The 288,358-nt window shown below is 38.0% G+C and overlaps 2 protein-coding genes across 6 annotated transcripts; one reads left to right on the top strand and one right to left on the bottom strand.

The window, feature by feature from the left end:
- Positions 1-4,440: 4,440 nt before the first annotated feature.
- On the bottom strand, positions 4,441-214,524 carry LOC106095848 (myb-like protein F). Of its 5 annotated transcripts, none has more exons than XM_013263252.2 (12): positions 214,168-214,524; positions 142,122-142,213; positions 141,965-142,052; positions 90,782-90,839; positions 69,140-69,239; positions 69,057-69,072; positions 66,183-66,262; positions 48,777-48,921; positions 43,327-43,673; positions 43,020-43,172; positions 38,393-38,620; positions 4,441-12,598 (listed from the first exon to the last, which is right to left on the bottom strand). In XM_013263252.2, exons 5-12 carry the CDS (start codon positions 69,233-69,235, stop codon positions 11,897-11,899), a joined length of 1,767 nt encoding a protein of 588 aa, XP_013118706.2. In that variant the 5' UTR covers positions 69,236-69,239; positions 90,782-90,839; positions 141,965-142,052; positions 142,122-142,213; positions 214,168-214,524; the 3' UTR covers positions 4,441-11,896. The 5 variants fall into 5 exon arrangements, with proteins under 5 accessions (XP_013118706.2, XP_059218717.1, XP_059218724.1 ...); XM_059362734.1 differs by having other exon boundaries at positions 213,799-214,524; XM_059362741.1 differs by having other exon boundaries at positions 141,965-142,069; positions 213,799-214,524.
- LOC106095849 (spermine oxidase) lies at positions 22,888-24,636 on the top strand. The gene has a single exon (XM_013263255.2). The coding sequence runs from the start codon at positions 22,978-22,980 to the stop codon at positions 24,421-24,423; it is 1,446 nt and encodes a 481-aa protein (XP_013118709.2). The 5' UTR covers positions 22,888-22,977; the 3' UTR covers positions 24,424-24,636.
- Positions 214,525-288,358: the final 73,834 nt, after the last annotated feature.

Consider the following 288,358-nt stretch of genomic DNA (forward strand, 5'->3'; position numbering starts at 1 on the left):
ATTGGTATCAATTCCGTGCTCTATTCTCCAATACCTTTTATTCGAGACCCACATTGAAACGGTCGGTAAATATGGCCGATTTAGGGATGTTTTAGGGAGTGGGTGGTCCCCCACACACTTAGCCCTGAAAATATATCAGCATCGTGCTCTATTCACATATATCTCAAGTACCTTTCATACGAACCCCATATTGCCATATCCCTTAAAATTGGATATCAAATTAGTTTTCTTATCTCAAATAACCTTTCATTCATACCCCTTATTGCAAAAGCCAGCAAATATGTCCGGTTTGCGGTATGGGCCCTAATAAATAAATTTGTCCTTTTTGGGGGATGTTTTTGGGAAGGATTGTGGGAGCTTGGTCCCACATTTGGATATCAGATTCGTACTCTGCTCGCAAATACCTTTCATTTCAGTCCCATATTGCCATGGTCGGTAAATATGTCTGATTTTGGGGTGGTCCCCCAAATACTTGGTCCGACAAATGGATATCAGATACGTTTTCTAATCAGAATTACCTTTCATTTGCGTCCCATATATATTTGGTAGGTTTTGGGAGTAAGGAGGCCCCCCTAGGAATCCCATCCGGAATTTGGACACCAAATTTTTCTTTTTAGTTTACTATGAGAGAGCACACCAGCACGCTTAAATCGCACCATCCATCTCCGAGATCTGGCGTTTCTGAAAATTAGGGTAAGGGGGAGGGCCCGCCCCCCTTCAAATATCAAAAAATTAGTACCCTATTTTCACCACGGGGTCATTATCTGTGAAAATTTCTAGAAAATCGGTTCAGCCGTTTTTGAGTCTATAAGGAACACACAAACACAAATTGATTTTTATATATAAGAAGGTCCTAAAGAATAAAGGGGGTCATTTCATTTGACAAAAGTGCACATCGATTACCGACTGTAATACCATATCAAATGAAGTTGGAATGTTATATTTTTGTGAGAGACGATTCTTCTTTCATTCTTGATATATAGAACATGTTATTCGGGTTTTCAAATAGTTTTTGTTAAGGCATATATTAATTTTACGTCATGCTAATGTGTATTCTATTTAATTTTAAAATAGATTGTCCACTTTGATAAGGATGCCAAGATCAATTTTATGTTGGAACATAATTCAAACTGAATATTTTACTAATTATAAGCAGATATCAGTTAGCAATTCAAACTCATTCAGAGTTTATTTGGATTTATTTCGATGTTATGAGATGCACCATTATATGAAAAGCTTCCATTTTCGAACAACTCCATTATGGCGTTGTGCTTTGATCTGCTTCGTTTTCGTTTTGCTGTAAATAAAATAAACAAGTAAAAAGGACGAACTTAACGGCCGGGCTGAACTTTGGATTCTCACCACCTCGGGTATATTTGTAAACCACCTTTCGTCATAATCCGGTGAAAATGTATAATTTATGCCCCCATAGCAGCTGTACCGAAAAATGGTCCATTTGGACCAAATTCGACATGGGCATTGAGTGGTCTAATAAGTGCAAGTCATTGCTCAATTTTGTAGAACAAAATATTGTTTTTTTTGGGAACCATATCCATATATAGACCGATCTGAACCATATCCGACACGGATGTGTCAAATTTCAACGAAATCGGATTATAAAAGCGCCTTTAATGGGCCCAAGACCTTAAATCGAGAAATCGGTCTACATAACAGCTATACTCAAATCTGGACCGATCTGTGCTATATTGGAGAAAGATGTCGATGGGCATAACACAACTCACTGTCCCAAATTTCGGCGACATGGGACAATAAATGCGCCTTTTATGGGCCTAAAACCTTAAGTCAAGAGACCGGTCTACGTGGCAGCTATATCCAAATCTGAACCGATCAGGACCAAATTGAAGAAGGATATCGAAGGGCCTAACACTACTCACTGTCACAAATTTCCGTGAAATCGGACAATAAATGCGCCTTTAATGGGCCCAAGATCTTAAATGGAGAGATCGGTCTATATGGCAGCTATATACAAGTGTAGACCGATCTGTGCCATATTGCAGAAAGATTTCGAGGGACCCAACATAACTCACTATCCCAATTTTCCGCGACATCGGACAATAAATGCACATTTTATGGGCACAAAACCTTAAATCGAGTAATTAGTCTATATGGCAGCTATATCCCAATCTGGACCGATCTGAGGCAAATTGAAGATGGACGTCGAAGGGCCTAACACAACTCACTGTCCCAAATTTCTGCAAAATCTGATATATGTCGCCTTTATAGGCCTAAAACCCTAATTCGGCGGATCGGTCTATATGGGGGCTATATCAAGATATAATCCGATATAGCCCACCATCGACCTTAACCTGCTTATGTAAAAAAAAGAATCTGTGTATAGTTTCAGCTCAATATCTCAATTTTTAAAGACTGTAGCGTGATTTCAACAGATAGACTGATTTCGATGTATTGCAAACGGAACCACCTTCGCAGGTGGGTATACAAATTACCTGTGGGAGTGGCTGTTTTCGCACGTTTAAATACCTACTTAAGGATGGATATTTTTCTATCGTGTAAATATTACCATACAATGTATGTGGCTTAGAAATTCTTGTTGTGTTGTTCTGTACCTGGCAGCCATTTGTATGTTGCTCTAATGATTTTTGTCTTACTTAAGGCGAGTTTAACATCCACACCCAACAGAGCTGCTCAACATCCGACTGCTCTTTGATCAGTCAAAAAAAAGGAAAAAATGTTTTGTGTGAAAATGTGCTTATAACAGTGGGGAGCACACAATTGCAATTATTCGCAAGCCCAAGGGCCTGCTTGGGATTCTTTTCTTGTATACGTACAAAGTATTGTGCAATAGTGTGAGTATTTTTGCCCACTACTACTCTAAAGCTCAAATACTTACCCTTTCTCTGTAGAAGGACATACACACAAGAGAATAATAATTGGTTCAGTACACGAATAATCGTTTGCGGCTATCGAAGCACTTTTGCAATTAAAGAGTTTTTGGTTTTAAAACAAAAGAAAGGTCTTTTTACCTTAGACGTAGCTGCTAAAAGGTTTACAATAAACAAAATAAGTTACGTTCAATAATGGTACGTTTATGGCTAACGTTTTATATTTAGAAGCGAAACGTTAAACGGTTACAATAAAAGAAAAACTTTGTGTGGAAAGTATTTTGTTTATCGTAAAAAAGTCCCAAACGTTTTATTCTTTTGCCTGCAGTCGAGTTTAAGATAAACATTTATATATATGTATGCAGTGGCACAGATATGTTTACATACATTTTCATAGAAACTGACAGCACGTAGTTATGATAAGATTTTACCTTAAAAATGTTCCATAATTTTAATACTGGGAACCATGGTTATTCCTTATAGTACGAAAAAATTTTGTCAGAAAAACTTTTTCGTTCAAAAAATTCTTTTTATACTACTGTACATGTATATATTTATATATGTCTACAAAATCGAGTGGATGTTTCAATGTATGTAATTGTTTCGCGTATTAAAAATGCAAAATTGTTTTTGGCTAATGCTCTTGCCTTTAACACGATGGGAAATAAATTACTGAACATTTAGAAAAGATAAGAAGACTACACAATCTTTATCTGAGTTACTTGTTTCCACTAGAGCCCATGACATAATTACCAGGTAGTATACCGTAAACAGCTGAGTACAATTTTTTCTCACAAAGTTCACTATCTGTCAACGAGTTAAGAACCATAACCCACACAAACAACGAAAAATGGCGCGAACTAGTAACATACACAAAATTAGAGTTGCACTAATCACTGATTTTGACATATAGTGCACTCAATATTTTGTTGTTGGGCAACTACCACTACCTTTGAATGAATATATCTTGCTAGAACCCAAATCTATTTGACTTGAGATAATCTCCAAAACCCGTTTCCACTACGATTTATGCGGTTTTTATTTGTCAACAGTGATGTTTTTGACAGCGTTTTTATTGTGTTCGGCATATATATTGCGGTCAGCAATTAAGTTTGTGAAACGATTTATTATATTAATACATTTTATGTTAAGAAAAATTACTGCCCCAAATTCCCAATAATAACCGGTATTTAATGCAAACGCAGTGTTACAATTGAATTTGGAAGGAGATTTGCAGCAAATTTTGCTCAAATAAGTAGATTTGCTCACATTGAAAATGTATCGGAAACCTCGTTGCAAAACACGAGATTTCCGTGGAAACATGGTCTAAAACTCTGAAATAGTTTAATTTAACGGACATGCATTTCGAAATGACTTTTCGATAGTTTATGAATGATTTTTTGGTGGAAATGCGATCAAAGCTTTGTAATTCCTCGTTTTGACATTAAAATTGTGGATTTTTCTTGGATTTCAAGTTCCTATTGAGTAGAAAGTATTGAAGAAAGCAAGTCCTTCTGCCCCCTTGCGTTTTTAACAATAACACAACACAACCCTATTGAAGACGACACTTTTTTTTTTTGTTTTTGTTTATTATAGATGTATTTACGGTTCACTTTATTTTGCAACTAGGTGAATTTGTGAATAAAGGACATTTTGAAGATTATCAGATATGTAATTTTCATCAAACTTGAGAACACTTATATTACAAGGATAACTGCTAAATACGTATTTATATATGTATGTATGTATGTACAACAAAGTAGGGGTATTGTGTGATTGAGTGCTTAAGTTGTAGACATTTCTTTAGAGGAAAGAAATCAAAATTCAAATAAATACTTAAAAACAACGCTAATATTAAATTCATGCATTTCGTCATCGAAATGACAAAGGGCGCAACAATTGATGGATCGGCAATGACATGACAAGAGAATGACGTTAAAATTTGTTTTCAATGTCTTTCAACGTTCAGGACAAGGTATTTGCAACTCAGTTTCAGGCATCAATGCACTGAAGACGTTTTATGCTAGGTTGCAATCCAAAAGAAATTCAATTCAAATCAAGATATGCAGCTTGCTCTATGTCAGTGCCGGACTGATTTTGAATTGTATCATACAATTTCTGGCCTTGTTCGTACGCCGTTTTGCATTTCAGTCGACGATATGTATGCATATGTAAGTTCTAATCATATGTATTTCTTCCATCTTAAATTAACCATCGTTTCTCATTTGGGACTACATTTATTTTTTACAACTCTTATTTACAAATAACTGCTCGTATGCCAGGGATATCTTGAAACGTTTGAAAATCAAATGGCTATAAACATCTGCTTATATTTCAGTTATGCAAAGCATTGGGTGATATGACCTAAGGTAGGGTATTTGTTTTGTTCCTCTTATTTTAAGGTGAGTTTTTGTATAGCGTAATTGTGAAATGTGTTTAATTAGCCGAATTTCAAGTCTTTTTTCTTACATTAACTGTGAAGCAATGTAGCCTTGTGTTCAATTGGCAGATTTTGTCAATCATATATGTGTGTCATTCCATGCGGTATTTGTTGTTGCCATTGGGTTAAAAGTTTCTTGTGGCTTCAACAGCCTTAAAAGTCGAAAAGCATAAAGGATATATATGGGAGTTTTATCTTAGGCTGATTCGATTAAAATTTTTTCCATGTAGTGCGGTGTCAAATAGGATGGAACCAAAATTGTGGCTACTATATCTCACACGTGCTAGGACGTCAAAAAAAGCATTTCGTGCCGAATGTGGTAAAGATCGGACCAAATTTGTGCCTTCTACAGCCTTAAAAGATGAAAGATATATATGGGAGCTATATATGAATCTGATCCGATTCTGATGAAATTTTGCACACATATTGGGACGTCACAAAAAACACTTCGTACCAAATTTGATAAAGATCGGACCAAAATTCTGCCTTCTACAGCCTTAATAGGTCAAAGCAGATAAAAGTTATATATGGGAGCTATATCTAAATCTAAACCGATTTAGATGAAATTTTGCGCACATATTGGAAGGCTAAAAAAAAACACTTTGTGCCAAATTTTGTCAGGATCGTAGCAAAATTGAGGCTTCTACAGCTTTATCTAAATCTGTAGGTAGTTAGGCCACCGTAGCGCAGAGGTTAGCAAGTCCGCCTATGACGCTGAATGCATGGGTTTGAATCCTGGCGAGACCATTAGAAAATAATTTTCGGCAGTGGTTTTCCCCTCCTAATGCTGGCAACATTTGTGAGATACTATGCCATGTAAAACTTCTATCCAAAGATGTTTCGCACTGCGGCACGCCGTTCGGACTCGGCTATAAAAAGGAGGCCCCTTGTCATTGAGTTTTAAACTTGAATCGAACTGCACTCATTGATGTGTGAGAAGGTTGCACCTGTTGCAAAACGGAATGTTCGTAGGCAAAATTTGCATATCTAAATCTGGACCGATTTTTGTCAAAGTCAATAGCGTTCGTCCTTGGACCAAAAAAGAAACAACAAATGCGACCTATGCCTTGATTACAAGAATACATGGACATACAGACAGACATAGCAAATCGAATCAGGAAGTGATTCTAAGCTGATCCGTATACTTATCGATGGGTCTAGCTCTTTTCCTTCTTAGCGTTGCAAACAAATGTATGAATCTATAATACCCTGTACCACAGTGGTGGTACGTTTGTTTTCGATTTTTCAGTGTTAAAAAACATGGTCGATTATGGTTTGTATGCAGCTTTATCAGGTTATGAACTGATTTAACCCATACTTAGCACAGTTGTTGGAAGTGATAACAAAACTCTTCATGCTTTAAACTTTAAATTATTTTTATTTCATACCCTCCACCATAGGATGGAGGTATACTTATTTCGTCATTCCGTTTGTAACACCTTGAAATATTCGTCTACGACCCTATAAAGTATATATATTCTAAATCGTCATCGATCTAGTCTTGTCTGTCCGTCTGTCGAAAGCACGCTTACTTTCGAGGGAGTAAAGCTAGGCGCTTAAAATTTTGCACAAATATTTCTTATTAGTGTAGGTTGGTTGTAAATAAATGGGCCATATCGGTCCATAACCTGATATTGTTGCCATATAAACCGATCTTGGATCTTGAATTCTTGAGCCTCTAGAGGGCGCAATTCTTATCCGATTTGACTGAAATTTTGCATTAAGTGTTTTGATATAATAACCTGATAAAGCTGCCATATTAACCGATTTTGGATCTTAATTCTTGAGTCACTAGAGGGCGCAATTCTTTTCCGATTTAGCTGAAATTTTTGCAGCTATGGTCTCCAACATCAAAACCAAGTACAATCCGATTTGGTCCATAACCTGCTTAAGCTCTAATAGCATAGCAATTCTTATTCATTATCCTTTGTTTGACTATAAAGAAATACCGAGCAAAGAAATTGACAAGTGCGATCCTGGCCGAACGTAGCACGCCATTCTCTTAGTTCAAAAACCATTACTGTAAACACCAAAGATTCCTGGATAAGAACATCATCAAAGAAGGACCTTTAGTGCCGCCGAATTGGCCTTACAATATTTAAGTTTGTTCTGCAGAAAACGGGACTCAGGATTCAGATTTAACACTATTGTTGCGTTAGCCTCGTCGTCAGAGTCCGCCAGGAGTTCATCCTCACAAGATTCGTGTGATCTTCTCATGATGGTTTCCTTACTCATCAAGGGGCAGTTGAGAAAGCTGTGGAACTACTCTTCCTCAAGACACTGGAGACATGCGTTGTGGACGATTTCTGCTAAGATACTTCTCTAGCTGCTGCTGTCGAAGTACCTTTTTCGTCCATCCCTGTAGGCGCAAACATTGAGCCCAATCCAAGAGGACCGTTTCGACGACTTCCCCCTCTTCCGATCGTGCCTGGGCAACTTCCAGTCTCCTGCAAACCTTCAGACTTTTGAGATGTGGTCAATAGTTGTTCAGACAAGTGCCCAGCAACAACTGCTGAGTCGTCTCTTAAATTTCCAAACCCCACCGTCTCTATACACCTTTACTATATTGAGTCCGTAGGATAGAACTCCTTCAGAATTGTTGAGGTCTGCGAGACAGCCGGAGTTTAGTACGAATACTGCATGTCTCCGATCGCCGTCAGCCTCATCTACCGATCTTCCAGTCGGTGGTTGAAAGATTGGGATAACAGTCCTTTAGTCTCCCATGATAGATTCAGGATCAGTGTTGCCGTTTTTGGTAGGTTCCTACCAAAATTGATAGGTTTTTATTCTTTTGGTAGGTTGCCCTCAATTTTTGGTAGGATTTTCTAACAAAGAAATACCATGATAATTACCGAAAAAATTGCCACGCACAACTCAAAATTATTTCACTTCTTGTCGATTCTGCACAGAAAAAAACTACTCTAAGAGAAAAACAACTACCGAATTTGTCTGTGAAACTTTAAATTCTCAACGAACTTAGGCATTGAATTGAGGACTACTAGTTGAAGTAGGTTTGTAGAGGCTTGACAGACAAAATAATTGTAGTTTTTCTCATGCCATTAATCAACAAAACTTTTTAAAAGTGGTTTTTACTTTTTTTAAAATCGAGCAAAGCAGTAAACGAACTAAGCAAGCAGCGCGACACAAAAAAAAAATAAAACACCATAGCTGTGCAACAAAGCACATGTGGTGGCGGTTAAAATGTTTTTTTTAATTACTTTTTTTTTGTACTTTGGGTCGTTGAGATTCAAAATAAATTGTTGCAGGAAAATTAACAAATTTCGTTGTCGTTTTTTCGACAAAAGTTGTTGTTTTTTTATTTTTTTTTTATCTATGTGTGTATTCATTAAGAGTGACAATTTCGTTGTCGTTTTTTCGACAAAAGTTGTTGGTTTTTTATTTTTTTTTATCTATGTGTGTATTCATTAAGAGTGCAGAATAAAAACATGGATTTTGATACATGGTGTCTCACTGCTTTAAATTTTAGAAAAAGGGCGTAAGTTCTGATATTGAAAGTAACTAGAGTAAGTGTTAAGGAATCTCTCCCAAATTTAGGGTTAGAAATGCGGCTTTTGTGCGTCCAAAATTCACCTGTTTAATGCCTTCAATCGGAAAGTAGGGCCATATGGCAGCTGCATTCAAAAATGGTAAGTTCAGGTACATAATCAAATATTGAAATATATATGCAACTTACGGCAACGGCGAAAATTGCTAGTAGAAGCGTATTTCTTGGAAAACCCCTAAAATAGGGAGATCGGTTTATACAAACTCAGCACAATTGTTCATTGAAATTGGGACAAAAGTATATACGACTTTTATGAACTCAAGATTTCTTATCGGGAGATCGGTAAAATGGTGCTATACCAAGCTATAGGTCATCTTTGAACTTTAGGCAATAGAGTGATTTCATCAAACGACGATCTAGTATTTATACTTTGTATATTTGAAATTCTTCTGTGGTGTGTATAGAAACATATACCGCATTTTTGGCTTGTAGAACGTTTGGTAGGTTTTGGTCGGGTTTTGCAGGATTATTCTTAAATTGTGCTAGGAAGTAATTTTCTTGAGTGGCAACACTGTTCAGAATCTGAGGGAATCTTAGTATCCATGCGTGCGCCATTGGTCGAGAAGGAATATCTTCCTTCTTGACTAAATCCAGTGCTGCACCTGGCCAGATCTTACCAATCTTTTTTAGGGCGCAACTCAAGACTCAAACCAGGTGTCTACGTCGAAAGCCCCTGTAGACCAGTCATCTGTTGGCTAGTGGAGCTTGGCGCAGCCGCTCCACGAGTCGAGGTCTCTGTAGCAGACATCATGCTACGGTCTGATCACCACCATCGCAGCTTTTGGGTCTTTGGAGCCCATTCTAAGCCTACTCTGTGGCACTAAATCTGCCGCTCCACTAGAAACAGACGCAGACCGCTTAGAGGATACCACTATTGTATTGTCCTTGGGTGACTTCAATTTTTTTTCGAAAATAACAAACTTTTGCTGACTTTTAAATGTTGTTTGCTATGCAATTCTTTGAATAGAAAGGCATTAGACAAAATCGTCTAGAGCCGCACAATATCCTGCAATGGAATCTCAAATCAAAAATAACTACCTGTTACGAGTTACAGAATATTCTTGCGGAGTAAAATAAAAAAATGTCCGCTCCCTTCAACGGTTCAGTCAAGATGAATCGGGTAATAAATGTGGGCCTTAGACCCTCAATCGGCGCATCAGGCTATACGGCAGCTTTATGGCAAGAGGCAAGATATGGACCATATTCGGGTCGGATATCGGCTCAGTTCACTGTTCCAAATTTCAGCAAATTCGGACAATTAATGCGGCTTTATGGGCTTAAGACCTTAAATTGGCAGATCGCTCTATATGACAGCTTTATTCATGATGATGGGAGGAAAAATAAACAGGATTTTTCAAAAGGAATTTTTGTCAATGCTCATGAGCAAAATACCGGATATTTTCCATAACATTCGAGCAATGAGTAAAACTTTACCCAAAACTTACTCACGGTTGAACACAGAAATGTCCTTATTAACATATATAGTAGGAGCATTTTTGATGGCAAATTAAAAGAAAAGAATTGAGGTTTTTATTTTTTGAAATAATCAGTCACTGGAAATACCTTTAAATTGACTAATTCTGTCTATCAGTCAGGAGGCTCTACGGAAACCAGTAGTGGAATTCTCCAAACTGTTTTTACGAAAATCGTTTAGTAAAGAAGCAAAAACAGAAAAGAAAACGAATTTGGTATTCGGTAGGAAATCGACATCACTTAAACCAGCTGTTTTCGTTAACGAATAGAAATTTTTCAACTGAATGACGGACAATAATTTGGTGTTTACTTTAACGACGAGAACAAAAATCATTATTTGCAGAGGCTTTAGAGTATTTTTCTCTGGGTTTTCTTAAAACATTTCGGATACGTATGCACAATCAATTTATAATGGTGGTAATGTGCTTTTCGTAATTTACAAAAAAAAAATGTCCGCAAAAGTTTAATACGAATAAATTGGTATTGACAACGCTCTTCCTCAATAATTGTGAACATTTTATTTAAATATTTGGTGTTTTTCATTAAAAATGAAAAGTTATTATTCGATCACTCTTAGTGCTTTTCGTTCTTTTTTGGTAGAGTTGCCAAGCAAAAAATGATAACGATTTCTGTCAACGAGGAATGACTGAATAGCATAATCGTTAGCGCAAACGATTTTTTGTCGAACAATTAATCTAAAACATGTTCGTTATAATGGTTGGTACTTGTTCGCTTTTCCCGAAATTTTTTCGTAATTACATTTTTCAAATAACTGGATTGCATTCAGTAAGACTTTCCCCCATAACACATCAAAGAATTTAAAAAAAGAATTATGTTATCATTGAGATTTTTGTAGTGTTTCAAAAGAGTAATCGCGTAAAACATGTGTTTTCAGCTGTGAAAAACGAACGTAGTTCCAGCCTTTAGTCACAGAATTTCAGTACGATTCGTAAATTTGATTTTCTTTTTGCAAGTTATCATGAAAAGAGGCTACACTTTAAGACCTTGATTCTGTTACTTTTATCAGTTTATTTCAAATTTCCCTTGGCGTTTGGAGTTTTACCATGGGCGTTTCTCTGATATCCCTGGCGCATATGCTTGTCGTGTGAAGATAGCATTGCGTTTGTGTTGGTGGCTCCATTCGAATTTTGTGTTGGTGCTAATTTCCATTTTCGAGATTTTGTGATATGTATCCAGGTGTAAGTGGGTGGATGTGTAAATGCGTTTTTGTGTGTGCGTGTGTTTGTGAATTTTGAGGCATTAATTGTGCGTTTGCGCAAACAATGTGGTGCCCACTTTGCCGCCAATTTGCGCATGTGACCAGGATTAATTTTATGACAGTTTCTTAACTACAATCTGTCCGTATCCTTAGATGCTTCAATGTTGTCGTTGCCTGTGTACATTGTGATGGTAGTGTTGATGGTGTTGGATTTGAGGTTGATGTGGTTCCTGGTGCGATTGTGTTGGGGAGGTTGGATTCTCATTCTGCTGCCAACTTTTTAGAGTGCGGTTTGGTTGCATGGCTTTTTTTAATGGTCCATCGGGGCGTTGATGCTATGTCCCCAAAAGTTGATCCATCAAAGACTGTTGCCTCTTTTGTTGCTGCTGTTGCCGCAACCATTGTTCGTAGAAATATTTCTCCTGCTCCCGTTGTCGTTCATTGCGGTATGTCTCCTCGTCACGACTCTTGGCAGTCTGAACCAGTGGGTCGTTATATTTTTTGCTGTCCATGCTGCCACTATCCATCTGTTTGTTGCTGTTATTGATATTTGTTTGTTTATTGGTTGTGAATGGCGGAGGTGGATATGGGATAATATCGGGTTGACTTTCATCCGAGTTTGCGGACATCGATGGTGGTGAGGATAATGATGAGGTTGGCCAGTTTTCCCTTTCCTCGTCCATAAAGCGAGCATCGCTGATAACATCGCTTGTGTCTTCATCCACATCAGCATTCAATTGCTCTGGCATTTTATCGGCAAAATGCGTCTGCCACTCCTTCTGCCTTGGCTGCTGTTCGACTTTATAATTGTTTCGCTTCATTTTGCTATAGTAGTTGTTGTAATCACCGTTGTTATAATTGTTGTCATTGTTGGTTTTAACATTGTTGTTGTTTATATAATTTACATTGTTGCTGTAGTTATCGTCATTAACATCGTTACCATCATCGATAACGCCTTCGACATCCTCATGACTGATGTTGATGGCGCTGCGGTGGTGGTCGCGTCGTTGAGGTTTCACAATCCTTTGGCAGCTTTCCTGCAATGGAAAATGAAAAGATGTTGCACTAAATGAGACTTTGCTTAAACGGCCGCTTCGCTTATACATATATGTGTGTAAGTACAACAAAGTTTATGAACATTTTAAATATTTATCAACAACCCAAAACATGTTTTTGCAATTTAAATGTCAACAATTCTAGAAGAACCTGAAGGAATGCATTACTTTGTATCCTACCAGCTGCAAATTGCCAATTCTAGGGGAATTTAGCAAACTTTTTGGATTAAAGCCTTTAAATGAGCTAAATTGTTACAAAGCATTCCCCTTTTGCTTTATGAGCAAGGAATTTGAAAAATGTCCATGTTGGCCTCTTTAATAGAAAATTGCTTGGATCGTTGGCAAATATATTCCATTCAAAGAGCTATTGTCTTTATGTAGTGAATGAGTTGATGTAAGTATAAGATTGGATTATCATTCGGTTAAGCATATGGAATGGTTATGCCTGTATGCATTCTCATATGTATTTTCAAATGTAGCAACTCAAAATTTTGTACGCATCGTGTGATACGTATGAAATATTGATATGAAAATCGGGTTTGCAATAAAAGCTGTGGTGCATAAAATGAAAATGAGATTGTATACGTGATTTACTCTCCATAAATTTTTAAAATTCTCCCGATGAATGAAAGTTTGCTTATCCGAAAGCAGAATTAAAGTTTTTTAAAAGTATACATAATATAAAAAATATTTAATTCGTCCTGTCATATTTAGCGTTTAACCAGATAAAAACATTGATTTTAAATTGAAAACACAAAAACGATGCGTGTAACCATGGAGCTGTTCATTCGTTGCTGCCTCAACAACGACTGAAACCAAGAGAGTGAGATTACATCGTCCCATAACCGCCAAAAAGATGTAAGTGCCAAAATCAAAACTTTACAGGGGAAGGTTTTTATTTAATACACCATAGCATATTTTAGATTGAAATATGGTTGTTTATATGTAACACTTCTTTGACTGATGCATATAGAGGTAAAAAAACATTTTGTGCAAAACGGTATTTTTGGCACTTACATCTTTTACGCTGTCACATAAAAGACCTTGTTTTATGCAATTTAGAGGTCACTGCAATTAATACCATTGTTTGAAAGTGAGCTGAAAGTCTCAATTGAAATCCGATGCAATTTGAAACAGAGAGTCATATTAGACACCTACACATTTATGCCAAGTTTCATCCATATCCGACCATATTTGGATATAGCTGCCATATAGACCAATTTCCCAATATATGGTCTTGGGCCCATAATGGGCGCATTTGTTATCTGATTTCGCTGAAATTTAGAACAGAGATTTTTGTTGGGGTACTGAACATAATTTCTAAATATGGTCCGGATCGGATATTTTTTTAAATAGCTGCCGTTTAGACCTATCTGCGAATAAAACTAGAAAGAATGGGCTCAAATTGTACTTAATATATCAACGAAATATGAATCTGTGTTTTGTTTTTGTAATCTCTAAACCCTTGACCGATATAGTCTAGATCGGAACGTAATATGACGGAGACGTATAAATATATGAAGATTAATCTAAATCTTGCTTTTCTATTTCTAGCCTGGCCGATCTTAACATGTTTTTACTTACTTATAATCGGAGATTTGGAGCGGACTGAAGTGGGCGAAACTGGGCCGCTCCGCTCCCTTCGTCCCAAATATTCAAATCCGCAATATTCTTCCAAAGTCGTTTAATTTAAATCCTATATTTTCCAATCGACCCATAATTCCGCCTTGGGGAGTTTCTTTGGGTGTCCCCAAATTCGGATATGATCTTCGTTCTTTACTTCCAAACGCCTTTTATTTGATGACCAATATGGGTTTATTGGTGACCACAGTACTTCCAAAGACTTTAAATTTAAGTTCAGTATTGCCCGGTCGGCCAATATATCCCTTTGGCGGTTTGCTCGAGGGTGGGGTGCCCCTCAGATACTTAGCCCTACTTTGAAACAACCAATTCGTACTCTACTTTCATATATAGTATAAAACGTTTCATTATGATAGCTAAAATTTTTTTTTGCAATCATTGCTTAGTTTGTTTGAGGTACTTGTGTCTAGCGAAAATAATGTAAGTGCCTTTCGCTGTCACCGAATTTATCTTCCAAAATTAAAATGGCACTTACATTAAAATCGTTTTTTTTTTGCGAATTCATAACGCTCGGATAATCGACATAAAATTTTACCAGAGGGTGGAAACAGGCGTCACCTATCGGTTCCTATTAAAAACTGAAAATCCAAAAATTTGGCACTTACATCTTTTTGGCGGTAAGGACGACATGTGAATTGAGCATCAGCGCTGACGTAACGGGAATTTTAATATTGTGCGACACTGGATTAAGGCGTGCTCTTATTTCGTCGAACATACCTCGAACAAAAAGTACAATACATATGGAAATACATGCCGAATAGGGCGTGCTCTACTCGTGTTTGATGTAAATGCATAAGGAAAGATATGTGGATACAGAAAGTGGGGCACAATGTTGCACACCATAGTAGGGCACAATGTTGCACACCATGATTGTGTAAAATTTCAGCCAATTCGAGTAAGAATTGCGCCCTATAGGGCCTCAAGATGTAAAATAGTGAGATCGGTTTATATGGGAGCTGTATCAGGCCATAGACCGATTCGGACCATAGTTGACACGTATGTTGAAGGTGATAGTGAAGCCGTTGTACAAAATTTCAGCCAAATCGGATAATAATTACGCCCTAGGGAGGCTCCAGAAGTCAAGATCCCAGATCTGTTTAAGTGGCAGCTGTATCAGGTTATGAATCGATTTGAACCATATTTATCACAGTTGTTAGAAGTTATAACAAAACACGTCATGCGGAATTTCAGCCAGATCGGATAAGAATTGCGCCCTCTAACGGCTCAAGCAGTCAAGATTCAAGATCGGTTTATATGGCAGCTATATCTGGTTATGTACCGATTTCAACCATGCTCAGTCCAGTTGTTTGAAACCATATTAAAACACCCAATGCAAAATTTCAGCCAAATCGGATAAGAATTGTGCCCTTTAGTGGCTCAAGAAGTCAAGATCCAAGGTCTGTTTATGTTGCAGCTATATCAAAACATTGACCGACCTACACTAATAAGAAGTATTTGTGCAAAATTTTAAGCGGCTAGCTTTACTCCTTCGAAAGTTAGTGTGCTTTCCACAGACAGACGGACGGACGGACATGGCTAGATCGACTTAAAATGACATGCCAATAAAGAATATATGTACTTTATGGGGTCTCAGAGGTATATTTCGAGGAGTTACAAACAGAATGACGAAATAAGTATACCCCCATCCCATGGTATGTAATATAATTTTAATAATAAATGAAGTCATCAATAACAATTTTGTGGATCGTTTCCTCTTTTTTGATACCGAAGATAAATTTGCAGAAATTTTGGAAGTTTTTCTTTAACGAATATATGAGGGATTCTGTCATCTTCATATTCATTGATGACACCCTCGTTCAAAATTTCGCTTAAAATGTCATGCATGTTTTTCGCTACAACTATATGAAAATGTCACCAGCGGTTTATATGGGCTGTCAACTATATGTCTTCAACGATTTAACAAGGTCATGCACCATCCTTTTAAGGCGCCTTGACGAAGCGGCATGCTGGGAAATTACATTATTTCCAACATAACCATAGAAACTTGCGCACACGTGTGTTTACGTGTACAGGTAAAATGAGAGAAAGCTTGTGCTCGTGTGTGAGAGAAGGAGAACACAAACAAAGAGAATAAGAATACGTGTGACTAGCCATCAACGCTACCGGAAGGGGCTGGACATCGCTGATGTAAACACATCTGTTTTCAGCTGGTCGCCTAAGACCACATTTTTAAATCCACATTGAGACGTCAACGAGTTTTTATTTATTAGAGCCTCAGAAAATTTTCGTAAAAGTGCTCACAAAGTTCGAGAACAGAGACCAGCGTGGATCTTCTCAAGTTATCATATCCAAAATGTCATTGAGAATCTGGCATACCGTGCTAAACTGGGTCTGCTAAAGCGATTATAGACGATATTGTAAGCAGCTTGTTTTAGTCACCTGTCATACCCAAAGCAACTATTGTTGAATTAAGCAAGGAATCTTTTTTGTTGCGGAGATTTGCAGTCGATCGAGTCCACACAGCACTAAAGCGAGAGATTGCCTGTCAGAAACTCCGACGTACATATATGAGGCCTCTAGGCTAAAGAAAATTCTGTTCTCGATACCTATTACAGTGGCGTATATTCAGAAGTCAGAGAATGTATGGACAATGTCTAGTGAGGAAACATTCCGAAAACAGGAAAATCTTACCACACGAAGGCGAAAAATTTTTGCCCTGTTGAAGGTGCTTTCAGGCGTTGAAGTTTCTACCGAAAGAAAGTCTATTAATAACTTTTTTACTAAAAGATGCATTACGGCAGGCTTGGGATCTGTGGATCTAAAAAGATGGGTCAGCAGAAGAACACCTCAAGGAGGTGTCTCCTCTACTTTGGAATTCAGCGATACAAGAGTTACAAGTTGCCTACAGCGGAATTTGTCTCCTTGGGAGGAGGGAATTTTCAATTTAAAGAAAGCGCAAAATGCCTGAGTGTTTTGCTGGACAGGAATTTGAATTTCAAATTAAACATTTTGGAAAGGGCAAGAAAGGCAACCCCTGCGCTATACACCTGCAAGAGAGCCATTGGCAAAAGTTGGGGGTTTAGATCGCGCGTCATGCATTGAGTATATACTGCAGTTGTCAGACCAATAACGCTATATGGTGTTGTGGTCTGGTGGACGGCGCTTCAAACGTCCACCTACTGTTCGATACTCAACTGTACCCAAAGGATGGCTTCTTGGTGCATCACAGCCGCACTGAGGACGACACCATCTGCTTCACTGAATGCTACATCTAATGCTTTTTGACATTGTGGCTAGACAAATTGGTGTGACTACTGCCAAGAGGTTAAGGGAGTTTTCTCTTCCGTCATGTGGCGGCTACGAACACTGTGTTATCCTTGAACAAAATCCGATGTTTTAGGCAGTGTGGATTACCTGAGCACAACCTGAGTCGCTTTTTAATAAAAAGTACTGTACCACTATTCCTGATAGAATCGATTGGAACTACGATATCCATGGTAATAGAAGTTACATAGAAAAGGTTACGCGACCACTGCAGCGTGTATCAAGCGAAGATCCTTGCATTTAAGAAAGTGATGGAATGGTTAAGATATAATGTCATAACAAAGATTGGCAAAAATATCTTCTCAGGCAGCCACTTAATCCCCGGAGAACGTATTTCCGAAAACAAAAACCGCCCTCGACTGCCGCAGATCTCTTAACGAGATGGCTGAACAGTTCAAAATTTACCTGTTCTGGATGCCGGGCCACAGAGATATCCCAGGGAATTGTAAAGCCGATAAGCTTGCGAGACTAGGAACTACCTAACACATTCCAGTGAAACTGGAATCTCTAGCGACATGTAAGGTAAGTTTGCAGGACCAGGCCCGAATGATAACGAATGATAGATGGTCACAAAGAGGGGAATGTGAGCATTCCAAAACTATGTGGCCTAAACTAGACTTGAAGATGTCTACCGCTTTGCTGTCACTGACTAGAACAGACGTCTTAGTCATAGTGTCCGTCATGACATCCCGGTGCGAATATCAGAAAAATTATCAGCGTTGGTTATCCCCTTACCATGGTGCTGGCAGTCGCTATGCTGCGCACACAGTTACATTTTAATATGGTCCAGATCGGACATATTAAGATTTAGCTGCCATATAGATCGATCAGCCGATTTAGAGCTTAACCGTGTAAACTGCGCATTTATTATCCGATTTGGGTGAAATTTGAAAAAGTAAGTTTGATTAAGACACCCGATGTCCGACCAGAATCTGGTCCAAATCGAACCATTTTAAGCTCATAAAAGCAGCATTTATTACCTAATTTCGCTGCAATTTGGACTAGAGAACTGGATAAGAAAAACACTCAATTGACACTTATGTTTTGTTTCGCATGTCGCCATAAAATTATTTACACATCGCAGTGATTAGCATGTCCGCCTATGATGCCGGAAGCCTGGGTTCAAATCCTAGTGAGAACATGAGAACAAATTTTTCAGCGGTGTTTTCCCGTCCTAATGCTGGCGACATTTGTGAGCTACTTTGCCATGTAAAACTTCTGCCCAAAGAGATGCCGCACTGCGGCACGCCTATATAGAGGAGGCTCCTTGGCTCATTGATCTTAAACTTGGATCGGACAGAACTCATTGATATGTGAGAAGTTTGCCCCTGTTCCTTAATGAAACGTTCATGGTCTTCAATAAGGCTGTCATATAGACTGACTTCTACAATAGATTAGGGGTCTTAAAAAGCCCGTAATAGCCGTATTTTATATTTAAATTCTATTAAATTCGGAGCTGTGAAATGATTTGGAACACTGGAAAATTAGAACTGCCATGTAGGCCGATCTCCCGATTTAAGGTCATGGGCCAGTAAAGGCGTGTTTATTACCTATGTAGGTCGATTTGCCGATTTAAGATCTTGGGTCATTTAAAAAGGCGTTTTTTTACCCAATATCCACGGAATCAACGAATTGCTCAGTTGCTTTAGACATATGTAGTAGAGAACTTTAGCAGACGCAATTGACTTGTTTCTTTAAGTGTACGCATGTCAAATAGGGTATTTGGTAATACATTTATGCCCGCTTCTATCGATAGATCTTAGCAGTTTTGAGTACTTCAAATGTCATTTGAAATAAAATGCTTAACACTCACAGTTAACAGTTGATTGAAATGTGAAAATTGCTTATCAGGATTGCAAATTATTTGTTTCCAAAATAATTTCAAAATGCGGTAACAATTATAGTCCAGAATAGAGATAAAGAATAATATCCTTACGTACGCTTTGATAGTTAGTTTTCTTACGCGCATTGCGCCCTTTTTATAATCTCTGACATCAAGTTTCGAGGGGTCTGCCACCACTTGAACTTTCCAACGGGCTTTTGGTCGTCCCGGTTTGCGTGTACCACCGTGGTTCATACTATGGCTATATTCTCCATTAACGCAAACTGGTCCATATATTTTACGAAGAATCTTTCTCTCAAATACTCCAAACACTGCCTCATCTGATTTCACAAGTATCCATGCCTCAGAACCATATAACAGCAGTGTCAGTGTCTTGTATGGTGGAATCTTCGTCTGGCGAGAGGTGGCCTTGTTTCTAAGCTGCTTACTAAATCCAAGTTGCATCTATTTGCCAGTATTATTCTTCGCTTTATCTTAAAACTTGTGTCATTCTTTTCGGTTATGGTGGTGCCGATGTAGATAAAGTTGCTGACTATCTCAAAGTTGTGGTTCCCAACTTTCTCCATTTTCTTTATCTGCTCGGTTGCACAAGCCGTTTTGGAAGTGAAACCATTCATTCCGTCTTATCTTCATTTACTGCCAGAGCCATTTTCACTAACTCTCTTTCGATTCTTTCAAAGCCTGAAGTTACTACTTCCGGTGACCGACCTATGATGTCGATGTCGTCGGCATAGGCGAGTAGCATGTGTTCTCTTGTGATTAGTGCGCCATTTCTATTCACATCTGTATCTCGTATAATCTTCTTCAGCAGGATATTAAAGAGATCACACGATAGGCTGTCTCCTTGTCTGAAACCTCGTTTGGCATTCAATGGTTCGGAGAGATTCTTTCCTATTCTTACTGAGGAACGCGTATCAGCAAGTGTCATCCTGCAGAAGTCTTATTAATTTTGCAGGGATACCAAACTCAGACTGACTTACAAAACTTTTGAACGTATAGGGCTATTGAAAGCGGCTTTGTCAACAAAGAGATGGTAGGTGTTGATTTGTCCTTCTCGGGTCTTTCGAGGATTTGGCACAGTGTAAATATGTGGTCTACGGATATTAGTCCCATTGATAGGGTCCAATTATCTCATTGACTTTTTTAAGTTTTAATCTTTCACACAGTACGATCGAGAGCATCTTTTATGCGATGGGGAGGAGGAGACTTATTCCTCTGTAGTTGGCACATTCCGTCTTGCTTCCTTTCTTGTGAACGGGACATTGCGCAGACAAGCTGATGCATACGACTTATCAGCGTGTCGCCCCCGGTCTTAAATAGGTCAGCGGGTAACCCGTCGGCTCCAGTTGCCTCGTTGTTCTTCAGTCGGGTCACTGCCACTTGGACCTCATTCTGACTATACATTTTACACCATCATCAGGGATTGGTTCTGCGGTAACCACTTTGCTGCCAACGTCGGACACTAGCAGTTGGGTAAAATGTTCTTTCCATATCCTCAGCATGCTATTTGTGTCAGTTACCAGATTTACTTCTTTGTCTCTGCAGGAGAATGTGCCTGCATCAAAGCCATCGTTTTGATGTTTATTTCTTTTTTCTGGACTTCATTCAGACTCCTGCACATCTCAATAAGCTCACACTCACGTCTTTCTATTTCCTTTTTCTTTCTGCGGAATAGACGTTTCTCCCCTCTCCTTTTCTCCCGATACCTCTCTTTCAGGTGGCGCGTTGCTACTGATTGCAGGGTTGCTCCATATGCCATATTCATGGCTTCAGTAGTATCTCGACGCTCTTGGTCGTACCATGGGTTTCTTGGGGGGAGTTTTCCAGTACCCAAGTACGGATTTCGTGGCATTTTTCATGGAGTGGCCAATGGATTGCCACCGCGCCGTTACATCATCGGGACAAGGAGTGCTTTCGTCAAGCTTTCCAAAAATAAAATTTTAGCGTTTTTTTTCCAAAACACTAAATTTCAATGATTTTTTTTTTAAACAAAATTTTAATGAAGTTTTTCTATAGAATATTTTAATTAAATCCTTTAAATGACACATTTTTATTTGAGTAAGGGAAGTAAGATTTGATTTGCTTTCTATTGCGTCGTCTTAAAGAGCCCTGTTCAAATTCACATGTGTGGTTTACAACTTACTCCAGTTGGAATAGTTGTAAAACACCATGATCCATTTCACATTTTCCGCTGAAATTTTTTCATGGTCGAATTTGAAATGGCGATGCGGGCAACCAGTCAAATGCTTCTACCAACAACACACTTTTGCTGACTTTTAAATATTTTTTCTATCCTATTCTTTGGAATAGAAAGCATTAAACAATGGTCTAAAGCCGGACAATATCCTGCAATGGAATCTCAATAAGAATTTAAGACAAAAAGAAGAAAGCGCAAACAAAAATTTTTGAAGACAGAATTTTGTTGATATTTTTCTTAAATTTTTCTAATGACAAAATTTCAATAAGATTTTTTCTAAAGACAAATTTAAATGACTAATGTTAAAGACAAAATTAAAAATAAATAACTCTCGAGGCCGCAACTTTTGTTTTGGTTTGATTTGGCTGAAATTTTGCACAATGACTTTTCCTATGACCTCCAATGTATGTATTATGCATGGTGCCAATCGCCCTAAAATCTGATACAGCACCCGTATAAACCGATCTCCCTAATATACTTCTAGAGCCTCTAGGGGTACAATTTTTATCCGATTTGGCTGAAATGTTTGCACCTTCAACAGATGTACCGAGTATATTTCTAATCGGCCTAACATCTGATATAACGCCCGTATAAACCGATCTCCCGAATATATTCTTTGAGCCTCTACAAGGCGAAATTCTTATCCAAGCATATACAAAATTCATAGGGATTTCTTCTTATGACCTCCCATTTAAAGTTTCTGCCTTGAAGGAGAAACCGTCCAATGCACATGACAAATGCGATCCATGGTGGAGGGCATATAGGATTCGGGCCAGCCGAACTTAACACGCTTTTGCTTGTTAATTGTTAAATATGCATGCAATTTTGGCAAATTACGTGAGGCAATATTGATTAGAGCTCTAGCCCGTCGATAAGACTACGTATCAAACAATGGCCCATGTTGAGATATAAAACTAGCTAAAAGTTGATTTTATGCCATAAAATAAATTCATAACTTAATAATACCCAAGGGCATCGTGTGAGGCATACCAACAAACAAATACTCCATCCCTGCCCACCGTACATCCATCAGTGCTTGTTGATGCATCTTGATACACGGTGTGTGGTGATAGGCCAAACTTCAAGCAATTTGATTAATGGTACCTACCAACCAACCACCCACCTGCCTGTCAATCCTACCCCCAATGGTGGAAGAGATGGCTGAGTGTGTTTTAAAGAGAAATGACGAATATACATTGCACGTTCTCTTTAAAAGAACAGAGCACACAGCCGTTGTGTTGAGTTGTTAATTGGTTTGGTCAAGAGTAGTCGCACGAACACACATTCAGTATTTGTCGAAGAGTCGACCGGGCGCGAACATAGGCGGAGAGTTGCTGTGGCGCTTTCAAATTTGAGTGATTTTGAAATATTTGCAAATCGAGTTCGATAGTTCTGATGGCAACGCGTACATCTATGGAGACAGCACGGATTGTAGTAATTGGTGCGGGACCCGCTGGCATTGCCGCTGCTACAAAACTATTAGCGGCTGGTTTTCGCAGTGTCGTATTACTTGAGGCTGAGAATCGTATTGGTGGCCGCATTTACACGATACCGTTTGCCGACAACGTAGTCGACTTGGGGGCCCAATGGTGCCATGGGGAGAAGAAAAATGTGATTTACGAGACATTGGAACGACAGAAATTAGATTTGGTGGAGAGCACCGGCGATGTGTACGACAGCTACAAATGCATTCGCTCGAACAAAGAGATAGTAGAGGACAGTGTTGCTGAACCCCTTAAGGCGATCGCATTTAACTCTATACCCGAGAGGCAGCAGGGGCTGTTGAACTATGAGGGTTCTCTGGGTGCATATCTGACTGAAAAGTATTGGGCGGAGGTGGCCGCCCTTCCCACCAAAGTTGACCCTGTTCTGGCAAGGGAGTTTCTCGAAAATTTCAAGAAATTTGAAAGTTCTGTGGAGGCTGCGGATCACTTGTTTGAGGTTTCTGGCAAGGGCCACTTGGAATACTGGCTATGCGAGGGGGAGCTGTTGCTGAACTGGAGGGATAAAGGCTTCAAGACGTTTTTGGATATACTCTTGAAGTCCGATAGTTCTAACCCCTGCGGTATGCTAAGCCATCGAGTGTTGTTGAATCACCGCGTCCAAAACATCGATTGGTCCAATCCCCAAAACATCAAAGTGAAATGCTTCAATGGGCGCGTTTTAACGGCAGATCATGTGATTTGCACTACATCCTTGGGCGTTCTAAAAGAGATACACAGCTCGATGTTCCAGCCAGCGTTACCAGCCTCCAAAGTGAGAGCAATTGAGGGCCTAAAGTTGGGTACAGTGGACAAATTTTTCATCGAGTTCAAGGATGAATTCTGGCCATCTGACTGGACCGGCGTTTGTTTCCTCTGGCTGGAGGAGGATTTGAAAGTCTTGAGAAACTCGGATTTATTTTGGTTGGAGAGTGTATTTGGTTTCTACCGTGTCTCCTATCAACCGCGAATCTTGCAAGGTTGGATAATTGGACCTCACGCACGACACATGGAGTCGTTGTCTGAAGAAGAAGTCCGTGATGGCATCTCTTGGCTGTTCCGAAAGTTCCTAAAATTCAGCGTGCCCGAACCACAGAATTTCCTACGCACCCAGTGGTTTTCAAATGTCAACTTTCGAGGCAGCTACACTTTCCGCTCTCTCCTCACCGATGAGTTGCGTACCGGAGCGTGGGATTTGGCGGCACCACTCAATACCAGCGAGGGACGTCCTTTGCTGCAATTCGCCGGCGAATCGACTCACAACCATTACTACTCAACGGTGCATGGCGCTGTTGAGTCCGGATGGAGGGAAGCTGAACGTTTAATGGAGTATTATAAAATGGTGCCTTCCCATTTGTAATCACCATTTCCAGGTTGACAAAAACGACAATTGTAAGCCTATGAGCCAAGACTTTAACCTGCTCTGTGCTGACATATTTTTTTATTACTATTGTATTTCACTTAATTGGATCTTGATACTCTTGCCTTTCATTGAAAACTGGCTCTAGGTGTTGCTTTTTATATTTCTGTATGTGATAAGTTTGTGCAATAAATAAATAGATACAAAATCAAAGTTCAATGCAGTCATTTTTATTTCACGAACTTGAAGCTATAATAATGGAACTTATCGAAATCTACTGTGTCATTCAAATAAAAAAAGCAACGATTGAATTTTGAGCTCAAACTAAAAACGTTACCTGCCTTATGTAGAGATTTCTAATTTTTTTCCTCGTTAAGGACAGAAAAAGCGCAATATTTATTCCATGCAAATGCAAATTTTGCCCATGAACATTCCACTAAGGAAGAAGGAATTTCTAACCTATCAATGAGCGCAGTCCGATTCAAGTTTAACCTCAATGATAAGGGGCCTCCTTTTTATATCCGAGTCCGAGTCGCACTGCGGTGCCGCAGTGCGACACCTCTTGGGAGAGAAGTTTTACATGGCATATTACCTCACAAATGTTGCCAGCCAGCCAGCCAGGAGGGGAAAGCCACCGCTGAAAATTTTTTCTGATTGTCTCGCCAGGATTCCAACCCAGGCGGACATGCTAACCTCTGCGCTACGGTGGCCTCCAATGTATGTATGTATTCGGTTGTATACGGTTTTTTTTATACCCTCCACCATAGGATAGGGGGAATACTAATTTCGTCATTCAGTTTGTAACACCTCGAAATGATCGTCTAAGACCCCATAAAGTATATATATTCTCGATCGTCATGACAATGTATGGTTCAATCGGTTCATTACCTGATATAGCTGCCATATAAACTGATCTGGGATCTTGCCTTCTTGAGCTTTTAGAGGGCGCAATTCTTGTCCTTATGAAATTTTACCGTAGTGTTTTGATATCACTTTCAACAACCGAGCTAAGAATGGTTTAAATCGTTTCATTGCCTGATATAGTTGTCATATAAACCGATCTGCGATCTTGACTTCTTGAGCCTCTAGAGGGCGCAGTTATTATCCTATTAGGCTGAAATTTTTTCATGGTTGATTTCATATGACTTCCAACAACTGTGCTAGGTATGGCGCAAATCGGTACATAACCTGACATAGCTGCCATATAAACCGACCTTGGGTCTTGACTTTTTGAGTCTCCAGAGTCGCAATTATTATCCGATCCGGCTGAAATTTTAAACAACGGCTTCTGCCGTAACCTTCAACATACCTGCATAATATGGTCTGAATCAGTCTATAGCCTGATACAGCTCCCATATAAACCGATCTCCCTATTTTACTTCTTAAGCCCCTAAAGGACGCAATTCTTATTTGAATTGGCTGAAATTTTACACAATGACTTCTACCATGGTCTCCAACATTCAATTCGATTATTGCCCGAATCCGACCATAACTTGATATAGCTCCAATAGCATAGCAATTATTTTCTTTTATCCTTTGTTGGCCTAAAAAGAGATACCGGGAAATGAACTCGACAAATACGATCCATGGTGGAGGGTATATAAGATTCGGTACGGCCGAACTTAGCACGCTTTTACTTGTCATTGAATACTGGGCATACCATTAAGAGTTACTGGCTAGCAGTGAGACAAACGTGAACAAGGCGTTGTTCGTCAGAAATCATTGACATGATGCTTCGAGGGCAAGACTGATTTAACTATCGATTCGGTGAGCTCTAACCTTTTTTGTGGGCTTAAAGTTCGCCAACATTGAATCAAATACACCTTTCAGCATGACTTGTTGTATAACTTTTCTTTTATATTTTTGGCTAATCACCGCAACGACGCATAGTCGAATGAGACGAAACAAAAAAGGAGGGAATAACAAAAGTGGGGCGATGACGACTTTATAACACCCTTCGCCCACATTTAAGTGTAAACGGGCTCCGTTTTGATGAATTTTGGCAGACATGTTCAGATGGGCCATAAAAGGATTCGTAGCAAGTTGGTGCAAAATTTCATTCACATATTGTAAACGGTCAGCACAATAATTGGTTGACACTATCTACTTGCTGATATATAATTGAAAATCATGCGATGCCCATGCCCATTATGCCCATTATATATAGGAGCCATATCTAACTGTGAAGCGATGTTTATGATATAGGGAAAGGTCGTTGAGTAATAAATCAATGCGTTTCAAATTTTATTAAGAGTGATTGCAATTCGTAGTTTCTACCGCCATATAAGTAGAAAGCGGAAAATATTACAATGAAAATATTAAATCTCCGATTGGCCGAAGAGACCACTTACATTTTTCTCAAACGTGATAGTTAATCGATGTGTCTTGTTCAAATGTATTTAAAGCTATTTTCAATCAAACTGTTTGATACCATACCTTCACCCGTACATCGTGTGTTCTTTCGGTTATCAATTTGTTGATATCAACATAATTTGACGTTATCTGAAACGCATGCTAATCACATATTCCACAAATTTTTCTTAGACATGTTTGGAGGGGCATGAACAAAATTTGTTTACTTTTTAGATCATGATACTGCTTGAAATGAACAGCTTATCGCATTTGTTTCGGAGAGGAAATGTTAGCGCCCTCACAACAAGTTGATCTAGGAGATCTCATAGAGAGCAAATAGGCTTAAGGCCAACAATTCGAGCCGAAAAGAGTTTTGAACAAATACTTAAGAGATAAAAAGACTATGGCTGATCCCAAAAACACTCACAAAGATATTGGTTACGATTTGTCCCATTATTTTGTTCAACTCACACTCTCTTGCAAAAATTTGAAAAATTGATTGGTGTCGCTTGTGACATAGGTAAGACATAGCTAAACATTCGAAAGTTCAATGGATTAGCTTACAATTTTACACAGATATTTGGTTGGAGATAGCAAATTCCATTGCAATGCATAAATTGTTCGCTATTCATAGTTCCCAGTCGAACTAAGACTGTTTTAACTTACCTGTGAGTTTGAGTGACAACCCAGCAAAAACTCACACTACCGGGTAAGTCAGTGGGTAACCCGAAAAACAAATTTAGTAACCAATTGCTTTCAGATATACTCTAAATATTAGTTAAACATGGGCTCGTCATTGGAGGAAAGTGCTTCAGAGTAAACATACTACATACTAATAATGGCATACTGAAGTGTGGAAACATACGGAAGTGTGGAAAGTAATAGCTTCGATTTCAAAATGACAGCGCCTAATACAAAAGCATAGGAAATTTTTTTAAGAGTTGCCATGCTTTGTCCAAAAATCCGCGAAAAAATCTGTCTATGTCTGTCTGCTAAACATTTAATAAGTTTTTAATCAAAAATATCTACAAAATTTCCAAATTAAGACGGTTTCAAGGACTTGTTCTGTTTACCACTTTTAAAAGTAAATTTGCACATTTCACTGTGACGTAAAGCCAGGAAAAAAACTATGCTGGAGATCTAATGGACCAATTCTGTTCTGTTGGAGTCCATGGAAAACGAAAATACCTTTGGTTTTTCTAGGTCACTTCATTAAGTGATTTTAACTTAAGTTATCTAAGCACAACGTTTCAATTGATATTTTCCCAAAATCCAAATTTCATTAACATATTCTCTAATAAACTATTCTCTATGGATGAAATTTCGGAGGTCACCATGGTGCAGAGGTTAGCATGTCCGCCTATAACCGTGAACGCTTGGGTTCAATACCGGCGTGAATATCAGAACATTTTCTGCTGTGGTTTTCCCTTTACTAATGCTAATGCTATGCGGTACGCCGTTCGGACTCGGCAATAAAAAGAAGGTCCCGTATCATTGAGCTTAAACATTGATCGTAATTTGGTATGGTTGAAATTTTATCTAATCTAACGGCCATGGGGGATTGGTTTATAGAGGAGTTATAAATGAATGTCAAAACGAAGAATTCCTTTTGCCTCATTGAGACATGTTGGTTTGCTTGTGGTCGTACGTCAAAACGTTCTGAGTACGATTATGCTTGTCAAACTTTCCAATGGTAACCTGGCATATTATTGGATCTGATCGGATCCAATTAGATATTATTATATATAATTGCATCTGATTGTATCTGGGTCAAATTGGAGATAAAATTGTATCTGGTTGTTTCAGTTTGTATAAAATTAGATCCAAATATATATATAACTGTTTTTCGGGTCCAATATTTTATGACACCAGGTATAAGAAGATCTAATGACATCAACTTTTTTTTACTCGGAACATTGGGAGACATAGAATAGTTAGGTTGACCTGATGTAAGTCTGTCCAGTGAGATGTAATATAACCATCCGCATAGGGTTACTTTGAGCACGTCGGATTGAGCATACTGATATACAGCGCCTCCCACGGAGGATTGGAGCGGCGATGATGGCTTGACGGAGGTGGTGATGATAATGCACGAACTTTGACTTTAATTATTTAGTTTGCAGTTTTCACAAAAGTTCTTTGCTGTGGTTTCTTTTGATGTTTTTCTTTTTATACCCTACACCATAGGATGGGGGTATACTAATTTCGTCATTCTGTGTGTAGCTCCTCGAAATATTCATCTAAGACCTCAATAAAGTATATATATTCTTGATCGTCATGACATTTTAAGTCGATCTAGCCATGTTCGTCCTCTGTCAGTTCGTCCGTCAGTCGAAAGCACGCTAACATTTGAAGCAGTAAAGCTAGCCCCTTGAAATTTTGCACAAATACTTTTTATAAGTGAAGGTCGGTTGGGATTGTAAGTGGGCCATATAGTTCATGTTTCGATATAGCTGCCAGCCACTGCAGGGAGACACTCCTATCCGATTTGGCTAAAATTTTGTACAACGGCTTTTCCCATAACCTTCAACATACGTGTCAAATATTTAATTTCTTGAGCCCATAAAGGGCTCAAGGCTGACATTTTAAACAACGACTTCTACTATTGTCTTCAACATTAAATTAAATTGTGATACGAGTCAGAATATATTGTAACTTGACTTAGCTCCAATATCATAGAAATTCTTTTCTTTTATCCTTTGTTTGCGTAAAAAGAGATTCACATTAGGTAGTTCTTTAAAATTTTGGGGCATTAAACGCCACGCGCAAAGTTTGTTCGAAAGCTCTTTAATTCCAGCACAATAAATTTTCTACAATCGGGACGTCTAGCCAGCTCCAACCTTTAAATCAAAAAAAAAAAAAAAAGTAAAAGCTTGCTTAGTTCGGCGGGCCGAATCTTGGATTCTGCAAAAATTGTATACAAAATAAATTTAGTTGAAGGGCATCATTTTATGGTTTTTTGGGCGGTACTTGGCACAGTTGTTGGAAGTCATAACAGAACACTAATACTATGTGCAAAATTTCAACAAAATCCTACGAAAATTGCGGCTTCCAGGGGCTTAATATGTCAAATTGGGAGATCGGTTTATATGGGAGCTATATCTGAATCTGAACCGATTTAACCCATTTGCATACCCATTGACCTACATCAACATTAATTATCTGCGCAAAATGTCAAGTGGCAAGCCTTACGCGTTAGACCGCTATCGTGATTTCGACAGACGGACGGACATGGGTATTTTGACTCGGAATGTCGAGACGTTCAGGAATATATATTCTTTATAGAGTCTTAGATGAATATTTTGAGGTGTTACAAACGGAATGACTAGATTTTTATACCCCCATTTTTATGGTGGTGGGTATAATACAGGAAGAAGCCAGGAAAACTTCTTTCCTCTTTTATACCCACTCTCATAGGATAGGGGGTATTTTCATTTAGTCATTCCGTTTGGAACGCAACGAAATATCCATTCTCATCCGACTCAAATATGATTCAGATCGGGCTATTTTATGATATAGCAGCTATATAGACCGATCTTCCAATTAAGGATTTTAATCCAATAAAAAGTGGATTTATAGCTTGATTTCGCTGAAACTGTTACTTGTATAAGAGTTCTTGGGACTTGAATCAAATATGATCCAGCCCCTAGTTGGATATAATTATGGATATGATATGGTTGTGGAGTTATAATAAAATAGGAGGATAAATCTGTGGTGGTGGGTGCTCAAAGTGCTGCACTGACGAACTTACAACGTTTTTACTTGTTTTCTTTCGAATAAGGACCCAAGCACCATGACCACCACCAAAAGTTCTTCGTCATATCAGCTGTTTCAACAGCGTTGCCAAATAATCTTTATTGTGTATGAGAATTGACAGAGAATATCATTCTGAATTCGACAAAAGTATCCCGATAAATGGAATACTACAGACCGCAAACGAATGGTTTTTGGCGGAAAGGGACGAACCTTATGCCAGGTTTGGAAGGGTGCCCAACACTAAAACACTTTTGAGGCTTCTTTGGTAAATTGCATTTTTTGTTGTAATCTCTGGAATAAATTTCTTGACCAGCGCAACCTTAATCCATATATGACGCGAGCTATTAATTCATGTCTCTACTCACTAATATTTGTTAAGCAAGATTATTTACAATATATTGAGTTCGCACCACTTTAGCTGCCTCAGACAAGGAGGCATCATGAACATCAACAACCATTAATACGGTGCAACTGGCACTGCATCGAATCAAATCAAGAGAAATGTTATAAACCCTGAAATACTTAAAACCACAATGTTCTCGTTTGGAATGGCAAAACAATCGCATCATGCTGTTTGCGGGGCGGGCAAGACGCTTTAAAGATGTCTTCAGAGCAATTTCATTAGAATCGCGCGACGGTACAAGACAAATGCACACACAAACAATACGACTTTTAATGTCCTTTTCCCACTTCATTCGCATGACACGCCATGCAGCTCCGCTTCATGGGGCCACGAATCCTTTTTATTTCTCAAAATGCTTTCAAGGAGCAGATAACAGCGCACAAAGCTACCACATAGTTATGACGATGATGATGGCGTTCGAGATGACGAAGTTGACAACAACGACGTCGGGGGAGGAGATATAATCAACAATGGCAAAAATGAAATTGGATTGCGAGTGTTTTGGCTACGAGGAAAAAATCCAAAGTGGATATAAATCAAAATAACAATAGAAATTTGTAAAGAAACGAAAGAACTGACGAAAATTGCTCCGCTCTCCTCGCCCCACAGTCATAGCAGCAGTTGCTAGATTATGCGTGGGTGGTGCGACATCAAGGGTGAGGAACAACTGCACAGAGTCGTGTTCCATTTAACTACGATTTTATTTGGTTTGAACGACAGGCAAACCCAGCAGTTTCATTCTCGGATTTATTAATGGACATATTGACGAAGACATCCACCCACTAAGGCGCAGTTATAAATACCTTTTGTCCATCGCTTTTATGGTTATTACCGTGTCCTCTTATTGTTGGCTAAATGTCTTCGATTTAGAACCAAAGGCTCAGATCGATTATACGAATTTCTCTTTCTGCCAACTTCTTTTTCGTTTTTCTTTGAGAAAACTCATTTTAGGACTCTTGTTGAATACAGGAGGTGGTACACGAATTGTTACTCAGTGCAGTTGGGCCAAGCAAATTTAAAGATTAACCTTACTAAACGATATTTTAATAATCATTGTTAGCATAATACAGCTGAAAATTTTATTTTTCCAATTATTTTTATATTTTTAACAAAATTTTATGTCCTTCGAAAGAATTGGTTGTAAGAATTTCAAAAACTTGGATCGGTTTTATAGGTTCGTAAAACGCGCAGTTTATCCTATGTTATGCATCAATAAATCCATAATTTGTACAACATATACTATGTACGCATAACCTTGGTGGTGAGTATAAAAACGGTTGGCCTCACCCTGTAGCCGATCGCTCACTTTGAAAACTTTAAATGGCCATAATTCCTTAAAGATGTTACCAAAATTCTAAACTAGAGCTCCTAGCGCACAAATAAGATTTTGTTGGTGATCACTTCCAAGAAATATCAACGAACTTCCTAAATTTCCTTCCGCCAATGCACAATGCATTTGCATACACAGTGAACACTCCCTGCTTCAAAGTTTTAACGGAAAAAGACAAAACAATTGAGTTTTCAGTACGAAAAGTTAAAATGATCACAACATCTATGTAAGCATACGGGAGCGGAGTCGAGAAAACGAGACGAAGTAGTAACAAGTAAGAGCATGCTAAGTTCGGCCGGGTCGAATCTTATATACCCTCCACCATTGATCGCATTTGTCGAGTTCTATGTGCGGTATCTCTTTTTAGACAAACATAGAATATTGAATAAGAACTGTTATGCTATTGGAGCTATATCAAGTTATAGTCCGATTCGGACCATAAATGAATGTTGAACATTGTAGAAGTCATTGTGTAATATTTCAGTTCATTCGGATAAGAATTGCGCCTTGTAGGGGCTCAAGAAGCAAAATCGGAAGATAGGTTTATATGGGAGCTGTATCAAGCTATTAATCGATTCAGACCACGTATGTTGAAGGTCATGAGAGAAGCCGTTGTACAAAATTTCAGCCAAATCAGATGAGAATTGCGCCCTCTAAAGGTTCAAGAAGTCAAGATCCCAGATCGGTTTATATGATGGCTATATCTGGTTATGTACCGATTTGCACCATACTCATCACAGTTTTTGGAAGTCATATCAAAACACCTCATGCAAAATTTTACCCAATTCGGATAAGAATTGCGCCCTCTAGCGGCTCATGAAGTCAAGATCCAAGATCGGTTTATATGGCAACTATACCAGGTTATAAACCTATTTGAACGTAGAGGTTGGAAGTGATACCAAAATACCATGTGCAAAAGTACAGCCAAATCGGATAAGAATTGCGCCTTTTAAAAGCTCAAGAAGTCGAGACCCAATATCGGTTTACATGGCAGCTACATCAGGTTATGAACCGTGCTTAGCACAGTTGTTGGAAATGATATAAAAAAAAGGGCTCAAGAAGTCAAGACCCACGATCGGTTAATACGGCTGCTATATCAAAACATGGACCCATTTACAATCCCAACCGACTTACAAAAATGGGCTTTACTCCTTCAAAAGTTAGCGTGCTTTCGACAGACAGACGGTTGATTTACTTGATTTACTTTGAGCTTCTCCAAGTAAATCACTATTTAGCAAGTAAAAAGGTGTTAAGTTTGGCGGGGCCGAATTTTGTATACCCACCATCTTGTGATGTATGTTAACCACCTTTCTTCATTATCCAGTGAAAAATTCATAATTTATGCTCCTATAGCAGCTATATCAAAATTTGGTCCGATTTGGATCAAAGTCGGCACGGACATTGAATAGTCTACTAAGTATACGTCATTGTTCAATTTTGTAGAACAATTTATTGGTCTTTTTGGTAGCTATGTCCAAATATAGAGCGATCTGAACCATGTCGAAAAGCCTACGATTAGTCACTGTGTCAAATTTCAGCGAAATCGGATCATAAATGCGGCTTTTATGGGGCCAATACTTTAAATCGAGAGATCGGTCTATATGGCAGCTATATCCAAATCTGAGCCGATTTGGGCCAAGTTGCAGAAAAATGTCGAAGAGCCTAACACAACTCACAGTCCCAAGTTTCAGCGAAATAGGATTATAAATGCGCCTTTAATAGGGTCAATACTTTAAATCGAGAGATCGGTCTATATGGCAGCTATATCCAAATCTGGACCGATCTGGGCCAAATTGCAGAAAGATGTCGAGGGTCCTAGCATAACTCATTGTCTTAATTTCGGCGATATCGGACAATAAATGCGCTTTTAATGGTTCCAAAACCTTAAATCGAGAGATCTGTCAATATGAAAGCTATATCCAAATCTGGACCGATCGGGGCCAAATTTATGATGAATATCGAAGGGCCTATCCCAACTCACTGTCCCAAACATCAGCAAAATGGGATAATAAATGTGGCCTTTATGGGCCTAAGACCTTAAATCAGCAGATCGGTCTATATGGCGGCTACATCAAGATATAGTGCGATCCCATTTTTAAACTAAACTTGTCTTAAAAAAAAAAGAATTTGTGCAATGTTTCAGCTCAATATCTCTATTTTAAAAGACTGTAGCGTGATTTCAATAGACAGACGGACGGACACGGCTAGACCGTCATAGATTTTTACCACGATCAAGAATTTATATACCTAATAGGGTCGGAAATGGATATTTCGATGCATTGTAAACGGAATGAAAAGATGAATATACCCCAATCCTTCAGTGGTGGGTATAAAAACATTATCCCGAATGGGGGATTTGGGCCTTGCCTTTCAAGAATTCGCGGGGGTTTTCAAATTTATTGAAAAAAAAAATTACCTATTTTGAAGTACATATTGCACCCGTATGGATATGTCTTGTTCAAACTTTACTTAAAACGCATCTAGAGTAGGCCTTTTTTATAATGGAAGAAGAAAAAGTAAAGGTATTTAAGCAAATTTTTTCAATAAGAACTAATTAGTGAAACAAATTTTTTGATAAAAAAATGCAAAAAATCTTTTTCGCATTATGACTGCCAAACTGCATGAATTTTAAATGAATTATCGTATATGACACATAATCCAGCAAAGTCATTGTAAATTTTGTCACTAATTATTCAATGCCTTTTATTCAAAGAATGGCATATAGCAAACAACAGACACTTGCTCAACTTTTAAAAGTTCTGTGCTATGCTATTCCTTGAATAGAAAGCACTGACTATGATCTCGAGCTGAAAGTTGTTCGAAAAATCACGAGAAGATTTTAAAGATCAAAACAAGTAAAAAGGAATCCACCACCATAGATTCTGCTAAAAATTCATACAAAATAAATTTTGTTGAAGGGCATACTTTTATTCTCCATACCAAACTTCTGTCAAACCAGCAAAAATTAAAGCTTCTAGGAACCGAACAAGGATGATCGAGAGACCGGTTTACATGGGAGCTATATCAGGTTATAGACTGATTTGGATTGAACTTGGCGCAGTTGTAGGAAGTCAAAGCAAAACACTGCATGCTCAATTTCAGCCAAATCGGACAAAAATGTCGGCTTGTAAGGGCTCAAGAAATCAAATCGGGAGAACGGTTTATATGGGAGCTAATCAGGTTTTAGACCGATTTTGAAAATACCTGGCACATTTGTTGATAGTCATAACAAAACACCACATGCTCAATTTCAGCCGAATCGGACAAAAATGTCGGCTTGTAAGGGCTCAAGAAATCAAATCGGGAGATCGGTTTATATGGGAGCTATATCAGGTAATACACTGATTTAGACCGTACTTGACACGATTGATGAAAGTTACAACAAAACAGTACGTGTAAAATTTGAGACAAATCGGAAAAAAATTGCGGCTTGCAAAGGCTCAGGAAGTGCAGTAATATATTGCATGCCACTGACATATCTGCAAGCCCAGGTTCGAATCGTACTGCTGGGCAATTTTTTTTGCTCAAATTGAAAATTAGGAGTAAAAAAATGTAGTCGCGACATTTTATGTCGATCTAGCCATGTCCGTCCGTCCGTCCGTCTGTCTGTCGAAAGCACGCTAACTTCCGAAGGAGTAAAGCTAGCCGCTTGAAATTCTGTACAAATACTTCTTATTAGTGTAGGTCGGTTGGTATTATAAATGGGCCATATCGGTCCATGTTTTGATATAGCTGCCATATTAACCGATCTTGGGTCTTGACTTCTTGAGCCTCTAGAGTGCGCAATTCTTACCCGATTGGAATGAAATTTCGGACGACGTGTTTTGGTATGATATCCAACAATTATGCCAAGTATGGTTTAAATCGGTCCATAACCTGATATAGCTGCCATATAAACCGATATTGGGTCTTGACTTCTTGAGCCTTTAGAGTGTGCAATTTTTATCCGATTGGAATGAAATTTTGCACGACGTGTTTTGTTGTGATATCCAATAACTGTGCCATTGGATATCACAATGGCACAGCTGTCATATAAACCGATCTTGGGTCTTGCCTTCTTGAGCCTCTAGAGTGCGCAATTCCTATCCGAATTGGCTGAAATTTTGCAAGCATTTTTTTACTGTTATTTTCATCAACTATGTCAAATAAGGTACAAGTCGGTTCATAACCTGATATAGCTGTCATATAAATCGATCTGGGATCTTGACGTCTTGAGTCTCTAGAGGTCGCAAATATTATCCGATTTGCGTGAAATTTTGTACGACGGATCCTCTCATAACCATCAACATACGTGTTTATTATGTTCTGAATCGGTCTATAGCCCGATACAGCTCCCATATAAATCGATCTCTCTATTTTACTTTTTGGGCCCACAATGGGCGCAATTCTTATTCGAATTGGCTGACATTTTACAAAGGTCTCCATCATATAATTTAATTCTGGTCCAAACCGGACCATAATTAAATATCGTTCTAATAGCAGAGCAAATATCATTTTTTTGCCTAAAAAGAGATGCCGGGAAAAGAACTCGACAAATGCTATCCATGGTGGAGGGTATATAAGATTCGGCCCGGCCGAACTTAGCACGCTTTTACTTGTTTAAATTCAATTTAATTGAGAAACTTTTTGCTGTCCAATAATGTTTATTGACTTATTTCATCATTCAGAAATTGATGTTAGTTCAAAATATATGACTTTAGCCACGAAAAAACTCAAATTGCGCCACTGTGCGACATTGCGAGTGTGGATAGTCCTCTTGTAGTAGAGGATGAAGAAGTCAGGTGCAGAATAAAAGTTTTCTATTGGTTGATCGCAAGAAGAAGGAGAAGGGTAATGGTAAGGATCTCTGGATCAAGATCGGTCCAGAATCTTTGTCACTCCTGTCCTGTCCTCGAAAAGAGAGATTAAATACGGTTTAAAAGTCGTAAGATTGGTACTGCCGACCGATGACTATAACCAATTTAGAAGCAGGGGCTGTCTACGCCTAGTGCAAATTAATCTGCACCAATCAGAGGCAGCCACCGAAGAGCTATTCAGAATTATGGGACGATATAGTATTAACATGGCCAAGGTTCAGCAACCATGGTTACGAGCTAACAAAGTTCGAGGACTCAGATCAGAACGACAGAAGATAAGATTATAAGCATTATCATAGCATGTAGAGATCTGAATCTAACCCTAATATCTCGTTACACCAATGAGAATTTAACGGTTTTTCTTTCTAGTGTGTCACAAAGGGCTAGACTGGCTTCCGAGTGAACTCACCTTCCGGGATCGGCTACCTAAACCTAAAATGTCAAAAATACTTTAAACACATGTATAAATTACCTTCTCTCAATGCTAAAGGTTTCCAGAATCCATCTGGAAACCTTTAACATTATTTTGTAAAGATTTCCCTCTTTACAAAATAGGGCTAAAATGAGCGAAACTTCTGAGTAAAATTCGAAAATACATTAAGATTTGGGGCCAACAAACACCAAACGGACTTGAGCACTGTCCGAATATGAATTTGATGTCAAAATGTGAAGTTACGTCCAAGGAGAATCGATCAAAAATAAAGTAATATGGATCCGTAAAGGCACCGGCTTCATACTATTTAAACAAATATCTATGTCTACAAACTGCCGTTCAAGCAAACTCTTGAGTTACATGAAAGTTTGACTACGAGATCGTTTGCCGATTGATGCCAAAAATTCATAGGTCGGTTCGCGTCCTTTTTAGGTAAGTATTAAATTAAACAGCTGTTCGATGCTGCAAATTTTGCTAGGAAAAAAAACCTCTAGTAGGAAATTGCAAGCTCTTAATTACCAAACTCTTAAAAATTAGCTTGCTCTCACACACTCTCCCGCTCTCTTTTGCTGGCCAATAAAGAACGCGAACAAATTTTTGAGTTTCGATAAAATTGCCTCAAAAATTCGATTGTCCGTGGAACCATTACCATCGGTGGCCAAGAAAATAAGTTGAGGCAAAGCAGTTTGTTTTTTCAGTATGCAAGTTCCTCTTCTTCGGACTTTCAAGGAAAGAGCAAAGACGAGTATCCGATGATTTCGTCAAGCATTTAGTTGGAATGAAAATTTCAGTAATTGAAGTATAAATATCAAATAAAAAGGAGTTCTTGGTTTACTTACATTTTCCGAGCATTCGCACTTCAATATCCATTCGATGGCAACAAATTTGTTTTGTATGTGAATTTGATGGGATTGGAAATATTCTTGATCGATGGCATCTAACGATTGAGTGTCCCATAGCGATGTTAGAGCAGAAGCGCTGTAGAACTCTTGGTGGTGCCGCTGCTGTTCTTGTTGTTGCACTATGCTTATCGGATCGGCTGCGTTTAATGGACAAAGAAGCTCCACCTTAGATTCGAAAAAAGTGAAATATACAAAGTAAAGTTTGTATGTAGTAAAGAAATCCTTCCTTAGATGATTTCAATCATTATTTTATATGATAGTATTTGCTAAATAGTATATGCTAAGTTACTAAGAAGTTACAATTATATGGCATTTGAATTTGAAAAAACTAGAGCAGTATAGTTTGGTTAAATATTTCCCATAAAAACCGAATTCCCGATTTGATTTCTTTATCACCTGCTCAAATTCTTGAATAACTGGAGGTTCATTTGGCTAAAACTTTGAAAAATGTTAAGGAAAATTTGAATACATTTTGATTCCTTTTGAGTTGTTTGAAGAAAAAAGGGAAAACAATCTTATCTTACATACCGATTACCATAGATCATCATAGTTCAAGTTTTTTGCCCATTATCTCTTTATAGACAAACAAAGTATAATGGATGAAATTTGTCATGCTATTGGAGCCATATCACTTTATGGAACGATTTGGATCATACTTAGTTTGGATGTTGAAGGCCATTGTAGAAGTCATAGTGCAAAATTTTAACCAAATTGTAAGTAATATGGGAAGATCGGTTTATATGGGATACAGACCATATCTGGTATAAAAGTTGAAGGTTGTAGGAGAAGTCTTTGTACAAAATTTCACCAAAAATCGAAGGATTGTGCCCTCTTTAGGCTCAAGAAGTATAATCAAGACATCATTTTATATGGGAGCCTGATAAAGCTCCCATAAAGAAGTCAAGATCCATGATAGGTTTGTATGGCAGCTATATCAAAACATGGGCCAATATGACCCATTTACAATCCCAACTGACCTACACAGTAGGAAGTATATGTCTTAAATTTGTATGTGCCTTGCTTTACTCCTTTGAAAGTTAGCGTGCTTTCGGCAGACAGATAGACGGACGGACATGGCTTTGTTGGGTCTCTGGAAAATATTTTGAGGTGTTACAAACGGAATGACGAAATTACTATATCCCCATTCTATGGTGGACGGTATAACAAGGCGTGTATCCGTGTGCATGTTCATTCGTTGCTGACTCAACAAAGACTCAAACAAAGAGAATAAGAATACGTGTGTGTGACTTGCCATCAACGCCATCGTAAAGGGCTGGACAACGCTGATTTAAACTATAGAATTGGGCTAACGAGTTGTCTCATAGAAATTACCGCCTCAAACTGTATCCAACTTGGAATATATTCATCACGAACTTTTAGGGGTCTTAACACTGTTGAAAATTTCACCGAGATTGGGTAAAAAATTTGACTTCTATTAGCTCGAAAAGTTTTAACAGGAGAACGGATTATATGACAGCTATATTCAAGCATAGCCCGGTTTGAACCGTATGTTGAGAAATAAACACGGGATCAGACCATTGTAGTGTTTCAGATTAATGATCAGTATACCCCTCATTCTATGGTGATGGGTATACTAATTCTGATACTTACTTGCACATATAACCGAAATTTAATTCTGTTTTACAAGCAACTGCTTATAATTGCAAAATGGAACGACTGAAATGGTTGCATCAACTATAAAGCGACGACCATAAAGTTTGCAAAGCTAAAATTTATAACCCGCATTACTTTTGACTGAAGAGACGGATATTGTAATATGATACAGAAAAAAATATTGTATATTTTGTAAATATAAAAAATTTTAATGGCACACTCGACTTCCAGGCACCTTAACTATGGGAAGTAGTGTGGATAACACCTCAACTATAACCACTTACAAGCAAAAGCGAACACACCACCATGGAATCTGCTAAAACTTTACCCAAAGGATTTGGACCGTACGTGACACGATTGTTGGAAATCGTAACAGAACACTACGTACAAAATTTCAGGCCCCTCGGATAAAAATTGAACCTTCCAGTAGCTTGGGATGTAAAATGAAGAGATCCGTTTATATATAGGAGCTTTATCAGGTTACACACCAATTTGAACCATACTTGTCACGATTGTTGGAAGTCATAACAGAACTCTATGTGGAAAACATCAGCTCAATCGGATAACAACTACCGCTTTTAGGGGCTCAGATGTCAAATCGGGAAATCGGTTTATATGGGAACTATATCAGGTTATAGATCGATTCGGACCATACTTGACACAATTTATGCAAGTCGTAACGGAACACTATGTACAAAATTTCACCTCAATCGGTTAATAATTGCAGCTTCTAGGAGCTCAAGAAGCCAAGCCGAAGGACCAGTTTATATGGGAGCTATATCGAAATCCGAACCGTTTGCAATTCCCAATAAAAAGTATCTGTGTAGAATTTCGTGCAGCTAGCTCTACGCGTTCGACCACTATAGTGATTTCCACAGACGAACGAACGCGAGGCCGGGCGGACATAGCTAAATCGACTGAGGAAGTCAAGACGATCATGAATGTATATGCTTTATGATATCGCAGATCAATATTTCGAGGTGTTACAAACGGAATAACTAGGTCAGTATACCCCCAACCGGTGGTGGTTGGTGTAAAAAATAAATGTATCTTTCTCCGTTCACAAATGGCATACTTATTTTAACAAATTTTTTCCCCTTCCCACTGTGCGAGGCCTTAATTCGGCGCAGGTTTGATAAATTTGTTTTAAAAACCCACAAGTGGCGCACTCTCTATAAACTTTCTATGTTATGTTAGGCTTTTTAACATCTCTTAAAACGGGCATAACGCCAAAAAAAATCTCGCCATTCCCCTGTGAGTTACCCTTATGAGACACTATAAAAGAGGTATATTCTAAACAGTCGTGACATTCTGAGTAGATCGAAACATGTCTGTCCCTCTTCCAAAACACGATTGCGTTCGAATGAATGAAGTAAATTTGTTATTGGTACTTCATATAGATAAAGGTTGTTTGTTTTTTTTTTATAGCTTTAGTACTTAAAGAGCAAGTAAAAAGGCGTTAAGTTCGGCCGGGCCGAATTGTGGATACGCACCACCTCGGATATATATGTAAGTCACTTTTCGTCAAAATCCAGTGAAAAATGCATACCTTATGCTCCATAGCAGCTATATTAAAATATATGCCGATTTGGACCAAATACTTATAAGTACAAGTCATTGTTCAATTGTGGACCGATCTGAGCAAATTAAAGAAGAATGTCGAAGGGGCTAACCTAACTCAAACTTCGGCGACATCGGACAATAAATGCGACTTTTATGGTTCCAAAGCCATAAATCGAGAGATCTGTCCATATGGCAGCTATATCCAAATTTGAACCAATCAGGGCCAAATTGAAGAAGAATGTCGAAGGGTCTAACAAAACTTACAAAACTCATACAAATTTTGGCAAAATCGGACCATAAATGCGCCATATATGGGCGCAAGGCCTTAAATCGAGAGATGTGCATATATGGCAGTTATATCCAAATCTTGACCGATCTGGGCCGAATTTAAGATGAATGGTGAAGGGCCTATCACAATTAACTGTCACAATCGTCAGCAAAATGGGATAATAAATGTGACTTTTATGGGTCTAAGATCTTAAATCGGCGGATCGGTCTATATGGGGGCTATATCAATATATAATCCGATATAGCCCATCTTCGAATTTAACCTTCTTTTGGACAAAAAAAAAAGAATCTGTGCAAAGTTTCAGCTCAATATCTCTATTTTTAAAGACTGTGATTTCAACAGACAGACAGACCGACGGACATGGCTAGATCGTCTTAGATTTTTACGCTGATCAAAAATATATGTACTTTATAGGGTCGGAAATGGGTATTTCGATGTGTTGCAAATGGAATGACAAAATGAATATACCCCCATCCTTCGGTGGTGGGTATAAAAAGGTTATAAGTCCAAATATATCCAATTTTTTTTTACCAAATGCAAGTGTAATTAAGAAACTCCATTTAAAATTCAGAATATTTCAACTGAAATTCTGAATAATTTTCTTAAACCATGAAATTATTGAAAGATGCTTTGTTAATGTGATCTATACATACGTTTATACGTTTAAGATAACAGAAATCATAACAAGTAATTATTGGAATAAGAAATCAGAAAGAAGACGTTCATTTGGTGTATCTTGCACGAATAGCTCTTCTTCTGGAACGTTGAAGAATATTGGATGGGACGACTGTGCCAACATCAGTAGTCTAAACAGCTTGGCCTGTGACTGCCTCTAAATATTGTAGTCGCTGCTGTCCAATTTTGGGAAGCTCTGGTATTTATTTTATATTCGGAATTTCAATTCAAAAATTCAAAATTTCAAGTGAAATTTCTGAATTTTCAAAAGTATTTGCCAGCTATTCCACATCTAACCCTAATCAATACAACATAGGTTGTTGTTGTTGTGTCAAACCTTTCAAATAGAACCACATGTAGCATGGACATTTTCTAGGGTGTATCAAATTGCAAGATGCTCGTGTCACTACCTAGTTGTCTTACCTGTATTGTTGTTGATACTGATGGCAAACAACACTTTGTCGGCTGATGGCATGGTCCACACACCTTGGGGCGGTAAAGTTTTCTTGATACGCATTGCCCCAGCCGTATACGTGCTGGCCCTAAACGTTCCAAGTGGCGGCAGTCGTGACCCTTCTGCAATTAAAGGTAAGGAAAGGACAATTATGTTGTGTGCCATTTACCATTGTCGCTTCATTGGCAAATTAGTTTGCTAATCTTTCACTATGGAATATGAACATCTCAGTATACGTAATCTGCCAACCTCTCTGTTTTAACATAGCTACTTTACCTTATTTCCATGTTTATGCTGCTCCTGACCCAGTTGAAAATTTCCGTCCTTCTTGTGATTGTGGTGATGGTGGTGGTGGTGGTACCTTTCTATATTTTCTATATCATCAGCTCCGTTCCTAAGGTAATTTTGACTTGTCACTGCGAAGTCATCTGTAGTCGGATTCCTGGCGTTGTTTTTGACCCAGGGCGATTTCAATTCACACTTCCGATTTTGGCACAGACGTTGGTTTATCAATTGATTGCATCCAGCAGTGGTCGCTGTAAATCGCGTAGAGATGCCAAGACCACACGGTTGGCTACATGGCGTCCACGGGCTGCTGGAGGAGTTGTGACATGTGGCATAGACTGCAATGGAGGGGAATAAAACGAAAGCCACCTCATTTGGGTATTTTCAAATTAACGATCCATTTTAATGACTGTATTGATAATAATTAATGACGTCAATGTCTGGCCATGACTTAACACATAACACAATTCAGTACATCGACTGCAAGTGCACTAACATTTATTTGCAGCCTCATTTGTTGTAACAGTAATGTTTGGAAAATGGCATTATCTGCATTGGTGTGGCTCGAATATGTTTGTATTGTATAAAAATGCGTTGAATATGTGAACGTTCTCAATCGTTTTTGTGAAAAATGATTGGTGTATTAAATTATTGTAGTAGGAAATTTGATAAAATATATCAAACTCAATCTGGTTTTGCAATTCTATATTCTGCGTCGACTGTCAAAATGGAGATTTTCATGATGAATGATGGCCTAATACGAACAAAAACCCCTTCCCCAAACCACCCCAAACAAAGGGTAACAATTTCTCGACCATGCCAATATGTGGCTCAAATGAAAGGTATTTGAGATTAGAAAACGAATTTGGTAACCAATTTTGGGGCCATCTATTTGGGGGACGCCTCATCGTGTAAACTCCCCTTAAACCAATGACAATATGGGGTTTAAATAAATGGTATTTGAGAGAAGAGCACGATGCTGATATTTTTTTCAGGGTCAAGTGTCTAGGCGACCACCTTACCCCCGAATATCGGGCCGAGATAAAGTATTTTAAGAATGGAATACACCTTACATCCAAACTTAAATTCGTAGACCAATAAAGATCACATGGGATTCAGATAAAAGAACTTATATTGTGAAACTGTTAGTCAAGCGATATACTATTTTCGTAGGAAATTTTGCTCCATATACAGTAGAAGAAGGCGCAGCGGAGCGGCGTAGAGTTAAATTCTAGCATACACAGTTTTGCGGAAATTTCAGCCATTAGATTGACAAGTTTCATGAAACGTCTTCTATTCTAAGAGTTTGATTCTTCTCGATAACAATGAAGAAGAAGAACCATCGGACCAAAAGCAATATCATATAAATTATTGCTTTCAAGAAAATTACGAGTTTTGGTATTTTCCGAGTAACATCCATTTATCGAAACCTGTCGGTACAAACATAGCATTTTAAAATCATCAAAAACTCTTTAAAAGTCAAGCAAAATAGAGCAAATAATTCGGCACTTAAAAGGCAGAAAATTAAAAAAAAAACTATTCAAATTCAACCAAACCCATCAAAATTTCTTATCATATTTAATAAAAAAAACTGTTGTTTCGCACCTTTTGAAAGTGTTTTATATTGGAATAGACCAAAAATATGTCAAAGCTCCATTTTTTACTTTTGCCCAAAAAAGGGTCAGGGAACCATAGTGCATTGGGTATGCAATCTTAGTCGTCGAAATTAAAATTTGTTCTAATTTATAAAACGACGAATTTCGACCAAAATCCGTACATATTGTGAGAGTAGCAGAGGAAATCGGTAAGCAACATTTTTAGAAGGTCGGTTGAAAATGAGCTTTCAAAGGGCCGAAAAGTAAAAATTGGGAGATAGATACGTATATATGGAACCTAAATGTAAATCTGAACCGATTTCTCTGAGATTTCCAATTTAACGAGGCCAAAAATTTGAAAACGATCGAATGAAAAATGCGACCTGATTAACGGTAGCTAAATGGAATTAGAATGAGATGATTTTGAGTCGATCCATATACTTATTAATGGGTCCATCTACCTTCATTTTGGGTGTTACAAACAAATGCACTAAGTTATAAAACCCTGTGCCGCAGTAGTGGTGTACGGTATCAAAATCCATTATCATTTTCAGTTTCAGCCTACAAAGAGAAATCCAGCAAAGAATTGCCACTTGACTGAACTTAGAAGATTTTTTTGCATGTTTTGGCTTTTAAATTTGGCTCATTTTTATGTTCTTGGTAGCGATTTAACAAAAGCTAACTTAAAAGTTATCTCATGTTACCTTCATTATCTGAAACTTTTGTTTCAATTCGCCAAAATAACAAGCTCGTAAACCAAAAATTTTTATCCAAAGTCTTAAATATTGTCGGAGCCAAGCGATTTGTTTTCGCTCCCGTTCCGGCAGAATTGGGCCTGCTCCGCTCCGAAGCCCCCGGTCTCATCAGACTGTTTTGCCACTCAAAGATTACATGCTTCCACCTACTCACTAATTAGTGAGCGGTGCATTGGTGGATGCATGCCTTTTGAATGAAACGATTCGTCTTATTGGTAAACTGTTTCTTATAGTGCAACTAGCTGAACCGGGCCAACTCCGCTGCGCCTCCTTTTACTTTATATGGAACAAAATTATCCTTTGAATATTTATTTTCGACAATTAAAGAGCTTTTAGTGAATTACCACGCTACGAAAATAGTAAATGCATATCGCTTGGCTAACAGTATAACAATATAAGTGTCTTTATCTGAATCCCATATGATTTTTATTGGATCACGAATACGCTCGGAGGGTTTAATGTCATTTGGAAAAAAAACTTTATTTACGCCCGATATTCCCATAATGTCAGAATTAGGAGTGTTTTCAGGGGTGAGGTGGTCCCTTAGAGACTTGACCCTGAAAAATATATCAGCATCGTGCTCTTGTCTTAAATACCATTTATTTAAACCCTATATTGTCATTGGTTTAAGTAGAGTTTATAGGATGAGGCGTCCCCCAAAGTCTTGGCCCCAAAATTGGTTATAAAATTAGTTTTCTAATATCAAATACCTTTCATTTGAGCCACATATTGGCATTTTCGGCAAATTTTTACCCTTTGTGGGGTTTTTGGGGAAAAAGCGGTGCCCCAAATACATGGTTCCACATTTGGATATTCGTATTGTACTCCCAGATACCTTTATTTGAACCCCATATTGTTATGGTCAGTAAATAATTGCTGTTTGTGGTCTATTTTGGGAAAGGGGTTCGTGCTCTACTCCCCAATACTCTTCATTTGAGCCCCACATTTACCTGGTCGGTAAATATGCCCGAATTAGGGGTGTTTTAGGGAGTGGGGTGGTCTCCCAAACACTAAGCCCTTAAAATATAACAGCATTGTGCTCTATTCCCATGTATATGTATATGATTTATTTGAAGCCCACATTGGCGTTGACCTCGCAATTAGATATCAAATTAGTGTTCTAATCTCAAATACCTTTTATTTAAACCCCTTATTGCAAAAGTCAGCAAATATGTCCGGTTTGGGGGTGTATTGGGGGATGGGGCGGCTATTTACTGACTTGGCCTTGAAAGTATATATCATATTCGTGTTCAGATTGGACTACATTTAGATATAGCTGTCATATAGACCGATCTCCCGATAAAGGGTCCGAAGGCCCTAAAAGCTTTATATTTTATCCGATTTCGCTGAAATTTGGAATAGTGCGTATTTTTAAGCCTCCCAACATCCTACTCAAATACGGTACAGATCGGACTATATTTAGATATAGTTGTCATATAGACCGATCTGCCGATACAGAGTGAGTTATTTTTAGCCTCCTGATACCCGACCTAAATATGGTTCAGATCGGACTATATTTTGATGTAGCTGCCATATAGGCAGATGAAGACAATTCTTAGTGATAATGCTGAACGCAGCTGACATCAGGTATTTGGACACGACAATTTTTGACGGAGGATTTGGCAGCTACCCAAAGATTTTCCTTTTTATAAAAGTTTTTTCTTTTATATATGTATATATATATATATATATATATATATATATATATATATATATATTTTTTTTTTTTTTTTTTTTTTTTTTTTTTTTTTTAAACAAATTAAACAAACAAAACTATATACACATGCTTAAACTATTTTTTAAGTATTATCCAGCTAGTTTTGAAATTTAGTGAAAAGTTAAAAAATACTAAACTTAAATGATTCAAAATGCCTATAGAATGTCCTTACTGTTATGGTTTTGACAATGCCCCATATTTACAATATATCTCCATATATTGCCTAATGACTTACTATCGATATTGTCACCATTGTCTATGCAAAAAGCATGGGCTTGGGTACAATTTGTCAAAGCCAATAGTTAGTCAGACATTTCTAAAGGGTTGTTATTTAGACATACATATATCTATTTGAATATGAACCGATTTCTATAAAATTCAACAGCATTGTCGTTAGTCATAGGGGAAATCATTGTGCCAAATTTCATGTGAATCGGTTAACAAATGTCCACGTTATTGCAATATAAGTCCAGACGGGCGAGTATATATATGAGAGCTAAATCCAAATCTGAACCGATTTCGTTGAAGAAGGCGTAGTGCAAAGATTTGAAATGATACGGTGATAAATGTGCTTGCAAAGGTCCTAGAAATGAAAGATGGGCGATAGACAGTTATGGGAGCTATATCTGTTTCTGAACCGATTTCTAACAAATTCATCAGTAATGTCGAGACCTTTGAGAGACTCACTTTTGTCAAATTTCGTGAGAATCGATTCACAAATGACGTTACTATTGTAGTATTGGTCCAAATCGGACAAACATATATGTGGGAGCTATATTCAAATCTGAACCGTTTTTTTTCAATTTCAATAGGCTTTGTCTCTTGGCCAAAAAAGATGCCCATGCCAAATTTGGAGACTATCGGATGAAAATTGCAAACAATTCTTTGTACAAAGACAAACATGGGCAAACAGACGGACATAGCTAAATCCAATCAGGAACTTATCAATGGGTCTAGCTCTCTTTTTTCTGGGTGATATAAACAAATGTTGGGTGTACAAATTCTAAGAGCCATACAAAAATCCAAAGAACTTTGTAAATGCGAACCATGGTGGAAGGCAGGGCTGCGGAGTCTGTGATTAGTCTTCGGTGAATAGTATATAAGAATAGATCCGTTGGAACTAAACGCAATTTTTCTAGTTTTGCTTATTTTATATCTCTATACAGCCGATAGTGAAATCATTGGTTGTGTTTATACCTGCTAGCTTGAATTCCGGGCACATTGCGATTTAAATTTGCCAAAAGTATGAAAATTGTTCCTTGAGTGTTCATTTGTTTGCCCTACAGCTCTCGAATGGGCTAGCCAGTGTTTTGTGTTTGGTAAGTCAAGTGCGCTATATTTGTATATGGACAAATTAGAACTGTAATCACTTACCATCGGCTGTGGGATTCTCACATAGCCACATTTTACAGCAATGACCGGGCACTTCCACCAAGCGTGGAGATCTGCATGATATTGTATCCTCCGGCGCCGGAAGCTGCTCTTTCGGACATAGGGATGAGCAGGCATGACGTCCATTCTAAAAATGCAAAATGAAATGGTGTGTTAAAATTGGGCAGCTTGCAGGCGGAAAGCTTTGCACCGAAGTAATAGCAAAATTCATTCCATCTTTCCCCAACCCCACCACCCGCCCCTGTGAATGCATAGGGTCGGCTATGAGTCAAATTAAATGGAAACAAACGTTCCGTATTATTTGATGCCAAAACTTGTTGTGGGCAAGGGAAGCTACAGCCGCTATAACCACAACTTGGGACAATGCAGAATTATTTCAAGTTTCATTTTCTATTTGTCTTTGTCCTCCTAAAGCTACTTCTCTTCCACTCTCTTTCCCTGTTCCATGCAAACGTACGATGCGCTCCAGTGAGTTTTACATTTTTTTGCAGTCCTTATTACGAATGTGTGGATATATCCTTTGTTTGGTAACCACTTCCTTATAAATCAACAACTGGTCACAAGTTTAGGTAAACATGAGTATGCAATGGCCAAACTCATTTCGCATGCTTTTCCAAAGCTATCCTACCACTTCCACTCTTTTGGAAATTCAGCATTTCTGTTTCACTGTTTTTTCTATCAGGAAAACTCATTTTGAAAATTGAAATGAAAAGTCTATGTACATATGCTGTGAAAATGCTAATGACCACAGACGCCTATGTCCATGCATCCAGAGACCCCTAGGCAATTGATGGCCTTGGATAAAGATTTATCGGAAATAAGGAGAAATGATTTTATGGTCGCACTGTTGGAAAAATGATCAGAAAAGTGTCTTGCGTAAGTTAATTAATCATAAGTACAGTATTAGGGTTGGTACTATGTTCGCTTATCGCGAAATTTTTCGATAATACCTTTATTAGAAAATAGCCTTTGAAGCAATACCACATGCTGAGTAGAGTAGGTCATTCCCCGCCATAAGTTATAAAACAGTTTTCTTAAAAGTTTTACGTTAACATTGAGACTTTATGAAGTGTTTCGATAAAGTGATCACGAAAACCATGTATTTTAGCCAACTGTGAAAACCGAACACTAAAACAGATCGTTTTATACAGTGTTAAACGTTGCGAAAATAAATAATCCGTTATTCAGTCACTACCACATAGTAATGACTGGTGCTAATTAGTATGTGGTAGTGACTGAATAACGGATTAATTATTTTCGCAACGTTTAACACTGTATAAAACGTTCTGTTTTAGTTGTATGATGCCGTTAACCTCACAGTCCGATGAAACTGTATGATTGTAGTTTTTTGTGACAACAAATGAATAAATTAAGTGATTTTGATTGTGTTGTTAATGATTTTAGTTAGCCTCTACGACGCCAACTATAGAAAAGGCTTAATTTTTCGATTTCCGATTTCTCGAAAAGGAGTTTGTACGTATGGTTGTCCTGATTTCGCTTTATTTTATTAATACACAGAAAAAATTAAAATCTCGGTTTACTTAAGAACTTTGTATTAACCGTACCAAACTAATAAACAAATATGTTGGAAAATTGTTTATTCTTTCAAAAATACATAAATATCTATATAGATTTCATTGGATAACCCTTGGTCTTTAAGTTTAAGCAATGTTGCGTGGACACTATGTAGATAAGAAAAATTTAAGTCAACTTTTTCAACAAGGATTGTCTTTTGTTTTATGGCTGAAGGAAGCATGTGGCTTCTAACATAGTTTACTGGTGGTTGGAATATTAGCAAAGGAACACAATTGTCTCTGGTACCGTCTCTGCAAAGTGTTTAATGAAGAAAATATTTTTATTTTGAAACATGAAAACGAATACCAACCTCTCAACATTTCTCATATATATCTTGAAGTCTTGATCCACATGAAGAGGTGTTGTAAGGTGGTTACGTTTCTGTCAATCATTATCAAGAGACCTTATTTATGCATTAAAAATAACAACACAACATTACATACATTATTAAGTATTCCTAAATACTTAATTTCATTGCTGCAATGTTCTCCATTTTCGGGCATGTTTCGCACGCATTCAACTCCTCCATTTATGTTTTTTTTTTGTTTTGCCCTCCTCATATTTATATTTTAAATATGATTTAAAATTATTGAACTTTTTACATTTTACACTCATTAGTTGTTATCCTAGCTCAATTTATTTATTTAACCATGTGTTTTCTTGGATAACGTCAGGGATGCACAAACTGAAACATGTTTGTGTGGAAGAGAAGCAAGAGTCAAAGAGTACACAAAATTGCAAATTTTGCCCATATGAACATTGCACTAAGGAATAGGGGCAGACTTCTCACATATCAATGAGTGCAGTCCTATTGAAGTTTAAGCTCAATGATAACGGGCCTCCTTTTTAAAGCCGAGTCCGAGCGGCGTGCCGCAGTGCGACACCTCTTTGGAGAGAAGTTTTACATGGCTAAGTACCTCACAAATGTTGCCAGCATTAGGAGGGGAAAACCACCCAACCCAGGCGTTCAGCGTCATATGCGGACATGCTAACTTTAATTTTGAAAAAAAAATCTCAGATATCTGGTCAAATCCCGACAATATAGGAGACAATATAGAATCAAAAGTAGAACGAATAAAAACGTTTTAAGTTCGGCCGTTCTGAACTTTGGATACCTACCACCATGGATATATATTTAGTATCCTATGATATTATAACTCCACGACTATATCCACATTTATATCTAAATAGGGGATGGTCTGGATCATATTTTATTCTGATCCCTAGAACTCCTATACAAGTAACAGTTTCAGCGAAATCAAGCAATACATCAAATTTAATACCCTTAATTGCAACATCAGTCTATGTGGCAGCTATATCTAAATATTGTCAGATCTGGATCATGTTTTGGTCGGATGACGGGGGCTTAATACAAGTCACTGTGTCCAGCGAAATCGGATGATAAATGTGTCTTTTACGGGATTTATACACTATGTCGGCAGATCAGTGTATACATGACAGCTATATCTAAATATCGTCTGATGGGAATCATATCTGGGTCGGATGTCGGAAGGCGTAAAATAATGCACTATTTCAAATTGCAGCGGAATCGGATAATAAATAAAGCTTTTATGGGCTTCAAACCCTTAACCGGCAGTTCGGTCAATATGACAGCTATATCCAAATATGGTCCGATTAGGCCCATTCAAGAACTCAACTGCGTGCAGCAGAAAGACGTACCAAATTTCAGCTCAATATCTCAATTTTTGAAGGCTGTAGCGTAGAGATGGATTTCTACCGGGTACATATTGGGTAAATACCCAATTAATACTTTTGGGTATTTATAATTTTGCAGGTATCTTTGGTATAGAAACATTTTCCAAAAAATTTTTGATGATTTCTTGTTCTTTGTATATAAACCTGAACTTGTGATCTCATAAAATCGGATTTAAGTTAGATGTACCGGGTAGATATTGGGTTAATACCCAATAAATACTTTTGGGTATTTATTTGGGTATTTATAATTTTGCAGATATCTTGGGTATAAAAACACTTTCCAAACAATTTTTGATGATTTCGTATTCTTTGTGTATAAACCTGATCTTCTGATCCCATAAAATCGGATTTTAGTTACATATGGCCGCTATATAGACCGATCTCCAGACTTAAAGTCTTGAGGCAATAAATTGGTAATTTTTCATCCGATTTCAATGAAATTTGGCACAATGAGTTCTGGTAAAGCCCTTCCCATGTCTGTGCAGTGCTGTTCAGATCGAACTATATTTGGATATAGCTGCCCTATAGAGCGACCGCCCGATCTCCCGATATAGGGTATTGAGGGCATAAATGATCCGTTTATTACCGGAATTCGATGAGTGTGTTCTGGTAGACCCTTACCCATTCCTGTCAAATGTGGTCCAGATCGGACCATATTTTGATATAGCTGCCATATAGACCGATCTTCCGATATAGTGTAATGAGCCTATTATTGAAGCATTTTTCATCCTATTTCGATGAAATTTAGCACAGAAAGTTCTGGTACCCCTCTAAACCTTGTTGTTGAATATCGTCCAGATCGAATCATTTTTGGATATAGCTGCCATATAGACCGATCTTCCGATATAGTGTAATGAGCCTATTATTGAAGCATTTTTCAACCTATTTCGATGAAATTTAGCACAGAAAGTTCTGGTACCCCTCTAAACCATGTTGTTGAATATCGTCCAGATCGAATCATATTTGGATATGGCTGCCATATAGACCGATCTCCTAATATAGAGTATTGAGCCCATAAAAAGAGCATTTTTAGTCCGCTATAATTGAAACTTATTTCAGAATTACCGTGTCGATTTTACAATTGCAATTGTTGGGCTTATAAAATATTTCCTGTGTGGTTATAGTTGTTATATGTTGATAAATGGGATATAGTTGTTAATGGTTGATTAAGGGATGAGTGCAGAGACTTTGAAACAATAATAACTCAAAGTTTTCCGTTCCATGTCGTACGAGTTCCTTGCGCCCTCACATATAAACGATTGAGAATTTTACAATTCTCCCATATGATATGAGTAATTAGATTTCCTTTGTTTTTGATATGTTTTTCATGCGGTTTTCCAACAAGAGGTGTTATTTGGAATCACCCAGTTTTTCGGGGCTATATCTAAATCTGAACCGACTATTAAACAGACCGTTTGAAAATTGTTGTTACTACTATGTATGGGTGCCACATCCACATCTGAATCGATTTTGATGAAATCTCGCACATATGTTAAGATCAGTAACAAAACAATCCGTGCCAAATTTTGTGTAGATCGGTTACAAATTGTGTTTATTACAGCCTTATAAGTTTAAATCGGCCGATACATATATATTGGAGCTATATCCAAATCTGAACCGATTTTGATGAAATCTAGCAGATCATATTAAGATCAGTAACAAAACAATCTGTGCCAAATTTAGTGCAGATCCGTTGAAAATTTTAGCTACTACTGCTATTTAAGTACAAATCGGGCAATACATATATATGGGAACTATATCTAAATCTGAACCAATTTTGATGAAATTTTCCAGATATGTTAAGATCGGTAACAAAACAATTGGTGCCAAATTTTTTGCTGATCGGTTGAAAATTTTCCTTACAGCGGCAATTTAAGTGCAAATGGGGCGATACGTATATATGAGAGCTATATCTAAATCTGAACCGAATTTTATCAAAATCAATAGCGTTCGTCCTTGGGCCAAAAAAGTGATATGTGCAAAATTTCGTCATGATTGGACAACAAATACGACCTGCACTTTGATTACCAAAATACATGGGCTCACAGACGGACACGGCTAAATCGAAACAGAAAGTGATTTTGCGTCGATCGATATACTTATCAATGTGTCTAGCTCTTCTCCTTCTTAGCGTTGCAAACAAATACACAAAACCATGATACCCTGTACCACAGTGGCGGTGTAGGGTATACAAATGGAACGATGCACTCTTCAAAAACGTTATCGAGAGGTGATTCATGACTTTTTTGCTCAGAGTTGGATGGTTTACTACGTTTACTTTCAACAAGACGATATCATTGTTTTTTTTTATCGGAAAAATTTCTGGGTTTCGTTACCTCTACAAGTGGGCACCGAAATCTTGTGTTTTAACTTCTTGCGACCTCTTCCTTTGGGGCCACATGAAAGATAAGGTGTATCCCAGCGTCGATTCAAGACCAATAAGTATGGTTGTGGTGGCCATTTGGCTAATGATCTTTTCCATTATTAATGGCATGCCTTCCTCTTTATTATGAAATAGACGTCCGATCATTTTTCTCAAAAATGGCAATTGTCTTTAAATACAAATATCTGGTACCGAAATCCTATTGAACATGAATATTCCTTTAAGGAACAGGGGATACTTTTCTCATATCATTGAGTGCAGTTCTATGAGCGTTACGCTCAATTAAAAGGGTCCTCTTTTGTATGCCGTATCCGAACGGCGTTCCGCATAACAACACCACTTGGTAGAGTTGTTTTGACATGGCAGGATACTTCATAAATTTAGCCAGCATTATTGAGGGGATAATCATCGCTGAAAGTGTTTGCGATGTTCCCGCCGGGACTTGAACCCAGACATTCGGCGTCACACGCTAACCTCTGTGCCGCGCTGGCCTCCAAAATAGGCAACACTGGGACCTAAACCCGAATTTTATCATAAAAAACCAGAAGATCAATATTGATATTCGACCTACATACCAAAAGAACAAAAACCCACCACATATGAAACGAATCATTGGTTTCGTCCTGTAATCAACCACGAATCAAGTCTTTACCGAAACCTTACTAGTAATTGTATATATTTTTCCCTGTGTAGTTCATTGTTGCTTGACTTCAAATACAAAATCTCTTCTCATGCAGTCCGTTGGAATTGGAATAGATTTTTGAATTGATTAAATAAATCGGGGAACGGTGAGGCAATCGGTTTGTCTGGCCTCTACATAAGCATCAGCTATGGAGCTGCTGCGCCTGATGAAAGGAATGCAAGAAATTCCTTAAAAAAAGGATCGTTTAATAAAAAAATCCATTAATCTTAATTGCAATGTTGGCAATACGTAAAGTGCTATAAAAAAGGATCCCAATAGAAAATTGAATGCAAGACTCTGCGATAGATTCGGCATTCGATGATGTAGATATGTGTAAAGAGATTCCTTTTATGTGTATGCTGCATCCCAACAAACCAAAGTATTCGAGGGCATGATAATTCGCAACCAAGAGACTATAAGAGACTTTTTTTGACGCACCCCAAGTATTGAAGGGAAAATGGAAACGAGCTGCCTATGACCACATTCCGCGAAATTAAGAACTATTGGATTTTGTAACAACACGATGAACTATGCAAATGATGCAGCGACCATTGGAACTTTTCCACCTTTGAAAGATAGCAAACATTTGTTCATCACGCACTACACGCAAAAAAAACAATAAACGAACTTTTCGAAAAGTAAACTCCTTTTATGAAAAACATTTGCACTGGGGTTACGATAAAATTGCAAAAACCCATGAAGAATACAAAGGATGGGTTAATGGGGCAAAATATGCTTTGAAGAAATTCTTGATGACTCAAGCCATAACCGAAGTGACTTTAACATCAAAATGTAGCAAATTCACGACTAACGTTGAATGGCGAAGGGAAATGTTGCAAAGTATGTAAAATTATTAATATATATACTTTATATAATAGAATTTCGCTCGAGTCACTTTTTTGGTCCAAGAACGAATGCTATTGATTTTGAACAAAATCGGAATATATTTAGATATAGCTCCCATATATAGCTCCAAAATGTTGCGTTAGGTGATTAATTTTACGTCCCAATATGTGTGCAAAATTCCATTAAAATCTTTTCAGGTAAAGATATATCTGCCGTGTATATCAAAAATCCGATATGGCCTTTTAAGGCAGTACAAGCCACAATATAGGTCCTACCTGTCTGTGGAAATCACGATAGCGTCTTAACGCATAAAGCAATTCGCTTGACATTTTTCACAAATACTTCTTGTCGATCCTATCGATATAGGTCGTAAGGATTGTAAATGGGCTTCATCCGTTAATTGTTACATATAGCACATATAAACCGATCTCCCGAGTTGAATTCTTATCAGATTCGGTTTCTTTTATGAACTCCAACATTCTTGTATTCAAGTATAGTCTGAATCAGTTCATAACCTGATACAGCTCTCATGTCAACCGTAGATCGGATTGTACTTCTTGAGCCCCTGGAGGACTCAATTCTTATCGGACTTGACTGAAGTTTTGCATAATGTTTCCTCTTATAATCTCCATCATCCAATCCAAGTATGGTCTGACTCCGTCTCTTTCCTATTTTTGCCTCCATATGAATCGATCATCCGATTTCGGACCTTAAACTTTTACCGGAGGCAGTTCCTAACCAAACTCATACATCGCTGTATAATCGAGACGACGATAGGAAACCTGGAAGGAATGGAAGAGGTTTACGAATGGATACCTGGGACGACACTTGAGGTCCAGTGCAAGGCACTGCTGCCGGCGACACGGTCTTAGTATTGCCATCTGGATGATCATGTTACATGGATGGATCATAGCTTGAGGACGGAGTGGGCCTGGGGGTCTACATTGCGTACCCAGGGACTGAGATCTGTTTAAGACAGCCTAATCATAATACGGTCCTGCAGGCAGAGAAGACCAGGCTATTACTGAAAGTAAGTGAAAAGGAGGTCAGTATAACTTCTGGTATCATAACGGGACTCATAGGACTACGAGCTCACTTTTGTAAAATCGGTGCGGCAAGTGATAGCATGTGTAGGGCATGCGGGGAAGATGAAGAAACGTTAGAGCATTTCCTATGTCATTGCCGGTCATTCGCGGCTAAAAGCTACCGGTACTTAGGTGAGGACACAATATCAGACATGAACCAACTTAGGGGCGTGGCATGGAAAACAATTAAAAATTTTTAAACCCTCCACCCTAGGATGGGGTATACTAATTGCATTCATCATTCTGTTTGTAACACCTCGAAATATGCGTCTGAGACCCCATAAGAAGTCGATCTAGCCATGTTCGTCCGTCTGTCTGTCTGTCGAAAGCACGCTAACTTTCGAAGGAGTAAGTATAGGCACCTGAAATATTGCACATATACTTTTTATTAGTGTAGGTCGGTTGGGATTGTAAATGGGCCAAATCAGTCCATTTTTTGATATAGCTGTCATATATACCGTTCTTGGGTCTTGAGCCTCTAGATGGCCCAAATCTCGTCCGATTTGACTGAATTTCAAATCCCGTCCGAATTGACTGAATTTTGCATATGGTGTTTTGGTATCACTTTCAACAACTGCGCTAAGTATGGTTTAAATCGGTTCATAATCTGGTATAGCTGTTATATTAACAGATCTTGGATCATGACTTCTTGAGCCAATAGAGCGCGCAATTCTTATCCGATTTGAATGAAATTTTGCACGAAGTATTTTGTTATGATATCCGACAACGGTGCCAAGTATGGTTCAAATCGGTCCATAACCTGATATAGCTGTCATATAAACCCATCTGGGGACTTGACTTCTTGAGCTTCTAGAGGGCGCAATTTCTATCCGATTTGGCTGAAATTTTGCATGACGTATTTTATTAAGACTTTCAACAACTGTGCCAAATTAGGTTCAAATCGGTTCATACCCTGAATCCTGTACGACGGATCCTCTCATGTCCATCAAAATATGTGTTTATTATGATCTGAATCGGTCTAAAGCATGATACAGCTCCCATATAAATCGATCTCTCTATTTTACATCTTAAGCCTCGAAAGGGCGCACTTTTTATTCGAATTGGCTGACATTTTACACAGGTCTCCAACATATAATTTAATTGTTGCCCGAACCGGACCATATCTTGATATCGCTCTATTGGCAGAGCAAATCTTTTCTTTTGTCCTTTTTTTTGCCTAAGAAGAGATGCCGGGAAAAGAACTCGACAAATGCGATCCATGGTGGAGGGTATATAAGATTCGGCCCGGCCGAACTTAGCAAGTTTGTACTTGTTTTTGCTTCACAAATTGACCCACCCTAGTTTATGTAGCTGTGTACAAACAATTCCTGTTTGATTTCCGAACTTCCATAACTATCGGTTTTTATGGGACTATATCAAGACTTACTTCGGACAATGTCCAACTTCGAGCTAAACTAGCCCAACAACAAAACATAAACTGTGTTAATGCGATGTCTTGTAAATGGTGAAAAGTGCGAAGAAATACTAAAAACACAAATGGTTGGTTTATTGTGTTGGACAATATTACCTTTTGAACAATTAGATTAGTTTATTATACATCGTCTTTTGAACGGCCTAGGATTGAAACTAATATCAAACAGCTCCTGCTTTGGTTTTTCGAAGATGGTTTGATTGAATATCGGCAAATTTTTCTGTAAATGTTTACTCTGGTATGAACACGTACAGCCCACCTTCAAATATCCATGTTTGCGCAAACTATTTAAACTTGCAGTTTAAATAGGTTGCAGTAACCTATGATCCTTTATATAGGTCATACAGTCATATATTGTTATTGTTCTTGTTTTTGTAAAAAGTAAATGTCCTTTAATGATGCAAGTACTTTGTGCTTTCTTTAAGTTCTTGCATTATGTACTGCACAAAAAATAAACTCAAAGGAAAGTTTATCAAACAGATCAAAGGAGTATTGTAAGACCTTTTGCGAAAAGCTTTCCAATTATTTGCTGGGTACAAAGATGCCAATTTAAGAAATACGTAGTCGCTCACAAACACGCACTCAGTCTTATTGGGTAAACAACCTTCTCAAATGCATCCACATTATCATCGTACGAGTATAGAAAGCAAATCTTCGTCGCATGCTCATCCGTGTGAATTCACCCGTATTCGACTGCAATCGGATAAATGCAAGCAACTGGCTCTGTGGACATTGGGGAGAGGATTCTTTTTCGATGAAACGAAGCCCTACATAGTAACTGTTGGAAATTTACTACGCATAAATAGCCTCACAACAAAAAGGCTGATGCGTTAGTTTTGATAATGTAAGTTAGGTTAAAAAGGGGGATTCTTCGGCATTTGACTTCTTGACCCCTAGAGGACGCTATTTTTATCCGACTGGGCTGACATTTAGCACAATAACCTCCGCAATTATCTTCAACATCCATGTCAAGTATGGCCCGAATCGGTTGTATGACGTAATATAGCGCCCATATAAATTGACGTCTTGAGTATTGGAGGGCAAAAATATTGGGCTCAAGAAGTAAATCCCGGGATCGGTTTATATGGGGGCTATATCAGTTTATAGATCGATTCGGAACATACTTGGCACATACATTGGTATTGAAACAGAAGTCTTTGTGCGGAATTTCAAATTGATTGAAAATTAATGCATTTAAAGGGTCAAGTAGTCAAAACCGGTGATCGGTTTATATGGGGGCTATATCCAAAGCATAGCCGATATAGCCCATTTGCAATCCCCAATGACCTATATCAAAAGGGGAAAACAACCAAAAAGAAAAATTTGCCCATCAACATTCCATTAATAATCGTGGGCAAACTTCTCACATATCAGCGATTTCTGTCCGATTCAAGTTTAAGCTCAGTGATAAGAATCCTCCAGAACGACATAGGCGACATGACAGTCTGTTCGTTCTAGGCGCAAACGACGGTGCAGCTCCTTCTGCCGTTCTTGATAACATCTAAAAAGAACAAAATTATGTAGTTATACTGCTTTTTAACATTCCTATCCGATTTGGCTGAAATTTTACATGAGGTGTTTTGTAATGACTTCTAACAACTGTGCCAAATATGGTACAAATCGGTCCATAACCTGATATAGCTGCCATATAAACCGATCTTGGATCTTGACTTCTTCAGCCTGATACAGCTCCCCTATAAACTGATCCACCTATTTTACTTTTTGAGCCCCTAAAAGGCCAAATTCTTATTCAATTTCGCCGAAATTTTACACATAGACTTCTACTGTGGTCTCCAAAAATTAATTGCATAGCAATTCTTTTTTTTTTATCCATTGTTTGTCTAAAAAGGGATACCGGGAAAGAACTCGACAAATGCGATCAATGGTGGAGGGTATACAAGATTCGGCCCGGCCGAACTTACCACGCTTTTACTTGTTTGAATTGTTTTGCCTTTACATCCAATGCTTCCATTGCGTTTCGTATCCTTGGATATGAAGTTATGCGGCTGTTCAGCGCTCGATCTTCTATGTTTGGTAGAACCAATTGTTCTGTCAGCATCAGTAGGAATGACCGTCGTCTTTCACTTCTTTTTATTGGCTTCATCTCGTTGCATGAAATAAATGCAGCTAATACAGCGCTTGTATGCATATGTGCCAAGCATTGTATCAACGCCTGCTTTGTGGGCATTGTAATCCCAAATAGTAAACGGCTTCTTCTTTTCAGTTCGCATGTCCACACCGCAAGTATAATGTTGCTTTGTGCTTCTTGGGCACATATGACCATAGTGCTATATCGTCTTCGTTGAAGCCGAACAATGTGCTGTTGACAGGACGCCTATGATTTTTTTGGAATTCCCGAGGCTCACATGTCTTAATCGAACGCATTGCTTCAGAAATATGTGGTTATCTTCCTAATCAAAGTACGTATCAAATCCAAAGTTGTAAAAAAATTGTCGGAGAGTTATTCTAATATCTCTCCGAAAGGCAATTTCCCAGAGCAAATCATACCTTTGACAGGATAAAATGATTTTGAATCGCACAACCTCCATATTTTTATACCGTACTTGGCAGGCTACGATGAAATGTATTGTGTGAAGCGAATGCGTCCTCTCTATGGAAATAACTGCCCATCACGGTCACTGCATCATGCGGAGTGTAGGCTGCTGCCAAATAAGACTGCAACATTTGCAAAATATCATCAATAGCCGCAGTTTTGCTGTTGCTTAGTTCCATTGTCGAATCTAAGTCATTGTTTTATGCATTTCATACGATCTAATGATAATGCAGCTTTATATATTGGACAGCGCGTTGCGCCTCGCAACTCTTCAAGAGGTTCACTATTCGACTTAGTGAGTCCAGCATACAAAATGATAGCCAAAAAAGCATCGAACTCTTTCAAAGTGATTAGTTTCCATTCCTTTGTTTGTTAAATTTGCCAAATTCCATGCAGCGTTCACTTCCCTGCCTTTCTGATTTGATTCGCGAATTATGATGTACGCCATGTCTTCGGTGATGAGCGAGCGGAATATGGTAAAGGGATCATATGTGGTTCCTAATGGTCCCGGAAAACAAGCCAAAATACAGTGCAGCGATTTATTGAAATTTCAGTACAAGTTTTCCAGCGGACTGTTTCACATGTTCCCCATTTTATCTCAATAGAAACTTAACTATTGGTCGGACCGACTATTAAACGATTCTAGATAAAAATTCCTTGGCATACATTTGGGGGTCCGGTATACTTCCCATGGATCATCAAGTAGTAATTTGAGTTTGAAAATGAGAAATGGACTCCAGGGATCTTCTCACCCGCCGCAGAAGGTCCCTGGGGCATGCAATTTTATGATATGACATATCTAAATGAGAAACAAAACACGATTTCCATATACGAAATATCGACAAATAATAAATAAGCTAGTATTTAAAAACAGCAAAATTGAATTGAATTGAACAGTCTACTATAAAAATAATAACATTTTATTTTTTTATTCTAAATTTTTTTAGAATTTAATTTTTTGATTGAAACTACTTGATTACTACTTTGTCCGGATTCGGAGTCGAGATAATTCTTTCGACTCCGACTATGACTTCGAGCAAAATTGCTCCACTCTGACTCCAACTCCGCAGCCCTGCTTATGACACGAAATAAAGCATAAAATTCCTTGTTCTAAAACTAAATGCAAGTAGTCAATTGACAGGCTTCAACAGATGAGACAGTTGAAAAATACGTACCACCCCAATGAGCAAAAGCGATATACATACAAAGTATCCCTACTGCAAACTGAAACCCGTTATGCGAACACTTGCAACGAGACGCATGGCATTATGTCATTTCTTCATCGGAGAAAACTGTTTTTTTGTTTACTTTCTGAATTTTTTGTTTCTTCTATTTTATTCGTGGCTTGGAAGGAGGAGGGGATGGGGAAAATGTAATTCAGAATATAGGTAAGAGAAAAGGCAGTATTTGTGAAATTCTCTAATAGGATTTTTACTATGTAAAAGGTCGAGGTAGGGGTTTGAAGTACATTCGCAAGCATACGAGTAGAAACATTTTGGCACATTTCATTCAACTATAAAATGGAGATTCCTAAAATCGTATTTTATTTGTCCGTTAGGGCGAAGATAATTTTTCTAATGATGTGATTCGAGATGAGCTTAATCGAAAATTTTATGCAATGGAACCATGAAAGCCACAGGAGGGAGATACACCACACCAACCACGATTTGACGCTTTTCGTCCCTTGTTAAGGGGAGGTCAGCTTATTGGTCAGTCCTCTTTTAAGAACATAGAAGTTCTCCTTCCCCCACTGAGAGAAATTATTCTGCTAGTATCACTGCAAACATTATCTGCTGATATTAAATTAAAAATGTTCAACTTCTGAAAGAGAGCGTTTTTGCGTACAGGTAGATTGTGTTAATGCGTCCGCCAACATGAAAAAGTTGGTCCCAAAAACCCATGTCCAAACTAAAATGTTTGTAGACGACATGGAAGTGAGAGCAGAGAAAGACATGTTGAGGCTTTCGATGAAAACGAATTTTCCACGGGATACAAGGGAGGGACAAGGGACTCCCGGAGACACCGAAATTTATGGTAAAGTAAGCCTTGAAAAGCTGCAAACCGTTTAAGTCACCCGGACCTGATGGAATATTTCCGGCGTTACTACAAAAGGAGGCCAACTATCTGGCGCCCCATCTGGCCCGGCGAGGTAAGTTATGCGACACCAAGGATCTACAGACCTTTAAGCCTTACGTCCTTTCTACTCAAAACAATGGAACGTATTGTGGATACCATGATACGAAGTAGGACATCCAGGTAACTTCTCAAACACTAACATCATGCCCATGGCTACACCTAGGGGTCTCAATGTTAACCCAGAAAGATTGAAAATTTGACGCACCACGCTTCCTCAATAGAAAGATTTCGATATCTGAAAAGGTAAAATACCTAGAAGTGATATTTGGCTGGAAACTGAATTGGAAGTGTCACATTGAGGAGAAGGCTTACGTAAGACGAGCCGTAGGCTCGAAATGAAGCCTGAATTCGAGGATAGTCCACTGGCTCTACAGGAGCATGATTAGATCAATACTTTCTTATGCCTTAGTAGTTTGATGAACTACGATGGTGAAAAAATGCAACGTAAGGATAAGACGACAGGTTCAGAGAACATGTTGTCTTGGCATAGATAGAGTGATGAGGGCCACGCCCAATAAGTCACTGGAGACCATTCTAGATAACCAACACATAGACATACAGATAGGCTATGAGACTTAAGGCGATGGCAGAATGGATAGAGGATAGTAGCAGGTCATAGCATCGCGGTGATACGAAACCTGGAAGAATGGAAGGAAGAGGTTTCCGACCGAATACCTGAGACGACACTTGAGTTGGATTAGGATGGATCAAAGCTACAGGATATAGTGGGCCTAGGGGTCTACATTGAGAACTCAGGGAATGTCAGCTTATTTACATTGGGTTTAGTTAACGCGAGGACGTCGAGTGTGAACATCTTTGTCGGTAGTGAACTGGCAATCAGGGCAATAAAAACAAGAACTGTAAGTTCACGAACAGTCTTGGAGTGTACGAAACAGTAATCTCCTCCCACTCTTTGAGAATGGCACGATCCGCCACGATTAGGTGCCAGACCGGGGTAAGGGGGAATAAAAGAGCAGGCAATTTGATAAATTTGATTAACCCGAGCCTGTCGGGTCGACGCAGTCCAATCAAAGGGTGTGGGCGACGAACGCATGTAACACTGTGGAACAGCGAAATGGCCGGTAGGACGAGAAGACGAGGCTTTTAGTGAAAGAAAAGGAGAAGGAAGTTAATATAGCTTTCGGTATCATAAGGGGACATATAGGACTACGAGCTCACTTATGCAAAATCGGTGTGGCAAGTGGAAGCACGTGTAGGGCAATGTGAGGAAGATGATGAGATGTTGGAGCATTTTCTATGTCATTGCTCATCATTCACGGCTAACAGACACCGGTACTTAGGTGGGGACACAATACCAGACATGAATCATCTTAGGTATATGTCCATAATGACATGGGGCCGATGAATATCCGCCCCCTTTTTCAACCCAGCCTTAACATGAGAAAAGTTTTTTTCTATCTGAAAACAGCAGAAAATATTTGATGCTTTAGCAAAAACTAATGCGCCAAAAATTTTTGATGTTTTTACTAACAAATTTCTCTGAGTGTTTTGCACTTGTCGTGTAGAGCTGACAAAATATCGCTGGCTCTATCGATATCTGAATATCGATCCATTGTCTAAATATCGATACTATCGGCAAAGTTAACATTTTACAAAATTGAACAAAAATAAACCTTCCGAGAGTGAATGTATCTTATTAGATACGTTGTGCCTATAGAGGGCGCAATTTCCGATGATTTCTCTCATGAAACCCAACTGACTTCATAATATGGTTTAAAAGTCTTCTAACCAAAGACTAAACGCGTCCCATAGTGGTTGGTGTGTGTTGCTACCTTTGGCTTTCCTTTTCCATTTCCATTTTCGATCATTCAGCTCGTCTCGAAAGAGAAACAAACAAAACTTGTAAAATTTAATGATCTCGCTAAACAATTGCCGATTTTGGAGTGAAGATCAGCGAGAAGCATTGCAAGAGTTACCAATGCATCCAGAAAATGTCTCACTTTGGTGCGGTTTATGGACTGGTGGCATCATTGGACCGTACTTCTTCAAAGATGGATCGAATCGTAACGCTACTGTGAATGGTGAGCTCTACCGTGAGATGATATCCTACTTTTTTTTTGCCCAAAGTGCAAGAGCCTGGACTTGCATTACATGTGGTTTCAACACACAGCACTCGTAGCAATGGATTTATTGAGAGCCAAGTTCGGTTTGTATTTCACGTTCGGGACCGCTCAATTGGGGCGATTTAACGCCTTTAGACTTTTTTTTGTGGGGCTATGTTAAAGCTCATGTCTATCTCATACCCGCTTCAATTGACGCATTGGAAGAAAACATTGAAGCATTTATTCGATAGATTACTGGCCGAAACGTTGAAAAGAGTATGCCAAAATTGGACTATGCGGATGGATCATTTGAGGCGCAGTCGCGGTCAACATTTGCATGAAATAATTTTCAAACATTAATTTATATGGACTGTACTATCGATTCAAATAAAGATTTCATGCTTTTTTCTGAATTTTATGTGTTTTTTTTTTGAAAAACATTCCTATAGCTCTTAAAAAATCACCCTTTGTATAAATGAAGTGTTGCGCTTTGTTTGTATGTTACTTATAGATTAAACAACGGCTGAACCGATTTTCATGAAATTTCCACAGATGGTAGAGTTTGGTCCATTAATGGAAATAGGGTACTCAATGGGACAATATGGGATTCATATGAAGGGAATTTAAGAGAAGAGCACGAACTTGATATAACAATTTGACCCAAGCGTAGGGGTGGCCGTCCCGAACCCAAAAAACCACCCAAAAAATAAATGATTACCGATTGAAGCAATATGGGTATCAAAAGAAAGCTAATTGGAAGTAGAGTACGAAGCTTAAAAAAATTTTGTGTCAATTCCCGAGTTAAATACGAATATAAATTATTTTCACCATGTCAAAAGAGGTGTAGCGAAGATCACCGAGCCAACTAGTCTATGATAAACGAAAACAATACCAGTTAAAGATTTGGTGTACTTACCTCACAGACGCACTGGGTCCTGCAGTCCAATTTAAATGTTTCTCCATGGGCGTACGTCGTATTGGCCACATTGCAGTTGGCTTCAATGTCGTAAAAATGTTAGTTGGCGAAGTAGCAAATTGGCATGTAATAAAAAAAAAACCCATAATAGAATAAATTAAAAAAATGTAGTATTTTATAATTTACAAAAACACACACACACACACGGAATAAAAAAAATCGAATTTAAAAGAGAAAAGCACTGAATAATAGCAAAAAATTGGAAAAATTTTAAATTCAAGTTTATTTGGCAGGACATGTTAATCTCGGCGCCACGTTGCTCTTCACGACCTAGTCGACTATAAAGATAGTTCTCTTCCTATCAAGCAATATACAATGGTAGCATTTCTGGACATTGAAGGTTCTTACAATAATGTAAAACCCACGCACAGTGGGAGAAAATAGAAAAAAAAAATTTTTAAAATATGCCGTGTGAGAACGGATGAAATTTTTCGTATTTTACAATTTGCGAAGCTATTTGTAGGTCGATTTTATTTTTTTTGCATGATTTGGATTCGTAAGAAACAAGCGCAACATTTGGTCTACATCTGTATTTTTCTTAGAATTCTTTCAATTGAATTTTCGTATAATGGGCTTCCGAAAGTGATTTAGGCGTAAATCCGTGTTAGACAGAAGAAGTTTCTTTCAGTTGTAGATACTAGTTACCTACGGTGACAACTGTCTCCTTGGAAGGACAGAATGTTTCATTTACTAAAAGCGCAAAATACCTGAGTGCTTTGCTGGAGAGGACATTGAATTTCAAATCAAATATTTTGGAAAGGCAACTCTTGCTCTATATATGCCAGTAGGAGAGCCATTGGCCAAATTTTGGGAGTTTAAACCGCTTGTTATGTATTGGATATATCATACCTATAATGCTATATAGTGAAGTGGTGGAATGGCTAAGATATTGGGTTGCCCAAAAAGTAATTGCGGATTTTTTAAAAGAAAGTAAATGCATTTTTAATAAAACTTAGAATGAACTTTAATCAAATATACTTTTTTTACACTTTTTTTCTAAAGCAAGCTAAAAGTAACAGCTGATAACTGACAGAAGAAAGAATGCAATTACAGAGTCACAAGCTGTGAACAAATTTGTCAACGCCGACTATATGACTATATGTCAGCTGATAACTGGCAGAAGAAAGAATGCAATTACAGGGTCACAAGCTGTGAAAAAATTTGTCAACGCCGACTATATGAAAAATCAGCAAATCCTTTTTGATAAACCCAATATAATGTCATAACTACGATTGCCATAAATGTCTTTTTAGACAGCCAGGCAGCCATTAAATCTCTGGGGAACATATTTCTGAATTGAAAAACCGCTCTCGACTGTCGCAGATCTTTCAACGAGATAGCTGAACAGTTTAAAATTCTCTTGTTCTGGGTGCCGGGCCACAGAGATATCCCAGGGAATTGTATAATAGGCGTGATTACTGGACTAGGAACCAAGAGCTTTGGTGCCACTATTAGAAATCGCAATATGGTATTACATATTATGTAGACTTACTCCGATTACCCCTAATGCTTCGACCTCTTCTTCCACTCTTTCCCTGCGATTATTTTTTCATTTTGACCTTGCTTTTTGAACAACAAACGGACTCGAATGACCGAAATAAAAGCGAAAAACTATTAGTGGCATTCATTCATTATTGAGGGCATTACATCGATATATAAAACTATAAGTTTGTGGCTTTTTTTCTGGTAAAACGCAGAATAAGATAATTGCTGCCGAATGCTATCGTGGCACTGGGTTCTTTCTAATTTGATTTTCGAGTTCGGTGTTGAGTGACTTTAATTCTTTATATAGACCTTTGTCGGAAATAAGAGTTCCTTGGTGGTTTATCATTTTTCATAAACTTCTAGACGTCACCTTCAGAATAAGTCTTTATATGATTTGTATAGAGAAGATAGCCACAGCCATTGGTTCTTCGTGTGGAGAACATGGCTTGCTCTATTTTCCATGAAGGGAGTTTGATTTTAATTTCTGTCATAGAAATGCTGCGAAATTACCAAAGTGTGTGTTGACAGACATGCTAACATTTGAGTTTACTTAAATTCATTGTTGTGGTCAGTTCCCATGGCCGCTCCTCCGTGGTTGGCAGTTGACCACATCTGTTACATGGTCCAATGCAAATAAAAGCCACAAAGGAAATGTGAAAATTCTATTTGTCAGTTTGATGAAAATGTTACAGCGTCACAAGATAATGGCATGGTTTGTCAACTGTATTGACTTTGTTAAAGAACTTCTTATGGGGACGACTACCCAGAGAGCATGACACATGATTTTTTACCTTTCTGTAGTATGCAACTGAATGATAGCTTCCACATACTGACATGGAAGATTCGATTGAAAGAGTGTTTGCCTTAAAATATCGTTCACATTTTCCCATAGATATGCAAAAGTTGTTACCAGTCTATTTTACTTTAAAATGTTTAATACGGCGTAGCGTTATTTCGCCCAACACGACAAATGCCACAAAATTTTCATTCTACCGATTTGAAACTTGGTACGTGGAGCCCCCATAAAAATCGATGCCTCTTTTTCACTACATAAGGCTTCAAAAGAAGTCAATCATTCTCTGGTTTGATATCTTCAAACTAATACAGATATAAACTGAGCTCATATATGTACATTTTTAGCATCCGTTCCGCCGTAGTGATGAGTGTTCTGCATTAGCAGGCAAATTTTACAGGAAATGCTGAGTTTAGGAATTAAACATGAAAGTTTTAACAGTCAGTTATTGTATATAGACCCTAATTGGTTAACTTTTAGTAAGCTTTCGTATCCGATTTTCACCACATATATTATCTTTACTTTTATGTATTTACCTGGACTTGCAGATATCTGAAAGAGATGGAATACGAAAAAATAGTTGAGACTTGTAGGTAGATAAAACGCTCAGGGAACTCACCTTCGTTACTCTAAAGTCGAGAGACAAATTTGCTCCAACACGTTCCAATTGTGTTAGTAGAAGTACTCCTACTACAGGCACTATAAATATATGCATTTTTCTGAAAAAAAAAAAAACAAAAAAAATAGTTATAAATTTATTTCAAGATTTCATTTACACCCGAAGAAGGAAAAAATCTAGATTCGCTGAGTATTGCGAGCAAAAATCCTTAACCTTAGTTTAGTTGGTGAGTAAATAATCGATTGTAATCAAGAGCTTACGCTTTTCTCTTATGTTTGAGGCCTGACTTCTCGGGTTAAAGGATCAAAAACTTAACTCCGAACATTCCATTAAGAGATATAGTTGTAGTTGTTGTTGCCAATAAAACCCTCAAGTTTAATTTAACTTTTTAGCAACACTGGCTCACGGACCTTTCCTGTTTTGTTTCACTGTCAAACGTCTTCAGTTTGGTCTATAGTTTAATCATGAATCGTCTTACAAACGAACAACGTTTGCAAATTATTGAATTTTATTATCGAAATGCATGCTCTTTTAGGAAAGTTCATCGCGCGCTTCTTCCATTGAGCGACGAAGCTTATTTTTGGCTCAATGGATGAGAATTGTCGATTTTGGATTGAAGATCAGCCAGAAACATTGCAAGAGCTCTCAATGCATCTAGAAAAAGTCACAGTTTGGTGCGGTTTATGGACTGGTGGCATCATTGGACCGTACTTCTTCAAACATAATGCGAATTGTAATGTAACTGTGAATGGTAAGCGCCACCGTAAGATGATATCCAACTTTTTTTTACCCAAAATGCAAGAGCTTGACTTGCATGACATGTGGTTTCAACAAGACGTGCCACATGTCACACAGCATGCGTATGTATTGAAAGGCGAGTTCAGTGAAAAGTCGGTACAAATTGTCTGGGTAGCGCGGAGCCGGAAATTCTTTTATGAAAAAACAAATCATGACTATCACATTGAACAGAATTTCTATGAAATAATATTTAATATAACGGACTTCTTTCTCGAAATGTTACGTAGGAACCCCGAGCATTGACGGTTTTATTTGGTGAGTATCAGACTTTGCAACACACTTTTGAATAAAAAAAATCAAGTTTATCTAATTTTACCATAAATTCAATCGTTCAAAAAAGTAATGCCAATTATTTTTTTTAAATAGTTTATACCATTGCATCCAATTACAAATGATGCATTGATTGTTTTACTCAAATTAAATTGGAGCTGTTTCTAATTATTCTTATTTTGTGAGCACAATAGGCCCTGGCTGTCCTAAACATGCTTGCCGCAATGAGGTTCGCATGGTAGCTGGTGTTATAGGCTCAACGCCACCTCCGACATATAGTTTGAGCGACAAATATTTAATTAAAGTTTCACCCCATAGCAGCAGTGGTTGAATGCCAAGATTGACAATGGTATCTGCTCTTCCCTAAAATCTTGGCGTGAATAACTGCGCAATTATTTCACTTGCCCCAGTTTTAATTGCAACACCCGCAAGGGCTTCGTTCTGCTTTCACGTTCTCCATTCAATTTTAATGACAACCATTTTCCAATGCACTCCCCAATTCAAAGGTAAAGTGGCGAGCGATAATCGTTGAAGGAGAGGGCGCGTGCACAGTGCAGGAGACAACGAGCGGTTAAACCATCATTACCGGATGTAATAGAAAATGTAAATAAGTGTATTTCCCATTTTGAAAATTCCATTTTCCATTTTGCACACAACAACTTACGCGCAGTGGATGACAACAGCAAGACAACGTCCCAACAAAGCAACGGAGATGTTTCATTAAAATGCAAATGCCACATCAGTCAGCAACAAAAACAAAGCACAAGCAACACCAACAACAGACGGAAGGATAAGCGCAACAACAACATTAACACATTGCACAACGAACGGCAAGCACAAAAACACCATAATTCCGAATCACATCGTAGGTGTATTTAACTGTTAATGTTTCTTTTGCGTATGTGAATGTGCATATATGTGAGACAGAGTCAGCGAGTGAGTGGGTGAGCTCGTAAGTAGGGTTGCCGCTGAGAAAAAAAATTGTTATCAAAAAATTTCAAAAAACCTACCTAAATTATTAATTTCTTAAAAATCGGTACATATGACTTTCTTAAAAGTCGGTATATGTGACTACCACAACGCGTTATGTGCTATTATCACTACCATGTGGTACTGGAAGTGAATTAAACTCGTTTTTGTAAAAACAGTTCGAATGACATAGATGGTCTGAGCAAATTTGTTGCTTCCTAATATGTATATCTGGATGTCGACATAGAAGAAAATTACCATAGAATCTTCAAGTGGAAAATCGACCAAAAATTCTGCACGTGTATAACGAAATCCCTTTTAAAGCACCTCTCAAATAGCGAAAAATTGCGTGCAGCGTTCAACCAAGGATATGCCATTTTAAAGCTACTAAAGATACAATTCATTCATAACTCCCCCAATTTATAATTCACAGAAGCGACTAAACCAAGCATAGTCTATGCTATTCTACATTACTTCCACAGATGTAGGAAAAGAAGAAAATTTGTCACTTTGGAAGTACATAAAATGCTTTTCTTCTAGAATAACTTCCGAAATTCAAAACCGATTTATTGTGTGAGAGGCTTTCATGGGAGTTTAATGTTCCCAATTGCGCAATGGTGCTATAGAGTATACATAAACAAATGCTGGCTGGGCCCGATCGTATATACCCTCAATTTGACCTACGCACGGTTTTTCTCGAGGCAGGCAAGTTAAGTCACAATGAAATACTTCTTGCAAATTTCAGCTAGTCGTTGTTAGAAAACAAAAAAATGACTACATGCTACAGCGTTATGTTTGACATGTTGTTGTTGTTGGGCTACAACAACAACCACATGTTAAAAGATATTGTGAGCAAAATGTTCAAGCATTTCGGATAATAATTGAGCCCCTCCCAAAGGCTCAATAATCAAATCGTGAGTACGGTTTATGTGGGAGCTATATGTAAGCATGGGCCGATTGCCCCATTGCAATCCCAACCGAAAAAAATGGAAATTTTCGAGATGCTATCTTTACTCCAATGTTCCTTATGTTTATAAGGAACATTTTCGAGAGATTATAAACGAAATGGCGAATTTTATGGAGGGGGTAAAACGAGATAATCACTCTATTCTGATGTGATTGGAAATCGGGTACCCATGCAAATGATAGATAAATCTCATATGGAATTTGATCTATTGACAAGAAAATGATTTTGCGTCAAATCACGTACGACAAACAAATTAATTAAGGGGTAATTCCCTGTAGGACATAGAAGAGTTTGCTATAAATCTAAAATATATTAGGAAATTTCATCAATTCTTGTTGGAAAACAAGTAAAAAGGCGTTAAGTTCGGCCGGGCCGAATTTTGGATATCATCAAAATTCGGTGAAAATTTCATACCATATGTCCCATATCAGTTATATCAAAATAGGTTCCGATTTGGACCAAATACTAATAAGTATACTAGCTAAATCTTAAAATAAACCGATCTGAACTATATACGACACGGATGTCGAAGAGTCTAATGTAAGACACTGTGTCAAACTTCAGTGAAATCGGATTATAAATGCGCCTTTTATGGGGCCAAGACTTTAAATAGAGATATTGCTCTACATTGCTGCTATATCCAAATCTGGACCGATTTGGGACAAGTTGCATAAAAATGTTGAAGAGCCTAATACAAAGCACTGTCCCAAATTTCGGCGAAATCGGACAATAAATGCGCCTTTTATGGGGCCAAGACTTTAAATCGAGATATCGGTCTATATGGCAGCTACATCCAAATCTGGACCGATCTGTGCGATATTGCAGAAGTATGTCAAGGCCCTTAACCTAACTTACTGTCCCAAATTTCGGCGACATCGGACAATAAATGAGCATTTTATGGGCCCAAAACCATAAATCAAGAAATCGCTCTATATGGCAGCTATATCCAAATCTGAACCGATCTGGACCAAATTGAAGAAAGATGTCGAAGGGGCTAACACAACTCATTGTCTCAAATTTTAGCAAAATCGGATAATAAATGTGGCTTTTATGGGCCTTAGACCCTAAATCGGAGGATCGGTCTATATGGCAGCTATATCCAAATCTGAACCGATCTGGGCCAAATTGACGAAGGATGTTGAAGGGCCTAACACAAATCACTGTCCCAAATTTCAGCAAAATCGGATAATAAATGTGGCTTTTATTGGCCTAAGACCCTAAATCGGCGGATCGGTCTATATGGGGGCTATATCAAGATATAGTCCGATATAGCCCATCTTCGAACTTAACCTTAAAAAGAATCTGTGCAAAATTTCAGCTCAATATCTCTATTTTTAAAGACTGTAGCGTGATTTCAACAGACAGACGGACAGACGGACGGACATGTCTAGATCGTCTTAGATTTTTACGCTGATCAAGAATATATATACTTTATAGGGTCAGAAATGGATATTTCGATGTGTTGCAAACGGAATGACAAAATGAATATACCCCCATCCTTCGGTGGTGGGTATAAAAAGGTCATTAACAGAGGGTACTAAGAGAAGTTTCAATAATAATTCAAAATTTTTATTAGGATTAAGTTAAAGATCTACCAAAATCGTTTTGGAGTAGTCGATCCAACCGAATCCTAAAATTGTTCGATTCATCCGATCAAGTTTGAAAAGAAAACCTATAACGGCAACATTGCTTGTAAGTGTTGACTGTTCGTGTTGCCACTGCTGTTGCTCATTAAAATTAATGATTTTGCCAAACACGGACGACAAGTTTCGTTACCGACAAAGCCGCTTGCCGTTTTTTATTTTGTTGATGTTGCTTATTCGGATGCTGTTGCTCACTTTGGCTCTACAACTGTTGTAGTTCATGTCGTCGTCGTCGGTAACAACAGAAAAACTTGTTCCTTTGGCTTTGAGTGATACCAGGCTTAATCGTAAAGAGCGATTGATTTGAGTTTTACACGGAAAAAAAAATACAACTTTTGGAACAACATTTTTACGGCAGACAAAATTCTTTTATTGAAACTGTGTAACGGTTAGCTTCAACGTATCAAACGTAGCAGCTTCGCTTACGATCGAAGGACCTTTATTTTGATGTAAAACCTAATGCTCTTTAATGACAAAAGTGTTTTGATAGCCGTAAACGATTATTCTTTTACCGGATAAATTATTATTCTCATGTATCTCTCCTAGTAGAGAGAAGGGTGAGTATTTGAGCCCAATGATGAACAAAAATACTCACGCAATTGCACATTGCTTCGTACGTACACAATAAAATAGCTCCAACCAAGCCCATGGGCTTGCAAATAACTGCAATTGTATGCACGTCACTGGTATAGACAGATACTCGCACGCAATATTTTTGCCTTTTGTTTTAGAGCAAAGAGCAGTAAGTAGCTCGGTCGAGTGGAGATGGTAAACTCGGAAAGTGACAAATTTTTAACAATCGCCTTAGGTACAAAACTGCTGGTGTGACTAAAGACAAAAACCATTAGAGCAACTGATATATGTCTGTCATGTACAAAACATTCTTGGTTTGTATATTATTTATGATATTTCTAGTACAACAGGATATAAGCCTTATAATTGGCTGCACTAGAATCACAATAAAATGCACGGTAATGCAATGATTTTCAAGTTACTAGTAATTGAAAAAAATTGTTACATAATCATGAAATTCGTATAAATTAAAAAATGAAATTTGTAAACGATCAAAGCCAAGCAAGTCTCAGAAGCATTGCTTTAGTTTTTTATTAGGGTGCGAGTTCTAAAGATGATTTGTAGTGAGTTGTGTTTCCTGGAGTCATTATAGTCACAAAATGCGAATATTATACGGAGTACATGCAGGCTCATTCCACAAACTTCTTAGCATACCATGTACTTTGCCAGAAACACGATGAATATGGTTCGTCCAGTCTGTAATGATCGGGTCCACCCGGTACTGGTCTAAGGATTGGAATAGTGTGTCGTTCCGCCCAATGTAAAAAGCTCCCTCGATGTCAATGCATACCGCCAGTGTGTAGGTCTTGGCATCGAAGGATTCTTCTATTTTATGCACAACCTCGTGCAGGGCAGTCTGCACAGATCTTCCCTTGACATAGGCATGCTGTATGTAGTTGAGCATTTCGCTGGACGTCCTACTCTTTATCATGGTGTCCACAATACGTTCCATCGTTTTGAGTAGAAAAGACTTAAGGCTTATAGGTCTGTACGCCTTTGGTGTCGCCAAACTTGCATTACCAGGCTTGGGTAAAAATGCAGAGCTTGCCTCCTGCCAGGCTTTCGGGGTCTTAATCACGCTGTGAAAATACAGGCAGGATGGGGCACCAGATAGTCGGCCTCCTACTGTAGTAACATCGGAAATATTCCATACAGTGTATACTGTTGATCGTCATTACATTTTAAGTCGATCTAGACAAGACACCACTGGCGGGCGTTTCAGGTGCCTGATAAGGGCCGCATCATCAGCGCCATCGTGTTCACTGAGCCTCCCATCTGCCGGCTTACAGTGCTTGGTTTGCTTGTCTCTGGTATGTAAGCTTACAATTCAAAAGGGATTTCCTATGGAATCCAGTACACCACAGCACCACAGCAAACTAACAATACCTTCATCAAGCGACCTTCAAGCTTCTTGTAACTGAGCTAGTGTTTGTCTATCATCAAACACTAGCTCACCACATTTTCACCACAATACAGATGGACATCGAAACCTGTTTTTATACCCACCACCATAGGATGGGGGTATACTAATCTAGTCATTCCGTTTGTTACACATCGAAATATTGATCTGCGACCCTATAAATTATATATATTCTGGATCCTCTCGATATTCTGAATCGATCTAGCCATGTCCGTACATCCGTCTGTTGAAATCACGATAGTGGTCAAACGCGTAAAGCTACCCGCTTTAAATTTTGCACAGATATTGATGTAGGTCGTTGGGATTTAGCAATGGGTCAAATCGGTTCAGATTTGGATATAGCTCCCATATAAACCGATCTCACGATTTGACTTCTTCAGCCCCTGGAAGCCGCAAGTTTTGTCCGATTTGGCTGAAATGTTGCATGTAGTGTGTTGTTATGACTTTCAACATTTGTGTTAAGTACGGTCCAAATCGGTCTATAACCTGGTATAGCTAGCAACTTAAATTTTAGTGGTTTGACAAAAGTTTGGTATGTAGAATAAAATTATGCCCTTCAACTAAATTTAGTTTGTATAAATTTTAGCAGAATCCACGCTTTTACTTGTTTCACCTTCAACCATTGGATGGGGGTACATTAACTTCGTCATTTTGTTTGTAACACATCGAAATATAGACCATAAATTATATGTATTCTTAATCAGCATGACTCTTTAAGTCGATTTAGCCAGTTGGGATTGCAAATGGGCCATATCGGTTAATATTTGTATATAGCTCCCATATAAACCGATCTCCCGATTAAACTTCTTGAGCCTCTGCAGGGCGTAATTTTGCTGAAACTTAGCACAGTAACTTTTCCTATCACTTCTAACATACGTGCTAAATATGGACTGAGTCGGTCCGAAACCTAATATAGCTCTCATGTAAACGGATCTTCCGATTATACTTCGTAAGCCTCCAGAGGGCGTATTTCTTATCCGATTTAGATGAAATTTTGCACAGTGACTTTTTCTACAACTTCTAAGATATATGTCAAATATGATCTGAATCTATCTATAACCTAATATTTAACACCTATATAAATCGATCTCCCGATTTTAGTTCTTGAGCCCCTATTGGGCTCAATTCTTATTTGATTTGGTTGAAATGTTGCACAGTTACATCTACTTTGGGTTCCAACATCCAAGCCAAGTACGACCCAAATCGGTTCATAACCTGTTATATCTCCAATACCATAAAAATTCTTATCCATTATCCTTTGTTTGGCTATAAAGAGGTACCGGGAAATGTTTTTTTAGGCCTTTACTCGTTTTTACGTTCATAATAACGAGAACAGGCTTCATGTATGCCAATCGAATGGATTGAATTCCAACAATTTTGCGGGTTATTTTGATGCGACTGGAACTCCACCCATATTTTCTAAAATAAAAGGACATTCGTTATTATGTCTCTAAACTCGAAAAGTTGTATGAGTTCTTTTTTCGTGCAAATGCTGTTAAATGGAACCTTGTTGTGAAAGGACTTGCGCTTTGTTGTGTAGCTGACCGTTCAATTAACGGACAACATCTAAACATTAAATGAAATAAATGTCAGTTTTCCTCAAGTAGGTCGGTCGAATGGCCAAATGGCTGTACGCAATGAAGACGTTTTACCTTCTTCATGGTCTGGCACCAAAAATGTTTTGATTCGCCCATAATTAGATAATCCGAAATGGATGTTCTGCAGGCATGTTCAACTGATGAAATTAAACTTTACTTTAGCCTAATTTAAATCCAAATGTGTTTTGTCATTCTTGCTCGTCCTCTTTCCGTCCGACTCCACGCAGCCTTAACAAATTGCAAAACCACCAAGGCAAGTAAACGAATTTCTCTCTCACCTTGGCCACAATTCAAGTTTTTTGCTTGACCCTTACCCATGTTGTCCACTGGACCGGTCTAAATCTTCCCATTCCAATTCCATAGTTCTCAACTCACACACACACACACACAAATAAAAACACCTGCTGCAGCAGCGAAATGGTTGGAAGCAAACGGCAGGAAACTCTAATAAAAGTGTACTTGGAGATGCAATAAAACTTTGTGCCGTCTGCTCAGTGTTCCGTCACTCACTTGGCCTGTCTAAAAGGAGCAACAACGGTACTACCAAGCCGGGAAGGGAAAACTTTTCTTAAACTCAAACAAATTCACTTCATGTAAAACAAGGTAAACACAACAAAGACGATATTTGCGACTTTTAAAAGAAAGTCCTAAATTTAAATTAAGTTTTTTTTGTCATTGTCTCCTAGAAGGCACTCAAAAGAGGAGACGGTGAATGGGGGGCCAGCGGCAGTGAGCAAATTATGCCTGCAATTCAGAGTAATAAATTCAATTTTGTGCCAAGGCAAAGTTTCCCAATGTCTGTTTATTCTATTCTGAAAAACAAACACCGAGAAACCGAAAAATATAATTTTTTGGTAATTACTTCTTGAAGTCAATGCGGAACAAAAACACGTAAGAATGTGATGAGTTCGGTCGGGCCGAATTTTGGGTACCCACCACCATGGATTCTGCTTAAAATTTCTACAAACCCATTTTGCAAAATTTTAAATTTTTAACGCATTTAGACCAAAGTTGGCACGATTTTTTAAGGCGTGACGAAACACTTCGTGCAAAATTTCAGATCAATCAGACAACAAGCGCGGCATCTAGGGGCTCAATATGCAAAATCGGGAGATTGACCTACATCTGGATATAAGCCGATACGGACCATCCGGGAGTAATTTTAAACGCGAATTTAAGTTTTTATACCCTCCACTATAGGATGGGGGTATACTAATTTCGTCATTCTTTTTGTAACACCTCGAAATATGCGTCTGAGACCCCATAAAATATATATATATTCTTGATCGTCATGTCATTTAAAGTTGATCTAGCCATGTCCGTCCGTCTGTCTGACGAAAGCACGCTAACTTTCGAAGGAGTAAAGCTAGCCGCTGGTTTAAAAGAAATGTCCATACTCACTTTAAGTATATGAACTAATTGCAATGTCTTGGAAAATAGGATATGTTCCCATAGCTTAGCAAATTTTTAACAAACCAGAAAATTCTTATAAAGCGTAGGACAATTTTTATACCAATTTTGTGTAAATATTTTACTACATTATACGACACCCTTCTTTTGCAGTGTCCGTCTGTTGAATCATGCTACAGTCTTTAAAAATAGAGATATTGAGCTGAAACTTTGCACGGATTCTTTTTTGTCCATGGGTAGGTCCAGATTTGGTTTTAGCTGTCATATAGACCGATCTCTCGATTTAAGATCTTGGGCCCATAAAAGGCGCACTTAATGTCCGGTTTCGCCGAAATTTGGACAGTGAGTTGAGTTAGGCCCTTTGAAATCCTCCTTCAATTTGGTCCAGATCAGTCTAGATTTGGATATAGCTTGCATATAGACCGATCTCTCGATTAAAGGTCTTGGGCCATAAAAGACGCATTTGTTAAGGCCTTGGACCCATAAAAGGTGCATTTATTGATCGATTTCGCCAAAATTTGTGACAGTTACTTATGTTAGGCCCTTGGATATCCTTCTTCAATTTGGTTTGATTCGGTCCAGATTTGGATATAGCTGCGATATGTACCGATATGCCGATTTAAGGTCTTAGGCCCATAAATGGCACATTTATTGTCCGATTTCACTGATATTTGGGACAGTGAGTTGTGTAGAGCCCTTCCACATTTTTTATACCCACCACCATAGGATGGGGGTATACTAATCTAGTCATTCCGTCTGTAACACCTTGAAATATTGTTCTGTGACCCCATAAAGTATATATATCCTCTCGATATTCTGATTCGATCTGGCCATGTCCGTCCGTCCGTCTGTCTATCGAAATGACGATAGCGGTCGAACGCGTAAAGCTACCCGCTTGAAATTATGCACAGATACTTTATATTGATGTACGTCATAGGGGATTGCTAATGGATCATATCGGTTTAGATTTGAATATAGCTTTCATATAAACCGAATTCCTGATTTGACTTCTTGAGCCCCTGGAAGCAGCAACTTTTGTCCGATTTTCATAATGACCTTTAACAATTGTGTTAAGTGCGGTTCAAATCGATCTATAACCTGGTAAAGCTCCCATACTACCCGATCTTCGGATTTGACTGCTTGAGAACACTGTGGCTTACATTTTGCACACAGTATTCTCTTTTGACTTCTAACAAGTGTCCGAAGTAAGTTCCAAATCGGTCTATAGCCTGATACAGCTCCCATATAAACCGATCTCCCAATTTGATTTCTTGAGCCACTGGAAGCCGCAATTTTCATCAGATTTGGCTGAATTTGTGTATATGTAATACCTTCTACTCCTTAATACCTTTTCTTTGCTACCCATACTGCCTAGGGGTAAAGGGGCCCAAAATCCTCAAGATCCCGTTGGTACTTCCCTGGTCCAATTTTTTATTTTTGTTTTTCCACATTCGTAATGTACTCGCTAAAACCTCTTATTTGAAGCCCATATTGCCTAGGTTAGAGAACCTAACCCCCATTCTTTAGTGGTGGGCATAATACATAGCATTTTTAAGTGTCCGGAGTTGACTCCGGAGTCGGAGTTCAGCAACTTGCCAGGAGTCGGAGTCGAGTCAAAATTGCTCAACTCCGCAGCCGTGTACATTTAAAATTTCGAATAATTTTAAATAAATTTCCCTTTACGGAAAAGATGCGACAAGCACTTGAATACGTTTTTATTTTTCAATATTTGTGAACGACAAAGAAGCTGAAAAGTCGTCTCTATGTTCGATATATCTGGACTGCCATAATTTTCCGATGCCATTTTTGAATATTTCATTAATAGACTGCAAGACTGTGCAAGATATGACCCCACGTCCGACCCGTGCGAACTCATTCAAATGGGGAATGTTATTGCCTTAAAGTGTATTCGATGGAACATTTGCCTTAAATACATATGCAAGCAAAATGTGCTGACTGCTGAAGGAACATCGTTTGTGCCATTCCTTTTGCGTGGGACAAAGTCTTCTTGCAAAGTACTTTGGAGTTTGTATCCTTTATTGAGGTTATAACGATTATAACTCTGAATAAAAAAATATGAACACATCGCTCGTGTCCCTCCCCCACTGTATCCTTCATTATTATGATAATGTACATAAGTGGATTTCATCTTCCATGTTGAGACCCAGAAATTGGAACAGCCCGAACAGTGAAAATAAATGAGAGCTAAAAAATGATGATTCTTTGCAGATACGTATCGGGGCCATTTCGACGTTGCCCATCCGATGTTATTACGTCGTTCCTCTGGCGAACGTACGTACGTACGTATTTGCTCTCAAGATGTTGGCAATGATACGAAATGTAATTGTATTTTGTACACATTAGACCGTTTCGTTTGCATTGGGCAGGAAGATATAATCTTGACTTTGAATCGTTTCATTTGGCAGGGAGCAAATAGCAACTGTTGCTCCAGCTACTGTCGCTTGGCATTTTGCCACTGCTGTCTGTCTGTCTGTCTGTGTGTGTGTGTGTGTGTGTGTGGAATGGTGTGGGAGGTGCCTCCTCGATGGGCGGCCCATGGCAGGCGGGCCCAGCTCACGTAAAGGATACAAATGTAAATATGATGATAATTTTGAATTACTCGTTCGTTGGTCGCTCCTCTTGCGCCTTCTCCAGCAGAGCGATGTACATTTGACTTGAGACGGCAGTGGGGGATGGGGGGAGGGGTGCTATGTGTCAATAAATGCCACATGTTTGTTCATTTCCTTCAATTTATTTTTCATTTGGTTGTCATAGTACCGAGGCTTCTCTATGGAGCTGCGGCTGGCGGGCGAGGAGCCGAGTTGAGTCGAGTCGTTTGGACGTGTGTCCCTTTTTGTGTGCCGTTCATGTGAATGATGAACATAAAAGTCTTTATTTGTTTTAAGTGTTCAAAAGAAAATAAATTGAAGTGGATTCTTCTCTTTGTTCTGATTTTTATGAGACATTTGGGAAAAGTGAGTTCATGTGGCAGGGAATTCACATGGCAGATAACCGAACAACCAACATTTCTATCCCCAATGATTACATTTTCGAATCCTACGAATCCATCCCCAGGACGACATATTTCGTATTTAAACTTAATTCATTTGCCTAAATTGATTTAATAAATGTATTAAAATCAAATGAACGAACACATCAGGTGATATAGGAATTGTCCCAAATTTAAAATACTGCGCCGAAAGTGATGATTTTGTTAGTTTGCGGTTTAATGGATTGGATTGCAATGGGATACATGGTTGACTTGAGGGCGTACAATTGAAAGCCGACTAAATACAATGAGATCTCTCACATCACATGAGGACGGCCATGAGTCCTTTACTTACTTACTTTCGATGGCCATTACAGAACATTGATTCGTCTAGCCGAACGAAGTATAGATTTCCAAGCGCCTCGATCTTCTGCGTTCCTTCTCCAATCTCTGACATCCAGTTTTGAATTGTCTTTCTCCATTTGGTTACGTCATCCCATCGATGTTTTGGTATGTCCGCTTTGCGTGTTCTATTATGGACGCCTTCAAAAAACTTCTTTGCTGGAGCGTCTTCATTCATTCTGACAATATGACCCAGCCAACGCAAATTTTGTGTTTTGATGCTTTTATCTATGCTACCGTCGTCATACAGCTTGTGGTTCATACGAGGCCTATATTCCATCCACTTTGTCTTTTCTCCATTTTACCACTTTCGTTGATTAGTTTTCGACAATTTCAAAGACTAATTGATTCTTTCTTCCATAGGCTAGTAGCATATGGAAAAAATGCAAATTTTTGCCCATGAACGTTTCACTAAGGAATAGGGGCAAACTTCTCACTTATCAATGAATGCAGTCCGATTCAAGTTTAAGCTCAATGATGAGGGGCCTCTTTTTATAGCCGAGTCCGATTTTAACTCAAGGATGTGTATCAGCAAGCGTCATTCTGCAAAGTCATATATTCAGATTTGGAGGGATACCAAACTGAGATATACCCAATGCATGACAACCCCCAATGCATAGGGCAAGAGTTGCCTTTCTTGCCCTTTCCAAAATGTTGGATTTGAAGTTCAATTTCCTGTCCAGCATCTATGTCATGTCAAGTGAATAAATCTTAGGTTGATGGCGTGGTGTAACACCACCAAAACACCAATTTGCTACCCCATAGAGCATAAGTCTTGACCATCTTCGATTTCTAGCGTTCTGACTAAGTGGAAATCAACTTGGATTTAGGGGCAGATACTTCTATTTATTTGATTGGCACAAGGGGCTATGTCGTTTCAGTATGGATATAGTGTTCATATAAGGCGACCTCCGATTTGAGTTCTCATTCCCTAAAATACTCATGTTTTGTTTAAAAGATTGAAATTTGGTTTATGAAGTATGCTTGTACCTTCGCACATCCACACCATTTAGGATCCATATAAGCCTATTAGTAAATATAACCCCATCTTAAAACATCAATTTTACCTCTAACATTCGTACCAAGTATCGTTCATGTGAATCCATAAACAGATATATTCTCGATATAAATCGATCCATTGATTTTCTTAATCTCGTAGAAGCCTTTTTTATACCCACCACCGAAGGATGGGGGTATATTCATTTTGCCATTCCGTTTGCAACACATCGAGATATCCATTTCTGACCCTATAAAGTATATATATTCTTGATCAGCGTAAAAATCTAAGACGATCTAGACATGTCCGTCCGTCTGTCTGTTGAAATCACGCTACAGTCTTTAAAAATAGAGATATTGAGCTGAAATTTTGCACAGATTCTTTTTTTGTCCATAAGCAGGTTAAGGTCGAAGGTGGGCTATATCGGACTATATCTTGATATAGCCCCCATATAGACCGATCCTCCGATTTAGGGTCTTAGGCCAATAAAAGCCACATTTATTATCCGATTTTGCTGAAATTTGGGACACTGAGTTGTGTTAGGCCCTTCAACTATATCTATATTTTGATATAGCCCCCATATAGACCGATCAGCCGATTTAGGGTCTTAGGCCAATAAAAGCCACATTTATTATCCGATTTTGCTGAAATTTGGGACAGTGAGTTGTGTTAGGCCCTTCAACATCCTTCGTCAATTTGGCCCAGATCGGTTCAGATTTGGATATAGCTGCCATATAGACCGATCCTCCGATTTAGGGTCTAAGGCCCATAAAAGCCACATTTATTAACCGATTTTGCTGAAATTTGGGACAATGAGTTGTGTTAGGCCCTTCGACTTCCTCCGTTAATTTGGCCCAGATCGGTTCAGATTTGGATATAGCTGCCATATAGACCAAATCCTCCGATTTGGGGTCTTAGGCCCACAAAAGCCACATTTATTATCCGATTTTGATGAAATTCGGGACAGTGAATTGTGTTAGGCCCATCGACATCCTCCGTCAATTTGGCTCAGATCGGTCCAGATTTGGATATAGCTGCCATATAGACCGATCCTCCGATTTATGGTGTTAGGCTCATAAAACCCACATTTATTATCCGATTTTGCTAAAATTTGGGACAATGAGTTGTGTTAGCCCCTTCGACATCTTTCTTCAATTTGGTCCAGATCGGTTCAGATTTGGATATAGCTGCCATATAGAGCGATTTCTTGATTTATGGTTTTGGGCCCATAAAATGCTCATTTATTGTCCGATGTCGCCGAAATTTAGGACAGTAAGTTAGGTTAAGGGCCTTGACATATCTTCGGCAATATCGCACAGATCGGTCCAGATTTGGATGTAGCTGCCATATAGACCGATATCTCGATTTAAAGTCTTGGCCCCATAAAAAGCGCATTTATTGTCCGATTTCGCCGAAATTTGGGACAGTGCTTTGTATTAGGCTCTTCAACATTTTGCCGAACTTAACGCCTTTTGGGTGGGAGATTTCATAGATTTCAAAAATTTTAATTTAAGAAATTTAAAAAAAAATCTTTTTTGGCAGTCATAAGTCGGCAGTCCTTGTGCCAAATATGGTGAGTATCGGTCATCAAATGACGATGTTATTACAAGTGGACGAACACTGCTATTTAAATTAATTTGTATCTCATACAAATATGGTTGTCTTAAAATTTACCTTATACGGTAAAAAGGTGATGAAATAAGAAACATTTTGAGGTAAGTTTGAAAAAAATCGTTAAAAATTAAAACAAATAAAAGCATGCTAAGTTCGTTCGCGCCGAATCTTATATACCTTCCACCATGCATAAAATTTGTCGAGTTCTTTTCCCGGTATCTCTATTGTGCTGTTTCAGGCTATAGACCGATTTAGACCATATTTGAGACGTATGTTGAAGATAATGAGAGAAACCGTTGTACAAATCCGATAATATTTGCGCTCTCTAGAGGCTCAAGAATTCAAGATCCCAGATCGGTTTATTTCACAGCTATATTAGGTTATGGACCGATTTGAACCATACTTGGTACAGTTGTTGGAAGTCATAACAAAACATGTCATGCCAAATTTCACCCAAATCGAACGGGAATTGCGTTCTCTAGAGGTTCAAGAAGTAAAATAGGGAGATCGGTTGCTGTATCAGGCTATAGACCGATTCCGACCGCATTTGACACGTACGTTGGAGATTATGGGGGAAGCCGTTGTTCAAAACTTCAGCCAAATTGGATAATAATTACGCCTTCTAGAGGCTCAAGAAGTCAAGTTCCCAGATCGGTTTATATGACAGCTATATCAGGTTATGAACCGATTTAAACCATACCTTGCACAGTTGTTGGAAGTCATAACAAAGCACGTCATGCTTACTTTCAACCAAATCGGATAGTTATTGCTCTCTCTAAAGGATCAAGAAGTCAAGACCCCAGATCGGTTTATATGACGGCTATATCAGGTTATGAACCGATTTCCACCATACTCAGCACAGTTGTTAGAACTCATACCGAAACATTTCATGCCAAATTTCAGCCAAATCGGATAAGAATTGCGCCCTCTAGAGGCAAGAAGTCAATATCTAAGATCGGTTTATATGGCAGCTATATCAAAACATAGACCGATAAAGCCCATTTACAATCCCAACCGACTCTAATAAGAAGTATAGTTTGGTCCATATAATTACATGTTTGGGAGATATTGCATGCAAATGTTGACCGTGGCTGCGCCACAAAATATCTATCCGCTTAGTCCAATTTTTGCATATTATTTCCAACCTTTCGGAGATGCCGGTCACGAATAAATGGTTTAATGTTGTCTTCCAATGTGTCAATTGAAGCGGGCGGGTCTGTATGGACATGAGCCATAACATAGCTCCCAATAAAAAATAGTTTAAAGGCGTCAAATCGCACGTGAAATAAAATGTTCACCGAACTTGCCTCTCAATAAGTCCATTGTTACGCGTGCTGTGTGGCATGTGGCACCGTCATGCAAGTCAAGCTCTTGCATATTGGGCAAAAAAAGTTGGATATTATCTCACGATAGCTCTCACCATTCGCGATTCGCATCATATATATCTTTGAAGAAGTACGGTCCAATGATGCCACCAGCCCATAAACCGCACCAAACGGTGACTTTTTCTGGATGCATTGGTAGCTCTTGCAATGCTTCTGGCTGCTCTTCACTCCAAAATCAACAATTCTGTTTTTTAAGTATCCATTGAGCCAAAAATGAGCTTTTTTACAGAGCACGCGTTTTGATAATAAAATTCAATAATTTGCAAGCGTTCTTTGTTTTTAAGGTGAATCAGGGTTAAATTATAAATCAAACTGAAGATGGTTGTCAGTGAAACAAAACACGAAACGTGAGTGAGCTATTTAAAGCAGTATAGCCAAAAAGATAATAGCTAAAAAGTCACCCTTGAAATTAAATTTTTGTAAAATTTTTTATTCATGAGGTTTTTCTTTATCGCATCGCCTTATGTTTAAGATTTTGTAAATCTTAAAAAAAACTCATCAAAATATGATACAGGAAAACTAATTTGTATAAAAGTCACCACCCTAATAAGTCGTCAACAAGGTTTCTTTGCCTTTGCCGGCAAGTCAATTTAGGGTGATGAATTTTTGATATTTTGTTCTCAAAAAGTATTCCTTGTCGTTCAGTCGGAAATGTAGATCTCGACAATAAAGGACTCAAAAAAATTGTCGTTTGGGTCTTAGCGTCGGGGGGACCGACCCTCTCCTGTCAATAAAAACAACACTAAACTGTCATGTAGGACGACCGAGAATATATTGTATTCAAATGAAAGGACGTGTCAGAGGGCAATCCCCTACCAAAAAAAGAGTTAAAAATAGTAAATGAAGGCCGATCCGGATAGAATAGGACAGCAATAAAAAGCCCTTGGTAGCAAAGTTCATTTTTTACCCTCAAATTGGGATAGACACAGGAGGACCTGCGGATCTTTAAAAAAGTGGTATCCAAAGTGGTAGCTTTGAAATATAATTTTGAAGGTAGATAACCAATACAAAAAAATTAATTTGTGTGCATCTGAACGGGACCCGTAGCCCTGAATATCTTGACCGCAACCTTCAATATGCTTGACATTGACATGACAATAATGGGCTCAAATAACACGTATTTGATAGTAGAAAACGAATTTAATATCCTAGCACCCCTAAACAGGACTTTTCTCCTGACCGTGTGCAAGTATAGGGCTCAGATGAAATAAAAGAGTGTAAGGAGGCACAGCGGAGCGGGCCCTGTCCAGCTAGTCTATTATATAAAACTCAAAGTGTGTTTTTTTTTGTTTCGAATAGACTCGAAAATGGCTAAACCGATTTTCCTGAAATTTTCATAGACTGTGTAGGATGGTCTGGAAGGAATTTTAGGCTATAAAATTTTTTAATATTTGAAGGGGGCGGACCTTCCCCCTAACTCCAAAAGCACCGCCCAAAAATAAAAGTAAACCGATCGGAACAGTATGTGACTCAAATGAAAGAGAGTAGTGTTCCAACTTGATGTTAAAAATCGGGGATCGTCCTGACCCCAAAACCCTCTCAAATTCGCATATTGGACGATAATGTCGATATAGGTCTTAAATGAAAGCTTTTAGGGAGTAGCTTACGAATATCGTCTGCAAAGAGAAATAGGCTATAGTATTTGTTGATATCGTAAGTGGGCAGACCATCCACCTTACCCCAAAAGCTCCATCCAAAAATAACAGTGGGCCGATTCGGACAATATGGGACTCAAAAGAAAGGTATTCGGGAGTAGAGTATTATTTTGAGTCCAGTACATTGAGTCCAGGTACCGCCATGGGGCCGCTCCTACGCTAATCACAATATAGAACTAAAATGAAAGATATTACGGAGTAAATTACGATTATGACTTGGAAGGAGCAATAGGCTATAGAATTTGTTGGTATCGTTAGGAGGCAGGCCCTCCCCTTCCCCTGAAAGCACCACGCAAAAATAAAGGTGGACCGATCGGGACAATATGGGACTCAAATGAAAGGTATTCGGGAGTAGAGTATTAATTTGATAATAAACATTGGGTCCAGATACCTAGGGGGCCGCCCCTACCCTAATCACAATATAGATCTAAAATGAAAGGTATTCGGGTGAAGATTACGAATATGGTCGGAAAGCAGCAATAGGCTATATAATTTGTTGATATCGGAAGGGGGAAGTCATGATAATATTAGACGCCAAAATCGTTCCTCAAATGGGAATAATTGCCAATCATGGCTATATGGGGTACATATAGAGGGTATAGTGTTTTGGAGTAGATAAAAAAATTGTTCTGGGCAGATACATATGGCATTAAAATATTTTTCGCGGGATGTCAATGAAGGAGCAGCGGAGCGGTAGTCTTTAATAAAAACTCATCAAAATATGTTAAAGGGATATTAGCTTGTAAAAAAGTCATTACTACCTAGTTTTATAAATGAGAAATTGGCACAATGGTGTTTATGAGATTTGAAAAGTGCACAATTACAAAAAGTATATTAAATCTTGAAAATAATCGTCCAAAAAATTCATTAGAAAATTCAAGGGAAATTTGAGTTAACATGATGTTTTATTCCAATCTTCCATCGAGTTTTAATGTTCATGGAAATATAAGAACAAAATTTCGAGTGATTCATGAAAATTTAAGAAATTACCATTCCCTTTTTCCCGGGATTGTAAAAAGCCGGAAAATGCATAACCATAGCGGGGGGTTATAAAAACACTCCTTACCACGACTGCCATATATAGGGTATTATTACTAAACGAATTTGTTTGTAGGACCGCAAAAAATGTCGGTGTTTGCCGACTTAAGTTGCTATTTGCTTGTTATATAAGCAAGTTATAACTGGCCTGGTGTTTTGTTTGGCCATAAAATTGTTGTATTGTTGTATAACATATGTATCTTGAATTGAGTAAAAATTACCACAACCTATTATAAATAACAAAAAACAACTTAAACTCCTATCTAATTTCATATCTGGTATGTGAATGTGAGTGTACTCAAAGGATATGAATATTTGCCCAATAAATGAAAAATCACTTTTCTGCCATTTTGTGGCCAGAGGTGCTTAGGGGAAATGTTGTTTTTATTGATTACTGGACATACCATTAGGAGTTACTGGCTGGCATTGAGACAAACGTGTTCAATGCGTTGTTGGTCAGACATCATTGACATGATGCGTCGAGGGCAAGACTGATTCAACTATCGATTCGGTGAGCACTAACATTTTTATGGGCTTAAAGTTCGCCTACATTGAATCTACAATAATACACTTTTCAGCATGATTTGTTTTTATAAGTTTTAAGGAATGTTCTTTTTATGCATAGAAAGCAAAAGAGAGTCATTGGGAATTATTACAGAATTCCACAATCCTAATTGTTTTTATATACAAGGAATAGTTGACCACCATAGGACCTGAAAACGTGTTCTGAACTGAATGAAAAACTTCTTTTTCTGAACAATCTGTGGGAGAACCATTTGAACAATGAGCTGTCAGTATTTTAACAGATTGGGTTACGCTTCTGTTGATCTCATTCATACATGTTTTGCACATTGACTAGCAAGGAATGTCTATGTGTTCATGAGATCAAAATTGTCTTCTGGGCTCTATGAATAATACAATAATACATTGACGTGGACCGAGAGTGAGTGCATTTAATTTAATTTTCGCTGTATTTATGCAATCCCAAATAAATCCGATTTCATAATTGAATAATCGAAAAAGTAACAAAAACAAATGCAAATGCGTACGAATGTACGCTTGTGCAAGTCATTTAAATGATCTCAAATGCAGTGTAAATTATGTGGATTTGTTTTTGGATTTAGTTAAATCGAAATCATTCAATATGCAATGTCAACGTTCTTTACGTCTTATAAAAGCAGCCGGAAATAGAGAACTTCTATTTCCTAAAAAAAATTTATTAAAAATTTCAAATTTGTTGAGAAAGATGAGAGGAGGGTTTGGCTCCTGCTGTTAATCGACCTTGAACTGAGCCCCGGTCCAACCTAATATTCATAAAGCTATTCCTAGTAAATAGTAAATTGTTTATATGTACTATATACAGGGCTCTTGCTAGACATGCAAGGCGTCATTGTGCTTGTGATCCATGTACTTATGTTAATGGAATAGAATCGCATACGTATTTGATTTTTGGTGCTATAGGACATTTGCGAATATGTATGTAGTGCCAAGTACAAACATTAACCCATAGTGGCCACTTATTGAATTAGGCATTGAGTGTATTGTGATTGATTGCAAAAGTTGACGCCTCTCCTAGGATTTGATGAAGGTGATGAAGATCATTATCGCATGTAAACTCCATGCGTGTTACACAGCCCTTAGTATCAACGGTTATGTCCAAGCCCAATAAGTCAGTCAAGATATTTATGCTTCCGAATTATGTGTGGCATCAGAGGACACTTGCCATTCTAGGTATATGTGAAAATCAAATAAAAAAGCGAATATAAAGACTGCTGAAGAAGATAACGATGAGAATGATAACGACCCTCGGTTAAATATTGTACACATTTTATAGATGTCTGACAAATTTATAAGGAAATAGTAAAGGGAGTGTTAAATAAAATGGTTTCAATAGTGTTGCCCAAACCTACTTACTTTTGGTTTGAACCCGCCAAGGTGAAATGTCCGTTGCATGGGAATTTTAAATCATAACCTGTAATAAGATGTAGAAAAGAAAAACAATAAATATATTTATACTTGACATTTTAATTTTTATCTAGCAGAAAGCATAGAAATGTATTTCTCTTCGTCATTGTTATTTAGTTAGGTTAGGCCCGGCAGAAACCCACCCCCGTTGAATGTGGTGTAATCCTCAACATTTTCTAAACTGCCATCAATACCATGCAAAGTTGTTTTAAAAGAAATGTAGACCTGCAACTGGAACATAAATAGACAACGTTTTCAGTAGTTTGCGCAATGTTCTTAGAATGGACACCATTGAAACCGGATTATCGGATCACAAATTTCTATCCTGTACTAATTGTTCTGGAGTGGTTATTGACGATTTATCCAGAGATGAGATAAGGAAAATATTTGACACAGGAACACAGAAAAAAAAAACAAGTAAAAGCGTGCTAAGTTTGACCGGGCCAAATCTTATAAACTCTCCACCATGGATCGCATTTGTCGAGTTCTTTTCCCGGCATCTCTTCTTAGGCAAAAAAGCATATAAGAAAAGATTTGCTCTGCTAGTAGAGCGATATCAAAATATGGTCCCGTTTGGACCACAATTATATTATATGTTGGAGACCTGTGTAAAATGTCAGCCACTTCGAATAAGAATTGCACCCTTTTGGGGGCTCAAGAAGTACAATAGAGAGATCGATTTATATGGGAACTGTATCGGGCTATAGACCGATTCAGACCATAATATCGCAACAAAATACGACGTGCAAAATTGCATTCCAATCGAATAACAATTGCGCACTCTAGAGGCTCAAGAAGTCAAGACCCAAGATCGGATTATATGACAGCTATATCAGGTTATGGACCAATTTGAACCATAATTGGCACAGTTGTTGGATATCATAACAAAACGCGTCGTGCAAAATTTCATCCCAATCGGGGATGAAATTTAAGACCCAAGATCGGTTTATATGGTAGCTTGATATAGACATGGACCGATATGGCCCATTTACAATACCAACCGACCTACACTAATAAGAAGAATTTGTGCAAAATTTCAAGCGGCAAGCTTTACTCCTTCGGAAGTTAGCGTGCTTTCGACAGACAGACGGACGGACGGACAGACGGACGAACATGGCTAGATCGACATAAAATGTCGCGACGATCAAGAATATATAAAATTTATGGGGTCTCAGACGAATATTTCGAGTTGTTACAAACAGAATGACGAAATTAGTATACCCCCCATCCTATGGTGGAGGGTATAAAAATTGTGGGAACCAAAGTAAATAATCTACGGTTAACTGGTGAACCTTCAACTGACACATCTACAGTTATAACTTCTTTATCTGATTTAATTTTCTACAATTATAACAACAAAATCCAAAAAAAAAATCATGACGTAGCATCGTGGATTAATCGAAATTTACAATCCTTAGTAATGATGAAGAATTAACTCTTAGTACAAAGAAGAAGAAAATCTACAAGGGAACGAGAAAATCGTCTTAATCGATTGAGTAAGATAGTTAAAACTGCTACACAGGAAGCTACGAATATGTATTAATAAAACAGTCTTTCAAAATAAAGGGAGACCCCAAGAAATGCTAGCAATTTCTAAATATAACCTTAGGGCGAACAACAAGCGGTGATGTTGTATAATATTATAAATTAAAACTAAGATACAGCCTAACACCTCAATGATCATTTTTACAATTCTGTAATGGCTTTGAGAGAAGAAATCAATTGTTACTCTAGAGAAAGTTGGAATGATTTAATATCACTTTAGCGTTGTCACGATGTATATGAATTCCAGAGCATAATCGAAATGGATATTAAAAATATGCTAAAGGCTATGGAATAAAAAAAAACAGGTTTTGATAGAATTCCGGTATCATTGATAGCAGAGTGCTCGAGGTAGCTTATTCCGGTAAGTGTGGTAATTTTTGATAGAGCAATAACTGCTAGTTTTTACCAAGAAATGCTACAAATACAAAAAAATCATACCAATCCAGAAAGAAAAATTTGCTAACACAGCCTCTAATTATCATCCAATGTCTGTATTATCTGCTCTCTATAAAAAGTTTGGAAAAAATTTAAACATTTACAGCTCAACTCTTACATGGAACGGGAAATGCTTCTGGGATGCGGCAGTGAGAAGGCCGTAGTCATCATTGTTATAAATTAAGTATGCAGACGTCTAGGCAATGCCTTCACTGGCGTTGGTACAATGTTTTATGATCTCAGCAGATCTTTGATGTAGTTGATCATAACGTTGTAGTTGAAGAGCGGTGGTTTTATGGACTAAGAGGTCGTGAACGAAAAACTAACTTACGAATAGAAGGCAGTATGTAGAAGTCAATGGTTGCAAAACTTCCATTTATTGTGTAGTACGGAGTACCTTAAGGAAGTGTACCCGGTCCATTGCTGTTCAATTTGTATATAAATGGCATATGCAAATGATTTTTTCATGTTTTATTTGTGATAACTCAGCTCTAAAATCGGCGAAAAAACCAAATTGATCAAATTTGAGCCTCGTCATTTTGGGAACTATGATTCTATAACTCTGTCAAATAGTGTGGTGGTGAATGAAGTGAAAGTGGTAAAATACGTGGGTACACACATACAGAATAATCTTCAATGGAAAGCCCAGACTGACAGCGAGAAGTCAAAAATATCGCCTGTTGTTGGTGTATTGTGTAAACTTCGAAATAAGCTAGACGAGAGAGCAAAGCTAATGATTTTTGAATCTTTAATACAAATTAACTTGAACTATTTATCGCTTATATGGTTGTAAAAAGAATGCAGATTTAAACTCCTTACAAATATTGCAAAACAAGCCCCTAAATAATGTATGAAGGCTACGAGGTATGCACCCGACATTGTCACTATATCGATATATTGCGAAAGCTGTCCTTCCAATAAAAATCATTTGTTGCTTATTACATGTATAAAGTCGTACACAGTATTACTATCACAATCCTAGGCAGAACCCAGTCCTGAGAATCGTTAGATGTCGCCTGGAGATGACCAAGCAAAGAATAGAATGCAATGGCAGATTAGAATTTAATGATTTACATAAATATGTAAAACAGTGTCCATCATTTTCAATATTTAAAAATAGATTTAAGACATTTTCAATAGGAAATATGCTTAATCTCATTATCTAATGTGTGCATATATTTATATATATATATTTTTATTCTTGATTTTCTTGTTTATTTTCAACAAAGAAATATGTTGTGAAATGGCCTACATAAAAGGCACTGAGTGAGGCACTTAGAAATTTGTGTTTTATTATATGTTCATAAAAATTAAATATAACAAAATAAATTTAAGAACTCTATCCATTTTCCGACGTAAGGTGTTGTCCAAATTTTGTACCCGATTTCGCTGAAATTTGAATGAGTCAGTTGATTTAGGCTCCTCGATATCCTGATTAAAGATGGTTCACATAGGAGACGACTGATTATGCGATTTTATATTTTGACATGAAATTTGGAACAAGAAGTTTAATGAAGTCCACCTACATCCGATTATGGTCTAAGTTGAGCCTTATTTGGATATATCTCTTGTGCCCATGTATTTCGGCCATCATTATTTCGTTCTTTTTTTATACCCACCACCAAGGGATGGGGGTATATTCACTTTGTCATTCCGTTTGCAAGACATCGAAATATCCATTTCCGACCCTATAAAGAATATATATTCTTGATAAGCGTAAAAATCTAAGACGATCTAGCCATGTCCGCCCGTCTGTCTGTTGAAATCACGCTACAGTCTTTAAAAATATAGAGATAAACTTTGCACATATTCTTGTTTTGTCCATAAACAGGTTAAATGCGAAGATGGGCTAAATCGGACTATATCTTGATATAGCCCCCATATAGACCGATCCGCCGATACAGGGTCTTAGGACCATAAAAGCCACATTTATTATCCGATTTTGCTGAAATTTGGGACAGTGAGTTAAATTAAGCACCTCAAAATCCTTCTAAAATTTGGCTCAAATCGGTCCAGATTTTGATATAGCTGCCATGTAAACCGATCCGCCGATTTAGGGTCTTAGGCCCATAAAAGCCATATTTATCATCCGATTTTGCTAAAATTTGGAACAGTGAGTTGTGTTATGTACTTTAATATTCCTCTTCAATTTGGCTCAGATCGGTTCAGATTTGGATGTAGCTGCCATATAGACCGATCTCTCGATTTAAGGCCTTTCGCCCATATAAAGCGCATTTGTTGTCCGATTTTGCCAAAATCTAAGACAGTTAGTTGGTTTAAGCCCCCCGACACCCTTAATTCATTTGGTCCAGATCGGTCCAGATTTGAATATAGTTGCCATATAGACCAATCTCTCGATTTAAGGTTTTTGGCCCATAAAAGGCGCATTTATTATACGATGTCGCCGAAATTTGGGATAGTGAGTTAAGTTAAGCCCCTCGACATATTTCTACAATTTGACCTAGATCGATCAAGATTTGCATATAGCTGACATATACACCGATAAGTGAAAAAAGAGAAAACAATGAATGGTGCAAAAAGTTGGAAAAAGTTTGATGCCTTCAAATTAGCTCAAAAAGAAAATGTTAATACGCACTCACTGAACCGTTCACAGAGAACACGTATAAGTATACTAAATATATCGGCCACATTAAAGTGGAGTTCAGTACACAGAAAAAAAGTCGATAAAAATTAGAAATTTAATTGAATCGCTTTCTTTTAAAAAATTAATTGATTCAATTTTTTTGATAAAATATGATTTTTTAATATGAATTAAAAATATTAATTGATTTAATCTAATTGTGCTAGAAATATTTTAATTTTCAATTAAAAAAAACTAATTGAATCAATCACTTTTTTTAATTGAATCGAAAAAAGTTTGTATTACAAATTGGTGTTAGAATCTTTACCCCTTCTTTAATAACATCTGGAATATAGCCTTCATTTGATTTTACTTAAGCACCATATTACATATCGTCCTCTATAACTTTAATGGAAGGAGATTTCGGTAAATTTACAGCAATACCATGGCAGCCGATTGAAAAAAAAAAATTCCAAGCACTTCAGTTTTTTAATTCATGGATAATTTCAAGATTTTCCTTGGAATGTGCAATTTCTTTAAAAGATAGTAGCTAAAAAATCACCCTTTTTGCTATTATCCTAGATATTAGATATTTGCAGAACGCTAAGCGAAAAGTATTTGCTACAAATTTGTCAATTTAGAATTTTGTATGTAGTTGGCTATCCATAGCAGGCATGGGTGAAATGACCCATTTTATTACTCATCACAACTCACATGACTGGATGGAGTTAAGCAATCCATGCCCTGTACAATAAAATGAGTGAATGACAGGATATATAAAGTTTTTGTTCATTCGTTCGTCTATTACTTTAACTGACAGCTGACGTTTATTTACAAGGATTGAACCATATTGCCTTACCGTCGCAGTAGTGGGTATAACGACTCATAATGGCGTTGGTAGGAGAGCATCTCTACATAATTAATCTACACTTATTTCACATTGTTTACAACATATCGGATATACTCGTACATACACATGAACTCCACCACATAAATATTTTAATTGGCGTTAATTACTTAAATAAGAATCTTGCCTAGCTGGTGGAAAGGTGAGATGTAGACTTCATTCTTTCCATTAAACTTAAAACGGCAAGCATCACTATACACTAGATTCGTAGTTATACCGGGGGAGAGAGAGGAAGAACAACGAGTAGGTTGAAGGAGGTTAAGAAAATGTCTCTACTACGGGAACAAAAGCATCTACTATTTACTTAAAAAAAACTCTTAGTGTCGAAAAAAGAATACGAAAACTTTTCCATCCGCGAATTAATTTTTCTTTTTTTAAGACTAGTTATGTGAATCTATTTAAGAGTATAAATATGCAATAAACAAATGTATCCAGTGCGCTGTTCTATTAATGAAATTATGAAAGGTATCGCCTTATGGGTACAAAATTACCCAATCTGAGGTTTTTTATACCTCCATATATCCCCAGTATACTAATTTCGTTATACTGTTTATAACACCTCGAAATATGCGTCTGAGACCCCATAAAGTATATACATTCTTGATCGTCATGTCATTTTAAGTCGATCTAGCCATGTCCGTCCGTCTGTCTGTCGAAAGCACCCTAACTTTCGAAGAAGTTAGTTCCACGTATTATATTTTGGTGAGTCTTTATTAATGATTAGATAAAATCTTACATATATGTAAGTTGATTTGTAAAAGAACCTCGCGCAGGTAATGATTTAAGAAATTTCAGAAAAATTTAATTTCAAAGTAGTTTGTGCGTAATTTTTTTTTTCTTAAATTCTAGTAGAATAAGTTTTATTTCAGTGTTCAATTGGCCTAAATTCATTCATTCGTGCAAACGGAAAACACTTTTGAGGAAAAAAAATCAAAAAGTCATCACCATAATGCTGGAGACTTTAAAGTAGTGGAATACCCATACCCCATACATTTGACATTTGCAGCTCACAATTACCAAGCTTTTAAAATTTTTTTGCACTTTGTGAGTAGTGGACCACAATTTAAATTGGTCGCATTCACTTAGCAATTTTTCTTCATAGTTGTCTATTTTTTGGAATCGAACATTTGAAGCGGGTTCAGTTAGATATGAAAAAGTGTATATTAATTTAAAAATATATATAAAGGGCTACAGATTCTCTGGCGGGGACTTAGCCACCTCCGGAATCCCTTAGCTACTGCAAAGGTTCCCATATTAACCGATCTTCCGATTAGTCTTCTACGGCCCCAAGAAGTTTTAATTTGTGGCAAATTTGATTTGTCGCCCCAGAGACCTATCTACGCTTATGGCCATAGTACAACATCTCTTTTGTTACTTCTTACAGACAACTTGCGGAGTGAAATTAATGCCAGTAAGAACTGTGCCTAGGTTTCCTTGGACTTAACGAAGGCCTTTAATTCTGTTTTTTATGCTATTGTGAATATTAAATTCAGAGAACAGCTTAATTTCACATGCTCCGCATGTAGGCTAGTAATGACGTATTTGCATTGCAGATTTAAGTTTGTAAGCATGAAGGCAGGGTTTCTGGTCGACCGTGTATTCTGTAGGTGTCAGTGTTGGAACCACTTTTTAAATGCTATATGTTACGATCTTTGCACAAGCCTATGTGATGTCCCTTGTAGATTATTTTTTATTTGCTGATGATGTTTTACTTGCCTTGAGTGGTGATCTTCAGCCCTCAATACCTTGGATATGAAAAAGTGTATATTAATACGTCCTTGAATCGTGGACTTCAAGGGATTCATTATTATTAAATCCCCGAAAATCTAGGGCGATAATGTTTGGTCAGACAGACACTGTCAATTAGCATAAGTGTCTGGGTGTCATTATTGACAATTATCTTAGTTTTGAGCCCCATGTGAATATGTTGGCCGGCACAGTGTATAGCTCAAGGCTCATGCGCCTTCGAGAGGCTCAAGAATTCAATCTAAAGATCGGTTAACATGACAGCTACAATATATCAGGTTATGAACAGATTTAGATTTAGTATTTGGCACAGTTGCTGAAAAGCAACAAAACAAAACACCTTTTGCAAAAATTCAGCCAAAGAAGTCAAAATGCGAGATCGGTTTGTATGGCATCCATGGCAGATTATGAACCGATTTAGGTCATTCTTGGTACAGTTATTGGAAGTTAGAACACCTCGTGCAAAATATCAGCCAAATCGGAAAGGAATTGCGACCTCTAGAGGCTCAAGAATTTAGGATCCAAGAGCGGTTTTGTATGGCACCTATATCAAAATATGGAGCGATATTGCCATTTAAAATGCCATCCGAACAAAACTGAAAGGAAGTGTTAGTGTAAAATTTCAAGAAGATTTACCTTTAAAAATAGAGTTCTTTCGACGGACGGGCATGGCTAAATCAACTCAGAATGTCAAGGGGATAAAGTACATAAGTACTTTGACAAACGGCATGACGAAATTAGTATACCCCCATGCTACGGTGGAGGGTGCAAACACAAATTGTTCAAATTGGACTCATAGCTTATATTCAAGCTGCCACTGGAAAGAATCTAACTGACTTGTTTCCTCATTGTGCACTTGGGACAAGAGACGCTATGGTTGTGAGACCGTCAAATGCCTCACCATTGACCACACAAGAAATGTTAATTGTTATTTATTCACTCGTAAACGCAAAGTTATGGATGAAATAGCAAGAATGAAGATATCCACCATAACTTAGGGAATTTAGGAGTGATGTAAGTACAACAGAGCATTAGTATGTGCGTTCCTTACGTTCCCCTGATTGTTACTGGTGGGAAAAAAGTAAAATTAATGCCATTACTCGTTAGAAAGACAACAGATGGGGAACATATTTTATTTCTGGTGATTTGTGCATAAAATGTAGCGCATATTTTTCAATTCAGTTAAGAAACTCTGGAATATTTGTGCGGGGGACAAAATAGAAGTGAAAATGAACGCCTTTTTGCAGTGGTGCGATGTATAGTCGTGTTTTTTCTTCTACCTTGGAGGAAAATGGGTGTTTGCCAAGTAGAACTACAAATAATTCCACTGCATTAGGTCGTACTAATTTGGTGATTTGTAAACAGTTCTGAGCTTGCATGTGTGCACTTTGTATAGTCGAATAAATAGAGGAGCTTGTTTGCATATCGAACAACTGAAAGAGTCAACGAACCTTCTCTCAACCCCTACGACGCACGGTGGTTCAGGATTCAATTTCACTGGCCGCACATCATATTTGTTATCATCACCGAATTCAAAAATTTTAATGCAAGTCAATAGGAAACATGCTAACTTAGAAATATTTACACTTGTGGGCGTAGTCGAACAGTTTATGGTCTTAATTTATGAGTTTTTGTGCAGAATTAAATTACGATTTCCAGCAAACTATATATGATACCCTGCCCAGATTCCATGCTACTTCTCCCAGCGGACTTCTACCCAGGTGGTGTATAGGACAAAGCTAATCAGATATGATGGGTACCGCAGAAATAAAATATGCGGGGCGAACCAAAAAGTAAGCACAAGTAGGGGTTGGCCCGCTTGCACGAATTCGAATACGAATACGATGGGTCTGTGCGATAGGGTCGGCAGCTTATGAGCCAAAAGAAGTGGCCAACGCTGGCGCTCGCAGATTTTCAGAAGATTCACCATCAAGGAGGCCACCGTAGCGCAGAGGTTAGCATATCCGCCTATGACGCTGAAAGCCCGGGTTCGAATCCTGGCGAGACCACCAAACAAAATTTTTCAGCTGTGGTTTTTCCCTCCTAATGCTGGCAACATTTGTGAGGTACTATGCCATGTAAAACTTCTCTTCAAAGAGGTGTCGCACAGCGGCACGCCGTTCGGACTCGGCTATAAAAAGGAGGCTCCTTATCATTGACTTTAAACTTAAATCGGATTGCGCTCATTGATATGTGAGAAGTTTGCCCCTGTTCCTTAGTGGTGGCTGGCAGCCCCAGCGCTAGATACCGATGCGATGGCCCAATTCGCCACCCATCTAAAAATCACGATTACAGAAACATCAACAAGAAATAATTTAAGTGACAACCCCTCGATGACGACCTATGGATTCAGCACACGGGCCATAATTAGAACATGGAACGTCAGAACTCTTTCAGAATCATTGCCAAGTCCGGAACGAGATGTCAAACTACAACCTAGAGATCCTCAGAATAAGTGAAGTACGATGGCTGATATCCGGCACCGTGGATCTTCCTGGTGGCTACCACTTCATTTTTCCAGGCAATGAAATCCACCAAATAAACGGGGTCGGTCTTTTATTGCCGCCAAAAGCAAAGCGAGATTGTCTATCATACAATGTTATGTCCGAACGCATCATGATGGCAACATACCAGAAAAGAAATGACAACGGTGGCAGTTTGATTGACTTCTGCGAAAGAAACCGGCACAAAGATCCCCCATAAAAACATATACAAATATACTTAGGAATAATTGATGGAAACACCCGTAACCAAACTCTTCCTGGGTTCGCTGATCGATATACAAACTAGACGAAGAGACGATATTGATAGTGACCACATGCTCTTAGTCGTCTCGACATAACAACATCATGAACGGAGACCTCTATCATAAACACTGCTAGACGATTCCAGAAACCATAGATAAGCAACGAAACTACACCGAAATAAAATTACGAAAATTTTTTCAATTAAACATTTAATTGACAATAAAATGTTTTAATAAAAAAATTAATTGAATAAATCATTTTTTAATAAAATCTTGACTTTTTCAATTACGATCATGATTGAAATTTTTGTAATTTTCAATTAAACTAATAATTGATTCAAACATTTTTTTAATTGAATCTGAATTTTTTTCAATTACGATTGTGATTGAAATTTTTGTCATTTTCAAGTATAGAATTAATTGATTCAACGATTTTTTAATGGAATCTTAACAAATTTTATTTAAATATGAATGTAATTTAAAACTATTGACTTTTTCTTTTTATCACTCGATTTGTTCGCCAATTCATTGCAAGCAGCTGATTTTATAAAGGGAAAACAGCTGATTCCATTCAATTGACGATAGAATCGAGTGAAAAAAAAGAAAACATATTTGTGGTCTAGGCAGTTAATTTTCTCAATCATTAGGTCTGTTCGCGGAGTTTTCCAGTTAAAATTTGCAGGAGAGTATGAATAGCCTTTGAATCTTCTTTTGTTATTTATTTGAATTAAACACCTAGTTTTCATAAAACAGATGTTAGATGCTACGAACTTCTTCTGGGGAAAAAAATTCCAGTAGAAATTTGCAAGCTCTCAATTACCAAATTCTACCGCTGGAAAATAAAGTAAGGGGACAACTTCCAGTAGCAGCTTGTGGAAATTTGCACACATTTTTGAGTATACGGACACACTTATTATATAGTTGAATTGCAAACTTTTTTAGACTCAACACCACTGTTGTGACTGTCTATTTTGGAAAAGTCTAGCCGCTCAAAATGTTGATAAATACTTTCTACATATACAGGGTGATTTTTTTGAGGTTAGGATTTTCATGCATTAGTATTTGACAGATCACGTGGGATTTCAGACATGGTGTCAAAGAGAAAGATGCTCAGTATGCTTTGACATTTCATCATGAATAGACTTACTAACGAGCAACGCTTGCAAATCATTGAATTTTATTACCAAAATCAGTGTTCGGTTCGAAATGTGTTCATTCACCGTAACGTTGCGTCCAACAGCATCTTTGAAAAAATACGGTCCAATGATTCCACCAGCGTACAAACCACACCAAACAGTTCATTTTTCGGGATGCATGGGCAGTTCTTGAACGGCTTCTGGTTGCTCTTCACTCCAAATGCGGAAATTTTGCTTATTTACGTAGCCATTCAACCAGAAATGAGCCTCATCGCTGAACAAAATTTGTCAAAATTTGAACACATTTCGAACCGAACACTGATTTTGGTAATAAAATTCAATGATTTGCAAGCGTTGCTCGTTAGTAAGTCTATTCATGATGAAATGTCAAAGCATACTGAGCATCTTTCTCTTTGACACCTAGCTAGGCCTAAACCCGCCTCGCAACTCTTTATTTTATAATTCGAAAATGAATATTTTCTATTGCATTTAAAGGAGTGATCATGGACCTAAACATAAACCTCAAATGCGTGCTCCAGAAGTTTTATATATATGAACCATGTTGCATCGAAATTGAAAAAATAAAAAAAATTGCATATTTTCAATTAAATTTGTAATTGATCCAATTAAAAAATTACTTGAATGTTTTGCAAATTTCAATCATTTTTTGGATTAATTAAAAAATTAATTGAAAATTTCAAAAATTTCAATCAATGAGGACGAATTAGAATTCACAACACCCGAATAGCAATTAGAGTGATGGCGCGGATTATTGAGCTCCGAAGAACCAGCGACCGAGGATGTAAGTTCCGACCCTCTTAGTCCCCCTGTGCGTCTAAACCCACCCAGGGATATACCTATAGCCCCAACAACCTGCAAGTCAGCCGGTCCTGAAAATGTACCTGTCGAAGTGTTGCAGTATGGGACATACCCCATAGCGATCACCCCAATAATTAGAGAGGACTGGTATACAAACGCTGTCCCCACGGAATGTAAGAATGGGATCATGGTCACAATCCTAAAAAGGGTGACTTCACCCAATGGAAAAACTAGAGGGGGATTACATTGCTAATTGCAATAAATGAAGTGATGGGAAGTCTTTTTCTGCACAGCTTCGTATTTATGCGGAGTGACTTGCAAATGCACCCGTGAGAGGAGAGCTTCAGTAAGGGCTCAGGTGGCACTGACTCTTACTTAAATACAGAGATTCAATTATACTCGAAAAGACAAGGCAAGTTCTTGGCACCTTAAAATATCCAATGGCCCACATCATCGTCTGTTCTCTGGTTAGGAGGCGAGTTACGGATCATGGAGCAAGCACATATCCCATGCAGTTGAGGCGCTGGGCCAGTAACCCTCCCAGCATAAGAAACGAAACGAAAGTATGTATTGGAGAAGTACAAGGCAGATATTACCGCCTTACAGGAAGTGCGATGGACCGGGAATGTTATCACAACGACACAAAACGGTGTCGAACTGTACTATGCTGCCAATTGTGCTTACTAGATTGTAGATCAGACGATCTTCCACGACTATTTTGCATATTCTACAGTTCAGAAATATTGGATAATTTAATGCTCATAATGGACCGTAGTGTCGAAATGCGTCGGATATCAGGCCCTTTGCCCTAAGCAAACATTACATATTGGAGCCAAATCTCTACTGCATTTAATACGATAATTTAAAATGAACAGGATTAAGGTTTTTGCAAAACCTTATTTGAGAAATAGGATAAAAAAGGACTGCGCTGTTGGGAAACATTTGTTCACTCATCTCTCATCCTTTCTTTATTTTCACAAAAACTTAATGCATATACCGGCTCTGCAAATTATAGCTGAAAAAGGGGAAACTTTTAGGTATTATAAGATGGCATGGTAAGTTGTCGCCATGGCTATGTGCTTCCCTCTCGATTAAATAAATTTAAAAAAATAGGTGTTTGCATAAGTACGGCTGACCTTATTTGATGGATTATTCTTGCAGTACTTAAGTTGTTTGCATAGTCCTCGAGCAACAAAGGGAAACCCGAATCTGAGAACGATGAAGAGTGAGATGCAGAAGCCAAACACGTTTTCCATAGGCGAGCCAATCCGGCAGACAAATTTGAACTTTAAAAGGTCAACTTTACTTGTTTGCAGTGTCCAATTTAATTGTAATCCATTTCTTAAAATTGTCTTTGTCCCGCTCTCCCCCTGGGACATCATTAGAGACATGACACAGACTCACGACTACACAGGATACAGTGTCTTTTGCGAGCCGCTCCTCCCAACATTGCTGGACTGTTTCGCTGAGTGGCTTCTTTATTTAAATACAAATAAATTTATTTGCGGACATTTACATAAATGACTTGAAATTCCTTCAAGTTATTGCGGACATTTACATAAATGACTTGAAATTCCTTCAAGTTGAGCGTATTTGCGGACATTTACATAAATGACTTGAAATTCCTTCAAGTTGAGCGTTCGCAGTGGACAGCCGTATGTTGGCACCCACTGACTTCCTTTCTCCCACGGCCGTCACTCCGTTGCTTTTTAACCTTTTATTTGTGATTTATTTTATAGCTACACAAACACAAACTCGTAGATTAGATGGCCTAAACAAACAGCCATTCGGCTCAAACATGGACCCACGTTCGTCTGTAGTGCATAAATCCCCGGAGAGTCGTCCCTTTAGCATATGCAAAGTTATCTACTGAAAGTGAAAGTTGAATAAGTGCGTTTGCCTGTTATATGATGAACACTTTGCCTCTATGTCTACAACAGCAACGTTCAACTCTGTTTTGCCAAAATTACAGACTACGTATACTATTACTCGACTTTTCACTTTTTTAAACTCTAATCATGGAAATGTATTCGAAAACCTCGTTTTGCAACATTGTTTCTTTCTCTTGCGAATGGACACTTGCAGACTATTTTCAAGTCCCTGGGGGATTAGTTCGTGTATACGCATACAATAGCGGTCGTGGGAGTGTGTGTTTCTCCATCGCTTTTTTCGACTGTCAATCCGTTCGCAATCGACTGACACGTACAGGGCGGGATTAGTTTGAAGATGGGATACGTATAGTGATCGATTGCCCGATTTAATTTCTGAATGTATATATTTTGCACCTGATTTCGTTAAAATTTGGGTAAGGTATTAATAGTAGGCCTCTTGAAACTATTGATAAGTACAATAAAATATGCGGCGCGGGATGACTAGGAGCAAGAACGAGTTGAAACTCTGAGCTCCGACTTGTGTGGTGTTAACCTTAACCATTACTCTTTGGTGAAATTTTAATTATCTCGCGATAGAGTCGCCGTTTCGTCCGCTGTGCGTTGCATACTCTCCATAAATGAGCCTAAGGCGTATTTTTAATACAATTTTGTTCGTGAGTTGTACACGGTCTCTCGACACTTCTGTCAAATTTGTCGCATACATATGTAGTTAGCCTGGCAAAAGCATGTTTATAACCCTATATTGTAGTTTTTTTTTTTTTTTTTTTTGATAAAAGCAGTGTCCTTGAAAGTGTTTCTTTAGGGGTTCAATCAAAAAATTCAGTTTCCATTATCACTCATTGTTCTTCTTCAGGGGTATGATGTGATTTAGTATAGTATCTTGGGATTCAATGGACTGTAGGACAGCTGTTCTGGCAAAATTCAAATACAAGCGACTTTCGTTTCTCCCAGTGTAAGTTGTGCAGAATTTATTCGGTTTCATGAACAGCCGAAGCGATTATCTCTGAGTACATGCCATATCTGTTCATACTCGCAGCTAAATCCGATTATTAATTTTGGCTGCCTTGAAATCTTAATAACCTGAAGGCAGACTAGACAAAACACTGGAGCAGAATCTCAAACAAAAAATGCCAACGTAATTTACTCTCTAGTACTGTGCTCAGGGTGGGGGACCATACATCCGAAGAATGCATAAAGAACAAAAACGAACCAATTATTCACGTCCTTTGTTGGCTTAACTTTTTGAGAATGCTCCAACAATTTTGTGACTGTTTCGTATTTGTTATGGAAATGCTTTAAGAAGTACTTTTTCATGGAAAACTCTTGCAAACCCTATAAGGCGCAGGATAAGTGGGGGTGGGAGGTATAATGAATAGCGGTGAGAGTTTGGCGTGCGCTCATCACACACACACACACACACACACAAAATTTCAATGACAGTTGTTTCAATTCAACTTGAATTAAGAAACAATGAATGAAATGAAATCTATCTCGAATAAAATGGCACAAAGGATCCACTTACCTACTCACCTTACCAATACCCATCCGGGTAACCATTTCTGTTTAAGTTTCTTATATCTGCGGCCCGGACCCACTGAACAAATGTTGGTATACTTTTGGAATTACTAAAAAAATAATGTTCGGTTTAATCATTCATATTTTTAAAAATATTTTTGAAAATGTCTACCTGGGTTGCCTATACCCACTCGAGTGACCCCCATTAGATATGAATGATCAAAATGCTGTTAAAGAAGTTTTATTTCATATTAAACTATTTACTAAAAAATATAGTGTTTATTATCTTTTGGGGCAGTTAAAGTGTTTGATGCCACATTTTCATAGTTTGGAAAGCAAATTCTGGCGAGAACATTTTTTTATCTGCTGTTATCCCCTTACTAATCCTAGCTACATTGTGAGGTATTCGGCCATGTGAAACATATCCACTACGTAGTGTCGCTCTGCGGCCGTGAGTGTAAACGCCCCCACAAAAAAATATAAGTCTCCTCCAGAGTTTGAAAAATTACACCTTTTAAGACAAAATGTTATCGCTATACAAAGGGTTTAAGTCTCTCCCTTAAAAGATTGACCGTTTTCAATACACTCAGAAAAATGCTAATCGTAACTGTGAGTTAATTCCAAGTTCATTAAACATTCTATTGAGTAACAGGGGCAAACTTGTCACATATTAATGAGAGCTGTCCGATTCAAGTTTAAGCTCAATGATTAGAGGCCTCCTGTTTATAGCCGAGTCCGAACGGCATGCCGCAGTGCGACACCTCATTGGGGAAAGTATCTCACGAATGTCGTCGGCATTAGAAGGGGATAGCCGCCGCTGAAAATTGTTTCTGATGTTCTCGCCAGGAGTCAAAACCAGGCGTTCAGCGTCATAGGCGGGCATGCTAACCTCTGCGTTACATGCACTAATTCCAATATATTACATGTAATTACAAAACCAGAAAGGAAAGGCATAAGTCGTGCGGAGCCGACTGTATAATACCCTACACCACCTACGTACTACTTTCAATACATGGAACCTATGTTGAAAGCTAGACAGACTTTAATTTTGCATCTCTATGGATATATTGTGAAGAACCATGTTTGATTTTCTTACGATAAGACATAAATTATGGCAACTATTTACACTCATAGAAAAAGTTTTGCTGTATAGCAAACACTGTCTGCTGAATATAAGTAGTTAATTTTGCTGCTATTACTACAGTAGTAGTGTAATTTCTGAGTAGCAGGTTTTCTGCTGAAAAGTCTGTTGTTTGCTGAAAATGACTGCTGCTTAATTATGAAGGGGATGTAGGAAGAAAAAATAGATCACATATGTAAATGTGTGTCTCAGTGGATGTTTATAATCACCACCGAATACATACTTTCCATAAACTTTTTTCTTTAAATTTAGATACAAAAGACCATGCTCTACTCATGTACACATTAGTAGAGCAAAAACAAAAACTGCGAGCTAGCTCAGCCACATTTCGAAATGTTTACTAATGGATGAATCAGGTAGCTTCTCTACAGTAATATTTCTCAAATTAAAATTATCTTTTCGATTATAATTTCAAAACAATTAAAAAAATGCCTAAAGTAATCAAAACAAGTAACAGGCAACTATAAAAAGTAGCATACAAATTTTGCTTCATCAGACTTATGTACTCAAAACAGCAGATTGTGTTACTTGAAATAGCAGCAAGAAATTTTTGCTAATACAGCAGCCCCATGTTTGCTGAAACAGCAGTAATGTGTGCTTTCCCATTTTCAGCAGACAAAAACTGCTGTTTTAGCAAACATATTTGCTGTTTTCAATAACAAATTTGATTGAGCGTACGGCCTTGTAACGGAAGAAAGATATATATATATATATATATATATATATATATATATATATATATATATATATATATATATATATATATATATATATATATATATATATATATATATATATATATATATATATATATATATATATATATCGAATCATGAAGTGACTCTACGCCGATCGGTATATATATATATATATATATATATATATATATATATATATATATATGTATATATATATATATATATATATATATATATATATCGAATCATGAAGTGACTCTACGCCGATCGGTATACTTACCAATGGGTCTAGCTCTCCTCCTTCTTAGCGTTGCAAACAAAGTCACAAAGTAATAATTACCTGTACCACTGTGGTGTTGTAAGTTATAAATAGTACTATTAACATATTGCATTAAAATGAGGCAACTTTAGTGGTCTACGCAAACCTTAACAATATAAAATACAACGAAAGGAATGTCGCATATTTTTATCATGGCCTAATCTTAGAAGAGAAGAGTTCTTTGAAGGTGTTTTATTTGCTGCGATCGTATCACATTAAAATACACATGTCCTAAAACACAAACACAAAACTGCTGTTTTAGCAAACATATTTGCTGTTTTCAATAACAAATTTGATTGAGCGTACGGCCTTGTAACGGAAGAAAGATATATATATATATATATATATATATATATATATATATATATATATATATATATATATATATATATATATATATATATATATATATATATATATATATATATATATATATATATATATATATATATATATATATATATATATATATATATATATATATATATATATATATATATATATATCGAATCATGAAGTGACTCTACGCCGATCGGTATACTTAGCAATGGGTCTAGCTCTCCTCCTTCTTAGCGTTGCAAACAAAGTCACAAAGTAATAATTACCTGTACCACAGTGGTGTTGTAAGTTATAAATAGTACTATTAACATATTGCATTAAAATGAGGCAACTTTAGTGGTCTACGCAAACCTTAACAATATAAAATACAACGAAAGGAATGTCGCATATTTTTATCATGGCTTAATCTTAGAAGAGAAGAGTTCTTTGAAGGTGTTTTATTTGCTGCGATCGTATCACATTAAAATACACATGTCCTAAAACACAAACACATGACAACACAAATAGTTGTTCAAGAATGGAAATTTTTGCCGCAATACTCATGGACATGGACTTTATTTTGTGGAGCAACCTCAGCGCTTTATTTGTTTGCTTATGCTGTTTGGCTGAGGCAGGTGGTGCCAAGACTGCTTTGAAGGGTGACATTAGAGCGAATCCGTTTATTAATATAACTTTGCCAAATGTTGAGCAACGAATTATAAACAATTTGCAAACCCTGGTCACGTATTACATTCATATGGCACACTGGGTGTCAAGAGAGGGTATGTGGTGTGTGTGTGTGTGCTCCGAAATCGGTCTGCTTCATTTTCGAACCGAATAGTTGGTAGAGCAAAAGAAAGAATTGGTGGAAGGAGCTACCCTTGGCCCTTGTGTGAGAAATGTTTTGGTTTTCCATAAATTTCAGTACATACCCCAAGGTGGCTTGACAGGTATGTTCGGAGAGCACACCAATCCAATCCAATAGGTATGTTTCTTGTTAGAAAGTCGTGTGGCTTTATTGGACTTAAAATATTCATCAGATGTCATTGTAGTCACCGGCTACCCTCAACCCACATTCCTTATTCCTCACTTTGTATTCATATTTGTCATACATCAGGTATGACAAGTGCGAGGCAGTGTTGACTGTCAGAGACGTCAGCTAAATGTCAGGATGCCATTTCAGCATCATGTCCAACTGCGGATGTGTGCAAATTGTGCAGAAAATGCAAAGGATTTAAAGATGTACAATGCTGCCTTGAAAGTTGGTCTGTTGGTGTTTGATGGTGTGCACACAAACAACCACAATATGGAAATGCCAATTCACTCGCTTTTTCGCATCTGACAACAACAATGAAGCACTTTCATGTACACCAACACTGCCACCGAACAAAAGATGATGATGAAGTTGAAAAGTTTGATTGGCATGGCATTTATTTTCAATGAATTCCTATTTCTTTTTGATTTGTTTGATATGCATCTTTAGGTTGCATTTCCATTGACTCTGATATGCAGTCCGTAGAGGGAAGTACAATCGACTCAACTTTTCTAATTAGTCCATCAATGGTTACTGTTGAAACAACAATGTTATACACTTAAGATGAATGTGATCTGTGATTTGTCTTTCATATGCCTAAAAGTTTTACGATTTTTGAATTTTTTAGAATTTATTAACAAAATGTAAGTATCATGGCGTTTTACTGGTCAATTATACGCCTTCTGGTATTACTTACATGCAAAACAGAGCACTTTTGGAGCAGAGCAGTTTGAAACAGATTCACTTGAAATTGCTGGTGGCCTCTTATTTCATTCAACGTAAATTTTATATGAAATTTCAAAACAATGGAGTACATTTTCATGCAATTGTCCATATTATGCAACAACATTTAAAAAAAAAATCTGTTTTGTTTGTTTTGCACAAAGCTTTCAAAAATACTCGAGTACAGAAATCAAAAAATTTTCTCTGGAAAAATGCTGCCTTTCCGACTACTGATAACACAGCGCAACAACGCTTTATAACCTGACCGAAGACGAAAGTCTCCCATCTCTGGCAATATATCCGAGAAATACATCAGCAATGGATGAACCGATTTTTTCTAATTTTTTATTGTACATTGTTAATAACCCAAAAACGAAAATCAGATATTCAAAACTTGACTCAAGTATTACCTAGGGGGGAAGGCCCAACCCAAAACCCCTCAAACCAACATACGGACAATACGGGACCTAAATAAAAGGTTTTTAGGAGTAGAATACGATTCTCAAAAGAAATTGGGTGTGAGATGTCAGGGGTCCTCTCCACTCTCAAAGGCGGAGACGACTCGTGCATAAGGATTCTTTATCTAAATATGAACTGATATTGCCCCATTAAAATCCCAAACGACCTACATACGGCAACAGTCGGTATGACATGATTCGATCGTCTAACAAGTGAATATCCCTATTGTATGGTGATGAGATGAGAGATGAGATGAGTCTAAATTAAAAACTAAATGTCTATAATGAAAATAAATTCGCGAAATTATCTGAATAAATAAAAAATTAAAAGGTACAAAATCGGTCGCGAGGGTACTACGGTACTCTTCTGGTGGAAAAATTACTAAATTACTGACTTTTCTATCCCTGATATATATTTGTTTAAATCAGGCAAATTGTGTATGTAAGCTGTTACTGAACTCGAAACGATCCCAATATAAATAGGCTTCGCTACTTAGCCAACAAGAAGTGTTTTTAATTTTAGTGCGATCCAGCGACCAGCACTTTGGCGGTGGCAGATAGTCAGACGGACGGGCACACATTGATAGGACGAAAACTCGGCCCTAGCGCATGCAATTGTCACACTTGGCACTGGTGGTATCGTTTACCTTTGAAATGGCACAAATAATCGTACTGAGTGGTTACACATACAAAATACCGCAGAAGTTGTTTGGTTTGGTGCCGACTCCCATTGAATCCCATCCACCACAACATGGATTTTGCGTTAAATTGACACCAAATTTCTGCCAAACCAGGCAAAAATGAAAGCTTCCGGTACTTAGAACAAGGATAATAGAGAGATTGGTTTATACGGGAGCTACATCAGGTTGAAGACCGATTTCGACTGTACTTGGAACAATTGTTGGGAGTCGTAACAGAACTCTGCTTCCAAAATTTCAGGCAAATCGAACAACTATTGCGGCTTGTAAGGATTCAAGAAGTCAAATCGGCAGATCGTTTTATATGGGAGCTATATCAGGTTATAGACCGATTTGGACAGTTGGGCACAGTCGTTGAAAATCATAACCTAACACCACGTGCAAAATTTCAGCCAAATCAGACAAAAATTGCGGCTTGTAAGGGCTCAAAAAGTCAAATCGGGAGATCGGTTTATATGGGAGCTATATCGAAATCTGAACCGATATGGGCCATTTGCAATCCCCAACGAAAAAATCAATAGTAAGTATCTGTGCAAAATTTTAAGCGGCTAGCTTTTTGCGTTTGACCGCTATCGTGATTTCGCCAGACGGACGGCCGGACGTACTTAGCTAGATAGACTCAGAATATCGAGACGATCCAGGATATATATACTTTATGGGGTCGCAGATCAATATTTCGAGGTGTTACAAACGGAATGACTAGATTAGTATACTCCATCATATGGTGCTGGGTACAAAAGTAGCATTTATGTAGTGACATATTTAAAGTGAAATTGTTAAACATTTGGGTGGTAAAGTATATTTTTTTAAATGGTTAATTTTAACGGTACTGCAATTTTTTTTCTTTTAGAACCATGACTATTATGACTATGGCAGTATAGAAAGTTGAGTGGAAACTTTCTGTATAATGACACTTCACCTGGCAGAAAGCGGCAGGGCTCTTTCGTTGATCAAATAGATTTCAGAGGGTAGAAATCTACTACACATCGTAACGATCAATTAGGGAATGATTGTCTTTGAACTAGAGAGCGGAGAGAAAAATAAATGAGGCCAAACAAGGTTTAAGTGATGCGATTTTATTGTCACCAACACCAACACTATAGGTACACAGTGGGAGCTGTATGTAATTCTGAACCAATTTGGATTGACCTCGGCGGACGTTTTCAGATGGGTTATTAAACAACCCATATCAAATTTTGGGCAAATGACAACATTGTTGCAAATTAGGTAAAATCTGACGAATATATACATGTGGGAGCTACCTCTAAATCTGAACCAATTAGGCATCGAGGATAGAGTTGTGCACAATTTTGTCAAGATTGGTTATGCACTTGCAGTAGCTGATATTTGAAAACATCAGGCAGTACAGGGACGAGAGACATGAACGATAAACAAAAGGAACAGGGACCCTACGATGGGTCCCTGTCAGGATTCGGAAGACTAGGATATGCAAAGATCCTAATATTTAAACATCAGTGACGGAAAATTCAATGCAGCCTAGATAACAAGGAGCAGACGACTATACCATCAACAACTCATTTACTCAAGATTTGGAAGACTAGGACCGGTACTAAGATCTGTGGTGGTGTTAACACGAGGACGTCTAGTGTGAACATCTTTCATTCTATCAACATCGTTCGGGTGCCGGGCCATAGCCGAGTAAGGTGGAATGAAAGAGCAGACGATTTCTCAGTGAAGGCTGGAGGGGCGTGGATGGAAAACATTTAGGGATTTTGTGACTAGCGCGGAATTCATGACATCTATTTTCTTTTCCTAGTTAACTTTTTGTTATCTAGAGCGCGAAACAATCCGGTTACTGGCTTCGATGTATGTCCATAGTGGGATGGGACGGATTAATATCCGTACCATTTTTTATACCCTCCACCATAGGATGGGGGTATACCAATTTCGTCATTCTGGTTGTAACTATTCGAAATATTCGTCTGAGACCCCACAAAGTATATATTCTTGGTCGTCGTGACATTTTATGGCGATTTAGCCATGTCCGTCCGTCCGTCTGTCTGTCGAACTTTCGAAGGAAATTTTGCACAAATACTTTTTATTAGTGTAGGTCGGTTTGGATTGTAAATGGGCCTTATCGGTCTATGTTTTGATATAGGTGCCATATAAACCGATCTTGGGTCTTGACTTCTGGAGCCTCTAGAATGCGCAATTCTTATCCGATTTGGATGAAATTTTGCACGACGCGTTTCGTTATGATATCCAACAACTATGCCAAGTATGGTTCAAATCGGTCCATAACTTGATATAGCTGTCATATAAAACGATCTTGGATCTTGACTTCTTGAGCATCTAGAGGGCGCAATTCTTATCCGATTGGAATGAAATTTTGTACGACGGATCCTCTCATGACCATCAACATTCGTGTTTATTATGGTCTGAATCGGTCTATAGCCTGATACAGCTCCCATATTAATCGATCTCTCTATTTTACTTCTTGAGCCCCCTAAAGGGCCCAATTCTTAGTCGAATTGGCTGACATTTTACACATAATTGTGGTCCAAACCGGACCATATCTTGATATAGCTCTAAAAGCAGAGCAAATCTTTTTTTATATCCTTTTTTGCTTACGAAGAGATGCCGGGAAAAGAACTCGACAAATGCGATCCATGGTGGAGGGTATATAAGATTCGGCCTGGCCGAACTTAGAACGCTTTAACTTTTTCAACCTAACATAACGATAAGAAAAGACTCAAGGCCCTGTTGGACCCTTCCGGGCTACCTTTCCATCAAAATTTTTCACATTCGTTATATACTTTCAACTTTCTTTCATTTGAGTATCATATCGCGTAGATTCAAGTGGTTCAAAACTCTCAAAACCTTATTGGACGCTTCCCGGGCTTTTCTTTCAGGGCAGAATTTTTCGTACTCGTTATCTACACTGAATTTCGTTTCATTTGAATGCCATATAGCGTAAATTAAGGGGTTTCAAAATTCCCAGGATCCTCATGGACTTTTAGAGCGTCTAATTTATGGGCAATAGAAATTTTCCAGCATTGGGTACAAAATAGATTCTGGGGATTTCCGGTCACCAATGTCTGACAACAATAACGGACAGATGAGGGAGTGCGACAACTGAGGAAGAAAATCGTATTTGCACATACGGGTGATTATTTCCTCCTGATGCCGCAAGCCCATAAACCGCACCAAATTGTGACTTTTTCTGGATGCATTGGTAACTCTTGCAATGCTTCTGGGTGATCGAAAATTCTGCTCATTGGCTACTGTACCATTGAGCCAGAAATGAGCTTCGTCGCTCAAAGGAAGAAGTGCGCGATGAACTTTCTCAACAGAGCACCCATTTTGATAATAAAATTCAATAAATGCAAGCGTTGTTCGTTTGTAAGACGATTCATGGTTAACTTATAGACCAAACTACAAATGTTTGATGGTGAAACAAAACACGAAACGTGTGTGAGCTATTACAACCAGTGTTGCCAAAAGGATAATAGCTAAAAAACCACCCTTTATATAGTTGGATATGGTAGATCTACTTGGGTTCTGATTAGATCCAATTTTATCTGGTCTCAGATATCTTTGTTCTGAGCATATCAATTCTTTTTACTCGGGTATTTATTGTTGCGACTCATTGTATGGGCAAGGTGTAGCACAACACTCTCAATACTACCATCGTTACCATTGTTGTTGATTAGATGGGGGAGAATGAACCAAGTGAATGAACCATGTGTAGCGGCCATAGGTCTATTTTCGTCGGTTGCTTGACTGCCAAGTTCATTAGGCGAATTAAGTTGGCGGCGGGACTCCACCACTACCAGAGGGAGATGTGCGAGGCTTCGCCACACGATTCGACGAAGTGCGGCAATTGAACCGTGAACTTTGGTGTCTGCATCGATACGTCGGAGAGTCATTGCGGTTGAGCGTGCACATGTTTGGATTTGGATTAGGGTTTGCAATGAAACAAAAAAAAAAAAAACAACAACGGGGAATTGAGTGTGGCTGTGTGGCATACCGGGGAGTATTGAAGATTTTCTGCGAAAGCTTTTCGTTTGGCTGATTATTAGCGCCTTCTGCATTGAACGTGGGCTAGATATCACATCTCTTCATGAGATTCTGATGCTGATGCTGATGCCGATGTTGTTGGCGGCTGTGGTTGTTGTGTGAATTGAGTGCTGCTCAGAATTCGTTTGGGGTTGCCGTTTGTTCAGTCAGACAATGCTTGGGTGGCACAGAACGGTGAGGCGCCAGCAGCTAGCTGTGCCACTCGGAAGTGAAGCAATCACATAAACAGCATATTAAACAACGATAAACAAAAGTTACATGGATTATAGCCTCCATTATGGCATTGTAAATGAATTTGCGCCCTAACGCTTTCCTCCATGCCATGCCATGCCATTATTGTGTAGTGGGCGGTGCTCCTCCTATTGTATCACAAGTAAATATTAGCGGAATTAGTTTCCTCCACAGTCCTGAACGCACCTCTCCGTCATCCTTTGTAATCGGCGTGGAACTGCCTGGCACTGTTTTGACTGGTGCCTTTTTTTAAGGACCTGCCGTTGGTAAGTCTGCGGTGGAGTGGGGTTGCTTTAATTTGCATTAAAGCCAAATATTTGGATGATTGATTACACAACTGATTTGCAAGAGAAATTCTCAGCAGCTCTCGACACCGGCATCTCTGGAATGCTGGTAAGATTGTTGCGAAGGGGGAGTAATGTTCGGAAGGTCGTTACATGGACATGAAAATGCGGCACTCTTGTGTCAGCCGTCAAATGTGCAAAAACTGCTGTTTGATGGAGGTGGTGTAGAGCGGTAGGCAGTTGGGGGAGGCATTGATAAAATTAGCATTGAAATGATTATGCAAAACATACCTCTGAAGGCTGAAATGGAAATGCTTTGAATATGGAGTAGATGTCTGCCAATGTCTGCTTGATTCAACAGCAAAGGATAAACAGAATGGCATGTCCTCCATATCCATTAATGAATGTTCCAGGCAGAAAGCCTTTCACGTTGACCGCAACTTCAATTAGCAGGATAGGCACATCATGGTAGTTTACATCGATGCTATACAGACCGAAAATAGTCTTAAGGAACATTGGACATGCAAAAATAGCAATTTAGCAAACAACAAATACAAGTCTGTCCATGAAAATTCCATTAAGGAACAGGGCCATAGTAGTGCAGTCCGATTCAATGATAAGAGGTCTTCTTTTATAGCCGAGTCCGAACGGCGTGCCACAGTGCGACTCCTGCGACATACAAATGTCGCCAGCATTGTGAGGGTATAACCACCGCCGAATATTTTCTGTGATGTTCATGCCAGGATTCTAATCCAGGCGTTCAGCTCCGTAGATGGACATGCTAACCACTGCGCCTCTGTGCACTTTTGCAATTCCAAAAGTGTATGTGTATGGTGATTGCCATACTGCTCAGCACTTTAGTGGATGTGAGCACAGTGCACAAAGTTTTTACAACTTGATCTGTCAATAATGATCATGATGTGATCACTTATCCTAATGTGTTTGTCCATATGCAAATTTAAATTCTGGTCCTTTCAGCCCCTAGACAACTAAAGTTTCGCTAGGCAGGACCCTAATCTAAACTTGAGTTGGGCAGAATACATGGATATGAGAAAAGTTTCCCCACAGTATCTGACATATCTGTGAGGATATTTTCATTTGACCTGAGTACAATATGTCAAATTTACATTTCCAATTGCATTACACAACCCATAATCTGCAAAAAACTGTTTTTTTTTTATCAAACTCTTTTAATTTGATTAAAAATACAACTGGAAACCTCGCTTTTGTTGTCAATAGAACATGTTACTCAAACTTTTAATATGGACAGACTAAATTTGTTGCTATTAAAAGCTTAGAAGTACATAACTAAATCTTGACCGATTTTTTCCTAAATTGAGAGCGGTCGTCCTAGGGTGATAAATGTGGTATGGATAAATGTGATGGTAATATGACAAGAAATGCGACCCTTACCTTGATTGCAACCATGCAGGGACTATCAGACGGACGGAAGATTCGGACTAAAGTCGGATCAAGTTTAAAGAAATTTTGTAACCATCTCTAAGGTGAAATGGAGGATACCATGTCCCCCAATGACGTTGAACGCCCGCCTACGAACCCTGGTGAGAACATTTAAAAATTTGTGCGCGGAAAGAAATGCGACCCTTACCTTGATTGCAACGATGCAGGGACTATCAGACGGACGGAAGATGCGGACTAAAGTCCGATCAAGTTTAAAGAAATTTTGTAAGCATCTCTAAGGTGAAATGGAGGATACCATGTCCCACAATGACGTTGAACGCCCGCCTACGAACCCTGGTGAGAACTTTTAAAAATTTGTCCGCGGTGGTTATGGCCTCCTGGTGCTGGCCACATTCGTTACGTACTCAGCGGTGTGAAACTTCTCTACAAAGTTATGATGACCTCGAAGTGTCGTTTAATTCAAAAAAATTGACACAATGGTATTGATAGTTAAATAATAACAAAACATTACCGTATGGAACGGATAATGTAAAGGATTTTAATCACAATACGGCATTGTTTTGGTATTTATGCCATTGGTGCCATACGGTGTCACTTTTTCTTTCGGTGTATATAACAAAATTGTATGCACCATTCGAAAGGGTATAAAATTCTATTTGTTTTCCGAAATAAATATGGGGAAGAATCATTCTAGAGTGGGGGGCTTACTAATATCGTCATTCCGTCCGCAACACTTCGAAATATTTATCTAAGACTCCATAAAATATTTATATTCTTGATCGTCATAACATTTTAAGTTGATCTAGCCATGTCCGCCCGTCTGTCCGTCTGTCTGTGAAAGGCATGTCAACTTTCGAAGGAGTAAAGCTAGGGGCTTGAAATTTTGCAAAAATGCTTTCTACTAGTGTAGATTGGTTGCGATTGTAAAGGGACCAAATCGATCCATTTTTAGACATAGCTGTCATAGCCGATCTCCTCATTTGACTTCTTGAGCTTTTAGAGGGTGTAATTCTTATCCGAATTAGCAGACATTTTGCACGATGCCTTTTATTATTATTATTCCCAACAACGGCGATGAGTATGATCAAAATCGGTACATAACCGGATATAGCTGCCATATAAACAGATCTTCAAGTTTGACTTCTTGAGCCTCTAGAAAGCTCGATTACCACCCGATTTTACTCCAATTTCGCACATGGTGTTGTGGTATGTCTTTCAACAACTGTGCCAAGTATGGTTTAAATCTCCCGATTTGACTTCTTGAGCTTCTAGAGGGCGCAATTCTTATCCGATTTGGCTCGTAGCATTTTGTTTTGACTTTAAATAACTGTGTCAAGTATGGTTCGATTCGGGTCATGACATGATATAGCTTCTAATGTTTTTTTTTTTCACGTAACCAACACGCTGTCCCCCATATATGCAGTGCATTGCGTTGGCAATTAGGAAAGTTATGGGTTGGAGGGGGGAAAGAGGGAGTAGTGTTTATTGATATTAGTCTTAAATTTCTGAATGTCAATGTCGATGGAAAAGACATTAGCCGGGAGTCCATTCCACATACGAATGCTTCGAGCGAAAACTGAATTTCGTCTGGCCAATCAATTACAAAACGGGAGTGAGTTTCTGCCAAGTTTTGTATTCCTGGGGAACATCCTTACGTCAGGGATAAGAAGACGAATATCCCTGGAAAATACGCCATGAAAATAACGATAGAGCAATACAACGCTACCCACATTCCGACGATGTTCAAGAGAAGCAATAGAGTAGGATACCCTACTGTCCCCAATCAACACCATCGCTCTCCGTTGAACCCGGTCAAGTAGCTCTAAGGATGATTTTGCAGCTCCTGCCCTTATATAAGAGTCATAGGTAGGTAGGTAGCATAGATATTGAGAAGATCAGAAGAGGTGAAATATTTCTTGCACCGCTTAAGCCGTTGCCGCTGTCTTGCGTTCGAAGCCATCAATACAACTTTCAACAGATGCACAAAATCGTGTGTTCTACGGAAAAAGTGTAATAGCCACAGAAAGAAAGTCTGTCATTACACAAAAATACATGCATTGGGAAAAGTACAGCTAATAGACAGAGTTGTCGAGCGTGGTTAATGTGATAATTGTATCATAGATGCGTTTTCGCAATTAATACGATTCAAATACAACATACCAACGCACCGCCCTTGAAGCCATTACACCTAATATGGTTGAAACGCGTCCCATAGTGGTTGGTGTGTGTTGCTATATTTGGTTTTCCTTTTCCATTTGCAATCTCCGATCATGGAGCTCGTCTCGAAAGAGAAACAAAAATTGTAAAATTTAATGATCTTCGCCCTAACAGGCAAAAAAACTTGAAAAATAAAAATGTTTAAATCTATCATAATTTATGAACAATTTTAAGTTAAAATGTGTATAAAAGTGATACAAAACGCATTAAATATAAAATGAAATTTATTTCTATATGAAAGCGCACTCGATCTCGTATGCGGTAATTCTGCCCTAAATTTCCTTCTTTGTCTCTGCAGGAGCATGTGCCTGCACCAAAGCCATAGGTTTGATGTTTGATGCTTTGGTAGAATTTTCGGACTTCATTCTGACTTCAGTACATCCCAATTCGCCCATACTCACACACTCGCTTCTAGGTTTCGCGACATTTTCCATGGAGTGGCAATGGATTGCCACTGTCCCTTTATATCATCGGGACAAGGAGTGCTTTCATCAAGCAGTTAGTTCAGTCCAGTGGAGTATATCGTTGCCATCTGTTGTGTTTGCAACTTTTCAATGTCCAGCTTTCGTGCAGTGTCAGATCGTACATTTCTTGCCAGGCTCCAACGGTTGCTGCAACAAGGTAATGATCTGAAAATATATTCGCTTTACGTATCGATTGTACATGTAACACTCTGGATGAATGCCTTCCATCTAGTACAGCGTGATCAATTTTAATCTTAACAGCCGTAGGACAACCAAGTGGTTTTGCGAATTTTTTTATGTCGAAGTCTGGACCTGCTAACTACCATGTTTTTTGCCGCGGCGAAGTCTATTAGCCTCAACCCATTATCGGACGTTATCTCGTGGAGACTAAATTTTCCGACTGTTGGACATAAGCTGTTTTCCTTCGCTATCGCCGCATAAAAATTTCCCAGAACGATTCTAATATCATAGGCGGGGCAGCGAAGTATTTGGTTGTATCTGTAGATACATTACATTTTGTTGACGGTTTTTTTTTTCTCCTCTATTTCGAGCTCCAGTGTTAATTATTGGTTTACCATTGAGCAATGATGTTTCTTCTTAAAATCGCAGTTTGCTGTTCATTTACTAAACCAACGTAGCGCAGCGAAACCAATGGCACGAACGGCACAAAGTTAAATCTCGCCATATCATAAAATAGCTACGAAATATGGCAAATAACCCGCAATTAGCGTACATATCTAGGAAAATTGTTGGCAGCTCGTAGCTCGTTTTGCTGTAAAGTGCCTCTCGTTATCCATGGCTTCGTTGGCGTGTCCTCTATGCTTTTGTTTGCCCCATTAATAGAAACGCACAAAGCTGGCAAATAAAGCTGCGCAAATGTTGCGACAAACCGAGACACCGAGCACTCGCTCCCCCAGACATTGTTTTCATGCCATTTAAATTCCTAATTATAATTTAATTCAGTGGAATAAACTGTTAATTGTATATTAATGTACTTTGGTTTTGGCCTCAATAACGAATTCCGATCTGCAGCAATCGAGCCACGTCGGCGCGACTGTTGAGTTGTTTAATCTCCATTTTAATTGACTTCATGTTACCAGCAACCAGCAACCAGCCAACAGTCAAACAGCCACCAGCCGAAAACATCCATTTGCGGACTTCTAAATAAGATTAATATGTTTAATTTCCTCAAATCAAAATGGAAATCAAAAAGCCTATAAATACTCATTAACAGCACGAGCACAAGAGCCGCGTCGATGAGTGCGGGCTTGAGGGGGGGGAAGTTAAATAAAAAAAAAAAAAAAATAAGATGAGGAAATGGGAAAAGTTGTTTGGCACACATCTAGCACAAGGATGAAGTGATATGTATTTTGTTAATTAAGGACTTCTATGTTGAACGGACGGACTCGATTGATTGAGGAGATGCGAGCGTGTGTATCTCTGTTATATTGGGAGAAATTTGTATCATCTGCCAGAAGAGAAACAGACATAAAAACCATGTGCCACACACATCTTCATCTGTCGGTCTATACAACTTGGAAAACTTAGTTAACTTCATGCCGTTGAGGAGAAAATCATAATGAAAAGCTTCTTCGGTGAAGGTTGTGCCTAATGGAGATTGGTGTCACAAAGAGATTATTTTTTTGTAAAATTGTTAATTTCATTCATAAATTTGTTTCAATAATACCAATGATGAATTGGATTAATTAGAAAGGTTCCACTCAGGTTATCTATACGATACTCTTAAGTTAAAAGCTGCAAATAGGACTGCATAAAGCCAATTCCACTTCTTTTACATAAATAAAACTTTTCGAAGTTTGCTTCTTCTCTTCTTCCCAATATGTATAGAACCTTCACACCCAGTCGTTTAAAATACAAAGTAGTTGAAAAATGTGAGCAGAAACATCCTTTAATTTTAAAACTTGTTTTTATACTCACCACCGCTCTGTGACTCACATGTATGGGAAGGTGCGACAAAAATATTTCTAATAAAGCTATCGATCAGAAATTTGCATTAAAGGCTTCTTGTGGGTAAAAAACACCATCACAAAACTTTCTAATAACATTGGTCCGTGTTTGGCTATAGCCCCCATATAGCGATACCGCCCAATTTCACAAGGGTTTGACTGTATTTTTCAACAAAAATCACTTTAAATTGTCATTTTGGCTTCTCAGAGAGTAGAAACGGAAACGACATAGCCCCAGTATCGCAAAATTTCACCGTTAGGTACAAATATAACGAAAAACTTAAAAATGTTTCGAAATTCATATAAAAAAGTTTATAAATGCAAATTTGCCTATTAACATTCCATTATTCCGTACGACTTCCAACAACTGTGCCAAATAAGGTCTTAATCAGCCTATAACCTGGTATTGCTCCCATATAAACCGGTTTCTCGATCATCCTTGTTCGGTTCCTAGAATTTTTGCTATGTGGAATAAAATTAAGCCCTTCAACTAAATTTAGTTTGTATAAATTTTTAGCAGAATGCATGGTGGTGGGTTCCCAAGATTAGGCCCGGCCGAACTAAGCACGCTTTTACTGTTTTTTATACCCACCACCATGGGATGGGGGTATACCAATCTGGTCATTCCGTTTGTAGCATCTCGACATATTGATCAGTGATCCCATAAATTATATATATTCTGGATCGTCTCGACATTCTGCGTCGATCTAGCCATGTCCGTCCGTCTTTCGAAATCACGATAGCGGTCGAGAAGTTATTTTATATGGTAGAGAACCTCACAAATGTCGCCAGCATTAGGATGGGATAGCCACCGGTGAAAAGTTTTTTCTGATGTTCTCGCCAGGATTCGAACCCATGCATTCAGCGTCAAAGGCGGACATGCTAACCTCTGCGCTAGGATGACCTCCACTGAGTGCTTTAGAATATAAAAACAATTTTCTAATACTGAGATCCATGGCACTTTGGTACTTATTTAAGAGTGCTACATTGCATTTGAACTCTATGGGGTCTCAAGAATTCACGACTGTAGTCAAGGCGTACAATTTCAGCCAAATTGAAAATGAACCTAAGTACCACCAATAACTCGGAACGGAAAATATCGATAATAAAATAAATATCGATAATAATCGGATAATAAATGGGGCTTTTATGGGCCTAAGACCCAACATCGGCGGATCAGTCTATATGACAGCTATATCCAAATCTGAACCGATCTGGGCCAAATTAGAGAAGAATGTCGAAGGGCCTAACACAACTCACTGTCCCAAATTTCGGCGACATCGGACAATAAATGCACCTCTTATGGGCTCAAAACCTTAAATCTAGAGATCGGTCTATATGGCAGCTATATCCAAATCTGGACCGATCTGTGCCATATTCCAGAAGCATGTCGAGGGGCTTAACCTAACGCACTATCCAAAATTTTGGCGACATCGGACAATAATATATGGCAGCTATATCCAAATCTGGACCGATCTGTGCCATATTGCAGAAGTATGTCGAAGGGCTTAACTTAACTCACTGTCCCAAATTTCAGCAAAATCGGCTAATAAATGTGGCTTTTGTGGGCCCAAGACCCTAAATCGGCGGATCGGTCTATATGGGGGCTATGTCAAGATATAGTCCGATATAGCCCATCTTCGAACTTAACCTGCTTATGGACAAAAAGTTTCAGCTCAATATCTCTATTTTCAAAGACTGTAGCGTGATTTCCACAGACAGACGGACAGATGGACGGACATGTCTAGAACGTCTGTTCGAGAATATATATACTTTATAGGGTCGGAAATGGATATTTCGATGTGTTGCAAACGGAATGACAAAATGAATATACCCCCATCCTTCGGTGGTGGGTATAAAAATCGTATGAGTAATTCCATCTTATAGCAATCAGAACTTCTCCTGCGCGTTTGTAGGTTAAAAGTCCATTAGCGTCATTTTATATCATGTTAATTACAATGACAATTAACATATTTTCGCCATGTCATTCGATATTCGGTATACATGTCAATGGAATTGCAGTGAAATTGTAATCCATTGCAATTTATTGGTACGAAAATAACTATTGGTGAACGTATGTGGCGGCGAGTATCTTTGTTTCGTATTGGATAACATTTTGGAATCGATTCAACTGTTGTCGGCTGCCCATGTTGTTACATGTTGGTACAGAATTACAAGGTAAACACTGAATAGAAAAGTTTGCACATGAACATTGCATTCATGTGTATTTGTTGGTAAAATCCAAAAGGAGAATGAGATAGAGTAATTAATAAGTAATCGGTTCGACGACCCAGAATCTGGGTCTATCTGGTTTGATTTAGCCATGTCCGTCTGTCAGCCTGTCCATGGTAATTTGTAATCAAAGTACATTTTCTATCCGATCATCTTGAAATTTTGCAAGGAGTTTTTTTTGAGTTAGGGTCTGATGTCAAACTGCCAGCACAACCTTGCCTAACCAAAGCTTATGCAATTTGATAATGTTCGTCTAAAATTTTATTTATACTTTTAACCGAATACTTCTACCTATTGTTCTAAAAAATGAACTCTAACTCTAATGCTTCAATTATTGCTTTAAAGACAAATTAAAAAAAAAAAAAATGGCCGTAATAGCCAATGCTATAAACCTCTAATTTTGTCTTATATTTACTAAAGATTGAATTGAAATTAAATAAAATAAAAAAAAAACTCAAACCAGCAGAAAGTGTATCGGAAAACTTTTTATTCTTGGTGTACATTTTATAGGATCGGTCGCTGTGGTGCCAAAGGAACGACAAAGTTAAAAAAACCCCCTTTCTATGGTAGCGGCTATAATTCGTGATGTAGGCTTCAATTCGTGAATGTCAGGTGTAAATACCGCTACCTTTTAATTACTAACAGTTGTAAAGGTATCACGTTCTTCATTCTGGGAACGTCAATGAAGAAAATAACATTATCTAGTTTAAAGAAAATTTTGAGATCTTAAAAATCCATTTAGGGGAATTCATACACATAACATGTTATCTCTTTTGTTAATGGTACATTCTTTTTTGGGTGCAATCATTTTTCGAATGCTAATATCGACCGAATTCCTGTGGTGGCTGCCTCCCCCCGTCGTATGAGTGACAAAAAGAAAGTATAATTCCCATTACCCATACGCAACCATGCACGACGAAGCAATGCCATCCATTTTTTTATGATTTTCTTTCATTGCCTATTATCAAAATTTTGTATATTTCAGTTCATTTGGGAAGGGAGTCAATCAAAATGCTCCAATGGCAAATGAATTCCAATCACATTTCACTTAGCATATGAATGCCAAATATTTATTTTTATGTGTAAGTATTTACATGTGAAACCATAAAAAGGACACAACGAAAGATTTCAGCCTACCTCCAGCCACTCTGCTGGCGTGCGAGTTCTTAAGCGGATATAAAATGTGTTCTTTCAATTGCACACCGCCGTTGCTAAGGGATGAAGGGGGTGAGGAATTTGGCAAACAAGAACATGTAATTTGATGATATAAATGTATGAGGGAAGAATTTTTGCGAAACCATTTGCCACATTCAAAATTGCTTAATGGTATTGGCGAACTACCTTCGCTTTATTTCCGTAACATCCGCCGACAACCTGGTGAGTGGTTATTGCCCCCGCCCTCTGCCCATCGAAATAATTTTCATTTCCAAGGAAGTGCGTTTCCACTTCCGAAAGAATTTTTATTAATTTTTTTTTTCATTTATTTATTTACTTTATTTTGTTTGTTGACAAATGACAATATTTTACTTTAAATTATCAGAAGGTAATTAAAGTATTATTTATACAGGCACATTTCCAGGAATTTCCTTGGGAGAGTAACATTTTCAGAGGATGGGCCATCTCATTTGCCATGCCAAATTTAATTGCCTCTACGTGATGAGATGAAATTTCACACAAGTCTGCCTCCAATTTGGCAAATCCTTGAATTATTTAGTGGACATAAACAAAGATGGCGAACAGAGTAAAATAAAATGCCTTATTGCTGTTTACTCGTCCACGTCGCAGGCAGAGGCGCAACAAAGTACTATGAATAGGAAATGGGCCGGAATGTTGTACGTCTTTTTTAGGATGTTAACAACCAAAACTGTTTTAGTGAAAAATGTATTCACAATTGGCCATGCATAGAGCAATGCAGCGGAACACATCGTCATGCGAAAAACTGTAGCGACCTCAAAGTGTGAGGGTGGCATCGAATTGTGAAATACCTTAGTTTTGTGGATTGCATTCCATCACCACCTCTGAGCGATGATTATGTTGGATGTATTCGCAAAGTTGCATTGTTACGCACGAGTATTCTATTGAGAAACAGAGGGAATACTCCACTTAGTAGAGAAGTTTCACGCGCAGTAAAGATAATTAAAGATTTTCGACTTGATTGAAGAATTTGGTAATGAGTGCAAGCCAAAGAAGCGAATGTTCACAATAACGATGCTTTCGTTGCACCTAAGACGCTGTATGGTCAGCAGACCGCAATGTTTGCTAAAACCGCACTCGAGTACGCTTTCCCATTTGCAGCAGACAAAAACTGCTTGCAAATTTTTTGCTATTTTGAATAACAAATTTCGTTGAGAGTAACAAAGCTTAAAAGCTACATGAAAAGCCTTTCAATGAAATCGCCTTAACTTGAAGGCAATGGAAAGGCAACACTTCACCTAGAGAAAATGTTTGCTGATATCAGCAGACACTGTTTGCTGATTTGAAATTAAAAATTGTCGACTTTTAAGAAAAGCCCTACTCAAGTTCTTAGCTTCAAAACAACATTGAAAATTGACCATGATTTGGTGCTTAGGATTTTTTTTGTCCCGTTTGGTATATGCTATTCCTTATTCTGGGTATATGCGAGGGTAATAAAATTAAGTTGAAATTTTAAAGAAGTCTGAATATTTGGGGTATTTTTGAACATTTTTATTAGAAAAGTTCTAATGCGTTTTAATACCAATTTCATACAAACTAATCGTTTGATAACCCTTAATTTTTAGGGGTTTTATAAAACAGATTTTGTGGTACATGTTATGGCCAAATGGCTGATTAGATTTTCATGAAATTGGCATCAATTGAAAGATATTTTTCCAGAGAAGCGACCAATATGTATGAAAATTAATTTTCCTTATAGAAAATCCATGAAAATGCGGAGGTAATTTTCAATAAAAGAAGAAGAAGCAGAAACACAGCAAATTGTTGTTGCTTTTTACACATGCATTCGTTATTTGTGTGAATGGAAAGCCATAGGTGGGTGGGTGGTTATTAGTGGTAAGAGTGCGAGAGGTGACTGGTATTTGCGGGAGAAAGAGTATGCTAAAAAGAGGGCACTATTGGGGTTCGGGTGTGTGGTGGTGTGATGCGTGTGGCCCTACTTTGTGTTCTTTGGCATGAAGGTCAGTCAGTAGCCTAAGCTGCGGCTATGGACAATGGCGTTTGCGGTTTAATATGATGGCAACGGTTGAATGCTACTTTGACAAACATTATTCAAACATTGAAGTTAACATTAAAAGGAAAAGAGGGTGCAGTATTTTTGTTAAAATTATTATGATGGGTGCCATATCGTTTAGGGTAAAAAACCCATGTCTCTTTGCATGTTTCTATGTTCGTATAGGCTTAGATTTACTTGCAATATTCAAATCGTTTTAAATAAACATGTAATGAAAAAAGTGCCCTTTATACTTCAATATCGGAAGGGATATGTAGCGCAATCTGGTAATATGGGGTCTCTAATGGAAGGCAGATCGAATGTGGGATATAAATATGACGTCAAGTGTTTGGGGGTCATCATTTTTCCCTAAATGACAATGGGGGGTTTACAAGTAGAGTACGAACTTCACTTTAAATACGGATTCAACTTTCAGAGAGGTTTACCCAAAAAGGCACCAACGGACATGTGGTGATAGTATGACAATATCGGGGCTCAAATTCAAGATTTTTGAGAATTAAGAGATTGGTTTATATGGCAGATATATATCAGGTTATGAACCGATTTAGACCATGCTCGGTAAAGTTGTTGGAAATCATACCATAACGACATATGCAATTTTAGCCAAATCGGATTAGAATTGCGCCGTCTAGGACTCAATAAGTCAAATCAGGTGATCGATTTCTATGGCAGCTATATCAGCATATAGACTGATTTAGACCATACTGACACAGTTATTGGAAGTCATGCCAAAACGATATGTGCAAAATGTCTGCCAAATCGGATAAGAATTGTCCCCTCTAGCAGCTCAAGAAGTCAAGACCGCAGATTGATATATATGGCAGCTATATCAAAACATGGACCAATATGGCCCATTTACAATCCAAACCGACCTACACTAATAAGAAGTATTTGTGCAAATTTTAAGCGCCCAGCTTTACTCCTATAGCTATAGCAAAATATAGACCGATCTGAACCATATAGGGCACGAATGTCGAAAAGCCTAACATCATCACTATGCCAAATTTCAGCGAAATCGGATAAAAGTGTGCCTTTTATGGGCCCAAGACCCTAAAACGGGAGATCGCTCTAGATGGTAGCTGCATCCAATCGATGGCAGCCATATTGAATTCGGATGTCGTAGGGGCTAACACAGCTCACTGTGTCATATTTCAGCGAAATCGGTTATAACGCTGCTTTTATGGATCCAAGGACTAAAATCGGGAGATCGGTATATATGGCAGCTATATCCAACTATAGACCGATTTGAACCATATAGGGAACGGATGTCAGAAAGCCCAGCATAGATCCATGTGTCGAATTTCAGCGAAATCGGGTAATAAATGCACCTTTTATGGGCCCAAAACCCTAAATCGGGAGATCAGTCTATTTGGCAGCTACATCCAAATATAGCCTAATCCTGACTATACTCAGTACGAATGTCGAGGAGTCTAACGCAAAACATTGTGTAAAATTTCAGGCAAATCGGATATTTATGAGGCTTTAATGGGCCTAAAACCTTAAATCGGAAGATCGGTCTATATAACCCATCTTCCAATTTAACCTGTCTATGGCTTAATTTTTAAAGACTGTAGCGTAATTTCAACAGAGAGACGGGGGACAGAACTTTACGACGATCAAGACTGTATGTACTTTATGAGCGGAAATGGATACTTCGATGTGTTGCAAACGGTATAAAAACGTTCGGTATAAAAACGCTGCTGTCCGGGCACTTAAAAATGCTTTGTTTCCATTGTTGTCGGCATGGGGATATCAGGGGGTGTTATTATCGTCAGTCGATTGTACCTTCCGGAAATATTTCGTGTTTGCTGAGTTGCATTTTTCAAAGCAACACTCAAAGACAGAGCTCAAAGCCTCTACATTTTCACAATAGTTATTCGAAACTGATCACTAGATTTGCTTCTTAAGCACAAAAGAAACTAAAGTTAGCTGCGAGAAGTTGTGTTTTGTGATAGACAAACTAATTTTCTCTAGCAAACCACTTTAGGATTGCGTTTTCTCAAAATCTTAAAAAGTGTTTTTATTGCACATTTTGTTTTTGACACATTAATTTAATTTTTTTATTTAACTATTTTCAAAATTTATTTGTTATAAAAATTTTTTTGTTTTTTTTCTTCTGGCTCCGAGTCGAAGTAATTTTGATCGTGTTCGACCCCTTAGCTCTGGTTCAAACCGTTATCTATTTCACCCAAAACTGTATGATTTGTGATTTCGAATCGCCCAGATGTGTATGCGAGACTAATATTGTCATTATTCTTCGGTGTAGGGCACCTACGACACAATGTTTTATGAATGTTAATTACATTCACTCTACGAAACGAAACGAATCGGATTTCGTAGCTCGGGGGGCCAATGCCTTCTTTCTTCTAGGCCATGTACGAGTCTCAATTTGAAAAACCTTGCTGGAGAATTTTTATTATGAAATTTTCATTAACATATGTTTGTATGTATTAACACTCGAATAGGCTCGAGTAGGTTTGCTTGGGGATGTGTGTGTGTGTGTGAGAGTTTTTTTTGCAACAATGCCACATGTGCGTGGTAGTGTGTTTGCGTGTGTTTGTGTGTGTCAATATGCTTTAAATATCATAAAAAAAGAACACCATGACAACATTTTATGACTTTATGTAATTACCCAGGCCTGGATGGAGAAGAAGAAAAACAGCCACAGCCAAAAACGTTCCCCACTTTGGCCATGTCGTGTGGGGAGATTCACGTATGCGTGAATGTGCGCCATAAAATCCGTAACAAAATATTTTAATATGAACCGTTTACATGGAAAGTGACATAAGTTAACACAAGAGATCGCATGGGATGGCTGGCTGACTGGTTTCGCTGCGGTATCGCTTCAGACACAGGAATTCAGTGAAAAATCAGTGCCGCCGTCGGTTTCGTCATATATCCACACAAACGCCGACGTTTAATCTCTCCCATTTCTGCCACAGACATGAGTCGTTTGCCAAGTGACGACCCTCCAATGTGCATGTGTTTATTTAGCCCGGTATGTAAACACTAACACAACCACCAACACATGTGCAAATGCACAAGCACAAGCACACGCGTTTGCATGTTTTCCTTTTTAATTTCCCATACACTTTGTCTAGGAGCAATCACTCGCTCATTCGCTCGCTACCTCGTTTGCTAGCTCTTTGTGTGCAGCGCGTTCGAAAAATTGGAAATATTTCCGCCAGAGTTCCTTTGTGAGAGTCGGCATTTTATACGAGTCGTTGGGTGTTTGCTCCTTTGTCAACTATAAATGAGGACACCCATAGCCGCCACGAGTGGCCTCTACCGTGCAATTATTCCTTAATTCTAAAGCATGTTTTGTGCACCCATTTAGGGAATTCGTCGGTAGTTAATTAAATTTCTATGAAATGCGTTTTTACCTGCTCCATTCGCTCTCCCCCCCTTTGCCCATTCTAGTCTCGACAAATAATCTTTTGCTTTATTCAATGACACTACATTTACTGCACATAAATTGTGAAATAGATTTATAAAGAAAACGTTTAAGTTGATGCCTGTGCCTTAACTTGAAATGTATCGGCCGAAAAGTCCTTTGTTCCCCTTTTGAAATACAAAACAACAACAAAAACAACACCTTCTAGTAGAAAAAAAGTTATGAAGGAAATCATGACGCATCTGGGATGGGAAGAAATTAGTGGAAATAATCCTGCCATTTGTGAAAGGACAAAGATTTTTTCACCAGTTGTACATGGTTATGAGGTGTTGTCCGGACTACGTACAAAATTTCAGGGCGCTAGAACGCCCGGGGGCCGATTGGTGGGTTGGTCACCTCTGCACTGCAAATTTTTGTTCGAGCTGCTAAAAGCTCATTTAAGGTCCACTTCTCAACAATATGTATTTGCTGGAATATGCTTGAAAAACGCTACAAACGCTGGATGTTTCCAAGATTACATTTTCCAAGAAATTTGACTAATAAAATCTATTTTTTTAAATTTTCCCAGAAGTTGGTATCTTAATTTGTGTTGTTTGTAAACGCATTTCTAAGCCGATTTGGACAGCTGACAAAGGTTTGATTCTTCAGTCAAAAGTTATGCGAGTTACAAATCAAACATGTAAAAGCGTTGCCGAATCTTATATACCCTTCACATGGGATGACAAGTTCTTAGCCAGGTGTATCCTTATAGGGAGTGAAGGATAAGGAATAATAATTGCCACCTTAGCGCAGAGGTTAACATGTTTTCGCCATGGATAGAAGTCATGTAAAAACTTCTCCCTAAAAAGGTTTCGCACTGCGGCACGCCGTTCGGACTCGGTTATAAAAAGGTGGCGCCTTTCACTGAACTTTAAACTTGAATCGGACACCACAAGACACAACAAGTTTTTCTAAAAATTCATCCAAATCGAATAAAAATTATCCCCTATAGTTGCTCAAGACGTTAAAACAAAAGACCGGTTTATATGGGAGCTTTATCAGGTTATGGACCGATTCAGCCAAATCGGATAAGAATTACGTCCTCTAGGGGTTAAGACTTATAATGGGAAGATCGGTTTATATGGGAACTATATCTAAATATATCGAAAATGTTTAAATAGTAACATGACATCAATAAATTTTGGTGAACTTGTAATATCCGGTGATGACATTATTGACACTAAGCATTAATGATATGAAAGGCTCGACGGACTTTGTTCACATTTATTCAAGCAATATTGTTTCCAAATCTCTTTGCCCTTAAAGATCATTTTTATTAAATCTTTGCGCAATGGAGTGTTTGCTTGAAAAAAATGTTCACGGTAAACGGAGCTTTTCGGTTATGTCTGTCTTGCTTCCACAGCAACATGGTTTTCATAAAGGAAGATCAACTGCGACAAATTTATTTGTGTTTACGGATTACTGCTTATCATCTTTTACTTGTGGTTATCAGGTGGAAACCATTTATACGGATTTTTCGAAGGCGTTCCCACACAATTCTGTTGCATAAGTTAGTTTTGGATTTCATTCTAATTTTTAGAAATGGTCAACGTCATATCTCCATAGAAGGAAATGTGTGGTTCGTTCCTCAAGGAAGTGCTTTGGGGCAGTTATTTTTTAATATTTCGTCATTCTGCTTGTAACTCCTCGAAATATTCGTCTAAGACCCCATAGAGTATATGTATTCTTGATCGTGATGACATTTTAAGTCGAACTAGCCATGTTCGTCCGTCTGTCCGTCCGACTCTCCGTCCGTCCGTCCGTCTGTCTATCGAAAGCACGCCAACTTTCGAAGAAGTAAAGCTAGCCGCTTGAAATGTTTTACAAATACTTCTTATTAGTGTAGGTCGGTTGGGATTGTGAATAGGCTATATCGGTCCACATTTTGATATAGCTGCCATATAACCCGATCTGGGGTCTTGACTTCTTGAGCCACTAGAGGGCGCAATTATTATCCGATTTAGCTGAAATTTTGTACAACGGCTTCTCTCATGACCTTTAACATACGAGACGAAAATGGCATGAATCGGTTTATAGCCTAATGCGGCTCCCCTATAAACCAATCTCCCTATTTTACTTCTTCAGCCCCTAAAGAACGCAATTCTTACTATGACTGAAATTTTACACAATGACTTCTACTATGGTCTCCAATATTCAGTTAATTATGGTCCGAAATGAACCATAACTTGATAAAATTTTCCAATAACATAGCCTTTATTTTCTTTTATCCTTTGTTTGCCTAAAAAGAGACACCGTGGCAAGAGCTCGACAAATGCGATCCATGGTGGAGGGTATATAAGATCCGGCCCGGCCGAACTTAGCACGCTTTTACTTGTTTATTATATGCCGATGGCTTTAAGATTTTTTTCTCGCACAAAGACACATGAAGATTTTATCATGCTTCAATCTGATTTGTTGCATAGACTTACAGAATGATGCAATTGGACAATTGTCTTCAACTAAATTGTGATAAATGCTCTCACTTGTAATTTTTTTGAAAACGCAATCCAGTCCAATGGATTTTTCAGTTAAACTCATCAGCCTCCCACAGGGTGAGTGAAATTGAAGATTTTGATGTAATTTTTGATTATAAATTAAGTTTTACTCCGCACAAAGATAAGCTAAAGGGTGATTTTTTTGAGGTTAGGATTTTCATGCATTAGTATTTGACAGATCACGTGGGATTTCAGACATGGTGTCAAAGAGAAAGATGCTCAGTATGCTTTGACATTTCATCATGAATAGACTTACAAACGAGCAACGCTTGCAAATCATTGAATTTTATTACCAAAATCAGTGTTCGGTTCGAAATGTGTTCATTCACCGTAACGTTGCGTCCAACAGCATCTTTGAAAAAATACGGTCCAATGATTCCACCAGCGTACAAACCACACCAAACAGTGCATTTTTCGGGATGCATGGGCAGTTCTTGAACGGCTTCTGGTTGCTCTTCACTCCAAATGCGGCAATTTTGCTTATTTACGTAGCCATTCAACCAGAAATGAGCCTCATCGCTGAACAAAATTTGTCAAAATTTGAACACATTTCGAACCGAACACTGATTTTGGTAATAAAATTCAATGATTTGCAAGCGTTGCTCGTTAGTAAGTCTATTCATGATGAAATGTCAAAGCATACTGAGCATCTTTCTCTTTGACACCATGTCTGAAATCCCACGTGATCTGTCAAATGCTAATGCATGAAAATCCTAACCTCAAAAAAATCACCCTTTAATTCCTAATTCTTATTCGCCAGGCGTTATTGTATGGATTTTTATGATCCTTATACGATGAAAGGAAGAACCTTTTTAAAATCGATATTAGAATACTGTGCTTTGATTTGGAGTCCTTATTCTACAATGAATGTTTAGAGAATTGAAAGAACTCAAAGGAACTTCTTAAAAATGGGACGGATATTGTACAAAGTGGCTCATTTCAAATCCCAGCTGACCTACACTAATGGCAAGTATTTGTGCAAAATTTCAAGCGCCTACACGCAAAAAAATAGTTCGTTTCACAAAAAGGAGATTTTTGGCAAACAAACTTCATTTCAAAAAAACGTTGGACGATAAATTCCTGCTAGAATTTGCGACATATATAAAGTTTTGTTTTACCCTGCCAATACCTTTCATTATTGATATGTAGAACATGGTGTTCGGGATTTCAACTAGGTTTTCTTTATTTATGAATTAATTTAACTCCATTCTTATGTATGTAAATTCTTTTTTTTTTCTATTTAAGAGAATGTGCATATTGAAAAGAATGTCAAGTTCAGTTAAATGTTGAAACAAAATTCAAATTCAATTTTTTACCAATGTTGTGAGATTTTTTCAAATATATGCTAATCTCAGGTGACTATTTCACACTACAATATCATGGGCCTTCCATTTGTGCACAACTCCATTGTGGTTTTGCATTATGATCTGCGGTATTCGTTATGCTATAAATAAAACAAAAAATACTTATTTGTGTTGTTGTTTTCGCACTGTAGGTATTTATACTTTGGGATGGACATTTCTTTATCGCGTAAATATTAACAAACAATGTATGAGCCTTAAAAATTCTCACTTTTCGAGTTTTCCACCCGCACTTGACCGAGTTGTTGAATACACTGACTCCTTGGGCAGTCAAAACAAAACAAGTAGAAAGGCGTTAAGTTCGGCCGGGCCGAATTTTGGATACCCACCACCTCGGGTATATATGTAAACCACCTTTCATCAAAATCCAGTGAAAATTGCATACCTTATGTCCCATAGAAGCTATATCGAAATATGATTCGATTTGGACCAAATACTTATAAGTACAAGTCACTGTTCAATTGTGTGTGACAAAATATTGGTCTTTTTAGTAGTTATTTCTAAAAATAAACCGATCTGAACCATATACAACATGGATGTCCAAAAGCCTAACATAAGTCAATGTGTCAAATTTCAGTTAAATCGGATTATAAATGCGCATTCTTTGTGGCAAAAATTTTAAATCGAGATATCGGTCTATATGACAGCTATATGCAAATCTTGATCGATCTAGACCAAATTTCAGAAATATATGGAGGGACATAACCTAATTCTTTGTCCCAAATTTCGGCAACATCGGACAATAAGTGCACATTTTATGGGCCTAAAACATTACATCGAGAGACCGGTTTATATGGCAGCTATATCCAAATCTGGACCGATCTGGACCAAATTGAAGAAGGAAGTCGAAGGGCCTAACACAACTCACTGTCCAAAATTGCAGCGACATCGGACAATAAATGCGCTTTTATGGCCCAAAAACCTAAAACCGAGAGATCGGTCTATATGGCGAGCATTCCGATCCCCAATGGACCTTCTTGTTGAGCAACGCATTGATATTTGTGAATTTTAGAGTAATAGTTAAGAACCACAGAAATTTCTATATGTGTGGAGGAATTTTGACAAAAAATTCGAGGGGGTATTTTTTACCCCCTTCGGTACTTTAATCGAAAGTTTAATAAAGCCAACGGCTACTTGAAGTTTAACCAACTGTCTTTTAATTTATCTTGGTTTTGTTAATTTACGTTTACGGCGTAACACTCTCGTTTCCAAGAATTGATTTAAGAAGATGAGATTTAAGAAATTTCTTGTTTGAGTTTCGGAGCTTTGTAAAGGGTGATATTTTAGCTGTTATCTTTTTGGCAACACCGGTGTAAACAGCTCACACTCGTTTCGTGTTTTGTTTTACTGTCGAACATCTTCAATTTGGTCTATAATTTAACCATGAATCGTCTGCAAACGAATAACGCTTGCAAATGATTGAATTTTACTATCAAAATGCGTGCTCTCTCAAGAAAGTTCATAGCGAGCTTCTTCCATTTTACGACGAAGCTCATTTTTGGTTCAATGGGCACGTAAATAGGCATAATTGTCGATTTTGGAGTGAAGATCAGCCAGAAGCATTGCAAGAGCTACCAATGCATCCAGAAAAAGTCACAGTTTGGACAATGCGAATCGTAACGTATCTGTGAATGGTGACCGCTACCGTGAGATGATATCCAACTTTTTTGCCCAAAATGCAAGAGCTTGACTTGCATAACATGTAGTTTCAACAAGATGGTGCCACATACCTCAGAGCACGCGTAACAATGGACCTATTGAGAGCCTAAATCTTGGATCTTGGAGTATGCCAAAATTAGATTAAGCGGATGGACCATTTGAAGCGGAGTCACGGTCAACATTTGTATGAAATAATCTTCAAACATTAAATTATATGGACCATACTATCGATAAAAGATTTCATCCATTCTTCTGAATTGTATGTGTTTTTTTGAAAAACTTTCCTATATCCCTTAAAAAATCACTATTTAAAATTGTAGATTTTCGACAAGGCAATTTTCTCCCCAAACATGAATTTATATCAAGAGACAAATTTTATTTAATTAGCTTTGAGTAGTGATACCTCTTTTCTGGCTCAAGTTACAATTTTTCAGACAGATAGCTTTATTTTTTGGTATTTCTCTACGCATTAGGCGTTAGTGGGTTAATCAATAACTGTTGGGATTAATCAAACTTTTCCATTGACCTGAAAATGTATCCTCAGAGTTTCATTCCAAGGCTTTATGTTGAACAGTACTTCAGCCGTTATTCTTAAATTACTTACACAATTGCCATGGTTTTGACTTTTACAAGTTATTTAAACATTCATCAGCATCTAGGATACTGCGATGGTTCGAAGCACATACTAGATGAGGAGTTTATGGTCTTTAGCACTTAGCATAAACTAGAAAACATTGAAAGAAAGTTAACTTTGTAACTTTTTCGATAGTTCAAGCACTAGTTAATGTGATCGAAATTGGAAAATTGCATGCCACAAAAGCATATTGTTCATCATCAAGGCCAGTATTAGGCCGACATCCAAATTCATTTGGGCCATTACAAATTATTCAGCTCACCCACTTCACAAACGAGCCAAGTATCCGTGGCAATAGGAAAACATCAAGCACTCATGGCCGGAAACATGTGTCGACAAATTTTCACATCAAATTGTCATTGACTTTGGGAAAACACGAAAACAACACCATCAACAACAACAACAACAACAATAACAATGCCAAAGCAAAAGAAAATAAACAACGAAAACATTGGTGAATTAACCTTGTTTAGAAACGCGCACGAACATCGCCATGGACAAGAATCTTGAAACTGTCTGAAAGGCAAAACGCCAAGAATGAAACTCCAAAAGTCTTTCAATGTTGTAACACCAGAGTGTTTACATCATGTTTCATTTGCATTTCTATCATATTGCCAGGCACGAGCATTTCTCGAGTGCGCAGTTCAGGGACAGACGCGTTTGCCTCCATCTTCATCCCTCTTCCTGATCCTTTGCGAAGAACACTACATTGAGAGACGGAGGGAGAGACAAAGAGGCTCGTCACAAGACAACTTATGATGCAAAGGTATTTCCTCACTTACCATCCCCCCCCCCTCCCCCACCCCACGGGAAACACTATTTGCTGCTGTATAGTCTCGAGCACTCACCTGCCTGCATCTGTCAAAGACGGTGCGAGGACAAGTGGAGCGAGGAAGAGGATTCTCATCAAAAGCTGTTATGGAAATTAACGATGCCATCCACATCTACCACCATCTGCAATAGAGTGTAGATCTGCTGAATGGCAGACACTGCGTGCTTCACAGAATCAGGGTCAGCACTTTTGTTAAATGAATCTCAAAGTGCATCCATCCAACGTCAAGTGGTTGCGGATGTGAAGAAGGATAGGCATATGCCGCCCGTCCCATCCCCGGAAGGCCAGCTTTTCAATCTAACTATAATTATAATATTTTCATGAACCGAAAAACTTCAACTTGCAGACACATCAGAAACATTGAATCAATGGCTTTACAACACTGCCCACTATAACCACATCCTAATAAGGCCATCGTGGACATATCTGCATTAAGAGGTTCTGTTGAGAAAATTCTCTTTTAGCGAAACACAAAAACAAACAAAAATCAACGAAGTCTTTTTTAAAAAAAGGTAGTACAAATTTTATTTCCACTATAAGAAAAGTTTATAAAGATTAGAATTCTTATAATGTTGTAATACTTATAATTGAAGAGACGTCAACCCAAGAAGCCTTAAATATGCTTAAAAAAAAACGTATGTTTCAAACCCATGTAAATATCAAAGCAGTGGCTAACCCGAAACAAAGTCCAGTAACCAATTACTTTCAGGTATACCCTCCTCAATATAACTTTAACAATATAATATAACTTTAACCTCAGATGTTAAATACTGAAGCGTCAAAAACAATGAAATACCTCTAAGCAGAACGAAGAATGGAAAATAATAGCTTCAAAGATTCGATTTAATTATAATAGGAAATTGCAGTGCCTTATACAAAAATTAAAGGATATCTTTTAGGAGTTGACATGTATTGTCCCAAAATCCGCGAAAAAATCTCTCAATGTGAACGGCGCATAACACTAAATTTTATTGTAATTAAAAAAATCCACAAAATTAACAAATTAAGACGGCTTGAAGGACTTCTTCTGTTTAACACTAGCAAAGGATGGCCAAATTATATGAGTGTTACGCTATTTTGAAAAACGATTTAAATGTAAATAATCAATTTTTACTTCATTCAGCATGTTCTTAAGATCGATTTAGCATATTTTTCTCAGCAAGTTGAAGTTCAGCACACGTATGTTGAAGGCCAAAGGAGAAGCCGTTGTACAAAGTTTCAGCCAAATCGGATTTTAATTGCGCTCTCTAGAGGCTCAAGAAGTCAAGATCCCAGATCGGTTTATATGGCAGCTATATAAGGTTATGGACCGATTTGAAACATACTTCGCACAGTTGTTGGAAATGTTATCAAAACACTATGTGCAAAATTTCAGTCAAATCGGATGAGAATTGCGCCCTCTAAGGCTCAAGAAGTCAAGACCCCAGATCGGTTTATATGGCAGCTATATCAAAACATGGACCGATTTGGCCTATTTACAATCCCAACCAACTTACACTGATAAGAAGTATTTCTGCAAAATTTCAAGCGGTTAGCTTTACTCTTTCAAAAGTTAGCGTGCTTTCGACAGACAGACGGACGGACACGGCTAGATCGACTTAAAATGTCACGACGATCGAGAATATATATACTCTAGGGGTCTAAGGTGCATATTTCGTATACCCCCATTCTATGGTGGAGGGTATAGTAAATCCCATAATCATAAAAAGAATATTGATTCCTTGGGAATTTTGTAATTACTTAAAAATGTAATAGAGTTCGTTCCGTTTTGAAATGTTCTCTTCGATTACTCCTTAATTTTAGGGCATTCTTTATCTTTTTATTGCTACTAAGTAATTATTTAACTCATTTAAGGTAACCCATTATTATACCACCCACCAAGGATGGGGGGTGTATATTCATATTGTCATTCCGTTTGCAACACATCGAAATATCAATTTTCGATCCTATAAAGTATATATATTCTTGATCAGCGCAAAAATCTAAGACGATCTAGATATGTCCGTCCGTCTGTCCGTCTGTCTGTTGAAATCACGCTACAGTCTTCAAAAATAGAGATATTGAGCTGAAACTTTGCAGAGACTCTCTTTTTTGTTCATAAACAGGTTAAGTTCTAAAATGGGCTTTATCGGACTATATCTTGATATAGCTTTGATATAGACCGATCCGCCGATTTAGGGTCTTAGGCCCATAAAAGCCATAGTTATTATCCGATTTTGCTGAAATTCGAGACAGTGAGTTAAGTTAAGCCCCTCGACATACTTCTGCAAGATGGCATAGTTCGCAGATCAGCTTGGTGACAAGATGGCGGATTGAACCAAATGATTTGTGGCTGTTGTACACATGAGGCCACGTTTAATTGTTTTGCCATATGAACATTCATATAATCAGCCTATAGCAAATAAACAAGTCTTTCTTACACGAATGTATGTGCATGGAAACCAATCCTAAGACAAATCGTTTTTTTTTGTATGCCTGCAGAAGACCAGCGCGTAAGCATATGAAGCGGTATAGCCTCATATTGTAGAGAAAGGGGTAGCGATGTACAAGTAGCTGGGACTCCCAAGTGAGGATGAAGTTCAGGTGCCCACGCTAATGATCGAGAATGCACAATTGAATTGATTTGCAAGAGAAAAGATGATTATGAAGTTTTGGTTATTTTAAATTAATAATGGTGTTAAGCAAATGATAAGTAAGAAAAAAATGATTGTGAGTAGCTTAAGGTACGTCATTAAATAGAAACAAGTTAAAGCGTGCTAAGTTCGGCTGGGCCAAATCTTGTGTACCCTCCATCAAGAACCGCATATGTCAAGTTCTTAAAATGACCTTCTCAAATATACACGCAAAAAAATGAAACGTTTGGAACATTTTTACGACAAACGAAATAGATTCATTACCAAGTTTTGCTTTTATTGTAACCGTGTAACGTTTCGCTTCAACATATTATTGAACGTAACGGACTTTGTTTTTCGTAAACCCTTTAGCAGCTTCCTATACAGTTAAAGGACCTTCCTTTTGTTGTTAAACCAAAAATTCTTTAATTGCAAAAGTTCTTCGATAGCCGCATACGATTAATCGTAAGCTGGACGAATAATTATTCTCTTGTGTATCACCTGCTAGAGAGTAAGGGTGAGTAGTATCTCAAGCAGATACATAGGCTTGCAAATAATTGCAATTGTGTGCTCGTCACTGGTATAGACACAGTCATTTTGACGGTGCAAAGAGCAATATATAAAGCCGTTCCGGCAAGCGGATTTGTAAACTCGAAAATTGTAAATTTTTAATGTTTCGGTACAAAAAGGTTGGTATGTCCAATGAGAAGAATCATTAGAGCAATATACAAATGGCTGCCAGGTACAAGAAAACACAACAATAATTTCTAAAGCACCCATATTGGTTGGTAATATTTACGCGATAAAGAAATATCCATCACAAAGTAGATATTTAAATGTGCGAAAACAGCAACAACCATTTTTTGTTTTATTTACAGCATAACCATTACAGTAGATCACAATACAAATCCATAATGGAGTTGTGCGAAAATGGGAGGTTCTTAATATAATTGTGAATCATAACATCGAAATAAGTCCTAATACACTCTGTAAGAGTTTGAATTATCAATTGAGATCTGCTTAGTGGAAACCCCTAATAATATGTTCTATATATTAAGGGTGGAAGTTTTTGCTGTAGGGTATGGCATAACATCCAACTTCTACAAGTCTGGAGTATATTATCACCTACAGTAACTTAAATTGGAAGATCGGTATATATGGGAGCTATATGCAAATATGATACAATGGAGACAATAGTAGGCAAGAATGACAGGGGCCCCGAAACAATTCCAGATATCATTTTTGTTACGCTTTATTCCAGCCTAGAAATTTATTCGTCTGTAATAGGAATATTCATATCTAAAACGATTTTTCTAATGTCTGTACTTACAGTTTATAATTTCGTCAAGATTAAATGAAAAGTGAGCCCTTAATAAATCCAAGACTACTTGCGTGAGATCGGCCTATGGCAGCTTTATCTACAATAAATATGATCCTATCTGAGCGATTAGTCCGGCACGGATGGAGAGTGGATCAATATTACTCACCATTCCAAATTGTATCCAAATAGGGAAATAAAGCGGCCGATATGACAGCTATTTTCAAATATGGCCCGATTTCAGTAGTTCAGAAAACCAATCTGCAATGGAAAAAATAGAGATTTGTGCAAAATGTCAGCCTAATATCGTTATTACGAACACTGGGAAAACATGACGGCCATACTGCGGCCCAAAGGTTAGCATGTCCGCATATGGCACTGAGCCCATGGGTTAAAATCCTGGCGAGAACAATGCCAAAAATTTCAGCAGTGGTTATCGTCACAATTTCCAACAACGTTTGTGGCCGTTGGGACTCAGCAATAAAAACGAAGCCTCATCTTATCATCGAACTTAAACTTTAATCGAACACCCCTCATCGTTATGAGAGAAGGATCGCAAGTGTTTCTTAATGGAATGTTCATGGTCAAAACATTTTGTGCCACTTTCAGAGAATACAAAGTTGAAAGTAATCAAACATTTCATAAATATTTCAATAAAAGTTATAAAGCATCTTAAACACAGGTATTATAATTTTGTTGATCTCAACAGACTTGTTTCTCTGGCAGTATAACTGGGAAATCGGCTTTCATTTGTGGTAGGGACATTAGTGTTATTAGCAAATGTGTCTACGGGGGCTAGAACATTTCGAGAGACAATAAAATGATCAACATTTTTAAAATCGCACAGTGGGATGGAAATGAACTGGATTTGAGAACGGCTAGGTGTTTCCGTCGCCTCTTGGCTGGACCTTATATTTGGTTACCTCAGCATTTGTTCGAGCTACCAATTCTTTAATTGTGGTCCTATTTCAAATTTTTTCCCTGTAAAAAAAGTCCACTTGAGGTCTACATTATATCTACTTGTCTCGGGGAAATTCAACATCTGAGACCGCCGAGATCGGTTTCCTATTTTGCGACTTCCGAAGGCTTTTGATTTTGCTGCGGTTTTCATATTGTCTGGTAGTGTTGGCTAAGACTCGCATTATTCAAGGATAAATTTGAAATTTGACACAGGTGATTTTATCCGTCCAGTGAAAAAGTCTATTCGAAATAGGAGAAATCGATTCAGTTCTAGATAAAGCTCGCATGTGAATATTTGCATATGGACTCGTACATATGAAACGGGCTGACTGCAAAGTTCGTAGGCTGACACATACATACATAGATGGCACTATACTAATCACATTGAAACTATATTTAGTTGGTCGTAACTTTGAAATAATGCTCACCCCATAGCTGAGATGGTAGCGTGCTCGGATTATCGATGCGAATATTCGAAGTAAGTTTGTTAACAAAATAGACTGAAACTCTAATCTAACCTTGAAATCATGGGTGCATAAATTTGATCGCTATCGGCCTGTTAGCTTGCGGAATATCTCATTTACAATCTCATAATGCATCAAGAAAATCAAACTACCGAGGACTATGCTCGCAGTGGAAGCCGCAAAGAGGGACTGCGGATGACCGTAAAGTGAAGATTATTGTTATGTTAATAGAAACTTTCAACATCTGGTTTTTAAAACCATATTCTATTGTTGCTTCATGTGCGATCGCGCATGACATTGACTGTGGTGCAAGCATTAAACTTGCAAACTGTGGCACACAGCACATAGTATGTGTTGATAAGAATGTTCGAATGTTTGAACGTAGATGTTCAATTTTAATTGACATTTAAAAAAATTAAAATCACTTTGTTCGCGACATTCGTTTTAGACTTTCTAAGCCAGTATAGTTGGCCTTAATTGTATGAGTACTCTTTCCGTGTGAGGCTTTAACGGCCTATAGAAAAATTATTACTTTCTGCTTTAGGAAGATATGTGTGGAGTGGTTTATTCTCCGAAAGCAACCTCATGGCCACACACCAGCACACACAACACACGCACACGCAATATTTGGCAGTTTATGCGTTGGTTCATGTCGGGTTTCCTTCATACCAACCTCATGCTCCGCTATCTCCGTCGGTTAATGTTGCCCGCTTTCATCATCCACCAGGAGTTAACAGCAAATCAGTGCTATTCAATTTTACGACTTTCAAGGAAGCATAAATCATAAAAATAAATAATGAAGAGTATCATCGCAGGGCAAGGACGAAAGAAACACTCGTTAATATCGCCGCAGTACATTTAAGTATTGAAAAGTGGCAAAAGTCGAACGCCAAGCGAAAAACGCCTTCATCTCCCTTTTGCCGTCGCCCTGGCCCACCCATGACGCTCAGCCCTTCAGCCAGGCAGCACTTGTTAAGATATCATTGCGAGATCTGTAACATTTAATTATAATGAATGAATGAAACCAAAAGGCAGCAAATTGTTGCTGAATCTTCATCTTCTTGCGAGAATCAAATGTAAATAAACACTCCTACATAAACATGGGTACAACATGCACGCACGTAGCTCGCACTTGTGTAAGGCAGCCAGGCTGCGAGCGTTTGTCTGTGAGTGTGAAAGGATGTGTGTGCTCGACGACTGCGAATACAGTCGCACTGTTTAAATGAACAGAAGTAGAAAATCAGACGAGAATTGTGCCAACCATAAAGTGGCGTTTTATGCCACTACACGCCTAGAAGTTCCAGCTCCAACGCCACATGCTTACCCACACAAGTGGAAGGATGCAGTCGGCCCCCTAAGCAGCCCACGAACACACTTAATATACGAGCTGTGTTTAAGTGCTGCCAGTGGGATACGATGCGATACTGGCTGCCTATGCGATTCCCCTCGCTGGATAGATGGGAGGAAACTGGCGAGAATGATGTAGCAAAAGGGGCGAAAATTCACACTAATTAAGTCGCTGGAAAAACATACAAAATTCCTAACACCTTAATTAACATTTCGCATATAATAAAGTCAAGTCAAGTCAAGTCAAGAAGGCAGCGAGACACAGCACAACGCAACGCAACGCTACGCCGCGTCACGCCAAGCCGCGCAAACAACGCTCCGGCACTAGAATTTAGCAAATTGTTATTCTTGAAGTGAAATTTACCTGCCTATGCATATGGGGCCGGTGTTGATTGCGGCTTTGGGGGACGAAAGACCCAAGCAAAGACACATTTGAGATTCCGGATCCTGGCGCTGTGTCAGGGCTTCCGGCATTCTATGCTCATTTGTAATTAGCATAAAATGCCAAATTCTTGAGTTTTATGCAAAGTTGTTGTTCTTGTTGGCGTTTCGCAAACTGCCATCGTAACTCGCAACGTAGGCACTGGTAGTCATAGCATCTCCGCGGGCAAAGTGAGATGCAAATAAACATGCATTTATTTTCCACAACAGCGCGTTTGTTTGCCATTATAATTACTGGCGAAAGCACAAAACTATCTTTTCAGCCACCAGGACTGCATTCACAACGGTGCACTAGGGAAATGTTTGGTGGCTGCCATAACTTTGTGCATCAATTGTGCCCATAGGAACGCAACGAGCTGCTTTGACATCAACTTAACATTTCCTGATTTTGTACTCCACGAAGTGGTCTTGGGTTGTCTTAGTCTGCACAACTTTTACATATCGAAACATTTTGCACTCTGAGGTCCATTGGCAAGAAACTGAAATCGGGTTCAATTGGCTTTTGAAAGTATGCTCTTTCCTAGGATGATCTGTTTGGTTTTTGAAAACCGGATTTTTGGTTATTTGAGCTTAATATATTAATCGGTTTCTTGAAAAACGTGTCAGAATTGAAAGAGAAACAAACAAAACTAAGTTAGGCCGGGCCGAATCTTATATACCCTCCATCATGGATCGCATTTGTCGAGCTCTTGCCACGGTATCTCTTTTTAGGCAAACAAAGGATAAAAGAAAATAATTGCTATGTTATTGGAAAATTTTATCAAGTTATGGTTCATTTCAGACCATAATCAGACTGAATATTGGAGACCGTAGTAGAAGTCATTGTGTAAAATTTCAGCCAAATCTAGTAAGAATTGCGCACTTTAAGGGCTGAAGAAATAAAATAGGGAGATCGGTTTATAGGGGAGCTGTATTAGGCTATAAACCGATTCATGCCATATTCGACATGTATGTTAAAGGTCATGAGAGAAGCCGTTGTACGAAATTTCAGCCGAATCGGATAATACTTGCGCTCTTTAGAGGCTCAAGTAGTCAAGATCCCATATCGGTTTATATGGCAGCTATATCAGGTTATGGACCGATTTTAACAATTCTTAATACAGTTGTTGGAAGTCATAACAAAACACGTCGTTCAAAATTTCAGCCAAATCGGATAGGAATTGCGCACTCTAGACGCTCAAGAAGTCAAGACCCCAGATAGGTTTGTATGACAGCTATATCAGGTTATGGACCCATTCCAACCATACTCAGCACAGTTGTTGGAAGTCATAATAAAACATCTCATGCAAAATTTCAGCCAAATCGGATAAGAATTGTGCCCCTAGCGGCTCAAGAAGTCAAGATCCCAGATCGGTTTATATGGCACCTATATCAAAACGTGTACCGATATAGCCTATTTACAATCCTAACCGACCTACACATATAAGAAGTATTTGTGCATAAATTCAAGCAGCTAGCTAAACTCGTTCGAAAGTTAGCGTGCTTTCGACAGACAGACGGACGGACGGGCGGACAGACGAACGGATGGACGGACAGACGGACGGACGGACGGACAGACGGACGGACATGGCTAGCTCCACCTAAAATGACTTGACGATCAAAAATATATATACTTTATGGGGTCTTAGACGACTATTTCGAGGAGTCACAAACAAAATAACGAAATTAGTGTATCCCCATCTGTTGGTGGAGGGTATAAAAATCCAACAATTTTCTATTAATTTCCTGTCCTTTTTTGCTTTTTTACTTAAATTTGTTGCAGGACCTTTTAAAATTGAAACGCAAACTATGTGCAACTGTGAAATATATTAACGACGACGCTTTCACAAATTATTTATATTAATAACTACAGCCTGATGCACACCCTTTTTTGTTAAGTTAGACTAAAATCAAAACTGTGTATTTATACTTAATACTTAAATCTATTTTCAACAGTTTTGCTGTTGGTGGTGATTTCCCCTTTGTGAATTTTTTACAATGGCGAATTTCTCCAAAGCCACTGAGAACTAAAAATGTGAACTTTTTATTTGAATCGTTAATATATATGAAATACATATTCGTACAATCCCATGGCAGCTGGTTCTACGCACCGGATTGACCCGATGGAATCCTCATCGGCAAGGGCTGCCGCCTCAGTGTACGTGTTCGTCTGAAGAAATCGACATCCCCAGGCAAACCAGAGTAGTTCTGGCTCAATTACGTTCCGGTAGATGCAGCCGCCTCAACTCCTACAGAGCAAGGATTGATGCCGACGTGCAAGTTGTATGTCACCTGTTTAACTGCCCGGCCAGACCCACTCGACTCAGACCCAGATCCCTGGGGATGCACCCCATCTTAGTCGCAGAGTTCCTGGGTCTTAACACTCAACAGAATCAAGCAGACGAAAGATAGAACACAATAAACTGCTACAACAATAACAACAACATATTCGTGAAGTGTAAATATGAAATATATTAATGAATAAAAAACAAGACTAGTTATTAGTATAAATAAATTAACTGAAACAAGTAAAAGCGTGCTAAGTTCGGCCGGGCCGAATCTTATATACCCTCCACCATGGATCGCATTTGTCGAGTTCTTTTCCCGGCATCTCTTCTTAGGCAAAACAGGATATAAGAAAAGATTTGCTCTGCTATTAGAGCGATATCAAGATATGGTCCGGTTTGGACCACAATTAAATTATATGTTGGAGACCTGTAAAAAAATCGGTTTATATGACAGCTATATAAGGTTATGGACCGATTTGAACCATACTTGGCACAGTTGTTGGATATCGTAACAAACACGTCGTGCAAAATTGCATTCCAATCGGATAAGAATTGCGCACTCTAGACGCTCATGAAGTCAAGACCCCAGATCGGTTTATATGGCAGCTATATCAGGTTATGGACCGATTTGAACCATACTTGGCACAGTTGTTGGATATAATAACGAAACACGTCGTCCAAAATTTCATTCAAATCGGGTAAGAATTGCGCCTTCTAGAGGCTCAAGAAGTCAAGACCCAAAATCGGTTTATATGGCAGCTATATCAAAACATGGACCGATATGGCCCATTTACAGTACCAACCGACCTACACTAATAAGAAGTATTTGTACAAAATTTCAAGCGGCTAGCTTTACTCCTTTGGAAGTTAGCGTGCTTTCGACAGACAGACGGACGGACGGACGGAAGGACAGACGGACGGACATGGCTAGATCGACATAAAATTTCACGACGATCAAGAATATATATACTTTATGGGGTCTCAGACGAATATTTCGAGTAGTTACAATCAGAATGACGAAATTAGTATACCCCCCATCTTATGGTGGAGGGTATAAAAATTATTTCGGGGGAATTAGTTAAAACTGAACGGAATAGAAGTAGAGAGAGACATTTACGCATACATTAATTTGAGTTAAGTTAAGAATGTCTTACACAATTGTTCATCACATGTACTGAATAATGAATAGTTTATTTGCATTTAGTTAACATTGAACCATCACGAAGTTCATACGAAGTAATTAATTTTCAAATCTGCGCCATATGAAGTTCAACTTTATTCGAAAGCAGTTTATTTTAACTCAAGCATGGACTCACTTTTTTTTGAGTGCACGGAAGTACACCTTTCATGCAAGTATTAGAATGAAAAAAAAAACTATGTATCTTTACTCAACACTGTCATTTCTTTTTCAACAGACTACAAAGTACTGTGGTAACGGAACTTCTGGGAAAAACCCATGCGACTCATCTGCAATTGCGAATTTTTATGCAGCCATTGAAAACTAAAAGTGTGAAAATTTCTCTTTAATAGTAATTATATATAGGAAATATATATGTATTAGCAAAGTATTAATTCGAAATATATTAATTAAATAAAACAAAGGATTAACATGAGAATATATAGTACATCTACAATTAAAAGAGTTATTTAGTAGCACGGATTTTGCAAAAATTTGTACAGGCGTATTAGGTTAGCTTAGGTTAGAGTGGCAGTGGTTTACTTTTTTTTTATTCAGTGGTTTTATTTTTAAGTCCATTGTGATTCCACAGTGGCGACAGACCAAGGCTTCTGGCGGGAATCGAACCCACGACACCTGCACTGGTAATCCAAGCACGCTACCAACTCGGCTACCGGGGCGCCCACAGACGTATTAACACACAGTCAAAATTACGAACATTTTATTCCATCAATTATATTGAGTTCAATTCAAATTATCGTTCACGATTGTTCATCATATACACTGAATAAAGAATAATTTAGTTGCATTTATTTAACGTTGCACCATAACGAAGCTAATTTCATGTTTAGAAATGCATTCACTTAAAACGAATAAAATTGTCTTTAGCGCTATATGAAGTCCAACTTTATTCGAAAGTAGTTTATTTTAACTCAACCATTGCGTCACTTTTTTGAGTGCAGTCCAACTGGTTACTGGTTATCTTTCCAATACACCTGACTTGCATTGAATGTACAATGCCAGAAAAAAACAGATCCATTATCGCTGACCATGTCACATTTATGGGGACAAAGACTTCGAAATTTGGGGACAATGGACGAAAAGTACTGCCAACCCTGCTCTACAAAGCTTTTCAATTTCTATCAAAGATCCGTGAACATTGGTGCGTATACGTACACCAGTTTCTCTCACCGTTATGTATACGCCACAATGTTTGATTTGTTTGAATTATTGTTTGCCAATGGCATTATCCAAAGTCATTGCTTCAAATTGTTGATTGTTCTAAGCGTCCACTTTAGACTCCGTCCACATGGAAGCCATTTGTCTGTATTTTGTACAGCTCCCATTTAAACTGATGTCTTAACGGTAAAACGGTTAAACGGCGCTTTCTTACCATTCGAAATCTCTTGATTTTCGATGAAAATCTAATGTATCTAACGTTGACGGAACGGTATATATCGTCGCGCAGAGGTTAGCATGACCTTCATGACACTGAACGCCTTGGTTCGAATCCTGGCAAGAGAATCAAACATTTTTTTTGTGGTGGTTATCCGTTTACTAATGCTAAAGACATTTGTGACGTGACGTCGCACAGTGGACCAAAGGCAAAAAAATGGAAATAAGTTAAAATTTTATTATCGGTTTATCTTGTCGGTACATAATGTTCTAGACAATTGAAGGAGGACAAAGGTGACAAAAGTGGTCCCAATTTTACTTGTTGAGTCCTTGCCGTCCTGAGTCCTTACAGTCCTTAGGCTGACTTTTTTGTTACGACTTCCAACAACTGTGCTAAATACGGCCAAAATCAGTCTATAACCTGATATAGCTTCCACATAAACAGGTCTCTCGATCATCTTTTTTCGGTTCCTAGAAGCTTTAAGTTTTGCTGGTTTGACAGAAATTTGGTATGTAGAATGAAATTATGCCCTACAACTTAATTTGCAAATTGCAAATTTTGCCCATGAACATCGCACTAAGGAACAGGGGCAAACTTCAATGAGTACAGTCCGATTTAAGCTTTTTTTTTAAGCTCAATGATAAGGGCCTCCTTTTTATAGCCGAGTCCGAATGCGACACCTCTTTGGAGAGAAGTTTTTCATAGCATAGTACCTTACAAATGTAGCCAGCATTAAGAGGGGATAACCACCGCTGAAACTTTTTTCTGATGGTCTCGCCAGGATTCGAACCCATGCGTTCAGCGTCATAGGCGTACATGCTAACCTCTGCGCTATGGTGGTCTCTCAACTTAATTTATTTTGTATAAATTTTAAGCAGAATCTATTGTGATGGGTTGCTAACTATTGGGTTGCCCAAAAAGTAATTGCGGATTTTTCATTGCCCAAAAAGTAATTGCGGATAGTTCACAGCTTGTGACTCTGTATTTGCATTCTTTCTTCTGTCGGTTATCAGCTGTTATTTTTAGCTTGCTTTTGAAAAAAAGTGTAAAAAAGTATATTTGATTAAAGTTCATTCTAAGTTTTATTAAAAATGCATTTACTTTCTTTTAAAAAATCCGCAATTACTTTTTGGGCAACCCAATATATTCTGTTTCAAATAATTATTTCATCTACAAAATATTGAAACTAATAAAGAAACAATCGTTAAAACAAAATAAAGGACATTAACGAAATAATTAACATGGTGATATTTTTGAGTCTGATTTAGTTTCATAGCATTGCATTGACTACTAAAAGATAGTGATAATGACTTCACCAATTTTTTTTTTTTTAAATTCACCTATGTTGGCTGTTCAGAACTTTCCAATCCAGCTCTTCCATGGCTTTCAAATCTTGCCTCATCCCCAATGGTTTTTTCTTCTCCATGCAGCATTCTGAGTTTTGAAACACTTTATTAGCGAAACCATTAAGTTTAGTACAAAATTACATTTTAAGAGGACAAAAAAACTCAATTGTTAAATTTCCAATATTTCAATAGAAATGTCAGATGTTTCGAAAAAGTGTTGTCAAAAATACCGCTAATAACCGGTATTCAATATTATTTTTTTCCGAAATCTCGTCGCAGAAGAAACCTGGTTAAGTAAAATGACTTCCCAAACCCATGTTAATGAACTATTTGCCACTATTTGCAGATGAGAAAAACTTACTAAAAATTCAAAATTTTTCCTAGTTTTTATCTAATTTTAAACAAATTAGATTAAAATTTGCTAACTTATTTGTTATAAGTGTTTTATTTTATTTTTTTATAAATCCTAACGATCAATGTAAGAATTGATTGCCTTTGATCTAGAGATGAGACAGAAAACATAAAGAGACCAAATAATGTAAGAGGACGAATATTTTATGTGCATCTTATATTGATGATGATGTTTGCGAGGCTGACGTTACAAAGTTACAATATAGGATTTACAGAGATGGGAAGAGTTAGTTAGAGTGAGGATCAATTTTTAATTTATTGCTCAATAAAGTTGAACAAAGGGCTTTCACGAAACTGCTGCTGTAGGTCCATACCTTTACAACAGGGTGAGATAATTTTTAATTTAAAAATATCAAAATTTTACATTTCATTTAAATTTTCAGTGTTTTTTTATACCCTCCACCATAGGATTTCGTCATTCTGTTTGTAACACCTCGAAATATGCGTCTGAGACCCCATAAAGTATATATATTCTTGATCGTGATGACATTTTAAGTCGATCTATGTACGTCCGTCCGTCTGTCCGTCCGTCCGTCTGTCCGTCCGTCCGTCTGTCCGTCCGTCTGTCTGTCGAAAGCACGCTAACTTTCGAAGGAGTTAAGTTAGCCGCTTGAAATTTTGCACAAATACTTTTTATTAGTGTAGGTCAGTTGGTATTGTAAATGGGCCAAATCGCTCCATGTTTTGATATAGCTGCCATATAAAGCGATCTTGGGTCTTGACTTCTTGATCGCAATCGCAATTTTTGTACGATTTGAATGGTACTTCAATAACTGTGTTAAGTATGATTCAAATCGTAATATAAACTGATATAGCTGTCACTTAAACCGATCTTGGATCTTGACTTCTTGAGCCAATACAGCGGGCAATTCTCATCCGATTTTGCTGAAATTTTGCATAAGGTGTGGTGCTATGACTTCCAATAACTGTATTAAGTATGGCGCAAATCGGTGCATAACCTGATATAGCTGTCATATAAACCGATCTTGGATCTTGACTTCTTGAGCCAATATAGCGCGCAATTCCCATCCGATTTGACTGAAATTATGTATAACGGCTTCTCTCATGACCTTCAACATACGTGTCCAATATGGTCTGAATCGATCAATAGCTTGATACAGCTCCCATACAAGGCGCAATTTTTATCCGAATGAACTGAAATATTACACAATAGCATATTCTTATTCATAATTCTTTGTTTGCCTAAAAAGAGATACTGCGCATAGAAATCGACAAATGCGATCCATGGTGGAGGGAATATAAGATTCGGCCCGGCAGAACTTAGCATGCTCTTACTTGTTTTTAATAACTCCTTCAATTTTTAATTTATATACTGCCAACTTCACACAAATTGTGTCAGTATATGTATGCAGAAAATTAAATATTCATCATGTCAACATCTTTAGCCCTTTAAAATCTCGTCATGCTTGTTCTATAGAGTCCTAAATCATGCAAATCGGTTGAGTGGATCAAGAGTTACGGCACCCAGAAAGTTGTAGAAGTCAATAGTGGTCAACTTTGACACCCTGCATCTCACCCTCTATGAAAGGTATGGAACTTTCCTGAAAGCCTATGTCCTTCTCTACAAATGTCTAGTACATTATGTGCATCTAAGATTAATAGACAAAAAGTTGCAGACTTATTTCCAATTTTTTTGCAGTTTGGTCCATTGTGAGTCGCTTTGAATGTGGACTTCGCTCTTTCAAATGAGAGCAGGATCACCACTGTTCGATAATGGAATTTTCGTGAATAAATTATCATCTACCGCTATGGAACACACATTATTTGGACACGTATAGAACAAACAAAACTTTCGACGCATTTTCTTCTTTTCTGTGCCGATACTTCAAACTCAGCTATGGATACTACGAACTCAGCTATAACGCTTAGCGGTGTAAAGATTAGAGCCTAAGACTAGAAGTCATTGTTTATGGCTATTAAATGTTCCAAAGCCGCAGAAACTCCACATGTAGATCAACGCAATCATATTTACGAACACATATCTGGATGTTGTCTGTCTTTAATTTTGTTTGTGGCTTTGCAGAGCTCTTAGAGGCACATTTTAATTTCATCGCATTAATAATGCCACGTCATAGAATCTGGTCTGGTTTTGAGATCGAAAAAAAAGATGCAATGACAATTGTGGCAACCAACAATGAAATATTCCTCTTATGTTAAAAGGAGGCCAGCACATATGAAATGGAATCAAATAAAGTCGCTGTGAAAACATTGCATAAGTATGTAATAATAGCTGACTATTCGGCTGAACTGTGTACGTGTGTGTGCGCTCGCTTCCTCCCCACGTTTATGGGGACTGTGGTAGCAGCAGCCAAGATCTCGGATCTGGGAAATATGAAACTCACTCTAGTATATTGGGGTGTGTCGAAAGCTTGCTGGCAAACCAAACTCTAATCTATAATAAACAATTTTTTTGTACAAAGATTTTGAATGATTTCACTTAAGGGCATTTGAATAAGAAAATTCAAAATGCATCGTTTGACAGAATAGTCAAGTGTAGTGAAATTCGATCAAGCAAAAACTTGTAACAAATTATATCTGTAGAGAAAGTTTTGTTTGGAAGTTTTAAAAGAGTGTCTTAAGAAAAATGGGTTTGAAGATTTTTTTCGAAATTTTGAACTCAGAGGAAATTTAACTGAATATTTTTCCTTAAAAAGAGGGGAAAAATTCTGTAAATTTTTTCAGGAAACAAAAAAAAGCTTTATATTACAAAAAAAAAAAAACATAAGAATTTCGTTTTTCGGGAAAACTTCATTAAACTGTTGCCCTTGGGGCTGTTGCCAAGGGCAATAGTTTAATGTTACTGTTGTTAAAGTGAGTATTAACATTTTTTCGTTTATTTTTGTTGTCTATGTGCGTTCAAGAACATGTGTTTTTGGTTGGACAGCTTTCCACGGAGTAATGAGCACAGTATTTCTCATGTAACCAATTTTTGCCTAAGCTTATAAAATTGATGATTGAGTGGGTAATTTGTCGTAGAATAGAATTAACGTTGCTTTAGAAAAAGCCGGTGTAGTCTGTTGAAACAAATGTTAAACAACAACAACAACAACAACAAATGTTAAACGACCACAGTAGAAGTCTATGTGTAAAATTTCAGTGAAATCGAATAAGAATTGAGCCTTTTAGGGGCTCAAAAAGTAAAATAGGGAGATCGGATTATAGGGGAGCTGTATCAGGCTGAAGACCGATTCAGACCATATTTGACACATATATTGAAGGTCATGAGAGAAGCCGTTGTACAAAATTTCAGCCAAATCGAATAATAATTACGCCCTCTTGAGGCTCAAGATGTCAAGATCCCAGACCGGTTTATATGGCAGCTATATCAGGTTATGAACCGATTTGAACCATTCTCAATACAGTTGTTGGAAGTCATAGCAAAACACGTCATGCAAAATTTCAGTCAAATCGGAAAGGAATTGCGCCTTCTAAAGGCTCAAGAACTCAAGACCCCAGATAGGTTCATATGACAGCTATGTCAGGTTATGAACCGATTTGAACCATAATTGGTACAGTAGTTAGAAACTATAACCAAACATCTCATGCAAAATTTTAGCCCAATCGGATAAGAATTGCGTCCTCTAGTGGCTCAAGAAGTCAAGATCCTACATCGATTTTATGGCAGCTATATCAAAACATGGACCGATATGGGCCATTTACAATTACAATCCCAACCGACCTACACTTATAAGAAGTATTTGTGCGAAATTTCAAGCGGCTGGCTTTACTCCTTCGAAAGTTAGCGTGCTTTCGCCAAGGAAAGTTAGAAAAATTTTTGCATTCCGTGCAGTTTTGGAGTACATCCAGATTCCAAAAAACTAAAATTTGTGTATGCAAATATTTTGCTGGGGTGCATTATTTCGTATAAGAGAAAGGCAAATCTGTTTTATTGCCGATACTGAGATACGTTTATTGGCATTTTATCGAATGTCTTCCTTTGGAGATTCCATTCTTTAGTCAACTGGGTACTGTGGCATCATCACGAACTGAATTTGGCTAGGTGAGTTCGATCGCAAACATCTATAAAAAGAATAGTTTGAAATGTTTGGATGTTCCACCCTAATGCATAAGACCTTGCACTGTGCCTACAATTGGGGAAATTGTGTGTTTGAAGATGGATGAGATGGAGGGGAGGGAAGGGAGAGAGAGCTTTAAAGAGTTTCCAATAATGCTGGTCTTAGCCGAGCCAAGCATCGTTTCGATGGCATCAGTGGCTGGCGTTGATAACGACTTCCGACATCCCCTGTATGCCGTTGTCAAATGACACTTAACCGTTTAATGTTCCTTAGGTACATATTCCCGAGTATCCCTTTAAATCTGTTTACACACAAGTGGGTGAGTGAGTGACATAAGAACAGTCAACACACACACACACGCAGTCAGTCAGTTATTCTCATGTGTGTGTGTGTGTGTGCGTGTGCTGTTTTTATGTTATTCATAAATTTATTTATACGCTTATCCCCGAGAGTTGTTCCGTATCGGATGACATTGTGATACCTACACATCAGCATTTCGTTGAGTCCATCTGATGGCGAATGTGGGCTCATGGGTATCAGCGCCACAGCAGCCTTTCACCCAAGAGCAGGCTTGGAAGGCAGCTGAGTTTATGGATATTTATTTAGTAACGGTTAAATGATATTTAGTACAAATTTGTTAGATGAGTTATTTTATGCTCCCTTGTTGGTATCATTACATATTACAGCGGCAAGGGATCCGCAATCATCTCAAGAACCGGGGAAGTGGATTTTGGTAGGTTTTAAATGCATATCTTACAAAGGGTGGTAGAACACATGGCATAAGCTCACTTTTAACAAAATTGAAATTCAATAAAGACTTCGATAGTAGAGTAGATTAACAACAAATCACGGATAAAAAGATCTAAGTCAGATACATAGCATAGTTCTGTTATTCGGTTGTTAATTTAACAAGCTAGAATGTTTTTTTTTTTACAAATTAAATTATATAACAACTTAAATTGTCTTTTTGCAAAAAAATATTTATCGAAGATGTGACATAACGAAACTCAGAATCACATAGGTCCACTGCCAAAGCCAAATAATTTTTCCAATTGCTGTCCCAAAAATAATGCTCAAAAGAATCTTCTGTTGTTACAGCAAACATTTTTGCCATTGGCTACCAATTCCTATGTGATGAGGCCTTCGCCCTTGGCCCTTGAACCCAAACTGAAATATGTGATTTGTATACTATTTAGGCACAAACTATCTCAGATATACCGCAAAACTTGTGCGATACCTCTGTGTGAGTCCTGAGAACTCTTAATCTTTTTGGGATTTGCTCTACTCAACTATATCATCAACCTAAGTTGAAAATTTTTAACCCCCATACCTTGACTCTAAAATTTCTTCAAAGTTAAATGCGTAAATTTTTGCTCTGTGAAAGAATTGAGGACCACTTCAATTGGCTGTTGTTCTTAAATTGACTTTTATTTAAACAAAATATTTCTAAGCTAGCTTAAGCCTAGCCAGCATGTTCTAATGCTGTTGGGTTGCTCACCTGTGTGAATATGCAACGTATGTATATTCACACGGCAACGCGGATGGGTGTCCATATGCGCGAATCAGATTACCTAAGCCAGACAATGATCATGACCAAGGCCAGACAATTGTCTCACACATATACACACTACATCTCCCTTTTCACAAAAAAATGATTACTTGCTAATCATTTTTTAATATGTACAAAATTACTTAATAGATAATTATTTCTTATGGAAAATATAAACGTTTTTAATAAAATCTTAAAGTTAAAAAAACAATAATTATTAATTCTACAATTTAATTAAATGTTATGTGTTAGTTAGATTAATTTTCTTAAAATGACAGAATATACATTTAACAAAATTACAAAAAAAAATTAATAATAAATGCTAAAATTAACTTAATTAAGGTACACGAATTTGAATATATTTAAAAAGAAATACCAAAAAAAAAACTATGAAAATAAATTGGTGAACAGGCCTGTCTCTAATCTATTTTCTAAATATTTTTAATCTATCGCTATGAACAGTAATAGTCTTTTTGCCCTTTATAACGTAATTACCATTTTTCATCACGTCAATTATGTTATAAGGGCCTAAATATTTACTATCTAATTTGTGACCAGTTTCATTACGAAGAAGCACAGTATCACCTATATTGAAAATTGGTTCGATTTTTCCTTTATCATGCCTTTCTTTACGCTCTATTTTTGCCGTTTCTAGCAATTGCCTTGCCCTTTTATACGCCATTTCCATCCTGTATCTTACTTCCTTGGAGTAATCCTCAGGATTATACAATGGTTGAATATCCTTAATTTGATTAAATACCTGAAACCTGTTCGGAACCCTGCCGAATAACAGTTCATAGGGGCAATATCCGTGAGAAACTGAAGGTGTCGTATTGTAACAATACGTGAAGTACCTTAACCACACATCCCAATCGTCCTTGTCAATGGATATGTAAGACCTTACATATTCGTTGAAAGTCCGATGGTTCCTCTCTACTGTCCCAAGAGTTTGATGATGGTAGGCTGTGGAAGTAATGTTTTTCACTTTCAAATATTTGCACAAGTGTTCAATCAAACTGTTTTTATATTCAGTACCCATGTCAGTAACTATAGTTCTCATAGGCCCATAAGTCAATATATGAGACTCAAAGATTGCTTTAGCTACTGTTTTGGAATTTTTGTCCGGTATTGGCAAAGCAACTAAGTATTTTGTGAAATCACAAATAAGTGTTACTGCATACTCATTGCCTGTTTCGGATTTCGGGAAGGGTCCAATGGTGTCAATCAACACAATATCAAAGGGCTGTGCTGGCGTATGTGTCAATGTCATCGGAGTTTTGGTATGTCGGGTTACCTTTGAGAGTTGACATTTCTTGCATGCCTTAACATATCTGGTAATATCCCGAACCATACCTTTCCAATAATAGTGTCTTTTAATCTTCCCGTAAGTACGTGTAATACCAGCATGACCTCCTTCAGCGGCATCATCATGGTATCTTGTCAAAATAGTCTTTTTTTCTTTCTCATTATTTCCGTTTATAATGGTCACCATAGGTAGTAGCGCTACTTTTACCCTATTTAATATCTTCTTGCCCGTTTTCTTGAATAAATCAAGTGGAACAAATTTAAATATTTGTTCGCTTGGTGCCATCTGAAGTTGGGATATTTTCAGTGAGCCAGCTTCTCTATTAAGCCTGTGGAAAAATTGATCTAAATCAAAATTTCCATTAGCACACAAATCCACAACATGAATTCGTTTTAAAATCACTTTGCCATGTTTTAAGCAACACTGGTTTAAAGATAACTTTAATTTTACGAATTTTTTAACATCATTAAAATTAATGACGTCATAAACGTTGGGCTCTTCGATTGAAATATTTCCACGAGTATCGTCATAAACGTGGTTTGGACTATTTCGACGAGTTTCAGATCTTGTCACGACTTTATATACTCAGGAGGGGAAATTTGTCTGCTATTACCTTTTTATTAATTTGGCGATAATCAACAACTAAACGCCAATGCTTTTGTTCAGAATTTGGAAGCGCCTTTTTTGGAACAAGAAGTAGTGGGCTATTAAATTCTGATACGGATGGTTCAAATATACCATCAGCCAAAAGTTTATTTACTTGTTCGTTTATTTCTGCTCTATGTGTATGTGGAATCCTATAGTTTTTTATATATACCGGGTCAGAGTCCTTGAGTTTTATCTTTTGTTTATAAAAATTATTAGCTGTGATTGGTTCTGTTTCTAAACCAAAAACATCCGTGTAATCAGAACACAATTTGTGAAGTTGATCCTTAAACTCTTTGGGACAATTCTTTTCCAACCTTGAAAGAATTTCCTCTTTTCTGTCATTTTGTAGATATTTTTGTTCAATCAAGTCATAATTTTTCAAACTCTCAGTCGCAATACTCTTGGTGTTTAGTATAACATTTTGTGAAGTTGTATTCAAAATTCGAACGAACACCTGAAAATCATGGGGTATTAAGAATTTGTCAATTTGGAGATCCAAATCAATTGATCCAAATGACTTGGTTGTTCCTTCACCTATACCACTTATTATTGTGGTATTAGACTTGATTAATTGACTATATTCTTTATTAAATTGCTTTAATAAAGATATATCCGCTCCTGTATCTACTAATAATGTGAGAATGTTATTAGAAAAATTGTTTTTTGCCTTCACAAATATGCTCTGACTTAGATTTATATGATGTATAGTTGGATTTTGGACTATTGTTCTCCCAAGGGAAGATTCAGGTTTCCCGAATCATTATTTTCTTCGGTAAGGATACGCACGTTGCGGTTCCTATTACCTTTATTGTTTCGACTGTCGAAATTGTGGTTATTGGAGCCACGTCCTCGATTGTTTCTATAGTAACGACCTCGTCCTCTATAGTGGCCATTACCCCGTCCACGACTATTTCCGCGTCCATACCATTTCGAATTGTAGTATCTTACATCAAAGGTGGACATGCCCTCGGTGCAAAATGATACAAATTTCGACACCGCATCATTCATTGTGCTAAAGTTCCCAGACTCCATTATAAGCCGAACTCTATCGCTGGATGCGTTTTTCGACATCGTTTTGACGGCTACTTGAGTTGAGTACTTCTGTGCTAATTCTACAGGTAGTCCGTCAGAAATGTAGGCGTTAGACAGTGCTTTCGTAAGCTCCTCAATTTCACTCACAAACGAGTTTGCCGTCTTATTTCCTTGTCTAATATTTAAAATTTTTGCTGTGATAACTTCAGTTGATTCGCCTTTGACAGATTTTCTCAATGTTATTATTATGTCCTTGATGGTCCCTTCTGAGCCGATAAGGTTTCTCGCCGTCCCTTTTAATTTTGTCTTAATGACTCTCACTGCAATCTGTTCATGAGTTTCTTTTACTGAATCTATAAGGTCCAGTGCATCAAGAAAACTCTGCAGATTTTCGGAGCTTCCGTTAAAATCCGGTATGACCCTTGTGGCCAAACCCAGAAAGTCCGTAACCGATTGTGTCATGTTTCCTGCCTCGTTTGCAATGTCAAAGAGTTTGGTAAGTGATTCACAATCAATGTTTTCGCCAACTTCCTCTAATTTAATGTAGAAAACGACCTCGTCATGGAAACTCACTGACAATCTATTTTCTATGCCCTTAGATTCCAATAAATTTGCTAGTTTATTTCGTACATCCAAAAAATATGCTTCTGCTGCTATTTTGTGGGAGGGGGTAAGATTATCGTAGTACCCTTTTAAAAATGTCCGAATTTTTTCCAGGGCTTCAAATAATATTTTAAGGTGTCGACCTAATGTCTCATTTCCTATCGGTCTGTCTACTTTCAGACTTTTGTATGACCTATCAAAGTTCTGCTCTTTGATTATTCTGGCTACACCGATTATGTCGATCCAGTCCATGTGAGTTCTAAAATTTAAAGATTTTCATTTATTTTGTGTGCTGGTATGGCTGGTCAAGATTTTTTTTTTAAGTTATTTTTTTGACATATTGATTCCTATACCTTTTCAAGATCGTTTGCAACAGAAGCGGCCCTTATATAATTCTTCCGTAGAGCCCTCTTATGCAGTTGGTAAAGAGTTACCAATAGCTGGGCTGCCAATAAACTAATTATGATTAAGAAGTAGTTGGTAGGACTTTCTACCTTTACAACAATGTCGTTAATCACATTGGCATTGGGATCCTCTATCTTTGATTCCGTACTACCCATGATTACTATACTCTTAAATGATTACGCCGATTAAAGTCTAAATATGTTGAACGAATCACTTGTGCAGCGTCAACAACCAAAGGCGGTAAGAAGAGGCTTAATAAAGTATATGGTGTCTCTTTTAACTCGTTCCTTAAGATACGCTTGTTGCAAATGATCCACAAGATAATTTATACCAATGAACCGTCATATCTGGCTTCTGTTTTGCGTTTTGCTAACTCTACAAGAGGTAAACAAGTAATACAAATACGTCATCAATATCGTGTATCTGAACAACAGTTCTTTGTTAATGCTATACGTCTCTGAAATAATCTTCCCAATAGTATTCAAATTATAAGTAATGAACGTCAGTTCAAATCTTTGATTTATAATCATTTTAATTAATTATTTGTTTTGTTTTTTTTTATAACTATTTTTTTTTTAATTTATTTTATTAGTAACTTTGATTAAATTGTTAAATTTTCTTTAAAGTTTCTTTTTCTTCTTTTTTTTTGTTTTGTTTAAACCTTTTTTAACTTAAATATTGTATCAGTAGCTTTGCTTAAATTGTTAAATATTTTGTACCAATTATTGTTGTATTTAAATGAAAACTTGTTGAACTCATTGTATTTATCAATTTACTAACCCATGCTTTATATAAGACACTGTCTTTTGTATGGGTTTTATCATAATAAAATACAAATACAAATACAAAATAAACTGTGTCCACAAATACATAAACTAAAACATGGTCTTTTCTTATTTTGTACATAATATAAATTAAAATTTTTACTTTTTTTTTCGAGACAAAAATAGTCTTTCTCCTTAAAAAAAAATCTATACATATATGTATATTTAATATATGGATTTTACTTAACTTTTGAATGCGTTATTGTTGTTGTTGTCCTGCGAAACTCTTTGCGATGGAAGCAGTTAAACTATTTTTAACAATTAGAATTAGCTTATGCTGGAACATCTTTACGTTTCTGGTTGTGGTGGTGGTGGAAGTTGTAGATGCGGTCCCTCTATTTGTATTGTTGTTGCTGCTACTTGTTGTTGGTAATAATAAAGGATTGGAAAAGATGCAATTAACTGATTGTTGGTTTAGCAACAAATGATGGTTGTTGTTGTTGGTGCAGTGTTTCATTTTATAATTGCTGCTTGATTTTGCTTAAAAAGATTATTTTTTATTGTGCTTCAGTTCTCATCTTTTTTTGGTGTTGCTGTTGTGTTTTAATGTTTTCTTCTTGTTTAATTCTTTTTGTTTGCTTTTTTTCAGTTTTTTTATGGAGTTTTTTGTATTTCATTTATGTTTATTTTCTATGTGTTGTTTTTGCCGTTGAATAATTAAAAAAATCGTTTTTAGTTTTTTTTTCACTGTGCTCTAAATGGCGGCGAGTAGGGTTTATTTTTTTTTTTTTTATTTTCACGGTCGCCATGTGAAAGAATTGAGGACCACTTCAATTGGCTGTTGTTCTTAAATTGAATTTTATTTAAACAAAATATTTCTAAGCTAGCTTAAGCCTAGCCAGCATGTTCTAATGCTGTTGGGTTGCTCACCTGTGTGAATATGCAACGTATGTATATTCACACGGCAACGCGGATGGGTGTCCATATGCGCGAATCAGATTACCTAAGCCAGACAATGATCATGACCAAGGCCAGACAATTGTCTCACACATATACACACTACAGCTCATGCTCATGCAATGCTCATGTCAGTCCGTATTAAGGATCTATCCCAACATAGCCCTTTTTTTCCTGTTCTTTCTACTCCCTAAGGATCTCTATAATCAACACTTTTTCTCGGTGTATTCAATGACCTGTGAATGCTGTTGCGTCAACATTACACCAGACTCATGTTCCATAAAGTATACGCTGCACTGTATGATTAGTATGAGTTGTAATTTGGTATTATTATGAGAAAAATTTCATCCTAAAAGCTATCCCATCATCTTTGTTGATCGTGTGGCAAAACCGACAATGACGAACAAATATGGTTGTCGAGTTTATAGGATAGGCCAAGTCACCATATATAAAACGGACGCATGACTGACCGAGTGCCCAGTCCAAACGAATGTTGGTCTTGCTTTGCAGATGCGAGTTAGAGCCGGGTTCGGTGATATCCGTACGCTTAGATACTAAAAAGTACCAAATTATACGAAATGGTGAAAGTTTTCACAGCGCGAACGTGATGGTGAAAGGTGTTGGAATTAAATTAAAGTGCGTTTCGAACAAAATAAAATTTGATGAAAAAAATTTTCCAAAATCGTACTGGAAGTCGGAGCAATAGTACGAATGGTGCCGCAATTTGGTACTTTATTTGTTAATTACTATTTGGTACTTTATTTGTTAATTAGTACAAAGGTACTACATAGCATCCTAAATTGGGAGGCTTATTTAGTCACTGGACATTTTTGTACTAAAAACTTCCAAACTGTTTCGAAAATGGTGAACTTCGCACAGGGCGATAAAATAGAGCTAGAATTCCGAAATTTGGGAATTTCGGTATTAAAACCGTACAAAATGGTATCTTTTTTATCATAATTGTGATACAGATACACCTTGGGAGTGTATATCGGGCGACTAGATGATTTTTTTTTTACATTTTGGTAACAAACTGGTAATTTCTTTACGGAATGAGCTAACCTCTCCAAATTGGGATACAGGTACAGTTTAGGAGCATATATGGGGTGGCTGGAAAATTTTTCTTGAAATTCTTTCATTTGGGCACAAAAACGTACAATATCGTAATTCATCAGTTTGAGCAACAGTTATCGAAATTGAGCAACAGTTGCTAAGGGGGAGCTAAAATTCTTTGAATGGCAATAAATTAAGCAAACTTTGTTGAAAACAATGTAGTTTTTGAAATTTTGGGGAGCGGCTACAAATTTTCCTTTCTACGCTTATGTATACGGGTAATCCGAGCGACTATAAGAATATATTGAAATTCGTACGTGGAATACAGGCCGTATAAAGCAGGCGACAAGAATATTTTTTTGAAGGCAAGATTTTTTATTAAAAATTGTATGCATAATTTAGGTACAGTTACTCCATTTAGTTTTAAAACATGACCTTTAAAATTTGTAGACTTAGACAATTAGCAGTCCACTGAAATTTCATCTTCATTACCAACCAAGGGGGTAGCGAAATGCACCGCGGGTATGCAAGTCTTATATGTATATATATATATTGGGTTGCCCAAAAAGTAATTGCGGATTTTTTAAAAGAAAGTAAATGCATTTTTTAAAAGAAAGTAAAGTTCATTCTAAGTTTTATTAAAAATGCGTTTACTTTCTTTTAAAAAATCCGCAATTACTTTTTGGGCAACCCAATATAATAGTAGTGCTTTTGACTGGTATTTGACCAGAAGTATTGGCTGAACCTAAAAATTTTGCCTAGAGGTCGCTCTTGGTACGAAGGTGCGAGAAAAGGCTGGATTCCTCAAAATTCAAACTAGAACCTTTGAAATTGTTCTTCAGTTAACCTATTGAGGACAAAGAATTAACCGCTCAATAAAAATTATAGAGTTGACCTATTTACTAAGTAAAGTGTCGTCAAAATGTTGCTCTTTCTTTGAAAAAAGCATGGGACATATATGACCCATTCGTCATCAAAGGTAAATATTTAGGTAGAAAAATGTTTTTGAATTAAAAAAAAAAATTAAAACATAAAAATAATTCATGCGTGTTTTGTTGTGGTGGGGTATAAAGTAAGCGTCAAAATAGCGTTAAGAAAGCATTCCATTAAAAAAAATTATTTAATTTTAAAATTTACTAGTCATACGAAAATAATTAACTTTCTTTCTGAAACAATGCTTAATTTAGTGATGAAAGTAAGTTTGAAGTCAAAAAGGTCCTGAAAATGTATGGCTCTTATACACTTTATGTAATCTTATTTATATAGCCAAAATCGGCCAAATCAGATAAAAATCTAGAGGCTCAAAAAGTAAATTCGGGGCTATATCTATTTATAGAACTAGAAGAGACAATAAATGTACTTGGATGCTATGCTCCAACCAACGCTCATAGGTGCTCAAGAAGCGAAGTCTGGGGATATATTCGTATATAAACCGATATTAAATATTGCTGTTATTAATTCAAGCTCGAGGTCTTTCTGGTTTTTCCTAAGAAACAGTGACGTCAATAGTTTAAAAAAATAAATTTAATTTGTTGTAGATCATATCTTGAAAATGCATTTCATTGAAATGCGATATATCGATGCATAAATAATAAAGAACAGAGAAAAACCAGAAAGACCTCGAGCTTGAGTTAAAAACAACAATAATGAAAAAAAAATAAGGTCGAGTTGAAAATAATCAACATAAACCGATATGCTTTATTTGCAGCCACCAATGACCCATATTAAAAAATGTACCTGTGCAAAATGTAAGGCGGATAGCTTTTTTCTCTCGTACGCTATCATGATTTCGACAGACGGAGGCACACATGGGTCGACTAGCAATTTGAAAACAATCAAGAATACATATCAAATAGGGTTGTAAATCGATTTTTTGAGGAAGACGAGTGGAACAATTCTTTCCACCATATGGCGGTGAGTATAAAAAATGTCCGCCTTATGTCAAAGAGTTTATTACATGAACACTCAAAAAAGACTGCGTTGATTTTTATGACTTTTTCACAGACTGTAGAATTGAAATGCAAAGTGTAAATAGTGTACTTAATTTATCGATAACCAAAGGGGGCGGAACCACTTTTAATTTCGGAAATATGTGCTCAAAATTAAGCGATTGTTTGTTTGCCCCCTTATGGTAACCCAAAACTCGAAACTGGTTTAAAACAATGGGATAACGCCCAACCACAATGTTAACATGTAATACGACTAATATTACGTGGGTGTCAAATGAACGGTATTTAAAAGAAGTGTACGTCGGTTCACCATCCTCCAACAATCCCCCTACAAGACATGCATACCGATTGGGCCAATATGAGAATTATATGAAACGTATTTGGAAGTAGAATACAACTCTGATGTAAAAAATTTGAGGTTGTACGCCCTTTCCAAAAAAAATCGGTTTATACAGCATCTATATCAGGTTATGTACCAATTTACGCCATACTCGGCACAGTTATGGGAAGCTATAATGAAACACCTCATGCAAAATTTCAGCCAAATCGGATGGAAATTGCCTTCTCTAGCGGCTCAAGAAGTCAAGATCCAAGATCGATTTATATGGCAGCTATACCAGATAATGAACCGATTTTAATCATACTTAGCACAGTTGTTGAAAGTGATACCAAAATACCATGTGCTAAGTTACAGCCAAATCGGATGAGAATTGCGCCCTCTAAAAACTGAAGATGTTAAGATCCCAGATCGGTTTATATGGCAGCTATATCAAAACATGGACCGATTTGGCCCATTTACAATCCTAACCGAACTACACTAATAAAAATCATTTGTGCAAAATTTCAAGCGTCTAGCTTTACTCCTTTGAAAGTCAGAGTGCTTTCGACAGACAGACGGACGGACATGGCTAGATCGACTTGCACTGACGATCAACTTTATGGGGTCTCAGAGTAATATTTCGAGGTGTTACCAACAAAACGACGAAATTAGTACACCCTCATCTCATGGTGGAGGGTATAAAAACGCAAAACAGGGCATGCTGGCCTGCTGGGACAATGGAAGTACTTTAATAGTAGATGACGAACATGGTATCACAAAAAAATGAATAGCTTTATTAAGAAATTTGTTTATTCAATTAAAATTCTTGCTGCAGTCCTATAACGAAATTTATATTACTAATAAACGATTTAGCAATTTGGATTTATGACAATCTGAATGATTCAATTAAAGAGGTTATCAGCTCAATGAACCAATTTATTCTTTTATTCCTTCAAAAAATATTTAACTGACTTATTTAAGTTAATACTGGTTATATTTTTCATAAGTACAAATTTGTTTTACATCCAAATTATTTATATTAAATAAATAAATAAATAAAGATTTTTAGAAAAGGGAAGGATCTTAATGGTATAAAAGTATAACTTTATCAACCATTATTGCATTTTGTTTCACTACTGTAAATAATATCTTAAAACAAGTAAAAGCGTGCTAAGTTCGGCCGGGCCGAATCTTATATACCCTCCACCATGGATCGCAATTGTCGAGTTCTTTTCCTGGCATCTCTTCTTAGGCAAAAAAGGATATAAGAAAACAGTTGCTCTGGTATTAAAACGATATCAAGATATGGTCCGGTTCGGACCACAATTAAATTATATGTTGGAGACCTGTGTAAAATTTCAGGCAATTCGTATAAGAATTGCGTCCATTGGGGCTTAGGAAGTAAAATAGAGAGAACGATTTATATGGGATCTGTATCGGGCTATAGACCGATTCAGACCATAATAAACACGTTTGTTGATGGTCATGAGAGGATCCGTCGTACAAAATTTCAGGCATATCGGATAATAATTGCGACCTCTAGGGGTCAAGAAGTCAAGATCCCAGATCGGTTTATATGGCAGCTATATCAGGTTATGAACCGATTTGAACCTTATATGACACAGTTGTTGAAAGTAAAAATAAAATACGTCACGCAAAATTTCAGCCAAATCGGATAAGAATTGCGCCCTCTAGAAGCTCAAGAAATCAAATCCCCAGATCTGTTTATATGACAGCTATATCAGGTTATGGACCGATTTCAACCATACTTGGCACAGTAGTTGAATATCATAACGAAATACCTCGTGCAAGAATTCATTCAAATCGGATAAGAATTGTGCCCTCTAGAGGCTCAAGAAGTCAAGACCCCAGATCGGTTTATATGGCAGCTATATCAGGTTATGGACCGATTTAAACCATACTTGGCATAGTTGTTGGGTATCATAACAAAACACGTCGTGCGAAATTCCATTCCATTCGAATAAGAATTGCGCCCTCTAGAGGCTCAAGAAGTCAAGACCCAAGATCGGTTTATATGGCAGCTATATCAGGTTATGGACCGATTTAAACTATACTTAGCACAGTTGTTGGATATCATAACAAAACACGTCGTGTAAAATTTCATTCCAATCGGATAAGAATTGCGCACTCTAGAGGCTCAAGAAATCAAGACCCAAGATCGGTTTATATGGCAGCTATATCAGGTTATGAACCGATTTGAACTGTACTAGGCACAGTTGTTGGATATCATAACAAAACACGTCATGCAAAATTTCATCCCAATCGGATAAGAATTGCGCACTCTAGAGGCTCAAGAAGTCAAGACCCAAGATCGGTTTATATGGCAGCTATATCAAAACATGGACCGATATGGCCCATTTACAATACCAACCGACCTACACTAATAAGAAGTATTTGTGCAAAATTTCAAGCGGCTAGCTTTACTCCTTCGGAAGTTAGCGTGCTTTCGACAGACAGACGGACGGACGGACGGACGGACAGACGGACGGACATGGCTAGATCGACATAAAATGTCACGACGATCAAGAATATATATACTTTATGGGGTCTCAGACGAATATTTCGAGTAGTTACAAACAGAATGACGAAATTAGTATACCCCCCATCTTATGGTGGAGGGTATAAAAAAAGAAAAACTCCCTAATAAAGAGAGGTTTTTATACCCTCCACCATAAGAGGGGGGGTATACTAATTTCGTCATTCTGATTGTAACTACTCGAAATATTCGTCTGACACCCCATAAAGTATATATATTCTTGATCGTCGCGACATTTTATGTCGATCTAGCCATGTCCGTCCGTCCGTCCGTCCGTCTGTCTGTCGAAAGCACGCTAACTTCCGAAGGAGTAAAGCTAGCCACATGAAATTTTGCACAAATACTTCTTATTAGTGTAGGTCGGTTGGTATTGTAAATGGGCCATATCGGTCCATGTTTTGATATAGCTGCCATATAAACCGATCTTGGGTCTTGACTTCTTGAGCCTCTAGAGTGCGCAATTCTTATCCGATTGGAATGGAATTTCGCACGACGTGTTTCGTTATGATACCCAACAACTGTGCCAAGTATGGTTTAAATCGGTTCATAACCTGATATAGCTGCCATATAAACCGATCTTGGGTCTTGACTTCTTGAGCCTCTAGAGGGCACAATTCTTATCTGATTTGAATGAATTTTTGCACGAAGTATTTCGTTATGATATCCAACAACTGTGCCAAGTATGGTTGAAATCGGTCCATAACCTGATATAGCTGTCATATAAACAGATCTGGGGATTTGACTTCTTGAGCTTCTAGAGGGCGCAATTCCTATCCGATTTGGCTGAAATTTTGCATGACGTATTTTATTTTTACTTTCAACAACTGTGTCAAATAAGGTTCAAATCGGTTCATAACCTGACATAGATGCCATATAAACCAATCTGGGATCTTGACTTCTTGACCCCTCGAGGTCGCAATTATTATCCGATATGCCTGAAATTTTGTACGATGGATCCTCTCGTGACCATCAACAAATGTGTTTATTATGGTCTGAATCGGTATATAGCCCGATACAGATCCCATATAAATCGTTATCTATATTTTACTTCGTGAGCCCTAATGGACGCAATTCTTATACGAATTGGCTGAAATTTTACACAGGTTACCAACATATAATTTAATTGTGGTCCGAACCGGACCATATCTTGATATCGTTTTAATAGCAGAGCAACTCTTTTCTTATATCCTTTTTTGCCTAAGAAGATATGCCGGGAAAAGAACTCGACCAATGCGATCCATGGTGGAGGGTATATAAGATTCGGCCCGGCCGAACTTAGCACGCTTTTACTTGTTTTAGCTATTATCTTTATGGCAAACTGGTTTAAACAAATCACGGCGGGATTTGAAGCCTGGCTATCGGCGTCGAAGGCGGAAATGGTTACCAGGTTAATCCACTGTCGTGGCAACTTATTTCAAATTGTATGAACAAAGATTATGGAGTATAAACATCTACTGAGACACACATTTCCATTTCTTCTTTAAATTTACCTCTGCATGCATTTATTCGTCCAGTGGGACACACATCTCTTTTTTCCCACTGACAAATATCCCATTCATGAAACAACGTTCTGTGCACATCTCCTGATGTTTGAACCCAAGACTGCAAAGTCGAGCAATTTTTCTCCGGAGTCTTGTCACTCCAACTCCACACCGCTGCTTAGAACTCAACAACAACATTACTCGAAAGTTTCTTTTGTATCGCAGACCCCGCGTAATCGGTGGATAGTTATGCTATTATTCATGTTTTCCTGTTACTGCGGATCATGTGTTTTGATTATTTTAGATATATTTTATATTTTATTGCTACGATCAGGCAATTCTTCTTATTTTCTTTCAAAATATTAAAAACTTCTCTTTTATTTTATTTTGGTTGACTCTTCTGCTAACAACCTCATCATAAATGAAGCAACTGTCATTTTCAGCAAACAACAGATTTTTCACCAGTCAGCCTGATGTTCTGAAATTGCAGAACTTCTGCTGCAATAGCAGAACTACTGCTGAAATAGCAGCAAAACTTAACGACTAACAGTCAACAGACATTGTTTGCTATTTGCAGCAAACTATTGTATTTTCTATGTGTGTACCTACATCATCTCAACCATCAGTCTGATATTAGCATACTGAATATTTAATATTCAGTTTAAACTGCAGTAACATGATTTCAATTACTTCGATATTCTTCTGGCTGACTCGCAAGTTTTCTGCTGCGATGTCACAATGGTGAATGGAAAATGCTAAGGCCTTTTTCATCCTAAGAGATCAGATATTTGACGGCTTATTTTCCTCATACATCGGCGAAGGAGTCGAATGGATGCTTGCACATATAAACGAAATATGTGAATAATCCTCGTCAATCCGCTGTCCTTTGTCTGGCTTGGGTAATGTCTACAATGCATTGATGGCCAATGGACCTAAGTACACAAATCTACATGGTAAGATGCTACTCAACGACCCTTCCCTTCCTTTCCGTTCGTTTTCTTTAAAAAAAAGCAACCACTATAACGGAAACAGCAATAACCAGGAGCAAACCTCCATATACTAATACCTTCCCCACATCCGACAGCTCGTTCGTAAGGATTTGTTACTTTAATAGGCTTCCAAGTATTTTGATGCATATGAATTTGTATCCGTCGTTGTTCTTTGGCAAAGGAATCAAAACGCTTACATTTCGAAGCTGGTGTTGTTACCATTGCCTGATGGCTGTTGGCTCTTGGATTCACAGAACATACTCAGAATTTAAAATATGTGGAGTCTTTATTTGACTAGAATTGCCTTGCACACACACACACACACACATTCACAATACCCAAAGGAGTGAGCGGAAAATTAAGCATATCTATGTGACGTAAGACCTTAGGTGGGTGACTAATAAAGGTTGTCGGTGCCACATCATGCAAGCCCATTCGCTTGTGAACGAAGAGCGAAACCAAATTCTCGGCAATGAAACTGAGGAATCTATTCTGGCCTCTGTCCGCTTGATTAACTCAAGTTAAGGACTAACCTTATATGCAAAAAACATCTATTGAGCATCACACACATGCTACTCATGCTACTGTAGTATCGTATAATGGCTTGTGCCTTAGTTCCTATTGGGGCGCATTCAAATGAAAGGGTGTGGCAGGGTTTGGGAGGCAGCAGGCTTATGCAAATGTTATGCCTAAACATGCTCTTAGTATTTGAGCCATTTCAGTTTTGATGACGGAGGAAAAAAGGTCCGTTTTTACTGGGTGAAGGACATCAATGTGTTTTTGCGTTGTTTAGCCATAAATATCCTTACACGAGGTAATGATGTGCCCAGCAAATAAAGTTTAGGCTTAAAAAACTTTCCCAGATTCCTGCACAAATCCCTCTAAACTTATACAGCCAACGGGTCGTTATCCGTTGTTTCTCTTTGTCATGTTCAGTCTGAAATACAATGTTCGTTATGGACAGACCAAAGGAAGGCCCATCACATAATCATAATGGACACAAATTATTGATGCCTATTACTATATTCGTCTAAAAACCACCGCCGTACAGTATCGATCAAAACTATTGCCTGAACGCAGCAGTTACATGTTTTGGTCGTGCTGATGCACGGAATAGAAATACGGTATTACTCGTTTGGTATTGAAGTTGAAAGTGTTTACATAGCTTCCTAAGGGATCAGGGTAGAGAAAATGGGTAGAGATGGGCAAAGGGTAAATAATTCAAAAGAAAATGCCACATTAGACAGAGTAGAGTGTACAGTTATTGAATGTCTTAAAATCCACAATAAACAACTGGATCGAACAAAAACTTATAAACCAACCCACGAAGAAAGCTATTGATGAAGTCAAAGAAGGCACTGAATCGACCAAATCTGAACTAATGGAACTAAGAGAAGAAAACCGAAAATATTAAGAGGAAATTTAAGTTCTAAAAGATACGCAAAAGGGCTACAACGAAACTACAAAGTGGTTAGAACACCAAGTAAAAAACTGTAAACCACTTTCTAAGGGTATACAGTTTAAAATGTCTACAATAGAGTCCGTGAAGAAATTCTGTTCAGAAATCATGAACATTAACCCCTAAAATTTTATCAGCCCGAATTTTATCTAAGTATAATGGAATTTGTTCAGTAGATGCTGAATTTGTTTCATAATCTACTGTATCATACGTACAAAGTGTCTGGCGGGAACTAAAACCCCAATCTGCAAAGATCTTTCAAAAAGCAGCAATGCTACAGATCAAAAAACTGAACGAAAGCAACAAACTCAAAATAGTGGTCAGAGATGACAAAATAAAATGAACGATAAGTGGATTGTGTGGAATGCTCATAATAATTTAATGAACAAGAGTGGGGGGATTCCAGTTAGACGTTGAGTGGTGATTGAACTGTTTGCAATCTGTCATTGCCGGCTATTATGCGAATTCAAGTAACATTCAAAAAAGCACACCAGTAGTGGAATTCAGTAAAGCGTTTTAACGAAAATCGTTTAGTTAAAAAGCGATAACAGAAAAGTTAACGATTTTGGCATTCATTTTAGAACTGGCGATAATCGCAACCTTCGATAGGTTTAATAATAAATATCGATAGTATCGATATTATCGTTAATAACCCATCACCTATATCTCAAACGAAAGTGAGAAGTAACAAGTAAAAGCGTGCTAAGTTAGGCCGGGCCGAATCGTATGTACCCACCACCATGGATCGCATTCGTCGAGCTCTTGCCACGATATCTCTTTTTAGGCAAACAAAGAATAAAAGAAAAGAAAAGAATTGGTGTGTTATTGGAACAATATCAAGTAATGATTCATTTCGGACTATAATTGAACTGAATATTGAAGACCATAGTAGAAGTCTATGTGTAAAATTTCAGCCAAATCTAGTAAGAATTGCGCACTTTAGGGGCTGAAGAAGTAAATAGGGAGATCGGTTTATAGGGGAGCTGTATTAGGCTATAAACCGATTCATGCCATATTCGATACGTATGTTTAAGGTCATGAGAGAAGCCGTTGTACAAAATTTCAGCCAAATCGGGTAATACTTGCGCCCTTTAGAGGCTCAAGAAATCAAAACCCCAGATCGGTTTATATGGCAGCTATACCAGGTTATGGACCGATTTGAACTATTCTTACTATTCTTAACACAGTTGTTGAAAGTCATAACAAAACATTTCATGCAAAATTTCAGCCAAATCGGATAGGAATTGCGTCCTCTAGTGGCGCGAAAAGTCAAGACCCCAGATCGGTTTATATGGCAGCTATACCAGGTTATAGACCGATTTGAACTATTCTTAGCACAGTTGTTGGAAGTCATAATAAAATACCTCATGCAAAATTTCAGCCAAATCGGATAAGAATTGTGCTCTCTAGCGGCTCAAGAAGTCAAGACCCCAGATCGGTTTATATGACAGCTATATCAAAACAGGGACTGATTTAGCCCATTTACAATCCCAACCGCCCTACACTAATAAGAAGTATTTGTGCCAAATTTCAAGCGGCTAGCTTTACTCCTTCGAAAGTTAGCGTGCTTTCGACAGACAGACGGACGGACGGACAGACGGACGCTCAGACGGACGGACATGACTAGTTCGACTTAAAATGTCATGCCGATCAAGAATATATATAATATATAATTTTGTTCATACCACGCCCTTTTTGTGCTCCCACCTAAGTGCGGATGTCTGTTAGCCGCCAAAGCGGACAATGTCATAGGAGGTGCTCCAACGTCTCATCATCTTTTCCACATGCAATCACTTGCAGAACCTATTTTGTATGAGAAAACTCATAGTTCATGAACTTCCAGTTGGCAATACCACAGTTCCTGCCAATCCAAGATTGTACCACTGGGAGCAGAGCAACTGCTAATGACCAACCTGTCGTACCTACCGGTTTTGTAGCTGATTTATACTAATTTTTAGGTTAGTAGGTTATATGCTGATGGCAATCTAAACATAATAGAGAATAATACAATACATTTTGACAAGATACTTTAATGTATATATATTACAAAATTTTTGATTTATGGTATACAATTTTAGTAAAACCAAAAGCAAAACAAGTAAAAAGGCGTTAATTTCGGCCGGGCCGAACTTTGGATACCCACCACCTCGGGTATATATGTAAAACACCTTTCATCAAAATTCGGTGAAAATTTCATACCTTATGTCCCATATCACTTATATCAAAATAGGTTCCGATTTGGACCAAATACTAATAAGTATACTAGCTAAATCTTAAAATAAACCGATCTGAACTATATACGACACGGATGTCGAAAAGCCTAATGTAAGACACTGTGTCAAACTTCAGTGAAATCGGATTATAAATGCGCCTTTTATGGGGCCAAGACTTTAAATAGAGATATTGCTCTACATTGCAGCTATATCCAAATCTGGGCCGATTTGGGACAAGTTGCATAAAAATGTTGAAGAGCCTAATACAAAGCACTGTCCCAAATTTCGGCGAAATCGGACAATAAATGCGCCTTTTATGGGGCCAAGACTTTAAATCGAGATATCGGTCTATATGGCAGCTACATCCAAATCTGGACCGATCTGTGCGATATTGCAGAAGTATGTTAAGGCCCTTAACCTTACATACTGTCCTAAATTTCGGCGACATCGGACAATAAATGAGCACTTTATGGGCCCAAAACCATAAATCAAGAAATCGGTCTATATGGCAGCTATATCCAAATCTGAACCGATCTGGACCAAATAGAAGAAAGATGTCGAAGGGGCTAACACAACTCATTGTCCCAAATTTTAGCAAAATCGGATAATAAATGTGGGTTTTATGAGCCTAACATCATAAATCGGAGGATCGGTCTATATGGCAGCTATATCCAAATCTGGACCGATCTGAGCCAAATTGACGAAGGATGTTGAAGGGCCTAACACAACTCACTGTTCCAAATTTCAGCAAAATCGGATAATAAATGTGGATTTTATTGGCCTAAGACCCTAAATCGGCGGATCGGTCTATATGGGGGCTATATCCAAATCTGAACCGATCTGGGCCAAATTGACGATGGATGTTGAAGGGCCTAACACAACTCACTGTCCCAAATTTCAGCAAAATCGGATAATAAATGTGGCTTTTATTGGCCTAAGACCCTAAATCGGCGGATCGGTCTATATGGGGGCTATATCAAGATATAGTCCGATATAGCCCATCTTCGAACTTAACCTGCTTATGGACAAAAAAAGAATCTGTGCAAAGTTTCAGCTCAATATCTCTATTTTTAAAGACTGTAGCGTGATTTCAACAGACAGACGGACAGACGGACGGGCATGTGTAGATCGTCTTAGATTTTTACGCTGATCAAGAATATATATACTTTATAGGGTCAGAAATGGATATTTCGATGTGTTGCAAACGGAATGACAAAATGAATATACCCCCATCCTTCGGTGGTGGGTATAAAAACGAATGAATACAAACAGATTCTTTAAATATGTCAATTATTTTGTATACATAACGGTACAGGACGGCATGGTACACCATTTTTGTTTTTTCAGATCTCGCCAAGCTCTTTCTCTAGAGTACGAAATCATGTAAATCGATTTAGAAGATCAAAACGTATGGCGTCCAGAAGGTTGAAGAAGTCAAAAGTGGTCAATTTTGACACCCTGTATGTCACCCTGTGTTAAAGATATGTCTAAAACATTTTGAAACGCAAAGACCAACAGACAAAATGTTGTAGACTTATTTCCAATTTTTGTGCGGTTTGGTCCACTGTGCGGCATTTAACAATCTATGCATTACATCCATCATACAAAATGCATGTAGCATATAGCCCAAGTAATCTTTCCAAAAATTCAAATTGGATAGTGGAAATGACACATTTTAGCCTATTGATTGCCTGATGTATTGTTGCACATTGACAAATTGTCCAAGATATGACAAATGGAAGCAGAAACAACAACAGCACCCTTTCCCAGTTGTATGGAGGCCATTTTGTGGGCCAATACTTGCGATTACAACGATACGTAGCAAAGAGTTGTTTTGTTTGGCATTTCGCTCATGTCGAAGTATTTAAGAAAGGGTCCACAACAATTCTTATGAATCATTTATTCCCTCTAAAAAGCTTTCTTGCCTGGTTGCCATTTGAACCATTTTTGGTGGCGAATCCAGCACATCCTTGACCTTGCGGGCCAAATTCTATTCATATTTCATGATTTTTTTTTTTTTTTTTTTTTTTGTAAATATTTCTGTTTCAGCCTTCTTTTCTTTTCTGGCAAAGCAAAACTTCAGCCGCATACTTTGTGGTTGGCTGCATAAAGACAATTTGCATTTCCATGCCTATTGTCCAGGGAGTATTCCAGAGACATACGGCCTTCACCAGATAACACTGCCCATGGCGCTACCCTAGCCCAGGCATCGACTATGTCATCATCAGTTGATGCTGACGGCTATGATCACACGAGGACATCAGCCGGAGCTCGATGAGTGCTGACATAATAAATTGATTGGCATCCTGAGAATTTATTTTATTACATTCGCAGCCTGCGAGAAAGGAGTAGGGGGACAGAGAGAGAGAGAGAGAGTGGTGGATTTATGAATCCTACAACATGATAAGAGGGTATTCGTGTTTCGTAAACACCATCCTTACTGGTGTTTTATGGCTGCGTGTGCGATTTCCGGATTTCTAGAACATCATTTAAAACTATGCGAAACAACATCAACACACATGTCAATGGCCTGGGACACCTTTGTGCAAATACTAAAGGGTGATTTTTTTGAGGTTAGGATTTTCATGCATTAGTATTTGACAGATCACGTGGGATTTCAGACATGGTGTCAAAGAGAAAGATGCTCAGTATGCTTTGACATTTCATCATGAATAGACTTACTAACGAGCAACGCTTGCAAATCATTGAATTTTATTACCAAAATCAGTGTTCGGTTCGAAATGTGTTCATTCACCGTTCAGCGATGAGGCTCATTTCTGGTTGAATGGCTACGTAAATAAGCAAAATTGCCGCATTTGGAGTGAAGAGCAACCAGAAGCCGTTCAAGAACTGCCCATGCATCCCGAAAAATGCACTGTTTGGTGTGGTTTGTACGCTGGTGGAATCATTGGACCGTATTTTTTCAAAGATGCTGTTGGACGCAACGTTACGGTGAATGAACACATTTCGAACCGAACACTGATTTTGGTAATAAAATTCAATGATTTGCAAGCGTTGCTCGTTAGTAAGTCTATTCATGATGAAATGTCAAAGCATACTGAGCATCTTTCTCTTTGACACCATGTCTGAAATCCCACGTGATCTGTCAAATACTAATGCATGAAAATCCTAACCTCAAAAAAATCACCCTTTATACCTATTCATTGTAAATACAAAGAAATGAAGCTCCTGCAGCATACGAGCAAGGTTTTACGTTCAGTAGACCTGTAATGACAACATGTTCTATAAAATGGAAAATACACGTTAAGGATGCGTTACTCTTGTTTTCTCATTCCAAAACTTTTTTTCGCTATATTCGAATGTAATAAAGTTTCGACACACACAATTTACGGCCAAACTTTGGACATATGCACATTTATTAGTTTTTTAAAGGACCATGGAAAAAATTTGTAAATATTGGAAATTTCAAAAATGCGGATAAATATTTTGAAAGGAGAATTCGATCCAGAGAAAACTCCAATGCCAACTTGGTTGACGTGTTTGGCAACAACATTCACCAAACAAGAGGGGCTTTTACCAACGGAGAATCGACATTGGGAAATTTCAGTCAAATCTGTTGATGAATATCTCTGGTATAACTGCTGGAAAAGCAAGTATAGGCAGAACCAATTTTATAAAAATAACAAAATAAATAATAAAAGCGCGTTAAGTTCGGCCAGCCGAATCTTATTTTCCCTCCACCATGAATCGCACTTGACAAGTTCTTTGAATGACTTTTTCATGACTCAGATAAATGCTATATCCAGTTATAGACCGATATGAACCGTACTTGTCATGGCTGCAGAAGTCTTAGAAAAACACAACGTCCAAAATTTCAGGCAAATCGAGTAATAATTGCGCCCTCCAGAGGCTCGGGAACTCAAATTGGGAGATCGTTTTATATGACACCAATGACAGGTTATGAACCGATTTACACCATACTTGGCACAGATGTTGGAAGTCATAACAAAGCGCAAAGTGTAAAATATCACCCAAATCGGGCTAGAATTGCGCACTCAAGAGGCTCAAGAAGTCAATATCTCAGATCGATTTATGTGACAGCTATATCAGGTTATAGACTGATTTGTATACCGTACCTAACACAGTTGTTGGTAGTCATACCAAAACGACACGTGCAAAATTTCAGCCAAACCGGATAAGAATTGCGCTCTCTAGAAACTCAAGAAGCCTTATCGGGAGATCGGTTTATATGGCAGCTATATCATGTTATGAACTGATTTAAACCATACTTGACACAGTAATTAGAAGTCAAAACAAAACACCTTATGCTAGTTTTCAGCCGGATTATATTTACGCCTTTTAGTGGCTAAATAAGTTAATCGGTTTACATTTCAGCTATATCAAGTTGTAGACCGATTTGAATCATACTTGGCACAGACGTTGGAAGTCGTGACAAAGCAAATATGCAAATTTTGCCCATGAACATGCCACTAAGGAACAGGGGCAAACTTCTCACATATCAATGAGTGCAGTCCGATTCAAGTTTAAGCTCAATGATAAGGCGCCTCCTCGGAGAGAAGTTTTACATGGCATAGTACCTCACAAATGTTGCCAGCATTAGGAGGGGAAAACCACCGCTGACATTTTTTTTCTGATGGTCTCGCCATGATTCGAACCCAGGCGTTCAGCGTCATATGCGGACATGCTAACCTTTGCGCTACGGTGGCCTCCATACCAAACCGCAAAATGTAAAATGTCTACCAAATCGGACTAGAATTGCTATATTAGGTTATAGACTGATTTATACCATGTCTGACACAGTTTTTGGTAGTCATATCGGGCGATCGGTTTACATGGCAGCTATATCAAAACATGGACAGATTTGGCCCATTTACAATCCCAACCGATCTTCACTTATAAGAAGTATAAGAGAGGCGGACGGACATGGCTTGATCGACTTAAAATGTCATGACGATCAAAAATATATATTTTTTATGGGATCTTAGAGGAATTTTTCGAGGTGTTATACCCACATGCTATGGTGGAGCATATGAAATTGGCAATCGTTCGTCAGGATCGAACTATACATACATAACTTGTCCATATTCACATAGAAGTTTATTCACTATTTATTCACTCGCTCTATGTCGATTTATGCGCCTGTTAAGTCCACAATGTTGAATCGGGTGATTATCAGATATGGTCACCTATATTCAAACACAATACAATTCGCTGAATCGAGTAATAAATGGACCAATATGGGTCCAAATCTTTAAATCGAGAGTTTTCTCTATATGACACCTATAGCCATATGCGGCAAGCATGTTGAGTATTTTTATAAAACTTTCTGTTACAAAATTGCTCACTTTAAGTATGTCAATAGACTCGACCTTACTTATCTATTCGATTCAGCCATGTGTGTTCTATGAGATTATCTCATTACCAGCTGTAGTAGTCGCCATTTTGAAGAGATTTGCACGAAATTTGCTCTTTTTTTCTATCGAAATACGCTTTGACGCAACGGCTTAGGCTTTGAGATACTACGAGAGTTGCCTTTTATATTTCGGGATCAGAGAGCACAAAAACAAATACTTATTATCGAAAATCGCTTTATTGTTTTTCAATTTCATATTCACCATTAAGATCTACACACTTTTGCATGCGTTTGAAGCAATTGTCAAAGCACTTTTGCCACTCTGATTGAGGTATCTCCAAAACATGCATTCTGAGTGCGTCAACCGCTTCTTCAGGTGTCGAAAAGCATTGAGATCTTATTATATTTTTTACGTACAGGAATAAAAAGAAGTCCTTTGGTGCCAAGTCAGGACCGAGTAATAAATGGACCAATATGGGTCCAAATCTTTAAATCGAGAGTTTTCTCTATATGACACCTATAGCCATATGCGGCAAGCATGTTGAGTATTTTTATAAAACTTTCTGTTACAAAATTGCTCACTTTAAGTATGTCAATAGACTCGACCTTACTTATCTATTCGATTCAGCCATGTGTGTTCTATGAGATTATCTCATTACCAGCTGTAGTAGTCGCCATTTTGAAGAGATTTGCACGAAATTTGCTCTTTTTTTCTATCGAAATACGCTTTGACGCAACGGCTTAGGCTTTGAGATACTACGAGAGTTGCCTTTTATATTTCGGGATCAGAGAGCACAAAAACAAATACTTATTATCGAAAATCGCTTTATTGTTTTTCAATTTCATATTCACCATTAAGATCTACACACTTTTGCATGCGTTTGAAGCAATTGTCAAAGCACTTTTGCCACTCTGATTGAGGTATCTCCAAAACATGCATTCTGAGTGCGTCAACCGCTTCTTCAGGTGTCGAAAAGCATTGAGATCTTATTATATTTTTTACGTACAGGAATAAAAAGAAGTCCTTTGGTGCCAAGTCAGGACCATACGGCGGATAATTCATCAAATCGATGTTTTGAGTGCTTAAAAATTCAGTTGTTTCGTATTTTGGGAGCATTTCTTTCGACCAATCGACACGAACCTTTTTTGAGCGATTGACAAATTGTCTGGGATCCAAAGCGAACAAATTTGTTGACTGTCAAATGTTCATGCAATATTGAATGTATGTTGGTCCCTAATGCCTAAGGTTGTCTCAATCTCAAGATAGGTCACACGACGATCTTGCAATATCAGTTGGCGCACAGTATCAATAGTTTTTGGTAAAACAACTGATTTGGGACGACCTTCACGAAATTCGTCTTAGAGTAGACTACGACTTCGGTTGAATTCACCATACCATTGATAATCACTGGTGGAGCTTCATCGCTAAAAATCCATTACGAAAGCTGTAAAAAATAATCGCACGAAAATGTTCACGATATGATTCTATATTTTGGGCGAGATGAATCTTTAAAGTTACTGTAAACAACACAAATAGCGGTCGTATGTCAAAACGTTCTGAGTACGTATAACCTCAAAAATGTGAAGCTTTACGATAGAGCTGTCAGTTGGCAGATTGCAACACAAGGGTTGTCCAATGCGGAAATATAAAAGGCAACTCTCGTGTGTTGTAGATCACGTAAACAAAAATACCATGAAGGCTTCATTAACTATATATAATTCTCAGCAGATGCCCATAAAATTCTTCACGGACTGTTTTATTGATCATCCACATATATGAAGATAGATCTCCCGATCTTAGTTCTGGGCGCCATGGGCTAAGACGATATTAAAAGCGTTGGTACGCGAAGCATGAATGTACGACTATTCATCGTTATGCTGAGCATAACGATGCGACTTTCACTTTATACCGCATTTCTATGAGTATACCGTTAATAAAAAAATACACAGCTTGCGGTTCTCTGGCACATGCTGCAATTAAGTCGACCAGACTTAACGCTTGCTTTGCTTGCTACATATGTTATTTGAAACTTTTGCAGTTGTGCCAATAAAGAAAACGATGACAGCAATACAAATTACTTTGGGCATTATGGCAAAAATTACTTACTTACCACACAAATGTTTGCGGACACATAATGTGACCTAAAAAGGTGCCTAACCGAATGTTGTCCATGACAAGGGTTTCATCTGGGATCCTAAGAAGCTTTCAGTGTCGTTTTCTTGAAAGATATCGATGGACATCCCAAAAGTCACCCCCCAAAATGGGGGATGTAGAGGACAAATCGAAGTCATTTAAATATTCATGAGAAGCCAGTGGGAGCCACCCTCTATTCCTGGGTCGTATGGAGTGCATTGTTTTGGCAACATTTTCCCAGCACAGTTGGTGCCGAAATAGGTTTTTTGTACAGAGCCTCCTTCTTAATTCGTTATTGCTAATAAAGAGAATTAAATTAACCATAAGCCCAAAGCGGATTCTTATATCAAATTTCTGTATAATTCTATCTGAGAATGAATAAGTAAATAAGTCCTTGCTACTACAACGATCTACAAATTAAATTTGCAACAAAACCCAGTACCCTCATCATCCTCGCTTTTCTTGGCTTCTTAAAAAGTATCAACCATAAAACATTGTTGTCAAAGAAAAGTTTCGCTGCGGGAAAAGGGAAATCTGCAATGCAATGGCACGGCGAGGAGAGGAGAGAAGAGAGAGTGAGAAGAGTGTCAGCAACGTTCAAAAAATGAAACTTTTTATGACGTTTATAATAAGTATTTAAGCTTTAAATGCTACCTAAACATAAAAATTAAATACCACCGTGAAGAAATTAAAAAAAGAAACTTTATCCGAATCGTTTTCACACAGAGTGCAATAACATGCCCCACATCTACACACCCACGCACACACACACACACACACACACACACACACCACTTTCATAATTTTCTGTTTTTGGGCCATAGCAGTAACTTTAACTACAGTTTGGAAAACAAATAAAAATTCGTACAGAATGGTGTCGGCTTACAATTGCCGTTATGCCAGAGTGATGAAAAGGACTTCGAAGTGGGCCGCCTAAATTAACACAAAATAATGAGAGATACCATTTCGGTTCGGCCACGACATAGCTTTGTGCCTTTCTAAAATAGGATAAAAGACTGGCATAAATTTCCACAATGGTCCATTTTGCAAACATCCAATAAATCAACCATATCAGCCTAAGTCTAATGTCGTGCTTCACATCTGCAGTGAACATATCTTCATCAACCCAACATAACGTTGCCTTTTCGCACGTATCACTGGCCGCAACCGGTTCAGTATACACGTTCATCCGATTTGGACAAATATTGCAATATATATAGATATATCTCACCTACATACATATGTATCACCCAATTTTAACTTGAAGAGCCCTATTTCTTAACTGACATTCTCAAAATATTGCACAATGTCTCCCTTAAGACTTTTACTATGTTGGCGATTTTGATCGAAATCGGCTCAGTGTTAGATGTAGCTCCCATCTATATTTTCATCTGATTTTGACTAAAACTGCAATATTTTGGACATTTGTTTAACGATCCTCTTGAAGGTTGCTCCTAAAACTGTGGTGCTGGGTATCTAAGGTCGGGTTTGCCCGACTTTAGCCCTTCCTTACTTGTTTGTTAATGGTTCCATGTCCATGGTACCAACGATTTCCATATCTGACAAGATCAAAAACTTAGGCGTGATTTTGAATAGGAAAGTTAATTGGAAGTGCCACATTCAGGAGCGTACCGAGAAGGATCACACATGTTGGGCACTATGTAGACGGGGCGTAGGCTCGAAATGGGGCCTGAATCCCGCCCTGCAGGCAGAGATCCGGGCGATCACGGAATGCGCGAGGACATCGAGTGTGAACATCTATACATTGCTGTCCGTAAATGGCCATAAGGGCAATAACAACCAGGATGGTAAGGTCACGAACAGTCTTGCAGTGTAAAAAGGAGATTAACGCCTTCTTTAAGAATCACAATCCGCATGAAAGGGTAGACGATTTGGCGGTAAAGGCCATAGGAGTGCCTTCAATAAGTAAGGGGACAAGGGATAGCATGTGTAGGCCGTGTGGGGAAGAATATGCGACGTTGAGGCATTTCCTTTGTCATTGCCCGGCTTTCGCGTCCAACAGATACCGGTACTTAGGTGGAGACACAATATCAGACGTGAACCAACTTAGGGGAGTGGCATTGAAAACAATTAAGGATTTTGTAAGTGGCACGGAATTCCTAACTTAAAACTTTCATATTAGAGGTTACTTTATAGTCTTTAGAGCGCACAACAAGCCGATTACTGGCTTAGGTGTATGTCCATAGTGGCATGGGGGCGGATTAATATCTGCACCCTCTTTTCAACCTAACCTAACCTACTGAAGACAAAAATCTAAAATGAAAGGTAAAATATTGTTACAATTAATGATATTGACCTTGGAACAAGACAACAGTGTACTGTAGGGAAAGACGTAAAATTGCTTAACAAATAGGAGCGTCTTTATATGTCTAGTTTTTTTTTTAAGTTACGATGCTAAGTTTAAAAAAAAATATTTTCGAAAAATCAATCACCGATCAAAATTTGAAAATTTGATCATGTGCGTTAGTAAATAGGTAATTTAATTTAAAGATGCCTTTTTCATTTTAAAGTTTTGATTCTTTGGCTCGTTTTCATTGGTAACATTCTGGGCCACCTTTTTTTTTCAGTGTAGGTGGTTACAAACGGAAAACAGCAGAAAATATTTGCTGTTGAAGAAACATTTGTTCTGTCTTTTTTTTGAATTATGGAATCTATCAAATTCAACAAGACACTAAAATGATTTCTAAAAGCCTCATTGTTTAGCTACAGACATATGTCAGCAGGGACGTCGCCAGGTGGGGGCCCTCGGAAACACTATTTTAAAAAGCCTGCTCCATGCATTTTGCTTAAAGATTTTAAAACTTCTTTATTATGCTCTTCTGTCCCAAATAGAAACAAAACCAAAATGAAAAACCACACAAAAAAATACAAAATGAAATTTTAAATTGCAAAAGATAGAAAATTTAGCTCTTGACCCTCGATTTCCCTGTGCAATTTGGATGAGATTTTCTATATTCATATTTAACAACAATTTTTGAAAGAAAATAAAAAAAAAAAAAAAACAAGTAAAAGCGTGCTAAATTCGGCTGGGCCGAATCTTATATACCCTCCACCATGGAACGCATTCGTCGAGTTATTTTTCCGAGTTCTTTCCCCTTTTCCCATAACCTGATATAGTTGTCAGATAAACCTATCTGGGGTCTTGACTTCTTGAGCCTCTAGAGTGCGCAAATTCCTATCCGATTAGAATAAAATTTTGCCCGACGTGTTTTGTTATGATATCCAACAAATGTGCGGAGTATGGTTCAAATCGGTCCATAACCTGATATAGCTGTCATATAAACCGATCTGGGATCTTGACTTCTTGAGCCTCTAGAGGTCGCAATTATTATCCGATTTGCCTGAAATTTTGTGCGACGGATCCTCTCATGAGCATCAATATACGTGTTTATTATGATCTGAATCGGTCTATAGCCTGATACAGCTCCCATACAAATCGTTCTCTCTATTTTACTACTTGAGCTGCCAAAGGGCGCAATTCCTATTCGAATTGGCTGACATTTTACACAGGTCTCCGACATATAATTTAATTGTGTTCCAGACCGGACCATATCTTGATATCGTTCTAATAGCAGACCAAATCTTTTCTTATATCCTTTTTTGCCTAAGAAGAGATGCCGGGAAAAGATCTCGAGAAATGCGATCCATGGTGGAGGGTATATAAGATTCGGCCCGGCCGAACTTAGCACGCTTCTACTGGTTCTACCTATTCGAATTTTATGGGTTAATGACATTTTCTTAAAAGACCGGATCACCCAGATCAATTTACATTTTAAAATAATTATTTCAATTGAAACCATTTGGCTTTTTTCCTTGGAATTTCATAACTCATTAAGGGAAGAAATCTATCGGTCATTAGAAAGCAGCGATGATTCTATTACAACATCTTTAGTGCTGTTGGCTCAGACCGTAGTGTTGGACAAAGTGAAATATTTTCTAAAAAATTTTTAAATGTGCTTTTTGAATTATTGATTTTCTCCCAAAAAATGATGAAAGGGTCTTAGTACCCACCATAAGTAAGGAAATGTGTTATTTGTCGGCAGACTTTAATCTATGAGAGCAAGTCATCGCTGGGTCATTTGACATCAAATATTTATTTATTTCCTCTACCGAGTAAAAATTAGTGAGCAAAGAAAGAAAAAACCTGCAGCTAGTAGCGACCAGAATTAAAAACACAAATGTTTGAGCTATCTTAACCAATTTCATAGTAACGGAAGAATTTTGGCGAAGAATGTTCGATTTTGAAAAAATGTCCCCCCACGAAATAAAATCCTGCCTACGTCCCTGGGTGTACGTATATTAAATGCGTTACAATTGCTTAAAAATATACATTTGCATTCTGTCCTTTTGCAATTTTCAAACGGGGACATCAACAATGAATGGATTTATTCATGATTTAGGTGGGATTAGTTCAACACTTTAGCCATAATTCATTTGAAATAACCAACTTGAAGATTTCTTGAATTGATTTGTGATCACCCGTTTTTCTTGGTTATTTGTCTTGGAGGAATATTCTGCCCCAAATGTGACAGCCTATTTGTATTCCCATGATTATGATCCCTACAAATTAGCTTATAAACATGACACAAATGTTAAGAATCGTTGCTCATAACTCTGGTGAATGCTGGCAACTTTTATAAATGACTTAAAAAAGGTGGGAGGCTCGTTTGTTGTTGACTTTGTTGTTTTGTTTGTTAGTCTGTGCGTTTTGAAAGAATTGTAGAATTATTTTATTGGACAAATTTGAGTGTTTGTGGACTTGAGAGGTGCAACACTTTCGACACACCCCAACTCAACACATCCACCCACTTCTGTTTGGAAAAGTTTTTGGCCAGTGTAATCGCCAGATATTTGAATTCAGTGCTTCAAAGGAGGGACAAAAATTTATCCCCTGGAGACCCTGGGGAGCGAGTCTGCGAAATTTCCTTGACATTCAAAGGTATTTGTTTACTCGATGTCTTGGCGAAAGTTTTCTCCCAAATCAGCCCGGCCGAGTAACTCTGTTGGGTTATGTCATTTCATTGTTGAATTTTGGTATTTATTTTGGCTCCTCATAAATGATAAGTGCCAACTGGTTGCTGTAGGACCGCTGGGGATTGTCAGTCACTCAGTCAGTCAGTCCTTTTGATGGCTCGTTGTTGCCGTTGCTTTTTTGTTGCTCTCAGCAAAGCGAAGTTTTTGGCACTTTAAACAGGGTGTAGAGTACGTACGGTTTGTGGCAAAAGCCTCCTTTGTTTTCGAAGAGCCCAAGAGTCGGCCTGCAAGGCAGGCAACCACAACTATGAAGCCAACATCCTTGCAAACTCGAAGGGAGAATGTTGTAAAAAGCATGCGACAAGTTGCCATCGTGGTTATAGCCCACGGCTGGTAGTGGCACAGTCGTGAAGGTGGAAGTTTTCTTAAAGTGAGTGCCTTGGTTGTTGGTCGAAGGATAGGCGCTCCTTCGAGTGATGTTGCCGTGTACCGAACATAATTAGGTTGGGGGTATTCACGTTACACGCTTGCTTTTGTTGTGTTTTGTTGTTGTTTTTATTCTTTTGAAATTATGATAATAAAGCTGGATATCTGTAGAGAAAATTAACTTGTATTTGATTTATGGCCACATTTATGAATGGTTGAAGGCATTTTCAAATGTGGCTACTCATAAATTTCAAGCTTCATTGTTAGTAGGTAGGACAAGTGGAACTTGCTCACTGGTATGGACCATGGATTTATGGGAGTGTCACCGATTGCAACAAAACAGATAAGGTGTGCAAATTTGGACACACGATAACATTGCGATTGCTTTCAATTACCTGCGAGTGATGTAAAAGGTCCTGTCGTCGTTGACAAATGCTATAAACACTGCAAGACATAGTTAAGGCTTTTGTTATTGTTTGTGGTTAAAACCCCACATTGTTCACACTATTGTCCGAATTTTGTTGGAATTTGAGGCTCTGAGTCATATTTGAACGCAAGATACAAATCTAAATAGTTGTGCATATCAGCACCAAATTGCGCTGCAGTTATCGACTGCGAGGCGCCCATGCCAAATACGTATCAAACTTGGATATACATAGATTCCGAATGATCCTATTGAACTCTTGAATGCGGTATTCCCTTTTGGTACTGTGGATTGATTACAATAAGATTTTTGTATTTAGACCATTTCGGTCTACATGTAGTTGGTTGAAATCGGTAGAAAATTTCGCAAAAAAGTCACGACGGGGACTTTTTACGGCATTTTCTTCCGATTTCAATAAAATGTTATTGAAAGAACTTTGGATACCCACCACCTCGGGTATAAATGTCAACCCCCTTTCATCACAATCCGATGAAAATTGGATAACTTATGCACCCAAATTCGGCACTGACATTGAGTGGTCTTATAAATATAAGTCACTGTTGAATTTTGTATTTCAAATTTCAGAGCCTTAACCGGCGTATCGGTCTCTATGACAGCTATATCTAAATATAGTCCGATCTGAACCATATATAGGTTCGAAGTTGAGAGGCCTGAAACTACTCACTGCTTCAAAGTTCAGCGAAATCGGTTAAAAAATAAAGCTTTAATGGGCTTCAGACCCTTTATCGGGAGATCGGTCTAAATGGCAGCTATATCTAGATATAGTCCGATTTGAACCATATTTAGGTCCTATATTGGGACTCTTAAAACTACTACTACTAAAACGCCTACATTTTAGCGAAATCGGATAAAAACTAAAGCTTTTATAGGCTTCAGACCCTTTATCGTCAGATCGGTCTATATGGCAGCTATACCTAAATATAGTCCAACCTGAACCATATTTGGGTCAGATGTCAGGAGGCCTAAAACTACTCACTGTTTAAAATTTCAGAATTTCATAGTCCGATTTGGCCGGTTGAAGAATTTAACCAGCGTGCATTAAAAAGACTGTATCTGTGCCAAGTTTTAGCTCAATATCTCAATTTTGAAAGCCTGTAGAGTGAGTTAAATCGTCGTAGATTTTTACGCTGATCAAGAATATATATGCTTTATAGGGTCGGAAATTGATATTTCGATGTATTGCAAACACGGAATGACTAAATGAATATACCCCCTATCCTACGGTGGTGGGTATAAAAAAAACTGTGTTGAACACATTTGATACCTGCCCACAATTTTAGATAATTTTTGTTGCATTTTTTCTAGTTTTTTCATTTACACAGAATGAACAACACAATGTTTCGATGGCCGTCGCTGGCTAATTCCATTGTGTTTAACTTTCTAATGTGTTCTTAACTGATGTTGAAAAAGAGAATGCACATACAGTCAGTCAAATAAGTTAAGTCAGTACACTTTGCTTGCTTAACAAAAAACCAACTAAAAATGCTCATGATATAAAATTCTAATTTGCTGAGTCACATATTCATGTAGCCAATACGTATAACTAAAGTACAGATATCATTCTTATTTGCGCCCTAATATCTATGAAAAAGAAAAAAATTAAATACAAAACCTGCATCTGAAAGAGTTTTCCCTATTTTGCGGGACTTCAGGAAAATTATATGGCACTTGTCATCATAGCATCAAGCCTAAATAGACGTAAAGGATACCCCCAGAAAAGACTTCTTAATTTACCTGCACATATTAAAGTGCAAAAGTAATGTGGGCAGCTAAGTCAAAATTACTGTATGCATCATATGAAAAGTCGGAGGACACCGTAGCGCTGAGGTTAGCATGTTCGCCTATGACGCTGAACGCCTGGGTTCGAATCCCGGCGAGACCATCAGAAAAAATATTCAGCCGTGGTTTTCCCCTCCTAATGCTGGTAACATTTGTGAGGTATCATGCCATGGAAAACTTCTCTCCAAAGAGATGTTGCAATGCGGCACGCCGTTCGGACTCGGCTATAAAAAGGAGGCCCCTTATCATTGAGCCTAAACTTAAATTGGACTGCACTTAGTGGAATGTTCATGGGTAAAATTTGCATTTGTCATTTGAAATGCCACTTGTTTTATGTATATGACTTTTCTTATGTATGTATTTTGCACATGTGTTGTACCCTTTTTTATCCACATGTAAGTCTGATAAAAGAAGAGCTCGCCTTAACAAAAATTGCATATTTACGTTTACACGCATTTCTCATACGAAATGTTTCATATGTATCAGATGATGAGCACATCTTTTGAAAACACTAAATTGGCCATGTCCTTTGACGAGTTCATATTGTCTGACACACTCCAATGATCGATGACTTATCGGGGGTGTTTAAAAAACGAAATCTCTAAAACAACGTCATATAATAGCAGTGGTATTAAAACATATACAAATTTGTATGGGACATTTTCAGAAATTGGAGAATCTACAGTGATCTTTGGTTGCATATGTGTCCGAGTTAATTCTGCACCTCATGCATCCAACTCGAAGCGTTTACTTTTACGGTATTCGGTACTAGGCTAATTAAGGCAACGAAGATTTCATTGCATTTTTAATCAGTGTTTCGGCCTTTGGTGTCCTTGCTAATCATTTGCATGACCCCCTTGGGCGGAAGGCATTCTCCTTGGGTTTTGTTTTTGTATCCTTGTGGAGCTGCAACAACAAATTCATAATAATGCCATAATTAGTTGACATGTGTTCTTTTTGTTGTCGGTCCTGCCTTAGTTTTGTGCTGAGCGGAAAGAAAACAATGCCAACTTCAGAAAGCGGAAACAACGGTGAGTGAATGAATGCCTCGGGTTGTTTGGTGAAGTCGCATGGACGGTCTACAATGACTAACGAAATCCTTGGCATTTTAACGTTCACTGAATTATTTACAACTTCACTTAGCATGCACTTTCTCTCTCACTCTCTCTCTCTCTCTCTCATACGCACACACACACACACACATCCTCACAGACTGCCTTTCTTACATACACACGAATTTGTGCACAGCCTTCCATAGTTATATGTATGTCTGTCAAAGGACACAAAGAGCATTTGTTCAAAAGGATAGACCGAGGAACACACATACCAACTACCTCATCGAAGCGAATACATTAGGGTTATTCATTCAAAATTAAACTATGCTCAAATCAAGTTTACAGGCGAGATATTTTATGAGCAGTTTTCGAAAGAAAACCAAATCTTTTATCTCTAACAGCAGTAATGGAAAATAAAAAGACTACAACAAATAAAATATTTTCCCTGATCAAAGGACTTTGCAAAAGATTTCGAGCTAATGAAAAGAAGCTTCCAAATAACTATGCCATCTTTGAGTTTATGTCACACTAATCTAACGGACATAGCCATCAGTTCAATTGGGGACTGATCTTCATTTTTCTTCACAAATCGCACTCATTTTCTGATTTTTTGGAATATCCCTCTTTTAAACTTACGCATTTTTAATTTGAAAATTTAAAGATGCGCCTATTTTCTGGCGCTATGAAAAAACCCCTAATTAAATAAGCCGCGAAGCGAAATTGAATACAAACCCAACATAATGAAATAATTCAAAATGTAAATAAATTAGGCCCAGATTGTTCCAATTTGTCCAAAATTTGGCAAGCGACCTTTTCGCGGCATGGCAAAAGTATATTCCGACCCACGGACGAATTGGCCAATAGCTCCCATATTAAGTGCATTTCAAAAATACTGATTTTTGCGTCCAATTAAGCGAATTAGAATGGATAAACTCCGATTTGGGGAATGGTTTTTTTTTTTGTACATCGTTTGAAAGATATGACAATGTATAATAATAATTTCGATAACCTATATTGCGTAATAAGGCGGTCTGCTTTCCTGTTGAAAAGTCGACATTTTTGTGAAATGGTCCTTGATAATGCCAGATACATAAATCAGATAGAATAGAAAAATTCTCCTGTTTCTTTTTATACCCATCGCCATAGGACTAATCTAGGCATTCCGTTTCTAATGCCACGAGATATTGATCTAAGACCCCATAAATATTCTTTGTCGTCTAGACATTCTGAGTCGATCAAGCTATGTCCGTCCGTACGTCGAAATCGCGATATCGAACGCGTTAAGCTAAATTTTCCATAGATACTTCTTATTGATGTATGTTGTTGGAGATTACAAATGGACCATATCGGTTCAGATTTGGATATAGCCCCCATACCAATCTCCCGATTTGGCTTCTTGAGCCCTTACAAGCCGCAATTTTTGTCCGATTTGGCTGAAATTTAGCACTGTTCTGTTACGTCTTCCAACAACTGTGCCAGTACAGTCCAAATCGGTCTATAAGCTGATGTAGCTTCCATATATATTGACCTCTCGATTATTCTTGTTCGGTTCCTAGAATCTTAATTTTTCCTGGTTTGACAGAAATTTGGTACATAGACTAAAATTATGCCCTTCAAGTAAATTTATTTTGTGTACATCTTAACCAGAATCCATGGTGGTGGGTTCCCAAGATTCGACCTGGCCCAACTTAGCACGTCTATACTTGTTGAGTTTTATAAAGGAAGTGATAGAGAATACATTTGTAAGGTACTATGCCATGTTAAAACTTCTCCCCAAAGAGGTGTCGCATAGCGGCACGCCGTTCGGACCCGTCTATAAAAAGGAGGACCCTTATCATTGAGCTTAGAATTTGCACTCAGGACAGCACTCAGTGAAATGTGAGAAGTTTGCCCCAGTTCCTTAGTGGAATGTTCATGGGCAAATTTGCAATTTGCAAACAAACCCAATACAAAATGTTCCACTGTGTTAGTTTGCCCCCAACACTGGTATAGAAGACCAAAGGCAAAAACTGTAATAAGGATTTTGCGTAACTATTTTGATTTTATTTCTATAAAAATTCTTCCCAAAGTAGTGCTCCAATTTTTGAGGGCATTTTGTCATCTTCGTGTTCTAATGATGCCTTTATGCGGAATGCATGATGCTGGTTTAAATTTAGAACAAGGACGGCAAAAAATTGATTTTTTAGATTAGCACCGTTTTTTTAGTTTTGACGTCCAGCTCCCTTCTCCAAAGTCCTAAATCATACAAATCGGTTATGTAGATCAAAAGTTATAGCCCCTCGAAGATTGGAGAAGTATTGGGTTGCCCAAAAAGTAATTGCGGATTTTTTAAAAGAAAGTAAATGCATTTTTAATAAAACTTAGAATGAACTTTAATCAAATATACTTTTTTTACACTTTTTTTCTAAAGCAAGCTAAAAGTAACAGCTGATAACTGACAGAAGAAAAAATGCAATTACAGAGTCACAAGCTGTGGAAAAATTTGTCAACGCCGACTATATGAAAATTCCGCAATTACTTTTTGGGCAACCCAATAGATTGTGGTAAACTTTGATACCCTGTATCTCACCCTTGTATTAAAGATGTAAACGCCATTTTTCTGAAAGTCTATGTCAAGAAAATTTTTTACCGCTCAGATCAACAGTTGTGTGTGACGTTGGCCGATACGGCGTAAATCGAAGTATAACTGCATACATATCATTAATGGCCTTTTTGCCGACGTCAATCGCGAGCGAGGCCTGCAAACGAAAAAAAACTGATTCCGGTTTGCGTTTCTCATTTTAAACGAAGAATTTATCGAACGACAAGCCGAACAAAAACATAAGCATTCCCATACAAAAATGGGTTCACTTATATCGTCACAGTTGTTAACAATGCGAAGTAAATGTTGTAGCCACATGTCTGTAAGTGGAGGTGGCGATCCTTGTCAAGCTCCATAAGTGAGCAAGCTTGTTCCGGGATCGCCGCGGAAACAAGATGGTCATTGGCGGCAATAACTCGCTTTGTCATATCGAGCATCATTGGCACTCAATATTTGTGCAAGGGTTGACTAAAACAGGCCTTACTAATAGTTTTCCCTCTGGGAAGGTACAAATTTGTCCTTGTCCCAAATGTAAATTTTGTTTCCAAATAATAAGATGCAAGACTATAATTGAAGATAAAAATTTCTTACCAAGTTGGGAAAATTGCATTTTTAAATTAGTTTCTACATCTGAAACTGAACTGCTGGTGTCTCATAATTAGATATTTCAAAAACTTTTATAATTTCGAACCGAACACTGATTTTGGTAATAAAATTCAATGATTTGCAAGCGTTGCTCGTTAGTAAGTCTATTCATGATGAAATGTCAAAGCATACTGAGCATCTTTCTCTTTGACACCATGTCTGAAATCCCACGTGATCTGTCAAATACTAATGCATGAAAATCCTAACCTCAAAAAAATCACCCTTTATTTCGTCTTATTTTTCAGTATTAAGAGTTTTCAGAATACAATGGCCAAACATTTACAAGTTTGCTGAAAATAGCAAACACTGTCTGTTCAATATTAGCAGTTCATTTTGCTGTTATTGTAGCAGTAGTTCTGCTATTACAGCAATAGTACTGCAATTTCAAAGTAGCAGGCTTACTGCTGAAAATTCTGTTGTTTGGTGAACATGACTGCTGCTAATTATGAAGGGGATGTTAGAAGAAAAAATCGAACATGTAAATGTGTGTCTCAGTGGATGTTTATAATCACCACTGAATGTATACTTTCCATAACCTTTTTTCTTTAAATTTAGATACAAAAGGCCATGCACATGACGGGCCTATGTGCACATAGGTAGAGCAATAACGAAAAATGTAAGCTAGCTCAGCCACATTTCGAAATGCGTACCAATCGAGGGATCAGGTAGCTTCTTTACAGTAATATTCCGCAAATTAAAGTCAAAAAATCAAATCAAAAAAGTTTTCCAATTTTCTATTTTGTGTTTATTTTTCCAAAACATGGATCGTCCAGTCCATAAAACCCAATTTTTACACATTGATTAAAATACCTAAGAGATTGTCTCGCTCATACAGTCACATTTGCATTTTGGACATCGCTTTACATCGAAGTAAAACAATGTTTAATATAAAATCAGCAGACAGTGTTTGCTGACATCAGCAAATTTATTATTCTGTGTGTGGATAAAACTTCCTTGTGAATAGAGTTTTTGAGGTTTGAGTAAAGACAACACGTGTTGTTATGGAGCGGAAACTACACACACTCAAGTGTAGTTTGGACGCCATAACAATTCACTTCACTACACTCATATGAAAAAAGTCTGCTGAAAGTAGTTAAGTTTCAATTTCAGAACGGCAGGCTTATTGCTGAAAAGTCAGTTATTTGCTTAAAATGACTGCTGCCTAATATATGATGGGTTTGAAGATTTTTGTAAAGAAAATGAAGAAAAACAAGTTAAAGCGTGCTAAGTTCGGTCAGGCTGAATCTTATATACCACCATGGATTGAATCTGTCGAGTTATTTTCCCGGTATTTCCTTTTAGGCTAACAAAAGAATAGAGGAAAAGAATTGCCATGCTATTTGAACTATATCAAGTTATGCTCCGATTCGGACAATAATTGAATTGAATGTTGGAGAACATAGTAGAAGTCATTGTGTAAAATTTCAGCCAATTCGAATAAGAATTGTGCCCTTAGGGACACAAGAAGTAAAATCAGGAGATCGATTCAGTCCATATTTGACACATATAAGAATTGCCCCCTCTAGTGGCTCAAGAACTCAAGATCCCAGGTCGGTTAATATGTCAGCTATATCAAGTTATGGACTTATTTAAACCATACTTTGCACAGTTATTGAAATCATAACAAATCACGTCATGCTAAATTTCAGCCAAAGCGGATAAGAATTGCGCCCTCGAGAGGCTCAAAAAGTCAAGATCCCAGATCAGTTTATATGGTAGCTATATCAAAACATGGACCGATATGGCCCATTTACAATCCCAACTGACCTGATGAAAATAGTATACCCCCATCCTATTGTGGGAGGAATAAAAGTTGAGGTCGCAAACTCATTCTGCACACCCAAAGATAACTTTTTATTGTTTTGTTTATGTAAAAAAATTTTGAGCACAGACAGCGCACATGCATTTTATGACATAGTAAACCAATAAGAAAGGGCAAAAGTCGGGCGGTGCCGACTGTATAATACCCTACACCTACCCTATAAGTACAATGTGGGAGCTATATCCAATTCTGAACCATTTTTGATGGAGCTCGGCGAACAAACATTTGTTCAAACTGTAATAACTACGGTTGTAATAACAAAATCTGACGAACATATATATGGGAGCCATAACTAATACTGAACCGATTTCCATGAAATTCTCCAGTAATGTCGAGAGTCATTAGAAAATCCTTCCTGCCAAATTTCGGGTAACAAATAATCATTTTATTGCATTATTACTGCAAATCTGACGAACATATATATGGGAGCTATATCCAAATCTGAACCGATTTTTTCCAATTTCAATAGACTTCGTCTCTAGGCCGAAAAACACGCCCATTCCAAACTTGAAGACGATGGGATGAAAATTGCGACCTGTAGTGTGTACACAAAATTAACACGGACAGACAGACTGACGGACAGACAGACGGACATTGCTAAATCGAATCAGAAAGTAATTCCGAGTCGAACGGTATACTTATCAATGGGTCTATCTCTCTTCCTTTTGGGTGTTACAAACTAATTTACAAAGTTATAATCCCCTGTACCACAGTAGTGGTGTAGGGTATAACAAGGGTCATCGTTATTGTAAACAATACAGAGCTCACATGTGTTATAAGCATCAAGTAGGTATGAAACACTTATGCGCCATTTCCCTGTTTAAAATATCTTTGCACTACACGCGAGAAATGGATAAAGGCAAAATATCAGTAAAACCAAACAAATGGGTTTCCTCGCAGAAGCGGATGATTTAAGGAATTTTTTGAATGAGATATTGACTAGTAGGCAAATGGATATGTGCGTCTCAGTGGCTGTTTACATTCCATTTGGCTTTTTTACATTTAGTACGGTGTATGCAAAAATGAACTACACCCAGAGAAATTTGTCTGCTGATAGCAGCAAACGCAGTCTACTTATATTAAATTAAAAATGTTTACCTTTTGTATGAAACCATATACATTTTTTAACTTCTCAACAACAATTAATGCACGTGCTACACATTAATATAAATTTTTCTTAATTTAAGTCGTGTATTTTGTTTTAAACCTACGATTTTAGTAGTTTCTTTGTAGAAAATAGGAACATTTTACGCTGTATGTATGCTCTTAAAACTAGTAGATGAGATGAAAAATAAAATTTGTTCATCTTAAAACACCATCTTAAAACAGCAGAAATTTTTTGTTATTTTAGCAAAAAAAAAAAACTACTGGTGTCCCATTTCAGCACACTTTTTGCTGTTTCCGCATAAAAACAAATTTCTCAGAGTGTATGAGGCCAGCTAATGCTGAGCAATAAAATTGACGAGAGGCTTTTCGCCACTTTCATACCAATGGCCGCCATGGCTATGTCTACATGGATCTGTTGATCACGTAATTTCCTTTCAGTAATATTCCACAAATTAAAATATTCACTTCCAACATAATTTATTATGGTCATTAGCTCGACTTCCTTTGGAAAAATTGCCCAAAGCATTCAAAACACATAACCGGCCATAAAAGGCGAACAAACCAAGAAAAGAGCAAAACATTCGTTTCATTTCAGCAGATGTTTTTTTTTTAATATTTTATCAGATTTTTGTACTCAAAGCAGCAGATTTTGTTAGTTGAAATGACAGTACAAAATGTTCGCTAATACAGCAGCCCTATGTTTGCTGAAACGGCAGTAATGTCTGCTTTTCCATTTTCAGCAGACAAAAACTGCTGTGTTAGCAAACATTTTTGCTGCTTTTAATAACTAATTTTGGTTGAGTGAATGGCAATAGTACCACAGCGAAAATGTTAGCTGAATCAAACAAGAACTTCCTCTACATTTTGGAAGTGACAGTAACACACACCCACACACACAAAATAGTCATCTAACAATGGTGTTGTATTATGCATGATTGTATCTGTTACCAAAGGCCAAAGGGCATGAGCTCGAGACCTGCTGTCGAACACTGCTGAGCATGCAAGCATATGCACATGGATTTCCATAGCTTGCTGTGTGTAGATGTGGGTATGGGTGGCTCCTCACACAACAGAGTGGCAACTTGGTACTTAATGCATTCAGTGTCAGCATTACTTCTGCCAATGCTGCCGCGTTCGCTGTCGCAATGATGGCTTGTTCGCCATTGTAGTCGCATCCATTGGACCGTGCCCTGTTTAAAATGCAAATGTAAATGTTCTCTCTTTCAGTTTCCATTTCTTCTTGTGAAAGTGTTATTTATTTGCACATGTGCTTGTGTGTGCTTAAATACAAGGTAATCCAAAAATGTGACTCAACCCCACAGTGAATACCAACTGAAGTTAAAAATGCTGACAAATTCCGATTGCTTTTGTGCACCGCATAGAAAATAAAGTTCAATCAAAATGTTCCGTTAGGAATATTGAAAATTTGCAAGGGGGTCTTCGTAATGAATGCCAGCTTTGACGATGAACGCGTCGGGACGAACATCACTCATTGATATAAGAGTACACAATTTTAATAAAAAGTTTTCTTAAGACAACATTTTTATGCAAGATTTGAGATTGGGATTTAAGATTTGATTTGTTTTCTATCAAGTCGGCTCAAGGCCCTGTTCAAATTCAGATGTGTGCTTTACAATCCACTCTAGTTGGGATGGTTGTGAAGCACCATGATCCATTTGTCATCGCCCGCTGATATTATTCTTGGTCGGGATGAACAGTTAAATGCTTCTAGCAACAACACACATGCTGACTTTTAAATGTTTTTATACCCACCACCGTAGGATAGGGGGTATTTTCATTTAGTCCGACCCTACAATGTATATGTATTTCGGATCGTCGTAAAATTCTAAGACGATTTAACGATGTCCGTGTGTCTGTTCGTCCGTCTGTTGTAATCACTCTACAGCTTCAAAAATTGAGATATTGAGCAGAAATTTGGCACAGATACGTCTTTTTGATGCACGCTGGTTAAGTTCTTGAACGGGCCAAATCGGACCATATTTGCATATAGCTGCTATATAGAACGATCTGCCGATAAGGGGTCTGAAGCCCATAAAAGCTTTATATTTTATCCGATTTCGCTGAAATTTATAACAGTGAGTAGTTTTAGGAAACGAACGATATTATCGTAGTAATAAAGGTGGGGTGAAAATAATCTATTTTCACAGTTTGCACAAAAAAATGTCCCTTGCATAGCATTTAAAAAGAAAATATTTAAAGTGGTTTATAAAGACTCGAACAACGAGTTTGTAGCAAAATGAAACATGTCAAAGTAAAAACTGAATAGATTAACAATAATGAATTTACATTTTATTTCTCTTTTGAAACGAGCTTTTTATGATCCAAGTATTTTGCAATGGAAAAGTAAAACAGATGAACAGATACAGGACAAAAAATCTGCTACTACAGCAGCTAGCAGACAGGGTGTCGAGCGTGGTACATATATCAAAGGCGTTTTCGTAATGAATTCGATATAAGTACAACATACCAAAGCATCCGATGAGTTTTCCACCAAGAATCGAAACGCTTCAAGCTATGGTTGGTGTTGTGGTATCTGCTGCAAAATACTTCGACTATAAGAAGCTCGTCTCGAAACAGAAAAAAAATGAGAATTATAAAATAGTGATCCTCGTCTTAATAGGAAAAAAAAAATTGAAAAATATCTTGTTCTGCGCTCCTTTAAAAAATAAATAATTAATTTAAGTTTAAGTTTATTCAAAAATAACTTTTAATTTTTTATATAAGTAGCATTCTTAATTTTGTATTTTATATTGAACCAAATTAATTACTTAAGAAAAAATTTTGTATAAAAATAAAAGGAATAGTTATAATGGCTTACACGTCGCATCCCGCATTTAATTGTTATTATCAAAGAAAGGTAAACAATAACAAGAGCAACGACAACGACAACGGATGAACATCATGGAAATGTTACAAAAGCACAATGCCATTGCTTTACCTTTGCAATCGGAAATGCATTTTCCCATAGCTATGGAAATGTCTACCCAGCGCATGTTTATTCAATATCCAAGAACAACTGCAACAAAGCCAAGGGCAGCTAAATGTCGAAAGAGCACAAGTTACAAAACTACCATTTGCACTTTGTTCATGTGCTAGCATTGGAAACTACTGTGCAACATAGGTAATGCCGATAAGCCTCGAGCTTCAAATTGTAATAAGATTAAAGAGGCTTCAATACAGAGCGATTGTATTTCACAATTGCCATCGTTTAAACCCAAACACATCCACCAATGTTTGAGCAACAAATACAAACCATTATCAAACTCGTTACTGACCAAATGTGGGTGTAAATGTGAGTTTCATGCTATAAACAACCAAATTTCACTTAACTTGCCCTAAACTTGTTCCAAACAATTCGAACATTTCAACGATACACCAATTAGTATTTTATTAAAACTTCTTTATTTGGAATGAGAAAATGTTCTACTGAATAAAATAATTTTTTTATCTCAAAAATAGCAAGCTAGAAACAGTAATCGTGAAAAATATTGACTTTCACTGCGAAACGCTAACTTAATGTCGGCCTTAGTTAAATATAAAATCTACATTCAAAAACAAAAATGTTATCGAAAAAATTACCCCATTGAAACCTTAAAAATTAGAAATCAAGAAAACTAGCCACAAAATAATAAAAATTACAGCTTAAATTGAAAAACAATGCATGAGTACCCCAACACCCAAGCCCAAAGGAATTATACCTACGGAACACAAATTCTATTCTGTCCTTTCGCTGGCTTCGCAAAGAAATAATGCCCGCCAGACGTCAGCCACAACAGAATGGAGCGAGCACACAACTCACTTCCTTTCACGTCAGCAATGTTGTGTGTTAAAGGTGTTGTAAACGTCAGTGATAAATTACAACATTTACGATAAGCGAGTATATACTCGTAAAACATTGCACATGTGAAGAAATCGGACAGGGCAACATTTTCAGCAAATCATTTAGCAATTTTTCCGGAATACATGAATGGAACGGAGAATAGGGATGCCTGAGCACGAAAGGGAAGCTGTATGAGCACATGTCAAACGAATGCTTCGTTAAATCACTTAGACTGTCATTTATGGACTATGCACTAGCGCTGCAATTTCTACGATCTGGCAGATGTTTCGATACTGTAATGTATTGGCAAAGTTTAAGCTTTAATTCAAGTGTTATTGCTTTCTGATGTCAATATCAAGAGAGGTGCATATAAGAAACGTTTTATGCACTTTACTGTCTGAGGCCTGTGATGACAAGAGGTCGCCATCTTGCGAATAATGTATCAAACACAATTGACTTGGCAGAGTGTTTAGTGGTAACTAGCTGACAATTCAGTCGAGTTGTAAGAATCTCTATATGCCAAGTTTTTGTGAGGATAAGTTGACAAATTACCGCAATGTTTCTTTCAACAACACATGGACTGAAAAGTCATTTGTATAATACAAAGGGTACTTTTTTAAGAGCTACAGGAAATTAAAAAAAAAAAACACGAAATTCAGGAAAATGCATAAAATCTTTATTTGAATCGATAGTATGGTCCATATAATGTAATGTTTGAATATTATTTCATGCAAATGTTGACTGTGCCTGCGCCTCAAAGGGTCCATACATTTAGTCCAATTATGGCATACTCTTTCCAACATTTAGTCTTCCAGTGAAATATACCAGTAGGTCATGCAAGTCAAGCTTTTGCATTTTGGGCAAAAAAAGATGGATATCATCTCACGGTAGCGTTCATCATTCACAGTTACATTACGATTCGCATCATCTTAAAAGAAACACGATCCAATGATGCCACCAGCCCATAAACCGCACCAAACTGTGACTTTTTCTGGATGTATTGGTAGCTCTTGCAACCGCACCAAACTGTGACTTTTTCTGGATGTATTGGTAGTTCTTGCAATGTTTCTGGCAGATCTTCACTCCAGTTTCGTCGCTGAAGAAAATTGTTCTTTCTTTGAACTTACTCCCATCCTCATCCTGTTTGTAAATTATCGAAATATTGATCTGAGATCCAGCAGGGTATCTATATATATATATATATATATATATATATATATATATATATATATATATATATCATAGCCAATTAAAGTAAAGTAAGTAAGCCGTTTATTTGCCTATACATGGTGGTATATTCTGCCGGCCATAGTTAGAGCGCTTTTACTTATTTTGTTTAGGAGCGGGTTGTTTTCGTGAGTTAAAAAAAAAAGATTTTTATATATGTATATGTATATATATATATATATGTATATATATATATATATATATATATCATAGCCAATTAAAGTAAAGTAAGTAAGTCGTTTATTTGCCTATACATGCTGGTATATTCAGCCGGCCATAGTTAGAGCGCTTTTACTTATTTTGTTTAGGAGCGGGTTGTTTTTGTGAGTTAAAAAAAAGATTTTTATACACGAGCGAATACATAATAATATGAGTTCATCGAATACATAATAATATGAGTTCAGCCCTTCTCCTCTAGGGTATTAATGTTGGTGCTATATTCACTTTTCCAGCTATTTTTTCGCGATTACTTTTTTAGATAATAGAAAACACGTAAAAACGTGCTAAGTTGGGCAAGGCCGAATCTTATGTTCCTTCCACCATTAACAGCACTTAACAAGTTCTTTGCAACGGTATCTATTTACAGGCAAACAAGGGATAATGGATAAGAATTGCTATGCTATGGGAGCTATATCAGGTTCTGAACTGATGGAGACCATACTTGGTTTGTATGTTGGAGACCATAGTAGAAGTCACTGTGCAAAATTTCAGCAAAAACACTGCAACATTTCAGCCAAATCGGTTTACAATCGCCCACTCTAGCGGGATCGTTTTATACGGATGATATATCACGTCATGAACCGATTTTAACCATACTTAAGACAGTTGTTGGAATGTCATAAGAAAACACCTCATGCAAAATTTCAGACAAATCGGTTGACAATTTCGCAATCTAGAGGGTCAAGTCCAGGATACTTTTATATGGCAGCTTTATCTAAACATGGACCTGTAAAGCCCATTAACAATCCCCAACGCCCTACTTTAATTCGAAGTATTCGTGATTAATTTCATGCGTCTAGCCTTATTTCTTTGAAAATAAGCGTGGACATGGCTAAATCGAGTTTGAATGTCAAGACGATCAAGATTATACATATATCCTTTGTTGGGTCTCAGATCAATATTTGGATGTGTTACCAACGGAATGGCGAAATTAATCGCGAAAAACATGTGTTTACGAACATAGTAGCAGCCCTTAAAAAACAACAGCCCTGGACGTTTGATGGAAAATTCATTTTTTTACAGTGTGATGGATATGTTTTTTTTTTTCGAGTGACTAAACCAATTCGATTACCATGTTTCATTTACTGGGCTTATTGATGGCAGCGGTTTATTTTATGTTCTTCTTGCCATGCCATGTTCTTCAGGCGATGCTATGTCATTTGTACCAGTGGTTTGATTCAATGTTAATGAACACCTTTGGTAGGGCAAGCCAAGGGACCATTCGTCATGAACGCTTCTCGATGTGTGGCCGGAGCGAGAACATAAACATCCTGCTGCAGGATTTGCGTAAGCAGATTCTGACAAGGATTCATTAATCCTGTCGGAAGATTAGAATTGTTGTCGAATTCTATGCTGTGCGTAAGACTCATTGGATCTCCCCCTACGCCGCTGAAGTTAATGACCCATACCCGTACGAATTACCAAATGCGATAATGACTGCCACAGCATATTTTCGCAATTTATGGTGATAAAATATTTTCGAAAATCGATGAGAAGCAAATCAAGATTTTTGCTCGCAGTGTTTGTACATCTCAATAAGCAGTGTCTCGGTCTCGCAAAAGCCTAAAAAAAAACCTAAAAACAGCTATACATCATTATTCCTTGGTTGAAACAGCCAATGTAATGTACTGAGCGCCCGTTTTAGTGGGGTTTCCGCCTATATTTATGATGACACCTTGAGCAAGGAATAATTTACACCATCATTCTTTACGGCCATCTAATTTCGATGGCAGTTGGAGCATGGTTGGGGGGGCGGATGTTGCCAAGGAAGCTTTGTTGCCGTCTGATGTACTTGGGGAGGGCGTGTGTTCTTAAATCGCCTTAAACTAATGTGTTTTTAAATTTTATTTTATAGCCGAAAACTTTCACTTTCGCTCTTTTTCCGGTTCAGACATTGCGGGGGCAACAAGGATTCATCCTTTCGCTTGTTTGTTATTAATAAAATGGATTTTTATTCTGTTTTGAAAGTTGTTTTGTTTTATCGGAGGAGCCTTCATTCATTAACATGCCCCGTCCGACCGATGGCATGCAAGGCCGCTTTGTTGCCGTCCTTACAACGGCGAGGTCCTTGCTGGTTATGATGACGATGTCGATGGCGATGGCAATGATAGACGTCGAAAGTGGTGCTTATTGCCTAACTCCAAGGGCAACAAAGACCGACAATAACGATTATGGCAATTTGTTGATGTCTTCGTCCTTGTTGCTGTTTTTGTTGTCGTCGTCGCTGTCGTTATTGTGACGGCTGTCTTTTGAACGCATTTAAAAGTTTGTCATTCTATAGTGAATATACTTTTATAGACTGTAGACGTGTGTGTGTGTGTGTGTGTGGTACGTTTATAGTAGGTAGTATTGTATATGATATTGAATAGATGTGGAATAGAATGTGGTGGCAAATGGTGCCCTCTATGTGTCCACCAATATTCTAAATACGAGTTAGACTGTGTCTGTCTGTGTGTGTGTTTGTGTGCGTGATTGGCTGAGTGTATCTCAATCTATAGGAAACTTTCGCCATGAACGGCTCGTTTGACTTGAATATTTTATTGAATGACGTGGTGGAAATTTGTAGACCGCTATCGGCGCTGTGCTTCAAATATCCTTGAAATGCTTTAATTATTGATATTGATTTTCTTCTTCGCTTGCTTTCCAACTTGCAGCAGTTCGGCATTCTCGACTCTCCGCCTAACCCACGAATGGCTCGGTGGACTATGACTGTGGTTCGGGCAGTGCCCTATGTTTGTGTTCAAATTAAAATTGGTATGTCCTCTTTGTAAAGCCAACCACAATTTAACAACACTTTATTGTAGTTTTTGCCTTTTTTGAAATTGTTATTAAATATAAATATATACATAGACACACACACACACACACTCTCTCCTAGTCATAGTTACTCACTCATAGACCGCACCAGCCAACAGTTCCCAACCAAACGGGCAGACCGCACTTCAATTATCTTGGTGTACGCTAGCACCACCACTGCTCCGGACAAGGACGACGGCGGTGGTGAGGACAACGATGAAGATGATGTCGATGTCGACGTTGACGTCGATGATGGTTGTAGTTGGACCATGGGGTGCTTTGTGTTGAAGTGTAGGCTTTAGTGGGTTGTGGCGGGAGATGAGGGCAGATGTTGGTGCTTTGAGTTTAGTTGGCTTCTGTGGTGTGGTGTGTTTTGGTTTTAAAACGTATGTTTTTACATTTTAGTTGAAAGGAGAACTACCACATGGGAAATTTAATTCATATTCCTCTAAATAGAGCAAACGCAAAGGCAAATATGACAATGAATTGGGGCCTTTGTGTTTAGTCGTTTGCCACAAGTTACCCTATACGATAACAGAGCGTCGCCTCACTACTCTCATACAGCACAGTGCATCAAGATAGCATTGTAGGTAGCAGTTCAGATTTTCTTTTGTTTAATTTTTTTCCAATTATGGTAGTTCAAATGGTTATGGAATCTAATATTTTACAAATATATAAACCTCATTGCCTCTCTAAAAATTATCATACCTTCATCATAGCATGCCGCAATGCGACACCTCTTTTGTGGAAGTGTTTTTACATGACATAGTACCTCACAAATGAAAATTTTATGATGGTCTCACCTGGATTCGAACCCAGACGTTCAGCGTCATAGGCGAACATGCAATTGTATTACTTTGTGGAACAGGGTCCAGACTTAAGCCTTCCCAATACATTATGTATATCACAATTTATAAGAAAGACAGTCAAACATGGTTGGGCAAAAGTATTGCTACGTTGCAGCTTTTTGCACAATGAAATAAGGATATCATTGATGTGTGTTACAACTTTGACGCAAGCAATACTAGACTATTCAGACTGAAATATGCTTCTGAATCAAGATAATGACCCAAAACGTACTATTCAATTGGCAAGTGGTGGTCTTAGGTTAATGGGGTTCAGGTTAAGCCGTGACCTATTCAGTCTGCTGATCTCAATACCATACAGCATTAATGAGGAGACATTGCAATTATGTTATAGAGAACCGTCTGTAAAATGCAGAAGTGATGTTGAATGCAGTTCGTAATGCGTGGCACAAAATTAAAATCCGTTTAAAGCTATACCAGGATCATTCCGTAAAGAGATGCCAAGATCTCATTGAGACTCCATGCATCAGAGATGTTCCAAAGTCATCAAGTAAGAGTTCACTACGCTAGGCATATATTGGGTTGCCCAAAAAGTAATTGCGGATTTTTTAAAAGAAAGTAAATGCATTTTTAATAAAACTTAGAATGAACTTTAATCAAATATACTTTTTTTACACTTTTTTTCTAAAGCAAGCTAAAAGTAACAGCTGATAACTGACAGAAGAAAGAATGCAATTACAGAGTCACAAGCTGTGAAAAAATTTGTCAACGCCGACTATATGAAAAATCCGCAATTACTTTTTGGGCAACCCAATACGTAATTTAAGTTTTTATTAATTAATTTTCAAATTTTGTGCCATTTGTTTTTAAAAGTACTGGGCTATGTATCAATACTCCAATTATTTTGAACAGTGATGTTTGTGAAAAAATTGATTCAATGAAAAATTGTAAATTATTGTAGCTTTCAATTTAAAGAATTGATTATTAATTAATCCTTCGCAAAAAAAAAATAAATAAGAAAACGTATTTTTATAAAAGAATTCAATTTTGTTCTTAAGAGGAATTATTGTTTTGAACACAATTGTTAATACCTACTTAAGGATGGATATTTCTTTACCGCGTAGAATATTATCAAACAATGCAGAAGACTGAGAGTTCCTACCAATACTGACTGCTGGCTTGCAAATTCTCCATAAAAAAATCAACCTATACCACTCGACGCTCACGCGCTCCCACTTTTTGCAAAAAGAAAAAGAGCCACCAAAGATAAACAAAGTAATCAAATAAAATCAAAGTAAAGGAAGAATTTTCACGTAAAAGAGTCATCCTTTAAGCCCAGTTCTGACTTTGACTTTTTGCCCGGACAACTGCCAAAGCGCATTATAAAAAAATGGTGACGAAGAAATAATGACGAATACATGCCGTACTGAGTTCTGTGATCAAATTTGTAGCGACATGTCGCTGCGCCAATACAAATTTCGCTTCAATTAATTACCAATGTAATTAAATTCTCACGAAATGGGCATCAATCAAGTCTTGTTCAATGATATTGTCTTTGTTTGTTTGTTGTTGTTTGGCTTTTATTTGTGTTCTTGCAAAGGAGAGAGCCCGTCGGTATAATTGAATAGGCATTTTCTTTGCGAAAGAAGTCAGTACTAGCCATAAACGAAGTTGCAAATTACTCGCAATACTCTCCTTGGCTACAAATCAAAAAATAAATAAAATAAATCGACCAAACCGAATGTGCGATATCTAACTAAATTCTCTGTTTAGAAAAGATGTGACAATTTACTCAAATTATGGACCTTAGAAGACAAACTACATCTTATATGTCTAAAAATTAAATACATGTCCCAACTTGACGCGGAGTTCGAAAACGATAGCAGAAAACATAGCTGACTGGAGGCAATCTTATCTAAACTCCACCATGGATTGCAAATGTTTGGACTCGACAATGATTGCAAATGATTGTTGGAAGTCAAATTGATGTCCCAATTCAACTTTTTGAGCCCATGGATGGCAAACAAGCAAATCAGTTCATAGACAAATATAGCGTCCACATTAACTGATTTGCACATAACGCCCATCATGAGGACTTCTGTTATGGGCTTATTTTGCCAGACACGTTTGCCCACCAAATCACTATTTTCGAACCATTTGGGAGCTAAATACTAACGCGTGCATACTCTGCTGCATAGATTACATAGATGCTGCTTACAAAGATGGGGGATTCATTTTGTCATGCCGTTTGCAACACATCGAAATATCCATTTCCGACCCTATAAAGTATATATTCCTGATCAGCGTAAAAATCTAAGACGATCTACCCATATCCGTCCGTCTGTCCGTCTGTCTGTTGAAATCCCTCTACAGTCTTTAAAAATAGAGATACTGAGCTGAAATTTTGCACAGATTCTTTTTCTGTCCATAAGCAGGTTAAGTTCGAAGATGGGCTATATCAGACTATGTCTTGATATAGCCCCCATAAAGACCGATCTGCCGATTTAGGGTCTTAGGCCCATAAAAGCCACATTTATTATTATTCGATTTTGCTGAAATTTGGGACAGTGAAATTTGGACCTTCTTCCATTTGGTCCAAATCAGATTTGGATATAGATGCCATGTAGACCGATCTCTCGATTTGAGGTTTTGGGACCATAAAAGGCAAATTTATTGTCCGAGGTCGTCGAAATTTGGGGCAGTGAGTTGTGTTAGGCCCTTCGACATCCTTCTTCCATTTGGCCCAGATCGGTCTAGATTTAGATATAGCTGTCATATAGACCGATCCTCCGATTTAGAGTCTTAGACCCATAAAAGCCACATTTATTAGGCCCTTCAACATCCTTCGTCAATTTGGCCCAGGTCGGTCCAGATTTGAATATAGCTGCCATATAGACCGATCTCTTGATTTAAAGTTTTGGGCCCATTAAAGGCGCATTTATTGTCCGATGTCGTTGAAATTTCAGACAGTGAGTTGTGTTAGGCTCTTCGACGTCCTTCTTCAATTTGGCCCAGGTCGGTCCAGATTTGAATATAGCTGTCATATAGACCGATTTCTCGACTTAAGGTTTTGGGCCCATAAAAGGCGCATTTATTGACCGATTTCGCCGAAATTTGGGACAATGCTTTGAGTTTGGCTCTTCGAAAATTTTCTGTAATTTGGCTCAAATCGGTCCAGATTTGGATGTAACTGCCATGTAGACCGATATCTCGATTTAAAGTCTTCGCCCCATAAAAGGTGCATTTATAATACGATTTCACTGAAATTTGACACAGTGACAGTTTTAAGATATAAATAGACAGACACAGTTTTAAGTTATAAATAGACAAATGTTTTGTTATACACAATTGAACAATGACTTGTACTTATTAGAATTTACTTCGATATAATTGCTATGGGACATAAGGTATGAAATTTTCACCGTATTTTGATGAAAGATAAACCATCATAAATACCCGAGGTGGTGGGTATCCAAAGTTCGGCCCGGCCGAACTTAATGCCTTTTAACTTGTTTTATCTTGTTAATTTGTTGCTGATATTTCTAATTGGAACTCTGCAATGCTGTTAGCCTATTCTTGTAATTGCACACTACTCCCCTACAGTGTGGTACATGGCGTGCCTTAACTTCCAGAGCAATAGCTGAAGCATTTGTTAACCGATCTTCTTAACGGATTAACTTTAGATATTCCACATGCATATGCCCGATTTGCTTTCATACCGCCATAGTGTGTACATCAATTATTAGAAATCTAGATTTCCCATATAACTCGGTGTGTTTGTTTTTTTTTTTTTTTTAAATTTTGGATTTTCATAACCTGGTCTGCACCACAGACAATAAATGAATTGTAGATATGCCAAGCGACTCTTTAAAGGGGCAGGGCCATTAAGACAGAAGAAAATTTACAGAGAACCTTGAATGAATTTGGTTAAGCTTTAAAAATATATCATGTTCAACTTTTTTTGAATTCCGGTCCTTAGAACCATCTGCCATGGCTTTGCTTTAAATTTACTGAAATATGGGACGTATGAGCCTTTGAAATCTCCTTCCAGTTATATCATAGGGGACGGTATACTAAATGGTGCTCAAGTAAAACCAATTGTAAACTACATTGCAGTAATTTTAAAATAATACCAATTTGTAGTTCAAACAAAAAAAACTATTGATTCAATAATTTTTTTGATTGAAAATTAGAAACTTCAATGATGAGTTTTGTAAATTATTTTATTTTTTATTTGAAACTTTCAAAATTTTTTGGTATTTGGTATATGCTTTTGGTATTCGTACCTTTTCTTTGCTACCCAAATTAGCAATCTTCGAAAACTAAGTGGAACTTTAGGGGTGACTTAGAGGATTTGTATATTTGAAATTTGAAGCTTGACCTCTGATCTGTGTTGTGCTCATCGTTATCGTGAGAAGCTAGCTGGGTGCTACCAGTCGTGACCACAGATTGTGGATAGAGGAATACTCCATACGGTGTAGCTGCAACTGCAATCGCGGGCAATCAGTGGCATCGAATGAAAAGTCTCAGTGAGAGGCTTGTGGTTATGTTCCTACTAAAGCCAGCGACATGTGTGAGGTAACGTGGAGTTAAAAGGGTCCTTGCAGATCTTGAAGTTAATAAATCTCCGAGCCCGGACGGTATATCAACACTTGTCCACTGTAAGTGTTCTTCGGCGCTTGCTCGTCCACTACGCAACCTTTTCAACCTTGCGGATGTTTTCCCTCCGCATTGGAAGGTTGCGAACGTTCAGCCCATCCCCAAGAAAGGTGGGGCGAACAACCCTGCGAATTACCGGCCAATTGCGATAAGCTCCATGGTTATGGAGAGTATGGTTAACCATCATCTTGTCAGATACTTAGTCGAAACGATGGAGTCGCTCTATCCACCAGTTTGGTGAGAGTAAGGTAGTGCTATTTGATAGGGTCTGGCACGGTGCACTTTTATCATAGCTTGTCGCTTTTGGTGTCGGTAATAACTTCATTCGATTTATATCGAGCTTTCTCTGAGAGCGCACTATACGAGTTGTTGTAGATGGGTTCTCATCAGATGAGTATACATTGACCGCAGTTGTGCCACAAGGCTCTGTCTTTCCCCTTCCGTTTTTCTTATTTTCATTGACGATCTATTGGGTCAGACTTCGGATCCAGTCTACTCATTTGCCGACGACAGTAGCCTGTGTCATTCATAGTCATTCGACCATAGGCCCCCAGTCCTCAAGAAATTATGGACAGGAGGCGCATTATGGATGAGACGGTTTCCCAGGATTTGTTGGCCATTTCCAAGTGGGGTAGAATGTAAAGAGTAGACTTTAAAGCCCAGAAGACGCAGTGCTGTTTCTTGTTTCTCACCCATTTTAATCGTCGATGTCTATCGACGGTATAGATATTGAGCAGTCAGATGCTCTTGATGTTCTGTGCATGAAGATACAATGTGATGTCCGTTGGTCAAAACACGTATTCGAAGTGTCGAAAGAAGCATTCAAGTGTTTGGGCTTTCTTAAGCGGTGCAAGAAATAGCTCACCTTTTCTGATCTTCTTAATATCTATACTACCTACATCAGGCCGAGGATGGAATATAACTCTCATATATGGGCAGGAGCTCCCAAATCATCCTTGGAGCTACTTGACCGCGTTCAACGGAGAGCGATGGTATTGATTGGGGACAGTAGGGTATCCAACTCTATTGCTTCTCTTGAACATCGTCGGAATGTGGGTAGCGTTGTATTGCTCTATCGTTATTTCATGGCGTGTGTTCCAGGGATATTCGTCTCCTTATCCCTGACGTTAGGATGTTCACCAGGAATACAAGACTTGCCGGGAACTCACACCCGTTTGTAATTGATTGGCCTGTCGACCGAACCATGCATTACCGAGAAAATGCATTTATCGCCCGAAGCATTCTCATGTGGAATCGACTTCCGGCTAATGTCTTTCCCACCGACATTGACGTTTAGAAATTTAAGACTAATATCAATAAACACTACTCCCTCTTTCCCCCCTCTAACCCTTAACTTTCCTGCTTGCCAACGCAATGCACTGCATATATAGGGGACATCCCTGCGTGTTGGTTACGTGAAAACAAAAATATATAAACCGATTCTGATTGTAGTGTGGTCCGCATTTGGTAAATGGGTGGAGGCGTCTAAAGCTGCTATTACACAATCAGACACGTCATGTGAGCTGTCACTCTCTGTATTCATAAGATTTGTTTTATGTACGTCGAATACGAATATAGCGCGCTCTTATCGGCATGTATTCCCACATGTATTGTACTTTTCTTAGTCATGTGTCTACATATATGTTCGATGAAATAAAAGCTCGGTTAATTGAGTGCACGAGGTGAAATTACATATGACATGGGTGATCGTGTAAGAACAGCTTAGCATAACTCATTATTTCAAAAGGCAACGAAATTTGGAAGATTTGCCTTTTCGGATAATAGGTGTATTTCGTCAGTGCATATTCCTATATAGCCTGACTGAGATCGTATATGTCATGGTTGCCAAACTACAAACTAAATATTTCAAATTTAACCACAACAGGTTGAAACAAACGCCTTTTATTAGCTCAAGTTATTTATTGGGGGCCACCGTAGCGCAGCGTCGTCCATGTCCCCAAGGGTCCGAATCGTGGCGAGAACACGGTAATACATTTTTCAACGGTGGTTATTCCCTCCTTAAGCTGGCGACATTTGTGAGGTACTGTACCATCTGGTATGGCAGCCATGTAAAAACTTCCCCACAAAGAGGTGTCGCATGGCGGCACACCGTTCGGACTCGCCTATAAAAAGGAGGCCCCTTATTATTGTGCTTAAACTTGAATCGGACAGCACTCAGTTCTTTCCCTGTTCCCTTAATGGAATGTGAGGTACTTCTGTGAGGTACTGTACCATCTGGTATGGCAGGCATGTAAAAACTTCCCCACAAAGAGGTGTCGCATGGCGGCACACCGTTCGGACCCGGCTATAAAAAGGAGGCCCCTTATTATTGTGCTTAAACTTGAATCGGACAGCACTCAGTTCTTTCCCTGTTCCCTTAATGGTCGTGGGCAAATTTACATTTGTTCAGTTAGTAGCTCTCTGTATGACTATCTACATAAACATTTAATTGGCGGATTGGCATTTACTTGGTATGGTTGTTGAAGAAGCTAAGGCGATACGCTTTTCCAAATTTCAACGGTTTTTTTTTTTGGAAGAAAGAAATTAAATTTGAAGATCGATTACTATGGCAGTGAATCGTTTAGCCATTCATAACTTTTAATTTTTAATGTTTCCTTAGACGAACGAAATTGAAAAGCTTATTATCCATTTCCTAAGGAATTTCTTTGTGAATGAGGGTCTAGCCCTTTCAAATTTGTACACGCCTGACTTTTGAGTATTTGTTTAAGTCTTGCATAATAGTGATTAGAAACTTGGGGAATGAATTTTGGCAATGTTTTGTTTTTGTTATAATTAAAGTGTCCTTAGTCTTGTCAAGCATGCTATATCGATTTTCGTACTCACTTGCAAATTTTAATTTTATCCCAATCACTATTTGGTGTTTGTTTGTTTGTGTTTTTATTTGATCTGTAACACTCGATGGACACTTTGCGAAAGCCACGACAAAATCTTTAATGGTCCTTTCAAAACTCTTTGTTAGAGGCCGATAGGTTTTGGTGTAGGGAGTTTAAATTACCATCGAACCAACTCTCGAAACCGCACACAGCACGAAATACTCCCATTTGGCATGACTCATAGCATAAATAAAACTGAATGACCGTGTGGAAGTGGCTTTTCATGCAAGTACGATGTGTGTATATGGGTTTGTGCGCGTATGAGTCTATGTGCGGTTTTATAAAGGCAATATTTTATTCACACAAATTAGATACGTACAGCCGACCAACACCAGATCCTTGGCTTAGGAGGCACACACTCACACCTTGTGAGAAAAGGCGCTGTTGTTTTGTTTTTTTTTTTTTTCTCTCCTTCTTGATGCCAAATTTGTGTTGGCTTTCGAATTACACTTGCAAACAATTATATAGCACTTAAACACAGTCGTTGACTTTCTCCGAGCCCTTTTTATGCAGTACCGGCATTTTTATTAACATTATCAAATCAAGCATTTCTTTTTCTTTATATTCCTTACTTGGGTGTTTGCTTTTTTTGTTTTGTTTTTGTTTTGTGGCCACAAGCAAATGCCGATTTGTTTCCGATTTGTTAACTCTTGAAGCGTTCGATGTCGCAGCGTAATGTAAACTGAGGAAAATGTCCTTCGGACTTGAACATATATTCGTTTCAGGATTAGTTCACTGTTGCTTGGCGCACGCCCGGCTTTCGAGAGGAAAGTCGTTTGTTGAATGAAATCCTTAGACCTTCGCACGATGTTCCGAAAAAAAAAACTCCGAAAAAGCAAACCAAAAAAAAAGACATCGGTTCTTTTGCCTGTTCGTTCTCTTAGATTTCCGTTTCCGCTTCTCTTAACATCCTGTTGATTTGGACTGCGCAGAAAGCAGTGAGTATGAGGCAGTTTGCCATGCCACGAGTGTAACGTCAGCTTCAGTGTTGTTTCGTCTGAGAATTGACCAATGAATTTCTCTCTTTGACTCACTCGTCCTTTCGGAGTTGTGGCCAAAGGAGAGTCTGTGTATGGGAGAGAAGTGAATCGTATGTGTTTGTTGAAAAGATGTGCGTGCGTGTGTGTTTGTTTCTGCTTTATCGTCTGATCCTTTAATACCACGCGTTTAGCATGTCTTTAAGTCCATAGTCTGTCAGGTTGTTTATGTTCATCCCCCCCTCAAGTGCTGGCATTTATGCCATCTCCCGGTGGTTCCCCATCAGCGTCAGTGTCTGAGTCTTCAAACGATTCTGTTTCTATTTAGTTTTTTATGTCAAGGAATTGATTGTAATCAATTGTCAATTAACGTGAAAATGGACAGACAGACAGACAGACAGTTTGTATTCGCTGTTTGAATTTTCCCATGACATGAGGATCCAGACTGACTGGTGTGCTGGCGGCAATCGGGAGGGGGCATCCTTTCTTTTTTTTTTTTTTTGTATTGTTTGTACATTGTCATCGTTTTGATTTGGTGTGTTTTATGGACTTTATGATAAACATGAAATATTTATTTGTTGCTTCTCGGCGAAAGGGTGTACGGGACAGCTGGAAAAGGATATCCGTTGGCATTGTTTATGATTGCATACGATAGGGCAATGACAAATTCCCCATAAGAGGACATTTAAAATGGATACAACAATTGTTTCTTCGAATGCCCATGTCAGTGTGCATGTGCCAGATGTACACTACACACACACACACACATATCCACTGTAGGGAACTGAGGTGACATTTATTAATAAATAGCAAAAATTTGGGGAATTAACTCTGTCTAGGCTGCCTACGTACGTATCTACATAATTGTTTGTATGACATAATTCTTATCCAAAGATGGAAAAATAGCCTTTAGTATGACCTTTTTTACAAAACATTTATATGAAATGGAATATTAAAATTAAATGAAATATATGTCCTTTATCTAGTATTATCTACAATTGGAGTATCTATTATCTTTTACACAAAAATGAAATTGTTGCGCTTTGTTTGTTAGTTTGTTTCTCTGTTCCGTATAGACTCAAAAACGACTGAACCAATTTTCATGAAATTTTCACATATGGTAGAGTTTGGGCCCCCGGTGAAAATAGGGTACATTTTTTGACATCCGAAGGGGGCGGACCCTCCCCCATAACCCAATTTTAAAAAACGCCAGATCTCGCCAGCACGCATCTCGTTCACCGTTTTAAGGGAAATTTTTTATGCCACCTAATGGTGTTCCAAATACACGAAATTGGTATAAAATTTTTGGGATCAATAACCTGGGGGGACGCCCATCCCAAAGCCCACCCGGGCGGACATGTTTACCGATTGGGACAATATAGGTATCAAATGAAAGGTACTTAAGAGTAGATTATGAACTTGATATACAATTTTCGCCCAAAGTGTTGGGGGGGGGGTCCCCACCCCTAAAACACCACTCTTTCACCGCTTTGGGCAATATGGCTATCAAATGAAAGGTATTTAAAAATGGAGTACAAATCTGACATTAAAATTTAACCCTTGGTGTCTGAGGGTCTATTTTCAGATATAGCTGCCATATTGAGCGATCTGCCGATTAAGGGTCTTGCGCCCATAAAAGCTGCATTTATAACCCAATTTCGCTGAAACTTGAAACAGCGAGTTATTTTGCTGGAATTGAACACAGTGACTTGTATTAAGCTTTCCGTCATCCGACCAACATATGGTCCAGATCAGATTATATTTAGGTATAGCTGTCATATAGACCAATTAAGGGTCTTAATCGCATGAAAAGCGGATTTATTGTCCGACTTTGCAGAAACTGTGACTTGAATAAGAGTTCTCGGGATCTGAATGAAATATTATTCATACCAGCCCCCATTTGCATATTATTATGGATGTGGTAGAGGAGTTATCGGCACGGCCGAACTTATCACATTTTTATTTGTTTTTTTATGTAAGCTGTTAACGTAATGCATTTTGCGTTATATAACCCGTTTTTCCCATTTTACATCTTCGGCACTTTGAGTTTTCAATTTCCTAACTGCTTGTTTAATAATAATACACTGTACACACTGATAACGTTTAACATTTCTGATCGACACAATATTTGGTGAATTTAGAATACCCCAGTGGTGCGAATGACTAACGAATAGCGTGTATTATCGCTAGCTCTTCACGCAACACCACTAATCCCAGCATAATCCCCTACTCATACATTTAGGTGTAGAATTTAAAATGGGCTTGTAATACGAAGGCGGCGATTGGACGCGCATTCCTTTACCTGTAACCACCTCAAGGGTCACCCAACCAGGTGTACATTGATTAGAGCCATCAAAGGACGGACAGCGGTGCTGGTCCTTCCGAGCTGATTTATAGGTAATCCCACTTCGTCACTCTCTTTATTTGGATGTCCAATTTTTTACAGCGTTTTTCCCTCAGAGACTGGGCGAACATTAACATGTATTGGCTGCATGTTACTCAATTATGTTGAAACAAGTAAAAGCATGCTAAGTTCGTCCGGGCCGAATCTTGGGAACCCACCACCATAGATTCTGCTAAAAATGTATACAATATAGGGCATAATTTTATTCTACATACCAAACTTTTGTCAAACCAGCAAAAACTAAATCTTCTAGGACCCAAACAGGGATGATTGAGAGACCGGTTTATCTATATCAGGTTATAAACTGATTTTGGCCGTACTTGGCACCGTTGTTGGAAGTCATAAAAGAACACCAAGTGCAAAATTTCAGCCAGATCGGGAAAAAATTGTAGCTTCCAGGGGCTCAAGAAATCAAATTGTGAGATCGGTTTATATGGGAGCTAAATCAGTTTATAGACCGATTTGGACCGTAGTTGGCACAATTCTTGGAAGTCATAACAAAACACGACATGCAAAATTTCAGTCAATTCGGACAAAAACTGCGGCTTCCAGGTGATCAAAAAGTCTAATCTGGAGATCGGTTTATATGGGAGCTATATCTAAATCTGAACCGATATGGCCCATTTGCTATCCCCAACGATCTACATCAATATTAAGTATCTCCACAAAATTTCAAGCGGCTAGCTACGCTTTCGACCTCTATCGTGATTTCGACAGACGTACGGACGGAAGGACATGGCTAGACCGATTTGGAACGACGAAAGGCTCAAGAATATATATACTTTATGGGGTCTTAGACGAATAGTTCGAGGTGCTACAAATGGAATGCCTAGATTAGTATACCCCCATCTCATGGTGGTGGGTATAAAAACAATTGGCTTGACACTTCAGAATAAAATTGTAATAATAACTTATACAAAATGTTGCTTGTGGTATTTTAGCTTCGTAGGCCACCGTAGTGCAGAGGTTAGCATGTCTGCTTATGACGCTGAACGCCTGGGTTCGAGTCCTGGCGAGACCATCAGAAAAAAATTGTCAGCGGTGGTTTTCCCCTTCTAATGCTGGCAACATTTTTGAGGTACTATGCCATGTAAAACTTCTCTCCAAAGAGGTGTCGCACTGCGCCACGGCGTTCGGACTCGGCTATAAAAAGGAGGCCCCTTATCATGGAGCTTAAACTTGAATCGGACTGCACACATTGATATGTGAGAAGTTTATCCCTGTTCCTTAGTGGAATGTTCATGGGCAAAATTAGCAAATTTGCAAATTTGCATCTTCGGCTTCTTAACTTTGGCTGTCAAGCATGCTGCTCGCTATAATTGTGTGTTGTCTGACAAGACGTTTATCTCTTGGTATCATACAATCCCCAATACAATCACCAATTATGTAAGGCATTTACGCGCAGGCATTTACCGAAGTGCGAACACATTTTGGAGGGATACAACATAAATTCGCATTACATGTCGCCGCAGAGGAGCCAAGCCTAAAGCTTCGACAGCAATTAACACCCAATATTTTAATAATTGGATGTGAATTGAATGTTTGCTCACAACAATTTAATAAATTTTCACTCGATTCGAATCAATATTGAATTGCATTCGCAATTGAAATGAAATTTTGTATGCCTATTTTCTGCTGGAACAATAAAGCCCAGGAAAATCGAAAACCCTTTTGCTCAGACAATACGGAGTTTCATTCATTTAAAGTTGCAGTTGAGCGTGAAAATGCAACTACGAGGCATCGCACAAAAGTTTCTGCAGGAGAATGATGTCCGGAAATCAATTTAACTTTCAAACAACTGAAGCCAAAAAACAAATCGAACGTTTCGGCTTACTTTTGCAATAGCCCAAGCCCGTGGAACTATCTGAGAAGAATTGAAAATGCTATGGGGATACTGGAATTGTTTCCTTTATGGCTCGCAGCATTAACTTTTGAGAGACGTGACGCACAGTCACAAAAAACCAATAAAAGGGGGGAAGAAAGAAATGAGTTGGCTCGGATCGCTTCGTTTGCACCTTCCATCATCCATCTGCAACGGTTACTAAGTCATTTAAGGGTGACGTCAAGAAGGTGTGCCAGGCAAAATGAAACCCTAGCTACGAGCAATAGCAAAAACACTTCGACGCCTTCATTCATAAAACTGAAAACCATTTAAAACGATGTGTAAATTCAGCATTTAACAACTGGGCTGTTGAGAATTTATTGAAAATTATGAGCTTTTATTGCTGGCATATAAACAAGCAAACAAAAAAAAAACTTTATGGAATATGAAAAGGCTAAAATGCTCCTTTTCCGTTTCTTTCTTTTTAAATCGAGTCGCAGAACTGCAACTTTTGCAATGCGAACTGCGAAGCTCAGTACTAATAAAACGCAAATGATCAATTTTATGAGAGGCAATCAATAAACCTTTATCGGAAGTGATGAGGCATTGTTGTAGTCATTCCCCGCCAGGACCAGCCATTCGCACACAAAAGCCTTAATAAATTTATTTCACAATGTTATTGGTCATTATCCTGATATGAAATTGGCGATTGTGCTCCAAAGACTTGGGGTAACAAACTACTGCTGGCGCTGTGCACATTCTTATTGCGGGGAGCGTCTTATTCTCAGACAAAGAAACTGTTGAAGGCCACAAGAATAGAATTGTCTTCTTTTAGATGGTTGCATGCGTAAACCTTGAAGGACAATAGATGTACTAGAACTGTTGTACATACAAAGCATTTTTCTTTTTTTGTCATTTGCTATTTTATTACCACTGAATTCTTAGAAGATATTTCCCAATTTCTGCATCTATTAATGGTGAAAAAAACCCTATTACTTATTATATAATTCTATTAAATTCTCTCTGAGTTCTTTTGGTATTGCTAGCTAAATGTGTACGGCAAGGCATTGAAGATTGCCCTGTAATCCTAAATCTTTGCAGAATTTGGGTGAGCCTATTTGACAAACGATAAGACCCACATAAAACAAAGCACCATGCCCCAATTATCGAGTGTGTTTTTGGGTTCACTCTCACTCATCCCTCAAATCCCTCACCTTGTCTTTATCACGTGAATAAAGCGTAAAAATGTCATCCATTTACACCATACTTCTTCTTCTTCTTAATCCAAACCAAAAAAGCATTTTACAACAAAAATTAATTTGCTCCCTTCGTTTACGCGAAAAGAGCAAATTGATTTGAAAGGGAAAAGTGAAAGTGAAGGCCATGTTGTTGCAAATGTATTATAGCCCGGTCGGATGAGCCTTTTTAGCAAAAGTTCTCAATAAGACTTTCAATACGCACATTTCTTATGAGTTAAGTCTTGCGGTTTGACAGCACTGGTTGATAATTGTGTCCAAGCGGCATCTATGGAAAGTGTTCATTATACTCTGCCATTTCATTATGGAGTTACTCACAAACATCCAACAACTGCAAATTCTGTGGCTTATTTCTAGGTAACTGGGTACGTATACAAGCAAAACTGTCGCATCCGGGGTGAAGAACTGACACATGCCGTACAAGAGTCACCGATGCATTACAAAAAGTTACAGTTTGATGGCATCATCGGTCCATTTTTTCAAAGACGACCGTGGAAGAAAAATAAATTCCACTCCATTTAAATATTAGAAAAGGTCACATACAAACCACTTTGAAATGGTATTTTTATGCAATTTTAAAATCATTTTGTCCATCAGGTTTTTTCATTGAATCACGTCATATGTACGATTTTATCTAATGTTAAATAAAAACCCATCATATATAATTTGTTGATATCGGGAGGGGGACCCTCCCCCTTACCCCAAAAGTACTACCCAAAAATAAAAGTGGACCGATCGGGACAATATGGGATTCAAATGAAAGGTATTCAAGAGTAGAGTATGAATTTTATAAAAAAAAAGTTGGATCCAAGTAAATGGGGGGCCGCCCCAGCCCCAAAACCCCTTAAAATAGGTTTATTTGACGATCATGACAATATGGGACTCAAATGAAAGGTATTCCGGAGTAGATTACGAATATGGTCCGGAAGTAAGAATAGGCTTTATAATTTATTGATAACGGAAGGGGGCGTACCCTCCACCGTTACCCCAAAGGCCATGTTGTTGCAAATGTATTATAGCCCGGTCGGATGAGCCTTTTTAGCAAAAGTTCTCAATAAGACTTTCAATACGCACATTTCTTATGAGTTAAGTCTTGCGGTTTGACAGCACTGGTTGATAATTGTGTCCAAGCGGCATCTATGGAAAGTGTTCATTATACTCTGCCATTTCATTATGGAGTTACTCACAAACATCCAACAACTGCAAATTCTGTGGCTTATTTCTAGGTAACTGGGTACGTATACAAGCAAAACTGTCGCATCCGGGGTGAAGAACTGACACATGCCGTACAAGAGTCACCGATGCATTACAAAAAGTTACAGTTTGATGGCATCATCGGTCCATTTTTTCAAAGACGACCGTGGAAGAAAAATAAATTCCACTCCATTTAAATATTAGAAAAGGTCACATACAAACCACTTTGAAATGGTATTTTTATGCAATTTTAAAATCATTTTGTCCATCAGGTTTTTTCATTGAATCACGTCATATGTACGATTTTATCTAATGTTAAATAAAAACCCATCATATATAATTTGTTGATATCGGGAGGGGGACCCTCCCCCTTACCCCAAAAGTACTACCCAAAAATAAAAGTGGACCGATCGGGACAATATGGGATTCAAATGAAAGGTATTCAAGAGTAGAGTATGAATTTTATAAAAAAAAAGTTGGATCCAAGTAAATGGGGGGCCGCCCCAGCCCCAAAACCCCTTAAAATAGGTTTATTTGACGATCATGACAATATGGGACTCAAATGAAAGGTATTCCGGAGTAGATTACGAATATGGTCCGGAAGTAAGAATAGGCTTTATAATTTATTGATAACGGAAGGGGGCGTACCCTCCACCGTTACCCCAAAAATACCACCCAAAATCAAAAGTGGACCGCCCAAAATGGGCACATTAGCCAATCACGGATGTATGGGATTCGGTTTATTTGTTCCGTATGGACTGAAAAACGGCAGAACCGATTTTCTCGAAAATTTCACATATTGTATGGTTTGGTCTGGAAGGAAACATAGGCTATATAATTTTTCGGTATCGGAAGGGGGACGGACCCTCCCCCTTATGCCAAAAACACAACCCAAAAATAATAGTGGACCGTCGGGACAATAAAGGTATCAAATGAAAGGTATTGGAGTGTAGAATACGAATATAGTGTTAAAATTTGAGTCGAAGTACCCATTGGGCCGCCCCTACCCCAAAACTGCCCCAAACAGACATATTGGACGTTCATTTCAATATGGGGCTCAAATTAAAGGTATGCGGGAGTAGATTTCGAATCTGGCATACAAAATTAGATCGAAGTATGGGGGGTCACGCCACTCCTCAAAAACGCCATTAGACCCATTATGACGAGATGATACTTGGCTGAACCGATTTCTTAAAATTTTCATAGATAACATAATTTTTAGGTATCGAGTGGAGGCGGGCCCGACGCCTTATCCCAAAAACGCCAACCATATCCGAAAGTGGTCCGATGGGCACAATAAGGGTATCAAATGAAAAATTAGGAGTTTTGGCTGGCTGGCATGTCAACCCCAAAACTCCTCTAAACAGATATATTTGAAGTTCATGTCAATATGGGACTCAAATAAAAAGTATTAGACAGTAGATTACAAATATGGTATAAAACATTAGGTCCAAGTAATGGGAGATCGCCCAACCCCAAATAGCCCCAAATGGGCATATTAGCCGACGATGGCTATATGAGACTCCAATGAAAGGTATTAGGGAGTAGATTGCGAATATGACATTAAAATTTGCTTTCAAGTCTACGTGGCACTTTTCCTCCTAAACATACGTCAAATGAGTTATTTGACCCATTATGACAGTATGGGACTCAAACAAAAGGTATTTGAGAGTACGCCCTAAAGCACCCTCTAAAAAGAACTTCATTTCCGTTGGGAATGAAGAACGAATTTGATATCTAATTTCAGTGCAAAGTGCCGGTGGCCTCCCCAACTCCAAAACAACCTCCAAACGGTTCATATACCGGCCATGGCAATATGGGGCTCAAATTAAAGGGATTTTGAAGTGCAGCACGAATTTGATATTTGAGTCGAAATTTCGGAGGTGCAATCCCTCCCCCAATGACAACATTACCTTAAAGAAGAACATTGCCACCAGGAACCGTCCCGCAGTGCCATGGATGGCATTGCGCTAATGTCGCCAACATTAAGAGGGGATAAACACCGCTTCGTCCCATGTTCTCGCCAGGATTCGAACGCTTTCAGTGTCATAGGCTACAATGGCACGAATTCGATATCCGCATTCAGTGCGAAGTATCCCCACCCTAAGAAGATAATAGAGAGTTATAGAAGGCGCAGCGAAGCGGAGCTCGGTTCGGCTAGTAAAGTATGTATATTCTTGATCGTCATGACGTTTTAAGTCGATCTAGCCATGTTCGTCCGTCTGTCGAATGCACGCTAACTTTCAAAGGAGTAAAGCAATGTGCTTGAAATTTTGCATAAATACTTTTTATTAGTGTAGGTCGGTTGCGATTGTAAATGGGCCAAATCGATCCATGTTTTCATATAGCCGCCATATAATGCGATCTTGGGTTTTGACTTCTTAAACTTCTAGAGGGCACAATTCTTATCCGATTTGGCTGAAATTTTGCACGAAATGTTTTGGTATCACTTCTGATAACTGTGCTAAGTATGGCCCAAATCGATTGATAACCTGAAGTAGCAGCCATTTAAACCGCTCTTAGGTCTTGACTTCTTGAGCTTCTAGAGGGCGCAATTCTTACCCGATTTGGCCGAAATTTTGCATTAACTATTTTATTTTGATTTCCAACAACTTTGTCGAGTATGGTCTAAATCAGTCCATATCCTGATATAGCCCTCATATTAACCGATCTCCCGATTAGACTTCATGGGCTTCTAGAAGGCGCAATTCTTATCCAATATGCTTGACATTTTACATATGTCGTTTTGGTATGACTTCCAACAACTGTTCCAAGTATGGTCGATTTGGCCGAAATATTGCATTAACTATTTTATTTTGATTTCCAACAACTTTGTCGAGTATGGTCCAAATCAGTCCATATGCTGATATAGCCCCCATATAAACCAATCTGCCGATTAGAATTCATGGGCTTCTAGAAGGCGCAATTCTTATCCAATATGCTTGAAATTTTGCATATGTCGTTTTGGTATGACTTCCAACAACTGTTCCAAGTATGGTCTAGCCTTATATAGCTTTCATATAAACTGACTTCCCAGTTTGACTTTTTGACAAGTACGATCCATGATGGAGGGTATATAAGATTCGGCCCGGCCGAACTTAGCACGCTTTTACTTGTCAATTATTATTTTAGTCAAATTATATTTTTATAAAAAGGAAACTTAAAGTATAAGTCAAATAAATAGTTCTAAGTAAATTAAAAAGAAAATATTATAAAATTTAAAATTATTTTGTACATTATATACTAATGAAATTAATACTAACTGATTTGAGCGGATATGGTCTGGCTGGACCCCAACATACATTTCGCAAATTCTGGTACTGTCAACAGATTTAAAAAGTTTACTTAATTTGGAAATATATAAAACTTATTCGTTGAAGTAAATATTTGATTTTCATAAATTTTTTTAGTCCCACCATCAAAGGACGGTGAAAATCATGAGGCTGTCGAACGAATAAATATATCCGCTTGAAATTTTGTAGGTCGTTGGGGATCGTCTTATCGGTTCAGATTTGGGTTTATATGGGGCTATATCAGATTTGGATATAGCCCCTTTTAAACCGATAGCCCCAGTTCACTTCTTAAGCCACTAGAAGCCGCAGCTGATGTCCGATTTAGCTGAAATTTTGCACGGAATGTTCTTTAAGGACTTCTTAAACCATGCCAATTGCCGTCAAAATGGTCATTTACCTGATACAGCTCCAATATAAGGTGATCCTTCGGTTAGATCTTTTACGGCTCCTAAAAAAAACCTGTATGCAAAATTGAGGTCTGGCCAAACCATGTCCGCTCAACAACCTAAAAAAATGTTCGCCCAACCAAGGTCAAAAGTGAAAGCTTAACGATAAGGGGCCTCCTTTTTTATAGCTGAGTCCGAACGCCGTGCCGCAGTGCGACACCTCTTTAGTAAAGTGATTTTACATGGCATGGTACCTCACAAATATCGCCAACATTAAGAGGGAAAAACCATCGCTGTAAATTATTTTCTGATATTCTCGCCAGGATTTGAACTCTGGCGTTCAGTGGATATGAAAATGCTAAAATTATTAAAAAACTTTATAATCGTACGATTGTGGTTGTGAACAAGTAAACTAGAAACGATTTATTCCTTCAATATTTGTTAAAAAATAACAACTCGATGCCGCTGTAATTTGGAACATTAAGTTACGTTGGACCTCTGTAAGACCTCAATAAAAAGGAAAATGTTCTCACGAAGAACCCATTAGGAAACAACGGTTAGGCTTCTCTTATACCAATGAGTGCTCTGCGATTCAAATTTTTCGATCAATGATAAGGGGACAATTTTATAAGCGAATCTGATTGGATTGCTACTGAGCAACACTACGATGCTTTTGCCATCATTGGTGAGGGGTAACACCTGCTGCAAGGTTTACTGATTTTTCTCGCCAGTATTTAAACCAGCCCTCAAGATGGCGCTTAATTGTTTTTTTTTTTAAATTTCGAATATAGTAATCGGTTTTTAATTAACGACAAAATAGACAAACTTCGATGACGATATCCAAAAATACAGCAATACGCTACAATTACACTACAATTACGCTACAATTGTATCTCGTAATAATTTTTTCAAATTGATGAAATTTGCACACAAATTGGACAATTAAAATAATCCACAAAAATGTCTCAGAGATTATTTTACAGATAGGTAGTTCTAGCTGCAAACTAACTGTGTAAATGATTTTTATAATGATTTGAGTAAACTAAGACGAATAGTAATCGGTTTTTAATTAACGACAAAATAGACAAACTTCGATGACGATATCCAAAAATACAGCAATACGCTACAATTACACTATAATTACGCTACAATTGTATCTCGTAATAATTTTTTCAAATTGATGAAATTTGCACACAAATTGGACAATTAAAATAATCCACAAAAATGTCTCAGAGATTATTTTACAGATAGGTAGTTCTAGCTGCAAACTAACTGTGTAAATGATTTTTATAATGATTTGAGTAAACTATGACGAATTCCAATTGTCCAATTTTACCATGATTTAGTTCACTTTTCTTTAATTTAGGGCTCACTTTTCTGCAAGTGCTTGCAAAAGTCGACAAATGGAACGACAAGCGCAATATGATCGCCATGGCAATGCAATGCAGTGCAACTCCTCTACGAACAAAACGAATATATACCGAATGTTAATGGCTGTTTACACAGTTGTAATCTATAAATAAACAACAGCAGCTCCACCATCCCCTCAATCGCCTCACCCATCAACAACTTCCAGTCTACACCACAACAAACAAAATTTACAACACGAATGGGAACATGGACATATGCATGGGATAACTGCGCCAACTTTGGCCAACGTTACACAGTCCTTCGTGCCATTTTGGTGCAAACAAAGCTGCTCTTTTTAATCCTTCACTCGCAGTCAGCTTCGCTCTATCTTGTTTTCACTCCTTTCATGTTGGCTTTGATTGCGTTGGTTTATGCCTTTCCGCATAACATGGGAAAACATTGAAATTCAGAGATTAAAAAATAGTTTATTTATAGCTGAAAAGGATGGGCAGAGCTCTATTCGGAGACGCAAGCTTCGCAAATCTCAACTAATGGCTGGTACTATGTTCGCTTTTCACAGTTGAAAGCATATGCTTTTCGCGATTCCTTTTTTGAAACATTAAAACAATCTCCATGATAATATAATGCATTTATTAAAATTGTTAAAAGATATGAGGTACTGTCCTGCTGTATGGAATCAGCCATTTCTTTGCTTCAAAATCCATTTTTAAAATTAGGTAATCACGAAAAAAAAGCGAACGTAGTACCAGCCTTGAAAATTATTGCACTGCTACCGTTTGAAATTTAAAATGGTCAATATTTCAATGCGAACTGCTGATAATGGTGGCGGAGCGCATTGCAAACGGTAAACCGTGGTGAAGATTTTCATCTCATATGAGCAATTTATTACTTGCACCAACTGGTACTTAGCTCATGGGGCAGTTGTGGCGCATTACATTCAGGCCCCTACACACGCAACAGTCCCATGCATTCATTGATATTTTTGATCCAAATTTTTTATTGCCTACAGAATTGCGAACGTAACACGACCTCCACACAATCGAGGAACATAAAATAAATATTTTTTTTACAATTTACCACTCACTTTGTCTGTCAAGGAACAGTGCCGCAAAGAACTTCAAGAGTATTGGACACCAGAAACATCCATCACTACACTTAAAAAAATGATACTTCGGCATCTCTCATTAAGCTTTATACAATGTTCAGACCAAAACTGTTTCGGGCACACGACTCGTTTCCCTTTAAAATTCATTAAAAACGACTCGTTTTGCCTATACAAATTATAAGGGCAAAACGACTCGTTTGCCACAAAAGCGAGTCGTTTATAAGGGAACCAATGCATGTGAATCTTTAAAAATGCCTATAAGTCATGAACTGAGCATACCCATCTGTCAAAATGTCAAATCAAAAATGAAAAAAACATGAAACATAACTTTCTTAAAACTGATCACAGCTCCAGAAATATTCCAACAAAAAACAATTTTGAAAAAATTAACAAACAAATTTCAAACGTTAAACGCACAAGTCGGTGAGAACGCTTCAGTCGTTGTTGAAAACATACTAAGCAAAACGAGTTAGTGTAGACATAGCATTACCAAGCAACAGACATACTCGAGTTGTTGAAAATTTTGAAGCATTTATTAACCTTTCATCCCGTGAATTAATTAAGCCGACTCATAAGGCCGAGAGAATTCACATAGAACGCATTAATTTCGGCAGCGCTGAACTATGAACAAGTTTTATAAACCGAACACGACCATGTTGTCAGATCCTTTACAGCTATATCCAATATATACTACATTAGACATTTGGATTCCAAATTTAATCGTAATCGGTTAAATTTTTGTAAATTCTCTGCTTTAAAATAGGCGATTGCGCTGAACTCCGGACTTGAAACGAGTACACATGTACATGCTCTCAAAAAACCACATCAAGCAATGTGCAGATATGGTCTCACAAAACCGATTTGGAGATAAAAAGTCGATTCGGTTGAAATGGCTCCTGAATAGGTTTACAAATGGAATATAGGAAGTTTTTGTCGGGTTTCGCGAAAATGTTGTACATATCTTTTAGATCTTTACTATTCACGCTAAGACAGATATATTAACAGAAAACAAGTAAAAGCGTGCTAAGTTCGGCCGGGCCGAATCTTATATACCCTCCACCATGGATCGCATTTGTCGAGTTCTTTTCCCGGCATCTATTCTTAGGCAAAACAGAATATAAGGAAAGATTTGCTCTGTTATTAGAGCGATATCAAGATATGGTCCGGTTTGAACCACAATTAAATTATATGTTGGAGACCTGTGTAAAATGTCAGCCAATTCGAATAAGAATTGCGCCCTTTGGGGGCTCATGAAGTAAAATAGAGAGAATGATTTATATGGGAGCTGTATCAGGCTATAGACCGATTCAGACCATAATAAACACGTATGTTGATGGTCATGAGAGTATCCGTCGTACAAAATTTCAGGCAAATCGGATAATAATTGCTCAAGAAGGCTCAAGAAGTCAAGATCCCAGATCGGTTTATATGACAGCTATATCAGGCTATGAACCGATTTGAACCTTATTTGACACAGTTGTTGAAAGTAAGAATAAAATACGTCATGCAAAATTTCAGCCAAACCGGATAGGAATTGCGTCCTCTAGAAGCTCAAGAAGTCAAGTCCCCAGATCTGTTTCTATGACAGCTATATCAGGTTATAAACCGATTTGAACCATACTTGGCACAGTTATTGGATATCATAACAAAACGATGGACCATTTACAATCCCAACCGACATCCACTAATAAAAAGTATTTGTGGAAAATGTCAAGCGGTTAGCTTTACTCCTTCGAAAGTTAGCGTGATTTCGACAGTCAGACGGACGGACGGACGGACATGGCTAGATGGACTTAGAATGACGTGGCGATCAAGAATATACATACTTTATGGGGCTATGACCCCATATTTCGAGGTGTTACAAACTCAATGACAAAATTAGTGTACCCCCATCCTATGGTGGAGGGTATAAAAAGGCAACTATAAAAAATCACATTTTACCAAATTTCGGCTTATACACAGAAAGCATTTAACACTAGATCCAATAAAAGAATTTGTAAATGCATTCAATTAGAAAAAATTGCTGAAATCGGTACTATAAAGGAATTTGTATATATATATATATATATATATATATATATATATATATATATATATATATATATATATATATATAGGACCCTATTTCGAAATAACTACTATGGGGGCATTAATTATGCATTTCTCACCGGTTTATCGCCGAAAGGTGGTTTACATATAAATACGAGTTTTGGATACCCACCACAGATATCCAAAGTTCGGGCCGGCCAAACTTAACGCCTTTTTAATTGTTGTACACGGCTACAATAAAAGAAAAACTTCGTGATAAAAAGATTTTGTTTGTCGGAAAAATGTCCCAAACGTTTTATTTTTTTGAATGTACTATTAAATAACTATTTCGCTGAATCTTGAAACAGTGAATTATTTTAAGCCTTCCGTCATGAACCTAAATAGGGTTCAGAACGGACTATATTTAAAAATAGCTGTCATATAGATCGATCTGCCGATTTTGTCGCAATTATTATCTAATTTCGCTGATATTATAAATTGTGATTTGATTAAATCCTCCCGATATCCGACGCAAATATAGTTCAGATCGGTCTTTATTTAGATATAGCTACCATATAGACCGATCTGCTGATTAAGGCCTTAAGTCCATAAAAGCTGCATTTATTATGCCGTTTCGCAGGATCAGATTTTAATTAGATATAGCTGCCATATAGGGTCGTAAGTCCATAAAAAGCGGATTTATTGCACGACTTCGCTGAAACTGTGACTTGTGTAAGATATGGATATGGCAGTGGAGTTGTTATGAAAGGGGATTCTTAATTTATCCACGGTGGTGGGTATCCAGAGTTCGGCACGGCCGAATTTAACACGTTTTTACTTGTCTCCGTGTAGAGCTGTTTTAATTCTTTGTGAATAAGGCTGTAAAGTTTTTTCTTTGATTTTTCGAATGCATAATAATTGTTTAAAAAATAATCAAGCTCGAGGCTTTTAGGATGATAATTAACCTTTAACGTTCGGATGAAAATTTCATCCTTTGCTTTGTGCACAAATTAACAAGGACAGACCGACAGACGAACATACCCAAATAGAATCATAAAGCAATTCTGAGTCAATCCATATACTTAGCAGTGGGTCTATCTCTCTTGATATTGGGTGTTACAAACAAATGCACCACAGTAGTGGTGACTTCCCAATACATTCGGTTTAGATTATGTCTATAGGAAAAAAAAAACACAATTCATTTAAAAGAGCTTAATAAATGTGATCCTTGGTGGAGGTCATATACAATATATATAATTTACGCGCTTTTACTAATTTGCGTTGAAATGGCTTCACTACAATTTTATTTATTTAGTTTAGATTGTAATAATTTTTTCCTGCGTGTAGCGACATTGAGCAGCAACTGTCACGACATTCATTCCGCATGTGTCCGGTATGTCGGTACTTCCTACCTAAGTTAGGCCAATAAAACGTTACACATATTCCACTTAACGCAAATGGCCGAAAGTGAATTAGCACTTAGTCGAGACTTCGAGTCATTTTTGCATGTATTCAAATTCTCAGATTCAAAGCCAAACACATCACGTTCTCCGTCGACACTGTAACTGGAAAACGTTTTGGGAAGAACCCATAAAGTTTTGTTGTCATTATTGTTGTTCTTTGCGGCAGCCTGTGTTTGGGATAAATAAACTCACAAATGAAAGTTCTGGCTTTCGTGACATCCCGAAAAGTACACCCACACACACGCACGCATACATCCGTACGCTCTTATTCATAGATATGTACGACGCAAACACAACTTAGACACTTTGGGACATGTGTATTTACGCATCCCCTCATGTAACCCCCACAACGAATGAGTCCTGCCGCAAACGGTGGTTTATTCCATCACAAATCACAAACGATTAATTTAAATTAAATAATGCCATACACTCGCACACTACACAAATGCCAGCTTGTGGGCTTTCTTTGCAGTTGCAAGGCGATTTATGGCTCCAGCAATTGTATGAGGTTACCATCTTGGAAGGTATTAAACATAGGTTCGCCGAAAAGTACATTGGTCCGGTAATAAATTCTTGTTGGGAATGTCATTATATTGGCCATTATTCTGATCCTTTGTTCAGGAATTGGCTGAAGTGATGCAGGACGAACCACTGTTCTTGTCTCTGTCTCTTCGCTGGTTTTGTTTGAATAGGAACACAACGATATGAAACATACCAAAGGGTACGAGAATACATTGTGTAAAACCCGTACGACAGCGAAACGCATCCACGTTATTCAAATGAAATATTGGAACGGAGATGTCAAAGAAGTGTCACAAGTGTGAACGTCTTTATATAAACTTAAAGACATCACGACAACAATTAAATCCTGCAAATATCATTTCCTTTGCAAAACTGCTGTCCAAAGAAGGCCCGTCGGAAACTCTGGCATATATGACACGCATTTCCAAAACATCGAAAACGCCGTAAACCTATACAAAAAGTAAGTTTTTAACAAAGTTAAGTAATAATTAGAAAATCGTACAATTTTTTTGACTATCGTGACCTTGCGCTTGTTTCCATTTTTAAGCCCTCCACCATAGGATGGGGGGTATACTAATTTCGTCATTGTGTTTGTAACTACTCGAAATATTCGTCTGAGACCCCATAGAGTATATATATTCATGATCGTCGCGACATTTTATGTCGATCTAGCCATGTCCGTCCGTCCGTCCGTCTGTCTGTCGAAAGCACGCTAACTTCCGAAGGGGTAAAGCTAGTCGCTTGAAATTTTGCACAAATACTTCTTATTAGTGTAGGTCGGTTGGTATTGTAAATGGGCCATATCGGTCCATGTTTTGATATAGCTGCCATATAAACCGATCTTGGGTCTTGACTTCTTGAGCCTCTACAGTGCGTAATTCTTATCCCAAAATTGGGATACGAATACACCTTACAAAATTGTACTTTATTTACGAGTTGAGCTAAAGCGCTCAAAATTAGGAATCATTATACCTTGAAAATATATTTTGGGCAACATAAAGATTTTTTCGATGTATTATTATTCTTGGTACTAGTTGCTATTTACAGAAGGGGAAATTTCAGAAATTTAATACACAATTATTACAAAACTTCAAAATCTTATAAACTGAGTAACAACTTACTAAACACTTCTTAAATATTGTAGAACTTATCGAGGAAAGCGTTCTACAAAGTGTTGGCAAGATTGGTCAATAAATGCGCTGCGAAACGGCTGAACCGATTTTCTCGAAATTTCCACTGATGGCGCATAATGATCCCGTGGTGAAAATAGGGTACTACATTTTTTTGATATCTAAAAGGACCCTCCCCCTTACCCTAATTTTCAGAAACGCCAGATCTCGGAGATGGGTGGTGCGATTTAAGCCAAATTTTATGTGCTCTCTTATAGAAACCTACAAACAAAAAATTGGTACTCGACTTTCAGATGGGTTACCTTGGGGGTCGCCCCACCCCAAAACCTACCAAATATATATATATATATACACCCATCACGACAATATGGGACTCAAATGAAAGGTATTTAAGATTACAAAACGTATCTGAGGGGGGATTTGGGGGACCAGCCCAACCCCCAAAACACCCCTAATTCGGACATATTTACCGACCATGCGAATATGGTACTCAAATGAAAGGTATTTGCGAGTAAAATACCTCCTCCCCTTCCCCAAAACACCCCCCAAACAGGACTTATTTACTGACCATGGTAATATGGGGCTTAAATAAAAGGCATTTGAGTGTAGAATACGAATCTGATATGCAGATTAGGGACCAAGTTTTTGGGGGCCGCCTCTCCCCAAAAACATCCCCCAAAGAGGACAAATTTGAGACCATTGCAATATGGGGCTCAAATGAAATGTCTTTGGGAGTAAAGCACGAATCTAATATCAATATTCGCGAAAAGTGTCCTTGGGGTAGTGTTATGGGGGTGGCATAACACTACCCAAATAGGAAGTATTTGCTGATCATTGCAATATGAGGCTCAAATAAGAGGTTTTTAGAGTAGAACACAAATCTGATATATATTTTCAGAGCCAAGTCACTGAGTGGCCGCCCCATCCCCCAAAACACCCCCCAAACCGGTCATGTTTGCCGACTATGGAGAAATGGGGCCCAAATGAAAGGTATTTTGGAGCATACCATGAATCTAATATGAACATTCGAGACCAACTGTCTAGGGGACGTCCCACCACCAAAACAAACCCCAAAATGGAACGTATTTGCTCACCAAGACAATTTGGTTCTTAAAGAGAGTGGAGCTCAATATTGATAGTTTTTAGGGCCCATACCCCAAACGGGACATATTTGCTAGCTTTTGCAATAAGGGATCTAAATGAATAGTATTTGAGATAAAAAAAAAGAAGTTGATATCCAATTTTGAGGCCAGTGGCAATATGGGGTTCAAATAAATGATATATAGATATATGAGAATAGAGCACGTTGGTGATATATTTTCTGGGCTTAGTGGTTGGGGGACATAAAGGGTGATTTTTTTTGAGGTTAGGATTTTCATGCATTAGTATTTGACAGATCACGTGGGATTTCAGACATGGTGTCAAAGAGAAAGATGCTCAGTATGCTTTGACATTTCATCATGAATAGACTTACTAACGAGCAACGCTTGCAAATCATTGAATTTTATTACCAAAATCAGTGTTCGGTTCGAAATGTGTTCATTCACCGTAACGTTGCGTCCAACAGCATCTTTGAAAAAATACGGTCCAATGATTCCACCAGCGTACAAACCACACCAAACAGTGCATTTTTCCGTGATGCATGGGCAGTTCTTGAACGGCTTCTGGTTGCTCTTCACTCCAAATGCGGCAATTTTGTTTATTTACGTAGCCATTCAACCAGAAATGAGCCTCATCGCTGAACAAAATTTGTCAAAATTTGAACACATTTCGAACCGAACACTGATTTTGGTAATAAAATTCAATGATTTGCAAGCGTTGCTCGTTAGTAAGTCTATTCATGATGAAATGTCAAAGCATACTGAGCATCTTTCTCTTTGACACCATGTCTGAAATCCCACGTGATCTGTCAAATACTAATGCATGAAAATCCTAACCTCAAAAAAATCACCCTTTACTATCAATGGGTCTAGCTTCCATTTTCCTCTACTTCTGGGTGTTACAAACAAACGTACCAAGTTATAATACCCTGTACCACAGTAGTGGAGTAGGGTATAATGATGGAAGAAACAGAGCCTCGTTGTTTCGCGTTAACTTTTAAATTGCGTTAGGTTTGGCCAACTATGTCTCAGATTGGCTTCGTTCATGCTCCATAGCATGCGTTTATCTTGAATTTGATTTCATCTTAGTCTTCAGATTCCATTCTTTGCCATAATATTTTATTTAAATTGCAATCTTATCCGAAGCAATTATAAATAAACATCCAAGTGCCTCGAGAAACGGAGAAAATGAAAATGTTTAACTCCTTCGACAATAACGATTTCCAGCACTTCGTCCGCCTTAAAAGGAACATTTATCTGAGATTGTCTGAGTCAGTGTTGTGCAGCATAAATTTATGTGACTTTGGCTAAGGATGGCATTTCCACTTGCAGAAGGACAAGTGACACACCACCCCCCAAGAAGCCCAAGGGACCGAAAGTCTGTATGAGGAACTTGATTTCATATGCAAAGGCAATGGAACACAGACCGAACCTTGTCTCTGCAGGGTTTCCGACAATTGTGTCTTTCCGTCGAACAGATGAAAACTAGCAACAAAGCAGAAGGTGGGGACTATAAAATTTTAAACTGCCGAATGGCAAACAGTCTGCCAATTCAGATGAAATAATGAAATCCCCCCCCCAACATATCGTCTATGCGATAGAGCTTCACATGACTGAAAATTCCAAACTAATTGGCTCAACAATTCAATTTTAACGATTCTACAAGACAGCAACTAAGACATTCGACATAAAACTACAAAATAGAAATGTTAATAGAGAAACACAATAGAATTTCATTGCAATGCTGACAGACATGTGCCAAATGATTAAAAAATTGTTCTTCGATTCCACGGCAATTTTCAAAATGAAAATCCTATTAAACTACATAACTAAAAATTATGATCTTGGGTGGAGTGTCGCATGCCAGTTTCATGAAGAAGTCTTATCCTCTTCAAGAGTTTATCCATTATCGATAGTAGCAAGACAGTTGAGTTAGGCAGTCTGTTACAGGCTCACTTTGGCAATGTGTAGACCACAGTGGCGACAGACCAAAGTCCCTTGTGGAAATCGAACCCACGACCCCGTATTAGCAAGCAAAGCCCACTATCAACTCAGTCAAAGGTAAACATCGCTTGAATTTCGCAAAAATGTTTACATAAAACAAATCGTCTCGTCATATAATATTGTGTTTCTGCGAAAAAAGCTTGCAACCAAGGGCAGAAATTTTACAAGTCACACAAAAAAAATATGTTTGGGAGTGATACTTTTGGAAACCGGTTTGGTGTTCTGTTACATTTCCTGCTATCTGTGTGCAGTTCATAAGCACTCAATTATTTATTGCTCCTTTTGTGAGCTCGAGAAGGGCGTTCGCCAGATCGGTCTATTTAATGGCCTTAACAAAATGTGATTCTATTTAGATCCACTCGGAGAAATGTGTTGGTTAAAACAGCAAAAATATTTGCTAAAATAACAGAAACTGTGGGGGAACAATGTAATCTGAAATTTTTTAATGAATTCTAAGACGATTTTACGATGTCCGTGTGTCTGTCCGTCAGTTGTAATCACTCTACAGTCGTTGAGATATTGAGCTAAAATTTTGCACAACTCACAGTTCTTCTGCACGCAGGTTAAGTAACTGAATGGGCCAAGTCGGACTATATATAGATATAGCTGCCATATAGACTGATTTGGCGATTTAGGGTCTTAAGTCCGTAAAATCCGCATTTTTTGTGCGATTTCGCTGAAATTTAAACCGACAAGTTATACTAGCGGCCCTGATATTCAAATGGCCCAATCTGGCGATATTTACATATAGCTGCCATTTAGACCGATATGCTTAGGGTCTAGGGTCTTAAGCCCGTAACTGGCGCATTTATAATCAGATTTCGGTGAAATTGAAAACAGTAAGCCTTTTTAAGCCTCCCCACATCCGACTCAAATATGGTTCAGATCGGATTATAGTTAGATATGGCGTCATATAGACCGATCTTAGGGTCTCAAGCCCATAAAAGCCGCTATTGTTATGCGATTTCGCTGTAATGCTATTTAAAGCCTATCGATATCTGACTAAAATATGGTCCAGACCAGATATAGCTACCATAGAGAGTCCATAAAAGCTGCATTTATAGCCCGATTTAGCTAAAACTTGAAACAGTGAGTTCTTTTGAGCCTTCCGCCATCACACCTTAATATGGTATCTATATTTAGATATAGCAGCCTTACAGACCGATCTGCCGATTTAGGGACTTAGGCTCATAAAAGACCAAACTATAATCCGATTTCGCAGAAATTTGAAATAGTATAGTTCAGATCGGTCTTTATTCAGATATAGCTGTCATATAGACCGATTTGCCCACTTAAGGTCCTAAGCCCATAAAAGCTCAATTTTTTTACCCGATTTCGCTGGAATTGGACACAGTGACTTGTATTAAACCTCCCGACATCCGATCAGATTAAGATGGTCCAGATCGACTCTATGTAGATAAAGCTGCCATATAGATCAATCTTTCAATTTAGGGTCTTAATCCCATTAAAGCAAATGAGCTGCCCGATTTCGCTGAAACTGTGACTTGTATAAGAGTTTTTGGGACCTGAATGAAATATGATCCCCCATTTGCATATTACTGTGGATGTGGTAGTAGAGTTGTTAAAAAAGAGGAAGGTTAATTTATCCATGGTTGTGGGTATCTAAACCTCGTCCGAACAAGTTTTAACTTCTTTGACGATAAAGTCACCTCGTTTATGGAAAAACTTTTATTAAACTTCGTTTGTGGTAAAGTACGGCTCTTTTACTCAAAAATTCAAAATTTCTTTTGACCCAAAAATGCTTCGTTTATAAAAAAAGACGATTTGTTGCACGAAAATATGATTCTCTTTTAAAGTTTATACGTAGTGTTTCTTCCTTTGGAAGAGATATAAGAGGGAGGGTGTAGCTAAAAAATTACTCATTTTTATTAATTCTTTTTTTTTTCATTGGGTAAAGATGACTGAGAGGCGCCCCGATAGCCGAGTTGATAGCGTGCTTGGATTACCAGTGCAGGGGTCGTGGGTTCGATTCAGGCCAGAAGCCTTGGTCTGTCGCTACTGTGGTATCACAATGGACCTAAAATTGTCTAAGTGAGTCTGTAAAGGACTGCCACTTTTGCTAACGTAATCTAAAGCTCCCATATCGGTTTAAATGGGAGCTATATTAGATTATAGACCTATTTGAACCGTACTCGGAACAATTGCTGAAGGTGGTAGCAGAACACTATGTGAAAAATGTTAGCCAAATCTGACAAAAATTGCAGCTAGTAAGGGCTCAGAATTCAAATCGCAATTTCGGTTTATTTGAAAGCAATTTCCAAATCTAAATGCCCCATAGCAATTATCGAAGTATGTTCCGATTTGGATTAAATACTAATAAGTACAGTAGCTATATCTAAAATAAACCGATCTGAACCATATACGATACGGATGTCGAAAAGTCTAACATAAGTCACTGCTTCAAATTTCAGTGAAATCGCCTTTTATGGGGCCAAGACTTTAAATCGAGATTTCGGTCTACATGGCAGCTATATCCAAATCTGGATCGATCAGGGCCAATTGAAGGAGAATGTCGACTGGCCTAACACACTGTTCCGAATTTCATCAAAATCGGATAATAAATGAGCCTTTTAGGGCCTAAAACCTTAAATCGAGAGGTCGGTCTATATGGCAGCTATATTTAAATCTGGACCGATCTGGGCCAAATTAAAGAAGGATGTCGAAAAGCCTACCTAAACTCACTGTCTCAAGTTTTAGCGTCATCGGACCTTTTATGGCCCCAAAACCTAAAATCGAGATATCGGTCTATATGGCAGCTATGCGTAAATCTGAACCGATCTGTGCCATATTGCAGAAGTCAAGGGGCTTAACTTAACTCACTGTCCCAAATTTCGGTGACATCGGACAATAAAAGCGCCTTTTATGGGCCCAAAACCTTAAATTGAGAAATCTGTCTATATGGCAGCTATATCCAAGTCTGAACCGATCAGGGCTAATTGAAGAAAGATGTCGAAGGGCCTAAGACAACTCACTATCCCAAATTTCATCAAAATCGGATAGTAAATGTGGCTTTTATGGGCCTAAGACCCTAAATTGGAGGATCGGTCTATATGGGAGCTATATCCAAATCTGGACCGATCTGTGCCAATTTTGCAAAGGATGTTGAAGGGTCTAACACAACTCACTGTCCCAAATTTCAACAAAGTCGGATAATAAATGTGGCTTTTATGGGCCTAAGACCCTAAAACGGCGGATCGGTCTATATGGGGGCTATATCAAGATATAGTCCGATATAGCCCATCTTCGAACTTAACCTGGTTATGAACACAAAAAGAATCTGTGCAAAATTTCAGCTCAATATCTCTCAATTTTTGAAGACTGCAGCATAATTTCAAAAGACAGACGGACAGACGCACGGAAATGTCTAGATCGTCTTAGATTTTTACGCTGATCAAGAATATATATACTTTATAGGGTCGGAAATGGATATTTCGATGTGTTGCAAACGGCATGACAAAATGAATATACCCCCATCCTTCGGTGGTGGGTATAAAAATGGTTATGGACCAATTGAGATTTCACTTTATAAAACTTTTAGAGGTCATTAAAGAAACCGGTTTACCAAATTTCAGTCAAATCCCATAGAAATTACTTGTCGTTGCAAGTCTGGTTTGTAGACGACTGGATTAGTGGACATATTGTGAATGCCATTGAAGATGTCAAAGCTTCCAAGTTAAAAAAAAACAACTGCCAAATGGGTTACCCAACCATCTCCATTATTTGGGGAGGGCCTGTCGCTGGTCTGAGTATCCAATCGAACCCACACTACTATCATCGTCGCCAATGAAAGAAAGTATGGATAGGGGATCGTATCAATGTACTGGTGCATTCGAGTTTTCAACACATAGGTCGAAGAATATTTCACTTTTTTTATACCTACTGATTAATGATATTTTAATGATGTTTGCGATTGTGTCTTAATTGGCCATTATAAACACACATTTTTGTCACTCATTGTCGATGCTTACCGTCGTAATGCCGAGGATTGTAGATGTCATTGCGCACAAGGGCATGAAAGAGAAAGTAGTACTTAAGCTGCTATTACATGGCACTTTTTGTATTCAAATGTATTTTAAAATATATGTCAAAATTGTCAATTAAAATACGAATCATCTTCTTTCCTATCACACCTGTATGTAATTTTCGTATGACATAGCCTAAAAATTTAAGCAAATCAGATTATTTATGAGTTGAAATTGTGTGAAAGGTTGTTAAATCATAAATCAGTTGTGAAAACAATTTAAATTGTAGTTGCTTTCATTCGACTGATAACAACAACTGATTTTTTATGTTTTTTTTTCAGAAGGAATAACGTACGCTCTAAAAAAATGGCATGTGCTTTTCTGAAAAATAACTTTCATATGTTACTTTCATTTGTATCGCACCACATTTACAACTTTACATGTGCTAAATTTGACACGCCATAAGACACCCACATACCGTGCAACAGAGCCCTAAGCACTTTGTAAATACCATCAAATTCACCCGCGGTCGAAAGTGCCATCATGCAAAATTATTTACAACGCTGCGGTGTTCATGTTTCCCTCTTGGCGAAACTTATCAGACTTTTTAATTGCTACAAAAACATTATGCCAAAAGCAGTATTTGCGCCAAAGAGCTCTCTTCAACATTTCATCAAAAGTCAAAGGCGGCAATATTTTGCACTCGTTTAAATGTCATTAGTCAGGAGATTTTCAATTCATGAACTCCTCCATATCCCAAGTGGGCAAACGCTTCAATGTTTTAGTTAACATTTCGTAGAATCATCGATAAGCAGTCCCAAGTGCTCTATGCTAGGGACGATTTCATTGTACAATTGATGGAAGGAGAACGCGGTGGATGGAGAACGGCAGTGGACAGACATTAGAATAGCTCAGCCAAGAGCTGCGTGAATGATGAAGATAGTGTGTTTTGCTATTGCCAAGAAAGAGGTGCGCAAAAGAGGAATGTTTTTCAATAAACAAGTCATCATTGATTAATTAAGAACTAACAAATTGGTATATTAAAAATTTTACTGAAATCGGACCTATAAAGAAATTTGTACTGTAAAGAAACGATTTTGCAATTTGGACTAATGACATCCTGAAAAATCGAATTAAAGGGGTTTAAAAAAAATTTATTGGAAAATAATTTATTATTTCTAAGAAAACGTTTAACTGCCTTAATTAATGCAAATAATTTTTATTATACCCACCACCGAAGGATGGTTGTCATTCCGTTTGCCATTTCCGACTCTATTAAGTATATACATTCTTAATCAGCGTAAAAATCTAAGACGATCTAGTCATGTCCGTCCGTCTATCTGTTGAAATTACGCTAAAGCCTTTAAAAATAGAGATATTGAGCAGAAACTTTGCACAGATTCTTTTTTTGTTCATAAGCAGGTTAAGTTCGAAGATGGGCTATATCAGACTATATCTTGATATAGCCCCCATATAGACCGACTTCTCGATTTAAGGTCTTGGGCCCATAAAGGAAGCATTTATTGTCCGATTTTGCCAAAATTTGGGACAGTGAGCTGTGTTAGGCCCTTCGACATCCTTCTTTAATTTGGCCCTGATCGATCCAGATTTGGATATAGCTGCCTTTTATGGACCCAAGACTTTAAATCAAGAGATCGGTCTCTCGATTTAGGGTCTGCCTTTCGACTATTTTTGTGGGACTATGGAAGACAGCATTGAAGTATTTATTCAGACCGATCTGCCGATTTAGGGTCTCAGGCCCATAAAAGCCACCTTTATTATCCGATTTTGCTGAAATTTGGGACGTTGAGTTGTGTTAGGCCAGTCGACATCCTTCTTCAATTTGACTCGGATCAGTCCAGATTTATTTATAGCTGCCATATAGACTGATCTTTCGGTTAAAGGTCTTGGGCCCATTTATTTTCCGATTTTGCCAAAATTTGGGAGGGTGAGTTGTGTTAGGCCCTTCAACATTATTCTTTAATTTGGCTTAGATCGGTCCTGATTTGAATATAGCTGCCATATAGACCGATCACTTAATTAAAAGTTTTGGGCCCAAAAAAGGCGCATTTATTTTCCAATGTCGCCGAAATTTGGGACAGTCAGTTAAATTAGGCCCCTCGACATCTTTCTGTAAAATGCCACAGATAGGTCCAGATTTAGATATAGCTGCCATATAGACCGATCTCTCGATTTAAGGTCTTGGGCCCATAAAAGACGCATTTATTGTCCGATTTCGCCGAAATTCGGGAGAGTGAGTTGTTTTGGCCCTTCAACATTATTCTTCAATTTGGCTTAGATCGGTCCACATTTGGATATTGCGGCCATATAGACCAATCACTCGATTTAAGGTTTTGGTCCCATAAAATGCACATTTAAATCCGATTTCGCTCAAATGTCAATGACTTTTCGAAATCCGTGTCGTATGTGGTTCAGATTGGTCTATATTTGGATATGGCTACTAAAAAGACCAATATTTTGTTCTGCAAAATTGAACAATGACTTTTACTTATTAGACCACTCAATATCCGTGTCGAATTTGTTCCAAATCGGACCATTTAACGATAAAGCTGCTATGGGGGCTTAAATTATGCATTATTCACCGGTTTATGACGAAAGGTGGTTTACATATATACCCGAGGTTGTGAGTATCCAAAGTTCGGCCCTGCCGAACCATGTTTGATCCGTAGAAATTAAACTTACAATTGCAAATTGATTTTCATATCGAGTGTTTAAGTTATTCATATGATTTCTTTTTTCTTGACAAATGGATGGGGGAACAGGTGTACAGGTCGCCTATAATCGTTTGACCTGATATTCGGCCTCGGCTTTGATTTGGCGGTTGGCCAGAATTTACTTATGCATTGAAAAGTGCTCATGGCATTATCGTAATATTCCCATTTTTTCTTCATGCAGAAATCAGCCATTTTCTTCAAATGAAAGAAACGTATTCTTATTTATATTTTCACTTTGCCGAATACTGTAGTATGCTGGCAGATGTTTTCCCTCCACAATGCAAAATTTATAAACATTGGCAAAAATCACATATGATAGTTTTGCAATATGTTGTCCACATCTACATTTAAAATTATCAGTTATTACTATCTGTTATCGCCTGATATCGATACATATCCAGTACAACATTGTGCTGGAATTCTATGTAGCACATTTGACAGAACTAGAATAAAACAGCAATTATTTACACATGTAATACTACATACCCAATGTGTGAGATAGGGTCGAAAATAAATATTTTTATAGATAAAGCACATCAAGGTACATACATCGATATAGCCTCTACATAAACTCATCCGTCAATTGGACTTCTTGACCACCTAGAAGTCGTAAAATTGTTCGAATTGTCCGAAATTACGTACGTAATGCACGTTTGTACATTCTAACAACCTCACCAAGATAAATCCAGATGTACAATAGAATTCTGTAGCTCCTTAAGCCCCAATAATCACCTTCTTTATTTCTTTAAAATAATTCATGTATTAATTGAGTAATTTTGCATGCATTTGTAGCCGAGTCCATGGAGGTGGGTAGGCAAGATTCGGTTCGTGCTTGTTTCCTTTGATTGCTTTCAGCGACAATCGGCTGTGATGCCTGAATATCGTCAGTACTTTGAATGTCATTATCCTTTCAATTTCGTTTAACGCATCCTACATCAACAGGAAACTATGATGATTGTGTGCAGTGCTTGTTTTATAACTTTGCCAGTTATTTCCTCTTCTGGACAGGATTATGGAGGGTGTTGAAGTCTTAATTTTATAACTGTTCAGCAAATGCTCCAATACAATAAAACATTCGTTTTAATTGGGTTGTGGCCGACAAGATACAAATGCACGAACAGCTTTTGCGTATATTAATGGGACCACGTGAACTTATTTCATGACACCGCATGTACAAGTTATTAAAATACATTTACAATGTGGTTCGTTTATTCGGCCATAAATTTCATTTAGGCGACAGTACAATGTTTCCATTTTTGTTTTGAATCAAAGAACGTATCTTTGCCTGCTAAATTCGAAAAGAGTCCATCAGTTTTATTGTCGCGGGTTGAATGGAAAGAAAGTTTCGTGGCTAACGATGATGCACACAAAAAAATAAAACGTTTGGACTATGTTTGCGATAGACAAATCTGTTTTATTGGGGGAAATTGTATTTTTATAGTTACTGTGTAACATTTGCCGCCACCGTCGAATGCCACTTCTCGAGGTAAAGGTCAAGGAACTTCGTTTGCCTTTATCGGAAAAATTACAAAAATTGTTTTAAGGCAAAAATGTTTCGTTTACAGCAAAAAATGCTGTGATAGAGAATGTGGGCAAGTGAATGTAGAGAGGCGTACGTTCAAAAAAATCGTTTTTGGATTTTTTCATTCAGTACGGGCAGTCAGTATTAGTTGAAACCAGTGAAAAGGCATTAAGTTCAGCCGAGCAGAACTTTGGATACCCACCACAGTAACTTGAAAGATTCATCTCGCCCAAAAATGGATTACTTTTTACAACTTTCGACTTGGATTCACTCAACAACAGTGCATCGATTAAACTAATATAGTTTTTGGCGATGAAGCCCCATCAAGGACCAGTGTTTATCGATGGTGTTATGGATGAATTCAACCAGGGTCGTAGTTCACTCCAAGACGAATTTGGTAAGGTCGATCAAAATCAGTTGTTGTTCCAAAAACCATTGATGCTGTGCGCCAACTGATATTGCATGAGACCTATCGTGAGATTGAGACCACCTTAAGCTTAAGTGGGACCGGTATACATTTAATATTGCATGAACATTTGTCCGTCAAAAAAAATTTTCGCGTTGGATCCCACACAATGCGTGAATCGCTCAAAAAAGACTAGTGTTGGTTGGTCGAAAGAAATGCTCCAAAAATACAATCGCGGTGCTTCGAAACACGTCTATGACATTGTGACAGGTTACGAATCGTGGATTTATGCGTGGATATGAGCTATTTCGGAAAAACTGGACATGTCGCAATCGTACCACTAGAACAATGCAGAAAAGTCAATTCTGAGTGTTACGCAACCATTTGTTTGCCAGTTGTCTTCCAAGAAACGAGAGGTCAAAGTTTTTCGACACCTGAAGAAGCGGTTGACGCGAATGCATGTTTTGAAGATACCTCAATCAGAGTGGCAAAAGTGCTTCAACAATTGGTTCAAACACTTAATAGGAAATATTTTGAAAAACAATAAGGCTATTTTCGATGATTAATATTTGTATTTGTGTTCTCTAGTCCCGAAATATAAAAGGCAACCCCCGTATTAGCGATTTTGTCATCAATTTCATTTGATGTGCTTTTTGAAAGGCTATACAGCGTTCGTTACGTTCATATTCTCGACGCACTCAACTCAACTACTCAAATCTCCGGAAAGTTATTTGTTTGCGGTGGTTGCCCCTCACAAAATGCTAGCAACATTTATTTTTGAAATACTCACTGTGGGGAACTTTTCACTGCATGAAATTCCAGAAGACGTTTCGATCTTTATGAATTTCCGAAAATAAGTTTTGGAGTAGATTGGTTCAGATTTGGTTATAGGGCGGTGACTTAAATGCTCAAATATTTGGCGCAAGCAAAACGAGCACTTATAGAGGAAGCATGTAAATTTTTTGGATTTCGTCTGTGAAATTTATGGAAATAGTCCAAAAATACGTTCGAGAATTCACGAAGGGGTAATTCGATTTTTAAACAGACTCACTTGGACAATTTAATTCCATTGTGATCCCATAGTAGCGACAGATCAAAGCCTCTGGTTGGAATCGAACCCACATCTCTCACACGGGTAACCCGAGCACGTTACCAGCTCGGCTACAGAGGCGCTCTTCAATTTTTGTAAATCTAAGTGAAACAAAAATGTCAAGAAGTATTGCAAAAACATTTAAGTTATTTTGTAGTTAAGCGTGTTTTTAAGAAAAGGTCATAGCTGGGTCGAATTATACAATCACACGAATCTATTAAATTTGTTCTATATGACACCTCAGATCATAGATCATGTGCGTAATTAAAGTCTTCTGCAGATTTTTTTCACAACTTTCCTAGAGAATCGTCTCCACTAACTGGCATTTGATGTCCTCGAAAAATCTTGAGATCAATTACTAAATTGCCCAATCATGTTTTTTTAAATTGTTCGACTTTGGTAATTTTAATTTCTTACAATGACCCAAAGTTTATTTTCTTTTTTTTAAAGGATTTAAGTAAGCCAAGTTGAAGGACGTGTATGGAGCACAGTCATCGCCAACCAAGCACAACACAAACAGGCAAGCAAACAAACGATGTCACTGGGTATCTCCTTAGAAATACTGAATAGTACGAGCATTTTCCTTTTACGCCGAACATCTTTGTTGCTTAGATTCTCTACAAAAGGAGTTTCACTCTGGCTGACTGGCTTAGTGCATTTGGGTCTTTTGTTGGGCTATTCATTTCTTTCTCAATGGTTTCTTAAAGTCTTCTCAAAGCGGATGCTGGCCATCCACCATTGACCGTTGCCACTACTGACACGCCCGTGACATGTCCGTTCGTCCGTCCATCCGCCCGTCTGCCAGCACACAAACACACTCATACATATTCATGTAAAAGGATACCAATTGCCCCCGAGTTGTAAGTTAAGAAAACAAGTTATGAATTACAAATTCAACCTTAACCCAAACTCAAACCCAAAACCTTTATCGGATGGGGCATGACCACGGTGCAAAATACACAAAACATCATCATATCTGTGTGCACATACATACATATATGTATCTACAAGACCCAGTCGGTATGTATGTGTGTATTTATGCAGATATGCGCATATTTATGTAAAATATGCGCATATGAGCATGTGAGTGTTTGAGTGAGGGTGTGGATGGGCACATTATGAATAGTATGGCTCTGCTTTGAATGGATATCGGAGGCCACAAAAGGTTACAAGCCAGGAACTGATCATAACTAGACAATTTTAATGTCATCACCTTATGACTACGGAGATGTAATTATGTATAATTCAGATCAGAATATACCTCCCATATTAACTAATGCAAATTTGCCCATGAACATTCCACTAAGCGACAGGAGCCAACTTCTAACATATGAGTACTGCCCGATTCGAGGTTTTTAAGCTCAACGATTAGGGTCTTCCCTTTTATAGGCGAGTCCGAATGGCGTGCCGCAGTGTGAGACCTCTTTGGGGAGAAGTTTTTTCATGGCATAGTACCCCACAAATGTGTCCAAAGCTGAAAATTTTTCTGATTTTCTCGTCAGGATTCGAAGCCACTAACCTTGTATCCTTGATCAGAAATATTGATAATTTAGTAAAAAAAAAACACATTTCATACGCAAGAAGTTTCCCCTTTTCACTTCAAGGCACCCTTGTCTGAATTTGTCAGGCGATGTGCACTTCCTGCACAGGCGAGACAAGTCTATAAAAAGAACAAGTAAAAAGGTTTCAAGTTCGGCCGGGGCGAACTTTGGAAACCCACCACCTCTGGTATATATGTAAACCACCTTTAATCAAAATCTGGCGAAAAATGCATACCTTATCCTTCGTCCCATAACAAAAACAAATACAACAAACACAAATTTTGCCCATAAACATGCCACTAAGGAACAGGGGCAAACTTCTCACCTATAAATGAGTGCAGTCCGATTCAAGTTTAAGCTCAATGATAAGGGGCCTCCTTTTTATAGCCGAGTCCGAACGGCGTGCCGCAGTGCGACACCTCTTTGGAGAGAAGTTTTACATGGCATATTACCTCACAAATGTTGCCAGCATTAGGAGGGGAAAGCCATCGCTGAAAATTTTTTCTGATGGTCTCGCCACGATTCGAACCCAGGCGTTCAGCGTCATAGGCGGACATGCTAACCTCTGCGCTACGGTGGCCTCCAGTGGTCCCATAACAGTTATATCGAAATATGGATGTCAAAAAGCCTAATATAAGTCACTGTGTCAAATTTCGGCGAAATCGGACACTAAATTCGCCTTTTATGGGCTCAAAACCTCAAATCGAGAGATCGGTCCATATGGCCGCTATATTCAAATCTGGACCGATCTGGGCCATATTGCAGAAGTTGGTCAAGGGGCTTAACTTAACAAACTGTCCCAAATTTCGGCGACATCGGACAATAAATGCGCCTTTTATGGGCCCAAAACCTTAAATCGAGAAATCGGTCTATATGGCAGCTATATCCAAATCTGATACAGCCCATACTCGAACTAAATGGACAAAAAGTAATCTGTGCAAATTTTCAGCTCAATATCTCTATTTTTAAAGACTGTAGCGTGATTTCAACAGACAGACGGACAGACGGACGGACATGTCTAGATTGTCTTCGATTTTTACGCTGATCAAGAATGTATATACTTTGTAGGGTAGGAAATGGATATTTCGATGTGTTGCAAACGGAATGACAAAATGAATATGCCCCCGTCCTTCGGTGGTGGGTATAAAAAGCACCCACACACCCAGAATAATAAATCTACTGATATCAGCGAACACCGTCCACTGACTTTTAATTAAAAATTTTAAACTTTTGATATCCATTTTTCTATATATTGATAAAAATAAAATTGCAAATATAAGGCATTCAATTTTTGTACAAAAGCATAAGTATACTAGTAGTAGTTATTTTGTCTGCTATCATTTATGTTCGTAGAAAAATTCGCAATTTGTAGGAAATTGAAAAAATATTTCGTTATATGCATATGAAATTGAAAGATTTCGACCTCTTTGAAATTTTTTTTAACTTTTTAAAATGTGAAAACAGCAGAAAATTGTTGCTGCTTTAGCAACAAATTACTGCTGTCCCATTCTTAGCGGACTGCTGTTAATATCCTGCTAGAGAAGATTAGATATGGCACACTAATCAAAAGAAAACACATGCTTTGCCGACGACATCGACAGGTTGGTTACCGGAAGTATTGGGTTGCCTAAAAAGTAATTGCGGATTTTTTAAAAGAAAGTAAATGCATTTTTAATAAAACCTAGAATGGTCGCTTCTCCTTGATGGCTGTATTCAATTTGTCCAATTGTTGACAGTAAACATCCGAATTAATCGTTTGGTTCCTTGGAAGCAGCTCAAAATATACCACACCCTTCCAATCCCACCAAACAGACGGCATAACCTTCTTTTGGTGGATATCAGCCTTTGAAGTGGTTTGAGCTGATTTACCATGCTTGGTGCCATAACCGAAACGAGAGACACCAGTTTGAAATAAAGCGATGAAGATTACTGGATTATACTTTGGATTAAGTAGACATTTTAGAAACAAGGTCACCTCTAGACAGACGAAAATTACACTATACAAGACACTGGTACTACCCGTGTTGTTATATGGTTCTGAAGCATGGGTACTTGTGAAAGCAGACGAGACAGTGTTTGAGAGGAAGATTCTTTATAAAATATATGGACCAGTTTGCGCTAATGGACAATTTAGGCGCCGTATGAACTACGAGCTGTATGACGACGATAGCTTACACGCATCACAATACAGCGGCTGCGATGGCTAGGTCATATTGGCAGAATGGATGAAGAAACTCCAGCAAAGAAGTCTTTTGAAGGCAAACACGGTTGTACACGCAAACCGGGACGACCAAAAGCACGATGGAAAGACCAAGTGGTGGGATACGACTCGAAACTTCGTAGGTCATTCTGAGTTCGGCCAATGGGACAAACGTTCTGTCATAGCCAATTGAAGTGAAGTAAGTAATACTTATTTCATCATTCCGTTTGTAGCACCATGAAATTGTCGTCTAAGACCCCATTAAGTATATATATTCTTGATCGTCATGACATTTAGAGTCGATTTAGCCATGTCCGCCCGTCTATCCGTCCGTTCGTCTGTCGAAAGCACGCTAACTTTCGAAATAGTAAAGCTACGTGCGTGAAATTTTGCATTAGTATTTCTTATAAGTGCTGGTCGTTTGGGATTGTAAATTAAGTGATCTCTGATCTTGACTTCCTGAACCCCTAGAGAACGCAATTCTCGTCCGATTTGTCTAAAATTTTGCAGTTAGTGTTTTGGTATCACTTCCAACAATTGTCCTAAGTATGGACCAAATCGGATACCAAATTAATATAGCGGACATAAAACCGATCTCCCGATTAAACTTCTGGGGCGTCTAGGGGGCCAATTCTAATCCAATTTGGCAGCAATTTTGCACATGTTGTTTTGGGATGAATTTTAACAGATGTACCGAGTATGGTCTAAGCTGGTTAAAAAACTGTTATAGCTACCATATAAACCGTTCTCTGAATTTGATTTCTTGAGCCTCTGGAAAACACAATTATTGCTTGATTTGCCTAAAATTTGGGGGTTGTATTGTTTTATGACTTCTAATAGCCATAATAATAAAACTCATATATTTGAAAAAATCTTTCAAACAACTTGAAAAATGCGATGTCCGTCCGTCTGACCATCTGTCTGACCGCTTGTCTGTCGAAATCACGCTAACTTTCGAAGGAGTAAAGCTGGGTACTTGAAATGGTGCATAAATACTTCTTATCAGTGCAGGTCGGTTGAGATTGTAAATGGCCCATATCGGTTCATGTTCTGATATAGCTGCCATATAAACCGATTGTGGATCTAGACTTCTTGAGCCTCTAGAGGGCGCAATTCTAATTCGATTTGGCTGAAATATTGCGTAAAGTGTTTTGTTCTGACTTTCAACAAAAGGAATACCGAGATCCTTATGAATATTTTTATTGCTCATGAACCAGGGTGCGTTAGATATCATTCTCAATGTTTTACATTGATAACGCTGCAAAATTTCAACATTTGAATGGCTTGAAGTGCCCCAGAGCTTTGTTTGAAATGAAAAATTTTAAAGACTCGGAAACACAATTTTAAAACCACGAAATGATCACCTAGATTAATTTTAAATTTAATTATATTTTAAAATAACTATTTCAAATGAAACATTGCAAATTTTTACTTGGAATTCCATAATTCACAATACAGTATTTAAGGCAATTGATACGGAGCTCATAGTGATTGAGGGTCAAAATTTCAAGTAGAAGGTTTTTGGTTCTGTTGGCTTTGACGGCAGATTTGAGCATCTTGAAATATTATTAAAATCATTTTAAAATTAAAACATTTTAAAATATAGACACACGATTCATGTGTGATGGCCAATAAAAAGGACACTTTCACTCCTCAACATTTTTTCAATCGCGTTGGGTGGCCACATTCTTAAGTGCTTATTTCATAATCCGATAAAGTCAAACACAGCTTGCCGTGGACGTGTAGAACTTTGCAGCTTATGGCCAAAGATGTTGTTAAGTTGCAAACGAGCAAATAAAACAGATATCGTAGACAACATTCGTTCATAAAATCATTTGCTATTTGATTTGGCCTTTTTCAAAACTCAAAGTCCTGAAGTCGCTTTCGAATCATTCGTTCAATGATCCACGCTAAAATGTGCTCTTTAATTCCACCGGCGAGTAAAGGGAAAGTTTCCTATTTGCAATTTATGCATTTCGTGCGTTTGCTCCAACTTGGTCCCCATGGGAAAGAGCTAGTTTAGCCATTTGCATTGAAAGCGACCGGGACGGGGGAGTGGGACCGAATAGTTTGAAATAAACTCGACTCTGCACATAGTATACTCGAGCATTGGCAAACACATCAAAGTGTATGTGCCCCTCCCGTACTCATGTTGATATGGTCGGCGGCTTTATTTTATAGGATTGTCTCGAACCGAATAAGTTTATTGCAAAACTTCATATCTTTGTAAATTATGAACTCACGTGAATATCCATGGAGTGCTTTTCCACGCCACGACCATATACATCTGAGCAAAGTTTGAAGATTAACTCGCCAACATAAAGTGTTTGCTTTGTTTTTCCTCTGGCGTGGCGTGGTGAGGAGTGGAGTGAAGTGAAGTGGAGGCTTCCATAAGCCTACAATGAAATGAAAGTTTTATTTAAGCTGAAAATGAAAAACGGGAAAAATTGTGAGTTCTAGGTTTTTTGCAACTTTTGGTGTTGTTTGCTTACAAACATAAAAGCCTAGGAGTAGCATTTATGTAAATGTGAAAGACCAATAAACCTGCAAGGATTATGCACTCCTCTTGCAAATGTTGAAAGTGGCAACTAGAATAAGCATCATTGCTCGTTTAATTGAATATATTACACCAGCATTTATGAACACTCTTTTGATAGATCAAAACATGTCATTACCTTACTTCTTACTACAAGAAAATGTCATTGTGTTGATCAATTTTACTCGTGGAACTCGGGGCCTATCAGTCGTCCATTAGAAATACGACAAAGGTACGAATCAGTCGCTCGAAAACGACTGAACCAAAAAAAATGATCTTCGACCAAAGGTGGACAGTAACAATTGCTGCAGAACTGTAAAGACGACGAGGAAATGGAGAAAATAGAACATTTGTTGTATGCGTGTTAGGCCGTCCCATCCTATAAGAAAGAATTTGTTTCTTGCAAATAGACGCAACGAATGCCCTCCATTTCTTCCTTTTGGTCCCAATAAGCGAAATACGAAATAGCATGAGGATCGGTTAAAGATAACACGAACCGCAATCGACTCAGAGTTACTTCCTGGTCCTAGCTGGCCATGTCCGTCTGGGCGCGAATCCGTTTGTCTCTCTATCCGTTTTGTATCAAGGTACTGGTACTATTTGTTATCCAATCATCATGAAATTTTGGAAATATCACTTTTTTAGCCCTAGAACAATTGCTATTAACTTTGGTGAAAATCGGTTCGGATTTATATATAGCTCCCATATATCGCCGGATTTTCACTTATATGGTCGTAGTTGGTCCTTTTATTACCGATTCGCACGAAATTTGGAATGAGATGTTTTATTGCTCCTCTGGAAGCCTCTGACAAATTTCATCAATATCGGTTCAGATTCAGATATAGCTCCCACATAAAGATGGTAGACGAAGTTGAATTATTGGGCTGTAGTTTCTGTAGGTTAAAAACTATAATGGAAGAACTTTATCCAATTCTGAAACGATTTTGATAAAATTTAGCTGAGGCTTTCGGATGAGAAATACAACATTCCATGCCAAATTTCATTTCAATCAAATCCGTTGAAAATTTTAAAACCTGGGCCCTTATCTAAATCTGAACCGATTTTTACTAAAATTTATAGCATTTATCTTTGGAATAAAAAAGTGACACATGCAAATTTTCGTGATGTTTAGATAACAAATGCGAATGACCAAATGAATTGCATGGCAGCCGGTTGTGAGTAGCCGATTGACCCGATGAATTCCATCATCGGCAATGGCTGCCGTCTCAGTTTACAACACACTGCTACAACAACAACAGCCAAATGAATATACTCATCATCCTGTGTTGGTGGGTATAAGAACTGATTTTTAAAGTGTTTCACCTTAATGTCTTCACTTGAGACATGACCAAGTCCGCCTTTGAATTTTGCGATGACCAACAAGACCTTTACTCCATGGTGGTTATTTATAATGGGTTGCAGACGAAGTGACAAAATCAATGATTTTTACAATAGGGCGGAATCTGGTGAATAATGGTTTGCCCTATTGTTTAAGGGCACTGATTTTCAAAATGTCGTTTGGGCATCTTTTATGATAGGTAAATTCCCAATTCTAATTGCATGCTACTATTACCGAAATTAGCATTTTATTTAGTTGTTACGTGTTGCATGGTAGCCATCAGCCTGCCAACAAAACTTCATGCGCTAATCACATTTTTCGCTCCACCTTCCTTCTGAAAGTAAAATCTAGTGCGACCACACCTTAATACACAAATAATATCAACGATGTGGTATTGGTTCTAAACAACAGCAAAGCCACAAAACGAAGCTTTTAAATTACAAACCTTGCCAACGCCTTGGCAGGGCGAAACAAACTCACCAGATAATTAAAATAGAATATTTTGTGATTGGTGCTCAGAGTTAAAAATAAATTATTGCTGTAGCCAACCAAAAATAAAAAAAAAAAAACGTTGACTCTCAATATTTCATCCTCTTCATATCCTCAGTGTAAGAACTACGAGCTGCGCCAACAGGCAGTTCAACAAGGACGGCAGGAAATAGTTGTGGTTGCGGCGCAAGAAAAGTGCCAAAGGAGAAGCCAAGGAACAAACATTTTGGCAGTGATAAATGCACTCCAAAGCCAAAAGTCATTACACACTAGACGAACACCAGCAGAAAAACATTAGCGGTGGCTACGGGTGAAATCCCCCGTATCTTTTTGGTGATACTTTTAATGACTTGGCAGTGAAGTGGAACTCATAACCCAATGGGAATGATTTATTTTGAGTGGTCATTCGAAATCCTTTCTCCAAACTTTCCAACTACAATATGAAGGGCGGGAGTCAAAAAAGCACAAATCTAAATAATCGATCACCCAATGATATTTGCACTTAAAAACAAAAAAATCTAATGTATAAATTATGGATCGAAAATGAAATCGCGATACGGATAGCCAGTCAAATAGTATTTGCAATATTCTTTGGATAGAAAGCATTACACAATGATCTAAAGCCGGACAATATCTTACAATGGAATTTCAATAAATTATATATATATATATATATATATATATATATATATATATATATATATATATATATATATATATATATAGATAGATAGATATATAGATAGATAGATATATAGATATATATCTTTGCTCTTTTATGGTTTTTGTGATCGTAGAGCAATGTCTATGATAGGGTGGCCGTCTCCGTACATGCTGCTGTTATGTCGACCCAAGTATGGGTGTTATTTTGTAGCTTTTCATTAATGTTGCCTTGTATTTTCCCGCTCTGGCGGGGTCTTTTAGGTTTAAGAGGTTTAACTTTGTCCTTTTTGTTTGAGTCTTTTGGGGGAATAGTGTGCCTCCAATAAATGTCGCCATTGTCATTCCTGCTATCGCCAAGTCCTTGCATTCCCATGTTTGCAGGTTATTATTGTTATTGCTCACCTTTGCATTAAAATCTCCCATTACAACTTTTATGTCTCCTTTTGGTAGAGAGCGTGTTACTGAGTCGAGTTGGGAGTAGATTTCATAGTTTGCGGAATTTTGAATTTAATCTTGCCGTCATGATGCTTTCACATAAAACATTGTGCGATAGAAGAGCTCGCTTTGCTTTTGACGACAGTAAAAAGCCGACCCCTTTAATTCGGTAGATTTAAATGCCTGAAAAAGTACAGTGGTAGCCAACTTGAAGATCCATAGTTCCGGATTTCGGATTTTCGTTTAATTCGGTGGATTTAATTGCCTGAAAAAATTAAGTGGTAACCATCTTGATGATCCATAATTCCGGATTTCGTGCATCGTACTTCACTTGAACCGAGGATATCTAGGTTGTAGTTTGACATCTTGTTCTGCATCTATCTCCGTTTGGGGAGTTCTAAACAAATGCACGTAGCATTTCTACTCTCAAAGCAGAACAATTTGCTTGCCATTATGGCGATTTTTTTTTTTTTTTGTCAATTGCATAATAAAAGGTGTGCAGTATTTCGATAAATTTTGAGCTTGAAAAAGACAGATTTTGTTAGTTAAAGTGGCAGACCGAGTTGTTGCCTAAGGGTTGACTTTTATATTTTGGGATTAGACAACTCTTGTGTTGCAATCTGCCAACTGACAGCCCTATCGTAAAGCATGACATTTTTGAGGTTACACGCACTCAAAACGTTTTGAGATACGAGCGCAATTTGTGTTGTTTACCGTAACTTAAAAGATTAATCTCGCCCTAAAATGGAATTAAATGGTAAACATTTTCGTGCGAGTATTTTTTAAAACTTTCGACGTGGATTCACTCAACAACAGTACATCGATGAAATTTAATGTTTGGCAATGCAGCTCCTTACCAGTGTTTATCGATGGTGTTATGGATGAATTCAACCAAGGTCGTAGTTCACTCCAAGACTAATTTCGTAAGATCGACCAATATCAGTTGCTGTTCCAAAAACCATTGACGCTGTGCGCCAACTGATAATGCAAGATCGTCATGTGACCTACGTGAGATTGAGACAACCTTAAGCATGAGTGGGACCAGCACACATTCAATATTGCTTGAACATTTGTCCGTCAAACAATTTTTTCGCGTTGAATCCCACACATTATGTCAATCGCTCAAAAAAGGCTAGTGCGGGTTGGTCGAAAGAAATGCTCCAAAAATACGATCGCGGTGCTTCGAAACACGCCTATGACATTGTGACAGGTTATAAATCGACAATTGGTTCAAACGCATGCAAAAGGGTAGTGTAAAAGTGTATCTTAATGGGGAATATTTGGAAAATCAATAAAGCGATGATTAAATTTGTTTTTGTTCTCTTATCTCGAAATATAAAAAGCAAACCTATTTGAATAACAAATTTCGTTGGGAGTATGTGTTGTGTGGCCACATCTGGCCAGCTAATAGAACTTTACAAGATGTAACCCTCCAAACATTTGGAAGTGACTTTCTCACTCCCTCGCAGAATAGTCACTTTTTAGGTCCTTTTGTATGATAGTTTGTAGAGATTTCAAGATTTACAACAACAAAATGCATTACTGTCGAAATTCTATCATTCATGTTTCGCTAATTAGTTTCTCATAATCAACTGTTATTGCTACAAATTTAAAAATAGATTTTTTGTTATTGTTTTGGACGCTAACTCAAAAAACCCCAAACAAGAGAATGTATGTTAACTTAGCCTTCTGTAATGAAGAAAGGCCGGTAGCACAGAGGGATAGCATACGCCTCACAATCGTAAGGTTGGCTGTTCAAATCCCAGTCAGGGAAAATCATTGCAAAGAAAATCTTCGATTATTAATCTTGATTTGGAAAAGAAATAAATTAGAAAGAGAAATAAAAATAAGCCTCACTCTAAAAGGTAAAAAAAGACATTTGGCAAATAAATTTTTATTTTTATAAATGACGTTAATAATCGAATTTTACACTTTTTTTAGTCCCTATTTAGTCACTCATAGGTATATATCGCCAAATGGCACGTTTTCTCCCGTACCGAGACACTAATTAGAGTAAACAAGTAAAAGCGTGCTAAGTTCGGCCGGGCCGAATCTTATATACCCTCCACCATGGATCGCATTTGTCGAGTTCTTTTCCCGGCATCTCTTCTTAGGCAAAAAAAAATATAAGAAAAGAGTTGCTCTGCTATTAAAACAATATCAAGCTATGGTCCGGTTCGGACCACAATTAAATTATATGTTGGAGACCTGTGTAAAATTTCCGCCAATTCGTATAAGAATTGCGCCCATTGGGGCTCACGAAGTAAAATAGAGAGAACGATTTATATGGAATCTGCATCGGGCTATAGACCGATTCAGACCATAATAAACACGTTTGTTGATGGTCATGAGAGGATCCGTCGTACAAAATTTCAGGCATATCGAATAATAATTGCGACCTCTAGGGGTCAAGAAGTCAAGATCCCAGATCGGTTTATATGACAGCTATATCAGGTTATGGACCGATTTGAAACATACTTGGCACAGTTGTTGGATATCGTAACGAAATACTTCGTGCAAAAATTCATTCATATCGGATAAGAATTGTGCCCTCTAGAGGCTCAAGAAGTCAAGACCCAAGATCGGTTTATATGGCAGCTATATCAGGTTATGGACCGATTTAAACCATACTTGGCACAGTTGTTGGGTATCATAACAAAACACGTCGTGCTAAATTCCATTCCAATCGGATAAGAATTGCGCCCTCTAGAGGCTCAAGAAGTCAAGACCCAAGATCGGTTTATATGGCAGCTATATCAGGTTATGAACCGATTTGAACCATACTTGGCACAGTTGTTGGATATTATAACAAAACACGTCGTGCAAAATTTCATTTCAATCGGATAAGAATTGCGCACTCTAGAGGCTCAAGAAGTCAAGACCCAAGATCGGTTTATATGGCAGCTATATCAGGTTATTGACCGATTTGAACCATACTTGGCACAGTTGTTGGGTATCATAACAAAACACGTCGTGCAAAATTTCATTCCAATCGGATAAGAATTGCGCACTATAGAGGCTCAAGAAGTCAAGACCCAAGATCGGTTTATATGGCAGCTATATCAAAACATGGACCGATATGGCCCATTTTCAATACCAACCGACCTACATTAATAAGAAGTATTTGTGCAAAATTTCAAGCGGCTAGCTTTACTCCTTCGGAAGTTAGCGTGCTTTCGACAGACAGACGGACGGACGGACGGACGGACAGACGGACGGACAGACGGACGGACATGGCTAGATCGACATAAAATGTCACGACGATCAAGAATATATATACTTTATGGGGTCTCAGACGATTATTTCGAGTAGTTACAAACAGAATGACGAAATTAGTATACCCCCCATCTTATGGTGGAGGGTATAAAAATAATATCGCCTGAGATTGGTTTCAACTTCCTTGAGTGCAGATTTAGTGACTCGCATGATAGAAAATGTTTGGAGGGAAGTTGCCTATACAATGTCTAAAGGTGATAGTGTGATAGTGTGTTGGTGTAGTTTGATGTACTTTAACCGTAGGAATGTGTTCAGCGGTTGGCCAGCTTCTTGGTCACAATGGAAGTATTCCTCGCACAAAATCCGACGTTCAGACGTTCAGACGTAATTCAATGAAAATAAAGACTGCTTGTTTGCCCTCGCATAACTTACCCCCATGGCAGTTGTAATCCGTAATCCGCTCTGTTTATTGATCAAAGTTAGTTTTGTGGAACGTCTGATTTTGTGCGAGGAATACTTCCATTGTGACCAAGAAGCTGGCCAACCGCTGAACACATTCCTACGGTTTTCGTGTTAGACAACGTCTAAGAAAATTCAACAATTCATTGGTGTAATGTTGTCGAAAACATCACCTGAACCACACTCAGGGGTATAACTTATCATCTTTATTGGCCATTAACCATATTTCTGGCCATTAAACCTCCACATAGCCCAGATGAGCAGTGATTTCACCTCAAGTGTTTCATGACATTACTTTCTCCTGCCCATTGGGGGGTTTCACGGTGAATATATACCATGCCAATAGAACTCCGCCATGGAAGAGCACCAACTGCACTTTGATGGTGTCACGTATTTCACCAAATACCAGCAATGAAGCGGACCATTGTTGTTGAGCAACAAATCGGAAGACGATATTAATTTCGCCTTCAACAGTTCCCATTAAAAGCTGCTGAAAGACTAACAAACCTAACCGCCATTTGACTGAGGTCAACTCATGCTGAAGGCAGGCTACTATGGCGTTCCGATGTTCAATCCTTCAAGGACATTTTTACTGCTACTGCGGTGTTGCCTCTGGTTGCACTACAGCACAGAATAGAAATAATCTCAACAAATAAAGTAGCAAAGGAACTTTTTAAGAACATTACGTTTATTACGGTTTTCCACAACAACACCGAACAAAAGGGCATTTATGTGGAATTGTAAGTTGAAAAGCTAAACTGTGCCACGCTTATCTGAGGGCAACCGCAGCATGGAATGGTCTGTGGTTAGCACCCACAGCAACGTGAGTTTCCAGATTTGCTTGTGACACTCTCGAGCAGCCAACACCCAAAGAGGGATGCGATTTGGGGCTTTTGATGCGAACAGCTGAAAATTAAGCTTTTTAAGTCACTCCAATTTAACAAGCACGAAATTAATTATCCCAACCAACTTCTTATGGAGTGTATCAAACTAACAAGTTGTGGTTTCCACAAAAATTCGCATGTAAATCGGGATCAATGCTAATTAAGTGGTTAAAAAATACACGAGTAATCGGATGTAAAGTAAAATTCAATTCTCGCAACACCTGGCCGCATTCATTGATAAAATGGGGGGAAGAATCGTCATTTCCCTTCGAATTTTTATCAATGAGCAAATGACAAAAAATGTCCTTTGATCCGATGAAAATTGCGATGTCTTGTATTTTCTAAGTCCCGGCCGATACGGGATGACTATGAGCACCACACAGGCTGGAACTTTGAGCTCCGACTTGTGTGGTGCCCATCGTTATCGCGGGAAGCTTAGCCGAAAGCTACCGGGCGCGTCCACAGGTTGCGGATGGTGGAAAGCTCCGTTTTTATGCGGAGTAGCTGCAAATGCGGCCGCGGGCAGTCAGCGATTTTCGAGAGGAGAGTCTCAGTGAGGAGTCAGGTGGCACTGGCTCTTAACTAAATACTGAGTGCCAATGATACTCAAGATGACAAGGCGAGTTATTGGCGCCTTCAAATAACCAATGGCCAACATCAGCGTCTGTTCCCAGGTTAGGGGCGGCTGGCGGCGAGCGTCGGATCTTGGAGCAAACGGCTCGCCACAACGAGGGATACATGCAATCCCACAAACCCATGCGGTTGAGGCGCTGGGCCAGTAACCCGCCCCCGGAAAACATAGAACTACTATGAAAATCAAAGGAATAGTAAAAAGTAGTAACTGCAGCCTTTGAAAGAATCGAAAGAGAGTCAGTGAAAATGGGTCTGGTAGTAAATAGAGATAAGACGAAATGGATGGTCTCCACTCCCAAAATGCCACTCGGTCACCGGAAGTAGTAACTGCAGCCTTTGAGAGAATCAAAAGAGAGTCAGTGAAAATGGGTCTGGCAGTAAATAGAAATAAGACGAAATGGATGGTCTCCACTCCCAAAATGCCTTGTACAACCGAGCAGATAAAGGACATGGAGAAAGTTGGGAACCACAACTTTGAGATAGTCAGTAACTATATCTACCTCGGCACCGCCGCAACCGAAACGAATGACACCAGTTTTGAGATAAAGCGAAGAATAATACTGGCAAACAGATGCTACTTTGGACTAAGACTACACTTTACAAGACACTGATACTACCCGTGCTGTTATATGGTTCTGAAGCATGGGTACTTGTGAAAGCAGATGAGGCAGTGCTTGGAGTATTTGAGAGAAAGATTCTTCTTAAAATATATGAACCAGTTTGCGTTAACGGAGAATATAGGCGACGTATGAACCACGAGCTGTATGAGCGATAGCATAGTTACACGCATCAAAATACAACGGCTGCGTTGGCTAGGTCATGTTGTCAGAATGGATGAAGAAGCTCCAGCAAAGAAGTATTTTGAAGGCAAACCTGGTGGTACACGCAAACCGGGAAGACCAAAAGCCCGATGAAAACATCAAGTTGTTGGAAACACCTCGAAACTTGGTGTCAGAGATTTTAGAATGAGCGCAGAAGATCGAGGCGCTTGGAACGCTATTCTACGTTCGGCTAGTGGAAGAAATATTCTGTCATAGCCAATTAAAGTAAAGTAAGTGTATTTTCTAAGTAGCTCGGAATTCCTATCCTAGGAAGGCTTTTAATAAAATTGTTTAATTTGTGACAAACCTTTCGTTTGGTTTGTCTGTTTGCGCTTTCTTTTTTCGGTCTTAAAATGATATTTAGATTCCATTGCAGGATATTGTCTGGCTTTACAACTTACTCTAATTGGAATGGTTGTAAAGCACCCATGATCCATTTAACATCTCCTGCTGATGATTTTTCTTGGTCGAAAATTAAATCGCGATACCAGTCAATTGCTTCTAGCAACAACACGCTTTTTTGCAGACTTTTAAATGTTTTCTGCAACAATGGTCTACAGCCGAACAATATCCTGCAATGGAATCTCAATTTATGAGTTTTTTAAATTTTACCATTTGAAAACAGCAGAAAATGTTTGCCGGAATAGCAAAAACTAACTGCTGTCCCATTTTCAGCAGTCTGTCTGCTGTAACAGCAAAGATTTTTGCTGTTTTTACTAACTTATGTCTCTGAGTGCACATTCATAGAAAAAAATTTGCTGCAAATAGCACATAGTAATTAATTTTGCTGGTATTGTAGCAGTTGTTCTGCTATTACAGCAGTAGTTCTGCAATTTCAGAGCAGCACGCTTACTGATGAAAAGTCTGTTCTTTGTTGAAAATGACTGCTGCCTAATTACGAAGGGGATGTTAGAAGAAACAAGTAAAAGCATGCTAAGTTTGGCCGGGCTGAATCTTAGGAACCCACCTCCATGGATTCTGCAAAAAATTTAAACAATATAAATTAAGTTGTAGGGCATAATTTTATTCTACATACCAAACTTCAATCAAACCAGCAAAAATTGGATCTTCTAGGAACTGAACAAGGATGATCGTAAGACCGGTTTACATGGGACCGGTTTACATCGTGAGATCGGTTTATATGGGAGCTATATCAGGTTATATACCGATTTGGACCGTACTTCGCGAAGTTGTTGGAAGCCGTAAAATAACACCAAATGCAAATCTTCATCCAAATCGGACAAAAATTGCTGCTCCCAAGGGCTCAAGAAGTCAAATCGTGAGATCGGTTTATATGGGAGCTATATCAGGTTATAGACCGATTTTAACCGTAGTTGACACAGTTGTTGGAAGTCATAATGGAACACTACATGCAAAATTTCAGTCGGACAAAAATTGCGGTCTTCATGTGCCCAAGAAGTCAAATCTGGAGATCGGACTATATGGAAGCTACATCTAAATCTAAACCGATATGGCCCATTTGCAATCCCCAATGATCTACATCGATATTAAGTATCTGTGCAAAATTTCAAGTGGCTAACTTTACGCGTTCAACCTCTATCGTGATTTCGACAGACGGACGGACATGGCTAGATCGATTCGGAACGAAGAGGCGATCAAGAATATATATACTTTATGGGGTCATAGACGAATATTTCGAGGTCTTACAAACGGAATGTCTAGATTAGTATACCCCCATCCTTTGGGGGTGGGTATAAAAATAAAATACAAATGTAAATGTGTGTCTTATTGGATGTTTATAATCACCTCTGAATGTATACTTTCCATAATTTCGTTTCTTTAAATTTAGAAATAAAAGGCCATGCCATTTGCTAATTGTTAATACAGCAGCCCTATGTTTGCTGAAACAGCAGTAATGGCTGCTATTCCATTTGCATTTTGTTTAAGCAAACATTTTTGCTATTTTGAATAACAAATTTGGTTGAGTGGAGTAATATAACAAAACAGGGCCGATTTGGCCCATTAGCAATCCCAACCGACCTACGCAAATAGGAATTATTAGTGTAAAATTACAAGCGCGTAGCTTTACTCCTTCGAAAGTTAGCGTGCTTTCGATAGACAGACATTAGCAATCCCAACCGACCTACGCAAATAGGAATTATTAGTGCAAAATTACAAGCGCGTAGCTTTACTCCTTCGAAAGTTAGCGTGCTTTTGATAGACAGACAGACGGACGGACGGACGGAAAAAGTCTAAATCGACTCAGAATAACATGACGATCACAAATATATATATATATATGTTGGGTCCCAGATCAATATTTCGATGTGTTACAAAAGGAACGACGGACTATGTATACCACCATCTTATGATAGAGGGTTTTTTAAAGCTCTGTGTGTACGACGCTATTGGAATTATATGCGAGCCTAGCCCATTGGCTTGGCTTGCTTCTTGTGTACGTGTACGTGTACGGTCACAGTAATGTGCGAAAGTGTGAGTATTGTTGCCCAAAATGCTCAAAAACTCGGCCATTCTCTTTAGTAGGAGAAAAATAAGAGAACCAATAATTGTCTGGTAAACGAATAATCAGTTGCGGCTATCGAAATACTTTTGTCACTAAAGAGTTTTTAATTTTACAACAACAGAAAGCTCCTTTTACCGCAGGCGAAACTGCTGGAGGGTTAACAATAAACAAAGTTACATCCAGAGAAAAGATGATACCGAACGTGCTCTTTTCACTACCATACGGTATTGATAATAAAGCAACACTGTATGGAACAAAAACAATACTGGATGGTATAAAATGATTAGTACCGTTTGGTACTGGTACTAAACCAATCTATTATTGGTTTTAGCGCCAGACCGTTATTGATTTTAGTACTAAACCGTTATTGATTGTTCCACCCCCTAATGAACTAAAAAAAAAACATTGAAAACAATTTTAATTTAATTTTATTTCCATCATTCATGTTAATATTTACAAACACTAATGTTACACAGTGTCCAACCTCAATTCATTGTATTCAGCAACTGGTTCCATATCCATTTATTCCCAGAAGTGTTTTCATATGAAAACACCAACGCAGCACACACAATGGACTATCATGTTGTTGATGTAGAATGTCCTTAGAACTTGCACTATTTCCATTTTCACCACCTTCGAGTATTTGAACATTTGTTAACCAAACACTTTATAATGGCGTCAATCTTTTAGGTACAAAGCTTAACAACACTTCTGGCGCGGTGACAAGAAGACAAATGTGACGCCGTCAATTCCTAATAGCCTCCTTTGTCTGGTATTGAATAGTTACCAAATGGTATTAAAAATCTTTGTCAATGGTGCTAACAAAATAATACCAGGCGGTATTGCCAAAGTACCATAATTTTTCTATCAGTGTAGTTACGTTCAATATATTGAAGCAAAACGTTACACCATTACAATAAAAGAAAACTTCGCAATAAATGTATGTAAAGAGTGATTTTTAGCTCTTATCTCTTTGGCAACACTGGTTTAAACAGCTCACACACGTTTCGTGTTTTATTTCACTGTCAAACATCTTCAGTTTGATTTATAATTTAACCATGAATTGTCATGCAAACGAACAACGCTTGCAATTATTGAATTTTATTATCAAAATGGGTGCTCTGTTGAGAAAGTTCATAGCGCACTCCTTCCATTGAGCGACGAAGCTCATTTCTGGCTCAATGGAAAATCAGCCAGAAGCATTGCAAGAGCTGCCAATGCATCCAGAAAAAGTCACAGTTTGGTGCGGTTTATGGGCTGGTGGCATCATTGGACAGTACTTCTTCAAAGATGATGGGAATCGTAACGTAACTGTGTATGGTGAGCGCAAACGTGAGATGATATCCAATTTGTTTGCCCAAAATGCAAGAGCTTGACTAGTATAACGTATGGTTTCAACAAGACGGTGCCACTTGCCACACAGAACGTGTAGCAATGGACTTATTGAGAGGCGAGTTCGGTGAACATTTTATTTCACGTTTGGGAGTGGTCAAATAATTGGCCGCCTAGATCGTGCGATTTAGCGCCTTTAGACTATTTTTTGTGGGACTATGTTAAAGCTCACGTCTAAACAGGCAAGCCCACTTCAATTGACGCATTGGAAGACAACGTTGAAGCATTCATTCGTGAGATACCGGCCGAAATGTTGGCAACAGTATGCCAAAACTGGACTAAGCGGATGGACCATTTGAGGCGCAGTCACAGTCAACATTTGCATGAAACAATCCTCAATATTTTGTCGTAAAACCCTTTAGTTTGTCGTAGAAATGTCTTTAAAGTTATTTTTTTTTGCATGTATGTATGACGTAAATGGCTCACGTTGGCATAATATGCATCTATGTGTGTCTTAACGTCTTAGCAAGCACTTCGCTCCGCAACAAGTATTATGTAAATCGGATCAGTAGATTCTAAGTTCCGCGGACGAACAGCTTCTGGAAGTGAGAAGTGGTTAACATTTTACACCCTGCATTGAACAAATAGTACAACAACAATATGTCCTGAAAGCGTATGTCCACATCTACAGATGTAAAGAACAATTTGTATACCCTCCACCATAGGATGGGGATATACTAATTTCATCATTTTGTTTGTAACACCTCAAGATATGCGTCTGAGACCCCATAAAGTATAAAAATTCTTGATCGTCATGTCATTTTAAGTCGATCTAGCCCTCTCCGACCGTCCGTCTGTCTGTCGAAAGCACGCTAACGTTCGAAGAAGTAAAGCAATCCGCTTGAAATTTTTCACAAATACTTCTTATTAGTGTAGGTCGGTTGGGATTGTAAATGGGCCAAATAGGTCCATTGTTTTGTCCAGGTCCAGGTGTTTTGATATAGCTGTCATTTAAACCGATCTTGGGTCTTGATTTCTTGAGCCTCTAGAGAGCACAATCCTCGTCGGATTTGACTGAAATTGTGCACGTGATGTTTTGGTATCACTTCCAACAACTGTGCTAAGTATGGTTCAAATCGGTTCATAAACTGGTATAGCTGTCATATAAACCGATCTTGGATCTTGACTTCTTGAGCCAATACAGCGCGCAATTCTCATCCGATTTGCATGAGGTGTTTTGTTATGACTTCCAATAACTGTGCTAAGTATGGCGCAAATCGGTTCATAATCTGATATAGCTGCCTTATAAATCGATCTGGGATCTTGAAGTCTAGCGACTCTACAGGGTGCAATTCTTATCCGATTTGGGAGAAATTTTGTACAACGACTTCTCTCATGACCTTCAACATACGTGTCTTCTATGGTCTGAATCGATCAATAGCTTGGTACAGCTGCCATATAAACCTATCTCCCGATTTTGCCTCTTGAGCCCCTACAAGGCGCAATTCCTATCCGAATGTACTGAAATATTATACAATGACTTCTACGATATTCAGCATTCATTTATGGTCCGAATCGGACTATAACTTGATATAGCTCCAATAGCATAACAGTTCTTATTCAATATTCTTTATTTGCCTAAAAAGAGATACCGCGCATTGAACTTGACAAATGCGATCCATGGTGGAGGGTATATAAGATTCGGCCCGGCCGAACTTATCACGCCCTTACTTGTTATTGTTCACATCAATAGATCGAATGCTGTGGTCTTATGACCACTTGTGGTTGTGACCACTGTGCAACGTTAACTTAATTTCAAAGAGTTTCAAACGTCCTCTGCACAATTGTTCATCGTATAATGGCCTATGGCTACTTTATGAGCAATGATTTCTGTAATTAGTGCCGAACTTCATCATGTGTCCTCATTAATCTTTGCCACCCCATTCATGATGTTTGTTGCACATGTGCCAGGACCGCTTTAATTAATCGCATCTCACAACATCGCTTAATGTCGCCCCAAATAAATTTGCCAATGACTATTCCCAAAGGTAATGGATTTCTTGTCCGGTTTTCTCACGCAATCGTTATATGTGCGAATTTTGGCCAAATCTGTGTTTCATTCTATTCTGATTAATTAAGTATCTGAGTACTTCATTTGTGTTTTTGTTGGCAGTATGTCTCTCGATATTGAGCGGACTACATTCCATTAAATACGTACACCAATGATTTATTTCAAAATAATACATTCTTTTGATAATAGGCACATACACCTTTGGTGTTGATCCCATAGGCAAACTCCAAGATCTACAATCGTTCAAATGGCAGAAAAATAGACGACAGTCAGTCATATCAGTTTCAATTAAATGCTCTATCACAAAAAGAAGAAATGAAAAAAAAAAAAAAATAATAAAAGTAAAAAAACCAAAAGCCTTGCTGCCTTTGCTACCTTTGCTACCTACCCTACCTACCCTACCCGGTTTTCTAAACACTTAAGTATCGAAAGCAAACTTAAATCGAAAGGCTGAACAAACACTTTGGCATATTCCCGCTAAACGAGTCAACGAAGTGTTTTCGTATATCTTTTTTTTTTTTTGAAATATTGCTACCGAAAGGAGAGCAGATAGTTAGCCAAGTCGTTTTTAACGCGATGACGGGCGCATATGGCCCCGTCGAAAGCTTCTTGTTATCTTGAGAAAATAACTCAATACTAAACGACAGAAAACAGTTCCTTGCTACTTTTTATCGTCATCTCTGGCAACTCCTCCTGTTACATTCATTCCTAGCGTTTGCCTTTCGTCCCTGGTGAGGATGGATGTTTGCTTTAGTGCACCAAATATGACAGTGACTTATAAATTATGTCTAGTTCTATTATGACGACTTCTTAGTTAATTTTGCCCGTCATTGTCGGCATCTGGGCATCAGACGGACAGGAGAGAAAATCCTGCAGAAAATCTTGTAATAAACGGTTACCGGAGAGGCTGGGGGTTGGTGGTAGGGTTACATCATAATTAAAAAACATACGCAATAAACTACTTTTTTCAATCGGACCTAACTTCAAAAAGTAAAATAGTGAATCAGAACTATATGGGGACAATATCAAACCGGACACAAAGGAGAAAAATATAAACGCAAATAAAATTTACGATTCCAAATTTTAATGAAATAGTAAACTCCTTTTGCCCGAATTTGTTACAGAAATTTTGAGGTTCAGGACAATTCACAGTAGCGCAGTAGAGGTTAGCATATACGCCTACGACGCTGGACGCCTGGGTTCGTATCCTAGCGAGAACATTAAAAAAAAATCCGTAGCGCCTGAGATCGAATCCTTGCGCGAAAATCATAAAATTTCAACGGTGGTTATCCTTTCCTTATGCTGGCGCCATTTTTGAGGTACTTCGCCATGTTAAAACTTCTCCCCAAAGAAGTGTCGCACACGTAACATATTTGCTTCAAGTTTCTTGTCTTATTTTTGAACCATTATTAGTGTTGTTTTCATATATGACATAATATAATTAATAAATAATATGCTTTATAATAATTATTTAGTCATTTATTTGTCTTCTATAAAATAGTCATCAGCATCGTCATCAAAATTTAACGAGTTCAACATTTCAGGATTACAATTGTTTCCTATAAGTCTTTCCGTGTTCTAACGTACCTTAACGAATAAATGGATCTGATGAAGCTGTAATTGTACATTGTAAAGGTCCTCATTCTGTCTAATGCGTGATATTTTACAAGTATTTGAGAACCAAAATTTTCTGTAATCCTTTTTTCTGTAATCATTTTGTACATGAAAATGAACACTAAGGAACAGGGACAAACTTCTCACCTTTTAATGAGTGCAGTCCGATTCAAGTTAGAGCTCAATGATAAGGGTCCTCCTTTTTATAGCCGAGTCCGAACGGCGTGCCGCAGTGCGACACCTCTGTGGAGAGAAGTTTTACATGGCATAGTACCTCACAAATGTTGCCAGCATTAGGAGGAGAAAGCCACCGCTGAAAATTTTTTCTGATGGCCTAACTATATAAGTTCTTTTCTGTGAGCAAAATCCTTATATGGAGAGACTATCAGCTTCTTCTCGGGATAAAGTTCTTCCAAAATGTGACTTATCTTCAATGCTTAATCGTAAAATTCGTTTCCATTAATAGGTTCTTCTTATCAACACCAGTTATTTCGGCAGCAGTTTCGACATTTTGAAAAGATTTTCGTGACAAATGGCCATCGTCCTTGCTTTGGGCCTCGTTTTGGGCAATCCACTTCAGACCAATACTCTACGATCTCACTTCTTAGACTTACAGGTACCGCTGAAGCTATAAACATATTTGCGTCACTGGTATATAAATCATGCGTATCTATTAGAGTGAACACACGATTAATCGATTATTTGTGACCCTTTTAAATAATCGAACATTTAAAAATAAACAAGTAAGAGCGTGCTAAGTTCGTCCGGGCCGAATCTTATATACCCTCCACCATGGATCGCATTTGTCAAGTTCTATGTGTGATATCTCTTTTTAGGCAAACAAAGAATATTGAATAAGAACTGTTATGCTATTGGAGCTATATCAAGTTATTGTCCGATTCGGACCATAAACTAATGCTGAACATTGTAGAAGTCATTGTGTAATATTTCAGTTCATTCCGATAAGAATTGCGTCGTGTAGGGGCTCAAGAAGTAAAATCGGGAGATTTATATGAGAGCTGTATCAAGCTATTTATCGATTCAGACCATATTAGACACGTATGTTGAAGGTCATGAGAGAAACCGTTGTACAAAAATTTCTGCCAAATCGGATGAGAATTGCGCCCTCTAGAGGCTCAAGAAGTCAAAATCCCAGATCGGTTTATATGGCAGCTATATCAGGTTCTATACCGATTTACGCCATACTTGGCACAGTTATTGGAAGTCATAACAAAATACCTCATGCAAAATTTCAGCCAAATCGGATGAGAATTGCGCGCTCTATTGGCTCAAGAAGTCAAGATCCAAGATCGGTTTATGTAACAGCTATACCAGATTATGAACCGATTTGAATCATACTTAACGCTGTTGTTGGAAGTGTTACCAAAACACCACGTGCAAAATTTCAGTTAAATCGGACGAGAATTCCACCCTCTAGAGGCTCAAGAAGTCAAGGCCCAAGATCGGACCAAAAAAATTTGACCTTAACTAATAAAAAGTATTGTGCAAAATTTCAAGCAGCTAGCTGTACTCCTTTGAAAGTTAGCGTGCTTTCGACAGACAGAGGGACGGACGGACATGGCTAGATCGACTTAAAATGACATGACGATCAAGAATATATATACTTTATGGGGTCTCAGACGCATATTTCGAGAAGTTGCAAACAGAATGACGAAATTAGTATACCCCCATCCTATGGTGGAGGGTATACAAATTTTCAATAAAATAACAAATAATCCAGTAAAAAATTCATAATATATGCCCCCATAGCATCAATATCGATTTGGACCAAATGCGGCGCGGACATTGTGTGGTCTAATATGTACAAGCCATTGTTCAATTTTGTAGAACAAAATATTGGTCTTTTTGGTAACTATATCCAAATATAGACCGATCTGAACCATATACGACACGGATGTTGAATAGTCTAACCTATGTCACTGTGTCGAATTTCAGCGAAAAATTATAAATGCGCCCTTTATGAGGCCAAGGCCAAATTTCAGCAAAATCGGATAATAAATGTGGCTTTTATGGGCCATAAATCGGCGGATCGGTGTTTATGGGGGCAATATCACGATATAGTCCGATATAGCCCATCTTCGAACTTTTCCTGCACATGAACAAACAATGAATCTGTGCAAAGTTTCAGCTCAAGATCTCTGTTTTTAAAGACTGTAGTGTGATTTCAACACACAGCATTGGACAGACGGACGGACGGACATGGCTAGATCGTCTTAGATATATCTACATATGAGAGTTATAAGAAAGATAAAATCTCAAAAATTTAATTAGACATACAAATCGATTTATCGTCAACCCCCTTTCGATCTTGTTCGATAAATCGAACAATTTTTAAATAAACGATTAAACGAATAGTATCTGTTTTCTGTTAACATGCGTTTTGACCCGATGCACCATCGCATTGTCATTTACCCAAATACCCTGGTGCCTCCTGGCCTGCTCTAGGCAAACTCTTTATTAGACGCTTTGTAATATGATCCTTGATATTTTGAAGAGATAGCTCCACTCATACTTCAGTCATGTCTAAGCCAGCTAGCTGGAACTATTCCTTTTTTGCAGAGGTAACTTTGTAATATGATGGCAATTTGTTAATGTTATGGCACTTTAAGGAGTTTCTCGAAATGTTATTTTTTTTTTAGAAATTTCCGAACCTATATAAAGTGTCACAGCCTCGTCTGCCATGAACATTTTTGGAAATGTATCTGGTGGTGTTGAAAAACTTTCTTAAATTCTTAGCAGTCCAGCTAGGGACTTGCTGTAGCTGAAGCCGGTAATGCTTCCACTAATTGATTGGAGAAATGGTATTAGCAACCCATTGAAGTTTGCGTTTACTTGTGAATGTTGAATACTCTTCTATTCACACAGAAAGCTGATTTTGTTGCCTCAACCATTTTTTTTTTCTTGCCAACCGCAACTTGCTATTGTGGCAACCAACGTTGGTGTTGAGGTTATTGCCTAGTTTATGTTATTCTACCAAAAAAAAATTGATGCAAGCGTGCGTCGTCGTTCGGGTGCGATGCTTGCTTATTCGTTCTCATGGATGTCTTTCACGCATCTTCTAGCCTACCGACATAGTTTTTTTTAATGATGAAACAGGGCATATTTGTATGTTTGCCGCCCCAACCCCAAAACCCCCTAAAATAGACTTATTAGAGGATCATTACAATATGGGACTCAAATGAGAGGTATTCGGGAGTAAAATTTGGCTTAAAATTTGTTAATATCGGCAGGTGACGGACCCTCCCCCGTTATCCCAAAAACACCACCCAAATTCAATAAGACAATATGGATATCAAATGAAAGGTATTGGAAAGTTGAATACGAATATGGTATTAAAATTTGAGTTTAAGTACCCATCGGCACGCTCCAACCCCAAAACTCCCCCAAATATTCATATTGGACGTACATGTCGATATGGGACTCAAATGAAAGTTATTCGGGAGTAGATTACGAAGCTGGCTCACAAAATCTGATTTAAGGATTGGGGGTCACCCCACCCCCAAATGGGCATATGACCCATTATTAGTTTGTTTGTCCCGTAGAATCAAAAAAGGCTGAACCGATTTTCTTAAAATTTTCACAGATTGTGCAGATTTGTCTGGAAGGGAACATATAATTTACGATATCGGATGGAGGCGGACCTTCCCCCTTACCACAAAAAGGCCGCTTAAAAACATAAGTCTACCGATAGGCACAATATGGGTATCAAATGAAAGGTATTGGAGACTAGAAAACGAATATCAAAATTTTGGGTCTTAGTACCCAGCGGGCCACCCCAGTCCCAAAACTCTTTTAAACAGATAAATTAGATGTTCATGTCAATATGGGACTCAAATGAAAAGTATTCGGCAGTAGGTTACAAATATGGCATAAAAAGTTAGGTCCATGGCTATATGGAACTCAAATGAAAGTTATTTGGGAGTAGATTACGAATATGACATTAAAATTTTCTTTCTAGCCTAGGTTGGACTTTTCCTCCTAAAAATACATCAAATAGATTAATTGACTCTTTTTGACAATATGGGACTCAAATGAAAGGTATTGAGTCTCCGACTATGATAATATGGAACGGTATTTGGGAGTAAAGAACGAAATTGATTTTTATTTTCAGTGCAAAGTGCCGGTGCCCGCCCCAGTCCCAAAACGCCCTCCAAACGGTTCATAATTATCGACCATGGCAATATGGGGCTCAAATTAAAGGGATTTGGGAGTGGAGGATGAATTTGATATCCATATATGAGTCGAAATGGCTGAGGTGCCATCCTTTCCCTAAAGCAAAGAAAATTGGTAATGTGATTCGAATTCTTTTTGCACTCTCACAGTCACCAAAAACAAGACATGGTTTCTATTATTGGCGTCGGGGGCCGCCCAAAACCCGCCAAATGGATATATAGACCAATCACGACAATATAGAGCTCAAACAAAAGGTGCTTGAGATAAAACAACGAATTTCACATCCAATTGAAGAGCCACATCCCAAAATAATTGGGGCTCATATAAAATGTATTTGAAAGTAGAGCACGAATATTATTTTTACTTTAAGGGCCAAGTGTCTGGGTGGCCATCCCACCCCCGAAATACCGGAAATATTTACCAATGCGGCCATATAGGACTCAAAAGAAAGGCATTTTGGAGTAGAGTGAATATATGCCCAGGAACCGAGCAGGGCAAACTTCTCACAAATCAATGAGTGCTTTCCGATTAAAGCTTAAACTCAATGATAAGGAACCCTTTTTATAGTCGAGTCCGAACGGCGTGTCGCAGTGCGACACTTCTTTGAGGAGAATTTTGTACATGGCCATGCGTAACATGGTACCTCGCAACTGTCGCCAGTGTTAAGAGGGGATAACCACTGCTTTAAATATTGTACAATACGATGTTCTCGCCAGGATTCGAACGCAGGCGTTCAGCGTCATAGACGGACATAGACTACAGTTGCACGAATTCAATATCCACATTCAAGGCGAAGTGTTCCCACCCTAAAAAGATTTTAGAGAGTTAAAGAAGACGCAGCAGAGCGTGCCCAGTTCGGCTAGTCTAGTATTGGCAATTGTTTATAACCACAGGCAGGAGTGACTGAAAACGTTGCATCAATTAAAAGGCGACGACCACCAAGTTGAACTTTTTCTGTTATTTGAGGGCTTAGACCAGCCACCACTAAAGTTGCAGGCGGACGCATTAGCTCATCATGCCACCAAATTCATTGCCCGTTTTGTCAAGTTTTACATAGCGAGTCGTTTATACCCTCCACCATAGTATATATATTCCTGATCGTCAGTATATATAACTTCCTGATCGTCATGATCAATCTGGGATCTTGACTTCTTGAGCCTCTAGAGGTCGCAATTATTATGCGATTTACAACGACTTCTCTCATGACCAACGACAACGATTTATCTCATTACCTCCAACATACGTGTCAATTATGGTCTGAATCGGTCTATAGCCTGATATGGCTCCCATATAAACCGATCTCCCCATTTTACTTCTTGAGCACCTAAAGAGCGCCATTTTTATTCGAATTGGCTGATATTTGACACAACGACTTCTACTATGGTCTCCAACTTAACTTGATATGGCTCCAATATCATAGCAATTCTTTTCTTCTATCATATGTTTCCCTAAAAAGAGATACCGGGAAAAGAACTCGACAAATGCGATCCATGGTGGAGGGTATATTGTATAAGATTCGGCCCGGTCGATCTAAGCACGCTTTCAGTTTTTTATTATTATTTTCTAATTGAAATAAGAAAATGTAAAGCTTGTTTCAGTTTTTACATTTAGTATAATAAATGCATTAGAGTGAATTGAGCTCAAAATTAGGTTTTGTTTCACTTTTTTTGGTAATATTTCATAAATTTTTTTTGTTTGGATTGTGTGTTGCACAATGGAATAATATCCAAAAAATTGGACTTTATTTAATTTTTTTATTTGGGCGCTATTGCCAAAAATTTGGGGTTAGTTTCATTATTTTGATTTGGGATTTATTTAATTTATGTTGAGGATTATTTCATTAGGGGTTATTTCACTTTTTGCTTTGGGGTTTATTTCATTGAGGAGTAATACCCAAAAATATGCATACAATGCCTTTCATGGGATTCGACTTTAATTTATTAATTCTCGAAATAACTCGATAAAATCCAATTTTTGACCAAATGAATTAACCCCCAAAAATTGAAACAATCCCCAAATTATTTTTTGGAGTTTATTTAATTTGCATTTTGGGAATCAATTCATTATGAAATAATATGCAGACAATATAGACGAAACTTTGTATTTTTTTTTTTTTTTAATTGACATTGTTGAAACAGTGTATGTGAAAACTGATTTCCCCATTTAGCGTCTTATGGATATTGAAGGCGAATTTATGTAGAAACATTGGTGTTTATTAGACTTCTCGATAGTCATGTTAAATATGTTCCAAATTAAAACAAATTTGGACTTAGCTGTCACATATACCTATCTCCATATTTAGATATATTTGCCAAGCACTAGTTTGGTTGGAAATTGTGTATTCGAGGGTATTTTCGATTAGTTCAATCTGAAGGAAACCCAAATACATGCAGCATTTGTTTCAATGACATTGTCACAAGATTGTCATTGTTAATAAGTTCATCAACACAATTCGAGAAGACGCTGCCAAGCCTCGTCCCCCTCATTCATGATGGCGAATTATTATTCATTGGATTAACGTGAGAAACGTTCGGACAAGAACTAATGCCCAAAATGCTTCAGACGTTGTACGCAGACACGCAATCCAACAGTCGTCATCCATAGGCAGGAGCGAGTGGTTTGAGTGGAGGACGAAAGACTGTGCCAAAGCAGACTCCCTGGTCGTAACAATGAAATGAAGATTTAGGAAATGATTTACTAACAATGCCTGTGGATTCGATTACCGCACAGAGGGCAAAGGACGGACAGAAACAACTTCAATATACGCAGTCATAATCATAATTAAGTGTTTGATATCAATAACATCATTCGCCTATCGATGTTCGCCAAGAACGAATGAATAGACCCCTGGTGGCTTTGCGCCTTGGCAATCGAAAGCACTTACGGTGGATGAATAGCAAATCGAATTTCATTTATGGGCGAATTGAAGAACATTTAGTCGAATCTGTCCCCATAGTAAACGCTCCTGCAGATAATGAAGTGTTGCGCATGAAACCAGAGACTAATTTGATTTTATGTATCAAGTGTGAGAAATAAGAATACAAGATGTGTCCCAAAAGCAGAGCATGACGCTAAGATAACTAAATGGCGACTAGGGCTTCTGCAAATTGTAACTTACGCGGAAATTTAAAAAGGATACGTGGATAGATACTCTTTCAAATTAAGGTGCACAAGAATATAATCTCAATTATTGTTTCCTTAATGGGCTGGCTATTCGCAGCGATATACACAAGAACACAACAGAACGACTATTCCAGTCAAAATAAAACAAAACAAGTAAGGATGGGCTAAAGTCGGGCAAAGCCGACCTTTTGATACCCGACACCACATTGAATAAATAGGCTCAGTCTTCTGATTTAAAATTTGCTTAAATTTTATATGTAGAATTTCGATCAAAATCCTTACATTATGAAGCAGCCATAGAGTAAGTCATTGTGCAAATTTTTGACAAGATCGATTGATGAATGCGTAAGCAAAGTCTTAAAAAATTTAAATTCGGGAGATGCATATATATGGGAGCCATATCTAAAATTGAACAAATGTCTATGAAATTCATCAGTCACCAGAAACGTTATAAGAGGTAATCTACATGCCAAATTTTATGAAGATCGGTTAACGAATTACTAAATTATTGAGTATTATTCAAAACCGGATGAAAATATATATGAGAGCTATATCTAAATCTGAACCGATTTCTATTAAATTCAATAACAACACCGGGAGTCCCAAAGGAATCCATTGTGCCAATGTTCGTGCGCATCGGTTAACAAATGACCAAATTATTACAATACTAGTCCAAATCGGACGAACATATGTATGGGAGCTATATCTAAATCTGAACCGATTTCTATATGGTGTCGAGATTTAAAAGAGGATCCTTCGAGCAAAATTTCGTGAGATTCGGTTTACAAATGTCGATATAATTGCAATTTTAGTTCAAATCGAACGAACATATATATGGGAGCTATATCCAAATCTGAACCTATTTTTTCCAATTTTAATAGGCATTGTCTCTAGGCCTAAGAAATGCTTGCGCCAAATTTGGACATGATCGGACGATGGTGCTCACAGCACCAGAACTCACGGCACCACACAGTCTGGAACATTGCGATCCGATCTGTGTGGTGTTCATTGCTGTCACGTAAAGCTTAGCTGCCAGCTACCGGGCTCGTCAACGGCTTGGTCGGATAGAGGAATGCTCCATACGGAATAGCTGAGTAGTGGCGGACAATCAGCGGTATCGAGCGGAAAATCTCAGTGAGAGGCCGGGCGGCACCGGCTCTTGCACAAATACTGAATGCCTATGATGCTCGCTATGACTAAACGAATTATTGGCGCCTTTTAATAACCAATGACCACTCTGTTCCCGCGGCAATCGGTCCCTTGGAGCGGAGCGAGCTTGACGAGGATCGTCACCTCCACATGATAGTGTGGCTACAAAAGCGATCGAATGAAAATTGCGACCTGTGCTTTGTACACAAATTAACGTGGACAAACGGACAGGCAAACATAGCTAAATCGAATCAGAAAGTGACTCTGAGTCGATCGGTTAACTTATCAATGGATCTATCTCTCTTCCTTCTGGGTGTTACAAACAAATCTGGACCATACGATGCTCATTCGTAAATAATGAGATAACTTCCATTTCTGAACTGATCTTTAATTACTTGCATAATCGATCTCAATTCGTTAGTTGCCAAGGTTGTAATTCAGGTACGGCGTTCTTGTTTTGTGGTTTGTCCCAGGGCTCTGTACTAGGCCCTCTTCTTTTTATTATGTTTCTGAATGATTTCGTCGACAGTCTTGATTTGAACTCTATGCAACCCTATTTATATGCTGATTACATTCAACTGATGTTTACTTCTTGTCATGAGAACACGGCTGTTTGGGGAAGTGACATCACAGTAGCTATCTTATTTCACCTATGGAATACAATGATAGACTATCGTACGATTAATGTATGATCTTGGGCTTTCTGACCATGTTTCAGGCAAAGTTGTGGAGTTTTTCGGCTGCTCATTTGAGAACTATTGTATATACTTTTATGCAAGTTAAAGTTTTTCTATAAGTTCATCATTAGTACTTTGCCTAATGATCCTTTCTCTAAATTCTCATTTTCTAGTTCGATAAGGTATCCTCAAATAATTATTCCTCCAAATTATTGTTTACTTTTTAAAAATCATACATTGCATCTACAGCGATATCACGGAATAGTCTTGCTATTCCTTTTATGCAATTTTAGTCTATCTGAATAGAAGTTTAAACAATTAATTTTGATTCATGTAATGTTTAACTTTAATGAAATGTTTGATTTTTATACCCTCCACCATAGGATGGGGTATGCTAATTTCGTCATTCTGTTTGTAACACCTCGAAATATGCGTCTGAGACCCAATAAAGTATATATAATTATGCTTCTTATTAGTGTAGGTCAGTTGGGATTGTAAATGGGCTGAATCGCTCCATACTTTGATATAACTGCCATATAAACCGATCTCGGATCTTGACTTCTTGAGCGCAATTCATATCCGATTTGGCTTACATTTTGCTCATAGCCTTTTGCTATTGCTTTTAACAACTGTGCTAAGTATGGTTCAAATTGGTTCATAATCTGGTATAGCTGCCGTAGAAACCCATCTCGGGTCTTGACTTCTGGAGCCAGTCTCATCCAATGTGGCTGAAATTTTGCACGAGATGTTTTGTTATGACTTCCAACAACTATGCCTAGTATGATCTAAATCAGTCCATAATTTGATAGAGCTGCGATCTCCGATTAGACTTCTTGGGCTTCCAGAGATCGCAATTTTTATTCAATTTGGTTGAAATTTTACATATACTGTTTTGTTTTGACTCCCAACAATGGTTCCAAGTGTGGTCAAAGTCGGTTGATAACTTGATATAGCTGCCATATAAACTTTGGACTTTCAGAACTTCTGGAGGGAGCAATTGTTATTCAATTTGCCGGAAATTTTGGACAGCCATGGCATGTGCGGTACATTTCGGTCAATACCTTGGTATAAGTCATATATATTTTAATAAGTCATTTAAAGAACTTGACAAATACGGTCCATGGTGAAAGGTATATAAGATTCGGCCCGAACGAGCTTAGCACGCTCTTACTTGTTATACCCTACACCACCACTGTGGTACCGGGTATTATAACTTTGTGCATTTGTTTCCAACGCTCAGAAGGAGAAGAGCTAGACCCATTGATAAGTATAACGATCGGCTTAGAATCACTTTCTGATTCGATTTAGCTATGTCCGTCTGTCTGTCCATGTATTGCTGTGATCAAGTTACAGGTCGCATTTATAGTCCGATTGTGACTTTAAGTGAGGAAATATGTTACAGTCAGCAGACATTTATCTATTGTATAAGAGCATGTTTAATATACCACTTACGTTTGCCGCTAGTTCATTTGACATCAAATAGTTGGAAATGAAAGAAAAAAGTTTACAAGTGCAATAACGTATAAATCTCTTCGTGTTTCTGATTTTAGGTTCTACCATCTTTTCTTATTTCATCTCCAACAAATTAGGAAAATTTCCCAAAGACAAGATGGAAATTGGAAGCATATACGGCAATAGTTGGATGCATGGATTCTTGCCGAACATCTTTTCGATCAAAAACGGATTATCGATCGATTTTATTAAGTCCCAAGAAGAAATTAGCGACATCATTTAAGCAGAATATAGATGGTTCTTCGTAAAAAATTGGTCAAATTGTATTTTATTGAAATAATTAACTGGTTGCTTATTGATTTTATTTTGATTGCGTAAAATGTTCACTATAAAACGAAGATATTCGCAAAGGCAACCACACTTTTAAGGCTTTGTCTCCGCCGACGGGTCAGTTCCTGTAACCAATAACGACCACAATTTTCAAAAAAATTGAGGTATCATAACCAATTTCACAGTAACGGAAGAATTTTGCTCCGACCAAGCTGTTGACGCTCCCGGTAGCTCGCAGCTTAGCTTCTCGTGACAGCAATGAACACAATGTTCCAGCCTGTGTGGTGCTCACAGCTATTCCGCGCGGGCTCTAACAGTGTATGAACTTCACTTTAATATCGAATTGTTTGTTCTCTGCGAATAAAAATTTAGAACATAAAATTTGTTCACCTATTTTAACCTTTCTTTAGCGAACTTCTCTATAACAAAATTTGTTGACATTGCTTCACAGCTAATCTCTCCATAACCAATTTTTCGCAAACTTATTTTTGATTGAAGTTCACACAAAAACAAAACAAAATATGTTCTGTTTGTTTTATTGAAACATTAAATACCCTAGTCAATGCAACGTTGCAAATACAGTGTGATTTTTTATAAGCTATAGGAAAGTTTTTCAAAAAAAAAAAACGCATGAAATCTTTATTGGAATTGATAGTACGATCCATATAATTTAATGTTCGAAAATTATTTCATGCAAATTTTGACCGTGACTGCGCCTCAAATTGTCCATCCGTTTAGTCCAATTTTTGTATACTCTTTCCGACAATTCGGCCGGTATATCACAAATAAATGCTTCAATGTTGTCTTCCAATGCGTCAATTGAAGCGGGCTTGTCTGTATAGACATGTTGTTAAATCGCACGATCTAGGCGGCCGATTGACCGGTCCCGAACGTGATTTTGACAAAACAGTTGGCATCTAACGGTAACGCTCACCATTCACAGTCACGTTACGATTCGCATCATCTTTGAAGAAGTACGGTCCAATGATGCCACCAGCCCATAAACAGCACCAAACTGTTACTTTTTCAATGGAAGAAGTGTGCGATGAATTTTCTTAAAAGAGCACGCATTTTGATATTCAATTATTTGCAAGCGTTGTTCGTTTGTAAGACGATTCATGCTTAAATTATAGACTTTTAGTTCCAATTGGGATATTGATGCAACATAAACCAATTTCCTGATAGAACTTCTGACCCCTGGTGTTCACTTTGCCCGACAGCACTCTTATTAGAAATAAAGGGCTTTATGGGACCCCTCGACATGCATGCCAAAGAGGGTCCCAATCGGGCCAGATATACAGTTGTGAAATTTAAAAATCAGAAATTCATTGCTATTCACCAACATTTTCCACTAGGAAAAAAATATTTTAAATGTGTCATTATCTTTCAATCAAATTAATTACAGAAGTGGTAAACGTTTGTATGTAGTACGTACATGAAGAACACTTGGACGATATATTTGCCAAATCTATGGCAATAATAAAGAGCATGCCAATTATTTTTATTTCTCTTGACTTGTATTTATTTTTCTTAGCAAGGCCGCTTCTAGGATTGTAGCATTTCGGCGAAATGCCTTGCTCGCATTCATATGTTTATATTCCAAGAAACATCCAAGATATTGTTTCTGTGGGGCATCTACACCCGTGTCCTTGTGTGGAGGATAACTTTAATTATGCAAAAGTTTGGCCAATGATGAACAGAGCACCATTTATGCTAATATCTCGGCAAATATTTAAAAGATGTCCAAAGACAAACAAGCGCACATCGCTGTCAACATTCAACATTCAAATTGGCAGCAGATTTTACATTCGCATTGTGTGCCTGGCTGGCCGGCCACTTTGTCCAAGCGTTCCAATTGCAAGACATTCTAATTTGGACAGCAGAATGAAGTCAAATAAACGACTGCCGACAGCTACACAAGGAGAAGGTCGGCCATGCATTCATTTAGTCGTGGCGCCCCCTTCCTTTCCCACTTTGCGGAGGATTTGAATGTAGGCCATAAATTAGATGAAATCGCTGTTCGTTCGAAACGATTCCCCCATTTTTAAATATTTCATGGAGCCAACCATTCAGAGCTTTTCCCATTTCCATTATTCGCAGCCATGAATACAACAACAGCCTATACAGATTGCTACCCCAACACGAGTTGTATTAAATGCGCTGAAACTGACTAGCCGTATCCCTCCCGACCATAATCAGACAGCAACAGAAGTGACACCAGGCATCTCAGTTGGCACTGTTGAATGGAATCAAGTCAAAAGTGAGTCAACACGGAAAAAATCCAAATGAAAAACACACAAAGACAAGGGGGAGGGAACGAGTGAGTCCATTACCATGTACGCTCAGAGGATTACTCCTAATGAAGTCATAGATTACAAACATTCTCAACGAAACAATTTGGTATCTCTGCGTAGGCTGAGATTGCCGGTAAATGAGGCAATTGTTACATTTTTCCCATAAAATATGTCCCTGCAGTTTCAAGCAAATGAGTTATTCGTGAGATTCTAGACATCACACAATTATGTCATTATTATGTTAAAACGGCACTACATTAGAACGAAGTCTAGCTTGACCCCTCAGGTTGTCCACATGCGCCTCGATTTCTTGAGTTAAGTGAGACTTCTCGGTGCGTTACATAAAAACATAACTCTAACCTTTGGCAGCCTTTTATTCCTTAAAAAAAATAAATTACAAAAATTAAGTTCTAAGTTCGGGCGAACCCAACTTTAAACATCCTCCTCTCAATCCACCAACCGGTGAAAAATACACGATGCTGAAGCTATATAAACTCGTCACCACTCACTGTGAACAATTTCAGCAAAATCGGGTAATAAATAAATATTATATGGGTTCAAGGACGTAAATCGGACTCACTCTTCTTAATTTCAGCAAAATCGGGTATAAATACGCTATTTATGAGGGAGAGGCCTTCAATCGAGAGATCGATCTATATGGGGGATGTACCCAAAAATGGTCCGATCTAAACCATACTCGGCACGGGCTACACAAGTACCACAGACAATTAATTGCGTAAAAATGCGATAAAATATCCGAAGTTTTTTTTATTTCTTTTCTTTTTTGATTTTCTCTCTTTATTTATTTAATATTATCACATAAAACTTCAAAACATTTGGATTTTTTTTTTGACAGAAAATGAAGTAATTTCAAAATTTTTTCATAGAAAATATTTATATGTGCATAACTAAAATGTTTCATATTTCATAACATATTGTCTAGGACTCTATAATGTATATATATTCTTGATCGTCTCGACATTCTGAGTCGGTCTAGCCATGTCGAAATCACGATAGCGGTCGAACGCGTAATGTTAGCCGCTTGAAATTGTGCACAGATACTTAATATTGACCAAGGTAATTGGGAATTGCCACCGTAGCGCAGAGGTTAGCATGTCCGCCTATGACGCTAAACGCCTGGGTTCGAGTCCCGGCGAGACCATCCGAAAAAAAAAACATTTTAGCGAAAAACAAGAAGTCAAGACCCAAGATCGGTTTATATGACAGCTATATCAGGTTATGGACCGATTACAACCATACTTGGCACAGTTGTTGGATATCGTAACAAAACACGTCGTGCAAAATTTCATTCCAATCGGATAAGAATTGCGCACTCTAGAGGCTCAAGAAGTCAAGACCCAAGATCGGTTTATATGGCAGCTGTATCAGGTTATGGACCGATTACAACCATACTTGGCACAGTTGTTGGATATCGTAACAAAACACGTCGTGCAAAATTTCATTCCAATCGGATAAGAATTGCGCACTCTAGAGGCTCAAGAAGTCAAGACCCAAGATCGGTTTATATGGCAGCTATATCAGGTTATAGACCGATTTGAACCATACTTGGCACAGTTGTTGGATGTCATAACAAAACACGTCGTGCAAAATTTCATCCCAATCGGATAAGAATTGCGCACTCTAGAGGCTCAAGAAGTCAAGACCCAAGATCGGTTTATATGGCAGCTATATCAGGTTATGGACCGATTTGAACCATACTTGGCATAATTGTTGGATATCATAACAAAACACGTCGTGCAAAATTTCATCCCAATCGGATAAGAATTGCGCACTCTAGAGGCTCAAGAAGTCAAGACTCAAGATCGGTTTATATGGCAGCTATATCAGGTTATGGACCGATTTGAACCATACTTGGCATAATTGTTGGATATCATAACAAAACACGTCGCGCAAAATTTCATCCCAATCGGATAAGAATTGCGCACTCTAGAGGCTCAAAAAGTCAAGACCCAAGATCGGTTTATATGGCAGCTATATCAAAACATGGACCGATATGGCCCATTTACAATACCAACCGACCTACACTAATAAGAAGTATTTGTGCAAAATTTCAAGCGGCTAGCTTTACTCCTTCGGAAGTTAGCGTGCTTTCGACAGACAGACGGACGGACGGACGGACGGACGGACGGACGGACGGACGGACGGACGGACGGACGGACGGACGGACAGACGGACGGACGGACGGACAGACGGACGGACATGGCTAGATCGACATAAAATTTCACGACGATCAAGAATATATATACTTTATGGGGTCTCAGACGAATATTTCGAGTAGTTACAAACAGAATGACGAAATTAGTATACCCCCCATCTTATGGTGGAGGGTATAAAAAAAACATTTGAAATCAGCCACTACACAAAAATACATGCATTGGGAAAAGGATGGTTGATGTGGTATTTATATCATAAAGGCGTTTTCGCAATAAATTCGGTATAAGTACAACCTACGGCCCTTGAAGCCTTCACACCTAATATTGCTGGTGAGTAATTGTAGGCAAATTACGAAACGCGTCCCATTGTGGTCGGTGTGTGTTGCGATCTCTGGCTTTCCTTTTCCATTTGCAAAGAAAATATCCGATCACTAAGCTCGTCTCGAAAGAGAAGCAAACAAAAATAGTTAAATTTGATAATCGTCGCCCTAACAGGCAAAAAACTTTAAAATGAAAAACTCTCCAATTGCAAAAATTCTTCGATAGCCGCAAATGAATATTCGTGTACCGGAGGAATAAATATTCTTTTGTGTCTCTCCTGAGCGCATAAACCAGTGGTTGGCAAAAATACTCACTCTATTGTACATAACTTTGTATGTATACAAGAAAATCAGACCCATGGGCTTGCAAATAATTACAATTGAGTGCTCGTCACTGGTATAGACACATTCTCACACACAACATGTTTACCTTGTGTGTATATTGAGCAGCTCGGACGATGGTTGGATGGCGTATGGTTAACTCGGAAAGAGTCAATTTTTAAAGTTTCCCTACAATTATGCTGGTATGTCCAATGACAAAAATCAGGTATGGCTGGCAGGTACAAGAGACGCAACAAGAATTTCAAAGATACATGCATTGTTTGGTAACACTTACGCGATAAAGAAATATCCATCACAAAGTAGCTATTTAACTGTGCGAAAACAACAACAAGATTTTTATACCCTCCACCATAAGATGGGGGGTATACTAATTTCGTCATTCTGATTGTAACTACTCGATATATTCGTCTGAGACCCCATAAAGTATATATATTCTTGATCGTCGTGAAATTTTATGTCGATCTAGCCATGTCCGTCCGTCTGTCCGTCCGTCCGTCCGTCCGTCCGTCTGTCTGTCGAAAGCACGCTAACTTCCGAAGGAGTAAAGCTAGCCGCTTGAAATTTTGCATAAATACTTCTTATTAGTGTAGGTCGGTTGGTATTGTAAATGGGCCATATCGGTCCATGTTTTGATATAGCTGCCATATAAACCGATCTTGGGTCTTGACTTCTTGAGCCTCTAGCCTGCGCAATTCTTATCCGATTGGAATGAAATTTTGCACGACGTGTTTTGTTATAATATCCAACAACTGTGCCAAGTATGGTTCAAATCGGTCCATAACCTGATATAGCTGCCATATACACCGATCTGGGGTTTTGACTTCTTGAGCCTCTAGAGTGCGCAATTCTTATCCGATTGGAATAAAATTTTGCACGACGTGTTTTGTTACGATATCCTATAACAATGCCAAGTATGGTTCAAATCGGTCCATAACCTTATATAGCTGTCATATAAACCGATCTTGGGTCTTGACTTCTTGAGCCTGTAGAGGGCGCAATTCTTATCCAATTTGAATGAATTTTGGCACGTAGTATTTTGTTATGATATCCAACAACTGTGCCAAATAAGGTTCAAATCGGTTCATAACCTGATATAGCTGCCATATAAACCGATCTGGGATCTTGACTTCTTGAGCCTCTAGAGGTCGCAATTATTATCCGATTTGCCTGAAATTTTGTACGACGGATTCTCTCATGACCATTAACATACGTGTTTATTATGGTCTGAATCGGTATATAGCCCGATACAGCTCCCATATAAATCGATCTCTCTATTTTACTTCTTGAGCCCACAAAGGGCGGAATTCTTATTCGAATTGGCTGACATTTTACACAGGCCTCCAACATATAATTTAATTGTGGTCCAAACCGGACAATATCTTGATATCGCTCTAATAGCAGAGCAAATCTTTTCTTATATCCTTTTTTTGCCTAAGAAGAGATTCCGGGAAAAGAACTCGACAAATGCCATCCATGGTGGAGGGTATATAAGATTCGGCCCGGCCGAACTTAGCACGCTTTTACTTGTTTTTTTGAATATAGAATAACGAATACGAACCGTAATGGGTTGTGCGAAAATAGAAGGCTTTTAATATAATTGAACATCATAACATCGAAATAAACTTTGAAAGCGTTCGATTTACCACCTGCAAATTGCAAATTTTGCCCATGAACATTCCACTAAGGAACAGGGGCAAACTTCTTACATATCAATGAATGCAGTCCGATTCAAGTTTAAACTCAATGATAACGGGTCTGCCCTTTTATAGGCGATTCCGAACGGCGAGCCGCAGTGCGACACCTCTTTGGAGAGAAGTTTTACATGGAATAGTACCTCACAAATGTCGCCAGCATTAGGAGGGGAAAACCACCGCTGAAAATTTTTTCTGATGGTCTCGCCAGGATTCGAACCCAGGCGTTCAGCGTCATAGGCGGACATGCTAACCTCTGCGCTACGGTGGCCTCCGCCTGAGATCTGCTTATAATTTGTAAAAAATTTAATTGGCATCCTTATCAATATGCACAATACATATTAATAACACTATTTGCAAAATGTCAGCCAAATCGGACTAAAATAGAGCCTTCCAGGGGCTCAAGAAGTCAAATCGGGAGATCGGTTTAAACGGGAGCTATATCTAAATCTTAAGCGATATGGCCCATTTGCAATCCCCAACGACTAGTATCTGTGCAAAATTTCAAGCAGCTAGCTTTACTTCTTCGAAAGTCAGCGTGCTTTTGACAGACAGACGGACGGATATGGCTAGACCGACTCAGAACGTCGAGACGATCAAGAATATATATACTTTATGGGATGAATATTTCGAAATATACGAAATGACTAGATTAGTATACCCACAACCTATGGTGGTGGGTATAAAAATATACGTACGTTTACCAGCAGTATAAACTGAACTACAATATATAAAATACGAAAAACCAACGCTTGATGGTACCATTCTTTCTCCCATTTGATTTCTTCAAAATAATTCATTCATTATATACTAAGCTCAACATGATTCTCGGCTCTGTCCATTTTTGTAGAATGAGGAAAAGAAATACATGTTGTAAATTATCTTTAAGAGGAGACTAATATTCCTGTCATGCAATAAATTTCGCACTTTTTGAAAGATAGGTAGGGAGGGTCGAGGGACTGTGTTTTCTTTAAGTTTTATTCAAAATTCGCCTCATGAATTCATTCCATTGTTGTTCCAGGGAAAAAAGCACAAGGAACCCTCGGCTCAAATTTCAACTGAAAGTGAAGGATAAAAAAGTTACTTCAAAGAAATGAACAAAGAAAAAGTACTGAAAGCTTAAGAAAACATAAATCTTTGCAAATGTAGTGAAAAAACTCAATTTGCAGAATGGAAAACAAGTACAACAAAGTGAGAAGGAAATACTTGTTATTGTTGTAGCAAAGGCATTTTTCTTCTTGAATTGTTTTGCTGGCACTTCCCGCTCCATTCTTCATCCATCCTTCGTCTTTTATGCTTTCCAATTTCTGTGTTTTTGAGCATTCATTCACATTTTTAACAAGATTTTTCATTTTATTTCTGGCTGATTCATTTTTCCCCCTGCTCGCAAGAGCTACACTCGAATTAAAATCTTAGACAAGTCGATGCTCAGCTTCTTGGTGAGCTTTGTAAATATTCAGCTTAAGAATTCATTAAATCCTTGCAATTATGTTATGTGCCGTTAATTCCGTAGCTTTGGCAGAGTACAAAAGACTGTTGCGGTTGCGAAATCGGGAATGACAGCTTCCATTGATACGTTACCCACCTCTGCCTGTGATATCTTAAATACAACCGTGGTATGTGAACATACAAAACTGTGTAGCTATTGTATATTGCGATGGAAGCTTAAATCGTAGATGCCCTTATGATTGCTCATTTATTTTCGACGCTTGATTGGTCCAAAAACCATGCATGCCAGTGGATCAAGTAATATTATATCTCCCGATAAGTCTGCTCCCAATTCTATCAAAAGTTTTGGAAACACTTTTTCTTAAGAGATTAATGCCTTTGATTGAGGAACGGAACCTAATACCAGATCATCAATTCGGATACCGTAAGAACCACGGTACGGTCGAGCAAGTACATCGATTGGTTGAAACGATCATTCATGCATTTGAGTTAAAACAATATTGCACTTCAGCATTTCTAGATATATCACAAGCTTTTGATAAAAAATGGCATGGCAGGGTCTACTACATAAAATCCGAAAACTTTTTCCAATCAACTATTGCCTGTTTATCAAATCATACTTACAAAGAGATTCTTCTAGAATTAGATGAAATAGGTGAATTAAACTGTATAAGAGCTGGTATTTCCCAGGGCTGTGTTATGGGTTCTGTGTTATATCTCTAATTCTCATCCGATCTCCCCCAATCCGAAACGACCGTCATTGGAACGTTCGCTTATGACACAGCTATTGGCAAGTAGATCCCTTC

This window comes from Stomoxys calcitrans, chromosome 1, assembly GCF_963082655.1.
Source record: "Stomoxys calcitrans chromosome 1, idStoCalc2.1, whole genome shotgun sequence".
Classification (NCBI taxonomy): Eukaryota; Metazoa; Arthropoda; class Insecta; order Diptera; family Muscidae; genus Stomoxys; species Stomoxys calcitrans.

Bases quoted from the DNA above. Each gene is read 5' to 3' on its own strand.
- LOC106095849 (XM_013263255.2), top strand. From the start codon at position 22,978: ATGGCAACGCGTACATCTATGGAGACAGCACGGATTGTAGTAATTGGT.
- LOC106095848 (XM_013263252.2), bottom strand. From the start codon at position 69,235: ATGCATATATTTATAGTGCCTGTAGTAGGAGTACTTCTACTAACACAA. The intron at 43,674-48,776 runs GTAAGTGATTAC...CCTCCATTGCAG, and splicing joins TGAGAATCCCACAGCCGATG to TCTATGCCACATGTCACAAC. The intron at 12,599-38,392 runs GTAAGTAAACCA...TTTCCATTGCAG, and splicing joins AGTGCGAATGCTCGGAAAAT to GAAAGCTGCCAAAGGATTGT.